We start from the raw sequence: 288358 nt of genomic DNA, 5'->3' as shown, positions 1-288358 counted from the left end.
CTGAAAAACAGGTTATAATTTTAATTAAAATATATTTTTAAAAAATGTGCTGGTATCTCACTGTCCACTTTATCAGAATGAGAAAATTCCCAGTCTTAAGACACTTCAGCCTCTTTTCAAGCATGAAGAGGCACTGAGCTCATCACATGAGTTAAACTACTTCTGGCCATCATGCATAGCCTTCCATAGTTGAAAAGAGACAGAAAGGAGGAAACTCTGGCAACGACCTCATCACATTGAAAAATTTCCCCCTGGTAAGACACTTCAACCTCTTCTGTAACATGGAGAGGCACAGAGCTCATCACATGTTCCATGGCTGAGAAAAGGAAGAAAGGTCATGAAAGGAGGGACCTCTGAACATGGGCCAGCAATCGTATTCAGAGTTTCTACCTCTTTACTCCCATGTTTCGAGCTGAAAAACATGTGGGATGGGAACCAACAACGTTTCTTGTCCTGTTTGACTGCTCAACCATCAGCAGTCTCTTGTATCCTGTGGGGTTTGATGCAAAACAATATGATCCCATTGAAAGCAATGATTTTAACCTGGATCACCATCTCTTGTATCCTATGGGGTTTGGGGCAGAACAATTATATCTCATGGAAAGAAGTGTTTGACTGTTTGACTGCTCAACCATCAGCAGTCTCTTGTATTCTGTGGGGTTTGATGCAAAACAATATGTTCCCATGGAAAGCAATGATTTTAACCTGGATCACCATCTCTTGTATCCTATGGGGTTTGGGGCAGAACAATTATATCTCATGGAAAGAAGTGATTTTAAATTGGTGTTAGTCTCCTTTAATGTAAGTGACTTTGCGCAGGGCAAGGGATCTCTTGGTTTTCAGATATTGTTGTTTCTCTTGATTAAAAACAAAAAAGTAATATTGACTTTGTGATGAATATAAGATGAATGTACTGCCAGTTCTTAAGTTTCCATGTGTGAGTGTGACAGGGAGGCAGAACTCAAAACAGGACTGCTGATGATATAAGAGGGGTGATTATCTACTCTTAAAGGGATGGTCACCCATGCTTACCTCTCTCAATGTGATGAATTACAAATACCAGGATTCCATAGCATCGAGGCATGGTAGTTAGTGGTGTTAAACTACATAAATTCTATACACATACGACTCATAGTTTAAATTCCTGGTCACCCATTGAAACTCACTGGGATATCCTAAGAATGTATTGTCAAAGGCTTTCATGGCTGGAATCATTGCATTGTTGTAAGTTTTCCGGGCTTATGGCTATGTTCCAGAAGCATTCACTCCTGACGTGTCATGTTCATCTATGCCAGGCATCCTCAGAGGTTGTGAGGTCTGTTGGAAACTAGAAAAATGGGGTTTATATCTCTGTGGAATGTCCAAGGTAGGAGAAAGAACTTTTGTCTGTTGGAGGTAGGTGTGAGTGTTTCAATTGGCCACCTTGATTAGCATTTAATGGCCTAGCAGTTTTAAGGTGTGGCTTCTTACTGCCTGGGGGAAATCCTTTGTTGAGAGGTGATTAGCTGACCCTGATGGTTTTTTGTCTGGAATTTCCCTGTTTTCTTAAGAATGTTGGGCACCGCTTTAGTTGCCTTAGCGCAATGCTATGGAATCATGGGAGCTGCATTTTTACAAGGTTCATGAGAGAGTTGCCATAAGTTGGAATGGACTTGAAGATACATAACAAACAATGTTGCCCTCAGTGACAATAGAAGCTTTAGTGGAAAATATTAGAAATGCAATTTAGGCATTTCAAATATTTAACATAAGTAAGATTTGTCTGCTTGGGTATTCCATTTGTTGCTGCTGCCATTGTTTGATATTTACATCTTTCATTTCTAACAATACAAACCCAGAGAGGCTAAAAAAGCACTTCAGCATATTAAAAAATAGTTTTTATAATGTTAATATAAAGAGAAAACGTATAGGGAGGGGGGCAATGTTACATTTTATTCCATCTGAATAGTTATTGTTATTGCACAGAATTAATTTTTTCTATACTTCAGAAATCTAAAGCCTCAAAAATGTGAAGGGGAAGAACTGAGGAAGAAAGCAATAAATCCCACAATCAACTTTATTCGAAAAGATTTTTTAAACTATTCACAGAGCTAACTCCTTCACAGCAGCAGTAACTGGCATGCACAATAAATGTGTTATCATTAAGCTGAATCTTTAAAACGCCAGTCTTTTTTTATTGATCTTACAAGTCTGTGTTATCTCAAGCAGGCTACAAGAAAGGGAATACATTGTGTGCGGATTAATCCTTGTAATTCTATACAGCATTCTCACTGCGATAAGTCGCACTCCCTTTGTCTCCTCATTATCTAAACAGACATGCCTTTCCTTAAGTCATCAGCAGAGGTCATCACACAAATGCCCTTGTGGAATATTCATTAATCTAATAACTAATTTGAAATGGATCTTCAAAGCATTATTCTTCCTCCATCATTCTCCATAGATCAATTTAAATGCCTTGTGTGTATAATGATTAGGTTGATGGTTAATTAATTGTGAAAATCTGAATTAAAGCTAGCTTAGAAGATAAATTACTATCTGGTATAGATAACAATCTTCTTTCACTTATTTGGGGCATTTTTCTAACACTTTTATGCCAAGGTGCAGTATGGGTGTACAAGGTAGGAGCCTGCTAGGTCTTCTAGGGGCCAGGCAGGAAAAGAAACACATTTTAATTAATGCTAATTTGCTTTACAATTAATATTCTACTCTTCTATATGGAATAAAGCAATCATTTTTTAAAAAAATCTGGCATATACCACAAATAGCAAAATTGTACAAATATAACATAGCACTAGGAGCCCAACATTGTCATGGAAAGCCAATTAGCAGGCATGCTTAAAAGGCTAGGTCAGAGGTGGAGACCATTTCTCCTGCCTAAGAGTTTTTTTTAACAAATCCGCCACAGCCAAAAGGAAGAGACCCCACTCCTCCTCTCTGTTTTACCATCCTTTCTTTTTTAACTCTTTCTTTGCTACTTGGTCAGCTACTTAGAAATGGTAAAGACACTCTCACAGAGACCTAACCAGATCACATGGAAAAGACATTTGAAATAGACAGAGTTGCATGGAATCATGCTGAAAATGTATGTAGTCCTGGGGCCAGATTATACCTCACTGCTGGAAGTGCATTTCATGTAAGGGTCACTTAAATTGGAAAAGCTTGCTGACAGCATTGGTTTCTAAGCTTACAAGGCAATGTTCAGAAAAGTTGTGGGGAGATTTGTAGTCTCAGGGTGCTTCCAGACATAGCTACAATTCATGTGGAAACGGGTTAAAATAACCTGCTTCTGCATGGGTTCTAGTCCCACACTCTACCCAAACCTTGGGCTTTCTTGGGGTGGGGTGGGGGGAATGTTGGAAATAGCAACCTTTCAAGCCTCCACTAACTGTATTGTCGAAGGTTTTCATGGCTGGAATCACTGGGTTGTTGTAGGTTTTTCGGACTATATGGTCATATTCTAGAAGCATTCTCTCCTGACGTTTCACCTGCATCTATGACAAGCATAGACCTCACAACCTCCGAAGATGCTTGTCATATAGTTTGTACTATATCTATATGCTTAAAGACATTGGACTATGGACTAGCATGCTGTATATATACAATAACTTTGTTAGTAAACCTGAGATGTTATTTTTAAAGATTACTTTGTTTTGTATCTTGAGTGCACATTTTAACTAAGAAGTTTTAAGGGAATGCATATTTTTTGGCAATTGGAACTGCAAATCCTACTTCAAAGAAACAACCATCCTCTGCTAACCAAATATATTTTTGTAGTGGCATGTCTTTATCCTTGGCTGTTTAAAGGCATGGTTCTTCAGATTAACAGCTGAGTTACCTGTGTGCCATTACATGAATACTTTTGAATATCACTTGTTCAAAGAGTTGACTTCTAACAAGGTCATGCTTTTCTTGACTAGTGGTTTTCAAAAGGTGGTCTCCACATGTTCATGGAGATTCACGTTTGCCAAATTGATGTGACATCATTACCTTTTTGATAATGGTGCACTTATTTCCAATAGGTTATGGAATTTCCAATAGCTACGTGCCATCCTGTCAAATTAGGATAGCATGAAGCCACCCTGAAGGTCCCCATTTGGGCCCCAAAACCTACCAGACAGGTTTGCCGTCAGCACAGGCCTCTCCCTACAGTCCTCCTGGCATGAGAAAATTATGCATCAGGAGGTGGCGAGGGGACTACCATCTGATTCATTGGAGAAAATGCAAAAGAAAGTAAGGGCAAACAACTCTTGTCCTTTGGTCCTCACCTCATACCTACTTTTCTTTCTCCTTGCATCATTCACCTTCTCACACTCCCTTTCCCCACAGTGTTCATCGCTACTCCTTCACTGTAATAACTCCAGTGCTTTCAGTGGAGTTTTTGCAAAAAACTTTGTAAAAAAAGACCTCAAGTAGACCTTCCTCCATAAAATAAACTTTACTTCAGAATTGTAATATTTACCAAGAAGATTGGAAACTGTCAACAAGATTTCATGCATTGACTAAGCACATTAAAAGATATGTGAGGGCCAGGGCAGGCTGGCTTGCTATGACAATTTTCATATATCTATCCAGTTGATCCTCCATATGTACAGATTCCGCCATTCATGGCTTGAAAATATTCAAAGAGAAAAAAGTCTCAGAAGCAAATCTTGTTTTTGCCATTTTATATAAGGGACATAATTTTTCTCCAACATTGTATATAATGGAACTTGAATATACACAGATTTTAGTATTCAAGGAGGTAGAGATGTTCTTGTAACCGAACTTGGATGTTCTTGAATACCAATGGCCCATGGTATATCAACTTAACATTTCTCCATATGAATCTGACTGACTTTATGATGTGAAGGAGAGAGAGGCCCAACATATCCAACCTCATGGGTATATTTGGCTGAGCCTTTTCGGTGGCCACTGAAAATGGCTATGTCTTTCATACAGAGTTTATGTTAGCTTCTTCCTCTTTTATTAAGACAAGCCTTTCAGATTTAACTGGATCTAAATGACATTATTTGTATCACACTGCCTAAAGAATAGGCAAAGGATATAATTTCTTATTTATACTTCACTTGCTTTTGTTAAGTATTTTAATGTGCTATAAAGCAACTTTCATCCCAGCTTCAGGGGAAAGATACAGTACAAATAAAATAAGGTAGATGAATGAATGATAATTTGGATAGTTATGTGACTCTTTCAGTTGCTTATGTTGTACAATAAGGGATTATAAACTGAGACCTTTTTCTATCTGAAATGTTAAAGTCAGATCCCAATAAAGGATAGCATAATTAACAAAGAATTAACTGGGTGGGAAACAAATTACAGGAAAAACTTGAGTGGGAATAACAGAAAAACATAACTTTATTAATGAAATGAATGTAATTCTAATTATTCTAATGTACCAACAAAACAAAAGTGTTGCATATCACTAAATTTACTGCTTCAGATTTGTTCCAGGACAGGAAAGAGTACCACATAAAGAAGAATGTATCTGAAATCAAAGCAAAACAGAGAGGGTGAAATCCTATGACTAATCTCTACTAAACAACCTTTTCCCAAGTAGACATGCATGAGCTTTCACTGTTCTACTACATATTTTTTTTGTTTGGTCTGGATATTGTATTTATGGATCAATACTCCAAACAGATTATATTTTCTAAAAACCTTCCTATCCTTGTTATCTCTCCTGCTTCATTAATTTAGTTTGTCTTCCAGCACATCTAAACCCAGATGGAATATCCCTACTGCTTTCTCAGTCCACTTACATCTATTGGAATATATTTTTGCTTCAAAAATCTTGCTGTAATGTATTAGTTAAGGTGAAATCCAGTGCATATTTATGAGAAATAACTCTCATTTAATGCAGTAGGACTTTTAGGCATGCATGCACTTACACTGATGATTGCAAGCAAATCTTGCTTCAGTGATCCATGTTCTTTTTGTCTCTCATTTGGAACATTGCATGTGTTATTTATGGGTCTGCCTTTGAAAACAACCTGGAAATCACAGATGCAGAGAATATGGCTGCAATTTTGTGAATTGAGAGTGAATCTACACCGTATAATTAATTCAGTTTGACACCACTAACTGACTCTCTTGTTTTCTCTGTCTACTTATCTGGTTTCAGATAAAATTCACAGTGACAGTTTAAACCAGGACTTAAAAAAACTTTTTTAAAGACTATAGTTCTCAAAATTCCTAAGCTTGAGGAAAACTATCTAAAGATCTAAGCATAAAGATTGGGACTTTGGTGCTTTGAAGGATAGCCTTTTCCCAACATCATGAGATCCCTTATGTTCCTGCCAAATATATTAGGTGCTTCTTTATGCATCCCTGTCAAATGAGGTACAGAAAATAACTAAATTTAAAAAAATGTTTGTTAATATTTAGAAGTGACTTACATGCAGTGTGACTTACTATTAGACATACAGATATAGGATCTCATTGTGAATTTTTACAGCTACCAAAAATGTTCCATCTTTTTTAAATGCTAGAGACCTAGGCTGCTCTTCTTAAACTGGTTTGTGTTAGGGTTAAATACACTTTACACATGCCTGGCATTTGAGCAATTCATTTATGGATACTTAAATGCTACCATTTCTCCCATCTGTGTCATGGGATATAACCTTTATGAATTAGTGTTCAAGTTCCTTTGCACTTTTAAGAAATTATTCTGCTAAATGTTAATTAAATTACAAATCATACGCTCACTGCAGTTTACAATCTTGGGCATGAAGTTCCCTTTTCATTGCAGAAATGAGCTAATGGCCAGTTGCAACATGCTTAAAACTATTAAGTCATTCCATTTGATTGATTGATTGATTGATTGATTGAGAACCATTCCCACCTGGTAACCCTCAAGCTTTGTAATATCTGGCTATTCACGCAGCAAGCCCATAATATTTTGGCAAAGGCCAACATGGTATCCTCTCCAATTTCACAACAAAGTGCTGTGACACCACACAGGACCAGAGGGTAAGACGGAAATCCTATCTGGTTACAGCTGCTCTTTTCTATCTAAATATTATGGTTGCATGTTCTCTTTTGTACAATTACCTAGCTCTAAACTCATTTAATGTATGGATCCATCGAGCTCTGTGTTCAGCTATAAATTGCTTATAGATAAAAAATATTTACTGATTTGGAAATTTTGGGACATTCGAGCTAGTCTGGGGCAAGATAAAGCTTGAAATATTTCTTCCACACCTAATTTCTTATTTGCATACAAATTGTTTTGGAAAATTGTCCTCTGTTGCTCAGTTAGCATGTCACTGTTGCATACCAATTACAAGGACTTCTTCAGCTGTGTCCAGAAGAAATTGGGGCTATTTTCTCCCCATTGAAGAAGACTGGTTGTCCTCTGATGGACTTTTCAATGGACCCTCTTAATAGGCATTCTTTTATCAGGCAGCATATTCTCCTCACCTTTAGTTGCTGGCATTTGTACTTTTGTCTTTTACCTTTGTTCTATTGTCATTTCCCCTATTATCCACTCCACTAGGAAATCAATGCAGTGCGGTTTCTGATGGATCGGCCGTGCTGTATCAGATCCATTGTCCTGACAGTCAGTGCCCATTTCTTTGTTCTGACTTCTGAATTTGCTCTTGGTTTTATTGTAGCATGCTAAGGCACTCTTCAAATGAATTTTTAGATAATGGAAAGATATGGCGAAAGCGTGGCTTGTCAAGCACATTGTTGCTGTAGAAATAGCATACCATTTCATTAACCATCACATGACTCAAGTACAATATTCATTACCAAAATGGCAAGATTGCCAAGTTAATTGAATAAATCTTAGATGGCAAATTCTATACATGTTCTCTATGTATAGATGCTGAAGCAAGCATTAAGTCTACAATTCTAACTGAGCATGTCTCACTCACCAAATTTGGACTACAACAACCATCACCTCTAGCCATCATGGCCAATTCTGGCAATGAATGATAGTAGTTGTAGCTCAACAGTAGTTGTAGATCCTGCAAATCTCTTGGGCAGACAAGTGGACAAATGTCAGCGTGCTGGAAGAAGCAAAGACCACCAGCATTGAAGAGGTGGTCCTCCGCCATCATCTCCGCTGGACTGGCCACATTGTCCGAATGCTTGACCACGGTCTCCCAAAGCAATTGCTCTTCTCCAAACTCAAGAACAGAAAATGGAATGTTGGAGGACAGGAAAAGAAATTTAAAGATGGGCTCAAAGCCAACCTTTAAAACTCTGGCATAAACAATGAGAACTGGGAAACCCTGGCCCTTGAGCACTCCAGCTGGAGGTCAGCTGTGACCAGCAGTGCTGTAAAATTTGAAGAGGCATGAATGTCAACCACGGACTCACTGCCAGGACACTGACCCTGAAAGATTATCCCACTCAGACAATAAGGGATCACCTAAGTAAGTAAGTAAGCTCAACAGGCTAGGGGATAAATATATTAGCTGCCTTTTGTTGTCTCAGGCCATTGGTTCTTTTGTCCCAATATTATTAGTTCTGAGTGGAAGTAGCTATGGTGGTTCTTGTTTTAACTTTATCTATACCCCATGTTTCTCTAAAATCTGAGATGCCTGCTTGGCATAAGAATACAATCAGAATTGTATTCTTATACAATTGTATTCTTATACAATTGTATTCTTATGCTTGACATAAGAATACAATTGTATAAGAATACAATTTTGGGGAATACAATTCTGGGGAGGCCCTGCTCTCGATCCCGCCTGCGTCACAGGCGCGCTTGGCGGGGACGAGAGACAGGGCCTTCTCAGTGGTGGCCCCTCGGCTATGGAATGCTTTGCCGGCAGACATCAGACAGGCACCTTCGTTGCTGGCGTTTCGGAAAAAGGTTAAGACCTGGCTTTATGAACAGGCGTTTGGTTGAACAGTGCAATCAATCAAGGTAGACGGTAAATGGAACATAGGAATGGCACAAGGATTATGAGAACGGATCTGATTTCACTGAGGCGCTATGTTGTGTGTGTTAACTGTCCTGTTCTGTTTTGTTAACTGTTGTGGATTGATGTTGTTGATCCTGTCTGTCGCACTTGTTGCGTTTTAATTGCACTGACACTGTTAATAATTTGTATCATGTAAACCGCATAGAGTCGCCTGTCTGGGCTGAAATATGCGGTATAGAAATAAAGCAAATAAAATAAATAAATAAAATCACAAATGTTCTAAAGAGTGAATTGTAATTAGTGGCTTATATGTGTGGTCTGGTGCAATCTGGTGGTGTGATAAAGCAATGACATAAGCTTGATAAGACAGAGGCTCAGTAGCTTGGTGGCTCTCAGGACTGGGAAATGGGTAAAAAGTATTTTTGGACTGTCCAGGAAGGACCAGGTATGCAGTTTGGGCGTTGTCCTAGATCTAACCATGGCACTGGAGGTCCAGTGCCATGGTGTATTTGGTGCCAACTTTGACTGGTCTACCAGCTATAGCATTTCCTGGATAACCTAACTACTACAGTCCATTCATTGGGAACCTGCTAATGAAGTTACTGGTAATGCATTTTATATAGGGTTGCCCTTGAAGAAGACTTGGAAGCTACAGTTAGTAAACAATGCAGCAGCTCAGTTGATGACAGGAATAGCAAATAGACAGTAATGCCAGTCTTAAAAGAACAGCACAGACTGCAGATATGTTCCTGGCCTGAATTCAAGGTATTGAGTCATTACACTTAAAACCCTAATAGGATCCAGATTTCAATATGGAAATATATGCCTGCCCTAAGATGATGATCTCTAGGGATGGGGGCCTCCTCTGTGTCTAACCAGTGAAGTAAACACACTGTATCAGGAATGGGAAAGGTTTTTCCCCATCTGTGGCACCCAACTATAGAATGTGTGACTTGCCCAAGGTTGCATAATGAGCTTCTACAGTTGAGCTGAGATCTGAATTTCCAGAATCCCAGTGCAACATGTGCAACATTGGCAGCATGTACCAATTTTAGCTCAGGTCACCCATGGAGCTGTCCAACTCTCATCAGATGCCACTTGTGCAGCTCTGTGGGTGAAGGAAGGTGGAGCTGGCACATGCTGCCACCATGGCAAAATGGGAGGCTTCCTGTGTTGCCATTGAAACAATGGGGGAAAGCCGCACACTCTATGCATGCTCAATACTTCCCCCCATGTGATCACCCTGACCTGGATCGAGGTGATGTGGGCCATGGGGTGTCAAATTCCCCATACCCCCTCATGAAGTGGACCGATGCCCGTGGCCATGTGACAAGGTGGCTCTCCCCTGTGGCTACATTTCTGATAATACCTCTGCATTTGCAGGAGACCAACAGTTTCAAATTCTACTTCGTAAGTTGGATTGTCACAAAAGCATATGCCAGTATGATTCTGAAAGACCTTCCAATATCTGTGACTATATATTTAAATGTGTCATTTTGATTCAGTATGCAAATTGAATGCAGTCTTAGATATAGCAGGTGCTGAATGAGTCCTATCATTCCCCCATCCCCCAATGATTTGGCAAACGGTTGCCTAGATTTACATTTTCAATGTGTGGTTTAGTGATTTACATGAGCTCAATTAATATTTTTAGTTTCAGACAAGCACTGACTCAGTGATTACACACACTTCAGTGAAAACAACATATTAAGATGAAGGAAATTATTATAAAAGAAATTGCTCTAAACAGAGGGTATCACTTATCTTTCTTCTGATTGCTCTCAGTTTTGAATAAAAATGGAAAAGAATAATATTTTATTAACATAATTTTAGCCTTCTGAGATTCCCCCGGTGGCGCAGTGGATTAAAGCACTGAGCTGCTGAACTTGCTGACCAAAAGGTTGCAGGTTCGAATCTGGGGAGCGGCGTGAGCTTCTGCTGTCATCCCCAGCTTCTGCCAACCTAGCAGTTCAAAAATATGCAAATGTGAGTGGATCAATAGGTACCGCTCTGGCGGGAAGGTAACAGTGCTCCATGCAGTCATGCCAGCCACATGACCTTAAAGGTGTCTACGGACAATGCCAGTTCTTCGGCTTTAGAAATTGAGATGAGCACCACACCCCAGAGTCAGACACGACTGGACTTCATGTCAGGGGAAAACCTTTACCTTTACCTAACCTTCTGAATCAAACTTCATCAACAAAAGCCTTTCAAAATCTTCATCTAAAGGAGGATACAGGGAAATTACAAACCAATAGGCTTTGCATATAAAGGTCCCAGTTTCTGGTATCTTAGAGTAATATTGGAAAAATTCCATGAAACTCTGGCCAATCAAGGTGAACAATGCCAATGGCCCATAGTTTGGAAAATGTACATTTTTTTATACTTTAGCTTCCAAAATCAACAAAACTTGCTGGAGATCTTATGTCCTATGCAAATAAACTTTTCCATGATCACTCATGGCTGGGCAATAGTATGATTGTCTTCAAGAGGTAAAGTCTTGATAGTGATTGATTTTAATGGTGATTGCAATGTTTTATATGTTTCAATCTTTAACTCAATGTATTTTAACTGTTTGTTGTTTAAAGGCTTTGAATAGTTCCCATATGTAAAGCTGCCTAGAGTCCCCTTTGGCATTGAGAAAGAAAGGCAGGATACAAATAGAGTGAATAATAATAATAATATCTGTAAATGACTGTGGATTCAGATCAGAATACCTATTCTGGATCCACATGGTCTTTCACATAGAGGACATAGATTTCCAAATAGAAGGTGGTCGTGACAAGTGTTTGCTTGAAGCGTCTTCCTCTTGGCATGTTCCTTTATTTTTCCTGTATTTGTACCTCTTCAAAATTCATAACCCCATTCGGTAACCAGTAACCTCCAGTCCTATTCTAATGAATTTTGTAGGCCACCAATCAAAGAACGTACTGTGGCATTGTCATTGCACAAAGGTAAGCTGTAGTACTGCCACTGCCAAAGTATCTCAAAACATGCTGCTTGCTGCTTGCTTGGGTAGCTCTTTCAAGGGCCTTCAGAGTTTGGGGCGAGGGAGAGCAATGGGAGAAAATAACATTAGCACTGGCAGGTAAAGGAGTGGGGAGGTGACTTTCTCCTGATGTTCTTGGATTATAAACCCCATTTGGACCAGCATGATAAATGGTTAGGGATTGGTGTGGTAGTCCAACAATATCTGAAATACCCATTTCCCATCCTTAGAATAGTAGGCTTGGGCGGTTTTGTTCGTTAATTTCATAATTCGTTATTAATTCGTATTTAAATTAGCTTACGATCCAATATTGAGCCATGCAGGACTACTGTGAGGAGTAATTAAAAATCAAAACAATTTTTCCAATTTATTTCGTATTGTTTCGTAATTGTTTCGTAATTGATTCAAAATTATTTCGAAATTGTTTCGTAATTATTTCCGTATGTCTGGTGCAAGTTTTATAGTTGTTGTTTGTTTTATCAGTGATAAAAAATAAATTATCACACCAGCAGTCAACAACAGAGAGAGAGGGAAGCTTCAGAAGTTCCCCCTGTCCCATTTGGTTTTTTAGCATATTGCGCAATCGCGTCCGCCATTAACGAATCGATTCGTAATTTTACGAAATTTTGTATATTTCCAACTTTTTTAAAGGAAAATTTGGAATTCTTTAAAAAAACGAAACGCAAGGGCCCCCCTAAAAACAAAACGAGTTTAGAACCAAATTTTTCCGTAGTTACCCAAGCCTATAGAATAGATATTAGGAATTTGAATTTCCATAGCCATTTTAAGCAGTCGTGATGTGTGGTTGCTTACATTGCAAATATTGAAACTATAGGTGCAACTGCTTCAAGATATGATGATGTGTTGTTTCTTTCAGGGTCTCTGTAAAGTTTGGAAAAGCCCATTCAACCAGTAGCTCAGATGATTAGCCTTCATTCAACCAATGTGTGGGTAAAGCTGAGAAATGGCAAATTTCCCAATATTTAATCAGTAACTGCCTAAGAAGTATGCTTCAATGCTTGATGAGAAGGATTTGAAAGAATGCTTTAAAAATGAATTATTTTACTTTGATCACCCAACTACTACTGTTACTGAAGCTCAGAAGGTTAGCTTGTGGAGTTACTTGTAACTAATGAGTTTCTGTTACTATTGCATCACTGCCAAATAGTGAGTGGAAAATGCTCTTTAACCAAACAGTTAATTTGGATATTGCATCACAGAAGTTCTGAATCAAATGCAAAAAAAAAATCACGAAGTTATGTGTATTTTTCCTTTCAGCTCTCTCACACAGTTCAAACAAACCCAGCCAGATCAAGTACACATCCATAGTATGGCCACTTTGGCAACACAGACCTTTATATTTACATGGATTCCTTTCCTCTTAGTGGCAGCAGCAGTTGCTCTCATTTGTTCAGAATGGAGGAAAGTGTAAAGTTTTTTTATACTACATCTAGCCTGAATCACCAGTACAGTTCATGTTTGAAATGTGTCTCCTCCTCAATCCCCCTCTTTTCATCCCTCCCTTCTCTATCTCTGCTCCTCATTAGCTGCACAACATCCCACAAAGAGGCAAGAAAAGGCAGCCACCGATCTGACCCTTATCTTCTCCTTCCTCCATTGCACAGGCTCAGAAGAAGAACACAACCAGTCATGTGTAACAGACAAAACCCCCATTTTCTTCATTTAGTTATTAATGACAACTCTCGCTAAGGGAACATTGTTCCATCTTGTTTGTACTAAAGGGAATACAGTTGGCACTCTGCATTCATGGATCTTCAACCATAGATCCAATCATCCATGACTTTAAAATATTTTTTAAATTTTTAAAAAAGGAAACCTCAATTTGCCACTTTATATAAGGGACACCATGAATATTGGTATTAATGGAGCATCCTGGAAGCAAGGCCCCACCGTAAATTACAAGAATGATTTGTTAGAAAAACCAGTTACTCCCAAGATCTACTAATGATTATGCAAATCTGAGCAGGACTGTGTAATGTTACATTTAAAGACTACAACTCCTAGAATTTCCTAGCCACTATAGTAACTCTAGATATTGGGAATTGTAGTTCAACAAAATAACCATCCTAAACTCTGAAAATGAGTGCCCAAGACCACCAGTCCAAGAAATGTGGCACACTGACCCTCTTTTTTTGCTTTTCCACACCCCTCCCACCATCTTTCCCAAATAGGAAGGTAACTTAGATATGTTATCATATCAAACAGCTTCAAATTTTTATTATAAAGTGATATGGAAGTCTGTGAATAAATATGTTCCTTTACTTTGAAGTATACTCCAAATAATAGTGCATATTAGGATGAGCAGGCAAATATACTGATAGCTGCAACAAACCCATTTTGATTCTTATGTTTTCACATATAAACACATTAAACTATAGTTGGCGTGATGATAATATTAATCTAAAGGCCTTTTGTTTTATTCATTTCCCTTAGTTCATGCATAGTAATGCAAAAGAGAGGAATGTCATTAATGAATTATTTGGCAAGTGCATTATTGTACACTAATTCATGCCCTCAAAACAATCAGATTGTACTCCCAACCCAAGAAATATGCACACAAGCCTTGCCTTGTGTGATATGATATAGTTTCCAGAACAGTAATTTAATGAAATATCTCATCTTGTTCCATGGCTGCAAACATTTCATGTAATCTTCAAGAATGATGATTATGGCTTTCTGATTCTTAATGTATAATTTATTTACATTATTCCCACGAGAGAGCCATTTCATTTAACTCCATAGTGATAATATAAAATAATGGAAATGTGATGTCTGATGAACATGATTGACTTTCACACTCTCTGGAGGATAATATTTACTGATAGCTCTAGCACTGATAATCCTAGATGGGCAAGATTTTTTTAAAAATCTAGTCTTGTAGAAAAAAGGGCATAGGATTGCTTAATGTCACATGGAAAAATAGTAAACTTTACTTAAAACAAAGCCTGCCCAGGGTTGGCATTTGGGTACTGGTTGCCGAGCAAAGCTGCTTGTAGAAATAAAGAGTAAATGGCATATCAAGTGAAATAAAGGATGGCTTTTTTAAAAGCATCTCACACTGCAATTGGCAGTTTGCTGGGTGTTGCCTGGTGCTGGAGTCTTCCCATTAAAATGAGCAAATGCCACATTTGCATTTCCGAACAGTGTTAGCATTCCTAACATTTCTCAAACAATCTTTTTTAAAAGGAGAACGGCTGCAAAACATTACCTAAATTAATTTGCCATGCAAGCTTAATCACAACAGCAGACTTGTAAAAACATTTTTAGAAGAATCTGTGTTCCACAAAAAGGACTTTTCTAAGAGTATTTGGGAACCGACATAACTGAGATATCAAAAAAGCTAGGGGACTATCATCTCTTCTTTAAAATAACACCCAACAACACAAGACTACAATTTGTGCCAAAAAGTCCTATACTTGGGAATGCATTCGGCAGGGTAAACATTATTACTGAACAAGACCCAGACGCAGTGGAAGAGGAAAGCCACAGTCTGCTTTGCTTAGCAAACAAAACATTTACAATCTTTCTGTCTCTTTCAGTATTACTTTGTAATTCTCAAAGGAGAACACACATGGTTATTGAAGAATTAGGTAAAATGAATAATAAAGTCCATTGCTATGGTTAAACCTGCTTGTTTTCAAAGGAGAATGTCAAGAGATAAGGGAATAATGGTCTACAGAAGCTTTCAATAGTATGAATGCCTCAAGGTTTCAAAACAAACAACTTTAATTAGAAAAAAATTACTAAGGTGGGGAGGTTAAAAAAATAAGTATTTTGGACTTTCTAAAATAAATGGCCAGAAATTGTTTTTTCGCTTTATGTTTGCAGTTGAAAGAGGTGGATTTTCCCCCATCCAGTTTAACACTGTTAGGCCAAGACAGTCTGCAACAATAAAGGAGTACATGCATTACTATTCATGGCATCAACAGAGGAAACCCCATCCAGACTTTGGACAAGTTATAGTGGTTAGTGGAAGATGTTTCACAGCATAGAATCATAGAGTTGAAGACCTTATGTGCCATCTAGTCCAAACAGGAAAAGCACAAAGTATCCCTGACAGATGGCCATCCATCCTCTGTTTAAAAGCATCAATGCTTATTTTCTTGTTTGGAACCTGAGAAATTAGGCATAATGTTTTTGAGAGACTGTTATACTGGAACTACACGAGGTGATCAAATTCCCAGTTGGAACCAAATGAGCCTGCATAGTGCAATGGTTTGAGTACAGGACTACATCTCCAAGAAGCTGGCATCTTGTTGGTTAGTCCCCACTAGAGAACTACTATTCAATCCATTGTTGAACAATGAACCAACAGGTAGCTACATTTCATTGATCTAATGAGTCTGTGATAGTCAGGAAAGACAGCAGGATTTAGTCCCTATCATCCTTGGAAACCCATTAGGTGACCTAGGGTTAGTCAGGCTCTCTCAGGACCTCATCACATTAAGTAATGAACTCACTATGAATTGGGGAGAATCTGGCAGGACCCAGCGAGGGACAGGTGCCTGTCACCCCACACCCCACATTGCATGGCTTCCCCCTTACTCTATCCCATGTGGGGAAGAATCTACCACCCACCTTCCCTCCGTTGTTCTTTATGCAACACAGGAAGCATTTGGTGTTGACAGAGTGGTGGCTTACGACATTCCCTCTTCATTTACACCATGGAGCAAGACCATAATTAGATGTACATCACAGGATGGGAGCTGGTGGGCTCCATGGATGAAGAGGAGTGAAAGCAGCATAGGATGGGCAATTTTGCCCATATGATGAGGTCCTCAGACAAAAAGGAATGTAATAGCAAAACTCTGCAGGATACAGAATACCTGAGAGAGTATTACCAAGGAAGCCCTCTGAGAGGGTTGATGTGCTGTCGCACGCTGGGCTGTACATGACACTGTAGACAGGACATAAATTCTGTGTGCCCAACGGGACGCCGGGGCTGCCTCAGATTAAAGGCCTTTGGATTTCCTTAAAACAGAGTCTTTAGATTGCTTAAAGGTTCAACAAAGTTCTTTATTATTGAAAACAAACAGGTACTTTAAGGCTTTCTTAACAGTCTATTGGCTCTCTCTCAATCTTGTCCACGGGGAACAGGCATTATCTTCATAACTGTACACTAACTAATGGGGAAATCCTTAACTTCTAATCTGGGCAGTCTGTCTTTGCCTCTGTTGGCATGGAGCCCCTACACTCGGTACCAACTGCTTCTGGCTTCCGCGAGTGACCCTTACCAAGCAGAGCTTTGTAGACTTCCAGAGGAAAGAGGAGTTCAAGTTTCGGTGATGGCTGGCTGAAGTCCCTCAGCAAAGGAGCTGTAAGGCTGTATAATCCTCGGCCAAGCTATGGGGCCTTTCTCCCTGGCCAAGTTGTAGAAGACGAAGCTTTCTACAGGAGCTCTTGGTTTTATGTCCTGCATGAAAGGCTTCTCTGTATGGACTGGCCCAAAATGGCTCCTATTCCCTCCAAAACCCAAAAGGGAGGCAGGACCAGGGAACCTAACGATAATTGACAGGTGGCTTGCCCTATGATTGCAGCCAAAAGAAGCCACCTATCTGTGGAGTCCCTGAAACTTAGGACTACAACAAACATTCAGTGCAAAGCAAACAAAATTGGAGTTCCTGATACAGCTGTACTTGCACAGTTGACATAAGTCAAAGATGTCTGGAAATCACATTTACAATAACAACTAGAATTCTTCTACCTTTGCCTACATGTGGTGTGGGAGTCTTAGCACTGCTCACCTCATGTGCTTAAAAATTAATAATCTTATTTTAATGTTTACTTGATTAGATCAAGAATTTCTTATTTAAATTTTTCAATTCATAGAAATCATTTGGGCCATTTCTCTGTAAGCAAACTAGAAAAGTTGTACATGCCTCTTGTCTCTGTCGTGTAACAAGCAACATGACCTTTTAAAGCAATCCCAAAATTCCAAACGTGGCATGCTTTCAAAAGTTCAGACATTTTATCCAATTAATCCTGGATGAAGATGGGGACATTTGGGATACAAGATGGGATTACAATTTTTTATTAATATTCAACTGGGGTAATATTTATAGTGGTATCAAAGCAATTGGTGAAAATTACACTAAGAAGTAAGAGCTTATAAAAATTCTAATGTACATGCAGTCATATATTTTAGATATCATTACAGAGGTCTTGGTGGCATTGGCATCATCTAGGCCTATGATTTATGTATTTATTAATCCCCTTGAAGCATTACGACAGTTTAGCACTGTTGGCAAATCTGTTTGAACACAAATAGCTGGAGGCATAATTCTGAGAGCCCTTCCACACAGGCAATTACTCTGGATAGGAATGTGGATTAGAGATCTGGTTGGCTCCAGAGCACCTATGAAGGCACCACAAGAACCAACTGCAAGCTGCAAAGGAGTCCACACAGACTGGGTTGCTAAAATCTACCTTCTTGTCCTGGTCCATCAAAATCAACCCTCTCCCCTTTGTTTTTTTTTACTTTTTGGCAGAGACACACAGCTCTCCCAGAGCTTGCTTCACAGGCTGAAAGGGCTGTTAAATCTAGTGTTCCTCCTGCTTTCATTGCTGGGCGCGTGTGGAGGCGGTGGAACGCTTTCCTTTACCTTCCAACTGCTCCAGCTTTGGTCCCGTTTACATTTATGCTCTGTATGTGACATTTAGAACCTTTCTTGCCTAGGTAAATTTTCATTGGAAATTGAATTTGAGTGGTGGCGGGGGCGTTTTGTCTTTATACCCTGACCTTGAGCCAGCTTTCAACTGGATATCAAAGCAAGTGGTGAAAATTACAGCACTAAGAAGCCCGTGCCTGTGTAAATGGAGGTAAGACTAAGGGCAGATCTACATGAACAAGAAAAGGTGGCTTCACTTCAATTGCAACACTGGCTATATCCATGATATACGGTGTCTTCTGGTGAGTTTCTTGGGTTTTCTACCCTTAAACCAACTGCACTCTAGGCAAAATTGTCAGCTACTCTGATGTTTGCAAGAAACCCAGGAATATCTGTGGGTTTTACAGTAGTCTGGATAGCTGGATTGGCTCTGATTCTGACCACTCCCCTATCCAGATGCGCATCAAGTAATTGCCCATACCCCACCAGCCCCAAAACTTTTTGAAAGTATCTGATTGTCACAATTGCACCTGCTGATGCCAGTATGGAATCCCATGTGACCAGTAAGGAGTAACTTTATTCTTTATTCTTATATCCCACCACCATATCCCTGAAGGGAGATGTAGGGGATTGATTTACCACCCTTTTTTTTTGCATGTGCAGGAGACCACTTCTGACATTGGCAGACTTAACAGGTAACAGCAAAGTGCTCACATAGAGCTCTGAGGCTGGTAGGAAGCAATGGTCTAGTGGCAACAGAGAAGATGAGGTCAAGATTTAGTAGAGTTGATGCAATCTTAGACCATATGGATGCCAATGCAGTGCTGCAGCATGTTCAATCATTGTCTTTGGCTGCTATCATGGTCATTCCAGGGTCAATCCTGAGCATAATACTCCAGATTTGTCCCAGATTAAGTGGCCAGTGCAGATTCACCCTGAGAAGATCTTGGATAAGAATTCATATGTTTCTTTAAAATCCTCCCTCTTGCACTCTCTCTTTCTCTGTGTCAGATCTATGCAGGTGCAAGATGCCTGAAAACAATAAGTATCTGTGGATGACTGAGTATTCAGACAAAACTATTATTTAGGGTTGTGTGGGCTTTGGCTGTTTTGGCTCTTTTGGACAGCTGTAATGGCATGGGCTCTGCCACCATTTTTTTCCAGTCACAACAGACCACAGGGCTTTCTCTATCAAATGGAAGCTTGGTGAAGGTCTCATTACAGTTTGTAGAGACTTCTTACCAGTACAAATCAGAGAATGGTGTTATAACATGTATAATAAAAGGTTCCTGGCAGTGTGTTGGCTGAATTATAGGTTGTGTCACTGAAAGCATTGCTGTGCTGAATACACTTGGGTTGCTGATATCAAAACATTGCACCCTGTAAATCCACTAAAATTATAGCTCCAGAAATTTGGCACTGTCAATAAACAGTTTGTTTAAAAATTAAAAAAAGCAGGTTGGCTTATAATAATGGTGTCCCACCAAGAGAGATAAAACCAAAATCTCCAGTAGTAATATGTAAACATTGTGCCAATCTCTTTAGTAGCTGTAAGTGTATACTGCCTTAGGCTATAAAAAACTCTTATAAGTAATATTTTAGATACATAATGTGCAATTCAGAACTTATAAAACTTACACTTGGGACAAGTTTTCTTATCAGTATGGTCTCTGACTACATGGATAGGAAGATTTGCCCAAAGTGCGTGACAGTGGGGGGATTCACCAGACAGTGAGGTGAATCCGGTGGGCAATGGGGGGATATGCACCCCACATCCTGCATTGCCTGCAGCACCACCTTCCCCATCCCATGATGGAAAGTGTCTCTGCCTGGATTCCTACCACGCTCACCTCATGGCTAGCAAGAGAACATAGGAAGCCTCCCTTGTTCTCACTGCTCTGCCCTATGACACTTTCACCACAGTTCGAGGATGGAGCCCCACTGGAAGTAGCTCTGCATTGTTTGATGGGATCTGGCAGGCTCCATCCCCAAACTGTGATGAAAGTGTTATTGGATGGGTAAATTTGCCCATTTTTTGAGTACAGCCATCAGGTTTTTGTTTTTTTGTTTTTTACAAAAGTCCTACAGTAGTCAAGTAGCCATGATGTCATGGCTGCACTCCATTTCATGACTGGACCAGCTAGCTGTGCTAAGAGACAGTGTTCTGTGGTATTGAGTGGGGTGTTGAAAGATGACATGCCTAGTCCTCTCCTGGCATTGACCAGTGGCGCATCAGCCAGAAGCAGGAACCTCTGTAGAGTTCTGTCTCAACCCATCAATTCACTATCAGTTTGGATGGAATGAATTCATCACTCAACAGCATCTCATTCACCAATAATGCAGAACTCTGTCCCTCTGCATAGCTGCTGTATTTTAAGGTAAATTGAGAGGAGTTTACCATTGTGGGCAATAGTGCCACAAAAGTAAATATGAATAGGAAAAAACTCAAAAATATGATATTGTAAGTGACTAACAGGATGCTATATAATGTTTACAAATTCTGAAGCAACTGTTTAGGTAACATAAATTTGATAATTTTTTTGGAGGGGATATAATTGTATAACAATTTTTATGGTTTGATGTTAATGGTCTGATGGTCTGACTTCTGCTGTTCTGCTTTATTGCTGATGATCCTAATTAGAACTGCTGAACTATAGAAAAGATCAGAATAGAATCATATCTGGATCTTGTATGTCATGTTGGGAGGCCTAATTGTCAAGAGGTGATAAATAAATGACTTGAATAAATACAGTAAGACCCCTGTATCCATAGGTGATACGTATCATGTCTAGAAACTTGCTAGGTCATCCAATACAACTCTATAGTAACTTCTGGAACACCTGGAACACATAGCAAATTCCTAGAGAGACCCTTCCCCACCCCAGTTGCAGGTAAGTGGATATGGGTTCCATGATGACATGGTCTTGTTCTATATGGGTAACTCAATCAACTAATCTTCAGTTTTATTCCCTCATCTTAATTCCCTGAAGCAGTGTGAAATGTCTATCACTTGAAGATTCTCTTTAGAGCCATAATAATAATAATAATAATAATAATAATAATAATAATAATAATGTGTTTGGCTTGTCATTTTTTGATATGAAATCCAGCATATAGATTTCGTTTGCTGTGACATACTGTAGTTTTGTGTCAATAATAATAATAATAATAATAGTAGTAGTAGTAGTAGTAGTAGTAGTAATACTTTATTTATATCCTGCCACCATCTCCCCAAGGGGACTCGGGGCAACTTACATGAGGCCAAGCCCAGCAATGCAATAAAACAATATACAACAAGAATACAGCAAAAAAACAAAGAAACAATAAGCTTATCATACACAGACCATGAAATTACATGGAAGTCACATATTACATGTACATAGGCTATGGAATACATGAAATCAGGCCTAAGCAAGTAGTTAGAGAATGAGAGGTATTTCTTTAAAACAATTCTTAATAAAAAATGAAAACGGACCCATGTTTCTTAGATCAAAAATGTTAAATTCCTGACCATAGCATGCCAAGGAAATCTAGGACAAACTAATAAGTCAATATTGGCTGTGGAATGCACTGAAAACCTAGAGCAATGTTTAATTGCTTCTTCTGAAAAGTTCTGCTCCCTCCTCCTGCTTTTTTTCATTTCAGAGAACCTTATTAATGTGTGCTAATGAATAGAAGCAAAGGAAGGGGGGAAATGAGCAGAGAGAAGAGATGTCAGGCTAGAGAATAAGGAAGCATGAAGAAAAGAGGGTTTTTAAATAGGGTCTGTAAGACCTAAAGAAAATCCTGGTAAACAGATACCAGCAAGCTTTTCTGTCTGAAAACTGAATTGAGAAGCTGAAAATAAATATTCAGAAAGAGACTAGGAGAAAGCCAGTCCAAAAGAAAAGGTTTTCTAAATGTAAGAACTTGGTAATTATAAGTGGAGAACAGGGGGAACTTTTAAATGGTTTCTCTTTTGCCAAAGTTCCAATAGTGACATGCGTATTTCAAAATATGTGTTTTTCTTTGTTGAATATAACTTATTTTAAGAACTTCAAAGTAACAGGATCAAGTGTGACTTTAAAGCCCAATCTTCATTTATAGAAAATTGAATATGAGAATTTGAGCTGCGAATCTGGGGAAAACAAGACAGTTGGCCACTATAATTTGGGTAATATGTGGCTTGTCTGTGTTGGGCATGGGTACTGCTTGTCACTTATTCTCAGTCTCATGGCTGCAGGAATCTTGCGCTCCATGCCACGCAATGCCCATGTCCAGCTGAGAGCAATCAGATGGGGGGGGGGGGAACGTAAATGTGCATGGGGTGTGTGGCCTTCCCCCCATGGATTCCAGTGGCACCATGGGAGCCCTCCTGTGTTGCCTTGGTGGCGGCATACACTGGCTCTGCCCACCTTCACCCATGGAGCCACACCAGCCTCAACTGACGGGAACCGTTCAACTCGGTGGGTGGACGGGCTAAATTGGTGCATACTACCGAATTTAGGCCTGTGTGAAGAAGTCCCTAGAGGCATTATCCATCATACTCCTGTTCAGATTGCCTAAGTCTTTGTTGATCGAGGTTCTGTTCTGTGTAATAAATATCAATTCAACACATGATTTTTCCAACCATGGAGAAACAATGACTCAGAAACATGAAGTTCATTTGCTTGCTGATTCATTTGCTGCCCTGCATTTGCTAAAGGGTACAACAGCCAGGTGCATTTACAGAAAACAGATGCCCCGCAGTGCTGCAGAGAAATGACTAGTGCATGGATATTAAAAACAACAGCAGTAGCATTTTGTAGCATCGTAATTATTTTCTGTTTCTCCCACAGCTCCAAATAATGGTTATTTATTTGAAATTGATTGGGTAACTGAGTTAACCACTCTAAAAATGTTCCCAGATTCACATGTGTCAGATAGATACAGGTTGGTTTCTTAGTTGTTATCATTTGATGACAACTGAAGTTTTCCCTGTATGCATGCCAGCAAATAGATTCTTATATCTCTGTCTGTTGTGTTAAGGTATACTGAGAGTTGGTCAACTGAAAAGTGGAAATGCTAAATATCAAGTGCTCCACATATCTGATGACCCTGATTTGAATATGAATGCTCATTAAATAATTTGGTTTTTTTCCCTCAAAGATGAATGAACATAACAATAATAATGAAATTATTATGCCTCTGTACACAGTCATGCTATTAACAGCTACTAATTATGGACATTATATGGAACTCCAATCATAGGCGCCATACCTCTGAATGATATCAGTTGCTTGGTGGCAACAATATTAGAAGGCTACTACTGTCTTCATGGCTTAGTTTCCCAATGGTACTTCACTGGGGAAAATGACATGTTGGACTCAATTTTGCCTTTATATATAATGGTCATATACTTTTCCCCTTCCAGCAAAGTGATCTATTAATGGCTAAAGCTGTTGAGAAAGCTATGGAACCTGACTAAAATACCGTCAAATTATGTTGATTCTTATTAAAAGCAACCATTTTTTTAAAAAAAAGGCCAGCTTAGGTCTTGAATATGTTCAGCCACCTTTCAAGGGCAAATATACCTTATGGCCTACAGAAACAGCAATGTGAACAGCATTATTGTATCTGCCCACTTCATATCCTTGAATTCTCCAAGGGTTCACGAGGTTATTTATGGTAACAATTTGTTTTGTTATGCCTGAAAGTCTAGGGTTGGAATTCTATTGGTTAGTAGGAAACAGAATTACCAGACAACTAGCTCCCCAAGAATTGATTTCTTATACAACAGACATGGTAAGAAGGGTCATATCTTTATCTTGTTTTATGATCTACAAAGGTTCTGTGCTCATGTGCATTTTATGACATTTCTGCCTGTGTTCTAACCTGTAATGTTCATTTGTCCACACACTTTGTCTTTTAGTATAACATTTAATGTTGCAATTTTCCCCCTGAGGTTAAGTACCATTCGACACTACAGGACTTACTTTTGAGTAAACAAGAATAGACATATTCTGCCCATCTAGAAAACAAGCAAATTATCTTGAACTAGTCAGTGACACTGCTCATAATGAGAAAGTATAAACAAAATCCACAAAGCTAATTTCAAACTTGGACATGACTGCTTGTTTGATCCACAGGAGATGAGAGGCTGAGACTGATATATAATTTCTGTTTCTGTAAGATAGAAATGCATGCTTGAGAATTAATTTTTGGTGTTATTAACTATTTGTTTTTTTAAAAAATAATATCAAGAGCTGCTTATTCAGAACTTTCCTCTAACACCACAGCTCAAAAGCATCGATCTTCCTTCGCTCAGCCTTCCCTAAGGTCCAGCTCTCACATCCGTAGGTTACTACAGGGAATACCATGGCTTTGACTAGGCGGATCTTTGTTGCCAGTCTGATGTCTCTACTCTTTACTATTTTATCGAGATTGGACATTGCTCTCCTCCCAAGAAGTAAGCGTCTTCTGATTTCCTGGCCACAGTCTGCATCTGTAGTAATCTTTGCGCCTAGAAATACAAAGTCTGTCACGGACTCCACATTTTCTCCCTCTATTTTCCAGTTGTCAGTCATTCTTGTTGCCATAATCTTGGTTTTTTTTTTTATGTTTAGCTGCAACCCGGCTTTTGCGCTTTCTTCTTTCACCTTGATTAGAAGGCTCCTCAGCTCCTCCTCGCTTTTGGCTATCAAAGTGGTGTCATCTGCATATCTGAGGTTGTTAATGTTTCTTCCAGCAATTTTTACCCCAGCTTTGCATTCATCCAGCCCCGCACATCGCATGATGTGTTCTGCATACAAGTTAAAAAGGTTGGGTGAGAGTATGCAGCCTTGCCGGACGCCTTTCCCAATCTTGAACCAGTCTGTTGTTCCGTGGTCAGTTCTGACTGTTGCTACTTGGTCCTTGTACAGATTCCTCAGGAGAGAGACAAGGTGGCTTGGTATGCCCATCCCACCAAGAACTTGCCACAATTTATTATGATCCACACAGTCAAAGGCTTTAGAATAGTCAATGAAGCAGAAATAGATGTTTTTCTGAAACTCCCTGCCTTTCTCCATTATCCAGCGGATATTGGCAATCTGGTCTCTTGTTCCTCTGCCTTTTCTAAACCCAGCTTGAACATCTGGCAACTCTCGCTCCATGTATTGCTGGAGTCTTCCTTGCAGGATCTTGAGCATTACCTTACTGGCATGAGAAATAAGGGCCACTGTACGGAAGTTGGAGCAGTCTTTCGCATTTCCCTTTTTTGGTATGGGGATATAAGTTGATTTTTTCCAGTCTGATGGCCATTCTTGTGTTTTCCATATTTGCTGGCATATGGCATGCATCCCTCTCCTAAAGGTTTTCTTTTCGCCTACTCCATATTGTATCATTGGAGGAATGAGTTTATTTGGGTGGCACTACTAATTAAGTTTCAAGTGGCAGGATCTGGGGGGGGGGGGGCATTGTTGGTGTGCAACTTGGCACTCTCTATATGGCAGTGAAGGGGGATACCCAGGATGGCCCTGACAAATTGTGGGGCTTGGGGGCACCTTCGGATTGTTCCCCTTGGGACTAGACCGGAGTTTCCCAATGTCTCTTACAGAGTTCTGGGGCTCAGGAGAGAGTGCCCCTGGAATGGCCTTCCAGTAATGGCAGCAAGCCATTAAGTGGACTGCCCCTGGGGTCAGGTGTTTGCCCAGAAGTGGACAAGGAGGTAGTCATTGTGTGATACCTGGCCTCCATCATGACCTGTTTCTTTGTTGCTTCCTTAAATAAGTCAATAAATGGCCCTTTGTTCCATATTTTCTTGTCTTGTCTTTTATTTCACAATGTTACTTCAATTGTCTTATATGATGAACCATGTCACTATAGCACACTCTTACGACCTTTTCACATGGGCTGCCGGAATCACCACACATTGTGGCAAAGCTGGTGACCCCATCAATCCATGCCCTTAACAGGAAATTGATCCCATGGGAGGAAGTATCGACCTCACAGCTTCCCTCCCATGTTGCTGCCATGGCAGCATACACCGGCTCCACACTAGTTGACCCATGGAGCCCTCCCAGAAGTTCCTCTGCGGCATGAGATGGGAGCTGGCATGTTCAGTGGATCAACTAGAGCTGAACCAGCCTATGCTGCTGAAGTAAGCCCAGTCTGATGAGGTTGATCATGATGAATTTTCTGAATACATTCATTTTGTGGGGCAAGAAAGAGGCTAAGGGAATTCCCATTCTCTGTTGCACCTTTAAAGCAACAAGGTCTACCAGCAGATCTCTGTTGTATTTTCTGGTATGCCTTCTGTCTTGACTGCAGGCTACTTCTCTACCCTTGTTTTCTCCATTTCAGCCAGGATCATAGTTGTTCTTTATTCCTACACTTGTCAGGTCTCAGGACATCAGCTGTCAGAGAACTGACAGTCTCCATCTGAGGATCAAAAGTTAAAGAAAGAGAAATGGATTTTTGTGTATACAGTGGCTATAAATTATTATTTAAATTATCAATTATTACATTTATTATTATTATTATTATTATTATTATTATTATTAAATCTTGGAAATGCATAATCACCATTTCCAACTGATGCAAGGTTTACTGGTAGAGCCCAAAGATGTTTGAGTGTGTTGTGTAGATACCAACTAGTAAAAGGTGGAGGGAAGAGACTGGGAGATAATTGGTGAGTGAGTGAAATCGGATATCTTATGCCATTTGATCAAGACAGGGAAAGGAGGCCTGGGCTCACAGTATGTGGTACTCCTTCTTGCCCAAGTCCTGACAGTATCAGCACAGGATCTTGGGAATGTTTCATTTGTGTTACATGTGCTATAGATAAAGCCATTGGGGGGTGGCAACTGTCCAGCCAGCAAAAAATTCTCTTCCCTTCTGAATTGCCCTATTGCCTGTTTATCCAGATTCTCTTCATGCCTATTTCTTCAATCAGCTAGGTAACATATGGTTTCAGTCCCCCCTCCCAAAAATAGTTTAATTGATCCTTCACACTGCAATGGCTTACTCCTGTGACATCTCAAGGGTCATCTCCCTGCTCTCATTTGGCCCTGAAATTTTAGGGTATAGTGTGGTATTAAGCTGGCAATCATAGTTTCTGAATTCTAAGTCCCAACTCTTTGAGACACTCTGGACTGTTCTCCATAGCCCCAAAGCACTCATTAAATCTGGGCCTGGAAAATTACATTTTAGAAAAATGACTAAACTAATGTGCTGAAGTCACCCATACCTCCATCCTAAAGCATCACTACACAGTTATGGATGGGTTGCTTCAATCTGTCATTATATTCATCCATCTTAAAACTAACATTCCAAGTTCTGAACAGAAAAGCAATGCTCAAAACTCTTAAAAGACCTTTACAGTGGATTTACAATGCAGCAAAAACAATATTTTAAATATCTATTGACAAATTCATGTAGGCTGCCTGGAGGTCTACAATGTGAAACTTCTCATATTCTTTTTTAATGAAAGAAATGAGCTAAGTTCCTATTCTGAAATGTCCAAACAGTTCCCTTTTCAAAAGTTAGTTCTTCACAACTGATTTGATAAGTCCTTGTTTTGACTGGGGCAAGAGAAAATTTCAGTGGCCAAAAGAGATATAAAAAGAAAAGGATTGAAAGTACACCTGTTTTTGGATTGGACTGTCATGTTTTTATGCATATTTTGCACATTACACACTTATTATTAAGGAAAATTGCTGGCTCTAGACCAGACAGGACCTGATGGTAACAAGCTTTGCATACAAAGTACATCCCCTTTCGGTTGTTCTTTTCACTACTAAATAATATTTTACAAAGCAAACAGAGACACAAGATTAAATACAGATAAAACTTACAGAAATGGCATACCCTCCAACTTTGCAAAAATGAAAACTGAGATGGGTGTGGGCAAGCAACATTAGAGTATAATTAAGCAAAAGTTATTAATTTGGAAAAACTGACAAGCTAAGGGAGACTGTAGCAGTTTGCTTTTGCTTCAGTCAATTGGGAAGGAGAAAATGTTGCCTTCTCTTTTCCTCCTCCCCCTGCTTTGTACTTTGGCCTTAATAGGCATGAATAGGGAATTATGGATGTTTCATACTAGCTATGAGATTATGGGGGCTCTGGTTCAATCAAGTGACTTTCCCAAAATCAGGGTAGAAGGTAACTCTATAAATAACCATGGCTCCATGGTCAGGTCTCCTGCACAATGGGACTGGCAAGAAATAATGTGCTTTCACACAGTATATAATATCTGTAATGCACTGGACTAACCTTTGTTTTCTTTCCTTTCTATGAAAATTCTCCCCTCTCTGTAAATATATATACTATATCAGGTGTAGGAATCATGAGCCCTCCATATGTTGGATTGCAATTTCTAGCATTCCAAAATGGTGGCTGCACTAGGTAGACTTGCAATACAACAATATCTGGAGAGTCAAAAAATTATAACTCCTGTACAATATAGTATATTGTGTGCTACACTTATAGTACACCAGTTTTAAAAAAGCTTTTGCCTGCTGATGGGAGGACAGGGAGGGAAGCTTTATAGCCTTCCAAGGGAGGGAAATCCAATGTCTAGGGGCAGCTACTAAGAAATCCCCATCTTGTGTCCCCAGCAACCATACATGTGGAGGTGATAGGATTAAAAGAAGACTTTCTTCTTTGGATTGCAGGGTCTGGAAGGACTAATAGAGAAGATAAGGTCTGTTACATAGTTTGCATTTAAGCAGTACTGGCCATAACCCACTTCAAACAGTGTCCCAAAATAAAGTGGAAGCAGGTGAAGCTATAGGATCAAGAGAATTGTATGATCTCTGTTAACCCCAAGATAACACCAGTTGCAGTTCGTTGTATCATTTTAAGAAGTTGTCAGAGACCTATCCCATTCTAAACAGAACCAAGAACAGATTCCATAAGTCATAGCCTGCTGTTCTACAATAAAACTGATTGATACTAACACCGACTGATCAATGGAAATTCTTAATTTAGAAATACCAGCTAGGAGCACTTCTAAAATCACCATTTGAACATCTTATATCTCCCCTATATCTCATATTTCCCAGCTCTATCATGGCTGCATTTACAATCCTCTTTAATACTCTTTTGTCATTACCTCTCTGGTGAGTTTCTGTTTAGGGTTTAATATGTTCAGTCAAATAAAGAAATATTGCCCAACCACTGATATACATTCCCTTGTTTACAAGGTGACATAAATAAATCTATGGGGAAAAGTGGCCCTGTCTCTCTGCTTTTTTCTTATTGAAATATTAACAGGTTATCAGTGTGTCTTAGCGCTGCAGCAATTCGATTTTGAAATTGGTTTCACTGTTGCCCTCCTCACCTCATTTCTATGAGGGTTTAGTGTCATATTTTGCCATTGATTTGTCTCTTCTGACCCTAGAGAGATTGAATGGATACTTAGAGATTCTGCTATGATTTTCACTAAAGCTCAAATTTATATCCCAACTTTCTCTGCTGGTTCCTTTTTGGATCGGTAGAAAAACAAACAGACATCGTTAGCTGGAAAAGTAATCATATTGGAAGGTTAGTAGTAGAATAGTTTGCACATTATGTGAAAAATAGTTATGTAAATTTTAAAATGAAGGAGACATTGGGCACAACAGCAACAAAATGACAGCTTGTCATTCGCTGGCATTCTGCAGTTATGGATTTGTAAACTATAGTCTGTTACTGCTCTGTATTCAGTTTGTAGTTTTACCCTAAAACTATGGAAATGCCCCCTTCAATCCCCTTTAACAGCCCACAGCTGGGTAGGTAATGGCCTGTTCAACTGCAGATTGAGGTGGAAGGATAATGTTTCCAGCTCCTTCTCATGGCCTCTCACACAATTCATTGTCAAAGACTTGATGACTAGTAGATTGAAACATCCTCTTCTTTCCATCACAATCAGCAGCTGAGTAGATCTGCTCTGCCCAATTCAACTGCTGATTAAGATAGGTTTTATTTGGGCTTGTGTGTGGGTGGGGGGGGGGGGGGGGTAGGGGCGGGGAGTTAAGTCAGGAAATGTAACTTATGGTGCATCTAGACTGTAGAATTAGTGGAATTTGATACCACTTTAACTGCCATGGCCCAATGCTATGGAATCATGGCAGCTGTAGTTTCACAAGGTCTTTTGCTTTCTCTGCTGTTGACTTGTTGAACTATAATTCTTGGGATTCCATAGCATTGGGCCTAGACAGTTAAAATTATGTCAAACTGCATTAATTTCACAGTGTAGATGCATTTGTAGTTGTAAAGTGGTCAGGGTAGAATATGTATTTTATTTATTTATTTCCAGTATTTCTATCCCCTCCTTCTCTACCCCCGAAGGGGGACTCAGGACGGCTTACACTTGGCAACAATAAATAGAACATTAATTAATACTGGTGATTAATTTTATTTATACCCCACATTTTCAAATTGGGACTCCATTTTCTTTGGAGGCATCCTAAAGACTATCATATTTATTTGGGTAGAACAAAAAGTGGACACTCTGCGTCATGAAGTTTTAACTCTGAGATAGCAGCAGTAGCTAATGTAGCATATCGTGACATATATCATCCAAAAGTCTTCCACAAAAGCTGCAGTATTTGAGGCACAAATGAGTTAATGGCAGTTCCATTATCGGATTGGCGACCATTGTTGTTGTTTCACCTTTTCTCCAAATCTTGGTATCCTGGCAGCTTACAAATATTAACACAAACAGACATACAAATACATGCAGAAGCATAGGTGAAAACACACAAAAACTTCTTGTTGAAATGCAGTTACATTATCCATGGAATTAAAACAGATCCATTAAGAATAACAGGAAGTCAGAAAAATGCCAGTGTTTAAAACCCTTTCAATCATTCCTCAAACCTGTTGGTTGGAAGGAATGAGCCATCCTAGCCTTCTTGAATATAAATGTTTATGCTTAGGTGTAAAACGAAGATCAGAAATCTTGCAACACTTTTAAAACAGCCTATGTTGGATGGGGTTACACTCCCCCGAAGACTCAGGTTCGCAGCTTGGGCGTGATCCTGGATTCATCACTGAGCCTGGAATCCCAGGTCTTGGCAGTGACCAGGGGAGCACTCACACAGTTAAAACTTGTGTGCCAGCTGCACCCGTACCTTGGGAAGTCTGACGGCCACTGTAGTCCACACTCTAATTACATCTCATATAGACTACTGCAACACTCTCTGCATGGGGTTGTCTTTGAAGACTGTTCGGAAGCTCCAAATGGTCCAACGGGTGGCAGCCAGGTTGTTAACAGGAGCAGCGCTCAGGGAGCACACAACTCCTCCGTTGCGCCAATTCCACTGGCTGCCAGTCTGCTACCGGACACAATTCAAAGTGCTGGCTTTAGCCTATAAAGCCCTAAACAGTTCTGGCCCAGCTTACCTGTCTGAACATATCTCTCCTTATGAACCATCTAGGACTCTAAGATTGTCGGGGAGTCCCTGCTCTTAGTCCCATCTTCTTCACAGATTCAGTTGGTGGGAATAAGGAACAGGACCTTCTCAATGGTGTCCCATTAGCTGTGGAACGCCCTCCCTGGGGATATCAGATTGGCCCCCACCCTCTTAAAATTTCACAAAAAAGTTAAAACCTGGCTTTTTAAGCAAGCATTTACAAATGCAGTGTAACAAACTCTGATCTATGGAACAACTGGACAATGCAATTGGATAATGATTTTAGTAATGAGACTCTGAGGATTTGTGTTTTTATTGGTTTTTACTGCTTCATGTGATGTTATTTATGCTAAATAGTTTTAATTGTTCTTATGTTATTGGGGGCATTGAATTGTGCCGTTTGTAAACTGCCCTGAGTTGCCCTTGGGCTGAGAAAGGCGGTATATAAATATGGTAAATAAATAAATAAACTAATCAATTTATTTTAATATGACCTTTCATGGATTATAACCCACTTCATCAGATGCATAGTGTTGGAGCCTCATTTGTATATACAGTTACAGGATTTTGGGGTAAGATCATGATAAGTTTGGGTTATTTTTCCTCCTGTTAGGAGCGAATTGAAGAAACTACATGTCGCTTCTGGGGTGAAAGAATTGGCTATCTGCAAGGACGTTGCCCAGGGGACTCCCAGATATTTCACTATCCTGTGGAAGGCTTCTCTCATGTCCCTGCATAGAAAGCTGGAGCTGATAGAAGGGAGCTTACCCTGCTCTCAAATCTCCAACCTTTTGGTCAGCAGTCCTGCCAGCTTATGCCACCTTTATGGGTTTAACCCAGTGGATCTCAACCTGTGGGTCCCCAGATGTTTCGGTTTATAACTCCCAGAAATCCCAACCAGTTTATCAGCTGTTAGTATTTCTGAGAATTGAAGGCCAAAACATCTGAGGACCCACAGGTTGAGAACCACTAGTTTAACCCATTGCACCACCTGGGGCTCCTAGTGAGCTAGTGTACAAAAGTGATTGTACTTTAATACTGCATTTTAACATTCATAACAAATTTGCTAATCTTCAAAATGCTGTAAGTCTTTTTCTTTTTTTGCTGAAAAAAAAACAGTGCACAGCTACCTCTTTGAAAATTACATTTTAAGAAATCCTCAGTCAGCTGAAATATTATCTGTAGCTTTAAGTTAGAAATGCAAATAAATCTTGCAAAGAAGTGTTAGGTATTTAATTGCTAAGGTAAAGTATGAGCTCTGTCAAAGAAGAAAAGAAAAGAAAAGAAGTCAGCATAACTCTCATTGACAGATTCAGTATCCAAAAAATATCCCCATCACCACCCCAGAAGAGTTTCTGGATCATCTAGGTCTTCCAGTGCAATTCTAGCTGTAGTCAAAACATAGAGTTCACTATTATTCATGGTCTTGGAACATATCCTGCATAGGGGTCATATCATATCTAGCTTCTGCTTACTGATTTTGCTAATTCTCTGGTTGCTTCTAGCCCAAGGGATCTCAAACTTTTTTAGCCGTGGAGCCCTTTTTGAAGCAAAAGTTTCTTGTGGAGCTCCAAGAAATGTTTATATGGTATATTGTATATTATATAATATATATAATGTGCATATATTATTAAATGTTTATATATGAGAAATGTTTTTATATTCTTTTATATTTTAGATTATATTATATATAAAGGAAACAATATTAAAAAAGACTCATGGTGGTGGCTGGAGGAGCATGGGAATTGCAGCCTTCTGGATCACATGGGCGTGCTTGCTTACTCCACCACCAAAGGGGAGGGAGGAAAGGAAGGAAGGAAGGGAAGGGAAGGGAAGGGAGGGAGGGGTGAGTGTGACTTTGGGGCCATTCCTTTCACAGTAGACAGGAAAGAGGGTGTATGGTATAGAGTAGTGTGATACTTCTCATATAGGTATTCAATTTATCCACATTTCACATAAGTATACTCTTAACATGGTAAGTGGTGTATCTCACACAATTTTACTCCGAACTTGATAAGATTCTCAAGTGTAACCAAGGTTTATTTGCAAGCAACCAAATAAAGAACTCTACATGTAAAGATCCTGCAAGAGCATAAAAAGATAAAAAGGCAGAGCCAAGTAAACAGGGAGATTACCTGAAGAAGTATTGAAACTGGCCTGTACCCGGGAAACCAGTTGTACTCACCCCGCACTACAGACTACTTGGCCATCCCTGACACCCAGAAACAACAACAATAATAAAGGACTGAAACTACAACCCTGTGGAAAAGGACTTATCCAAGAGTAAATCCACATCAACTTCACTCATATGAAGAATTTGAACATTTATGTGTACATTAATCTGTTTGTTGACTCTATGAAGACTTAAGAACAAATTTAAGACGGCAATAAAACCATTTTTGGACTTCATTTGTTCTGCAGAACCAAAACTACTTCTACTGGACTGTAAAATTAGAGTAAGTGTTACCTATCTGTATAGCTTTATGTTAAGTATGCATTATTAACCTCATTTGAAACCTTGGTTACACTTGAGAATCTTATCAAGTTCGGAGTAAAATTGTGTGAGATACACCACTTACCATGTTAAGAGTATACTTATGTGAAATGTGGATAAATTGAATACCTATATGAGAAGTATCACACTACTCTATACCATACACCCTCTTTCCTGTCTACTGCATATTATAGACATCTGTGTGTTTAGTTAGCCATTCCTTTCACACAAGGACTGACAGCACCTCTCAGGCGAAGGCCTACATAACAACTGAAAGATGGGATGAGGTGAAAAGAGAGAAGGAAAGGGGCCACTGACTGAACACATTGTCTCCGGCCCTCCTTCCTTCACTGACCTTTTGGCCTGCCCCCCACAAAACTCCTCAGTCTTCTCCTGTGTGTAGAGAAGGTGGGGTGGGAGGTCATATGGTGCCTGTGTGCACTTGCATTTCAGCCTGCCCATGCCAATGTTCATTGGAGCGCTATAGAGCCCGTGAACTCATGCATGTGCCGAGCAAGGGAAATAGGCATGAGAGCAGGGAAAGGCAACAAGAACTGTTTGCTCAGGCAGTGCTAGAATCCAACCCTGTGCTTGGCATGCATGCATATCCCCCCTTTCCTCATGGGAACAAACTTGCCATGGGAACAACCTGCCATCACCACGCATGTGGGGAAGGGAAGAAGCGGGCAGTAGGGGAGTGACCAGCTGACTGGTGACTTCCTCGCTGCCTCTGTGCACTCTTGAAGAAGGAGAGGGGAAGGAGGAAGGGCAAGAAGGGGAGAAGCACAGACCCCCTCAGTTTGCTTTGCAGAGATCTAAGGGCTCTGTGGAGTACACTTCGAGAACCTCTGTTCTAGCCTAATTTGGCATACACAATAAATAAAGTGAGGAAAGCTACGGTAATTATCTTTATTGCAGGAACAATGAAGATCTAATAACTGTAACCTGGGGCCTATTCACATTACAGAATTATAAAGTTGTTATTGTACTTTAATTGTCATGGTCTATCCTATGGAATCCCAGAATTTACAGTATAGGAATGGGTCTTTAAAATTCTCAGGCAGAGAGCCTAGTGCTACCAGTCTCAGAATGATATTGAATGGAAGCAAGACTGTTAAAGAAGAATAACAGCACTATATTTTTATAGCGTGGATTACTTCCTAGTATTCACATTGATCCTGTTCTGAATTAGTTCCTGAAGCTTTGCTTTCCCCTCCATGATGTGGCTGTGATAATGATTAAATAAATCTGACTGAGGATTTACATATGGTGTTTTGAACTATCACAAAGTCACAAAAATCCTGTTTTGTAGTAGCAACCATTTATGTCAGTTTCACTGTTGTTTGAATCTAGCCTTATAATATGCCACACAGTTCATATGCTCAACGTACAAATTAAAATGACTAGAAAATAAATGAGATATGTTGAGGACTCAAAGAACAGGGAAATTAATTTAAATCAAAATATTTATTTTAAAAATAGACATTTGTGCATAATTATGTGAATATTCTTCACAAAATGGAATTGGAAGATACATGTACAACTGGAGATGTATAAAACCAGAATAAATGGGGTACGTTCAGTTAAAAAGGAATGGAATATGAATAAAAGAAGGTCCAACTTGGCAATTCCAGTGAGTCACCCACTCCTTTTGCTGTTTCACCTACAGTTTTCCTACGGTTATCTTTCATTTGATGTTTGAGGTTTTATCCTTTGTTTAATCATAATTACTATGACCTTTTGCAGTATATCCTTGTGGATTACCATATATTTGACCAAAACTAATTTTGGCCGTACAAATGTGTAGGTGGTTATTGAAGATTTGATTTAGGAATTTATCTTCTGTTGGTACCTTTGCTTTGAGGTTTCAGGTTCTCACTGTAAGCAAGCAGACTACTAGAATTCCCACAAAATGATATTTCTCTTTAAACTAATTATATTTCAAAAGTTTAAGAAGTTGTGAGTTTCCATCAAACCAAAATCTTCAATGTCACTCATATCTGCTCTCCCCCCCCCCTTTTTTTTTTTACACTTAAGGCATATTTTACAGATGGTTTGAAAGGCGGTCGGACTTACTCCTGAGCAACGGAGAGAAGAATATTCTGTTATTCCTGTCATGCTTATATTTTGTCTGGGCTCTTATGATCTTGACTGAAGCTTGATTATCAGATGTGTATGGTTCCATTATGTACTCATAAAGAAATAGTGGGTCTGAAACTGTTGAGTTTTGGGCAGTGCTTGCAGTAACTTAATGGAGGTTAGCTAGAAGGAGAAAGTGATAAAGCTAGTTTTTCATAAAAGGATGCTCAGAGTGACTCACTCTGTTCCCAAACTTGAAATCACACATGAATTTATTCATCTGGATGAAGACATTATCGTTTTAAGTTTTTGAAACAACTCCTAGAATCTCTCAGGTAAAACTATCTAGGAGTTGTATGCCCAAATGTAATCTTTCCAAGTTCTGATTCTGTTGTGCAACTGCTGTCTCATGCTGAACAATCAATGGGTATGATTGTGAGGAAACCACCATAGCATATGGGATTGTCACAGTGGGAGTTCATCTGTTCTGGGTCTTCACTTGATGGATCAATGAGTAGCTTATGCAATGACCTCCGAAACGTTGCTTCTCCCCACCTCCCCCAAAACTATATCATCCTTCATTGTCAGGAACATGCTGAAGATTTTATATACTGCAAAAGTCTAGTATACTCAATGTTCAGAACTCTTTCTAGATATACATTTTGATGTCTAGAAAAGAAGGCTTGTCTGTTTCTAAACTGACATCCCTCAAATTGTTTTAATATCAAGGCATCTTCAAATTTGCATATTACAACCCCAATGACAATGACAGTTCAGTCATGAAATAGTGATACCTAGTCAAAGTTTTACTGCATTGTGTTGGGCTGTGATCATTGAATTTGAGAATATTGACAAGCTGAAGCATGTACCAAAGAGAGTGACCAAGATAGTAAAAGGCCCTGAAAGATCTATGAGGAAAGATTGGGAAAACTGGATAGGTTAGAAATTTTCAGGGACTGCAGAGGGTGGGACCTGAACCATTTTGGAGTATGCACATGTACAGTGGATAGAAATTCTGATTAAGCAGTAAAGACACAAAACTACAACTTTATTGTAAGAACTCCATTACAATAAAGCTAATACAAACTTCTCTTATAGTAGAGGCTAAAGAAGGACCCAGAGTGGTGTAATGGTTTGAGTGTTTGTTTACAACTCGGGAGTCCAGAGTTTGAACCCTTCTTGGCCATGAAACCCAATGCGTGACCTTGGACAAGAAACACTATTTCAGCACCAGGGGGGGGGGGGGGAGAATTCTCTTCTGAATAAATGTTATCAAGAAAACCATGTGATAGGTTCATCTTGGGGTTGTCATAGGCTGGAAACAATACAAAGGCACAACAACAACAACAACAACAACAACAACAACGAAGTGAGAGAACAAGGAGGCTGAAAGAAAAGAGATAGAAAGATCCCTCAGAATATCTATTTACAATTCAAACATATTAGGATACATGTTGTATAAAGGATAAGAGCACTCTGGTTACTGGAAAATAGGCCTACTTTCACATAGGCCCCTTCTACACTGCCATATAAAATCCAGATTATCTGCTTTGAACTGAATTATATGGCAGTGTACACTCATATAATCCAGTTCAAAGCAGATAATGTGGATTATCTGCTTTGATTATCTGGATTATATAGCAGTGTAGAAGGGGCCTAAGACATCTCTAACTCAATAGGACACTGTTGCATTTCCAATGAAGCAATGATCTCAAATTTTAAGAATGGAAATTTTGAATGAAATTACAAACAACCACCAGATGTATCAAAAAAATCAGCAAGGGAAAGGTTGTTAGAATTTCCTTTCTTGAAGCTTTTATGGGTTAGCTATAGATTTCTTCTTTGATAGGCGATGGAACTAAATAATTGTTGGGTTTCCTTGTACCTCCCTAGGTCTACGATTCTGTGTCCTTGTAAGTGGCGTAAAACACTGACATAGGCAACCTAAGTACCTTTGATCAACACTGTGCTGTGCTCTCCTAAATAACTAGATGGATATACCATTAACCAAGAGACAAAAAATAAAATAAAACCCACCCACCTCCAAATCAAACCAAAAACCTGAAAAGAAGACTCAAGAATACATTTACGAACTGTTGTCCACCATTTCTTTTAAAATGTGATATCAGTTTCAAATAGAAATCAGGCTGTTTTTAGTCCATTTTATTTTCACATATGTTTGCTCATAATAATTCTGATTTGTTTAATTACCATATGCACCCACTGTTTAAAATGTGTATTTTTAAAAGCATTTTCCTAAAATGTGTTTCAATATAATTCTTTTGAACCAGGACATGTGATGTCACATTTTTTAAAATGTCCAAATCATTGGGACAACTGTTGTTGTGCGTTTTTTGGGCTGTATGTCCATGTTCCAACAGCATACTCTCCTGATGTTTAGTCTGCACCTGTGACCGGCATCTTCAGAGGTTCTGTTGCCCTCTGGATAACTATGTTTCAATGTACTCTTTAGTCCAAAAAATAAGATCAATTCCTAAAAGAATTCACAAAAATATGATATTGGATATTCCTGTCAAATATTTAATATGTCAGTATTGTTCTTTTTCTTATCATACTTTACTGGAAGATTGGGTAAACATTACCTGGTACAGTCCAGTAGGCAAAACTCTTAAAGTTCTCAGCAGCAGTAGCATGGAAGTCGGTACATTTTCTCCAGTATGCAAATACTATTAGAAACTAGCAAGGCTAAACACTGTTTCCCCTGTGACTATCATGAAATCATAGTTTACATCATTTAATAACTAGCCAAAGAAATAGTGATCCACTTTTGATAGAAACCTCTGTAAATCAGAATTAGTTCTCATTAAGTCATCATTGTAGAAGAGAGTAGAACAAGGTCTTGCAACTCAGCCTGCAAGTTTGAGATATGCAAGCATATGCTTCTGGAGATTTGTAATTCTCTGGAACACACACAGCAAACTAATTCAGTTCTTTGAAGATCAGTCATTTTACTGATCCAATCTAATTAGAGCAATTTGTGTTTAAGACAATATTGATTTTAGATTATAGTTTTCTCTTGCATCACATTAGGCAGTGTTTCCCTTCTTTAGCCTTGGTGACAAATATGCTAACTACAACATGTATTTGCTGAAGAGCTCAATTAAAACAACTTCAGCAATGCATGTGATGATTTAAACTGCTCTTAATTGTTTACATACAGGATTTCATCTGTTAACAGCAGGCAGGTACATATTCCTCATTCAGATTTATTTTCTATTGCACCTGATGAACTTTGGTGTTTCTTACCCTCCCCCTCCTCATCACCACCATAATCAACAGTTTATAATTTATGTTTGAAATGTTTATATATTATTCTAAATGGACTGGAATTCACTATTGCAGTAGCAAATACATAATGCAGAATTATGCATTCACAAGTAAATTCACAATACCTAAGTATAGGAAAACATAGGGATCATAAAAGTCCACCAGTCCTGACTTACTGGTTATCAGCTGCTGCAAGTGATGCATAGGATATATGTTTTCCTGTTGTTGAGGACACAGCAGACTGATGTTTCTACTCTCCTCTCATGAGTGATTTTGAGTATGATGAATCATTGTAACGGAGATATTGCTCCTGATTGATGAAGCAGAGATTGCTCATGGAAAAGGGTTCGAAGCATCCACAGAGCCCTTTGCAACAGCTGATACCCTTTGACTGTCCACATAGCCAACTGGTCTGAGGGTGCACTGAAATGGCATCACCAGAAATGCAGGTGAGAGAGAGATGCTTGCTGTGATGTAGCAGAAGGTTTTCTGGTAGTATGAACAGAAGATCAGGCCGAACTAGCCCAATCCAGCTGTCCACATCTCTGAGACTGCAAGATCGCTCTGGAGCTTCCCATGTTTCCTTAATGTGGAGTAACAGCTGGATACAGCAGTTGTGCTGAGAATCCAGCCATGCATCATGTGGACCCCCTGAAGCAACTGAGTGGTTAGTTCCCTTTATTTTGGTCATTTAGACAATGCCCTAGTCTCCAGAGCAGCAGAAAACAATCTGGCCCCATCTTAAAATATTTAAACATGGCTATCATGTCACTTCTTATAAGACTTCCTCTTATCCTGATTAAAGATAACCAGCCTCCAAAGTCATTCTTCATAGAGCATGATTTTTGACCATTTACAATGTTTTTTTCTGAACACATTGCAACCTGTCAATATCTTTTTAAAATTGCACTTCAGGTGAGGTTTGAGCAAGGCAGAACAAAGTGGTACTATTATTTCCTTTGATCTATTATCTCATCAGATGAGGTACTTTTAAGCAGTATACATTCGTTCACCTTCCCTTTTGAGATGGAGCCCACTGGCTCTCATCCCACGATGTAGAGCCACTTCCAGAGGAGCTCCATTGCAAAAGGGAAGGCGAAACGGTGTATTCCACTGTAGTGGCAACACAGGAAGTTTCCTGTGTTACATTGAGATCAACAGGGGGAGCCGAGCAGCAGATGCTTCACCCTGCGGGATGAGGTAGGGGGGAAGCCAGACAATGTGGGATCACTAGATTTGCCATGATGCATGGTGATTTTGGTGGCCAGTATGATGAGATCTCTAGACACTAACTCTTATTGATGCAGTTTAGAATTCCATTGGTTTTTCATGGTTGACTCATGCCTTCCCTTTCTCCCTCCCTTCCTCCCCCCCCCCCCCCTCCGCGCTCTCTGGAAAGTGGCTAATTTCACATTCAGTGTCACTTTGATTGAAAATTGTTAAGCAATTTTGCAAGCTTACAAAGTCTGGAATCAGTTTTGTCACAATTAGCAGATAAATTAAAACATACTATCTCACAGGCTTTAGGAACTAGCATTGGCTTGCACGGATGGAGATGCTGGGCAGACATTCTATGCATTGGTGTAAATCATGATCTTATCAAAATCAATTCATATTCAAGCAAGGGGTGTTTCAGTAAGTTTAGATGAGGTATCTTTATGCTTGGATTATAGCACTCCAATTGGTAAATCTGTTTTCCCTTCATCTATGCTGGTAACAGGCAAAAGTTAGATTAGTCTCTATTACAGGCTGAGTATCCCTTATATGAAATGCTTGGAACCAGAAGTGTTTTGGATTTTGGATTGGGTGGGATTTCACAATATCTGCATTTATATATTTGTAAATAATGGGATATCTTGGAGATGGGACCCAAATGTAAATGCACATTTAATTTATGTTTCATAGACACCTTGTATATATGCACATATACATTCAGATACAATGGAATCGCAAGAGTTTTTGACTTTAAGTTTTTTTAAAATCATAATGTACATGGGAGGACTACCATGTGGAATCCAGTAGTGATATTGAAGCAGTGTTCAGGAAAAATACCTTTTCAGATTAGAAGTCATCCAAATTTCTCTGTCAGCATGGCCAATCTTCATATTATCTGGGGAATGTTGGGAGCTATAAACCATAGTAATTTTTCCAGAAATTACTGAAAACAAATTCCAGAGTGGAATACACATTCAGAGGCTCCTCTTTCCAGAAATCCATTTTTATCTTTTTAAGCAAATGAGTGGCAGGCTATGGTCAAAAACAAAGTAGACTCCATAAAAATAAAGTCTATCTATTCCTGATCTATGGACTTGCAAATGAAAAAGAATGCTTCCAAATCACAGTGATGTTAAAGAGGGCCTTACTATGTTAATGTTTACCATTGCCTTAAGTTTCAGAAGGAAAAAGCTATGTCTTTAGACAACAGTTAAAATCTATAGAGCAAAAGCCATAATGGAGGCTGTGAGATGCACATTGGAGAGAATTTCTTTAAAAGCCACAGCTGTAAAGGGCAAAACAAGGAGTGGTAGTTGTGCACAAAGTGGGTGTTTTAGGTTTTCTTTAGCTAAGAAAGCTTTCTTTAAAAATCTGTGAATGAACACTGATTGCTCTGCAGAGGGACCCTACAGTACTATGGGAGAGAAAGATGAAGGCACCAACCTAGAACAGTCAGAATAAGTCTTCCATCACTAATCAGAGGAAGCTGGAAGTCCAAAAAGCTGTTCAATATCCAGCTGTGAACTGGGTCTGATTTGAGTTCAGTTCATTGAATTGACTTACTCTAAAGTGACTAACACAGATTACTGCTAACAGGTTTTGTGGAGAAAACTACAGCATAAAAATATTTCAATTAAAATACTTATATAGAGAGCTGTGTGCATGCGTGTCCATTTCCCAGACACAACAGAGAGATATAGCTAAATGGTCAGGTACCAATTTTTAAAAATAATTAATGTACTCAACCTGGAAAAAAGGGAATATTTTATTCTGTAACACACTGTGGCTTTGTTTCTAGCATCTGAGGGAAATGCTTTCTTTCCACAAAGTGACATTATTTTAAGTACATTACAAACATTCAATCTGTGCACCCTCTAGTTGGCGGCTTTCACTCATTCTTAGATTGACGTGGCGGTGATGGTTTCCATCTGGACTCTGCTTCATACTTGACCACTCTGAACTGCCACCAAAATACCATAACTGCTTTTTTCCCCACAAGCTAATGGCTTCAGGGAGTATCTCCCCCTCCCCTTTCTTTCAACCTATCCACTGGGCCAGTGTTGTCAGTTCAAACATGTCTGCCTCGGAAAGATTAAATAAACCCATGAAGCCCATCTCATTAATGTGCAGATTTGTACTTGTAACACAGGTATTTATTTATTTGCGTGGTTGTATTTCAAAGCCCTTTTTGAAGAGAAGCATACACTGACGTGGAGGAATAAAACCAACTATTTCTGCTGAGAACATGCACCCATTCCAAAGTCCACAAAGCAATCATTAAAATGAAGAGTCTCCTACAGCCCCCAGTATCTTTTTCATACTGATAGCATCAGGCTGTTGCTTCTGTTATTTTGGTAACCTCTTCATTATTCTGTTTTAATATATAATGAAGACAAATGTCAACAGTTCTAACAACAGATTTAGGGAATGGCAAACTATACAGTAATACTGAGTAATCTGCAGCAGGGCTCCAAAATCCTAATTGAATTTTCCCCCCTTTATCCTTCTTTGTCATTAATCTTCTTTTCATTCTGTCTACCTCTTCCAGCCATTTCAGCTCCTTCAGTTTGCCTATAGAAAACATTTTAAAGAAAAAGAATCTGCTTCCACTGTGCGAGAAGGTTTTTCTCTCTCCTCCTCCTCCTTATCATTAGATTCTGTTTATCTGAAGATAAACTATTGAGTTTCTGTGGGAAGAAATGGCAGAGAACCCAGAGACAAGGCTTAATTGGTATGCTAGCCCACGCAGAGCTATCTGATTGCATTTGGTAACTAGCGAGAGACAGCCAGCATTTCCAAGGGAAATAATATCTAGCTGTGAGTGTGTGAATATGTGTATAGGAACTGAATGGTAAACATCAGCCTTAATTTTAATATCTTGCATTATACAAAACTTTAAAAAGATGAGTGCTCTGATATTCACGCAGCACCCACTGGGCTAGTAATGTTATCATAAGAATACTGTGGAAGCCAATGTCAAATCTCCAGCTGACAGGAAAAGCTTAGAGTTTTAAGAGCATCAAGAAGTCTTCAATCACCATTTTCATCTTCCAACCGAAGTTGTTTTACCTATTAGGAACAAGAAAAACCTGTTATTTCACTGGGTTATATGATTGCAGGCAACATTGCCTTTCAGGTTAAGTTTTTATAGGCGAGCATGTAATACTCTAAATAGCCTTTAAAATTGAGAGGTGAAAATGTAAAACTGTAATCCAGCTCTAAATGGTCACTTTAGCAGAGATCATATGGAAGCCCAGGAGTGCTCTGTTCCATCTAGAAGGAGTTTTTGTTAAAAAAATAGTTGTGCTACAAATGTATCCATGAATGCCTATCTACTATTATATGAAAAATATTGAAATATACAGCGGCTGGGGAAATTTAGGCTCTCCACAGGATCCTCCATATTTGTGGAGGATATGTTCCAACACTCTCTGTGTATACCTGAAAAACATAATACCAAACCCCATGTTTTACTCTATTTGGCTCAGAAGCATATCACAGAATTGCAATGCAGGACTTGGAGAGGCCCACAAATACACAGGGAAGGACATAGTACTACGTTTTTTGTTTCAACAACAAGTAGCCCCTGTCAGCATGGGAGCTCAGGTTCCCCAACTCTGCTATATATTAATAACAATCTCTTTGTGTTGTTGAAGGCTTTCATGGCCAGAATCAGTGGGTTGCTGTGAGTTTTCTGGGCTATACAGGACCTCACAACCTCTGAGGATGCTTGCCATAGATGTGGCCCGGAAAACTCACAGCAATCCAGAAATTTCTTTGTTTTTCCCCAGTGGACCCAATGGTAGCCAAAATGGCATATCCAAGTAGAAGAAGGACATCTCAGTATTCACAGAACTAAATAAATAAATGCTTTAATGAAAAACCCATGGGTTGAATGACCTGGCACTATGCTCAGTGTGCATGAAAACCTTACCGATTATTGTCAGTAAAATGAAATGCATAAATAATGCAAATAATATATCTCAACAGGACCACTACAAATCCCTAATATCCCATATGGTCCAAATACCTTTGTTTTCTACTATCAAAATGACTTTCTACAATCTCCTGCAATCATTCTGAGAGAAGCTACTGAGGAAAAGGGAGTATCTGGGCTTGCCTGGAGGGCTAGGTATAGTCCGGAATGAGGTCTAAGGGGAAATTGTGGACTTTCCCACAATTTCCCCCTCTTGGTAACATGATGCTATGCATCTGATCAAACTGCTATTCAACTCCCTTAAGAAGAGGGGAAAATGGGCTTACTTTCTGATTTTAAGAGTTATAGTTTATACTGTGCCTGTAGCTGGGAAAACAGGAGAGTTGTAACTATTCTAGAGCTTATAATTTGATATATTTTATAGATCAGCCTTTCTCAACCTAGTACATGGGTAGATGCTACACTGGGGGTAAGGATTTAGGTTTTGCTCTGGGCTCATGATTTCTTAAAATAATTTTGAACTTGAAACAAAGTCTGTTAAATTCCTTTCTATTGCCAGGTACTACTACATTTTTGCTTTTATAGAGACTATCTGAATTGTATATCTAGGTGAACATCTCATCCTAAAGAGGGATAATGAATTCTGACAAAACTGAAATTTGATGGCCCTGCAGTTAAGGAACATTAGCTCACCAGAATCATTTAGATACACCCATTATCTCGTCAATAAGCAATATGATAAAGAATTCTGTTAAATCCAGGAATTTACCATAGCAGGATTGTTTAGGCATGCTCAGTTTCATATTACATGCAGAAAGAGAGTGATGAATTTTGAAAGATATAAAGATTCCCTTCAGAGAATATTGCCCATCAGGATTATTTAATTATTCCTAGACAAATGAATTTTGACCAAGAACCTGAAAGTATGCATGTGTGAAACAGAGAGTAAAAGAGACTAAAATCTATAACAGGATGATTGCCTGGGAATGGCAAATCAAGCTAGAGTAAGCTGTCCCAAAGTTTTCAGTCCCATAGTTCAATATAGTTTCCCATTCCTCTGAATCTCTTTTCCCCAATGGTTCCATAAACACATATGTTTCACTCACTCTTTAAAGACCTTGTTTGTCAAAGGTTAATAAGGTGTGATTTATTTCAGTTAGAGTGCATTAATGTGCTGCAAGTATGGTAATGATTTTTGTTGTTGTGTGCCTTCAAGGCATTTCTGACTTAACAGCAACCCTAAGACTAATCTATCATAGGGTTTTCTTGGAAGGATTTGTTCATAGCCTTTGTTTTCCCCTGAGAATATTTGAGTAGGTTTTCTACGACTGGGCAGTCATAGTCCAATACTCAAACCAATGCATCAATAAGTAGATGGCTTCAAAAGTCTGTCAATGAATAGAGAGTAGAGAATTGTTAACCTGAAATTTTTGCAAATCTCGGAGAATATGAAAAATATTTTTCTACATGGCTGAATCATTGCATACTTTCTGTGTTTCCAATCCCAGCAAAAGTAGTCTTCAAAGATCAGTTGCAGAGCACAGGTTTTAGCTTGCAGGATGAAATCAAACATACCAAGGAAATATGTGGCATTGCAGATTTTAGTGATCGAGCAGCTATCATGCCTAGTGCCTACCATTCTGTGTCCAATGTATCATAGAATCATAGAATCATAAAGTTGGAAGAGACCTCATGGGCCATCCAGTCCAATCCCATGCCAAGAAGAGTGAAAGTGAAAGGGATGCATAAGACAGAAGAGAAGGAGGTAAAAACCAGAATGTGAAGAATGAAGAGAGAGAGAGAGAAGGAGAATAGGGATAGAGGAGGAGCCCTTAGAAAAAGAAATGGAAGAAGGGTTTGAGAAAAACTGTTTACAGTCAGTCCCCGAGTTATGAACAAGATAGGTTTGTTCTTAAAATTAATTTGTATGCAAATCAGAACAGGTACATTTTTTGGTGTGTGTGTGTATACACACACACACACACACACACACACACACACACAAACTTTGTATGGCATAGAGGAGGGTAACACCCCTGTGGTGTTTGTTTTGCTATATTTGTCCCTGTTCAGAAGATTTTGCCTCACTTTCTGTGATTATTGGATTTTGGAAAAAAATGGCTTGTGGAAACAAGAATTGGTGATAAAGCTTTCCCTCATGATAACTCTTTCAGGAGTGAACTTCACTTCCTAGAAGTAGACTTCTCTTACTTCCTGTTGTATCACCCCCATTCTTAACTATGACTCATTTGTAAGTTAGTTGTTTGTAACTTGAGAACTGCCTGTACTTAATTATCGAAGAACTTACTACTACGAATAGTAAATGAGTTCATTGTAGGTCACCCCAAATAATATTTCAACGTATATTATGTCTTTTAAAAACTTTTTTCTCATATCTGAGTGTTGTTCTGATCCACAAGCCCAACCACCTGGCCTAGGCTCTAGGAGTACTCTAGGAGTACTGTCTTCCAAAAGAAATCACATGGATTAATCTGCCTAAGAACAGAACCATGTAACCATTTTGTCCAATTCTATTTTTTTTTTCTCCTGGGGCAGCAGCCTTTCATGTTTCACTGAATGGCACAGTGGGAGTGCTGTGGCCAGTTAACAAACTCTAATGACAAAATTCACTAAAGCGTAGTTTTCATTACAGCATCAATTTCAACATCTAGAAAACTAGGTGAAATCACTAGAAATATTGAATTAATATTTTAACAAGTTAATCGATCAACACATTAATTCCCGGTTCTGGCTTTGCATTAAAAAGTTCAGAAGATGTTAAACACTGCCTGAAAGAAACAGCTGCCTTGAATGGAAGGACAGTGCATACAGAGACAGGGATAGAATGTGAGTTATTAATCACACTGGTGTTGAAAAAAGAATTAAAAATGTGTAAAAACGTTAACTGCAAAAAATATCCTAAATATCTCCCAGGTTCATTTCTATTTTGGTGGAGGCACAACAATTTGCTGATTACAATAGGAAATTAGTGGGAGGGTGGTTATTGAATACCATAGAGAAAAGCTCATTAGAAGAAAATAAAAAAAAATATTTTAGATTATTATAGTTAATAACCCAATTTTCTTCAAGCACTGTGCAGAAAGAAATGATGGGAAGCAGAAAATACAGCTGATTTGTTGTTTTTGAGGAGTGTGTGCATAATAACAAGATATCTGGTGCATTGTTTGATAAGTGAAAATGTACTTCAAAATTTTCAAGTCAGAAGAGATAACAGGTTACCTTCCCATATTGCTGTGTGTAATGTAAAAAGTAAAATCAATTTGGTCTAATAGTAATTCTATGACATTTAATAGGTGGCTCTAAGCCTTTGTATAAAGAATGTTGCTCTAATTCAAGGATTGTAAGCTTGGCAGAAATGTTTAGCCTACTTGCAGAACATTTTGTGAAGAAAAGGGAAGAAAAAGTTGATTATTCTGAGTAACAAGGACTGTAAAGGATATACACCACATATGGATGAGATCACTGTTTCCAAATATATCTTACTGTTGATTATCCTGGGAACATCTGCCAGTTTCACCTTTGCCCATATTTGGATTTTTAAAGATCATCTAAATTCTCTCTTAACTGAATTCTCTCAATTCTGATTCTGAAAAAATGACATGATTTTTAAAGTGAATCAATTCAAATTAACTGCAACAAAGTCTTTCCCTATTTGAAATAGACAGCTTTGCAAAGGTAGAAGGGTTAAAAGACAAGGAACCTTCTATGTGGGTGGGGATGTAAAAACCCTAATCCAAAACACAGCTGAGTGCAGGTTGAGTGAAATTCAGATTTTCAAAGATTGTTCAAGGGAATTCCTTGGTTATCCAAACCTTTCTTTACTTAGGCCCAACAACCATTCTGTGAAAGACAATTTTATTCTGTCCTTTATAAATATGGACAATATTTCATAATATTATCTCTATACAAGCCATTAATCTTTTAGGAAGAAATTAACTTCAAGCATACTACTTCATGCTACTCTTTAGATGCCATAACAACTTGATTGATTTAAAAATATGACTTCTGAGGCAAGAGATGAGTGAGCAGACCACCCAGTCACCCTACTACCATAACCGAACATTGCTTATAATCTATTTTTTTCTGCTTGATACATTATTGTCTGCTTGATACATTATTGGATGAGCAAAGGTTGAATAAGCAAGACTCTACTGTATATAGATTTGGAAGCCAATGTAAGTGGGATTAGAGCTTTAAAAAGAGCTAGCAATTGAATGATACTAAAGCAGAGTTCTTGTCACCATCATCATTATCATCGGCGGATTACAAGTAAAACAACAACAACAAGTACGCCCTACCAAAGGTGTACAATTTAAAATACACACACAGACACACAAAAAGGAGAAAAGAATAATACAAATATAAAATATAAAACTATAAAATACAATTGTAAAACAAATTATCTAGGGGAAAAACTCCAAAATGCAACATAATACAGGGTTAGTCAAAATGCATAGGCCAATAAGCCATTCAATTGAATGGCTTATTGGCCTATGCATTTTGACTAACCCTGTATAACAAGTCAGAATAGTAAAAAAAAAACAATTTTGGGAATGGGAACTCCAGAAACTAAGAAGTAGATATTTTGATAAAGCACCATATGTAGTGTTAGTTATAACTCGAATAAATTTATTCAGTTGAATTGGACTCATAAGCCACAATGATTTCTGTGGGTCTATTTGAGTCAGGACTAATATTGGATTTAGTCAAGAGATTGTGGATATCAGTTTGTTATAGCTCAGACAGAATGCAGCTGCTATAAAAAAAAACCCGAAATGTTAAATATTAGAACCATGAATAAACATTTTGGATTAAATTACTGCATTTATATTCTACATGAGATGAAGAAAAGAAGATGTGTTTTAATGAGGAAAATCTTGAACTGAAGACAGTGAATGAATATACACTCTAAAATGTGTCTAAGTTGTACTTCGTGGGTTCAATGCAGCATTTTCCATGTGTTCAAAGGCGTTCACATCTTGTAATAAACATGATATGATTTCAAAAATAGAACATAGTCTCCTCATATCTATTAGCAAGTCTGCTTTCAACCTTTCTTGTTATGTTCTGCTCTGAATCCCATCCCTTTTTAAAAAGAATTAGTTCCACTAACTGGAAAAAGTAACCATTTATGATCACTCTACATCTCTCATCCACATAGAGGCTTTAGTGTACTTAAACTCATTGGTTTCTATAAACTTACATACACATTTATGTTGAAATGTGACTGTGTGTTTCCCAATTATATACAATATCCTGGATTAAAACAAATGACCCTTAAGGGAAAACAATTACGGTAAGCATCTGATAAGAAAAAATAATAATTTGAACTGGAACAATCTAGTCCATTTTTTCATTATTCTGAAACACATATTCATCTTTATCTACAAAACATCTCTTAATAATGAAGTTTTTTAAAAAGATTAATTATAAGGAGCCATACTCATATATCTTTGCCAAAGGATGATACTTTAATCTTCTAAATCACACCAATAATGAAATTATTATCATAACTGCATGTGATTTTGAAGGCAAGCCACTATAAGTTCTAAGTAAAGCTCCCAAAGTCATTACACCTTATTAAACATCTTCAACACATGAAGACCACTGGGTCTTACACTGCAGTATTTCAACAGAGAACACTATTAACTTAAAAAAAATTAACAAATACATTGGACAGTAGAGTCACCTAGAATAACTTCATGGAGTTTTCAAAGTATAAACTAAGAGATACTGGAAGATAGAAAGTCCAATCATTTCCACTATTTTCTCATCTGATTGTTTTCTATTGGTGTAAAAAATGAATCATATAATCAATGTTTCATTGTGCATTTACACATACATGTGCATGCAGTGCACCCCTACATTCACACCAATTTAGAGGAGCATGGGGGTTTCATATATCTTTGCTTCTCATTTTTTTTACAACTAACACTCAAGACAAAACAATTACCTAAATTCAGTGAGGCGTGTTTATTAACATACTAAATAAATATCCTAAAGGTAGATGAGCAGTGGCATTAATTTCTTAGGTCAGTTGAGTCATTTCTGCCACTGTGTCTTTTTCAAACTAAGATGGAAACAAAACTGACTGTAATTCTTGGGATTATCATGCTTTCAGACAATGACAAGAAACCCTTGGCCCTCCAGCTGTTGCTGAATTCCAATTTCCAGCAGCCCAGGTTGAATGGTCAATGGCCAGGAATGGGCAGAACTGAATTTCAAGAAAACATAGAGGGCTATTTTCATAACTGTGATTATTGCCTGGTTCCTTCTGTCCCTCTCAGTCCCATTTTACTGAACAGTTTGCAGTATGTGGTATTTATTTACTTTTTGATACTGTCCCACTGTGATTCAGAAGCCAAGAGGACATTTATTCTTTGAGTTAAAGGTGTACCAGAAACACACAATTGTGCTAGATAATATTAGCAAGTGTTCAAATTATACCTCAGTAGCACAATGTGTGAAACTATGAATTTGACAAACACACACACTCACACATGTTTGTCAGATGCAGGGGTCATTGTTAACCATAGTTTAGCTTCTAGACATGTTGTAGAGGAAGCCAACCTTGAAAAAAGACAATTTACAACTGAAGCCCCATCAACACTGCCATATAATCCAAGTTTCTGATCCTGGATTATTTTATCTGAACTGGATTATGTGTCAGGGTAGACTCATATAATACAGCTCAAAGCAGATAATATAGGATCAGATAATGGATTCTATGGTAGTATAGATTCAGCCTTAAAATGCAAATTTTCTGGGAACAAGGACATCAAACAGGGATTCTTGCTATTAGCTGGAATCATTAGACCATATTTAGACTCAGGGTTAGCCTCGATGTTGGGAGAGTTGAGCATGTGCTCTGGGAACAAAGGGAGTAAAATTCAACAAAATTGCTTCATCTAATTAAAATAGTTTATCATATTAACACTAGACATCCTTGAATTCCTTGTGCATAGAAAGATATCATGAGACAGTAGGGCCAAGTGATACTACTTCTAGTAAGATTTGGTGGACTAGAGTAAGTCTAATTCATTTGTAGTCTCAGTACAGCTTTGGACTATATTTAGTTCCATCCTAAAATATATGACAGAATAGCCCATGATCTGGAAGAAACTACACAGTGTCTACATAATAGGTATTCTGAAGATCTTTCTGATATAATTTTCATTGTGAAATGTTAGACATTAAGCAGAATGAAGTGCGTTAAGTTTCGGGTGTCCTAATAAGGGAGTATTTAGTAATTACATTTATTATTATTATGGCCTTTATCATTGTGTTTCTGCTTTGATTTGCCAAGGAGAGTTATGTTACTCATAAATTCAATTATTTTCTCCAATTTGCTTATATGTTTGTGTGTACACATACACATCCATGCTTATGTCCATTTACTTCAATTCTCTGTTTCAGTTTTGAGATACAAGGTTTTCCTTACAGAGAATTCAATTTCAGGGGAAAAATCTTCAAGTCTTAATTTAAGTTTTTAAAGACCTCAAACGAGTATTTATCTAGCTCACATTTTCTGTGGTAGGACTTTTCATCCAAACCTTTGTTCAAGAACACACTTTGTTTAAACAGAAACAGCCTAGCACAGATCATAAGTGAAAATCTAATCCTTTCTATATGCTTAATGAATATGAATCAATCTAATTCTATGACTTGTAGCTTTTCAATCAGAAAGAACAGTTGTTGTTGTTCATTCGTTCAGTTGTCTCCGAGTCTTCGTGACCTCATGGACCAGTCCACGCCAGAGCTCCCTGTCGGCCGTCACCACCCCCAGCTCCTTCAAAGTCAGAAAGAACAGTACCTGCTCTCAATATTATTTAAAAAATTCAGACCTTTCTAAAATATCTAATATAATATAAATTTGTAATATAATATAATTTTTATTTAAAAAATCCAGACCTTTCTAAAATATCTAATATAATATAAATTTGTATAAGCTTTCAGTAGAAATGGTGGAATACATGTTTAAAGTGATGCAATTTAATGGTTTCAAAACATAAGCTAAGAGCTGTCAGAGGGACATTTCTGTAGCTAATCAGAATCCCATGAATTTTAAGGATTATCCCAAAAGTGGTAGAAAACTGGATATGAATTGTCAAGTGTTTATGTCTCTAGATACAAGAATTCAGTCTTGGTGGGTGGGCCACCAGGGTAAAATAGGCAAGCTTCTCCAATACTATTATAGAAATACTTCACAACACAATATAGGACTAATCTCAGATAAGAACAAAGATACAGTCTCTTTCAAGGCATGAGATTCCAAATAATAGAAGAAAAGACTTCCGTGCATCAATGCACACCTTTTAACTATTTGAGTATTGGGGAAACAACTGGACAAGCTCAGTATGTATCCAGTCTACACAATTATGGAGATTTGATATGACTATGATGGTCATGGCTCCGTCCTAATGATATAGAAATTTGGATACTGTTCCATTATCTGGGAGGAGGCCACAAGGGGGTGCTAGACAGAGAAGGATAGTCCATTTGGGGGGGGGGAGGAGTTGAAGGACGAAAACCGTTTTCACCCATTTTTACTAGTTATTCCACTTTCCCACTTCCCATTTCATAAACGAGGGCTGTTTCCATGATGGTGACATGGGTTGGAGAAAATAAAATAACAGGGGGAAATGGTTTTACTCCATCAACTTCCCTCTGACCTTTGTAGGATGCAGCCATGACAATTAAAGTGACAACAAACTCCAGTAATTGTACAGAGATAATATCACTCCCTTTGCAGTGCAGCTGTAGCTATGGTTATTGCTATAGGGCTCCATCAACACTGCCATATAATCCAGATAATCTGTTTTGAACTGGCTGATATGAGTCTACATTGCCAGTAGACTACAGCAGTATAGATGGGGGCCATTGTTACAGGAATATATGACTTCACAACTGGCTGTTTTGTATTGCAAGCCAGTGGTTTTTAATATTCTAATTTTTAACATTAAATGTAAAATAAAGGTGCTTTTAAAAGAAAGATGATAGCATTTTAAGGTTGCTTTAAAATTGTGAACACAGTTGTAGCTAACAAGTTTTGTAGGTAACGACTTCATTTTAATTAGCTGCCTTCACAACAAAGCTACGTTCCTCCTCTTCATAGAAAGTCTGTAAATAATTCCCCTTTGCTAAATTGAAACTGAAGCAATAAATTGCTCACACAAAACCTTTTTTCACTGTAATCTTTTTAAGCCCACCAGTTTGCCTGTTCAGGTGAATGGGTTGTGTCAGGTTTATTTGGCAAACCTCATCAGTAATACAAAGTCTTGACAAAAGAAACCATGGCTCATTGTCCATCCCCACATGGAAGAAATGAACATGCAGCACAATAAAGTCATCTTCTATCCTCTGATCCTCTGAGCTTGCAAGAAGGAGTCTTGCACACTTGACATTACTTGTAACAGGATACTAGTGGGCCATTCTCATAGTCTTGCCCACTTTCCTTTCACCTACCCAAAGCTCTGGTTCTTGCCTGGAGCAGCTCTAGTAGCTACAATTGTCTTATTATGAGAAAAATGACCAACAAAGGCCAGGCAATAGTGCAAACTATGACTGCAGGCCTTTCTTCATGATTAGTTTTCTCAAAGCATAAATGCACTGCTGTTGCTCATTTATTGTGTGAAATCCAGATATTTTCTCCCCAGGCAGCATTTTTTTAATGATGGCAATATTTTATTTCCCTGCACTCAAACTGCAATATTTTGTCACTGGGGAAAAATAGTCTCATGTATCATATGCTGCTGACCTTCTCCTTGTAACATTTTCCTTCAGCTGGCTTTAGTTTACCATTCAGTGGGTAAACTTGGAATTGGGATTTTGTTCTTATACTTCATGTTCTTGTATTGTTTGTGTAAAAATGTTGTTAGTCACTCTGAGTTCTGTATTTAAGGTAAGATACATAAATAAAGAAGTTCCCTTGGAATTGCATTCAACAATGATAATGGCACAATCAAATTAAATGTTATGAAGGAAGAGATTTCAAAGCTCTGGGTGGGGGCTGCTAAGGAAGGAAAGAAGACATTGGCTGGAGCCTCGTAGGAATACACATCCAGTGCCGCTCTTGTATCCAAGTGGTAAGAAAGCTTTGCTCTTGCTGCAGGAGTGCTCTTCAATCCAGGAGAGGAACAGTAAAGATTATATATTTTATTTTAAAACTTTATGACAAGTAGATATTTTTCTGAAGTCCAGGATCTTTATTCACATATTTTGACAGAATACACCCACAAGCAGAATTTCTCAAAATTCTTTTTAACCGAAAAGTATGCTTCACATTCCTTAGGCAATTTACAGTCTGTCTATCCTTTATCTGGAATTCAAAATGAAATAATTTCATTTTATAAAAGTCCTTTGAGTCTTGGATTCTATGAGACAGTAATGGGAGACTGTGATATTCTGAAACTGATTTCTGTTGTTTGTTTGTTTGTTGTTTTTAAGTATAGGTGTTTTGTGAGCCTTTCCTGGAGCTAACTGTTGGCATGGTTGGAACATGGAACTCGGGCAATGGGTGAGATATATACTATCTATTATGTCATATTATGAGTCAGTTATTGTGGTGCTGCTAACTAATCTCAAAATTTGAATCCTTGCACAATGAATTGTCTTTGCAATATTCATTGAAAATAATAATACAGTAGAGTCTTGCTTATCCAACATAAACGGGCTGGCAGAACATTGGATAAGCGAAAATGTTGGATAATAAGGAAGGATTAAGGAAAAGCCTATTAAACGTCAAGTTACACTATTATTTTACAAATTAAGCACCAAAACATCATGTTTTACAACAAATCGACAGAAAATCGGCAGTTCAATACACGATAACGTTTTGTAGTAATTACTGTATTTATGAATTTAGCACCAAAACATCACAATGTATTGAAACAGCTGTGGATCCGGGTGGGAGGCAGACTGCACTGGATAATACAGAACGTTGGATGAGCAAAGGTTGGATAAGCAAGACTCTACTGTATCTGAGGACCCAAAAAAGAGTACTATTGGAGTCTGTAAGAGAACGCCTGTAAGAGAACACACTTTCTGGAAAACTCCCAAAAATGGTGTATGTGTGTGTATGTATGTATGTGATATACACACACACACACAAGCTAATGTGGCACTGTACACTAACTCTTATTTAAAACAACTAAACCATTCCCTTCTCTGAGAAAGCTGGCAAAAGGCAAGAGCTTACTCCATCCTAAGAGAACCTACAAGAAGCACCAACCATCACCCTCCCCTCCACCATGGTGCCATTTATGGTCTTTTCGAATATCTGGATGGGGAAATGGCTGCAGTGGCCAGAGGTAGCATAGGTACATTTCCTTTAATAGCGGAATGATCCATGGCTTATCCATGGATCATGTTAAAATCCATAATTTTAGCCCCAAAATCTGTCCTTGACTTATACATGAGGTTGTCCTATATATAAGTATATACGATATTTCCCCTACTATTTTGTATTAGTAGGTCTTCAAATTGTTCAAAGGCAAAATAGGGAAAGGGTGAAATTTTACTCCACTACTTCAAAAATAAACCCTTTAAAATTGATGAAGAACTTTGTTAGTTACCATTTCCGACCAGAAGCTTTAATTAATAAATATGTCGGTTAGTGGACACTCACTAACAGAGCTTGTAAATAGCAAATTAAATTTAACAAGTTATGTGCTGACTCATTTTGTTATCTCTGCTCCCCCCCCCCCCCCCCCCCCACAAAACAAACCAAGACTTAGCAGATAAGTGCACTGGTTGACAGCACTCATTAATATTCCTGTGGCAAATTAAGAAGATTTTGTCAAGTTGTTCATTGTTGGGGGAGGTCTCAAGATGAGGAAGATGGTTGCAGAATCATGGAGTTGACTGAAACTGAATATAGGACACTGACTCTTGTATACAAAGCATATGCAGTAATACTGATTTTCACAGACCATGCCTCTAGATTTTAAAAGGAGTGGAGAGAGGGAGGAGAGAATCCACCTACTTAATGATACTGAAAAGTTGTCTGTATATGCTCAGAGGCACTGAAAAACTATCCAATTAATAATTTTCTACCCTTGATTCACAAACTGATCTTTGTAACTGTTTATTGGCTCCCTTCCGTATTGCTGTGAAAACAGTTTTTGGCATTTGAGAGGGGTTTTTGGTGTGTGTCAGGAATAATTTGAGAAACTACAAGTTGCTTCTGGTGTGAGAGAATTGCTGTCTGCAAGGACGTTGCCCAAGGGCACCTAGATGTTTGATGATTTACCATCCTTATGGGGGGTGGGGGGCTTCTCTCATGTCCCCGCATGGGGAGCTGGAGCTGACAGAGGGAGTTCAACCTGCTCTCCCTGGATTCAAACCACTGACCTTCCGGTCAGCAGTCCTGCTGGCACAAGGGCTTAACCCATTGTACCACTGGGTGCTCTATTTGAGAGGTGACTGAACAGTTTGATTTTTGAAGGAATTCCCTAAAGTGTGCCTAAAGAGTGACTGCCATCATGCCCTAATCTGTGTTCCATGGTTTGGTTTGAAAAGTAACTAATGAAAATCAACACAACTTAATTAATTAAACAATGTCAGTTGTCCTTGTTAATAGGGATATTTTTCTCTGTATTTCAGACCAATAACAAATTAATGTTCAAACTGAATATTCCAAGCTTTGTGCCAAGTTTTCCTTCTTCTTATCTGGCACATTCTGGCAAGGTCTCAGAAGTGACCAATTGTCCATCATGGAATTTCTCCTCCAGCTGGGCCACTCAGATATTTATAATTGAATCCCTCCTCTACTAAAAGCATTTAGAGCTGAATTCCTCTGTTTCTGAAAAAAAAGAACATCTTCATACAGACTCATAAAATTACTTCAAGAATGGGTTCATTTATCATAGTCAGCCTGTAAAATCCTGTAAAGGGAGGATGTAGCTGATTAAGTTAAGACAAATGTTCATAAATGATGTTTCATCTCTGGGCTAGCAAATCAGGAGATGCTTACTAATCAAGCGGAAAAGTTTGTACATTAATAACTTTGTGAAATGCCTAAACCGATCTCAGACAGTGATGCTGGAGAGGATTGAGGAAGAAAATTAGAGCCTCTGAAGAGAGACATGACTGAGTTCTAATTTCTGAAATACACATCCTGAATTTAATAGATATGAATGCCGGTTCTGCACAAGGAGTATGGATCAAAATAGTGATGTTGAAATGCTTTGATCACCCTTCTACAACTTTTCCAGTTTTACCATTTCAGCCTGGGGAACGAAATTTTAAAATGAAATCAAGGAGAAATAGGAGCAGAAAGAATAGTTAATCTTGTATGAATTATATAGAACCTGGGCTAGATTCAATTTCACAACTTTCTTCAGTTTTACAGTTGTCATTTAGAAAGACAAATATCTAACATTTCTTGCAGTGATGACACTTGTTGCACTCTTCTTTGGTTTTGGGACCCATGGAGTACATGGCCCCCCTCATACTCATAGACTAATTCAATGTACAACAACTTGCATTTTCTAAAATATTTCAGCTATAGGGGTGGAATTGCAGGAGAATGATTGCAGGAGAAAGAATGATGTTCAGTTTACCTTTCACTATGAACTTAAATTTTCATTTCATTGAAGAACTAAAATCGCAAATCTAATGAATACTCAAGGTAAATTGTGTACATGGCTAAGTGAGGATGTGAATCCAGGTCCTCTAAGACCTGATTCCAACACTCAAGCCACTACAACAGGTTGATATGTAGTAAAGGTAAAAGTAAAGGGTTCCCCTTGACATTAAGTCTAGTCAAGTCCAACTCTGGGGGCTGGTGCTCATCTCCATTTCTAAGATGAAAAGCTGGCGTTGTCCATAGACACTTCCAAGGTCATGTGGCCAGCATGACTGCATGGAGGGCTGTTACCTTCCTGCTGAAGCAGTACCTATTGATCTACTCACATTTGCATGTTTTTGAACTGCTAGGTTGGCAGAGGCTGGGAAGTTCACCCCATCCCATGGATTTGAACCGCTGACCTTCTGGTCAGCAAGTTCTGCAGCTTAGCGGTTTCATCCACTGTGCCACCACAGCCCCTACTACAAATTCAGATTTTATCTAAAGACTATTTTCTGCCCTTTTCTTGTAATATTACCCCTTTATGCAATTCACTGCCTTTCTGTTTCCTATGTAATGTGCATTGAGTAAGATCTTTAGTATCATGTTTGTGGGTGGATAATTATTTTGGTATAGAGTTGGACAAGACGACCTTTCATCCCTTCCTGCAATGTTATTATTCTTTTTATGCCACAGTTTCTGTGCTCTGAATGAGTTGTACGACAAGTGGTGCAGCATACCCAATGCCATGATTGATTTGGGTAATGGTAGAAACTTCTCATTGCCACAGGCAACACATGCCATCAAAATTTGAGAAATTATACACTGGCAAGGACGTCAAGGTCAAAACCACTTAATTTGAAAGAGAGCATGCTTAAATATAGATATTGTTTGTTGGCTTGGCATTTAAATTTCTCTCTGCAGGTGCTTTTCTGGAATAGCACTATTTCTGTAGAATTAATGACACATCATCATTATAACAACTTCTTTGCAAGTCTCTTGAGTGTCTATAATTAACAAGTTAGGCTGTACTTTAAATGATATAGAGTATCATTATATGCATGATAAATCATTGAGAATTGCTGAATTATTTGTTACTAAAATTACTCAGGTAATTTCTTAGTTCTTGTTAGTAAGAAATTTCATATTCTTCTCTTAAGACTAGAGATGCTTAACCACAAGGGCTTTGCCATTTTTAACCACATTGCTTTGCAAACCCAAATCTGCAATGCAAATGCTGTTAGAAACACATTTCAGGTACATTAATGGATAAAGAGCCTAACAACACATAAACACTTCCCTGTGTACTTCATTCAAGCTTGCCTCCTTCCCAAACATGTTCATTTTATAATGTCCACTCTCACCACGTACGTGCAGATCATTGCTTTGCCTTTGTTGTTCCTTCTCTGATCATTAGTTCATTTCTCTTCAAATAGTTTCCCTTCCCAACTCCACTATTCAATTCTTTCTTCTTTTAGTCATTTCTCTTAGGCTTGTCGTCTCACTCTCTGCCATCAATCTGTCAAAATCCACCCTTGTCTCTTTTTGGTTCCTTCTTGATTCATTTCATATTGTCTTGAAACACCTTTCTCCTTACTAGTGAAGATACATTTAGATTTTTTCATTCTCAAGGGATGTCAAGGACAATAATTCACGTTTTCTCCCTGTAGCTGTCGAGGAACATGGAAACCTTTTTCATCTCCCCCAAAATTACACAGTTTTCAGGTGAGCCTCACCACTTTTCCAAACTTTTCCATGTTGCTAAAACAGTTTTTAAAAGAGAGAGAGACAGAGAGAGAGAGAAAGGTAATATCACTTTCTAGAAGGGGGACTTTCTGAAAAGCCCTGCAGCTATAATCGGCTGAGAAGGACACTACTGGAATGGAAATGGATGTCCAACAGAACAAAGCACAACAGGATGTGGAGTTTGAGGAGAAAAGTCAAAGTGTGTGAAGCCACATTATTTTTCTCTGTTTATGCATTTATGCTGTGACAATTTGATAGAGATGAAATGTTAAGGAGAATCAGCTGTGAGAAATGGGATTTAATGGCAGAAGCTGGAAAAGTGCAGAGAAATGGAGCAGGGTGTCAGGAATTGGAGAAGAAAGAGTGCCTAGAGCACACAGCTCCCCTGGACTGAGAAAAAAGGTGTTTCTTTTCAACAAGGGGCCATACATGCCTTGACAACAATGCTAAATAAACAACAAAAGTATCATTCATTTAAGTCTTATGAAACCATAAAATGCTATTCTTTATAGAATTATTTTGTCTAATTTTAGAAATAGAAATGTGACATTGCTCTCTATGTCATTGAAAGGGGTGGGTAGGTAAGTGGGATAAACTTTTAAGAAGAATGGGTGACTTACACTTGTCCGGTGAAGCATTAATTTCATAAACAGAGTCCCTGAACTAATCTCAGCATTATGTACAGTTTCCTCCAGTGTGCGCCTTGTTTGCTTGCTCAGTCCATAACCTTTCTAGGATTTAAGTGATATGTTCTCAGGTGCTGCACTGGAAAGAAGTAAATTCCTCCCCCTCCTCCCAATGTGCAAGTGAAAAGTGATGCACATTGTGTCATGGCATGTTTTACAGTGGTAAAGTGTTCAAAATTGCTGGAAATGTCAAGATGTGTTGATTCTTCCCACCAACATTTCTGAAGGGTCAAAAATTCCAGTTGAGGTTGGGAAATTAACAGTTTTCACTCCCATCTCTAATTCCTAGCTGATGTCCACCTATTAATTTTAGATTTACAACTTTTCCTTTAACATACCTAATTTGATTGTCTGAATATAAAGTAGTAATTTTGAAACCTGCTTACCCTCTCTCCTATGGTGATATGGTTTGTATTTTTTGGGGAATGGCCATAGGTATAAATTAGCATATGCAAATTTTATGAGCATTCATGTCATTTTTACCTTTTCTGGAAGTCTTTTATGTATTTTGCCTTTCTCCCTTTATTTTTTGGTCCACCTTAGTAGGGCCAAGATCATTTACTTCCAAAGTAGTTCTATTGTTAACCAGAGCTGAACATTATTGGTGACATTTCATAAGTTTCCAATTTCAGAGGCTTCACTTTACATCTGACATCCAGCCTTGATGAACACGAAGTGCCACTTCAGTTCTAAGAACTTTATAATTTTTGCTATTTTAAAAAACTTTAACAATCAATTCTTCTGTTGCGCCCGTACCTTGGGAAGTTAGATCTGGCCACAGTGGTTCACGCTCTTGTTACATCCCGAATAGGTTACTGCAACGCACTCTACGTAGGGTTGCCTTTGAAGACTGTTCGGAAACTTCAATTAGTCCAACGGGCAGCGGCCAGATTACTCACCGGAGCGTCATACAGGGAACATACCACCCCTCTGTTATGTCAGCTCCACTGGCTGCTGATCCAGTTCCAAGCACAATTCAAAGTGCTAGTTTTGACCTACAAAACCCTATACGGCTCCGGCCCAGCGTACCTGTCCGAATGCATCTCCTTCTACGTCCCGCCTCGGAGTTTAAGATCTTCTGAGGAGGCCCTGCTCTCGGCCCCACCTCTATCACAAGTGAGGTTGATGGGGACGAGGAGCAGGGCCTTCTCGGTGGTGGCCCCTTGCCTGTGGAATTCGCTTCCCGGGGAAATTAGGTCATCGACATCCCTCCTCTCTTTTAGAAGGAAACTAAAAACATGGATATGGGATCAGGCCTTTGGGTAATCTGGCAGACAGACAAAGGACAATGATGACTAGAATTGGATAGGATTTGACAATGCGGAATGAACTTACGGATTCTGAGCTTGGCAAATGTTGACAATTAGATTGGTTTTTATTAATTGTGATGTATAACTGGTGTTGGAGGAAAGTTCTGAGAGTGCCTTGGACTGCGAGAAGATCCAACCAGTCCATCCTCCAGGAAATAAAGCCCGGCTGCTCACTGGAGGGAAGGATACTAGAGACAAAGTTGAAGTACTTTGGCCACATCATGAGGAGACACCAAGCCTAGAGAAGACAATTATGCTGGGGAAAGTGGAAGGCAAAAGGAAGAGGGGTCGACCAAGGGTAAGATGGATGGATGGCATCCTTGAAGTGACTGGACTGACCTTGAAGGAGCTGGGGGTGGTGACGGCCGACAGGGAGCTCTGACGTGGGCTGGTCCATGAGGTCACGAAGAGTTGGAGACAACTGAACGAATGAACAACAACATAACTGGATTGTTTTAATTGTTTTATAATTATTGTTGATATATGTTTTATCTTATTAGCTGTTTTGCTGGCATCGATTTGTGCCTTTTGTAAGCCGCCCTGAGTCCCCCCTCGGGGGTTGAGAAGGGCGGGGTAGAAATGCACGAAATAAATAAATAAATAAATAAATAAATTCTGTTGTCAGGAGGTCTACCTTCTTCCAATATTGTGCATATAATGTCCATGCTGCTATTGTCATCTAGTGCAATACTTGGTAATTTAGTGTTTTTGTGTGCTTATTTGACTTTCACAATAAAAATATTTCAGGCTCCAATTGTATCTTTGAAAAAATATCTTGCAGTGTTTTTTGTTTCTTGTCCCAGGATTCTCTTGCTTTTTTACAGGAGCACCACATGTGGAAGAAAGTTCCTTCTTGTTCTTTACATTTCCAACACTTGTTGTTTCTTCTCTTATACATTTTAGCAAGTTTTGCTGGAGTCAGGTACCAACTGTTCATCATTTTATTTTTATTTTTCTCTAAGGTCATAGCACAGAATTTTCTTTAAGCCAAGAGTGTACATTTTCCCACATTTATCTAATCCTATGTTGTGTCTGGCATTTTGTGCCCATTTAATCATGCATTTCTTTATCAGTTCTGGTTCCATTTCCAACTTCAGTAATACTTTCTATATTTTTACAACAAATTAGCAATGATGAAAAAAGAAAAAATGTAAAAAAAACTTTATCAAAGAAAGAAAGAAAGAAAGAAAGAAAGAAAGAGGGGAAAGTCTTTATAGAAGGCATAATAATTTAATCTGTTAGAATCTTTCTAAATAATAGATAATAACTATTAGGCCAGAAGGAAGAATAGAAAACAATGTAATAGGAAGGAAGAACGGAATGGAACTCTATATGGATGTCTCCAAATCAAAGAACGGGAAGTTGACACAATGAGAGGATTGGGAGGAGGGAAGTACATAGTCAAACACAATTATTTTATAGATGTTAGGTAGTATTGTGCTGGGGTGTGTGTGTGTTTGTGTATGCTTTATTGTTTGTGTGTGAATATGTAAATTTAATAATATATATAAACACACACACACACAGTACCATGAAAAAAGAACATTATATTTTAACATGTTCTGTAAAACAGTAAAAAACAAGAGTAAAGTTGCCCTAAAACTACTTCCTTTCCTTAATGCAGTAAGTTTGTGTCCCAGAAAGACTACCCAACAGAACAGGTTGCACATTAAAAGAGCAACCACTATCCTGCATAGTTTTAATAGACCATAACACTGCAGTCATATTCAGAAAATGAACTCTCCATGCCCATATGCCTCTCATTGTCTGATGTTGAATATATTCTGATGGTGCATTAGTGTCAAGATGCTGAAAGCCAATGACCTCCAAACCCAGCTGGCAGCATCTTGGCTGTGCCCATTAAGTTGTCTACCAAAAACTTAGAATTAACTCATCCACATCTCCCACTGACAATGGTGGACAACAGAAAATTGAAGCTAAAGATTGTCAATTAGCCCCTTGGATATTGCAGACACACACAGGCATCCATTTGTTTAGAAAATGCCAGCAGTCAAGTGTTAAGAATGTTTTAGTGACAAGTTTTCATACAGCTCAATTCTTCCGCCAGCGCTAAGTGATGTAGATATGAAAAGCTTGCTTTTTGAGGTAATCTCCTTCATACCTTATGTAGCAACATCAGAAAATTGCATTCAATCCATTGTGATAAAATGAATTCCCCTCCCTCTATTTTTTTCTTTTACAGACAGCATAACATTGAAAATAAGTACAGGAATAAAATCTAATTTTTCTCATAGAATCCCAATATGTTTGCAGTTCTATCAGTTCTAAAGAAATCGACTCAAGACAGGAGGGAGGTGGAACCCTAATGAAAAATGTGTTTGTTATTTCAAAGCTCTGCCAAACTGTCAAGGCATCAATTTAATCAATCAGAAAATTAAAGAACGTGGTAGATCTCTAAGTAGCTTGCGGTGGAAATTGTGCCAAGAATTTAACTGTAACAGGAAGCTTGTGTCACAATAGCAATTATTTAATGATTCATTTTCTGCATAAGTGCAGATGTAAAAATGCAATTTAGTTTTCAAATCATTTGCAGCTGTACTTTCATCTGGAAGCAGATTATTTCACCTAAGGAAACAGTTACACGGTTGCTTTTGCTGCTGTTCTCAGCCATATATTTTGTTATCAGACTAACATTAGCTCTTGCTAGCTAAATAATACTCATTACTTCCAGACATCGAGAGTTTCCCTTAAGACAATGCATCAAATGATTCCCTTGTAAAAACTACTTAAGTATTCATAGGATTCGCATTGCAGTAGTGACCTAACATTTCTGCAAGTATAAGGCTTTCATTTCATATTGTGCATCTGTGATGTTGTTTTGTGTCCATATTTTCCCTCCAGAGGGTTATGTGAAAATTGCCCTGCAAAGTGGCTGGTGGTTCAAAGAAGAAATGTAACAGATCTCAACATCTGATAGATACTGCAGCTCTTTACAAGAATAATTGATTGCCCAGTTCTTCTACCTGGTTCAATGAACAAAAAGCCTGCAATGGAAAAGATCAAAGAAGAACTGTGTGAAAGAGTATAGCAGTTTTCATGTTATTTGGCAGGGCTTTGGAAAGTTCTTTTTATTATTTATTTATTTATTTATTTATTTAAAGCTTTTATATTCCGCCCTTCTCACCCCAAAGAGGACTCAGGGCGGAGCACAACATAAAACAAGCAAACATTCATACACATACATAAGCATTAAAATCATCCATCTTGACATCAAAATCCACTGTATAAAACCACCTCGAACACCTGCATCAATTCCAGTTGGCATGGTAAGGTTTCCTATTGCTGCCTTATTACACTGTCCCAAAAGCTTGGTCCCAAAGCCAAGTTTTTACCATCCTTCTGAAGGTTAGGAGGGAGGGGGCTGATCTAATCTCACCAGGAAGGGAGTTCCATAGCCAGGGGGCAAACACTGAGAAGGCCCTCTTTCTAGTCCCTGCCAATCGCGACTGTGATAGTGGCAGGACAGAGAGCAGGGCCTCCCTGAAGGATCTTAATCTCCGCAATGGTTCATAGAGAGAGATGCAGTGCCTGAATGGACATTGTGTAATTTGTTCTAGGCTTGGCTAACTACGTTCCTGCCCATCCCTTGCCCTTCCACACTGCAAGCAGCATTCAGACAGAAACAAATGTTGGCACAGAGCTCTTTCTCTCCCATTACTTCTTGTGCTACATTTCCTATTTTTTCTTGCCACCAAGGCACACATATAATCTCAGAACCATGTTTTCCTTTTTTTTTTCCTCTGGCTAGATCTGGCAGCTCATCTCATGTAGACACACTCATCTCTCTCCTCTCTTTCAATATCCTGCCACCTTCCTGCTCCCCTTTTCTGTTAGTTAATTTTTGCTTTTCTTAGTCTCACTCTGCTACCCAAGTTGCCATCCTCCTTTCTTAATGCTCTGGGCTGTAGGCACAATCCATTAGTTAGCTGTAAAATACTAGAGGTGAGGCATATGTTGCGTATCATGAGAGTTTCATCTGGAGAGACTCTATGCCTGCAAGCATAGCCTGCTGTGGTGGAATTTATCAGGGAACCGTAATTAGTCTTTAGAGAATAATTATTCAGGCAGCAGTTGGTGCTGCTGACCCATTCCATTATATTCTTTTTCTGCATCAGGACTCACATGTTTGTTTATGCCACAATCTAAGCAAATAGAGCCAGACACATCCAGAGGCTTGCAGAGGTTTGGAAGCCCAAACTTGCCTGGCTCATTGAGACAATGTACAAAAGATTGTATAACACTTTTCTGAGAAATCCAAGGACACTCCAAGAACATCCAATGCTCTATACTTGGAATTTATTGTGTATATTTTATACATTTCTTACATATGCTAGCATGGTATTCCGGAAAGATACTGAGACATTAATTAAGAAATTCCTTAGCTGAATGAGCCACAGAACTCACTATAACAGCCAATATTTGCTAGACTTTATCAATCTCATCAATCTTTACAAAAGCAAACTGTACTTAAACAGAACCTTTGAAATTACTCTATCACTATATACAGCTGCCCAGCCAGGGTAACCATGTTTTTTTTTGTTTTTTAGTGAATGAACCTCTGCTTGATGGCATTTTTTATTTGAAAAGCTGTCCAGAATAAGAAAAAGGAATAATAAGAATGGAGGGAATCTGAAGGGGAGATGAAGTTGTTCATTAAGAATTAGTATCTGAAAGTCAGCAGGTACATAGGTGAATATGACAATATTTTACAAAAACTGGAAATGGCTTGCCAGGAGCAAAGGCTTTGTGTTATAATAATGGATTGGATTCAAAACTCCATAGTTCTGATAACCAATAATTGGCTGGTTCTCTAACCATTGCAAGAGCCAGTGGTGCATATTTCTATTATTCAGCTGATGTTATACCAGGAGAAAGATGGTACTTTACTTTTGCTCTGCAATGGAAACAGGTTCCCAGATGAGTCTGGGGATCACTTCTTGTATTTAAATTATATCAGTGCATCTACAGAAATAATAAACTAGTTAATGCACATCTATGTCTCCTTTGGTTTCTTTTTTATGTTGTGTAACATCTACCCTTTTGTAGAATTTTGAATATCACATTTTACAATGTCTTTAGCCTTCTCTGCCAGAGAGTGTTGGTGCCTCAGCAAACTACACCTTTCAGGATTCCATAGCATTGAGCCATGGCAGTTAAAGTGGCATCAAACTGCATTAATTCTACAGTCTTGATGCATGCCAAGTCTGGATCCATCTCTAGTAATGGATTGTGTCCAGGCATAGTATGTCAGGATCTACTGTGGGTTTAGCGATGTTCGGCTTTGCATTAATTCATCGATTATTTTTAGTTGAAGCAGATATTTAAATAAAGATGTTCCTCTAAAGGAAAGAACCCCTATCAGTACTCTTTCTTTAAACATGTCAACATTTAAGGAAATGAAAGACACACAGTATAATTTAATATGTAGTATTATATAACAACAACAACGATTTGTCCTAAAGAAGACACCTGATGTCTCATTTAGAATTTTAAGCAATCTTTTGTTGAGATATCAAATAGGCTTAATTCTATTCTTAGCTTTAATAATGTATACAATTTCGTTCCATCTCCTGGGTCAAGATAGTCAAAAGTAACAGCCACAGAAATAGTGCAGACATGGGAGGTGCAACTAGGTGAATTTCGATTCAACATATGTCTGCAGAAATGATAGTAACCACCTTTTCTCTGGCCGGTTATATCTGAGAATGCCAAACAAAGAATTCAAGAAGGCATATTATAGGGCATCCGTTTCATAGAACCATACTGCTTAAATAGCTACATAAGAAAAAACTTTCACTGAGCTTCTAATTGTGCTGTTCTACAAGCTGGGTGTTTTTTTCAGAGCACTTTTATTAGCAGATGAAAATTTCCCAGAAACTGAAGAAAATGTGGTTGCACACATTCAGAATCTATATAATTAGGTCACTTCTTGGCTTTGGTGGCATTTGGATGCAGACAATTTGCTCAACCAATTTTCTTCTGTGGTGCAGCACCTTCAGGAAAAAGAGCAGCAGAAATGAGAGGCAATGTTTTACCTGTGGAGGCAATCACAGTGTAGTTGCTGCAAACTATATCTTTTTACCATCTGCTGAGCTTTGATCCCTTCAATGATTCTTACAGTACCCAGATACAGAAAAAAATCATGATATGGGAAGTAGAAATAGGACAATTTTTAGCACATATTCAGGTCATTTCTTACATGACTTCTGTGTTGATTTTTTGATGTGAATAATTAATTGCACCCCACCCAATGACCCCTAAGCCAGGAGAAGCAATATGCAGCAATTGTGTCATTGCTTTGCTAGAACCCAGATAAAAATAACTTACAAGGACTTCTGAGATAACCCCATGCATGTTTTGCCTAGGCTTGTGCAATAACCACAAAGTTTTATTCAGATCTTGGCTTTGTGCTTCAGAAAATTGGGTTGCTTCTGCTCAGACTGATATATGACCTCATCACATGGATGACCCCCCCCCCACCCTGTTTCGCCAACCTCCATAGTGAAATGGCAGGGATGCCATTTAACAGTGATGCACAACACAGGAGCCTTCCCGTGTTAGGCGTGAAGCATCCTACGACATTTCCTCTCCAGTTGGAGGCAGGACTTCAATAGAAAGTGCAGGGATGTTGTGCAATGGGCAGCACTGTTCATTTAGTGTCCTAGAACACTAAAAAAAATAAGTTTGGAGCCAGTCACAATATATCCCTTAAATCACAAAATTGATTTAGTAAAATGTGCCCTATAATTTAAGAGTAGATGTTTCTGTCACTGAACCACACTCCTTAAGTGTTCCCATCCCCTTCTGGACATATTTATGATGATTATGTGTTGTTATAATGTTGTAACCTGTCTTAAGCCCTGAAAAGATATGGCAAGAATTTGTTATTATTATTAACAGACACAAAACTAAAAAGATATCATTCTGCCTGCTCATTTCTGAATCCCAGGTCACACATGAAATGTAGTCCAATGACCAACTTCCTCACCTTCTCACCCCACTTCTTTATGTTGTGGGGCATTATTTCTAGACAATATTTGCCAAATATCAGGAGTGTTGGGGAATTTCTTTCTTTAACAATCTGAAATAAGAACCGCTCTCCATGACTCATGTAGCTTGGATCAGCTAGATCAGTTTACTGTTCTCAATGAGACTCAGGGAATGAGAAAGAGAGCAATGAGCGTATTCTGTATAGTCAGGAATTGGTAAGTGTCAACAGTTAGAGGCCCATAATTCTCCCCTACAGAATCCTAAAGGGCTATGCATACACATGCCCATTGTCATTTTTGTGCCCCTCCCACAGACAAAATTTATTTGGGGAGGGAGTGCACTATGCATTGATCCCATGGCTAATATTATTAAACCCAAGTATAAAGGAATCTTTGGGTATTATAACTCAGAAATATATCACACCGCTGGTCATCAGTTTAAAGGATCTTAATTGCTAATCCCACAACTGGACACCAATATGATAGAATATGATTCTGGCACGGAGCGTTTATATGTGTATGAGGTAACGTGTATGTACTTGAGTAGATTTGCTGCCACCACCAAATTTACTTTAGGAAATTACAGATGATTCCCCTGAGGTAAACTTCTTCCTGCCCACCAGCTCTCCCTTAGCTCCTTAAGATGACTGTGATGTAAAGATGTTAAAACAGATGGAATTATTCCCATAGGAATGAATCACTACTGAGGCTTCTTTAAAGGTTGAACTAGAGAAAATGTTTATTTATAATATTGAACAAACAACTATCTTCTTTAATGAGGCGCACAAGCTTGAATGGTTACTGAGGTACAATAATCTTGATGGTTACTTTACACAAGTTCCTTGACTTAGATATGAGTAAAACTCCTCACTCTACATTAACACAGTAGCAGTGAGTTCCCCAGACTAACCTAACCAGGTTGTCTACAGAGCAATTAGCTACACTCTGAGCAGAGTCCTCTATAAGCTAATCTACTCTAACCCAGAGAGCAAACCACTTGTGTAAAAACCCACACAAGCACCCAGGCAACTACTTTGACCTCCCTGGCCAAATAATGCAGCCTTGCCTGTCACAAATGTTCTCTGACAGAAAAAAATCTAAGCTCTCAAAAATACCTCTCTTCTCCTCTGTTCCCAAAATCAATCCTTCTTCTTCAAACCCAAAAATCAATCTCCCTGCTCTCTCTCAAGCTGACACTTTCCCCTTTCAGGGCTAAACTCCTCCCATCTGTCCTAACCAATCAAAAGAGAGCTTCAGCTCCTCCCCTCTTCTCCTTTTACACTCCCAAGATGTCTGCTTCCCTTTGCTGACACTCCCAAAATTGAGGCCGGCTTACTGATATTCCAGGTTTCTCCTTCGGCCTACGAGGTAAGAATCATTACACCAAGCAACAGGGGTACTGTTCATTTCACTATAGTTTCTTACTTTTTAAAAAACCTGTCTTATTCTTTCCCCTGTTTGAGAAAACACTTGGGATGGTATTACCCATTTTAAACCAAGAAAGGTTTGTAACAGGGAATATATTGCAAAATATGGCACTGGGGCCAGAGAGACCAAACTTTTGGGTCTTTACTTCTTTCTCTTGACTAGCTACCTGTCAAACGCATTGTAATGCAACAATGAATGTGAGCACCCCTCAGTCTCCCTTGCATCACCAAAGTGGCTAGAACTCTTCACACCATTTTCAAAATGAGCCTTTATGTTTAACAGTTCAAGAGCATCAAACAACCTCTGAAAAAGTGAATGGTAAGGAACCTTTCCCATTTTTTGGACAGAAACAGGATGGTACCAGGAGTATGGAGGAGTGAAACCTTGAAAAAGCGGCTGTATCTTTAGTCTGTGAAATCTGTTTGCAGTGTGAAGGATTTTTATAATTGGTCTTCTAGATATTGATAGTATCTCACAAAAATGTATCATGCAACTTGTCAATAAAAAACAAAAAATGAACTGAATACCAGGCAGGATGCTAAATTTGTATTTATTATCATGTTTACAGAATTCAAAAACATTTACAAAAAGTTTACTTTGTTTACAGTTCTTTTTACAGGATTAATACCATTTCTTTAATTTTCCGAGATGTAAGGTAGCCTGGTGCTAAGGCTATTATGAAACAAGCCCCCCGCCCCGCTTTACTTGAGAAACGATGCTACTTGTAGATCTGATATGTAATTATACATAAGCCCACTGATTACAGTTTATCTTGATAATTTACTCTGTTCATATGCATCTGTGCCTCGTTTATTAATGTCTTCAAAATATCATTTCTAAAAATGCATATGAATGTCTTTGACTCAAGGGGGGGAGGCCACTGTAATGGGAGGAATGGGAGGAGGGAATAGAATAATGGGGAACAATTGTTGTAGGCATTGTTGTAGTCAGCGAATATCTCCATGATGTGTAACATGTACACAACACTAGAAAGAGGTTTTGGGGTTGTTTTTGTTTTGTTTTGTTTTTGCACAATGGTTTTCAGCATTCTCCAGCTATCATTTCTACTGGTCATAATAGCTGAGGGATCCCATTACCTATAGTTAAAAAACTTCTCCAAGTTTTGGAATTACATTCAATTCCATTCACTGTGGTTAATAGATGGGCTGTGAAGAAAATATACACAACAAGAGCATCACACACACATATGTTTCTGCACTTCCATCTGTACACTGTCAATTGAGTATATAGGTAGCTAGCACAATTAACAGATTAGTCTGAATTATAAAAAGAGCTGTGAACTATCTTATTTACCTGATAATGCTACACAGGTGATTTCAATAATAATTTAGATGGTGAACTAGTTACAAGGAAGCATTATGTTCTGGTTATAATGGACATAAACAACCTCATGGCTGAAAGGCAAAATAGTTGAGTAGTTAGGATTTTTTTACTACATTCTTGATCACATATGTTGTGACTCTCTTCTTGGGCACAATGGGAGATCATTCGTCTGTAAATGCATACACAATTCATTTAAACGTAGCAGCTCTCATCATGTTTTGTTGTTGGTCAATAAGCCTATTTTTAAAAAGAAAGAAAAAGAACAAATTGAGGATTTCTGCATGAGAGAGAGAGAAAAGACTTCTTGTATAATTCTTATGCACAATCCTTCATCCCTATATGCACAATGATCAAAAACTTTCTGCAGCCCTGGGTCACCGTGTGAGTTTTTAGAGAATGGCAATAATTATATTTCAGGGTTATTTTTTTCTAACGAAGGTATTTTATACTGTTTCCTAGTTTACCTGCATCCTAGATAGAATGAACTTGAGATTTTAACAAACCAAATATTGGGGATTGGGGAAGGGCACATTTGACATACATGTCCAAAAAGACAACAATGATGGGCACGTAACTATTTAAAATCTTAGTTTGAATGCCTTTGTATTAATTAATTAGATTATTCATTAGCAAAGTATGTTGAATCAACATGGAACAAAGGGGGCTTATCAGCCTCAATCCACCAACTTCAGTTCCATCACACTCCTTACAAGGAGAGCGTCTCCTATGTGCAAGTACTTTTTATATGATTAGTGACTCTCTGTCGCTCTGTCTCTCTGTCAATCTGTCTTTCATTTCCTGATCTGTGAACAGTAACATAAGAACAAGATGTGGGACTCTCTCTCTGCCCTATCTTGATTCATATTCAAATGACAAGGAAGAGAACTGGAGGATAAAGTTATTTGTTTTTGGACAAATATCAGAATTACAAAATGTGTTGTCATGTGCTTTTAAGCTATTTATGTCTCTGGTGATGATATCAATGTTTTACCTTGATATTTTCCCATAGATTTGATATTGCCTTTCCCTTAGGTCAGAATTCCTCAAACTGTGCTCTTCCAAATGCTTTGGGCTTCAGCTCCCACAATTCCTAACAGCTGGCAAACTGGCTGGGAATTTTGGGAGCTAAAGTCCAAAACATCTGGAGGTGCACAGTTTGAGAAACACTGCCTTAGGCTAAGACAGCATAACATGCCCAAGGTTATCCAATGGGTTTCTATGGCTGAACAGATATTCAAACCCTGGAATCCCAGAGTCATGGTCTAATGCTCAAACCACTGTACCCTGCCAGCTTTGTTTATGAAATGCATGCTAAGACAGAAAGAAGTTTGTATTTTAAAATATGAAAGCAGATAAGGGAAAAGTACAGAATTTGCCATCCCTAGTGGATGAAGTAATGTACAAGGTAAAAGATAACTATTACTTTCCTTCCATCACTGTTTGAAATAAATATTAACAACTGATTACAGAACATCAAGCAGTTTTCTGATACTGATGTCACTTGAATATTTAGTCTTAAACCCAAATGTTACTCCTCGTGAGAGTAGATCAATTGAATCAACTGAACACACATAAAGGTTGACTTACCAAGTTCTAAACTGACCCAGTAGATCTACTTAAATTTAGATTACATTGGATCTAGACCTTAATATTCTAGATGTTAACAACAGATTGTATCCCTACTGCCCCCTGATAATCGTAGTTCATAACTGTTTCTCCTTCAATTGTACCAATTGACAATAACATTTCATTCAGTATCAACTAACCTAACATTTCTTAAAAAATAATTTTAATTTTCAAACCACAAACTACGGATGATTTCCACCTTAATCCACAGAATATTTATCATAATAACCCAGTTCACTACCCAGAGGTAGGAAGGGTAATTTTGCAAGGCCATGTTGATTTAGTCCTTCTATTCTTTAAATGTAAAGACACAATTATGCATATAATGCCTCATTTAACTTGGATCTAAATTCTGTTGAGCTATGCAATAACGAACACTTACTTATCTCAATGGTGCTACATCATCAGAACCGTCTATTGTGAAAGGGAAGTGGAGATAAAAGAGAAGAGCAAATTGTAACTTTTGAAAATATGAGAAAACAGAAATAAAATCTAATTTTATTAAATGTTACTTGAAGAATGAGAGATTATGAGAGGAAAAAAGAAAGATCAAAAGTAGATGCAAAAATATTTTAGACTAGGGATGGAAAAGATCTTTGTCAGATTGGTAAACTTGACAAAATCGCCGTTTTTGTTCCCTCTGAGACTTACTACATCTATAAATGTACTTTTCTTTGCAAATTTGCAGATTTGAGAAGATTAAAGTGAATTTTGAAGGAATTAAGTGTTTGCAAAATAATGTACACTTTATAAAAATAAATGGCTAGAATATGAACTATAGAAAAATGTACATAAAATTAGTAAAAATGATAAACATTTGTGTAGTAAGTAAAACAGTCAAGTAAATTCATGGAAATGTATTAAAATGTGCATGAACTGCCATGCAAATCATGTCATCCAATCTGAAAAAAAGGTAAGGAAATTAAGGCAGGATTCTGAGTAAGGCAACAAAACCAAAACAAAGGAATTTTCACATCTCTAGTCTAGACTTCTAAAAGGACAGGTTAATATTTCCAGAAATATACCATCATCAGAATAGCTTCAAAAAATGAGAACTCCAATCAAACAGACAATATTGAAGAAATGGTATGCGTTAAGGCATTATATTATGAACACAGTCAGATATAGGTTTAAGTCAAACATTATTCTGGCAGTGTTAAACCACGGCTAGATGCCATGCCATGTCAATAGTGATATTAAAGAAAGACCAGTGGTGTGACTGTTCATTTCCTTCCCATGTCCCTGTTCCCTTGCCCAGGACTATAAACCCCCAGAATTCAGGTCATTTCTGGGACAAGAGAACATGCACTTTCAGTAAAAATATTCAAGTGCAGAACTGCTGGAACTGTTGCTTCGTTTCTACTGCAGTAACTGGATCACTTCCTAAGTATGGGAGTAAAGAAACCTGGACCATTCATAAATGCCATTGATTTTGTTGCTGTTTGTTAACACAATTCAATGTTTCATGCACAGTGTTATCTTTAATAACAAAGAAATAAAAATGTATTAAAATATATGACTTAGATGCTGGCTTAAAAGATGAAGTAGTTGGTTAGAAGCTACTTCCCTTATCCTTCAAAATCTGAGGTGAGGCAACGAATAACCAGTGCAAGCATGGAAGTCAACAAAACAAGACACTACATCATTTTCCAATAATCGTTAGCAGCTCAACCACTATAATGATTCTATTCTGATGGCTCATCTTAGTTGATGATTTTTCACAATGTATTTCATGGCTTCCATCCCTACATGAGACTTTATTACTATCACATAGGAATAAAAAGCCATAAAACACTAGAGTGAATTTATCTTGATCAGATGCAATACTGATTTTCTTCACATGATTTCACAACCATTTCAAAACTAACTGAGAATTTCATGCTACATTACTCAACATTTTAAAGCTACATTTCGATGATTAAAAACACACCACAATAGTTACATCACAAATTAGCAGCAATTTAGGTTTCAGAGAGGTTGCTAGCTAGACAGATTGGGGACAGGCACGACACACAACCATGGAATTCACCAAATAGACAGGACGCCACAGAAAATAGCACTGAAACAGACATCTTTGGACACATAAGAAAGACAAGAGAACTAAGACAATTGCCTTGGAAACTTCTAAAACTCTGTTCACTCTTTCCCACTGAAGCAGGGGTTACTAGAAACATGGATTTGCTGGGGAGGGGAATCAGACAAGTTAAGACAACAGCACTGTAGACAGACTACAGCATCTCAGATTATTACAGAGATGCTCCTATGAGAATGAAAGCACAATGGTGCGAAAATCAAAGGTCAGAAACATTCTACAGGGCAAACCTCACTCTGCATCTTAAAGGATCTCAGTCTATGATGACTCCACTATCTCCTCTACAATCCTATTAGACAATAAAGAAAGTATACAGTAATTTTCACAATCCATAGGTCCTGAAACTAATACCCTAATTTAGATCTGAAATTAGGATTCTTGATGCTGCTAATTGGTCAGGCTGGAATACATGTCTCTTGGGTCATGGAGACAGTCAATAAAATAACTTAAATTCAAAGCTTTCGGAAGCAATAGCCAAATACGACAAGGCTAAAAATCAACACTTTAACTAAGATAACTAATGTGAACCTTAGCAAAATAACCCTGATGTTAGTATTGATTTTAATTTTCAGTTAACGTTTGTTGCTGAATGTCTATTCCATTGTATTTTTCTGTTACTATTCTCTGACTGCCTATCAGATCCTGATTCTTATCTTGCACAATATGGTTAGGATAAGTGAGAGCAGGAAACTGATAAATGAAAAGAAGAACATAAATAAATTAAATGATCATGCATAAAACATGCAAATGATATACAGACTGCATATGAAACTCTTATTTATATATTTATTAATCTCAAATTGCACTTTTGTGGGGCAAATAAATACTCAACTGGGTCCAGATTAATGCACTCCCAAACCTTCCAGTGTGTATTTAGGTAAAGGTATGTTTTAAGTGATAAGTAGAAAATGTATACAGCTGTTTAATTCTCCCTTTATAAGCTCTCATTTATCAGGAGCAATGATGATAAATATAGAGCTTAATTAGGATACACACTTTGTCTGATCTCAGTTACTTGATCTAAATGCACCCGCAATGCTAACTAGAGTAGACAAATAATGAGTTACTTGAATCAGCAATTGATTCAATGGGTCTAAAACCCAGTTACAGTAGTTGGGCTACTAACTGGATTTAGGTAGGTCTCTACTTTACATAGACAACAAAACACATTCAATTCTGTACCTTTTTGGAATGAATACTAAGCAAATAACCTTAGAAATAGCTATCTCAAAATGACCAATGCATATTGAATATATGCAGCCTTAAGTGATCTTTTTTTTCCATGTAGCTGTCCTGATCCTGCAAAGAAGACCAGGATGCAGAAATATGTTCATTCCAGGAGGACCAGTCTACACAAGTAAATTGTGGATTACAACATCCATTTGTAAGGCACAGAACTGAATGAACATGCCATGTTATATCTAAAGATGCTGTTTTATCCAATTAGTCCATGTATCTCCAAGAAGTTCACTAGTTGTGACACATGGCTGGTTTTGTGAGACTACAGCTAGTTAAGCTGCAGTTTTTAAATTGTTGTCTTCCATCTTATCAACACAAACATTGTGAAATTAGCAGAAAGTGGACTTGATCCGCTAAAATTTATTAATGTCTACATCCACTTATTTCAACAGGGGAGACTTAAGTGTACCTAAGTAAAATCTTTCTATGGGGATCAGCAGGGTGTAAAGTACCCTTTTGGCCCACTTATATCCAATGTTCCTAATTCAGCTTGGATTTCAGAGAGTTGTGGGTCAGTCTTCTTTCCCCTGAAATAATCAAATACAGCATTGGCATAGTGACATCCCACTGCTGAGATATGTGGGAACCTTAACATAATGAAATTTGGTTTTATTTCAGGAAGAGAGGAAGGAGGGGAGTATATTCCTTTCCTATTGTGCTTTTGCTCAGCCAAGTAAAATCCATGCCTTAAAAACTGGCCTTTGGCCAGCTTGATCTTTTCATTCTTGGGGTCTTCTTGAGAATTATAGCCTTGGTTTCTGGGTTTCCTTCAGTGTCTTTGCTCTGCATGGTTGTCTTTATTTGTGGAAAAAAGAAATTGTTTGTCTCAGCTGCACTCCCTTGTTGGCTGACAGCCTGAATTCAAAAGGAGAAAGCAAAGAGCTAGGACATTCAGCAGGGAGAAAACACTGAATCCATTTTTTGTATTATTCTTTTTCCTTTTTTAGCAATAAGGCTGCAGAACTGACAAAAAGAAAAAAGAATAGCATTGAAAGGAGGATGTGTTACAATTTCAGAAGACCTGTTTTGATTGTGTGTTTGCTTATGTGGCAGAACAAAGGGAAATGGTGGTCCCTCTCCTCCTGAAATTCTCAGGCTTAATTCACAACTGAAACTACATTTTTTTCTGAATGGGCCAAACAGTGGTGCTTAATGCATTGCCATGTATGTTATTTTCATTTCCTCAGCATACATGTATTGGAAATTAAAATTTAGTCACAGAAACCAAGTTAAATAAGCTCATATATTTAACTTGTTTTAGGAAGCATTGAAATCCCAATGTGTCTCAAAAAACCTCCCTTAGAAACATGTAAGCTATGAAAGATAAAAATTACCACAGAGAAGCAAGGACGCATACAAAGACACACATATATTTACATAGATGCTTTCAGACACACACATCTATTAAGTCTTCCACCCTGAGAGCCTTTCAGTGACTGTTTGGGCAGATTTGCATATATGAAATTCATTACCATAAAATAACAGCAGTAAAGAAGACATCTGATCTATCAACACACTGACAAATGTTCTGATTGCCATTTCGCCTGGAAATGTGCTTGTTCCCAGGTACATGTAAATTTATGGTTCCAAATACGATCAAACAATCACACATTTATAAAATCCTAAGATAGTCACCTGGAGAAGCCATTTCTTAATTCCCTTAGCAATTGCTGGAATTAAGCACAGTCAGCATGCTATTTTATTTAAATTTTCTGGTGACTCCATGTGGACTATTTCTTTCTCATGATTAAACGTGAACCTGACCATTCCTTCAAAGCCTCTTCTTTGGTGTCGCTGGCCATAGACCAGATCTTTTGTCTCAGGGATGTATTGCTGAAAGCTCATTGTCGCACAGAAAGGGGAAAACCTGAAAGTGATAAAGTGAACTTTATAGATATCTATATAAACATATTTTAGACCAATACGTAACAGCTGACAGATGAAATGGACTGTTTACCTCGGGAAGAATGGTCTTTTCTTCTCCAAATCATCACTCAGACCTGAATGTCATCCAAAAGCGATTCTGCCGCCTTCAACTTATCCAGCATCTGGAGCTCGGAGATAACCCTGGTGGCACTGGCCTCCTTTACGGACTCCTTCATTATTAGCCTCCTGGTGGGTGAGATAGAATACAGTGGATGTAATAACCATACTTCACACAACAGGCCCTCTCACGCTTTTAAATTGAAAATCCCCTTATTACAAAACAAGGGGTGTTCTTTTTCTTTCACCTTTAAGTAGGACTGCCACATTCATTGGTTTTTACAAAAAACGCAGCTGCTTTTTAAGCTACAGATAAATAGAATCTGCTAGGCAGTAATTCTCCTCAGACTGAATTGCATTATTTTCTGAGATGGTGAAGCAATCTCATTCTCTCTCTCTCTCTCTCTCCACACACACACACACACACAGAAAAAGACAGAAAGGAAGAAATTTCTCTTCCGATTACTGTTTGGTTCTGTTTTGCGCTATGAATTTACAATGCCACATATATCACCTAGGAGCATTTTCGGCTTTGTTTTTGTTTTCTGGATCAAAAGTTTGAAAAGCAACATTTTTCCAATTCTATGAAAATATAACTGATTGTGAAGATTGCTTTGGCTAAAAATTAATAATGACATTAGAAAATTGTGCTGTAGCTACAAAACTAAATAATGAATATCCTAAGTAGTTTCTGGTAACATTCTCTGGCTAATATAATTAGATCTAAATCCTATTGTGAGTTCCAACTAGAGCAGAACCATTGAAAGAACTGGATATCCCTATGTGTTGACTGATGATTCAATTTTTGATTCAATGGGACCAATCATAGTTGGTTATAACAGTACCATCCTAAAATATTGCTCTAATTGTTATGATTATGCTCAGGGTTTTTTAAAAATTTGATGATTGTCTCTTATCTCTACATCTGTCACTATATCTGTGTAAATACTATTTTATTTTTAAATGATGCACACTATGGAAATGCAGGTACTCAAGTGGTCAACGGGTGTTACCCTGAAGGACAAGATTCCAAACTATACAGTGCACTCCATTTTGAGAGTTACACATTTTCTGATATGGCTTGGACATGTGCAATGAAGTGATGAGGGTTCCATGTCAAAAACAGTGATGAATATGGAAGTTGCAGGTGCCAGGCAACATGACATACCTAAAACGCATTGGGTCAACCATTTGAAATGTGACATTGCTGAAGCAAGACTCACAATCAAAGACATGACCAATAGGAACAAGTAGAGAACAAGAAGCAAGCAAGCGGATGCTGCGAATTCATGGAACAAATGCTAGCAAGAAGAAGAACCCTGTAGCCAAGGGGGTGGTTTCAGGGTTCAACCCTCCCCCCCCCCCAAATTTTTAGGTTAAAAAAACCCTGGTTTACTCATGAATTTTAACTGGTAAACCAAATTCCTATGCTACATCTATGAAAAAATAGAATCCCTCCAGAATTGCAAGCAATATTTCAACCAAATGTTGATAATGTATTCGCATTATCATTACCTACCTTTATGCCAGCTTACATTGCAATAGCCACAATAGCCAACATAGTGGAAGCAACCAAGTTGGCCCACCTGCAGCAGGCAGGCAAAGCCTAAGAAACTGGGGGGGGGGGGGGGATTTGACCTGGATTGCAGATGGACACTGCGGAAATTGAGGTGTCTACTACTGGTTCATGTAATCCCAAGCCCTGCCAAAAAAAACCATGAAACAGGAGCAAAGACAAGAAACCGTGTCATTGTTATACCTCTGACTTTATATGAACAAGACTGTTTCTGATGACCAAGTGAAAGCTCAGTTACTGTAAAATCCATGGACTCCATTGCCAAGATATGTATTTCCTGTGGATAAGAGGAGGCATTTAAGTTTGTAAGCCAAATGCTCCAACAGATTTGCCTGGTTAGCCTACTCATTTTATGTACAAGATGCACTCTGTAAGTACTGTGTGGTGTTTGGAGGTGGAGTTGGGGGTAAAGGTTGTCATCAGAAGCTTGGTGAATTGGTTCCTAAATTATTTGTGTGATGGAAAGATGCAAAACAAGTCTCCAAAAAAACAGACTATAATCAGAAAAACTTATGCTTGGCTGAAAACCTTTTGCTAATTCATAGTGAAAAATGTCTTGATGTAACCTGTCATCATGATAAAAGAAAGAAGAAGAAGAAAACAGAAAGAAACTTCTGTCAAATGTGGAAACTATTGTCCTTTGTGGCTGAAAAGAACTGGCTTTAAGAAGGAACTATTATTCAGGGCATATTACCTGCGAAGAACCTTTGCACAATGATGGAAATTTCAGGGTCTTGTTGAGATATTGTGCCAGATCAAGAGACACTGACCTGAAAAGTAATCTTGAAACTGAAGCTATGAATTCCCAGTATACTAGTTCTCAAATTCAGAATGAACTAATAGACATTTGTGATGACAATATAGTTCAGAACTTGTTGAAAGATGCAATGCATCACAGCATTTCTCTGTTTTGGCAGATGAAACTTTGGATGTGAGTATATCAGAATAGTCATAGCTCTCTTGATGTTGAAGCTGCAGGAATAAGAGAAGACTTTATAGGCTTTCTGAAGATAAGTGATATGACAGGTGGAGGACTTGCAGGCATTGTTTTGAAGCTACTGGAAGACAATGGGCTGAACATGCAATACTTGTGTGGACACAGGTTATGATGGAGCTGCTAATATGAGTGGTCATATTAGTGATGCACAGGCAATTATATTGTAGAAGTATCCAGTAGCTGTCTACATCCACTGCAGTGCTCACACACTAAGTCTAGCCTTAGCAAAGACTTGCAGTCAGAACCTGCCAAGGAACAATATCATCTGTGTGCAATTTCTTCAGAGCATCATTCATCAGACTGGAGCTGTTGAGGAAAACATAAAAAACCTGCTTCCCTGAACCAAGAGCAGACAACCTGTTGCCACTTTGTGAAACCCACTGGGTTGAGCAACATGATGCAGTTTTATGGTTTGTTGAACTATATATAGCGTTGATAGTGGGAACACTTGAAAAACTGAAATGAGAGTATACGACAGTGAGACTTCTTTCCAAGCTGGACAGTACATCTTCTTTCCGCTGTTCTGAATGCTGAATTTATAGTAACCATACACATCCTAAGAAAGCTTCTGTCATCAATCCTTCAGTTTAGCGAAACATTACAAATAATAGATATGGGCATTTTCTGTAGTCTGCAACATGTTGAGAGTCTCTTAGAAAAAGCCATGGATGTACATAGAATCTGTGAAAGAATTTTAGGAGCTCTTTGACACAGCAAGATCAGTCATGTAGTATATGGGTGGAGAAGTTAGAATTCCTAGCATCTATTCAGGACAAACTTGTAAAAGCACCATCCAAGCAACTTCACCAACACCTATATGTACATCCCATTTCTGGACTTTTTCTGCAGTCAGATTCAAGAAAGATTTACAAGGCACAGAATAGTAGTTCAGGACCTGCAAGTGTTCCTCCCTATTAATGGTAGCCATTTAAAATCTAACTTGATCAAGAGCACAGAACTTTACAACCAATGCCTTCAATGACACACCGATGGAGGAGTTTGACCTTGTGGTGTAGAAAACAGGAAAAGATTGCACCTACAGAAAAACCATCAAATGCACTGGAAGCATATCTTGCCTGTGATAGCCTTTTTTCTGAATGTGAAGAAACCTCTTCAGATTTCTGCAACATTGCCAGTGTCAACTGCTACAAATTAAAGGTTGTTTTCAACTCTTAAACGTTTGAAAACATACATAGGGCACACAATGGGGCAAGAAGGACTGACTGGACTTTCTCTCCTAAGTGTCCACTGAAGTTTGGGGCCTGATTTGGAGCCTGATTTCTGTCAAAGTGTATTGACACACTGTATTGTCAAAGGCTTTTGTGGTTGGAATCACTGGGTTGTTGTAGGTTTTTCAGGCTATATAGCCATGTTCTTGAGGCATTATCTTCTGACGTTTTGCCTGCATCTATGGCAAGCATCCTCAGAGGTTGTGAGGTCTGTTAGAGCTAGGAAATTTGGGTTTATATATCTGTGGAATGTCCAGGGTGGGACAAAGGACTCTTGTCTGTTGGAACTAGGTGTGAATGTTTCAACTGGCCACCTTGATTAGCATTTGATGCCCTGGCAGTTTTTTTGGTGTGACTTGTTGGGGGAATCTTTTGTTGTATTTTCAATAGATTCAATATTCTTTTGTAACCACTAAATTACCAATTAAGAGTCATTTTCAGATTTATTTTTTTTTAGTCTTGAAACTTTAGGGATTCTCAGAATAGTTGTGCAAAAAGTTTTCTAAGTTCTGTTACTGTGTTTTATATTATAATTTCCATTTTTAAAATATAGCATGATGTAAATCTGCTGGAATCACATTTATGAAGGGTTGTAGAAGTGTAATAGCTAAATTCTTCAAGGTTTCATGTAAGTATATTCCTTAGCCCTGGGCTTTTTAATCCAAGATACTGAGGACTGACCCTGGAAATTATACATGCAAATTATATGCTCTATCATCCAGCAATAGGTACGGGGAAAATTCATTCCGTTCATACAGTAATGTGCACCTATCTAATTTTCACTTCTGAAACCAATATGCAGTTGGAAATGCATTGATCCATCATTATTCACACTTCTCTAAAATTTGCAATGCAGTTCTTCCCTCAAATATATATATACATTGGGGGGAAATATACATTTTAACCCTCCCATAAAGTTCTTACAGTTGTTAATACATGCTCCTAGTTTGTACCTTTATTTGTACATTGAACTAATATACACATTAACTAGTATTTGTGTGTATTTTTTGTCTTGTCACCATTCCATTTTAAAACAGGAATATTATTTTATCCTATTTATTTCTGTATAATATTTTGTAAGCTCTGCAAATGGTCCTATTCTCAAAGTGGGGTGCATTTCTTCTCATAACTCTGAGAAAGCTCTTTGCATCAACACTAGAGAAATGAAAAATTTTCAATGCCAATTTGCCTGTTGCTATTATATACTGGAGATTCTTTTCCTGTGCTAAAATTTCCTCAACTTAAATTAATTTATCCTAATTTAAACACATTTGCTCTAGTTTGCACTACTTTTCCCTATTGACTACAGTGAGCTTTGCATATTCTTTTCAATTATATTCATAGCAACTGTTTGCATTTTAAAATATGCACATTGCCCAGTATATGCTTTTTTGGGGGGGAAAGCCATGCAAGCCTTGCACAGGTATAAACATTCAAAGTCATGTGCAGATTTTCTTTAAATTTCACCCAAAATATCCCAAAATGTTTCTTTCATTATGTGTGACAGGTTAAACAAAATGTATTTCCCTTTATAGTGGGGCTTATTGAATATTACAATATTCTTTTTGATCCCTATTTTATAACTACTCCTAGATTTATGTTTTGAGACGAACAAGGAGTAAATAAAGCTGCTAAGTAACTTTATGCTTTTTGATGTTGGCTGTGGGTATAATTGTACCAATGTCAATCCTACTGAATCATAAAGTAAGAACACCAGAACACTAATATCATGTCCAATCTAAAGATCAAAACTGACTTAGCCATTCTGCATGCTGTATTTTCCATTCTTCATGTTTGTTTGAATAACTTTTTGCTTTGTGTTGTTTAACTTCTTAAAGGAGGAATATTGGGCCTGAAGCCAGTGTTGAAGTAATATCAAAAAGCTCTTGGTCCTAATCTCAGATGGCGAGTGGTAGCTGCTAAAAGGGAAGCAAAAGACACTCTACACATGGCCATTTTTATATCTCACACACACACAGAGAATGGGGGAAATGCTAACTAGATCCTGAGTAGTTTGCTTCTTGTTCTGGGTATGATGTACAATCCAATGAGAGGCACAAGATATTACCATGAATCTTATTTATATGATCAGTATCGTTTAATGAATGTTTACTACAATTGCAGAAGAGAAAAAAAAACCTATTTTTCAAAGAAAGGGGGACAAAATCATAAATTTACAATCATGGTTCACTAAGGAATATAATTGGACTCTTGATTTCCTCTGCATCAAGGCTCATTTTCTCTAACAGTATAACACAGTTTGGATGATAAAGAGATTATCATGAAGGAAGGCAGCATGCAAAAACATGGACCATTTACCTTGTGAATATTGTTTGATGATACTATTTCTGTTTTATGAGAGATCAGGCTCCTCAGAGAAGGCAATCATCTTGGAAATGAGCTTATATTGTACTGGAAATCTTATAGCTTGATCTCTTGTTTCAGGCCAGGATGTGTTCCACAGTGCATTCAGTGTATCCGCCTCTCTCCAGGGCTAATGTAAATTTATAGTCAATGTGCTGGTGCAACAATAGTAAAGACTAATTTTGTATTGGTGGCCTAATTTTAAAAAAAGAACAGAAATGTGCTATCTTGGTACTTTTGTACAAGCCTAACTAAACAGTGCTATCCTTTCAGAGTTATAAAAACATTTAAAATTATAATATGATCCATTATAATAAGAATGGCTGCAGGTACATGCAAAAATGAATTAAGATGCATGAAAAATCTATGTGCATGAAAAATTCAATGAAGCATGCATGAGCTTTGCAATGAAGACACAAATTTGCATCATTGTCTAGTTGTACTAGAGGTGTAAATGTTCGCTTCATTTCTTGCTTTGATGTGAAAATGAAAAAATGCAAATGTTTTTGCACATTTTCTACATTTCTGAAGTTTTGTCTGAAAATTGTGTTAAGGCCTCCCCTAAATTTCTCACAAAATACACATCTTTTTGAACAAAAAAAATCCAGTGAAAAACAGTGCAATCTTTTTAGTTTATTCTCGAGGGTTACACTAGCAGTTGCACTTTCCTTGTGCTCACATAAAGTGGGTCCCTGAACTCAATCTGAAGGGTTGAGTTGGCCAACTGCCTTTCTCATGGAACAGAACAACTGTACTTCCCTGCTTTGCACCCCCCCCCCCCAAAGCTAGGCATTTGAAGGAAAATGGTTTGGAACCAGCAGCTTCCTTCTTCCATCATACTCTATGTATTTTTGCCCCTGCTGTCATTTTCCTTTTGACACTGCCACCTTAATGGCCACTGTTGGCATAACTATCCAGTAGAGCCTGTCAGATACCTGTCCCCCACTCCCCTTTCACAAAATGGAAGGGAGTAATCAGCCAAGAATAGTCAGCTTCCTTCCTTACAGAAGTCGTAGAGGCCTTTAAAAAACCATATATCAAAGGAAAGAATAAAAGCCACAATTGGCTAAAAATAAGAAAATAATATTATTATATCTACATTTTGATTCAGTCAATTAACAGGGTAAAAATCTTTAAATATGAAGATAGACCCTTGCATGTTCTGCAGTCACCTGTCCCTGTCAATAAGCTGTGTAATTGTAGTATAAGGTGTGCCTCAATAAACTGTTGCATCTGCGGCACAAGACAACACATAAAACAAAATTAGAGTGGGAATGCTAAATCATTTGCAGAATGGTAAGTTAATACTTCTACAATCCAATTGATTCAGTGGGTCTACTCTGAGTAAAGATTCTAGGTAGAATGGGTAAAAAGAAAGGTAACTTTTCAAGTATTTTGTTTGCAGATAAGTCACAGAAAGATTCTTTCCTGAAGTACAAGATTACAATAATTTTGTAATATCTGTATTAAAAAAATAAATGTCATTCTACTCAGTTCATCTTTTCCCCTCAATGCTTATTGGCCATTAATTCTGATAAGTAATTCCCCGTATGTTCTTAAATTATCCTTAGAGATGGGTCTCGCCATGTCATTCTATACTGTTTTAGCACATTTAACATTTTCACACAAAACAGTAGCTTTTTGAAGAACAATGCACATTTTGTATAAAAACATGAAATGTTCACACGCAAAAGTTTTCACGTGCAAAAGAAAAAAAAATGGTGGTTGATTTTTCTTGAATAGGTCATTGATTTGAAGTGTAAGAAAATTTGAGAATATTCTTTACATCCTCACTGAATAGGATTTATTTTCTGCTTGAGATCCTTCAAGTTTTGTATCCACCAGGCGATTCAATACTGAGCTAGGACAGCCAATAGACTCTATATGTCATCTTCACAAGTTTATAAATGTTTGGTGCACAGGTCTTAGTTGACAGATTGGCATGCATGAAACTGATAAAGTTCATGATTTTGCTAATATACATGTTGAAATATCACAATGACTCAATGCAATGCACTTCCAAATTGTTCCAGTAGTAGGACATGTAGTGATACACTAGCATGGATGGCTCTTTATACCAATAGGCTAAATACTGCATCCTCCATATTACCCCGGAATTTCTTATAACAACTGAAAACCACTGGTCTTGCTAGTTACATATTTATTTGCCTTGCTGTCCTTATTGACTGAACTTCCCTCACAGTGCCACATTCTAAAACCAGCACAATTCCCTTAACATTTTATTATTTGTTCCTTCATAATAGTGACCAAGTCACATCACCACAAAATCATGGATGTTACCATCTGTTTACTATTGGACATTTTCACAGTTGTTTTCAAATTGTTCAGTTTCAGAGTCGTTAGACTAAAATCATATCTATCCAATAAAAACAAAGAATACATAGGTGTTATATGTTTCTCAATAATGTGTAGTTCTGTTGCACCACCAAATCAAATTAAATATTTATTTCTTTATTTATTATCAAGGACCACCCCATATTAGTGAATGGTATTCAGACCACAAGTTTAGCTTCAATGGCATAATTGACAGAAATTGTATCACACTGAAAATATTCTGAGAAATGATGAAATGAATTTATAGTTGAAACCTCAGTTGTTAGAAAGAGTCCTACTGATCTGTATTTTTCTCAATGATATCAGTTAGATTTTGAACTGCTTCACTTTGGCAGAATTGTGACCATATTCAGAGCGAATGTGGTGTTATTAACCTAGGGACAACATCCAGGTCAAACACTTGAACTAACAGCTGTGTCCTAAATGAAAAGCAAACAAGATCCACAAGGCTTGCTTTTCTCCCTAACACAAATGAGACTACATTGCAAGCATATAACAAAACACTTACATTGATGGAGAACAGCTAATTTCAAAGCAAGGAGGTAAATCTTTGACAATTTCATTCATGCTTGTGAGGATGAATAATTTTTTACAGTCTTCTCGCTAATGAAGTGCAAAATATGTATGTGTGTGTGTGTGGGGGGGATGCACAAAAGAAGTATGGAGGGGTTACATTTAAAAAACATGATGCATGTTTCTGAATACTCAATTTGATGGTGAGAGTGTGTCTATACAATTTTTGCATAAAATAATATTGATTCTTTTGAGCTCCTATAAATGTATAACTACAGTAGCTATGCATTGACCCCAGACCAACTAACCAACCTTCCCTAAATCCCCACTTATTGGGCAGTGGTCAGTGCAATTGATGGAGATCTGTTCACCTATTAAATAGGAAGCTGCTGACTGATGGTCTCACCCTGCCTATGAGCAATCTCCAGTACAGCAGGCAGAAGCCTGTGGTCATCTCCTCTCATACCAAAGTTATATTGTATGAGAGAGGTAAGAACATCAGTCAGCTGCTTCCTGATCAACATGGGAACAGAACCACGTCAGCTGCACAATTCAAAACAATACTAGAGATAGTTTGCAATTCACTTCCTTTGAAATATAGCACCTGGTATTAATTGATGATTTCTATCAAAGTCCTAAGCAGGATGGACTCTTTGTAGCATCTAAGATCTCACAGGATCTGGTGCCTGATCATAGCTAAGCAGAACATTTACAGGTGACTCAATGTAATAGCTATTCCACATTCACAATAGCTATTTTTTAAGGATTGTGGACATTATTGCTATTATTGTAATCCCACCCCAACTACTTTACCAGGTATCTCTTGCATTGGGAGAAGGAGATCAATTCTGTCAGTGATAGGAACACAAACAAATGGTGTTTTCATCAGGCTTGGGGTGGATGGGTGTTAGATCAGGGGAGTTACTAGTCGTTATTTTAAAATTAAAATGAATAAATAACTATTTTAAATGATTAATGGTAACTATTTTGGGTTCTTGGAACATTAATATAACACATTATTTTCATACTCTGGGATTTAATTGCACAGTTCAATAGGATTTGAGTGTTAAACAAGTTGAACATATGCATCCAATATAACACCAACATTACATATAGAATATGTTTGCTTGGATCTATTCTGCATGGCTTCCTCTTGCTGGAATGCAAGAGTATTTGCTAGGCAGAATATAAAGCAATCTTCTTTCTTTTATAACTGTACTATCATGTGATAAATGTGCCTTTAACTTCGGTTTTCCTTTCTGCTTCTTGAAGCTGAAAAATAATAGGCTATGGAATAGATCTTTGTTTGTGAATCTTTCTCAGGTGATTCACTTACTGGACCATTGCATCTACCACATTTGAAATCTCACAATAATACCGAAAGGAAATCTATTTATCATGAATAACTGCTCCCACCTTCCCATTCCTTAATATTCTGCAGAGTGCAATGGCAAAGCTACACTTAAGTTTTATAAAATGAAAGCTGGTGAAGCATAAATCATACAGAATGGTAAACATTGCAATACAAGATAGATATGAAATCCAAAAACTAATTAAATTCAACAAGCATCTCTCAATAGAAAACATACCAGTTTAGCTTCCCATGTTAGTTATCACTTTTATTTCTTTTATGGAGAATGCAACAAATGGGCCTTTCATGGCTGCAGATTTCATAATGTGATTCACCAGCAAAACCTGAGGGAGAAGGAGGAGAAAAATACATGCAAAAGATTAGATGGATGGATTACAGCATTCCAAGTGTGCCAAGGCCAAGATAAAAGGAATAGATAACTTACAACTTCTGATGAGCTGAATTTAAAGCCAGCTACCAAAAAGGATTGAACCTTATTACTGTTCTTCACTACGAAATTCCCCAGACAGTTGAATGTAATTTTAAAAGGTCAGGGGAAGACGCCTTCCCATCATTATGATTGTGTGGTTTAAGGGTATACATTTTGTGAGGGTGCAGCTCTAATCATTTTTATTGACTTGCTGTTGAAAAACAGACAGGCAGGCAAAAGGCAGGGCAGGTAAATGAGTTGTCATATATGCTATTTTCTCAAGTTTCCAATAGTATCCTGCCATTTTTTTGAGAATATTAAAAGCTTGCACACTTGCTTTATGATATTGCAGATCACAGGAATACATGAGTGTAACACATAATGTGATAATAGAATGGATAAGCATACACATTTGTATACATCTGAAGACAGTAATCATTGTACAGTATTAGAAAATTAAACAAACAATGTTGATATTAACCTAAAATGCTATAAAATTATTATTAATTGACATAAGCTCATTACTGTTCCTGTAAAATCAAAGTATTAGTTCTGAAAACGACGACGTTCATTTGATGCAGTTACTTCAGTTTTCAAAAATAATAATTTATGTTCTGATTCAACATAATAAAATTGCTGGTAATCAACATGTTAGCACCTACTTCATGATGTTCATGCAATTTACATCAAGAAAAAAGTAGAATACAGACACTGGCAATGTAGGTGAAGATTAATTAATATAAGATTTTTCACTTGCCTTGCAGCCATAACACAAAATCAGTATTCTCTCTTAGTTGCTCTGAGACATTTTTAATGGATTTAAAACTACGGTTCTGTGATTTCATATGCTGCATTATGTTTATGGAACCTCCTTGAAAGCTCACTAAATAGTTTCCACTTGAATAACATAAGAGATTTCCATACCTTTTCACAATTTTTCCCCTAGAGCCAACACATTCAAACACCAAACAAGAATTTGGAATGAAGACACTGTACACACTGAAGCCCGCAGCTCCAAAACCTGGATAGAATTCACTGTCTCAGTGACATGAAAGCCACAAACTACTACTGGAAATGCCTCGCTATTGCTGACTACAGGCTGGAAAAAAGAAATACCTCTAAGAGTAGCCAGTTTTTCCCGGAGACCCTTTAGTACCAAAAGGATTGACAAAATATGTGCAAGAGTGCCTACTCCCATAACAAAAATAAGGTGAACTTTAAGATTGTTTGTGATTATGCTTTTTAGTGCCCAACTCTTCTTTAAAGAAAAGGCTGTGTCCATTTTAATATCCCGTTTGATGACTAGCCATGGATTTTGTGTGTGTGTGTGTGTATGTGTCAGGAGCAACTTGAGAAACTGAAAGTTGCTTCTGGTGTGAGAGAATTGGCTGTCTGCAAGGACATAGTCCAGGAGATGCCCAGATGTTTTGACATCTTGCCATCCTTGTGGGAAGCTTATCTCGTGCCCTGCATGGAGAGCTGGAGCTGACATAGGGAGATCATCTGCGCTCTCCCTGGATTTGAACCTGTGACCTGTCAGTCCTGCCGGCACAAGGGTTTAACCCACTGCACCACCGGAGGTTTCACAGCCATGGAATAAGGAGACTAGATACAGAAAGGTGAGCCTAATAAGACCTACTTTATTTGATTTTTTTAAAAGTTGTTGAACCTAAAAGGAGGAAGAAGTAGAAACAACCTGAAGTGGCTCCAACAGAGGCCAGGGGTCTACCCTAGACTAGCTACTCAGCCTTTCCTTGGGCAAAACACCTAGGCTGTGAAGATAATCTAATAGTAGGGTTGCTCCTACCATTCCTCGGATTCAAATCTGCTACCTTTTGGTCAGCAAGTTCAGCAACTCAGCACTTTAAGCCACTGTGCCACTGGGGGCTCCTTCCTTTTACAGTTAATTTTATGCAGGCATAATTCCTGGTATCTTCAATGATTTGTTATTTGAGTATCTCCCTGGGTAACACCTTTGCTGTGGGCATGGAAAAGAAAACAGATTTCATCCTCTTGACTGGCCATAGAGGTGATTAGCCATAGAGGTGTATAGGGATAGTTCCATTCCAACTATCCTTATACACTTGAGGACAAAGAAGCAGCATCTGCTCTTATCCACAGGAAAACATCTGCTTCTTCCACTCTTCACAGGTACACAAAGACATGCCCAGATGGTTCTGGAAACACTGCTATGTTAAGCCAATTGCCAGGAGATGCACATGTGCCCAGGAGCTTCCGGGTACTCTTGCAGACTTGGAGATGAAAAGAAATCCTCCCTCTCTAGATCATTGGCATAGCTATGCTAGCAGAGATGAATGGTTTCAGGGTGTTTAGGAAAGGAAGGCTACCTCCCCCATCCCAGGCACTAGTTCATACAATTCAAATGTCTATTTACTGGAGCAAGTCACTGTTTTCTAGTACATCTCTCCCTTTTGTACCTATTTGAGCTGTTGGGAACACACTAGAATTCAGCTCTTTGGATTTCAGCTCTTCAGAATCTTTGAGAGCATCTGCTGATGGGGGTGGGGGGTGGGGGTGGATAACAAGAACTGTGTATATGTTTGTATATGTGTGTATATATGTGGTTTTGTGCAGACAGTGTAATGTATTTTTTTTTTTTTTTTTGCTTTTAAAGTCTCCTCCACTGTGTTTTGTTTTAGTATTTTTATTTTTGGCCTGATAGATGCATTGTGTCCAAATTTGGCTGTCAATTTGCCCAGTGGTTTTTGAGTTATGTTAATCCAACAAATAAACATTATATTTTTATTTATAAAGATCAGTGTGGAACATATTACTACAGAGTAAGAAGGGGGAAGAATATGTAATTATAGGTGGATGAGGATAGGTCAGGCAGGAAAATCAGTGCAATGTTAAATATATCCTGCACCATTAGGTTCTAAATGTTAGTGCATATACTAGCTTTTAATAGCCTTAGGATTTACATGAAGCTTTCATTACAGCCAATTACATTATAGCCAGTTGTTGCCTATAGCTTTTCCAAAAATCTCCAGACTACTTTGTAGTACAGATCAGGTTATTTGTTTGTTTGAAAGGCACTGGTTTGAACCATAACTACTTTGCAGGGCTTAACTATATTGACTGATTTCTTATTTGATTCAACAACTTCTGTCAGGGGTTATGAATAACCTCTACATAGAATAAGGAATAGCTGAATGTTCCACTAAAATCAAACCAAATGTAATATGAAAAAGAGGCTTTCAATAATAAGCATTATATTGCTAGGAATATGTCCAATCTCAATCTCTATATATAAAAATGCTCTGTGCATAATGAGTACCTTAAAAACAAAAAGGAAGGAAAAGGGGGGAAGGGGGGTACACTTTGTGCACACACCCTGACTCTCTGCCCCCCCCCCCCCCACACACACACACACTCCCACAGCACAAGGGAAGGAGGAAGGTGCCATGATGGGGGTAATAGGGACACACGAAACTGACATTGCTTGGAAAGGAGCCCCAAAGACCATCCAGCCCAACCTCATTTGGCAGTAAAGGAAGACACAATCAAAGCCCTCACAACAGATGGCCAACCAGTTGGAAGGGTTAGGGTACCTTCCTTTTTCTCCTCCCCTTACCAGCTTCATCCTCCTTTATGAAATCTACAGTGTAGATGCACCCAAAGTCACCCCTTCCACACTTCCATATAAAATCCAGATTATCTACTTAGGACTGGATTACATGGCAGTGTACACACACACACACACACACACGGATGCATGTTGGATCACTGGTTGGTATGTGTGTGTGTGTATAATTACAATACTTTATATATTACTATTATATATATTGCTATATAATACATATATATTATATATATTATTGTTATATATACTACTATATAATATAATGTTAGAATAAAGTTAGAAGGGACTCTACCATGGTATTGGGGGAGAACAGACAGGAAGGAAGGAGAGAAGAAAGGAGGGAGAGAAAGAAGGAAGGAGGGAAGGAAAGAGGGGAGGAAGGAGAGAAGGAAGGGGAAAAAAGGTACCGAAGGAAGGAAGAAGAGAAAGTAGAAAGGAAAGAAAAGGGGAGGGAAATTCAGGAAAGAGCTAAAGAAAGAAGGAAGGAGAAAAGGAAATAAAAAGTGAAAGAAGGAAGGAAACAGGGAGGGAAGAAAGGAGACAAAGGAAGAAGTAGAGAAAGGGGAAGGAAGGAAGGAAGGAAGGAAAGAGAGAAGGAAGGATGAAACTAAAGAGTGAAAGAAGGAATGAAAGAAAGAGGCAGAGAAGGAAGAAAGGAAAGAAAGGGGAAGAAAAAGGGGGGGGAAGGAATAGGCAGGTACCTCTCATAATAGTCCAGATATCTACCTCTACTTCAAAAATTCTTACTATAGGCCACAGCAACGCGTGGCAGGGCACAGCTAGTTATCTATAAAAATACTAATTAAAATATTCACAGGCATATTTTGTAGCATTGCTTTTGAATTAAATCCTTTAAAAGAAAACCAAAGGATTTCTGGGGGAAATGTATGATTCACTAACATACTGTAATATTTATGTATTAGCATCAATTAACTCACTAAAAATGAGAAACATTTGAATTGTGATAATAAAAATAGAAAAGCTGTATGAATTTATTGTATATATACAAATATTTTATCCAATCGCTCATGTGAACATTGATTCACCTACAGGTATAATATCATTAGAATAAGCTTTCAAAAGCTAAGTTTGGAAGCAATAGAATTAAATCATATATACTGCAGCATAATCTCATTAATATTTATTTTAAAAGAGAAAAAGAGTGTAAAGAATTATTTGCCTGTCACCAGTTATAATAGATATGTTACTATTTTATTTGAAAGCTCAGCACTCACAATTCTATGTGAGAATTTACACTTTAGGTAAAACAATTATTTTTTTATAAGAGGGGAGGCAACATTTCAACATTTTTCTCTATAACCCTGTTCAACTAAATGCAGTCAGTATACTAAATACAAGGACCAAGTAGCAACAGTCAGAACTGACCACGGAACAACAGGTTCAAGATAGGGAAAGGCGTACGGCAAGGCTGCATACTCTCACCCAACCTTTTTAACTTGTATGCAGAATACATTATGCGACGTGCGGGGCTTGATGAATGCAAGGCTGGGGTGAAAATTGCTGGAAGAAACATTAACAACCTCAGATAGGCAGATGACACCACTCTGATAGCCGAAAGCGAGGAGGAGCTGAGGAGCCTTCTAATCAAGGTGAAAGAAGAAAGCGCAAAAGCCGGGTTGCAGCTAAACATCAAAAAAACCAAGATTATGGCAACAAGTATGATTGACAAGTGGGAAATAGAGGGAGAAAATGTGGAGGCCGTGACAGACTTTGTATTTCTAGGCGCAAAGATTACTGCAGATGCAGACTGTAGCCAGGAAATCAGAAGACGCTTACTTCTTGGGAGGAGAGCAATGTCCAGTCTCGATAAAATAGTAAAGAGTAGAGACATCAGACTGGCAACAAAGATCCGCCTAGTCAAAGCCATGGTATTCCCTGTAGTAACCTACGGATGTGAGAGCTGGACCTTAGGGAAGGCTGAGTGAAGGAAGATAGATGCTTTTGAGCTGTGGTGCTGGAGGAAAGTGCTGAGAGTGCCTTGGACTGCGAGAAGATCCAACCAGTCCATCCTCCAGGAAATAAAGCCCGACTGCTCACTGGAGGGAAGGATACTAGAGACAAAGTTGAAGTACTTTGGGCACATCATGAGGAGAGAGGAAAGCCTAGAGAAGACAATTATGCTGGGGAAAGTGGAAGGCAAAAGGAAGAGGGGCCGACCAAGGGCAAGATGGATGGATGGCATCCTTGAAGTGACTGGACTGACCTTGAAGGAGCTGGGGGTGGTGACGGCCGACAGGGAGCTCTGGCGTGGGCTGGTCCATGAGGTCACGAAGAGTCGGAGACGACTGAACGAATGAACAACAACAACATACTAAATACTGGAAGACTCAATCCACCATTATAAAAACAGCTTAATGATAATTATAGGGTTTTTTTTTTTAAAGAGATGTAGCAACCTCAGAAGTATGCATGAAAACAAGCCAAAGTTAAAAGGAATTCTTTGGAGATGGGATTAGAAATGTTGTGGATCCTGTGCTAGAACTGGGCAGGGTTTTTATATTTATATATAAGAACCCCGATATCTGATTCTAAAGATCCGCACTTAAGAATGTTAAGCTTGAAAAATCATCTATGTATCAGACAAAATTGAATGGAGATCATAGTTTTTCCACACAGATGTCTATCCCTGGTTATCTCAAACTTTTTTATTTCAAAAATGCAAGTAAAAATGTTTAAATATCATTTTGCTATTGTGAAATCCCTGCCAACTCCTGAAAGGAGATCTCCATACCTCTTATTTTTTTTATCATTGTAGATCTTTTATGGAAAGGTATAGTATAAATGTCAATAAATATTAGTCTAGAAGTTATTTTCTTAGTCGTCCAATGCAAATGATACCAAATTTTCAGCAGATACCATCTTGAACTGTATAAAACCCAAGCTACTATTTCTTTTTAAAATTACAAAAATTCCTCAAAGGTGCCAGTTTATTTCAAAACCTGTACTGCTTCTGTGAGCAAGTACCTGTTGAATTATGTTCTGGGTGCTCCATTTTCTTAGTTCCCTTCATGATCACTGCTAGTCCAAATAGAATATCAGTATGAGCCACCATCATGCAAAACTTGTGTCCATAAGTATTCAAAACTAGTGTCCTAATCTGACCCGTTCAGCACATAGGAAGAGTGTTGGTGACAGTGTGCATTAAGACAAAGGATTGGAATAGAACCTTCCTGATCCACCTGTCCAGGTGTCTGCAAAGGCCAAAGATACTCTTAAGCATCCTATATACTCCAGAGTATCTCCCAACTTTATTTAATGTAGAACAAACTTGGGTGAAAGGCAAACAAACCCTGGATACCTACTAAAAGATTCCATGCATCATGAAGACTGCCGGGGCTGAATTCAGATGTGTATGTGTGTGTATCTCTATCTCTATCTTTCTTTATCTAGGATAGACGAGAGCAAGGAAAAAAGAGGTCCCTACACTTAAAGAAACTAAACTATTTGTTTCTACATTACAAAAAGGATAGGGGAGGCTAAAACAATGCAGAGCATTTGATATCAAACAGCCAGGTAATTGGGAAGAATATAGCATTGGAGGATGGGGCTGGGGGAAGAGGACTGAAAAAGAGAATATTGAGAAAGGGAGAAGGACATGGACAGACAAAAAGATTTAGAGCCGTGTATATTGCCCTTGGACCTATCTGATAAGAAGATGCTCTTTTTGTGAGTATTTTTGTAAGCTTGCTGGGTGATGTTGCTGTGTGATGTGGACTCTTTATCAGACTTTTATTTGGAGAAGGATATACCATGGAAGTAGACCAATATCATGGAAGTAGGCCAATATCACAGAAGTAGACCAATCTGTGACACCAGCCTCTAGAGACCACCAACAGTGTGGTCTTGGGGAAGGGGTTTAATTGTTGGCAAGGAAATCTGAAAATGACAACCTATATGGTGGCAGATATCTGTGGCCATGATCAGTGAGGCCCAGTGCCAGCTCCTGATCCAGGGCCAATTGTACATAGCACTTCTTGCAGCTGAAGAGGAATCACCACCCAGGCAGCTTATTTCATGTGTTCCCCTTCAAAGCATATAATGCTTTTCTAAACAAAAAAGTTTCCAAGATCAAGTCTGAGATGAAATAAGAATGTTTAGAGTAACAGAGACCAATTGTGTCCATGTTACACAGGCTGTGAATCTGCTGAATTTTAATGCAAACCTTAAGGTAGCCCTCATAGGTACTCAACCCTGTCAGAACAATAAACTCAATGCCTTAGTTAGCTCCTTGAATTTCTGAAGGACTATACTGCTCTACTGACATGGAAGAAGCCACCCATTACCAATAGTTACAAGATAATTCAGCCACAATACATGAAATGCAGAACATTTCCAAAATCACAAGTGTGAAAATAAAATGGAGGAAGTAGAGAATTGTAGAGTCATCAGGCTTTTTTCCCAGATATATTTTTATATCAAAAACTAAAAATATATAAGTTATTTGACAAGATTCAAAAATCCAAGAGAATTCATGAACAAATTCCACATATTATTTCCATTTAAGTTCAAGCCACTGGCATGCAGCTTCTTCCATACCTCAGCACCTCTTCTCTTCTACAAAGCTGCCCAAATATCTTTGAGGATATCTTCAAAAGTGAGATGCTGGACTTGACAATTATTTAATTTGACTGGGATTCAACCAGCTACTAGCTGAATGTTTTAAAGTTTACTGATATGGGAAGACACAATTTTCTAGTTTTCATTGTTATAATAGCCACTTTGCATGTTACATACAAAAACATATTCAGTTTGATATTAAATGTAAGAGTTTGGTTACAATTAATTGGGGGAGGGGAGAGAGAAAACTTCCAAAAATGTCTTTGGGTATTACTACATCATACTTCGGATATCCTGGGCTTGCCGTCTGAAATTCAGTTACAAACAAGGTTGCAATTGAAGAAATGTGCCAACATTTATCAATTCAGCAGAAAGACTCGCTATATGAAACAAATACAGAAAAAATAAGTACCTGGTGATGCTTCCACTGCAAAGCAGTCAGCTTTGTACACATAAAGATCAGTTAGGTTTTACTACTGATGTTTATTGGATACCTTGTAGCTCTTGTAACTTGGGACTCAAACTGGGATGGAGAACATGTAGACCCCTCCTGATGCAATCGGATTGCAACACTCTTGGCAGCACAGCCCATGGTGAGACATAATACCCACCCCTGCCCAGAACCAACTTAAGTGACCACTGTGCTAATCACACAAATCTGAAGATCAGAATGCCAATATCTCGTGCACATTAGGGAATTTGCTTCCAGTAGTTTTATTTTGCAATCTTTACAGAAATGTACAGCATTTGTACTTTCTCTGCCAACCTCAATATTTAATCATCCCTCTTCAATTTAAGCTGCTGAGAATTGCTTCCCTCTATCGTTGCAGTTTCTTTATTGGTATTGAATTATTTAATACTTATATTACAGTAGCACCAAGAGACTATGAGCAGGCTCACTGGAGCTGTTGTGCTTTGCATTGTACAGACAGTCATCATTCTTGCCCTAAGGGGATTACATACCAGTTTAAAAATATGCTGCAAGATCATTACTATTTGACCTTGATATTTTCATGCTATTCCTTCCATTTTCTCATTTGTTTTCAAAAATTCTCACTCTTATAATATGGGTGACATGTGGCACTTAGATTGCAGACTTAAGCACATTTCTTACATGCCCTCAGTGAACTCCATGGGGTTTACTTCTGAGTACACATGCTTAGGGCATTGGTGTCATTTTCTCCCTTCTAATGCTTCAGGTGCATGAGATTTTCCCATTATAATATGCTAGAGATGTCGCTAAGAGGCAGGCTTGGATTGCAACAGTAAGGGTGTTGCATTCAAAAATGCAACCCATGTACCATCTATAGTGTTATCTTCCAGGAATATTTGCACCAATTCATAAGCTATTTGTGTAGGCTGAACAAAAACAGCAAGATAAATAGCATAATATGCCAGACACTTGTTGCCAACAACTTACACTCTACAGACATGCCTTGCCAGCAGCCAAAGGATTTGACAGGGGGAAAGCAATTCAAACCCCCATAAGACACTGGTATTAATGTATTGACTGAATAAAGAACTGAAGCAGGAGAGAGGTGCCTGGGCAGACAGTTAAGCAGCTAGCCCCTCCTTCCTGCTTCAGTTCTTTATCCAGTGACCCACCCGCTCAGCACTTTATGAGTGAATGCTGGTCACCTTAGGGGACCGGTAGGATTTTTCCCCGTCTCCTAAAGGTAGGATTTTTTTTTTCGCCTACCCCATATTGTGTCATTGGAGGAAGGAGTTTGCTCGGGTGGTGCTACTAATTAAGTGGTGGTGCTACATCATTGGTGTTCACTTTGGGACCCTCTATGTGGGGGTGAAGGGGGATACTTGGGATGACCCTGATAAGTTTTGGGGTTTGGGGGTATTTTGGAATTTTCCCCTTGGGACTGGACAAGGAGTGGGTCGCTTTCTCTTATAGAGTTCTGGAGCTCGGGAGGGAATGCCCCTGGAATAGCCTTCTAGTAATGACTGTCTTGCCAGCAAGCCATTAAGTGGACTGTCCCTGGGGTCAGCTGTTTGGCCAGAGGTACATTTTGTTGCTCCCTTCAGGTTAGTTTTTACTGCTTTCGATTGCAATTTAAATAGTTCAATAATTGGCCCTTTGTTCCATAACTTGTTGTCTGGTCTCTTATTTCACAGTGTTTCTTCAAGTGAGGTAAATTAGATTGAAAGTAGATCACTCAGAAATGAATATTATCACTTCTCTACTTGAATAGCTCTCACAGATAGTACCATTTTTGTAGTGTTGTAATCTGAAGAGGTGTTTAGGTAATTTTTGCGCAAATAAATAAGATCTTAAAATGCAAAAAAGTATCTTGTGACAATTGACCACTTTCTCCACATTTTGCTTGAAATTTTGAGCCACCTTTTTTGTCAAGAACAAGAAAAGGTGAAAGTGTTATTTGCACCTCATTACTTTTATTGTTTCGATCATCTTCATTTTTATTATGTGATACTTTTTATTTTACATGTGTACCTCTGTACAAAAGGTGGACAACCAAAATAAACTGAAGTCAGCTTTATGGTTACGTCATTTGGCTGACATTTGTGAGTCTGTTGCCCAGGAATGTATTTACTCCTTACAGAAAGATGTAAGGCAGCAGCAGTATGTGCTTATCTTCTCCTTAGGATAATTTATAAGAAGCTCTAATTTTTCTCTGTTCTCTTTATTCCACTTGGAAAGTAACTCAAAATCTCTTTCTGATTTCAAATTTTAGTTGTTGTTGGCTTTCTTTACTGATTTTCAGATGGTTTCATGCCCAGACAACAGCCTTCACCTCCTGAAAAGTGTGTGAGGTTTATGAGGAACTTTCTAGTTGACTAAGCAGGTAGAAAGTAAAGAGGCTAAGATATATACTTGGTGGAAGAATGGTATTGGGGAGAGGCAGGAGCCAGACTACATCCAAGGTAGCCTGGGTTAAAAAGTGAAGGTGATGAATGGCAAAATGAGGGATGTGTAGGAAGCATTACAGGAAATATTTCCCCTTACAAATGTCACCTGGACAGTTCAAATCAGTCTAAAAATGGGAGAAGGAAATTGGGTTGAAGAATAAGGAATGAATCTTTCAGCCATTCAGGCATAAATATGGAACATGACAATTTAAACATCGCCCACACTGGAAGAAATTATTTCCCTAACTAGAGATATAAGACCTCCCTCCTGTTATTTTACAATGCTTACCATTTATTGTTGCTGTTGTTAATGTGTGTTTTCAGATCATTTCTGACTTATAGCAACCTGAGGCAGTAGCAAATCTATCACAGATTTCTTCAGATGCAATTTGCCATTACCATGAACTTCCATGGCTCAGTGGGAATTGAAACTCTAGTTTCTCAGAATACTGGTTTGGCACTCAAACCACTAGTTCATACTGCCTTTCTTAATAGTTTCCACACTTTAACTGAAATGACTAAGCCCTATAACCAAAAAAGCAGTCACTTACAACCTCATCATACAGGGCTTAAACCGGCATTAAGCTGGTTAAGCCCTATGTCATCCACTGAGCCTGTTGGATCCCATCAAATGATGCTGGCAGGGCTCCATGGGTGATGTAGGGTTGAGCTGGTGCATTCTGCCACTGTGGCAACTCGGGAGACTTCCCGTGTTGCCACAAAAATCCATGGGGGGGGGGAGCCATGTGATTGATGCTTCCACCCAGGAGATCAGTTGATTCAGGAGCCAGGTAATGCAGGGCATGGGGCAATGGCCCCGTGCCCCCCAAAAGGGTCACCAGATTCACCATGACACGTGGCAATTCCACTGGTAGTGTGACAAGGTCATTAATTAGACGGGCTGCTCAGATCTTCATACTGTTGACCAATCTAAGAGAATTTTTCATTCTCCAATGACCATCTTCCAAAGACAGTCATACAATCAGCTCTATATGCTTCAAGCCTTCATGAAGGCCTGCACACTGTATGCATACAACTGAATATTTCAAACTTCAGACAACACATTTTTGTTCCATAGTACTTGCAGTAGTATTTTTTTTTTCAAAAGCTGAGATTTCAGATATTCCATTTCATCATTCACATAACTGAAATGGCTTTTTTCAGCTTCAAGGTTAAGAGCAATAACAATTAATTTTTACCAATTTCTTTGCTTACTTGGTTTCCATGAATTCATTACTGTCTTTATTAAATTGGCAGTACACTTTTCATACATTTAAAGCATTGTTATAGTAGAAAAGGAAAAGAATTTGTAAATGTATTGAAAAAAGCCTAATTGTTTCAGCTTGGATGTAGCAACGTGGCATGGTATCAAGTTTTTAATGGGCCTCTCTCTGTTCTCATGAGTGCACATGAGCAGGCACATGCTAAAACAATGGCTGTGTTATCAATAAAGCACAATATCCACATTAACGCTAGAAGCAAGTCATGAGAAGCCCAGCCGACATCCCATCTGCTCTCGAGAATTAACTTTAGGAAATCATATGTAATATAGACATTTCTGCCTGCATATCATAAAGCCCTGACATATCCAAGCTTTCATTAAAAAGGCCCTGAGATGTGACTTGAATAACAATCTGTCTCAGCTAATTAGTATTTTCAGTTCAGCATATTCACTTTCAGACGTATTGCTGTTTGCACATGGTAATTTAGGTAAACAGATCCCATCCACAGCTGCATCAATTAACACTGCTAATCAAAACTGAATTCAGGTAATTAGGCACATTTATGCAAAAAGTGTGTAATTTGGGGGGAAAGCTAGATCCTGCAGTAATAGTTCAATAAGCAGGAGTCTCTCTTTGCAAATAAGATGAAGAAACAAGGATAATTTGGCCAAAATGTACATGAATTGCAGACTCAGTAGAAAATATCTAAATTACATCTCAGCAATGAACTGGCCTGCATTGTCAAAAGCTGGATGAATTTTAATATAATTATCATCTTCAATATTAGAGCTGTAGGCTGATTCACATCCGAACAAAGGTTTTATTTTTATCAAGAAGAACATTCAAGGTTAATGCATTTACAAATACATATCAACATCGACTTTGCTGGCAAAATACTATCTACAAAAGAGGATTTTTAAAGATACAGCCTTTATTTACATGAAAAACAATTCCATTTATTCATCCAAAACCTTTGTATTCTGTTCACCCAGGCATAAAATTGTAAAATGGCAAATATGCTAAAATTCTCTTCATGACAAGGAAATATGAAAAGATGTTGGGGGGCAGGAGGAAAACCAGTTGGGGCATTTCTAAAAGGAATCTTGTATTAGTTCCAATTAAGGGGACAACTGTAACTCCAGAAGAAACAAGCAAGAGAAGACTTCTGTTTTCTAAAAGATCAGGGAGCATTGAAGAAATTGGGGTTTTTTGTGGGAATACTGGGATTGGTTCCCTTTCAGTGCTATTTGAATGTGTGCACCTATGTACTTGGAGCTAGCCCTAAAAGGGAAACCCAACCATAGTAAGAGGGGCAGATCCAACCATTCCTTCCTCCTTCAATAGTACTATATACTTAACTTTAAAAAAAGAGGAAGCAAATCCATTTTCAGAACTATACTCACTGCATTTCTGATTTCACCGATTACAGTAGCATTTGGTGATCTGTGACTCTAATTTATCTGCATCCTATCACCACAGTGCATACATATTGAGCTTGCTTTGTAGTATTGTTGTATAGCAGGTCCCTATCTGTTTCTGTCCACTGGGATATGAGCAGTATATCTACAGCTCATGCACATCTCCCCCTATTCTCACACAATTCCACAATGTAATTATGTCCTTCAGATTCATGTTAGTATTCTTAGTTTATTACAATGTCAGTCTTGTTGATTGTGAAATGACGTGTTGATTTTTTAAATATCTCAAACATAGTTAAAAATAAGTTGTTTGTTTAAAAAAGATTAAAATAGGCAAAGGAATGGGAGCCATGTAACTGTCACTGATAAATGCCTTTGCCATGTTGCAGCTCGAATTCTATGGAAACACTTTACAAATTGCTGTATTGATTTTTAACAGATGTCAAAAATGAATCTATCAACGTACCTACCCCCAGCAAATTCATGTTCTCATAATTTGCCAATATTAGCTCAAATTTATTTTTCTTCTAAAATATCATGTAATCTTTTCACAAGTCACAGCAAATTTTTATTTATTATTTATTTATTGTTCACATTTAGACTTTCTGGAAGTGTATGGAATGTGTATGCCTTATATGGCTTCACAAAGATGTCTATTCAAGCTTGGTATCTAGATTAATAACCAGCATTTGCACACCAGAGAACCATGGAGTCCTGATCTTTGGGGGGGGGGGGTAGTCAACTTGGAACCCCAGAAAAAGATGTTAGATACAAAAGATGTTCAGCCTTTCTGTATGAAGCCACATAACCTTACAGCTTGCTAAAAATACCCTACTATTGAGAGCTTCTTCACTGGTAAGGCCTTGTGGCTTATAAAGGGGTCCTGGGAATACCTGTGACCATGTCCTATTGCTGTGTTCACCATCTGCCCTGCATATTTGCTGCACATATAATTATATTGTCTACTGTTCTAGATATAGCACACCCTCTTTTGATAAGGCAAGGAGAAAATATATCCATTAATATATTTGCACTCAAGGTCTTAGGAATGTTGTTTTTCTCTCAAGATAACATAGATGGTGATATCATTACATGCATTATAATGTCATCATGTGCCATACATATACTCTATTGACCAGTTACTGCAAGTGGTCAATAGAATCAATGCACTATGTGCATGTACCAGAGTTGTTATATCCCAGGCTTTAAGACTGATTCCCTCAACCTGGCCTTTTCCAGAGGTGTTACTCTTCAAATTCTGCCATTCTAGTCAAAAGTGCATTGGTATGATTTGCATTTCAACATCTGGAAAAGTCCACTTTGGGGAAAGCAACTTAGAAATAGGAATGAAAAAATATTCCAAACTATTTGAAAATGGTTGAGAAACTGCAAATAGGCTTTGCAGTTTGAAAACAACACAGTTTTTGAACACTTTCTCACAATGGAAGCAAACTGCTGAAATCACTTATTGTTTTCTTCAAAAATTAAATGAGGAAGTATTGCATCCTTTTTGAAGAAATCATTAATAAATTAAACCACTAGTAGCAAGTGTGATAACCAAATATGCCATTCTACATAAATACCACAGTTTTTTTAAAAAATGAATGATTTCACTAATGAACCAATTAAATATGACATAATAAATTTATTTCTATCATCTCACAACATTAAGTTAATTGCTACATTTTAAACAACCAGAATCAATGAATTAACCTTTCTCCCTAATATTTCAAATTCTGGTATTCACAGCAACCATAATTGAGAAGTATGTCTCATATATGTGCAACAGGATGAGTGGCCCTGCTTCAGGAGACACCACAAGCAGAGAAACCGCATAGATATTAAGTAGGAAACATAAATCAAATAGTTTGGACTTTGATTTAAAGGGTTTAGTCTGGTGAAGCTCAATTTCAGGCTCTAAAACATTGTGAATAGTTTAGCAAAAAAGGAGCAGGTCAATATCCCCAAAGCATCAGAGTTCTTTTTACTATTTTGAGCACACTTGATAACCTGATGTCAACATAGGTACTAAACTAATCATGCCATTACTATTTCTTTTGTTTTGTATAATTTGCTCCACTGTGTAAATTAAAGAACAATTCTAAAGATCATTTCAAATCAAAGTACCATATGAAACAGTTACTAGCTCTTTAGTACAATTTATGACTAATTTGTGATTAAATGAAATGTCATGTAAGGTATTCTTCTAAAAATCATACTGAAGTTTATTGTGTGAAATGCTTTTCTGATAGGGATACCTACAACTTCATCTCATGTGCCTTCACAAGCATCCAAGGACACTTGCAGCACAGTTGATCCACTGATCCCCACACCGCCCATCACATGATGCACACTAATTTCCGGTGGGGCTCTGTTGATCAACTGTTGTGAAGAGTCCTACGACGCTTCACCCAGAACACAGGAGGTTTCCCATGTTCTGTAGGGGGCAAGGGGGCCAATGCAGGGGGAAGCTGCTTGATGACATTTCCCTACATGTGATAGAAAAGTATTGCTGTGGGTAAGGTGGGGTGACAGGAGTGCTCCGCTGCCCTGCGCATTCACCATGGAGGCTGGCGAATCACCCCCACTGCCTCTCATCAATGTGACAAGGTCCAAATGGCTCTACCTAAAGGCTGCTCCTTGTTTCCATATTTTTAATGCATGCTTTTTTCTGTAAGGCATTATATGAAGTTCACATATAGATTGTTACAAATATATCTATAAATGTGTTGAGAAGCTGGGCTTGAAAAATAATTGTTTTTTCTACCTAAAATTCTCAGAATACTAATTAAAAAAATTAACGAGGAAAAGAATAAATACTGGCATATTTCAGTCAAAAGCTGAAAAAGTTATTAACCCTGCCCCCCTATAATCCTGTGCATGAAAATGAATTGAAATCAACCTCTTTTTAGTCAAAATAATTGATACAACCTTATGTGGTCAGGTTTCACTTTGAAACTTGTTTGATTTTTAGATCCAAATTGTCAACTGTCAGTGAGCATATTCCTTAAACTGATAATTGTTTCACAAACTCACTTCATTTTAAAGACCTAATCTAGGGTTACTGCTAACCCTTAAAGGAATTCCAGTGTATTGAACATAAGGAATATTCATGAATGCAGACTCAAGGTATTCATTCCATAAGCTTCAAAATGCCCAGGTCCAAAAAATAAGTGTTAATGAGACAGAATTGTTGTCTTGACTTACTCTCAGCCTTCCATATTTGCAAAATAATAAAGCAAATGGAAGTAGGCTACATTTGAGAGGACATTTTTGTTTCACTTGAGTTTTGTCTGGAAAAATCACTCCCCATATTGGGCAGAACAAAGCATGGCATTGTTTAGAACTATTTACATAGCAATATTTTAATGTGTCTTCTTTGAACATCTAGAAAATGTCTCAATAACTATCTGCCAAGAAAGGCATCGAAATAGAAGCACTACACAGATAGGTGAGGTTACTTTTTGGGGGGCGCACCTCCCACTAGCCATGCTGGTTAAAGTACTGCCCCAAATATGACATGCCCAGCATTTGTATAGGAGTCCTATGATGCAGAGACCTAGGACAGTATTTTCCATTTCATTTCTTTTCCATTATTTCCATGGTTTAAATTAAACAATCTTCAAGGTACACAAGCAGCAGATATATTTCATTAGAAAAATCAAACAGGTAGGATTAGCTCCAAATGCTATATGTGGTTTGAATAACTGAAAATATATTCAGACAGGCATATGTATGTATATGTACGTCTGAACAAACCTGTAATCTAGGTGTGATTGCTCAAGGCATTTAATAGAAACAGTGTCATATAATTTTAGCTATACAATTATTTCAAATGATACATTAAGAGTGTTTATATGACAATGTCAATGTTTGAAAAAGCCTGACAGTAAAAGCTGACAGGTAGCAATTATCTATATGAAAATCTTTAAAAGAAATAGAATCATTATACATGTAGAGTGGGATATAACTAAGAGGCAATTATGTGTCTTTTTAAAGTAAAGGATTGCTTCAAATACAGAGATAATCCAAGACTTAAGAGTATATGTGTTCGGTACACTGCAGAGTTTCTCTTTTTCTTTCCCTCCCTGCCCAAAATCATCTAACTGGCCCAATCACAAGTTCAGTTCTCATCCTATTTCACTTTTTTCATAGAGTCCCATAAAAAGGCTTTTTTTCCCCCTGAAGGGTGTTTTAAGTGCAAATGAAAGGACTAGGTAGAAGGCAGCTGCTGCCTGAGGCTGCTTAATTTCTGTGCTACAATGCCTTAAGATTTCTCTATCTTGACAGAGTCAGTGGAAACTCATCTTTGATGAAAAGGAGAAATAAATTGAATAGGACAGGAGATTGCATATTTATTATCATTTTAATAACATACATCACATTTAAAAGATAGAAACTCTTAACTATGCAGGGGATGTAATACCAAGATTTAGCTGGGCTCAACATTGCTATTTCTAACCTTTGTTAGCTAGAAATATGCAAAGAGGAAGCAGGATCTCCACTTCCCTTATACAGAGAGAGCATAAGCTTCCTTCCCTGTCTCATCTAGCAAAGAGCTCATTAACTGTACAGGCATACTGGAGAATATAGACTAGTGGTTCTCAAACTCGCAGCTTTCGGTGTCTCATACGAGATTGTATCTTGACTGCCTACTTTGCACATTATAATTTGTGTCACATTTCCAGATCCACTTTTACCTCTTTGTTCAAAGAAATAAAAATAAAAGGTCACCATCTATGAATGAAAAACCAAAATTGGAATCCAGTTTATAGGCATGAAAGATTTTTCTTTAAATTGAAGAGGAATGGAGCTCAGTTCACTAATTCATTTGGACATGATAGGGCCAAACAAAAGCTTTTCCTTCTTATAGAAATGATTATATAAAAGCAATACATTTCAGGCAGCCGTGCTCTTACCTAGCACTCTCCACGAATGGTAACACAATTCGACCTCCTTTCTGGAAGTATCAGCCCTCCACATTCACTGGAACTAGGGAGATAAATTCCTGCAAGAGTGGAAAACACTTTTTTAATCCAAGTGAACATCTCTCTAGAAATCTCTTAGTCCTCCAGTGTTACCCTATAGTCAACATCTCCAAGAAGTTGATCATAAAGTTATCCTAGAAGTTGTGTCTTCTCTCTAGGAATCTAGATCATCCAGGAAACACCTATAGTCAACTTCCACCACGTTTTGACCATAGTGTTGTACTAGAGCAGGGGTCCTCAAACTTTTAAAACAGAGGGCCAGGTCACAGTCCCTCAAACTGTTGGAGGACCAGATTATATTTTGAAAAAAAGAATGAATTCTTACGCACACTGCACATATCTTATTTGTAGTGCAAAACAAACCCACTTAAAAACAATACAATAATTAACATGAAGAACAATTTTAACAAATATAAACTTAATAGTATTTCAATGGAAAGTGTGGGCCTACTTTTGGCTGATTAGATAGGATTCTTGTCATTGTGTGCTTTCAAGTCGTTTCAGACCTAGGTTGACCCTGAGCGGGGGCCGGGTAAATGACCTTGGAGTTTGAGGACCCCTGTACTAGAGAATCCAGAGTCTCCTAGAGAGACCATATTAATAATTTTTTCAAGTTATTATGTCTTCACAGCTTAAATCAACAAATGTGGAGGGCTAACTGTTTGACAAATAGGGTAGTATATTATATAGTATATAGTAGAATAGGCCAGAGTGAAGGGGGGGGGGGGGGGCAGGGGACAGTTCCACCTTGTCTCCTGTGCTATTCTAATAATATAATATAATATATTGTATATACATATAATATTTATAATATTATAATGTGATGCAATATAATAATAATAATATGATATTATAATTATATATTTATATTAAATGTAATATTGCTAATAATATTATGATATAGTGATATGGTGCAATATAGCAATGTTTAATGCTGATATTGTACTATGCTAATAATATAATATATTGTATGTAATATATACCTTGTAAGCCGCTCTGAGTCCCCTTCGGGGTGAGAAGGGCGGCATACAAATGTCGTAAATAAATAAATAATAGTACGTTGTAACATTTAAAATAACAAGCTAGCAGGCTGGGAATCACATCGTCCTCCAGATGTTGTTGGCCCGCAAATCATAGCAGTCATAGCTTGCATTGCCAATAATGATGAATTCTGGGAATTGTAGAACAGCAACATTCAGGGGGCTGTGTGATTCTCACCATTAAACTACACAATTTTGAAAGATCAGCCCCCTCGCTGATGGTGTTCCGAAGAAGATTAAAAACCTGGATGTTCGAACAGGCATTTGGTTAATCGGTGCAATGAATGTGATGATTACAGGAATGGTAATATGGACGACGAAACTGGATCACAATTTTAGTCATGAGATGCATTGGGTTATTGTTGTGTCAAGATTGTGTATTATGCTTTTATGGTTTTAAATTGTATATTGTTGACTGTTGTACCTTTGTTGTAAACCGCATTGAGTCACCTGTTAGGCTGAGAAACTGCGGTATAAAAGTAAAGTAAATAAATAAATAAATAAATAAAATTTTCATTTTATCCATGTTCCTTCTGTAATGTCTTCTCAAGCACAAATCTCATTCAGGAAGCATACTCTTCAATTTTAATTCAAGGCTAGACCTTTGTGGCTTTAGTGATGAATTGGCCAATAATTTGTCAGCAAGTCACTGAGACCAGTTAAAGGTGGGCCTTGAGTTATTAGCCTACTCTGATCATTCTTCTTCTCTGTTTAAATTTTTAAAATAGACAAAATGTAAGAAGATCAAGGGCAACAGAAGTAAACATGATAGGAAACCAATAATTAGAATGAATTAAAACTGATTAATTAAGGTGGAATTCATTATTAATGCTGTGCCATACTGAGTATGATGTCACCACAGGGTCAGACACAAAAACACAACACTGTGCTGAACAGGAAGGTGGTAGGAAAAGTTACGGTGGTTCTTCATTTAGTCAGCTGATCAGGTGCAGATGAGACAACCACATGATCCTATTAGAATGGTTGAGAAAAATGCTCATTGAAACATAAAGTCACAGAGTCACATCATCTATTCCTTTCTGTGCTTCAGGAAAGTATTCACAAAAGACAATTTGAGAATAGTTAACATAATTCTTTTTCTTTATTCTGTATAACAGATAAATTGAAAGAACAATAGCAAAGGAAAAAGGTAAGTTAAAGGTAAAGGTTTTCCCTGACATTAAGTCTAGTCATGTGTGGGGAGTGGTGCTCATCTCAATTTCTAAGCCAAAGTGCTAGCATTGTCTATAGACATCTCCAAGGTCATGTGGCCAGCATGACTGCATGTGGAACCATTACCTTCCTGCCAAGCCTGTACCTATTGATCTACTCACATTTGCATGTTTTCGAACTGCTAGGTTGGCAGAAACTGGGCCTAATAGGGGAAGTTCACCCAACTCCCCGGATTCGAACTGACAACCTTTCGGTCAGCAAGTTCAGCAGCTCAGTGGTTTAACCCGCTGCACCATCAGGGGGCCTCAGGATTGTTATAGTAGAACAAACTCTACTATAAAAATCTGCTACAGATATTCAAACCAATAATCAACTCTGCAATCTCTCTGATAAAATTAAAATATGGTAAAACTTTATTATACCCCAGATATCTGTTTATGTCCTGCTCTGAAATCTTAGGCTTCTATTTTTGCCAATAAAATTACTCAATATTTGGCTGGGTTTGCAAAATTCAAGGCTAATAGTGAATCTTGGCACAAGATTTCACAAACTTTTTGAACATTTGCAAAATTTTGATCAACTATTTTACTATGCTAAGGTATTTTGATAAATGCTCTTTATTCCATTGGAAATCTAAATCAAAATACTAAAGGCACTCATGAAAGTTTTTATGTGACAAAAACTAATAAATAATTTTTTATCTTGATCCGATTAATCAACAGGTGCCTAATTAATAATTAATGCACCTAAGTTATTGACTCTGAATTAATAGGTAAATAGATATAGGATAAATATTACAGTTTAGTTAAACCCTGAAAATGTCAAAATACAAACACATGAAATGCAATTTTGTTAACACCTTCTCCAAAGTGTACAGTATATACAGAATTAACTATTATTGGAATCTATCCTGAAAGGGATTTTTGTAAACATAATCAAATATTATTTTCTTTAAACTAATAAATATGTATATTTTAATAGTTTAATCAAATACCCAGCAATTCAGAAAAAAAGATCAATTACATTAAATGGAATTTACTCCCTGGTAGGACTTCTCGTCCTCTTTAAATGATATTCTGTAATGGTTTGCCTGCTTTAAAAACATTTTTAAGACTCTTACAAATTGTATCCTGTATTCTGTATCTGGCTGCACCATGAAGAAATTCTCATCCAGTGTTCATTGCTTCACAATACCCCAGTCTAATGCTGCTATTTTATATACGCTTGCATAGGAATAAACCCTTTTGGGCTTCTAAGCTGACACGCACCGAGTGGCACCATAATTCTGCTTGCCATTAGGGATATTTAATTGATCATGATTCTCTCTTACCTGTTTTGTCATAGCATCAGTATAAGATTTTCATAACTTCAGTATATGATTGTCATAGCATCAATATATTCATCCGGATATTCCTTTGCTCTGGATTCTGGAAGACCATTTTTTCTATTCAAGCTGTTTTGCCCAAGATAAATCATGGTCCTCTTGGTTACGTTATCTTTTCAACAACATGGAGATAAAGAGAGAAAAAGTGGGGAAAAGGAAGAGGAGGAGGGGAGAGAGGAAGAGGATTATCCTTGTTTCAGTGTTTGCATTTCAATTGCACTGAAAACTTTCGCACTGGGTTTTAATTTCTAAAGGTTTAATCGCCCAATCAAAGGACCATCAAGCTTTAATCTGCAATAAAAATCACTGCAGCCTGAGTCACCTGAGATACATTTATTATACTCTAGTTTCAGTGCAAAAGAATGCATTGCTAATCTTCTAATTCTTTACATTGGCACATTTGCCATTAACATATTTCTAAAAGTTATTAGTTCCTCTGAAACTATTAGGATGAGTCCATTGCTATATATCCAAGAAAATAATCCTGTTAAAAGCCAGACACATCTGCTATGACTCTGCTTTAGCGTTTCCTCCTGTAATCCATACAGACATTTAGTTCTCCAGCTGAGTTTTAACAATGCACTAAGTCTCAATTACATGAAATATTATGTGAGTGCTGATTAAAATAACAATATACTTGTTCTAGTAGCCTAATCTTTCCTTCTGTTTGAAATTTGCATTGCTAATCTGGTCTCCCCCCCCCCCCCTTCTATATTTATACCAATCTTTGTTCCAGGCAAAGCAAAGTATTGGGTTTTTTATTGCAAAACAATTGTGAACAATAAAAATGCCAGGAAAGGTTAGAATTATTATCTATCAGTGACAATATGGAAAAAAGGTGTGTCTAACCACACATTCTTTTGCAGAGCATCAGTTCAGAACAATATCATGAAAAATGGATGCCATTTCTATTTTCCACCTTATAAATGTGACAAGATATTATAAAATATTTTAAAATACTCATGGAATTGATATCCATAGAATCATTATGCACAGATTTTTTTAAAAATAAAAACCTATGTTATTAATTTTGTGATATACTTTATAATCTGTAGCAGAAATAAATGTGTAAAGCCAAGCAATTTCCAAAGAGATGTTAGCAGTCAGACCCATGATCCATTACATTAGCTACTGTATATTCCATTCAAAAGAAAAAGCATGAGAAGCATGAGAAAGCATGAGAAAACTGATCTTCCAAAATTGGTTAAATGTGCAGTTCCACTTCCAATTATCAACAAATGAAAGCAACATCTTCTTTTTCAATGTGTTAATAAATCCAAATAATGGAAATGCGAGCAGGGTTCCATAATGTTTTCCTGCTATGCATTTTTGTGTGGCACTGCATGCACCAGCTATTGTTTCCTTTGCCTTTATTTCCATAATTTCGTATTCTCTCAATTTTTATTTGTCTCTCTCACACACAGAGAGACATCACTGTCAATATTCATAGTGATATGTTAGACTAGTAATAGCAACATATACTCTAGGGACCCTATGTGAGCAAACAGAGCTCAAAAAGAGAAGGGAAAATACAACTGCAAAGAACAAAAATCCTGAACAATCATTTTTAATCCATACATTTTAAATCCATACTATTTCAAATCAACAACTCAGCTATTTAGATATTTTCTCAATATTATGTGATAAATAAAGACTGCTAATCAGACATTGTTACAAACATATACTTCCATCAAAATATACATAAACTGCATTGAAGCCACATTTCCTGATGCAATGTCAGTAATGATGGCTATGCCATCATTGTCGTTAAGATACATTCCACCTTTAGGACACATAAGGATAAAATGCGGAAACCGTCAAATATCTGTCTGAAGTCTTCGTGATGTAGCAACAATTACCATATTCAATCCCTTTTAAAATAGTTTTAACAAATACTGACAGACAAGCTATTTAGTGTTTGTTATTAAACAATAAACATCCAATAATATACTAGATGGGACCCTGACATGAAAAATTTAGCCCTCCCAGATTTTAAGAGAGAAATTGAGAATGAGAGAAAATGCAAGAAAAATAGAAATGTGAAAATAAACCTACCATTAGCGATTCAGGTGCATTATTTCTTATTCTGCCCACATAGTTCTGCAGATCCATTAGTCCAAAAGTCAACTTTGCCATACTTCTCACCTCATCGGCAACAACAGCATCGGACTGCTAGCAATTTTTTTCGATTAAACTTCTCAGACACGGTAGCAACTTTGTTAATTATGATATTAGGCAGCTGGCGGGCACGATCAATCATCCACTATAAGAAAGCCAGACAACGAGACATCTAATCATTGCAACCAGAGCAGATAAATTTTGTTCCTTTCTTATACGTGTCAGAGATTCTATCCCTTCTGACCCCTCAACACTGCCATCGACTGTCAAATTTAGATTCAGCAAGCTCCCGGCTTTTCTTTATCCCTGCCTTAGATCTGAAAGTCCTGGTTATCAGGAAGACAAGCGTCACCAGCTGTCTCTGAGCAGGAAGGCAATCAGGTGAATAGTACTTATTATCTTTCATTGCTTTCTGAGGAATGACAAGATTGATTTGGGACCAAGAGCACATCCATATCTCAAGAACAGTTACTAGGGCTTCAAGTTCAGGTTGTGGTGCATATGTAAATCAAGACTGAGGAACTTCAATACTGACCTTATTATCAGATGCTTAGATTTAAGGGATTAGACAGAACCATTAAACAATTATATCATTCCTTTTACCCATGAAAAAAGATATTCCTTTTGTCATTCCCCTTCTCCCAAAACGGTTATTCCAAGTTCCACCTAGGGGGTTACATTTCACAGTTGGGTGGTCTTAATTGGACCCATAGAAGCAGTTGGTTTCCATTAAAGACTTGTCTCTTGGCAGTTTACATCTTAACTAGTCTCACACTCTATAAACTTCTACAAGTGGAACAGCCACCTGCATTCTAATCTTGTTACAGAAAGGCATCTTTCTAAATAAATGGCTATTCACGTTCCTTGAATTGACAAACATGCATGCTTTTATTTTTTAAAAAACAAAGGGGGAAAAAAGCAGGGTATATACCAGGTATAAGCAAACTTTGGCCCTCTAGGTGTTTTGGACTTCAACTCCCACAATTCCTAACAGCCTACATGCTGTTAAGACTTATGGGAATTGAAGTCCAAAACACCTGGAGGGCCAACGTTTGCCCATGGCTGGTATAGACAGATATTGGAGTTTTTTGAATCTTTACTACAATATGTCATATAATAAAGACACACTCAGTAGACTAAATTCAAAAAATATTTAAAAAGCAAATATGCACAAAGGACTCTACAGGTATGTTAAATGAACTGTTAGTATACCTAACAATATAGCAAAGGCACTAAGAAATCTCTTTTTAATTATGAAAGTAGTCAATGGGACATTGACAGGAATGCTTTATGTACATCAATGTGTAATATGCATAAATGTGCATTTCAAAACAGTATTAATTGTACACCAATGTGCATCAACGTGCTCAGATGTGCACTGAGAACTTTGCCAGCACATAGTAATGTAACAGGAGACCTCTATGGGAAGTGGATATTATGCGACTGCGCAGTTCTAATTCCCACAGATGTGAGTTCACTCACAAAGACATAAGTTCCCAACATGATTTCTGCCCTATCTTCCCCAACATCACCAATACGTGGAAAAGAATTGTTTTTAAAGAAGGGGTAGATACTTTCTGCAAAATTTATCTCTATTTTCAAATACTGCTAACATGCATATGGTAACTACAGTAAACACAAACAGTTGGACCTCCATATCAACAAATTCTGCATCCTCAGTCATCCACAGCTTGAAAATATTTATATGGAAAATCCAAAATAGTGAAACTTGATTTTGCCACTGTATAGAAGGGACACTATTTTGCAACACCATTGCATATAATGGGACTTAAGCATTCACAGACTTTAGTATCCATGAAAGTCTTGGAACCACACCCTGGTAAATACCAAGGGCCACTGAGTTTTATAGTACCCAATTTAAAGCAATAATGCACAGTTTGATCAAAATAGCTTTTCTGTAAGACTTTCTGACCTAATACTGCTGGCTATTTTGATCCACCTTAAGCGTTATGAAACAAGCAACTTACTTAGATCTTTTAAAAGCCGCCTCTAAAAGTGTGAAACACATGCCTATTTTTAAGACCAACACTGAAATATTAGTATATCCTCTGCATAACTATCCAATTGAAAATTCCACAACAAAATCAGTCTATCCATGCAAGTACAAAATTCCACTCTGTGACTATTTTGGAACACTTTTATTTATTTTAAACATTTCTGAATCTAGTTATCTAGAAATCAAGGAAGCTTACATTTGTATTAATTTAGATACATTACAAACACACGTAGAATCCCAAGGTGATTCTCATGACCAGATTCCATTCTACTCTTTTCATTGTTCAGACCAGGAACAGCAGTTAATAACAGCTGTACAATGTAAAACAGTAATAGGGGAACCTTCTTCCTGCCCTCTGACGTTTTTGGTATTAATCTACAAAACCCTACACGGTTCCGACCTGGTTTACCTGTCCGAACGTATTCTCCCCTATGAACCATCAAGACAATTAAGATCTTCAGGTGGGGCCCTGCTCTCAGTCCCGCCACTTTCGCAATCGCGTCTGGTGGGGACGAGAGACAGGGCCTTTTCTGTAGTGGCCCCTCGGCTATGGAACTCTCTCCTGATTGTGATCAGATCTGCCCCCTCCCTCCTGTCCTTCAGGAGGCTGGTGAAATCCTGGCTATGGAAGGAAGCATTCCCAGAGTAATGGTTGAGACAGGCTACAGAACAAAGTAATCGATCACACACGGACTGAATTGGACATGATTTTTTCCTGGTGATTTGGCTTATTGGTAAATCTAATCTATATGAATTTTAACTTGTTGTTATTGTATGCTGTTTTATATTGTATTTTTATTATTGAATTCTGTTGTGAGCCGGTCTGAGTCCCTCTATGGAGGTTAGAAAAGGTCGACATATAAAACTTTTAAATAAAAATAAAATTTTGTCATCTCTTACAGTCCACAAAACACATTTGAGTATTTTGGTTATTACAGAATGTAGAATGTTTGGTTATTGTGGGCTTTAAATATATATATATTAGAGCCCTCATTGTTACATACCTTAAATTTTGATATCAGTGAAACATTTACACACATTTTGGGTGTGAGATGCTGATCAAGTAAATAAATAAAATGAAAATTCTAAATCAGTACACTGAGAACTCACAGTTACAAAAGGCATTTAAATGTGAAGTACATAGCATGGAAAGCAAAATAAATTAAAGAGAGACAGGAAGATTGAAGGAAGAAGACAGTCTTTACTGCTCAGGAGACAATCATGATATTTGTAGAATCACATTAGCAGCTTGCTTAGAATAAAATCTAACATTGCATGAGTGTGCACACATATGTGCACACTTGCCAACCAAAGAAATATAGTGATGACGAATGGAAGAGCAGAATGAAAAAGGAATCTCATCTGCAGCACAGACATCAAATGTCTGTTTATTTCATTAGCACTACATGCCACATGAAAGTGTGATATATTGTTCCATGGCTCATTGCAAAATCACTGGATAAAGCGAGATTTGTGGGAGTATATAAGTAAACCAAATGGAACAAAACCTTGTTTTAATGGTCGCCTGGAGAATATCCAATAAATCCAGATAACTGGTGGGCTAGATAGATTATTATTCACATAGATTTACCGTGGGGTGATAAAAAAAAAGCTTACTTGCAGTGCGATGTTAGCGTCTATCCCCAGGATTAAATCCCATCGGTTGGAATTCTGCTGGTTAGTTCCAACTAAAGTAGCCCTAATGAATCAGTTGTTGAATGATTGGCTAACACATAGGTAAATCACGTTAGTTCACTGGGTCTATTCTAGTTGGAAAGGTTTACAGTTACTGTGTTAAGTCCCTAGTAAATGTTTCTTAGCTCTTTCCTCTGGGGCTAGGAAAGTATGGTTTACCAACGTTTATATAGTGTGTTTCCAGTGTGAAAGTGAATGTATTTTTTAAAGTGCCCAAAACACTCAACAAAGTCTAGATTTCAATATGCAATCAGTTCTTCAAACTATCTCACTGTCTTTCTACAGGAATGTTGAAAGTGAAATCAATTAATACTATAATCATTATTGCAAAAGTTTAATGTCAATAGAAAACAAAATGTATTCTCATCATATATATGCTACCATAAAAAGATAATTTACTATACAGTAAATTTATGCAGATGTAGGATTAGAAATATTTTATTCTCCAAATGAATAATTATAGATATTAAATTCTTTAAGAACACACATATAAGATGGAATTCTAGATAGTGATATACACCCTGAAAAATTACCGTAAATCATTCCAAATAACCTTTGAATGAATCTAGAACCTGAATGGTCAGCTTCAGCAAAAACATCTCTATCTAGATATGGGCTTCTCTCCTGCCCCTGTTGTCTAGAACTGCAAGATTAATTTGCTATTAATTCTTTCTTACTAGAAGAACCAGTTGATATCTCAGCAATTCCTTTGAAAAAAAACAGACAGAACTGTATAGCTGCATGATTTTATCACTCACAACGGGATAATGTAACACACCATACCAAAAGGCAGTAGGTTAGATTCGAAGATGTCATGCAGTTTGTAGCACATTGTCACCACTTCTCATCACCTCTGACCTAAGGAGACCACTTTATTTTGACTCACAATCCAACTGGCCTAGCAGCAACAACTCTTCTCTACTTTTAATTGGCATGTGAAACAGATGTCTGAATATATAGCAGTCTCTCAAGGTGAAGAATTATGAGTGGGTCAGAATAAACCTCCACATAGGGAAGATCTATACATAGGTTATATTGCTCTTCTCATGCCTGCTGTGAACATTAGCAGTGGGCAGGGAGCTCATCATTCTGACACTACAACTTCCTTTATACATTCTGGGAATGCATGGAGGAGTTATCTTTTAGACCCAATTCTGGGACAGCGTACCGCAAAATCTTACAGTTCAATCCTAAACATCCTGAGAAATACATTCCACTGACATCAGTGAGTCTTGTGTCCTGGTTATATATACTCAGAATTGTAGTCATGAATATAATCCTATTCATATTTTCTGATAAGCCTTGATGATTATGCCAATGTAAATATTCATAAGTTTGCACCCCATGGAGTGGATATTCAATGACATCCAAGGACAAGTACTCACAAGGTTTAGTGTTGAACACACCTTTTAACTTATTCCTTGAAATCGCTCATTCTGCTATAGTCCATACTTCATTTTTTTTACAGAAAACTGGAAGAATTATCAACTTAATTGGATATTGAAAAACACCCAGTGCAGAATTAGGTGGTCTTAAGACCATTGAAATCAATCTCATAAATCTGAGAAAACTATTGCTTAATGAAATCAATGGGCTTAAGTATTGGATTTAAGCCATAATTAGAATAAGTTTGTTCAATCAATACCTGGAAAAGAAAAGAGAAGTTCTAGGTTAATGTGCCAAAAAGAAAGCTTGCAAGTTTACTGGACAGTTTGTAAAAGCCTTCCCAGCATTGGACAAATAACAAGACCTTTTTGTCTAGAATCACAAAATCACAGTATTATGTGAAATTTCAAAAAAAAAAGCCAGTAAATTAAGTTATCAAAAGCTGTTCCAGTTTCCATTTGTTTGATGCAGAATAGATACAAATCTCTGAATTAAGGAAGCAGCTTCAATGCAATTTATGCTTAGGTAATTGTATATAGGTGTACAGCATCAGTACCAAAATACTTGGTCCAAGATGGGGGAATTCAATTGTAGTATTTTCTGAAAGTAACTGTCAACTTTTAGGTAAATTTTGATCTGGATCAATTTCACTATGTTGGATAATAAGGTTTTAACTGAACAGAAGTTTATTTTGATATATGATATTTTAATGAGTGTATATGTTTTTTATGGCTAGAAACCGGGCTGAGTCCCTCAATGAGGTTGAGAAGCTCGGTATAGAAAACTGTGAAATAAATAAATAAATATTTTAAGAGGGTGTTGTCAATGAAATAACACAACCTTACCTTTAAGTAATTTATGATTCATGGCAAATCAAAGAGTTTTCTGGGCAAGACTTTTTCAGATGGGGTTTGCCTTTGTCTTCCTTGGAGAGAGTGTGACTTGCCTAAGGCCACCCAATGGCTTTCCATATTTAAGCAGGGATCCAGACATTGGTCTCCAAAGTTGTAGTCTAACACTTCAACTACTTACGTGATGCTAGCTCTCACTGAGCTATTATTCTGAATTATTCTAAACTTGAAAAGCCTTCTTAAATAAGAGTCTAATTTACTTACATAGTTTAATAAGGATTACCATAGACCTATGTGACATTTTATTTCTGTAATATTTTTTCCAGGCAAATGAAATAATATTTTCCATTCCAGTGTATATCTTGATAATGATTCTATGCAATGTGTGCAATTATTTGTACATTTGAGTAGATGATTCCATGCCTCATTTAAAGTTCCTTCTCAATAAACATAAATTTCTTGGCCACTTTGTGTATTTTTGAATTATACACATGCCAAACAGTTATGGTTATATTCAAATTATGCCATCAAGTTCAATTCACATTTTCGAAAAAGGGAATGCCAAAGAATAAAGGAGAACAAAGTAAAAACGATGAATTCATGTGGAAAAATAAAGCTGGTGTTGGGGAGAGAATGCATTAAGATGAAAGATGAAACAGATGCAATACACAGCAAAGATCAAAGAGCTCCATCAATTCATTCTGAGAGTCAAAATCCAGCTGAGCATTGGAGCCCTGCACACATAATAAGGAAGGTTGACTAAAACATAAGGATTAAACAGATGAGCTGTCTCCTGTGGATGTACGGCAGGGAGACCCTGCTGAGCCACTTGTAAAGACACTTTGGAATGGTACACCTGCTATTCCACAGTCAAACCCCCAGGAAGTCAGCCAGGAAGAGAAAATAGCCACTTAGGGAGTAAAGAGCTGCTTTCAGGGAAATTGGAAATGTCCTGAATGCACACATTTCTCTTTGAAATGAAATGGTAAATCTAATAAAACTATTGCTTAATGACATCATATTTCTTTTCTTAGATCTGGTATAACACACTCTTCTGCAAAGAAAAGATATAGCAAACACATTAGCAAAAGCTTCTTCCTTTGAAATTAACTTCACGTACAAGAAATTACCATCATATACACCAATAACAATATCTTCTGGTGAGTATCTGATGAGTAAGCTGAAGAATCAGGCATTCAGGGTACATGCAACCTATGGCAGGTTTTTTTAAAAAATGCCAAGGAATAAAATTTTGAAAATTCTACTCCACACAATTATAGAACAGAGATATTAGCCTTCCTTGATTTCATTTTCCCAAGAAAGATTGGGGAATTTCAACTGATTTTCCTACTCGGTGGAGTGCATGGCAAGGATATCTGGCAAGGGGTTGGACTAGATGGCTCATGTGGTCTCTTCTGACTCTATTGTATGACAAGATGCTTATGCATTTTTCATTTTTTTAAAAATTTCAGACACTTTTTGTGGGGAACAACATTTGTGTAATTTTTGCACAAACAGTCTTTTGAATGCAGCCACTGTTTTTTGCCCAAAGATATCACATCCCTTATTCACCTTCTAACAATGTTTTTTCCAACAAACACATTTTTCCACATAGAAAAATTTCCACAACATTTCCACATTTTTCCTACTTGTACATGGTATTACCTTGTGTCTCAATGTATTTTAAAGGGTTTGTCCCAATAAGACACCTTTCATTTTGATGATGAGCAAATGTATAAGTATTCTTTGCATTCCTAATGTGGAATTAAGTTTTAAATACTATGCATGTGAGTGAATATATGTGCATGGATTGTCACCATGCTAACAGCTTTAACTACCATTTTCTCTTTACTTCCCATTGCATCTGAGTCAATAACTGTGCAACTAGTATGAAATCCTGAAGAAAATGGATCTACCCTAATCTCAATTTCTGACTGTTGTACTAACAGATTTCAGAGATTATAGAAAAATGAGGTCTATAGATTTGTGTATTATTATTATTATTATTATTATTATTAACTTTATTTGTACCCCGCTAGCATCTCCCGAGGGACTCGATGCGGCTTACACAGGCCGAAGCCTCAGAACACAATACAACAAAACATAACACGACAATAAAACAAAAGCAAATAAAAATAGTTAAGCAGAATAACAACACTAGTGACAATACATCAGGATAATTAAAAACTGGGCCGGCCAGAGCAGTGGGTACAGGGTTAAAAGTGCTGAAATGGCAGGAGGAACATAGGATTAAAATAGTGCGGTGTGCAGCAATCTTAATTATACTAAAGTGCTTCTAGGACTTGGGATGGGGAATTCCTAATCTGAGAAGGCACAACGGAACATTGATTTGCATTATTTGCATTATCATGAAGCCAAAAAATGGGAAGGCATCAACTGGACATGGAGAGTGTAAGTAATCTTCATTAACAATAAGTTGTTCAATAAGTTCAATATTTATCCTATCTCAGGAACAATACAGTTTCTTTAGCTCCAACTCTTTGATCTCAGACTTGTTCTGATTTCACACACCTTCCCTTCTGTTTGGAAAAAAGCTGGGCTCAAGAAAATGTACTTATGTGCATAGGAAGGCTTCCTCTTCTTCCCTCCCCTCTTTTAAGATGGAATTCTAGCCAGTATGCTTTTTGTATTTGGTTGATCATTTGGCAGTGGCCAAATCCAAAACTGCATAGCTTCAACTAAGTTATTTGTATCATGAACCTTTAGATCATGTTCCAGATAGAATATTAATATTGTGAGTCATTTCCATTTACAAGCAGAACATGGAGTGTTAGGTTCGAAAATTAATTTGATAATGTTAACTTTATGTAATTTCAAAATTAACTCACCAGCATAAATGTTAATTGAATTAGTTTGATTAGATACACATCCACTAATTAACTTTGTTAAAGCCATTACTGATGGCCAAGGTTTGAAGGGTGTCACTGTTGACCTTAGGGGAGCACGTTTTGTTATTGGCTCCTTCAAAAGCTACTTCAAGTCTTCTTTAGAACTGCTTTGAGGAAAAGAGGAAAGTGGGATATGACTAAATATAATAATAGGGCTCTTTTTGTCCTTTTAAAGTTGCCTTCTGGAATTTCCCCTCACATGGATTACAATGCATATAATAGGATTATTGTCTGGGAGTGAGGTGAGTCCAGCATGTTTGGAAACTGCCAAGTTAAAATAAGCTGTCCCAATGCATGAAGCCAGAATTGCTAGCATTTATCCACCAACAGCTTTACATACTTGCACTTCAGTACAAAAAGGACTATCTTGTAGTTTATGCACAAGACTACATGGGGGCAATATTGTAAATTAGCCACTAGACCATGCTAGGGACACTATCTAAACTAACTCGAGGCCTCAGTTCATATATCCAGTATCCAACTAAGGCTTAAAAGGAACCCCCAATGGTGCAATGCATTAAATCCTTGTGCCAGCAGGACTGAAGACTCACAGGCTGGAGGCTCGAATCTGGGGAGAGCATGGATGAACTCCCTTTGTCAGCTCCAGCTTCCCATGTGGGGACATGAGAGAAGCCTCTCACAAGAATGGTAAAACACCAAAACATCAGGAAATCCCCTGGACAATGTCCTAGCAGACAGCCAATTCTCTCACACCAGAAGTGATTTGCAGTTTCTCAAATCGCTCCTGACACACACACACAAAACAAAAAAACTAAGGCTGAATTTATAGAAGAACATAGGTATGAGAGAGGATTGCCTAAATGCTTCTCATTTAGGCAGCTGTTGACAACTCAACATCGGCTCCATCACGAAATACAAGGATCTAAAACCATAACTTCCTCCATATGCAATCACACCCTAGAGATGGTGACTGAGAGGAGGAATTGTCATTATGTTCAACACCAAAGTACCTAGCTATATAAATACACACAGAATTTCTCCTTCTCAGCAGGAAAAGGCTGCCTTGACATATCTAAGCACATTGCAAGGATTTGGTGCATTTTATGATAGCTTTATTTTATTATGAGAGTTTCTGCAAAAAAAAAAATCAGTTGCACATGAGATTTTGTTTAAAAATACAGTTATAACAAAAAAATTTATCCTGTTTTTAAAGAAAACTGCTTAGATTTATTGATACATGGCAACCTATGTTTCTTATATAGATTTCTACAGTCAGCTTATTATGCTTTAGACAACTCTTGAAGATGCAATAACCAAGTAGACTTATAAAAATAAAAGGATGTATTGAAGTTCACTATGAGTTTTCAAGTTTTATTAGGATTACTCAAAGTGTGGTCAAGGTTTGCATCCAAAAATAATTAAAATGTCTATACATAAATATTGTATAAATCAAAGATTTGTAACATGTCTTCAAAACCTGCAAGAACAGGGACAAATAAAATTTCATTTATTGTTCTTTTCCCCAGGCAAATTTTGGATCAATGTCTTCTGGTAGGCACATAATCCTTTCAGATGAGTAATTAAACAGAAACCACAAATTTTAAAAATTATCAGAAAGGCACAATTATTGCAGTTTATAACATAATATATTTTTACATTTTGATTAAGAAACAGATTTTCAGCATGCAAATTTTAAATGGCCTTCTGTTAAGAAGGAAAAAATGAAAGCATCGCAACACCACATTTATTCACATTACATGGCAATAGACATGCAAAAAATAAAGAGAAACCCATTCTCACTTTGTAGTCCAACAAAAAATCATGTCTTCTTATTCTTATATCTAAAACTCAGCTCCAGTAGGTTTTTTTTTTTACTCTGTGGAAACCAATGAGTTACCCTTGTACCAGATCCACTGGTGTAAACTATTATGTGCTATCAATGAAGTTACCCCAACAATACTGAAATATAGGACTATACAACTCTCGAATGACAGAGAGGTTTTTTAAATAGCTGTTACTGATTGTTTTTATTTTTTATAGAACATTTTAGTGCACTTGTTCTCACAACAAAATGATTATCCCCATTTTGCAGAAACCAAAACAATGGCAGCAACAAATAGCTTGTCTGAGTAACAGAATAGGTCTTGGACAAATGGTATAAAAACAAAGTAAGACTCCATCAACCATTTAGTACGTGGTGGCATTGTTCATTTGATTTGGGTTGTGACAGCATTTTGATGTTCTTAGCTATACTCCTTCTGTTTATATTTAATGTAAATGACCACATTGGTAAGATGGGCAAATTAGCATCCTAATATTTGTTTAACTAACCAGGTTTGATTTATCTTTCCCCTTCCAACTATCATGTCAATGGACTGACTTGCATGTATCTAAATAGACACCTACACTTTTTTCTGCTGATACATGATGCATGGTGTAGGACCTGAACCCGAAAATGACATTATTACAGGTACAGGTGGTCTGGATGTTTTGAGTTTGGCCTACATCCACTAGATAAACTTTCAGTCTACTTCATCAGATACATGAAGTTAAGTAATTAAGGCTGTAGCCATATACCTACATACAAGTAAGGGCTATTTAATAACATGTGTTTTGCACCTGAGTAAATATATACAGAATTACATAGGAATGAGTCCTACGAAGCTAAAAATATGCGAACAAAATGAAATTCAATCCAAACAAGATAGATATACTCCTGGTCAGTCACAAGGCCAAACAGGGTATAGGGTTACAGCCTGTGTTGGATGGGGTTACACTCCCCCTGAAGACAGGTTCATCTCCATTTCTAAGCCCAAAAGCTCGTTCTGTCCATAGAAGCCTCCAAGGTCATGTGGCCGGCATGACTGCATGGAGCACCGTTACCTTCCTGCCGGAGTGGTTCCTATTGAATTACCCACATTTGCATGTTTTCGAACTGCTAGGTTGGCAGAAGCTAGGGCTAACAGTGGGAGCTCACCCCACTCCCTGCATTCAAACTGCTGACCTTTTGATCAAGTTCTGCAGCTCAGTGGTTTAACTCACTATGCCATAAGGGGTTCCTTTAAATCTTTAACTTAATGTATTTTAACTGCTTGTTGTTCAAAGGCATTGAATTGTTGGCATATGTAAAGCCACGATTGTTGGCATTTGCAAAGTCCCCTTCATGTTAGCGATACAAATAGAGTAAATAAATAAATAAGAATATTGTCTACTTTATCTTATATTTCCTCTGGAAAGTACTGCTTGCCTGTCGGAGAATGGGAATATTAAGCGAAAGCACATTTAAAAAAAATTGTTTAGCTGACAGGACAATCTCTTTATGGATCTGTATATTTAGTTTCCAGGTTATCTACTGCCTACAGATACAATCATTTTGATTGTTTACCATGAGGGAGTAATTGGTATCAGCTAAATAACTTCAATAAGACTGATTGGAGAGCCCTCCAACTACTACGGGAGTCAGGTGCTTGATCATTCAGTTACTAGACAGCCAGAATTCCAATGCAGTGTACAAAGCATAAATAAATGAATGCAACAATTTTTAGCATGCAATCACAAACATTAATTAGCTGTAATTGGAGTAATAGAAACTTGATTTATATTTACAAAACAGAATTGAATGTAAATAATTGGCAGTTTCCCCAACAATCAAGCTATCACAACATATTTGTGGATTGTTTATGCCAAACGTATTAGGCAGATTCTTATGGAAAACGATCTCCACAGTTTCACTACACAGCCATCAAATGCCTTCAGTATACATAACAGTAAATAAAACTAGCTTTCAAACAGTGTGGCTTCTTACTGTTAAGATGTGTGTGCAAGGAATGAGATTATCTAAAATGTAGAAGAATATTTTAGTTTCCTTTTTTTTAAAAAAAATTGAAGGATACTTTTCAATCATTTCATTATAAAATGCTTTACAGCTCCTCTAAAACTCAATACCTCAATCTTTACATTTGGGTTCGGTGTTATTACATCTAGCTCTCGCCCTGTCAGAAAAAAAAACCCCATGAATGTGGTTGAACTGTACACTTTATGCAAGAACTCTGTCACCAGTTCCCATTACAGCAGGAAGTTCTAAGACTGGTCCAGGCATTCAAGCATCATTGTAAGAGGGCACTTCCTTCTCTTATTCAGACTAGTGCTCCAACTATTTACTTGGAAAACACACATTTTGTTACAGCTTTCTGAATGCCAAACCAAACTATTATATAGTTTTGAAGCCCTGTTGAAAGAAGTAGTTATCAATAACACAACTCTTCATGATGCAGGTAATTTGAAGGCAAGGCTCCTAAACCAAATTGTAATAAGTAGGTTTATGAATAAGGAAGACAAGTCTGCAGCCTGCCTCATTTAAAATCTCACACTATTTGGGGTGCTACCTCATATTTCTGACATTTACCTCTATAATTGGAATACAAAAATATGTACAAGAAATTACTCATCTCCTCTTAACTGGAATCCTTCCAGACAATCTATGTGACCAGTCAAGATTTCTGTTCTGAAAATGAAAGCTTAATTATTTTAAATTCTTTCTTTACTTGGGAAAAAACTGCTGCTTCAACAATTTTACTGAGCACATATGAACTATAAATTGTATAAAGACCATTTTAGAGAAACTAGGTTGGATTTGGACTTAGTCATACTTATAATGAAAACATTTAAATCTGAAGAAACTATTCTAAATATGACAACTTTTGGATCCAATTTACTGTGTTAATATCGTATATTGATTTTTTCTTCTTCCAAATATAACAGTTAGGCTTCTTAGGTAACGTTCAGCCTAACTAGCACAGAGCAAACTTTAATGTACGGCTTCAAAAACTGCGTATTAAATTTTGGATCCACTAAGGCTAGCATGAGTTTTGATTAAATTATAAAATGGACGAATTACTGATATCACCATGATCTCATATTTGATTACACCACAAAACTCAGAAATTAAATAACAGAATATATCCAATGCAACATTTGCTATATCATTTTGTTTTATTTGTTCACAACCCTCCTCTATTTTTAAATCATTATAGAAAGATGCCAACATGTCCCACCATTTTATTGTTTATTTGATTCCTCTGTGTAACCATGATAAATAACGTTACTTTCTTATCCTCACTAATGATATCACTGCCTTTTAAATTTATTTTTGCAGCTAAGTCCAAATCGGAATAAAAAAGCAATAGCTAATTTCTTATTTTGTTATTCAAAGAAAATGGTGCATTGACATGTCATTTTACGACTTGTAAAAATTGCAGCACAAATATTGTCAAATGCTCCAAGGTTTTTTTATTTTTATTTTGTTCTTCGGTAAGAAGAAAAAGATCAATGCATCCTGCTTTTTGATGGAAATTTGCTTTTGCAGAAGTATTTTTTTTTTGAAATCATAGGAAAATGTATAAAAACTCACCCAAAAGGGACAAAAATAGTGACATTATTAGGTATCATATGAAAGCATAAAATAAGCAAAAATGTACATGCATGCATCCAATACTAGCCATATTTAGGGTCTGTCTATAATCCAAGCAGGGTAGGCACCTTATTCCCAAATGGTGAGAATATAGTTTAAGCATGTGATGCCATTGTCTCATGCTTAAACCATGAGCCATTGGTGGTCCTATCAAAATCCATTGAAATAAACTTCTCATTTTAACACCTATATTAGAGCCAGATTTAACAGATGATATCACCTTCACTTTTATTGACAAATGAGTTGTTCCATTCATATCATACAAAAGGTTTCAGTTCTCTTAAGCCATAAATGATGACCAATGTTGTTTTAACCAAAATTTCAGTTTCCTATTAATTTGAGGAATGTTGCCTAGTGTTTTGTAATGCTTCCAGTTTAAAAGTAATTTGTGACAGATTTTTCACAAGCTTTACAAACTGGAAACAATATCATCTACTTCCCTGTGAAATTCTATCAGCAAAGGAGGGCAACTGTGCAATAAAAATCTGGAACATCCTAAGGATGTTAAATTACCCAGGAGATTAAGGACAATTGATATTTTCCCATCATCAATAAAAAGACTAGCTTTATAGCAGGTTTAATGTTGCAACTAAAGAAGAATTTAATAAAATTTCCACAGAAATTTGATCAATCAAAGTTATCATTTTATCTGCATTGTATTAGAGAAGTATAATAATAAAATCAATGTGAAGAAAGTTCAGTATACTTAAGTTTAATTAATTTTTGCAGGGCTTTATCATTTAACCTGAAAGAGTTCCTAGAATAATAGAGTTGGGACCACAAGGACCATCTAGCGACTAGACTCTCTAGTTCAACCCCCTGCGATGCAGGAGAACTCATTGCTGCCCCAATAAATGGTACTAAACATACATATGCAACTACACACACATGCGGAAGAAAGCTATCATCAGTCCTGGCTTTTAGAGTAAAAACACTTATATAACTACATTTTAACTTCCAAATAACTGTTTGAGAAATATGGACTGGAAAAAAACGGGGTCCTTCTCCCACTGGGAAACCTTCCTGGATCCTAGCTCTTTCCAAAAAGTGAAGGACATCTTTTGTTTGCAGAGCAGCAAGTCCTCATCTATCTCAGTATGTCCATTATAACTAAAATGATTATAATTGCTTGGTCATTGAAGCAGGCAATTGAAGTGGGCTGAAAAATCAGCAGACTCTATTTGAAAAATAACCAGAAACCACTTTGCAAGAAAGTTGAAAGCAGTTTAAAATCATGTCTTCAAAGTGTCTCCAGACTTCTGTTGTCAAGTACAAGCACTTTACAATTTAAAGACAGCATGAGCCTTCAGACCTGATGGATGGGTGGATTGAGGCAGCGAGTTAAAAACAAGTAGACATTATTTAGAGATGAGTTAAAAAAATACTTTGGGATACAAAGGTTTTGGTTCCCTGCAGACCATAATGCAAGTTTGAGCCACTTTGTTGTACTGTGTTAAAGTAAAAGGGAATTCTTAAAAGCGCCTACAGATATTTGCTGTTGCATAAATATTACACATCTAGAAATTTTAGACAAAAAGTCAACCCCAAAAACTGAGTTGACTAATCCACAAGTCAATGTGAGTATTGTACTTTAATTTTTATCAAAAAATGAAACCATTCCCTTTGCTGAGAAAAGTGAAGAAAGGCAAAATCTTTTTTCAACTTGAGAGAACACCTCTCTAGGCATCTCTAGATCCTCCAGGGTTATTCTATGGTCAAGCTGAGTATAGATTTGTTCTGGAGGATCTAGATTCCAAGAGAGGTATTTTCTCTATGAATCTCTCTGAACATTTAGTCTCTTTTAGCATTCAGTCAAGATACAGATCTCTAAGAAATCTCTATGAATATTTAGGTTATCCACTGTGCTATGTTGGAAGTTGACAATACACCTAAAGGCTTCTATAGAGCACCCTGAGGCTTCTATAGAAAACATATAAATTAAAACCATTAATAATCAAATTCACAAAATTAAATCTGAATATATGGAGGGCCAACTATATTTGTGTTAGTTTTAATAAATTCCACATTGACCATTCCAGTCTGTCATAAATAAATTATTGTCAGCACACTGAGGCATTTACTTTAAAAATACATCACTTTTAAAATGAAGAGTAAACAATACTATATTGAAGTTCAAACTATATTGAAGTTTCACAACTTTTACATTGCTAGCCATTTTAAGCATGTTTAAATGTACTTCACTGTTTAGTAACAACCATGCACGTACTGTAGTTTTCATTATCTTTAGAATATTTCACTTTTGCCAACAGCCCATGAATCCATTAATTTCTTTATTAATCTAGATGATTTTCTTCAATTTTATATGCCCTGAGGCTGTCTCTGAGATCAACTCCCTCTGTTCCATAAAATTGTAATCAATCTCTATTATAGTCATGAAAATGGTATTTGTCACTTTGCTGAGAAAAAAATAATCAATATGTCTTCTAGGGCAGAACAGGCATTTAATACATTGAATTGATGCCTGTTAGAGAAATTTAGCTTGCCAGCAGCTTGAGACAAGCTAATAGAAATCCAGAAAATTTGTTGATTGTTGGCAGATGAATATACAGACAGGCTTTAAAAATTAATATTGGGGCATTGAGAATGGACTGTCATTTCACATGCTGACAAGAAAATGGATTGAGACCACCAAATCCCAGTGGAAATCCTTTCCTTTCCTCAAAACAATGCACACAAAAATGTGTGTGTGCCATTATCCACTAGGTTGGCCTATGTTTTAGAAATAGAATGATTCATTTATATATCAGCCTAATGCTTTTTGCTTTATCTCTAGTATTGATAAAAATGAAGCACTGTAATGGGTCAAAAAGAAAATCCTGGGAGAGAAAGAATGTGTGCTGTAAATGCTAATGCAATAGCAAAACGTGGTTTTGCTCACTTGTTATTTAGTTTACCAAATATTTGGTGCTATTTTATACATAATGGGAATTACTAGCATACTGTTGATGCAGTACATTAATTTGAATTTCAACAAGATTTTTTATGATGTTCCCCACAATATTCTTGGAGGCCTTCTGTAAAAAAAAAAAAAAAAAGCTGGCCAGTTTATGAAGAAAAGAAGAAGACAGGTACAATGCTTTTTTTCAGCCTTCAGCTGAAGTACTGTATACAGTTTTACACCTGCAGTTAAGGAGGTATATTGATAAACCAGAACATCCAAGGCAAAGGGCTGGAGACTTGGTGTCACCTTCAAATATTGGTATAAGAATAATTATTACATAGATGTAGGATTAGAGGAGATAGAACATGAATCAAAAGTTAACATGTGTTACAGTGTAAATTAACATGTGTAAATTAGAATAGTTGGATGTAAATGTCTTTTTAGCTGCTTCATCCTCCTCTTGCATTTTTAAAAAATCTATTTCACCCAATGTGAGTGGAAAATTTCAGAAATTGATATTAATATCTGTAAGGATCTTCAGGTGTAGTCAAATGAACAAATGACACGGTTCTGAAAAGAAATTGTTATTACAAAAGATATGGAAATAAATGTGACAGCTTTGTTTCCAACAGCTATGCATGGAAGACGTTCCCAATATATTGTGTCCATTTGCAGTCCTGTATGTAATATAAGCATACAGAAGGCACCAGAAACCAAATTGTTTTGCTATAGCATTCTAATGGTTCCATCTGTGAATTATCTTTATATAACAAACATACTAAAAATGAAATTAAGCAGAAATGTTGCATGATCTGCTACATCCCTGATGAAAAATGTAAGTTCTGGTGTACACATAAGTTGTATCAAACTGCCTGTAAAATTATCATTGTATTAGATTGCCATTTATCTGCATGAGTGGAAACATTTGTTATTCAAACATGAACAACAAATAATTATTATAAATAAGTGCTGCTGCAGGTACTTAAAAATATCAGTATTTTTCATCAATGTTACCAGATCTCACATAGTGTAAATGATGAGAAAGGCGTTTTCTATATGTGTAGTGGGAAGAAATGCTGCTGACAAAGCTGACCTGTTGAAAACGTGCCTATATCATTGCTTCTCTTTCAAAGCATAAGACACATTTCCCATCCCCTAACTATCCTGTCGAGTTGTGTAGATAAGAAGTGTAATAGAGGAATTAAGTATTAATATTTCTACTATCAGTACGCTGAACCCTAAGGGAAATATTCCCATTGATTTTCCTTTAGCTTTCATAAGATAATTTGCAAACTTCCCATAAGGGTATGGGGAGTTATACCTGTTTGAAAGCACGAATTCCACAGAGAGAAGGGAGAAAGAAATCTATTCTTTTAACTGAACTCCCTCATAAGAGTTTTCTGACATAACTTTGGAATGAAAGAGCGCATTCTGTGAAGATTCCATTCATTTTGTCAAGAAAATAAGACATGATTGAGCTGGCTGTCTCAGGTGTCCAGAGAGCACATCTTGCATTCATACAACCTTTCTAGTGAAATGCAGGGATGTGAAAGTATTGCTTAGCTTTCAAGACTTGGAAAATATGAATTTAAATCCTGGTATTTCATTTTGGAAGCCACTGCCATTTAACTTTCCTACAATGCCACATTTCAGGGTGCATCCAGAGCATTGGGGGAGATGATACAGTTGCTATAGTGGGCATCATTCAGGAACAGTGAGCAACATAATGGGAAATGCAAATAGTGGTGTCATCCTGACTCAGTTGCCCAGAGGCCACAGAGTGACTACTGTTAATAATAATAATATAAATAAAACTATCTCCTCAAGAGGGTTCAGCGTGGATTCTAGCATAGCAATGGCAAACATTCAATGCCTACATAAAATACACAATACTAACACAAAATCCCAGAAAACTCCCACATATAAAAGTAATATTAAAACCTAACATCAAATTAAGACCTAACATCAGTAAATTAAGCCTGACCTCAATAATTAAACTACATGTAATCAGACAAAATTATATAATAACAGAAATCTGACCATGGGAGTAGATCTCTCCCTGTACGGAGCTCCTGTTACCAATCTGACCGCCAATCTCTGAACCAGCTGAAGCTTCTGAATACTGTTGCAGTCAAATGCTGTCCACACAAATGCTCATGCAGATGGCACACTGCAAGAACACATTAAAAGACTTTTGGGAAAGTCTTTCACATCTGGAGACAGACCATACACCCTATTAATGCCTAAAATTTCACTTTGAAAAAAAGTTTTTCATCTAGCTCATTTCAAACTCCTTCCAAAAGTAATTTCTTGAGAACCACTCTGCCTTTCAATTCATGAGAACACTGATACAAGAGGAGTTGGTCAAAATGAGCTTGATAGACACTTATTTGATTTTGAAACAACTGAGGTCTGTTGAAAACCACTTTGAATCTTGTAAGAGGAGAAATGTAGAATGCAAACCAAATATCCTTCTCAGCTTAAAGTGTTTCCATCATTACTGTAATTAAAACTCTCTACAACAGGAATTTCTAATTGGCAGTCAATGGGTCAGCTGCAGCTCTAAAGCACTACTATCTGGCTCCAAGGAACCCTGCCAAATTTTAATCAATGTGTAATTAAGAAAGTTTGTACATAGTTTCAATAATGAAGAAAATTGTGTTTACATTGTTAGAAGCAAACAAAGTCCATACATTACCACAACATCTCTATTTCATTTCATATGTATCCACAAATTATGTGAAAATTTAAAAAATCTATAAATAATGGTCATTCAAAGATAATTATATTCACAATCTATCACTCTTTACTAATTTTACAATGGTACATGTCATATATCAAAGATAATTCTTTCTTTGATACAGGTTGCCACAAGACTGAAGTCTTTTGTTTCTGAGGCGGTTGGGGGGTGGATTCACTTTCTTGAGCAGTTTCTCCACATTTCTAAAAAATGCACAGTTTTTTAAGATGTGATTACTGTCACCCTGTATCATGGTTTAGTCAAGGTTGTCGGATTTGTTGAATTATTTGTTTATTTCTCATTAAGCAGTCTGTCCGATTATGCTTACTTTATGTCTGGGAAAAGACAAGGACACTAGATTGGTTTTGTTTTGCTTCATTGGAATAGGAATTCTAGCCAACTGTACAAATTGCAAAAGCCATAATGGAAAAAAATGTAACTAACTTTATCTAGGACACAGGATCTCTCAAGGGGGTTGCCAGTGCTTACAATATAGAGGCACTGTGCCGAGATGACTTGGCTTGTGTAAAATCTCAAAACCTGCAAGATTTTCCACATTTCTATTCTTCAGATTGTTGGCCCAACTGAACTTAATAGGATTTACATCTGATTAGACATACTGTTCATCTTTACACCATCCCTACCCTGAAAAATCGAAATCAGCATAGACTATCTTCCAGATATTTGTATCTGTCTTCCAATAAAAGAAGTTCATTTCATTGATTAGCCCATTGGCTGTATCAAAACATTTGACAAACACACTTGACACATTCTCATACAATATACAACCTACATTACAACATAAGTTAAAATAAACAAGCTCTTAACAAGGGGTCAAGATCCAGATCCATTGTCCCTACAATTTACCCAGTCGACTCCAAATGTGCAGTTCTCAGTTGAGTTGCTTTATATATAAAAGGGCAATTTTGTATGTTATTTTAGCATTCTGGCCGGCCAATAAAAATTTAGTTTTAATATAAGGATCCCAGTGTGTCTTTTGTATAAGGTATGACCCTAGGTATTGGATTCTTCTCTTTCTTATAGAAGTTACAACAAACAGTACATGTGTGATGTCTTCTGCCTCTGACGCTCCACAGATACAAAGACATTCATTATATGGAACTTGATTAAACCTTCCATGTTTGACCTTTGTGTACAGCTGTTCAAATCTAGTTCTGTTAAATACCCTCCTGAGGTGTTTAGATATTTCTGTCTTTAGATATTGGGCTGTTTGAAAAGTATGGTGAAAATGACTTAATCATTTCAACGAGCTGTATTTATTGAGGGCAGCAATGTCTTTCTGAGCTTCTATATCCAGTATTTGTTGTGCAACAATTTTTGGGTCTAGTTCTTCTAGGAGATTTGGATATACTATCAGAAGTCCACAACTCCTAATGGGTTGTGTCAATTAAACAATCCAAGAGGTCTGATATGGATTTTTTGTCTGCTCTAACAGGCACATTTTGGTAGTCTGTCATTTGCCATGGTATTCAATTTAAACCAGTAGTTGTATGCCCTAATTTTGGATAAACCATCAACTGTATATACTCCCAGTTCTGCTCTTACTGTGGCAGATGGGGTCCTTTTGTCCACTCCAAGAAAGCTACACATGTGCTGTGGCTAAGATTGCTCTAATAATGGTACCTGGTTTAGACCCCAAACTTCAGCTCTATATAAGAGCATGGGTAATCTTAGCTTTATATGCTTTAAGAAGTGGGTCTAAAGATCCCAGTTAGCTAAGATTTGTTAATCCAAGAAGTTGATTTGCATGTACTCTTGCTCTAGCTGAGCTCTTTTGATGATGAGGGAGCTAAGAAACAGTCTCAGAAAAAACTTGCTCTATTGGTTCACTGTCCAGAAGCCATCTATGTATGACGTCATTTGCCAAAAAACATTATTTTTTATTCTGCCTTCCAATAAAGATTTGCAAGATGTTTATATTTATTTCACCCAAACAACAAAGCAATAAAGGAATCTGAATAAAACATGTTGAATATAAATAATATATTTTAAGTTAAGGAATTTTCTTCATTCTAGTATTAATATATAGACATATTTGTATACCTAACATGCACTACACCTAACATGAACTATATATTTATTCATTAATATAGTTCTCAATCACTTTTTACATACTAGTTGGGATATTCTGCTATTAGGAGTCCAAGAAGAAAATCTTCATAATTTTGGTTTCTTTGTATTGAACCTGACATTTTCAATGGTAAAAAGCAGTAATCCAGAGGGTTTACTTTATTGGACAGCTCTCAGTTGTAATCTGACTTACAAACAACTTAGAATGGGAGTAAGACAACAGGATGTGAGAGAAATCTGCCTGTCGGAAGAGAAATTCACATCTGAAAGAGTTATCGTAGGGAAAAGTTGTCTCCACTGAAGCTTTATCACTTAAAAATGTACCTGTTCTGGCTTACATACAAATTCAACTTAAAAATAAACCTACAGAACCTATCTTGTTCATAACTTGCCTGTAGTTCTGATCTCATACCTATTACTTGGTATTACCAAGTAATACCACGGAGAACAGTTCTACCTCATTTTCTAGGGAAACAAAATTGATCTTGATTCAGACAAAGATGATTTATTGACTAATTAGTTAATGAAAATAACACCTTGTTTTAACTTAAAGCGTTAAGTATCGATATAAACCATTTCTTCAGCCCTTCCACATATCTGTAGAGCATGTGATGTAACATAACACTGAGCATGTTTTGCTGTGATGTGTGGTGCTTCTCATAGCTGAATTCAGAATAGGCCTAAATTAAATTAATTAATTTGGATCTGTTTATAATCAGACTAGAATTAATTCACTTAAATCTGTCCTGAGCTCAAATTGTGTCTGCCATATTTAATATTCTTCACATTACCATTTTGAACTAAGCCCAAAACCCTGGCATAACCTAGACCCAGTTTGAAAAAAACTTTGAGCATTCTAATTTATTTAATTTGTTTTTTAATCAAATTCTACCCACCTATTTGGAATACACCTATTTGGAATGCTCAGCTGTTATACCCTAATTATTTACTTGCATATATGGTATTTAACACTGACTCTTTCCCATACTCTGTTTTTGATAAATAGGAGAGCAATATTCAAACATGTCTGTGAAATACTACTAGTAAAATATATAAAAATCATGAGCAGTAGTGATAATTCATATAGCCTGTTCCATATGACCTTTCTAAGTATTGTGAAATGATAGATATTCATATCTCCACAAGACACTCTTCTGAATATAAAATACAGGTTTTCCTGATTCACAGTCTAGTCATAGTTTCATTTTCTATACAAATTTCACCAACAGGTAGTTTGAAATTATGTATTTTAATTGGAGTTGAATATGAACTTGATTGAACAGAGCAGAACTTTATATTTGGCATACGGCTAGTTGTTTACATTATTTCTGCCGCTATTTTCAAATCTTTATAATAGAAGTGATAACTTATACTACATCTCCCAAAACCAGCAGTACCAAGTCATATAACTATGAAGCTCTTTTAGTCCCAGCAAGTGCATTTATACCTGCTCCAAAAAAGGTGACATTAGTGACTGAATACTAATTGTCATACTATCACCCAAAAATAATGGCAATGTCAATATTGGCCTTAATAAAAATTGATGTCAAAATTAGGATATCATGTCAAAATTAGGATGATGTTGTAAAGTCTGTCAAACAAATCTAATAGTTTTCATACAAAACCTAGCAGTTCGAAAAACATGCAATTGTGAGTAGATCAATAGGCACCACTCCGGTGGGAAGGTAACGGTGCTCCATACAGTCATGCCGGCCATATGACCTTGGAGGTGTCTACGGACAATGCCAACTCTTTGGCTTAGAAATAGAGATGAGCACCACACCCCAGAGTCGGACATGACGGGACTTAATATTAGGGGGAAACCTTTACCTTTTTACTTATGTTTATAATATTATTTATTATGATTTTTAATTTACATTATAACCCTATCTGAAACTTTGATCCATTTAATCTACGTGGCCTTAATCACCATAGTATTCTCAAGATGTTCACAGTATTCCCAGTCCTCTAAAAGAATGTTCCACCAATGTGAGATTTTTCACATTTTGTAAGCATTTCAGGAAAGGGGGGAAGTGTGAAAAAACCTCTGTGCACTGGACATTTACACAAAATACAAGGTTTTGCTTAATACATTGGGTTCCCTCCCTTAAAAGGTTGAGCAAATTTCACAGCAGGAGAAGAGTGACCAAAAGTAAACTAGAGAGAAGTGGAAGAAATGCAAAGTCCTCTGTGCACATTGCTGGTAGTTCTACTTACTAATAAAAAGGGAGAGAAGTTCAATCAAGCCAAGAGAGTTGTGCTGTACATCACAATAAATGCACATCAGTCTGGAATGGCTGGAATGAGAGTCACATCTTGTTTGTAAGGCTGGGGGTTAGCCTTGGCTTTGTTCTCTCTGCAGAGTTATTGACATTTACAGTGCAATCAATATTCCAATCAGTGTGGCAAAGTAGCTATATCATGGTGGAAACTGGCCCACCAGCTAAGCGTGTAGAGGCTGCCATACAGCAAATAGAGCCTGTGTCTGATAATCACACCTAAAACCAATTGAAATTGAAGTCAAACTAGATTTTAAGGTAGCAGATCCATATAATTAAAGACAAAGCTTCAATAAAGAGAGAATTTGGTCCTTTCTTAAGCACCCAAAGGAACTGAGTTGCTCAGCATCTGTCAGTCAAAGCATTTTTCTGCTTAAACTCAAACATGAGAATGATGATCAGCACCAGAGTAATGCTCAGAAAGAAGATTGTTAAGCCATGGGGAGAGAGTGAGAGTTCAGAATCAATATAGCCCATGTACACTTTGAGACAGTGTGTTAATAATGCCAATTCCCATGGTAATTTATATGATTGAGAATCGAGGGGAAGGGAGAAACTAGATTATATTCTTATTTAAATAATTAAGGGATCCATCCACTACACCAGCATTTCTCAACCCTTGGGGGGGGGGTCGAGAGGGGGTGTCAGAGGTTTCGCCAAAGATAATCAGAAAACACAGTATTTTCTATCGGTCATGGGGGTTCTGTGTGGGAAGTTTGGTTCAATATTGAGTATCCATGTCAAGTTTGGTCCAGATCCGTCATTGTTTGAATCCACAGTGCTCTCTGAATGTAGGTGAACTACAGCTCCAAAATTCAAGGTCAACCCTTCCAGTATTTTCTGTTGGTTCATGGGACTTCTGAGTGCCAAATTTGGTTCAATTCCATCCTTGGTGGAGTTCAGAATGCTCTTTGATTGTAGGTGAATTATAAATGACAGTAACTACAACTCCCAAATGACAAGATGAATCCCCCACAACCCCACCATTATTCAAATTTGGGTGTATCAGGTATTTGTGCCAAATTTTGTCCAGTGAATGTAAATATATCCTTCATTTCAGATATTTACATTACAATTCATAACAGTAGCAAAATTACAGTTATGAAGTAGCATCGAAAACAATTTAATGGTTGGGGGTCAGCATAACACGAGGAACTGTATTAAGGGGTCACGGCATTAGGAAGGTTGAGAACCACTGCACTATACAAAGTGCTTTTCCACAAACAGAGCTTTGAAGTACTAGTTAGTTGTGATTAGTTTCTTTTTGCAATAACTAAGGCAGAACTAAATTTTGTTGTTGCATGCCTTCAAGACACTTCCACTTCCAAGACACTTCCAACTTCAGAGGGGCTTCATTTTGACTTCTTCTGAAGCAGAGTGCATGATTTGCCAAAGGTCACTCAGTAGGTTGCCTTTGCAGAGTGAGGATGCAGAATTTGGTCTCCAGGGTGGTAGCCCAATACTCAAATCACTACACCACATTGACCTCAATCCATTCAATTGTTCTATTGTAGCTAGGATTAATATTAGATGGATGCCAACATGAGTATAACTTTTAAGTGATGACTTTGTTGGTGTGTTATAACTTTTTAGTGTTATTTATAGATGCTGGTACTGTGTGGCTTCAGTGTTTTACTGTGTTTGTACCACAGGCCAGCACCTTGTGGCATGTTGATGACTTTAAAGTAGCTGAAAGTAGATAATTTATTTCATTTGAACAACAAGCAAACAAACAGTGTAGGCCCCAGAATGTCTGTGACCAACATTCTGGAGCTTAGGAACTATACCAAGTTACTTTAAAAATAGCTTTTCAATTTCCAGCCAATCTTGGGCAAAAACACAGCAGAAAGTATTTTAGTTCCTTTTAGTGTTCAATCAAGATCTATAGGGAGAGAGAATAGGAAATCATCATCATCACCATCATCATGATCATGGCAGAAGCCTGAGACTGCTTTTTAGCAAAAAGTGAAATATCAGAATTACTCTGTCAGAATAATGTGTTTCATACATATATTTCTACAAGACATTCCATTAGGAAATTTGTTCAGTGCTGCTGCATGAATTCTGACAATAGCATTGCTGAAAAAGTAGCACTGTGACTTGGCATTTCCAGCACAGAGTTATAGGAGGAAGGGAAACTAAGAATTTCAGGCAATAACAAAGCAAAACAAAACTGAGGTCAGCAAAGATTATGCATCTGCATTGCAACACAGTTTAACAAGGCTCTCGTTTTAAAATTAAACTTCAAACATTTAGGCACATTTCCCAAGTCATTGTGAACAGCCAAAGCTGCAGGGTAGGTAAAAGTAGATTAAGCAATTATAGTGAAAGAATGGCTCATATCTCAAAGGCATACTTTTAAGAAAAAAACTTAAAGATGGCTTCTTCAAGCAACTCATTAATTTAAATAAAGTTTGCAGGATCTAATTCTTGTCTTAATGTTTGTCAAGTGGGTTGTTGTAGGTTTTTCGGGCTATATGGCCATGTTCTAGATGCATTCTCACCTGACATTTCACCTGCATCTATGGCAAGCATCCTCAGAGGTTGTGAGGATGCTTGCCATAGATGCAGGTGAAATGTCATGTGAGAATGCTTCTAGAACATGGCCATATAGCCCGAAAATCCTACAACAACCCAGTGGTTCCATCCATGAAAGTGTTTGTCAAGTGTTTTCTCATTATATATCAGCCTGTAGATGTAAGCAAGTACTCGAATACATTGGATTAAGTGGAAACATTTACCAGATTGTGACAAAATATATTCTGTTGCATACGGGCCAGCTTTTTCCAATATTATATACTAGGGAATGAAGTTATATAATTATTTTCAAAGCCACTTGAAGTGCCTTTTCAGTGTATCCTAAAGCAGGAATGGGTCATTGTATTAGAGATGGGGGGACGGGGGGCATGAGGATGCACTACAACAACAAATTCATTTAATGGGAATAGAATAAAAACCAGATTAGAAACTGCAATGATCCATGGTGATTTATGACATAATGGAGGCAGATAATTCTGATCCTGTTGGATCTTGTCACGGGAAATAAAATGAGCTCGGGGCTCCCAGCATTAGTGTGAAAATGCATTTCATTAGAGGCGATTGCCAAGAGCTGATCCAAGAGTGTGGAAAAGTTATTTTTCATAACAATTCTCAGAATCCCACAGTTCAAAGGGTAACTTTTCTGTTCTTTAGCTGACTCGCAGCTTGCCACTGGTTCAGCACCAATAAGTTTGAATACTCTTCCCACTGATCCTTTCATTGTACCCTAAAACACTGCAATGTGGAACATATTGGCAAAGCAGAACAGAGACAATCTAATCTAGGATTGCAAATCCACAGTCTTTCACTCTTAGACACAACAATAAAAAAAACACAGGCTTTTTTCCCTTGGCAATGCAACAAGAAAGCCATTTCTTGCCCCTTTCACCTAGGATTTTATGTTTTCTAGAATAATTTGTGTGCAAAACAACAATAACTGAGGTCATTCATTGCACAAACCTATGATTTTTTTTCACCCCTCTTTTTATCAAGCCTTTTTTCATCAGTCAGTCATTTCTTCCGCACCTGCTCTCTCTCTTTGCTTCTCAAAAGGAAAATTATTTTGTCCAAGACTTCTTTTCTCTCCCCACCCCCCTTTTCAAATTATAAAAACCTGGCTAAAAAGCAAAGTTTTTATCTCATTCTTGTAGTGAAGTCGAGCACTCTCGAGGAGGCTGGACAATATTTGTCAGAGAGTCCTGATGTATTGAGACAGTCCGTTTCCCAAATACTCTTCACATCTCTAGTCCATTCTTTTGCATATTTCCTATGGTTCTTAAGGTACATCTTATTAAGAAGACATAAATCTAGAGCCAGAAGGGGCAATTCTGCTTTTTTCACTGGCATGCTTTGTTTGTATATACCATGTGGAGAAAGAAGAATTTCTGTTCATGGTCTCTCAATGTTGGGAATTGGCTCCCCTATTGAATGTAATTGGTGGGAAAGGGAAAGAATTCCATTCAAATTACTTTTTGAAGAAACAATATTCTCATATTTTGTTCTATCCTAAATATAAAGAATTATAGTTCTATTTTTTAAAAGAATCAAATGTGAAACACAATGTTTAAAACTGAATATGGATAAAATAAACAGACACATTACTTCATTCATAATACTTGATAGTAATACATGTCTATCATGTATATAGTTATCATATCAGAAGTGAATCGAGAGTACAGTTGTAATGTATTTAAAACCACAAAATTAAAAAAAACTTGGCATTATACTAAATGTCTTTTGACCAGAAGCTGGCCACTGGGAGGGCCTCTAGTCTTGCTTTAAGAAGGCCCTCCATTGTGCATGTGGAAGGTCTGAGACTGCATTGTAATAGGTGGTCTGTAGTTTGCTCTTCTCCACACTCGCATATCATTAAAACAAGCTTAATTCCTGTTAACTTTGGCTCAGTGGTACTTTCCAACTCATAACAGTGAAACTAGAAAACAGTGGGAGAACCAGCTTTTATTGATACATTTGCATTAAAATAAACAGCATGTCTCTCCCTGTAAAGTAATCTATCCTTAAATTGTCCACATTTTGTGATTCTTAATCATTTTTTCAGGAGAGACTTACACTGTTGGATCTATTTACTCTTCAAAATTATAACCTTAAAGAGAACATTCTATCTTTTAATCTTTGTTGCAGCTAAAACAAAATAAATTCCTTACCTTCTAATAAAATTGAATGATATTGGACACATTCATGATGGGGGATAAATATAAATATGCTCTGAGGACTCCCGCCACTTATATTTGCATACCAAAGATCTCTCCATGTAGCAAACATTCTGGAAAGCTAAACAGAATTGTTTTGAAAAAATCAGTAAGATGTGCATTAAAGTCTGCAAATGTGTATGCAACAAGAAATGTGTCAGAAATATGTGACTTTCTTGTTTGGCCTTCAATATGATTGGATTTAAAATTAATATACAAAGGACAGAAGAAATCTGCATTGAACATTTTTGAGAAGAACTTCTAGTTACTATGGACCATAGTCTTCCAGTCTTCAAGCTCCCTTGAAACCCTTCTCCACCTGTCTTAACTATAAACAAAATAAATGGACAAATGGGATGAATTACAGAATCTTGTAATAGGTAGAATTTGCATCTGGGCAGAAAGAAGACAAGCACATGATTTTTCCTGCTACATTTATTACCTCTTTAATGCTGTATTCTTTTTTTTTTTAAAGAACGGAATGATATTTAGCAGTAGGATTCATAAACCATCTGTATGTCACCCTGAGGTACTGATAGGATTGTAACTACAGGAGATTTTTTTTGTAAGGGAGCATTGAAAAATAATGTATTTGACCTCTGCAAATAATAATATGATTATTAGATCATGGACATGTAAAGTGATGAATTGTCATTTTACCGTTTTTACCAGATATGCGCATATGTAAGAGAAGGTTGCATTTAAAATGAAAGGACAAACTCCCTCTATCTTTCTTTGTGTATGTCTGTGAGTATAGTACTCATATTTCACAAATGCTCACTTTTTAATTCACAGACTCTTTAAACAGTTTGTGGCTTCCTCTGAAGCTCTAGTAGAGATGTAATGGGGAAAATATAAAACAAGCTACTAATTCAACATCACTGGGTAGACTGCCTAGCTATCTACATTAAATGTTGTAGTTTGGAGAAAGTTTAATAAGATGTCATTTTTTATTCTGAAAAATATAAAGACCTTATTTAAGTGAAGGACTACATCTCTCTACATACTCTGCTCACTTTTCACACTATTGTCAAATGATAAATGTATTATCAGAATGGCTAGCTCACAATTAATTAGGAGAATGGGTGCAATAGGGAATAACTGAAATACACCAGACAATATTGAGTGTTGATCATTCAGAATTGTATAAATTCCAGTACAATTATCATCTATTGTATAATGCAGTACAGATAGCTCAAATTACCTTGCTGGGGAATCAGAGCTCTTGTTTACATGTGTCTCTGTGTATTTCTCTGTGTATGTGTATTTCTCTGTGTGTGTTTGTTTGTCTGTTTTTTAAATGCAATACAACTGTTTTGGTTCACTCCTGACACGATAAATAAAATGTGTATGTGAGAGAGGAAACAGATAAAAAAAGGGGAGAGGAAGAGAAATGGAAACTGGCCAAACTAGCAGGTTCCCTAAGTTTCTTGCTCTGTAAATAAAAAGGCTTCTTTCTTGCTTTTGAATCAGATTTTAAAAAACAAATGAATAAAAATCACAATTTACACTTTCCAGAATTACAATACTAGGAATAGCTTAATGGGCTTTGGCTTCAGATGTTATCAGATCCTAGTCCCCATTTTGTGTTGTTGTTTTTTTTTTAAACTCTCCATATAAGTAATAGCTCAATATAGGGCTTCTTAAACTCTTCTTCTTGGGACCCCTTTTGGCCTAAGAAATGTTAATGTGACCTTGGACATGTAGGTATATAAAATAGGTATAAAAATCAAACCTTTATTGATAACAAATCAACATTTTCAAGGCTTGCTAAACAGGCTGATTTTCCTTTCTATGAAGTTCAGCTGAAGCATCTTCTGCAGAGTCCACTATGAATGCAGCACACACATTTGTGCAAATGTCTAAAACAAGTCACTAGATGATGTCCAGAAACTTTTAGTGCTGCCAAATTTTTAGGACCCCAACATTGAGCTAAAGGGACCCCATTTTGGAGCAAGATCCATAGTTTAAGAAGCAGTGGTTTAGTAAACAGTAGTTTTTATCAGCCCTGTTACCAGAGACTGAACCTTAGACCTTCTCAGGACAAGATACATGGTTGGCTATAGAATTTCCCCAGCCTTATAGAGATGGAAAAATATGTGCAGCTTCAAAAAACTAATGGGATGTTTGTACAGTTAATTAAAGAAAGATTTAAACTAAAACTTCATGCTTGTTTTCCTGAGAGTGAGACCAAATGAACTCAATAACAAACTAAATCCGCAAGATTTCACAGTTAGAATTGAATTAATTTATGACATCTACTTTTGACTGTTTTTTCTAGAAGCCAGCGTTCAAAACTATTGCTTCTGCTGTGAACTTATTAAAGGCTAGTGTTAAAATCCTGTACATGCTTCTTTATATATATGTAAGCCCCAGTCTACCCGATGGGACTTACTTTGTAATAAACTTGTATAAGACTGGGCTATGGATTGGTAAAGAGATTTTCGCAGTGACATTTATTTTGTATAATCTTTTGTATCAAGGGGAAACAGTCATTGTATTTCTGCCTCTAACTCTACTTGTCAAACATTAATGAAAAATCAATGATGATTTATGTTCACAACATTTTTCAACACACCTGTTTTAAATCCTGAAGGAAGCAGTCTCATTCCGAATTGCCTTCAGCCAGAATATACGAGCTGATTTCCTATAGCCATTCGGCTCTAAGCGGATTCACCTCAGAAGAATCAATGAGTCGTTCAATAGATGGGTAGTTTCTGCAGAGTGAAAAGATAAAGTGTGCATGAGAGAGATTATTTCTGATAACTTTCTTTCTTTCTTAGTAAAACCTTGGGGGTGGAGGGAGAGAATTCAGGGGAAAAGATTGTTTTCTATTACAAATTTGGCATTCCATTCTGGAAAACAACTCAAAAAACTACTTCCTTCTGACACACCCAAATCATTTAGGCTTCTCATACTGAATATTGAGAAAAGTTTAAGAAAGGGAGACAGAACATCCAATGTTAAGGAATTCTGGGAGCTGTAGATGAGAATTTGGTAGGAGTCATATTTCTATAAGAACTTTCTCACAGTCACACATTTCTTCATAAATTCTTTGGGGGGGGGGGCTTGAGGTTAAAAAAATAAAAGCAAATGTGAGAGAAAACAAGATAGACATATTCAGCGATCTGGCAAGAGATCTTTGAGTAATTAGTAAGTAAAATTCTGACTTTGAATCCTTATATATTAAACCACCTTGGTGGTGCTAAATTAGGGTTGCCACTTTTTTTCTCCTGATAACTCTAATTCTCATCTTTGACAACTCTGCAACAAACATTGCCAGCATTGTCCTTTCAATGCTCTAAAAAGTCATAAAATACTGAAATCAGCCAACATTGATAGATTAAATGCACATACTCTACATACACATATGTGCATACAACATAAGAAGGACAAGCTAGAATGTGTTCAGAGAAGGGCAACCAAAATGACCAAAGGTTTGGAAACCAAACCCTAAGAGGAAAGACTGAGGGAGCAGGATGCGTTTAGCTTGGAGGAAAGAAAGCTGAGAGGGGACATTAGAGTCATCTTGAAATATATGAAAGGATGTCATATTGAGGAGGAACAAGTTTGTTTTCTGCTGCTCTAGAGACTAGGACATGGAGCAATTGATTCAACTGAAGGAAAAAGATGCCATATAAAGATTAGGATGAACTAATGATGACAAGAGCTGTTTAGTAGTGGAATATGCTGGCTTGGAGCTTTTTAAACAGAGACTAGATAACCATCTGCTGAGTGTGCTTTGATTCTGTGTTCATTCATTGCAGAAGAACGTTGGATTGGATGTCCTTTGTGATCTCTTCAAACTCTATGATATATTAACATATGAAAATGAACAGATTTCTGTATAAATCCAATGAAAATGACATTTTTTTAAAAAAATGGGTGAATTAAAACAAAACAGATGTATTTATGAATGCCCACATATATAAGTCTTGTTTTGTTAGCTGAAAATATGTTTCATTTGAAAACTACAAGACACGGATGGGGGTGAAGAAGGAAGATAGGGATGGCTGAATCAGCACAAAATATGACTCCTGATTGAAGAAGGCTGGACTTCATTCCAAATAGGGTCAGACTATATAAGTGCTAGGATTTCATATTTGAACAAGGCAAGCTTGAACGGTACCACCTATGAACAGCTTGCAGGGCAAGGGTTAAGTTATAACAGCTAAAGCCAAAAGAACACCCAATTCCGCCAAACTCAATTAACTTCATATTGAAATTCTGACTTGGTAGTCAGTAGATTAATTTTCATCACAGTATGTATTTGTTTCCTTTCAAGCTTATTCTAAATTAAGCCATTCTCTATGTCATTGCCACCTCAAGTCCTGAATGCACCTGCTAATAAAAACCTTTTCACTTAATCAAACTTGTCATATTATAGGATGGCAAAGAAGGATTTCCTGTCTGCAGCTACCAAGCTAGTGTTACACCACATTGTATTTATTTATGCCCTGCCTTTCCCCCCACAAAAAGGACTCAGGGCAGCTTGCAAGAAAATAAGAAATAGAAGTAAACACACATACAGATAAAGACATACAAAAATTATATTCTAATGACACTGAATTGCCATCAGTGCAATCCTAATGATTTTTTTTTAAAAAATGTGTGCCTTCTAGTTGTTTTCAACCTAAGGTGATTCTAAGGCAAACCTACATAGAGTTATCTCAATATGATTTGTTCAGAATGGTGTGTGACATTGCCTTCCTCTGAGTTTGAGAGATGCCCAGTGAATTTCCATGCCTAAGCTGGGATTCAAATTTTGGTCTCTTGGAGTCCTGAGTACAAGAATCAAACCACTGCACCATGCTGTTTCACACTTGGTTTTAACCCACAGTGTAATCCCTCTGAGTTCAACAAGAATTACTCTGAACTATGCACTTTTAGGGAGCTGTCGGTGGTGCAGTGGGTTAAAGCACTGAGCTGCTGAGTTTGTTGACCAAAAGGTCACAGGTTCGAATCCGGGGAGTGGCGTGGAACAGTGCTCCATGCAGTCATGCTGTCCACATGACCTTGGAGGTGTCTACGGACAATGCTGGCTCTTCGGCTTAGAAATGGAGATGAGCACCACACCTCAGAGTCGGACATGGCTAGACTTAATGTCAGGGGAAAACCTTTACCTTTACCTTTACCTATGCACTTTTAGATTATTGTCTTTGTTGCCATTTTCTGTAGTTGTCACTTTGCTGAGAATGGTTTTCTTGAATACATGAAAAACTTGTTATGGAAGAGCTTATAAAGAGACCTTATTTGCGACCTTGTCAGATGGCCATCGGCATCGCTCCACTGAGTAGAGGGGTGCAGGGAACCCAGTACCCCATGCCCCACATCATCTGGCTCCAGATGAGGGTGATCAGATGCACATGTGGTGTGAGCGGCTTCCTGCCATGGATTGCAATGGCAACATAGGAGCCCTCCCATGTTGCCCTGGCAGTGGCATGTGCCACTTCCACCCTTCTACACCCATGGAGCTGTGCCTGCATCATGTGATGGGAGCCAGCCGGCTTGGTGACCGGGGCTATATCAGAGCATGCTGCTGGATTTAGCCCCATGTGAAGAGGTGTAACTGATGACAAGCTGCCATTTCGAAATGGATCACCATTTCCTGCTGAAAACTGTATAGAACCCCATCTAGTGGGATAACCCCTTCAACTGGAGTGCAAAACCTTTTCATGCTGTAACTCTCATTCCTATATCTACATTGTAGATATAGACTTGCCTAAAGGTTTTCAAAAAGGGCTGGCCAGGAAATGGTCTTTCCTACTGTAAACCTGTATGTGAAAATTAGCTCCCCAGATTCACAAAGGAACTAATAAGTACTGATGCCTCTAGACTCAAAAAACAAAAAACAAAAAAGTACAGTGATTTTTCTAAACGAATTCTTTTGTTGTTTTTTATGATAGAATATGCTAAAGTTGCAATAAATAAAACAGACAAATTGAAGATTCCTCCGACATCTCTTGATCATCCTTCACGTTTCAAGAGGCGATGCAGAAATAGGTACCAGTCAGCGGAACACAGTACAAGGACATGCTAACCTCCTTGGTAAGAACACTGTGATATCCTCAGGATTTAAAATCTGCTCTGGACTCCTCCTGAGGTATGCTAATACAGGCTATTTGAAGCTTTTGTTTGTTAACAATACCACAAGGGAGGCGTAATTCATTCTGTAAGCAGAACTGAGAAACAATGGCAATATTTTTAGGTATTATATAACTGCATTATAAACAGTCCAAGAATGAGTCTCATAGGACCAATTTTCATGAGAGGGAAATTAGGGGGCAGGAAAAAATATATAGTTGGGAGACATTAATACATAAATTATTGGGGTTTTTTTTTTTTTGAAGATTTGTGAAAACTGTTGATAAAAGAACTACAGGAGTACAGGCCAATAGTTGTACTACAGAATAAGCAGAGCAAGTCTTTTATTTTAATATCAGTCTGGTTGATGATCTCACACACAAAAAATACCTAGTTCCTTAACAAAACGTTATTCACTTGAAGAATCCGAAAATTAAAATAGGTTCATATTCACACTATAGATGTAGATTTTTAAACAGATGCTTTTAAACAGAGACTGGATGGTCATATGTCAGGGGTGCTTTGAATGCGATTTTCCTGCTTCTTGGCAGGGAGTTGGACTGGATGGCTCACAAGGTCTCTTACAACTCTATGATTCTATGATTCTAGTTTAATTTTCTAATCAAGGTGAAAGAAGAAAGTGCAAAAGCTGGGTTGCAGCTAAACATCAAAAAACCAAGATTATGGCAACAAGAATGATTGACAATTGGGAAATAGAGGGAGAAAACGTGGAGGCCGTGACAGACTTTGTATTTCTAGGCGCAAAGATTACTGCAGATGCAGACTGTAGCCAGGAAATCAGAAGACGCTTACTTCTTGGGAGGAGAGCAATGTCCAGTCTTGATAAAATAGTAAAGAGTAGAGACATCAGACTGGCAACAAAGATCCGCCTAGTCAAAGCCATGGTATTCCCTGTAGTAACCTACGGATGTGAGAGCTGGACCTTAGGGAAGGCTGAGCGAAGGAAGATAGATGCTTTTGAGCTGTGGTGTTGGAGGAAAGTTCTGAGAGTGCCTTGGACTGCGAGAAGATCCAACCAGTCCATCCTCCAGGAAATAAAGCCCAGCTGCTCACTGGAGGGAAGGATACTAGAGACAAAGTTGAAGTACTTTGGCACATCATGAGGAGACAGCAAATCCTAGAGAAGACAATTACGCTGGGGAAAGTGGAAGGCAAAAGGAAGAGGGGCCGACCAAGGGCAAGATGGATGGATGGCATCCTTGAAGTGACTGGACTGACCTTGAAGGAGCTGGGGGTGGTGACGGCTGACAGGGAGCTCTGGCGTGGACTGGTCCATGAGGTCACGAAGAGTCGGAGACGACTGAACGAATGAACAACAACAGTTTAATTTTGCAGCAAGGTTGGGCACTGGAAAAAATAGCAGGCATTTCCAAACCTTTTCCAACAGGACCTTAACATTGATCAGGTTCTCCTCTGAAAGACTCTCAAACATTTAGAAATCCAGGTAGACCTAAGGACAGATGAATATACTTCCAGTCCACATCATGTCAATTTCACTCCTAATTCTACTCATACAGTGGTTTATGAGCTTGGGGTCTTCAGATGTTTTGACATCAAATACCAGATCCCTACTGGTTTGCCATAATGGCTAGGAGTTCAAATAACACCGCCTAGAAAACTAAAGACTAAGAACCACATTTTTCATGGATATGCTTCAATGGCATTCATTCGTTAATCCATTCTATTACATGTATTGTCGAAGGCTTTCATGGCTGGAATCACTAGGTTCTTGTGGGTTTTTTCGGGCTATAGAGCCATGTTCTAGAGGCATTTCTCCTGACGTTTCGCCTGCATCTATGGCAAGCATCCTCAGAGGTGTGAGGACCTCATACCTCGGAGGATGCTTGCCATAGATGCAGGCGAAACGTCAGGAGAAATGCCTCTAGAACATGGCTCTATAGCCCGAAAAAACCCACAAGAACCTAGACATTCTATTACATTTTGTCATCCACGCAAAAATAAAAATATATACATTTAAACACATTTGCACAAAAATACACATCTGTGTGAAACATATCTTCATGAAAATGAAAGAGCACACTTTTAACATCCCAAAAACACAAAGGCAAAGTTTAAGTTTCTGCCAATGTATTTATACCAGTTGTCTATGGATAGAGGCTGCTTCATTTTCTCTACTTGTTCCTCAACACATGAGAATATGGAAAATTCCAAGGTGGAACTCCATCCCCAAAAGATCAGCTGTGATAAACACCCAGGTACATTCCAGTAACCCAGATAAGAAGAATCAATTTACTTCTTCAGTGTAAGGCTGTTCCTGACTACAATTCCACTGCCAAACAATGTACTGGAGGCCACTATGGGAACCCCCACCCCCAGCTGTGCTGTTGTGCACCTGAAACAAGAGGTGTTGTAGAGGAAGGTACTGGAGATCATCTTTGTCAACATCATGTAAAATACATAATGTTAACACAGAAAGAATTCTAACCAAATTTATAATCACAAGCATATTTTCTCAGAAAAATAATAATTTCTGATGATATGTTCTAAAGTATGGATTGAGTAGGAATTGTCCATATGCAATTTTTCTTGATTTGTGTTTTCGCTTATGACATGGTCTCTTGAACCAAGGAAGACACTTGTGTCTTTATGAGCAAGCTGGCAAGAACTGCAGCTCACGTTCATGGTTTGTTGGTTTTTTTGGGGTTTTTTTTTTTTTGCATCCCAGCAATGTCCTGGGAGGCAAATTCAACTGTTTGTATTCTATTTGTCATTTCAACTATCAAAGGTGGACAAGGCCATGTTTTGACAATCCTGCTTCCTGCCAAACAACCAACTGATTAAGTCCTCAGTTTCAAGCATTCAGAAGGAGTAATGGTTCAGCAGATATTTTCATACAATGTGGGTAGCTGCAGATGGGGATGGAGGATTCCAGCCTATTTATATCAGTGTGTTTGGCAGTGAGATGATCACACGCCCACCTGCAGCCACTCTTCCAACGATTATCCACTTGACACTCTGTGACTTCAAGAAGAGACAAGGACCACCTCACTATAATAATGGAATAAGCTACCTCCCATTGGTTAGCAACCTGCAAACATACCAGGTGGGCCTTCTGATCCTGTTGGCACTGCAGTCAGGTGCTCAATCAAGTGTTTGGCTGAAGTAGATTTTAATCACAGAGATAGGATGTGATCATTCTCAGACTCCCTGTGGCAGTAAGTGAGGACCATCTGTTTTGTAGGAAGCTGATTGTTCCAGCCTCCCCTTCCATGGATAAATAAAAGTACAGGTAAAAGTGGTTAAGAGATAGATTAAATTGGAAGGTTCTGGGGTACAGAATACAACTTCATAAGAGTCTGACTTATTCGGAAAGCAAGGGGGTTGTTTTGAGGTTGGGCTCAGGAGTAGGGTGGGAGAGATGGAGGATGAGCATGCCAGTAAAAACAAAATTTCAATTAAAGGATTAATCATAACAGGGCTTTCCCTGTACCTCTGCTTTGACTATAGAACTCCTTACCCAAGGAAATTAGAGTGATTTTTAAACCTCTGGTGGGAAGCCAAGACAATCCCACTGAATGTCTAAAATTTGAAATGCATCAAAACAGGATTCTGGGATTGTCTTTAGACTTCTTTTAGAAGTTTTTAAAGAGCATTTAATGTGTTTTATCTTTATATTATTTTAATTGGTTTTTATTAGTTCATTATTTTGGAAGTACAAACAAAGAATTAATAAGCATCCTTTATTTTACCTATTCAAAACATCTGAAATCTCCTGGAACAGAAAGGGCTAGTGTGTCCAATTTGCAACGTCCACTCAACTATTCATTTTTCTGTATCCTATCTTCTTCCCTTGTATTGAGACTCTTGGTAGCTTAGAATTTAACCAAATACAATACACAATGCACATAAAAACATATAAACATATGTACAAAGTAATTGGCTATCAGAGTCAGCATAGGGTAGTAGTTTGAACAACTGGACTCTGACTCTGGAGACTGAGATTTGAATCCTTGCTCAGCCATGGAAATTCTCTGGCTAACCTTTGGCAAGTCACACTCTTCAGAGGAAGGCAAAGGCAAGGACAAACCCTCTCTGAACACATATCACCAAGAAAATCCAATGATTGGGTTGCCTTAGAGTTGCCATAAACCAGAAAAGACTTGAAGGCACATTACAAGTTTAGCAATCATTAGGATTAAAACTTGCATTTAAAAGTAACAGGAAAAAAGGGCTTAAAATCAATCCAATATGGAATTAAAAGCTCTTTCTTCAAAAATACCATAAGAAAAAGATATCCCTAATAATGGAAAGAGAATGAAGACTGAGAGCAGCCTCCCTAAGAATAAGCTTCCAGAGGCTAAGAGTAGCCACTGCAATTATTTATTATTTCAACATTTGCGATAAATGCCAACTAAGCTACTCCCCTGAATGAACAACTTAGAAGGAAACACTATTCTATAAAACACCACATTCAGAACTAATTACTTTTTAGAATACCTTAGATAATATGCTAAAAACAGAGCAGATGGATGGAATATTTCATTCATTTTAAATGTTCAACAGTACTACATCTTCATAGCAAATTAATTCTCCAAAGGTTGCTCTAATGCAATATTATATTAAAACGCAACCGCATTTTGGAAACAATTCATCTGGGTTTCAAGGTTGCAAAGCTACAAGATTTACATTAAGTTGTGTTCATTGCTACTTTTACTATTATTACAACTATTTAATATTTATACAGCATCAACAGTAGTACTCTGGCTATGGTTCAACCGCGGAAGCAGTATTTTTCTTACTCGGGAGACTTTCATATTCAACAGGAACTCTAAAAAAAGGCCAACAACTCTTATTAACTATGAGCATTGGAAAGGAAGACCCAGAAGGAGGGTTCGAGGCAAGAGTGAGATTCCCTTGAAATTGAAAAGCTGTTTTTTTTAATATTCATAAAATGCATGTTTAATTAGAAATTGAAGAAAGTGAGGTTAAGCACTGCTTTGTGAGACACCGGAGGGCTAGAACATGGGATATAATATAAAAATAGAGAGAAACATGGCGAAATGTATGGATCCAGGAGGCAGAGAAAACTTGAGTATCACTAATAAAGGACTGAAGGCCTTTTCACTCTATTAGATGAAAATGCTGTGTGAAGATGCATCTACATGGAAGACAGAACTAATGCAGTTTGACACCATTTGAACTGCCATGGAGCAATGCTACGAAATCATGGGAGTTGAAGTTTTACAAGGTCTTTTGCTTTTTCTGCCAAACAGGCCTGGTGCCTCAACAAACTACAAATCTATGATTCCATAGCATTGAGCCATGGCAGATAAAGTGGTGTCAAACTGTATTACTTCTTCAGTGTAGATGCACAGGCATGTAGCGGGGGGGGGGGGGGGGCTTGGGGGGCTTCAGCCCCCCCCCCCCAAATTCTCATGGTGGTCCACGAGAAGGCCTTTCTGGTACATTATTTAAACTGTTATGTTTATTCATATCATGATCTAATCACCATTCTCAATATATCCCATATGCATGGGGGTATTGGGGTAATGATACAAAAGGTTTGCTAGGGTAGACCCTCTTTCACTCAGACTCAGCCCCTCCCCCCAAATCAAACTCAGCCCCCCCCCCCCGAACCAAAATCCTGGCTACGGGCCTGTAGATGCACTAAAGTTTTCATCAGCTTCCTAAGAAAAGATGTCTAGGGCTGGATCTACACTACCATATAATTCAGTTCCAGAATGCAGATTAATGGCAAAAAATCAAAGAAAAAATACTTATAAAAGTTAAAATGAAATTACACTTTCAGCAGAAATATAAGTTTAAGTTAAATCTGTATTTATTTATCTTTATTTGCTTTTGATTACTGTATTTCAGTGTTTATATCAAGTCAATACAGAGTTTCTAGTATTGAGACAATATGGAATATATAGTATTAGGCCTATTTTTAATCATAACTTTCAAGCTGCCAAAAACTACATTTTTCCGGCTTCTCCCATAGGTGCCAGTTAACTGTGAGTCTACTGTAGTTGAAAAGCAGTTGAAAAAATGTGTAACTTGAGAAGAATCCGAGACTGATTAGCATATTTACAGTTCAGGATTCATGCAGCACTGTTTACTGTATCCAAAGAAGCAGGGTTATATCCATGAGGGCCTATGTGAAAATAAAACCTAATTCGTTTTAGGATTTTGCCAAATGGACCTCAGATAATGTGATCCCAATCCCTCACACTTGAAGGTGGAGCTGTCTGCCACGGGGAACAAGCTTCATTCAGTCTTAGCTTTTGTGTTCAAATTGTTTTATTAAGTTTATCATTTGTGACTTATTCTTTCCATTAATCCATTGGTTATATTTATATACAAGCTTTCCTCCAACAAGCTCAAGGGGGAATTAATAGAACACACATTCTATTTTTATTATTATATTATTTTGAAGAATATTTTGGGGTTTTTAAAAGACTTCTCTATTCTAGCAAATGTTTTGAATGTGTTTATCCATACAGCAGCCTTGTAGGCTGGGAGAGAAAGAACCAATGTAGTTTGCAATGACATTATTTCCTCTTTCCTCCCATTTGTATAGATTGTATGTGCTCTGAAATCATGTTATACTGTGTCCTCAAATACTCCAGGTTGTCTTTTTTTTTTTTTTTGTAGGATTGGTGTCTACTAAGCACTGCAGAGGTAAGAGAAATCCAAATTCAACTGCCAAAAATCAGTTCTATTAAAAATATTGGAATTCATGATAGTTTCCCCAATGTATTGCTATAAGGGGGTTAAATGTATATCAAGCTATTACGATTAAATAGATAAAAGCATTAGTACAGAAAACAAATCACACAGTCCATGCAGCTCATGGGTTGAATTTGGTACTTTTGCACATTCTCATCTTAATGTATCTGTGAGGATGTGATATTAAAATAAGAAAGCATAGTGTATTGTATACATCATTTTAAGCTCCTTGAATAAAGGGTAGTATAGTGTCCTCCAGAATCTTGCCAATCATCCCAACTAGAATCAATTGTTGAGTCAACTTTTACCAGTTGAATACCAATGGACAGCCCTGTCTCAAAAGCCCAAATCATATGTATCACATTTCCCTATATACTGCAAATAATATTTGGGACTGTAAATTTATGAACACTTTTTCCATACATGGTTCAAATTTCCATATATTTACATTTCCATATATTTACATTTAGGTTTTATCAACATGTTGTTTCTTGAACAGTATGGCTGAAACAGACACTGTAGAATTAAAAGCAGCTTTCTTTGCAGAAAATACTATATGTCTGAATGCACTTCTGTTTTATAAGTCCAGAGATTCCCTGATTCCTCAAGGGACTATCACTGAGCCAAAGATTTTGCATTTTGATCTCCGATTCTGCTAGCAGATGTTTAAAAATGCATGTAACTAGACAGCTCCCTTTTGGCTACACATCTGAGAAGGCTTGAAAAACCTAATTTATTCTTTCAAAGGTCAGCTGTAACAGACACCCAAAATTGGTTTCAAATCCTCCTGGGAAAAACTGTAGAATAAAAAGTCCTTCTGTGTTTGAGTAATTTACCCATTTTGAACAAGTATTCATTTATCCCACAGGCAGATAATACATCTTGACAAGCTTTTGTCATATATGTGCTTCTGGGCTCATATATGTTAAAATAATATCATAAAGAAAAACATACAGGGTAGATAGTGAAATCAAATGTATTTTCCACTCTTCCAGCAGCCTCAACCAGATATTTCAAGGTCAGGAATCTTAGGCAAAAAAAAAAAAAATGGAAGCAAGGTATTACTAATTTAATTTTTTAATTATGAAAAAAACATATACATATTGGGCTGCAAAAAAAAAGGAAAAATATGCATTTCCACATATTTGTATTGAAATTCAAAATCCAGGCTTTGCAATTAATCTTGTACTTAATCCCTTTTCCCACTAATCCAAATTTATAACTGTGTCATATTATGACTGTAACTTAACATGTGTTAACATCATTCTCTTTGCAATGTGTAACATATTAGTTTGCTATTATCATTACAAGGATACAGTCTCAATAGATGCTGGAGGAGGAGCAGCTCATGATTCAAACATTGCTTTTGTTGTAAAGTTTCAGCAAAACCTTTTTTTTTAAAATGGAAAGTACCTAATTTAGTTACTTTGGAGAAATTAGAAATAAATGTGCCAGTTTTGTAGATTTGTAACTATAATTACAATTTCCTTGGGAAGCTTGAAACTACATACAGGTAGTCCCCAAGTTACAAACATCTGACTTACCAATGAATCATAGTTAAGAACAAGGATGAGACAACAGGAATTGAGAAAAATCTACCACTTAGAAGAGAAATTCACTCCTGAAAGACTTATCATGAGGAAAAGGCATCTCCACTGAAGTGGTATCATCAATCCTTGCTTCCACAACAAGGCACATTTTTCAAAATCCAATTATCACAGGGATAGAAAATGTGGTGAAATCTTCTGAACAGGGGCACAGACAGCAAAACAAACACCACAGGGGTGTTGACCCTTCCCTATGCTATCCAAAGCTAAAATACGTGCATTTCTGGCTGTAGTTGCACATAAAAAGGTACTTGTTCCAATTTACATACAAATTCAACTAAGAACAAACCTACAGAACCTATCTTGTTTATAACTTGGGGACAGCCTGTATATATATATATATATATATATATATATATATATATATATATATATATATAAAACAAGGCTCTGCCAAGCATTCCCTGTCTGCATCCAGGAAATATCTGAATCATACACTGTAGGTATGTTAGGGATATATACAGGAAACCTTGGAAAAGACAATGATGCTGGGGGAAATTTAAGGAAAAAGGAAGAGGGGTAGACCAAGGGTAAGACAGATGGATGGTATCCTTGAAGTGACTGGCTTGACTTTGAAGGAGCTGGGGATGGCCACGAACAACAGGGACCTCTGGCGTGGGCTGGTCCATGATGTCACAAAGAGTTGGAAGCGACTTAACAAATAAACAACAGCATGAGAGGGATATAAAAGATCATTCTCTCCAAGAATGCTCCCTTGTACTTTGTTACTGGTTTTAAACATAATTCAATTTGCAATCAGGACAAAAGATTCAGGAATGAACTTGGTAACATTTTGAACGAAGAGCAAAGTGCAGGGTGCTTTGGCAAGGTTTAAAAAATCCTAAAATGTAAAGCTTTTGTTTTTCTCATATTCCATTATAAATAATCCCTGGCATACTGTTCAGTATTTACAATGTTGTAATCTAGACCTATGATCTTTTAATATTGATATTCACATTTACAATCATGGCACCGTTGCCACAATCACAATGCTCCCGAAAACCCACCTTAAACAACAGGCAGTTGCATCAACTAAAGAAGTTATGTGGGAGGCAGTGATAGAGGAGTGGTTAAGAATGATGCATCCATCATATCTAACCAAGAAGGCAAAGTTCAACAAATAGTTATGACAGGATGCTACAGTAGTCCCTGCTGCTGCTACTCATTGATACCACACAACAACAAAAAATTAGTCTGGATGGCCCTTGCAGCATTGGCAATGACTGGAAACAGCTGGATGCATTCCTTCTGATCCACACTCTTCAACAACATTGTTGGATATAGCTATGTGATATTCCCAGGGACCTCTTCATATGGGGCAAAAATGCCCCATTTTGCTGCTTTATTTCATGGCTTGGATAGGGCCTGCCATGTGCCATTACACGGTGCACAGCAGGCCCCACATACTTTCCTCCCAAAGTAGATGCAAAGTGCCAAAATTAATCCTCTACCACAAGGAGGAAAGTATTGTTCAGGTAGCTCCGATGGAGCTACCTGAACTTTCCTCCTTAATTCCCCATGTGATGGCAGAAAAGTTGGCAGGGCAACACATGTTACTCTCCCTTCTGCCATCTGAGGAGGGGAGGGAAAGGGTGCCGATGCAGGAGGAGGAAGAACACATTGGGTGCTCCAAGCCACCCTCCATGACTTCTCTTTTGCCGGTTTGCTACTGGGCACAATTCAAAGTCCTGGCTTTAGCCTATAAAGCCCTAAACGGTTCCAGCCCAGCTTAACTGTCCGAACGTATCTCTCTTTATGAACCAGCTAAGATCTTCTGGGGAGGCCCTGCTCTCAATCTTGCCTTGTAATGCTTTTAACTGTTAGTTAATTGTGTGGTAAATGTTTCTGATATATCATAATTGGTTTACTTAACCCATTAACTTTGATAATTTTTCATTCCTTTGGGATTAGTTATTATAAGTTTTATATTGTCATTATTTTATTTATTGTTTTTGAGTTTATTTATTTATTTACTTACTTACTTTATTTGTATACCGCTCTTCTCAGCCAATTAGGCGACTCAGAGCGGTTAACAACAAGTAGCGGCAAAAAATTCAATACAAACATTGTACAGCCATTTAAAAGACAGTTAACACAATAATACAATAAGCAATTAACATCAATAACCATCAATAACATCAATAAACAACACACTGGCGTCTCATAACTAAAGTCATATTCCAAGCTCGTCATCCGTTGTACCAATTTCCTATAATTCATTGTAATTCATTGCACTGCCTATTCAAACGCCTGTTACTTTCTTCCGAACTGCCATTAATGAGGGAGCTAATCTGATGTCTGTGGGTAGGCCGTTCCACAGCCGAGGGGCCACTACCGAGAAGTCCCTGTCCCTCGTCCCAGCCAACCATGCCTGAGTTGCAGGCGGGATTGAGAGCAGGGCCTCCCCAGAAGATCTTAGAGCCCTCGTGGGTTCATAGGCGGAGATGCGTTCGGATAGATACCTTTGGTCAGAACCTTTTAAGGCTTTATAGGCCAACGCCAGCACTTTGAATTGTGCCTGGTAGCAAATTGGCAGCCAGTGGAGCTGGCGCAACAGAGGAGTTGTGTGCTCCCTGAGTGCCGCTCCTGTTAGTATCATGGCTGCCGAGCGTTGGACTAGTTGAAGTTTATCTGTTGTTTGTGTTATAGGCATTGAATATTTGCCTCTTTTATTAGAAACCAGGGAAGATAGGCTGGGGTAAAAATAAAGTATTATTATTATTATTATTATTATTATTATTATTATTTATCCAGTATGTTCCCAAAGTAGCCTAAATATCCCGAAGACACCTGTCCTGTCTGATCTGGGAAATTAAGCAGGGTTACTTGCATGGTCAAGGAATAACAGCTGCTGTAAGGTATATTCAGAGGAAAGAAATTGTAAATCTCTTCTGAATACAGTAATTTTTACCAAGAAACGTGTATGATAGTGTCACCATGGCTTGGAGTTAACTTTATATCATTGATTGTATTTTCCTGAATGGCAGGGGGTTGGACTCGATGGCCCTTGTGGTCTCTTCCAACTTTATGATACCACACAACAAAAGATAATTGGACTGGATAGTCCTTGTTGTCACTTCTAACAATGATTCTGTGAAATCCAATTATAGCCACTATCCCCATGCGGGGAATTCAAACACATAAGTCAGCAAGGTCCTATGCAATTTATGCATTGGTAGAAGAGAGAAGGAACCACTACTACAGACCACTGAAACAGATAGAAAAAGAATCTGCTCCAGCACATGATAAAGAGAATACGGGATACAAACAAAACGGCTTGCATTAAATGTACCATAATCTATTGCTGTTGTTTTTATTTCACAAATTTCTTAGTCACTTCTCAAGATCTCAATCTTTTCAAAGTGTCTTACGTTATAAAGTGGGTCCTTGTTATATGCCACAGTTTAGTTCCAGGATCCTGATGGATACCAAAATTTGTGGATGCTCAAGTCCCATTATATACAATGATGTAGTAAAATGGATTCCCTTATATAAAATGTTTATTTATTTATTTATTTATTTACTTATATACCGCTGTTCTCAGCCCGAAGGTGACTCACAGCGGTTCACAACAAATAAGAACAGCAAATAAGAACAAATGTTAAATCAAGATTTGCTTTTGGGAATATATCCAAGCTGTGGATGGTTGGATCAATAAACACAGAAGTTGTGACCATAATCAAAGGCCTTTGACCTTTGATATTGCTGTTTTTAAATTGTTTTAAATTGTTTTTATATTGTGTTAGATTTTAGCCTGTTCTTGTAAACTGCTCCAAGCCCCAGGGGAGTGGCGGCATATAAGTTTGAATAATAAATAAATAAATAAATAAATACAAAACAGTAGAATTCAGGATCAAATTTTAAATGAATCTTCAATGTAAACAATTTAAAAAGAAGCAAGTTAAAATTTAAAATATGTAATAATATCAAATGCCATTAACATCTCTTCAATTAAAAGCCATCAGGAAAATACAGAAGAGAAAAACTACAATAACCTGTGCAGTGTGTAAAAACGCAAGGAAAGATAATTCAGCAAGGAGGAAGAATGAACTATCAATTGGACAATTGTTAAGGAGAGACAAAACTGAGTACTCAACTGATGATAGCGATGTAGACAATTGCTAGTTTTGGAAGGTACACCATTGACATCTCTTTTGCCTCAGTTTTCCCAGAAAATAATGCTTCATTATAACTTATTCAATTAACATTTGTCTGCATGTCACAGTTTTTGTGGTCACCACAATTCATCAAGCCATAAAACTAAATTTGATAAAAGTTTCACACTGCATTTCATAATTTTCAGACAGTTATAGAATGATCAAATTGACTGTCTTTATGCTAATTAAATCCATTTAGAGGTATTATATTAAAGTCATAGGGCACATTATATTTAGTATCAAGAAATAAGTCGTAATGCTAAAGATAACAGTTTGACTCTTCACTAATCAGTTATAGGTAATGGCATACACTGATATGTAAAATAATAGGCTTATTATTACACTGCAACTTAGGCAGAGTGAGACAGAAATTCAGAAAGCTGATGCTAGGTGTCAGGGAAGAACAGCAAATTAATAGTTAAGTAACAAATATTTAATTTATTATTGCAGGTTAAGCAAAAATCAGAAACTTTCTGTTGCCAGCTGCCCACTTCTGCCTTCAATGCAGCACTCATATTCATTCATTTGGTAAAAGGTGGCTGGTGGGATCCAAGCTTGTTTTCTGCTTCCTTGGAGACTAGGACGCGGAACAATGGCTTCAAACTACAAGAGAGGAGATTCCATCTGAACATTAGGAAGAACTTCCTGACTGTGAGAGCCGTTCAGCAGTGGAACTCTCTGCCCCGGAGTGTGGTGGGGGCTCCTTCTTTGGAGGCTTTTAAGCAGAGGCTGGATGGCCATTTGTCAGGGGTGATTTGAATGCAATATTCCTGCTTCTTGGCAGGGGGTTGGACTGGATGGCCCATGAGGTCTCTTCCAACTCTTTGATTCTATGATTCTATGATTTTATGATTCTATGATTCTATGATCCCCAGAGAGTGAAGAGGAACTGGAGGAGAACTGAGAATCTGTGACATGGCAGGAGGCTTGAATTCCCACAACTTCATAGGCCATAAGACTCTTTCCACCCTCACATCCCATACATAACAAAAGTAATGAATAAACAGGACACAAGACTGAAGAGAGACAAGATGATATAAAGATATCTTATTATGCATAAATATACAGATATTCCAAAATAAAAATCCAAAATCCATCTGATGTCAAGCAATTTATTAAAATTCTTATGACAGATAAGAAAAAGGTTAGATTTGTTAGATTTTTCAGTTTTAGTTTACACTTTGCACCTTTTCCAGGTGGGTTGGACTTATATATATGGAAACTATCTCTTTACTCTAGTAATCCAGGTATGGCTGACTTGGTTTGTGCTTCTTTAATATTTAGGTTTTAAGATGTTTAAGCCTCAAGACTGTGTTGCCGCTCCCCTTCCCATGCAGCAATTCCTTTATTCCAGTCCTTGTTTGTGATCATGGTGCCAGAAGGAGGAAGCAAGGAGAAGTACCTCCAAGCAAGGGATTAATCCCTATTCACACTCCTAGCATTGCTAGATTTCTCCAGTTAACTGAAGGAGATGATTAATATATCAACATCTGGATACATCCTGGAAAGTTCAGCTCCACCTCTTGAGCCAACAAAGACTATACATTTCCTCATTGTTTCTTATTTGTGATTTCACATTTAGAAGAATCAGAAGTGTCATGGGGATAAATAATTGTAGAAAAATCAGAATCTCATGGCTAACAGTGGAATCATCAAAGAAGTACAGCGAAATAAAAATGAAATAAATAGACCTGTAACTGTAGAAAAAATCCATAAAAGAATGGCTATGCAATAGAGCAGGGGTCCTCAAACTAAGGCCCGGGGGCCAGATGTGGTCCTCCAAGGTCTTTTACCCGGCCCTCGGTCAGGGTCAACTTAAGTCTGAAATGACTTGAAAGCAAACAACAACAACAACAATCCTACTCATCAGCCAAAGTAGGCCCAGACTTCCTATTGAAATATTAATAAGTTTATATTTGTTAAATTTGTTCTTCATTTTAATTATTGTATTGTTTTTAAGTGGATTTGCACCACAAATAAGATATGTGCAGTGTGTATAGGAATTCATTCATTTTTTTCAAATTATAATCTGGCCCTCCAACAGTTTGAGGGACTCTGACCTGGCCCTCTGTTCAAAAAGTTTGAAGACCCCTGCAATAGAGGATAGCCCTGGATTAAAGCATACAGTCTGCGTAGAATAACTCCTTTCATTTTTAAATCCATGTTTCTCAATTTCTACCGACTTTACAGTGTCATTCTCCTATCCTTATTTATTGCTCAGAGTTAAGAAAATATGCATAGAATAGCAATCTTAATGTTATGCTGAATATTACCTCGAGTGAAACATAGCCTAATCTTATATAAAAACAAGGAATATTAAAGATGATCTTTGATTATGTTTGTGAACATAACTATGGAATGGAAGCCTAAATAATTACTCTTATGCTTTTAAAAATGTCACTGCGGCATCATGAAGGTCTCAGACTGAGTAAAAGAATACTGCCAAAGGAGCTTCAAAAGAAAAGAAACAGAAGAACCTAAGTCTGGAAAAAATGGTGCGAGTTGTTGGGCTCCTGAGAAGTGTGGATGGAGAGAGTATCAAGGAGGAGTGCAACTCAGGAAGAAGCTCAAGCCTGAAAACAAGAGGTTCTTAAGGATGGCAGAGGGGCTATAAGTTGCCCTTGCAAAGAGGATTATGAAGTTCGAATTCCAGTTTCACCTTTGTTGGCCCTCTGAAGATATATATGTGTGTGTGTGGTGAGGATATTAGCTAGGTAGAGGGATCTTGAATGCAATATCAACAGCAGAAGTACTCCCTCCTTCTCTTACATTTCATGCTCTCATGTACAATGTTATGAATTGGGTTAGCATTTTCAGTCCAAGTAGTTTTACTTTCATGAGCCTGAAGAAATTAGCCCATTTGAAATATATTATAGCACTGAAATGGAAATATCTAAAAACAAAACTTAGCCTTTCCCCAAAACTACTAAAGAGATAATAATGGAAAAGGCAAATAAATAAGAATGGGTGGATCAGATGGTTGTTTTTCTTGAAGAACAGAAACTCTCTTTCAGTGCATGCCATAGACTATTGTCACAACATATTTGCACTATCAGCAGAGTTTGGATGAAATATCAACCTGCAAAGATATAGCAAAGAGTCGCCTAAGGGCTGAGAAGAGCGGTATACAAATAAAGTAAATAAATAAATAAATAAATAAATAAACTGCATGGTTCAATCCTGTAGAATCCTGGTATTTATAACTATAATTCTCAATCACAGATCTGTAGTGTATCATTAAACTACAGATCCTATAATTCCATGGGATGCAGACATGGCAGTTAAAGTGCCACCAAGGTGCTGTAATTGTGTAGTATAAATGGGACCAATGACCATGAGAATCTCTATTCCTGAAGTAAAAGGATAGGGCAAGCAAGCTCTAGGCTGCTCTGTATTTGGGTAATGCAAACTTATGCATGTATCTCAACAACCTCCAAGGATTTAACAGTTCAACAAATGGTGTCATAAAACCAAAGGATAATATCACCCCCCTCCCCGCCCTACAGAATAAAGAGCTTCAGGCCTGCTCTTATGTTGAAGAAATAGTCTTTGAACCACATCAAACTCTGGCAAAGGGGAAGGATAAACCAATATTTTGGCTCATGTAGCAACTTTGATCTGAATAATTCTAATCTTGCATTATAGGGGAACAGCCCCCATGCAGTGGATAAACAGTGACATCAGTGAAACAGCTGCTGACACTCAGTGAAAACATTGGGAGTCTGCCCAGGAATCTAGGATGACTGCAGAAGCCACCTAGTGTGATAGCATGAAGTACACATGATACAAAGATTGGACCTGCTTTGGTGTGTTGTAGCACACCAGCAAAGAAACTCACTAATCTACCTGTGATGGGCTAATTTCTCTCCATGCAGATCACAAATAAATTGAACTGATTAGATCTGGACCAAGTAGCTATATTTTGGCCTACCTTGAAATGAACACCAATGTTATACATTCAGTGTTCAAGACTAATATTTATAGGTCTGCTTCCCACTCTTCTAGATCCTTTGTTTAATTGGTCTGAAAGCAGATTATATACTTGGAGATAACTTGAGGGAAGAATTGTTACTGTCCTTAATGTGCCAAACCAAAGAAGATGGAAGCTACACACCTATGAAGGGATTGGCACTGATGCCAAAGTGATACTTTGAAATAAACACAAGATTTCCATAATACAAACCTGGGTTGCATTTCTAAATTTGTTTTATCTGACTCACTCAGTTTCTTTGCTATAAAAATAATATAGATTGTCTATGATATTGCAAAGCACCATTTTCAATTTCTCCTTCTCAGTGAGATTACAAATGCTGTTTATTCATTCAATGATAATGCTACCCTGTTTAACCAAAAAGATATTTACTGAATACAGAAAATTACAGGAATATATGTGCCACTAATAATTTGGGTATAATATACAAAAAAAATAAGAAACCAAATCAAAGTCTCATTCTTCCTGACATTCAGATTCTCCTTCAAAAATTGACAGTTACGTGCCTTGTATACTATTTTATTTTACAAAGAAATTAAACAGCTGGTCATTTGAAAAAGAACTACAATAAATAACCACTTTAAAAACACCTAATTAAGTCTCCCCTCCTAAGCCTCCTCCTATTTTTTAGATTAAAAGGAAATAAAACACTTTGCATATTGCTCAGCAGGTAAGGATATTTAAATAAATATGTATATATTTCCTAATAATAAGATAAATCTTCCGTTGATTTGTTTTGTCATTATCTTTGGTTTCCTTTTCCTGCACAGTACTAGCAACTGCTGGGCAGATTTTATTATCTTTACCTCTAGCTAAAGCTTGACTTTAATTATATGAGCCAAAATCCATGTCATGTAGATCTCAAATACAAATGTATTGGAAAAGAACTCTCAAACGCATAGATGTTCCAGATACAATTTCAAATGAAAGATCAACTTTTGTGATTCTAATAAGATTGGGATTCTCTCCACAGCCTAAATTGTTTCCAAGTGATGTACTTCTGATTTATTATTCTCTACATGACATCAGTATCATTTCTCTCTTAGTCTTCAATTGTATTTTCATGACTGAAGATGTAATAGTTTGTTACCACTACCATATTACTTATTATTCCGAAAATAAAAATATCAATGTGGCCATCCAAGCCCATGGGTGCCACAGGGAGAGGTGGGCTACTCTTTCCCCTGATGTTGTTGGACTATGTCCCAGTAGTCCTAGTCAGAATGGTCAACTAGTGACATGTGCTGGGATTTGCAGTCTAACTGGAGGGGTACTGTTACCCAGCCCTAACCTAAATCACTAAGAACATAGGGAGCTACCTTATATTAGTGAGATTATTCTTCTATATCAGTGGTTCTCAACCTGTGGATCCCCAGGAGTTTTGGCCTACAACTCCCAGAAATCCCAGCCAGTTTACCAGCTGTTAGGATTTCTGGGAGTTGAAGGCCAAAACATCTGGGGACCCACAGGTTAAGAAATATTGCTCTATATGGCAAAGTGTTGTCTTCAGCGGCAATGACTTTTCACAGTTTCTAGACAAGTAATCCTTTCCAGGGATTTGTCATGAGAACATCAGCATGCAACTGTGCATATGAGCTTGATAGTAATAAACAAAGTAATGCATATCACAATAGGTACTAAAATTACTTGTCAATAGGAAAGTAGAACGCATTAATGTGTAGTAGCATTAAGATTTCCTAACATAACTTTCATGCAATGATATCTGTAATTTCCCCCTACCAATGTATTATTTTATACATTATTCTATCAATAAGAATTCCTTGCCAAAATTAGATCAGTTTGGTAAAAATATTTCATGAGGGAAAAAAAACATTCATCTATAACAGGAATGTGCGAAGTGCAGCCCACGGGTCATATGTGCCCTGTCCAACTCCCAGAACTCAAAATATATTTCTTGTAAAGTGATAGTTTCATTATGCTACAAAAGTTAAATGACTCTGTTGCAACCCAGTAGAGGCTACATCTAGGCATCACCAGGCCCTCAACAAACATGTATACTTTCTCTCTTCTTTCTTAAACTAAAAGAAAAACCCCTAGGGCATGGGCAACCTCTCTTCGAGGCTAATAATGATCCATAAAGTCTCCAAGAAGACTAATAGTTTGTAAATAAGTAACACAAGTCACCCAAAGCACATATAGTCACTACTATCAACAGGTAAACACTTGTTTTAAAATATAATGTAGAATTGTAATACACATGTAAAAACATAAGAGAAACAATAAATCAAACTGAAGACCTACCTGGCCAGCATCCTGTTTCCTATAGTGGCCAACAAATGAAATATTATATTTTCCCACATACATCTTGATTGTGGCTATGAATTTCTGCAACCAGTTTGAGTTCAATAGTAATACAACCAAGGTGTAACTATTGCAATGGTAATGCCACCCTCCAAATGAGAATACGTTCTCCAAATGAATATTTTGCTTAACCTCAAAATGTCTACCATGAGACACTGAAACTCATCCAGATCTAGAAATCATTATATCTGTGTTCATATTTTCTTAGTAAATTTTGCCTGCTCTATTTCTTGAGATGCTTACATTTAATGCAGAACTCTGGCTGGATCTACACTGCCTTACCTTGTTTATTAGTGTGTCTTACCTTATTTATTAGTATCCAGCCCATATGCACAGTTGCATTCTGAGGTTCCCATGATAAAGTTTGGAACTGCGTTATATGGCCAGTGTAGACCCATATAGTGTGGTTCAATGAAGTTAAATTGTATTATATGGGTCTACACTGACAATGAAATGCAGTTCCAAACTGCATTATATGGCTGTGACAATCCAGCCTGAAGTTTTAAGTAAATACTATGCTAAATATTTGGAGAGTGAAAAAAATCACTGGAGGCATAATTCCTCACTGTTTGGTGGGGAATTATGAGGGTAATACTCTCATCTGCTCCCCCCCCCCCCCCCCCAATAGCTGCACTCCTGGAGCCTCCAAGTATAGGAGGTTAATAACTACCACAACCCAGGGATGCCCCAGCCACATACCGTCCATTTCTTATTTATTTCCAGAATACACCCAGTTTCTACACAAAGAAGTAGATTTCAGAAATAGCATTCTGCCAACTGCAATTCAGAGTTTTTTATCTGCATTAAACCTGATGAGAAACATTAGCATGTTCATCCTGTTTTGTGATGACATATACACTGTTTCCAATGACAGTAGAAAAAGAAAGCTAAGATAAATGATGTGAAAACAGCATGCTTCCAAGTAATATGCAAAAGAAAAAATATGCACATATTCTCTACAGAGAAAGTCACATGGGCTGCAGCGCAAAGATATCAGAAATGCATGCAAGTCTCCACTAGAGAAATGAACAAGATCTCTTTCATGGGATAAGGGTAATATGTGAGTCATATGCCCATCTTCTGTTGTCACATTCATGGAATGTGTGCTTAAAGCCTACAATGCTGTGCCTCTTTGCTTTGTAAAAAACAATCCTAGCCTCCACAGAAATATAATAATGATAATATTATAATAATGATGATGATAATAATAATAATAATAATAATAATAATAATAATAATAATGAAAACTTTATTTTTATCCTGACACCTTCTCCCAAAAGGCATTTGGGGTGGCTTATAGTACGTAGTAGTGCAAAAATATACAGAATACAGTAAAATGCATATAACATACAGCACTGTTAATTTACATAACATACAGCACTGTTAATTTACATAAAACCAACAATGTATATAAAACCCCTTCTACTTAGATCAAAATTAAACACAGCAATAACTGTGAGTTACAATACAGTTATGTATTTAATTGTAATTAAAGAGGCATGGAAATATTTTTTTTGTAATTTTTAATCTTCGGATTGAAAAACAAGTTTCCCAACAGAAAGAAAAGCCAATCATATTATAGACCTGCAAGAAATCACACAATTTTCTCCTGGTATTTAATGCAGAGCAATTAGTTTGAACAGAAAAGCACCCTTGTTTGGGTTTTTTGTTTTTTTTTTGCATAAAAAGATGGTACTTTTGCATAAGATAGGTTTCCTGCACCCTTCACCCAGCATCTTTTTCCTTTCAATAATTCCTCTGCAATATTTCAGGATGTTCAAGCATGATGGGAATACCCCCATCAGAGGAACTTCAGAACTTGCCATTAAATGTTCATGTTGTTCCTGAAACTGCTAATCTCTGGATGAAATTTATCATATGTGTAGTTCCATCTCCATTCAACTGCCTACATTGCCTACATACTAGTCCTCCAGCTACTTTTGCTTCCACATCTGCATCTACTTCCTGCCATTGGAAGAAACACACTTCAATTCAGAACTACCACAAACATGAAAGATGTTCTGCCTGAAGGACATTATGCTTCTATGGCAGGACTCTTCTACTAAACCACTAAGACCCAAACACCATAGAGATGTAGAAGCCTGCAAAGAGACATGATGGCCATGTATAAATATGTGAGGAGAAGCCACAGGGAGGAGTGAGCAGGCTTGTTTTCTGCTGCCCTGGAGACTGAACATGGAAAAATGACTTCAAACCACAGGAAAGGAGAATCCACCTGAACATGAGGAAGAACTTCCTGACTGTGGGAGCTGTTCAGGAACTCTCTGCCCCAGAGTGTGGTGGAGTCTCCTTCTTTGGAGGCTTTTAAGTAGAAGCCAGATGGCTATTTGTCGGGGGTGCTTTGAATGCAGTTTTCCTGCTTCTTGGCAGGGGGCTGGATGACCCACAAGGTCTCTTCCAACTTTATGATTGTATGATTCTATGATTGCCAATATAACTGCAGATTTTAGGCATTTGTAGTGGCAAACACCAAACTATGGCTTCTGGGAAGTTGCCTGAACTTGCTATGAGTAAAATAAAATCAAAATGCTAAGACAGTAAGATCCCAAATTGAAATTCAACCAAGGCAGTCTTGCCATGGCTAAGCCATAACTAATCTCACAAATTTCCTGAACAAATGCTACATCAAATGGCACTTTGCCCTTGCAGATGTGGTAGTATGGCTATTATTTGATAACATGAGCAGGCTTACATTAATAATATGACTTTAAGAAAACCAGAACATTTCTGGCCTTTACCTGACAAGCCTTTCAATGTTTCAACATTAGCAGAATGTTTCTAGCCATGGCTGGTGGCAACTGCAGCCCACTGCTTTGTGAGTCCTTTCTGTGGAAAGGAGATGGAGTGGGGATAAATAAGGCAAGGTTATTTTTACACATGTGTATGTATGTGTGTGTGTGTGTGTGTGTGTGTGTGTGTGTGTGTGTGTATATATATATATATATATATATATATATGGCTTTTTAAAAAAAAAAACCATCCAGCAGTTGAGTGCAATCTTTTGTTAGCGATCCCTCCTGACTGTCATCCTCACTTTCTGTTGCCATAGAAACTACAGCATCCAGCATTCAGGACAATCTCGGGGTCTGCAAATTCACTCTGATTCCCAAACCTGCTCTGACCAAGGACATTGGGGAAATGGTGCTGTGATCTTTGGAGTCTCTCTGGTGGGCTTTCCAAAGGTGACATTGTCTTATCAGTGTCAATTTGTGACTTTTATCAAGTTTTTACCCTCTAATTGTACCCTCACCTCAGTGCCACAGCTGCTTTGTCCCTTTCAGCCCATCAAACTGAGCTAACAAAGTCTGATTATAGTAACAACAGAAATAGAGTAGAAATGGCCAACCACTGTCATCTTAATGCTGCCAAGAGCTCAATTGCCAACAATGCCATGACATCTTCCCCATAGGGATAAGCTAAGTAAGGATACCACTGAAGCCAAATATAGTCTAGTCAATGCAAGAGTCAAATTTAAAGCAGTGTTCCCAACTCAAGTAAGTGCTGCAACCATTACCTTAAAAACAATGGCAAATAACAAAAAATTCCTTGGATATCAAAATACTGAAGAAATCTTTCTCCTTCTCACACTCTCACAAACATTTTTCATCCAGACAAAGCTATTTTTAAATCTTTTCATTGGCCTAAATTGAACAATAAATCTGTAGGTACAAATAACTTAAGATGGTTGATTTTAATGGATCTACTCTAGGTAACACTGGCATTAGATTTAACCCATGGGATACAAGGTCCTGAATTTTAGAAAGGTATGGTGAATAAAGTGTTTGTAAATCCTGCCCCCCCCCCCCAAAACAAAACAACAACGTTGTGTATCCCTATCATTATATTTTGTCTTCCACTGGATTTTAGGAATTTTATAATTTTTGAATTTTTATAATTTTATTAATGAGATATTATGTGCTGTTGATATACTTATATGTCATTGTATTTATACTTATGTATTGTTGTCTGCTTCTGGGAGCCGCCCCGAGTCCCTTTGGGGAGATGGTGGCAGGGTACAAATAAAGATGATGATGATGATTATTATTATTATTATTTTCAAAGGTTTTCATGGCCAGAATCACTGGGTTGTTGTAGGTTTTTTGGGCTATATGGCCATGTTCTAGAAGCATTCTCTCCTGACTTTTTGCCTGTATCCTCACAACTGATGAGCCTGCCTGACATTGATGCAGGCAAAACGTCAGGAGAGAATGCTTCTAGAACATGGTCGTATAGCCCAAAAAACGTACAACCCTATTGTTATTATTATTATTCCTGCAAAAAAATCTATTTGAAATAGCAAACAATACGCCTGTCTATGAGCATTCTGTGTAACTGAATTCTGAGGATATATTTTTCCTAACAGCTATTGTAGGAAAGTTATAACAGCAGATGACCTAGCTATCTAAAAAAAAGATTCCTATGGTTACATTATGGTGGCTACTGAAATGCAAGTCAGTGTTGTGTTGTGCTTATCCTGCCAAAAACACTATGTTCCTCAGGGAATAATAGCTCAAGCAATACTCACAATAAAGTGCAATTAGTAATGAAATCACCAAAAGTGACTAAATAGATGTACAACTTTAAGACTAGAACAACTAAGCACTCATAACTAATGAAATATTTAAAAATCAGCCATGGGTGCACACACTTGCATTGTTGTAAACTGTCACCAAGTCAACTTCAATATGTGGCAACTATGAATGAGAGACTACCAAGTTAGCCTATTAGCAACAGCCTTACTCAGGTCTTACAGACTTTTCACCTTGTCACATGGGGCTAAATTTGGTGGCATGTACCGATTTAGCCCCAGTCACTCACTGAGCCGGCCAGCTCTCATCACATGATGTCACACTGGCTCTGTGGGTGGAGGATGACAGAGCTAGGTCATGCTGCTGGAAGGGCAACACGGGAGGGCTCCTGTTTACCATTGCAATACATGGGGGGGGGGGAAGCGACACATGCCACATGCACTCCCGCTTCCCCCATCTGATTGCCCTCGGCTAGAACCGGGTGCTGCAGGGAGTGGGGTGCCGGATTCCCCACACCCCTATATGAAGCAGAGCAACCTCGGTGGCCATATGACAAGGTTGTTTGAGCCATAGCTTCCTTGACTGAGTACATCAACTGTAATGTGGTCTCCCTTGTTTCCTATTGTTCCCCATTGCCTTCTATCTTACCAAGTGAGATATCTTTTTCATAATATGTTCAGTGTATGATAGTCTCAATTTAGTCATCTTGGCTTCTAGGGAGACTTCAGGCTTGATTTACTCTAGGACCCATTTGTCTTTTTAGTAGTTCACAGTAGCCATAGAACATTTCTCTAACACCACATTTTAAATAATTAGATTTTCTTCCTATCAGCTTTCTTCACTCTTCACCTTTCAGAACCATATATAGAAATTGATCTCATGGACAGCCCTAACTTTAGTATTCCATAATATATCTTGTTTGGCAGAATATGCTGCCTCGAAGTGTGATAGAGTCTCCTTCTCTGGAGATTTTTAAGCAGAGGCTGTCAATGGTTCTTTGATTGGGTTGCTGTGCATTTTCTGGGCTATATGACTATGTTCCAGAAACATTCTCTCCTGATGTTTTGCCCACATCTATGGCAGGCATCCTCAGATCTTGTGAGGGTCTTTGATTGCATGGCAAGGGGTTGGACAGGATGGAGCTTGTGGTCTCTTCCAACTCTATGATTCTATCTTTTGTTGTTTGCCTTCAAATGGTTTCCAACTTATGGTAACCCTAAGGTGAACCTGTTATGGAATTTCTTGAGAGGGTACCTTTACCTTCCTCCAAGACTGAGAGTGTTACGTACCCAAGGTCAACTAGTACATTTCCATGGCTGAGTGGGAATTTCAACCTTGATATCATAGCTCAACACTCAAGACACTACACCACCCTGGCTCTATATCTTTATACTGGTATTAAAGAGCTTCTACCACTAGTGAACCTTCCAATTGATATCTATTGCTGGAGCTTCCAAAAACAGAAATGGCAATGCAATTCATTATATGAGATCATCCTTGTCCAATACTTCAATGGAAGATAAAAACATAGCCCATATCACTCCTGGCCAGTACTATGTTTGTCTATAGGGGGATATAACTTTTTTTAATTTGCTAGAAGAGTTGTGTCCTCTTTGTGCAACTTGTCTTTCTTACAAAATAAGGGACAAGTTCCTCTTTACTTTCAAAATATCATATTCATTAGGAAGGAGATTCAAGCAGTTAAATGCAAAAAATAAATAAAAATATAATGGTGCTTCCTTCACAATATCATCTATTTAATCATTAGTAAACCTGGAGTAGCCATTTTCTTATGCTTCGCATGCAATGGCATTTCTATCAAAGATTGTTGTGTTGAAGTGCTTGAGGAATTACTATGAATTCCTCAAGCTTCTCTAGGATGAAACTAGGTGGCCTTGATCAACACAAACAATGCATAGAAAGGGAGAAAGTAATAGTATTCCTATTTGATGCTCTACAGAATTATGAGATATAAAAGCGATTCACCTAAAATTGAAAGTCATATACGTAGTTTAAAAAGATGTTGAAAGTTTAAAATGTTAATGGAATAGGATATTGAGAAAATAAAAGAGAGGTTCACACAAGCTTATTTCTCTACTCAAAGATTAGTAAAGGTAAGAGTTTCCCCTGACATTAAGTCCAGTCATATCCGACTCTGGGGGGTTGGTGCTCATCTCCATTTCTAAGCCAAAGAGCTGGCATTGTTCATAGATACCTCCAAGGTCATACGGCCGGCATGACTGCATGGAATGCCATTACCTTCCCACCAAAGAGGTACCTATTGATCTACTGACATTTGCATGTTTTCAAACTGCTAGGTTGGCAGAAGCTGGGGCTGACAGAGGAAGCTCATGCCGCCTGGATTCGAACCTGTGACCTTTTGGTCAACAAACTCAGCAGCTCAGCAGTTTAACCACTGCGCCGCCAGGGGATCCTAATTTCATATGTGTGATGAGGAAATCCTTTATGCCTTTGCTAAATTTCACTGGGTAATCTGAAATACCTGTGTTTGAAAAGCTGGAATAGCAATGAATCTGCTTTTCCTCAGCTGCATCTCCAAGTTGATGCTAAATGTGTATTTCTGACAAGTTTCATCATTCCATAAACAGTCATTTAGATAAAACAAACTCACTAGCTGCCAACTCCTGGTACTTGGAGGTAAGCATAAAAATTAAGAACTTTATGACACAAGTCTGATCAAGTGTAATCATGAGAGGATAAAAGCTCCTATGAATGAAATTTTCTGCATAGTGTTGTGTCTCTTCCATAGTAATCCTGCCTTTGAATCATGATTCCATCGTCTCTTTTCATTGAAAGGAAAAACCCATCAATGATTCCAATATCACTGTTCTTCCATCGCTATGCATTGTGTGACAACGTTCTTCTGCCGCAATCCCAGAATTTTGATTTATTATTCTTTCCAGTTTATGGTCCCCCATTCATATGCTTTAAAATATCAATTTACATTTATGACAAAGTCTGTGGATCTTGGTAAACTGATATCCAAATGAACTAAACAAAACTGGCAGCTGTCTACACTAGTCAAATTTAATAGGCAGAGCTATTCCTGCCATGGAAAGAGTAGTGTTTTTTCTGTCTGCCATTGAGGAGGAACCTGTCAAAGAAAAAGAGGTGGCAGCCATAATTCAGCACCACAACCATGGTGGAATATATTTGGATATGTTTAAGAGCTCATCATTCAAAGCTTTCAGCTTTGATAGGTGAATGTCAGTTTTGCTTTTGTCAGATTCCCCTTTTAAAAATGTCATGTTCTTTCCATCAAATTTATGAAGAATATTGAAAATGTCTAACAGTCTTGCTAAAAGAATGAACCAAACAAAATTTGCTGTTTTCCCTTTCCCTGAGGAGAATTGTTCTGGGGAGAAATATGTTTTTTGCTAAAACACCCAAAATAGCAATGCCAAAGTCTGAGTGTTGTAATCTAGAAAAAATAATCTCTGTTGATAAATCTTTAACATATGCTGTAGTTCAAATTCATGGATTTTCAGGTAGATCAGTCTCTCTCTCTTTTTCCCTCCTCCCCCCCCCCCCCCCGCCTCATACACACACTCAAAGCAGCAATACATGAGGGTTTCACTGGGAAAAGAAGGATTCCATCCAAATAACTTGAAAATAAGATGTGGCACAACATAGCGGTCCCGTTAGAATGATCTAAACCTGCAACTTTGTTGGAATTTGATGCTTACCAAGCTCTATCTTAAGAAGACTGGTTAAGTTAAACAGTGTCTCAGATACTAAAATATTGCTCTCACCAATATATGCAAATGTAATAATCTTTTACGAGCATGAAGAAGATAGGCTATATAGATCAAAAACCATAGTAATAAATATCCCATATGAATCTTCATTCTCTCTAGCAACATCTCACTTTACCTGCATTTATTTTACATGAACAACTGCATTGCTACACCACACAAACTACAGCCTAGCTCATAGTAGATTTATTTATTTTGTATCAAAAGCATTGCATAAATAAGTGTAAAAATGATAAAAATAGAGGGAACACAAGCAGTTAAATATTTTTTTACCAAAAATATTCAACAGAGACCGCATTGTCTGTAGCTTTAAACAATTCTTCCTCTGTGCATGAAGCAGGGCATTGTGAACAAGCATACATATGCAGAGTTGTTTGTTCTGCTTCACGGTCGCACAAGGTGGAGGATTCTTCTAGGTAGTGCCATTTTACCAGGTTGTCTTTTGATCTGCCCACTCAGCTTCTGAGTCTGTTCTGGGACTTCCAAGTTGCCCATTCTTGGTTCACCCCTGCAGGAAAACCCTCACGGGGGCCCATCCATTTGGGATTCCCTGGTTCAGCTGCCCAGAGGGATACTCTTTCTGTTGCTGGGGGAACATTAAGAGGAGTGGTGGCTCTCATGTATTTTGGTTCTCATGATTTTTTTCCCTTTATTTCAGTCTACTGGGAGAAGGCTGATAGCCATGTAGAGGATGGCTTTCATAGTTCAACCTTATTTCTCTCATAGTTAGCAGTCACTTCCCGTCACACATCGGGGGGGGGGGGGGGGGCAATGCCAGCTAGCTTGTACAGTTTATCAACAAATGTAGGTTTAAGACATTCTGTGATTATTCTGCATGTTTCATTCAGTGCTATGTTCACCTGCTTCACGAGGACTTGTGCCCACAGTAGATGAAGAAAAGGTAGATGATGCTGAATTGGTACCTTAAATTAAATTGGCTTTCATATTGCAGTGCAGTTAACGTGTTTCATGTATGACAATTAGCAAGCATGAACTAGGTGTCAATGATACATCTGTCATATAAGTGTAATGAAATACATGCTGACTTTATTCTTGTGTAAGATGCACATTTTTTAAAAAAAAGAATATTTGATTATATAACACCAAGATAATAGTGTTCTGATATTGAAAGAGCTGCTCCTGTTACCACTTTGTTTTTGATAATAAAAGCCCCAAATGGCTTGGGAACTATACGAACCATCTATATCAATATGAAATATAAGCAGATTTTCAATCTGGTCTTTACATTTCTTTTTTTAAAAGATATAGTTACATTTTAAGCAGCTATTTTATTAGGATTTACTCTTAAATAGATTTTAAACCACCATGGACCCTGTATCAAGAGAAAAGTTTGATGTACACACATTAAATAAATAAGTAAACTTAGTTTTCTAAAAATTATATTATTTTAAGCACCGTAATGTAGTAGAAAGGCATGATAAAAATGTAGCAATGCATAAAGATGATAGAGAAGATCCTGGGAATCAGAATATCTTATAACAGACAATAAAAAGGGAAAATACATACAGTGTCACCAATATATTTGATACAGGTATCCAGAATTTTGAAATCACAAATATTAAAAATCCAAAATTGTCCACAATGATGGCTGATATAGTGACATCTTTGCTTTCAGATAGTTCAGTGTACACATACTTTGTTTGATATACAAACTTGCTGAAATATTATGACATTAAAATGTGTATAAGATGTATTTGAATAAATAAATGCATTTTATGTTTTGACTTGGATCTCATCTCCAAGACATTTCAGTATGCATATACAAGATTTCAAATATTTTAAAATCCAAAATACGGAGTATTTCTGGTTCCAATCACTTTGGATAAGGAATACTCAACCTTTACTGAAGTGCAAATGATTCACTGTTGAGGGTAGGTGAAAATGCAAATTCACGAGGACTTCAAAAGGCATCTACTAACTTAAGTTCAAACTACTCTTCCAGATCGGAAGCACCATCTAAAGTCCTGCAAGAATATTCTGTGTTTCGGTCTAATGTGCTTCAAAGGCTTTCTGCAAATCTTCAGCACTTTGATCCTTACAGAAGGTTGATGGTGATTTCCCCAGGGTCACCCTTCCAGTTCCTGTTCTCTTAATGAAACATCTTAGGTGCTTGGTAGTAAGAGGGTATCCTCTCACTTGGAACATTGTAATCAATGTGCCAAAGGAAGATCAACAAATTCTGCAGATTCGCCAACCATGGCAGAGATTTACAGGCAGTGCAATACAAAATCTATATTACACCAAAGGCAAGCCATAAAAACATGCACTTTGTGGGTTTGTTTGTTTATTTTACTTCAGGGCCATTTGGTTAATGAGGGCATGATATCTGCAAAGGGAAAAGGACTAGGTACGGAAAATAAGTTCCCCACTAATTGCACATCCAAGTTCAAGACTGTAGCATGCATCACTTAGCAAAACATAGGAGCTAGCATCCAGCGTAGCACTAGAAGAATACTAGCTAAAGAGGGATTATTTGCCCTTTATCTGCACTGTAGCTCTATCCTTTCCCATTCCTAAGAAGTGGGGTTGGGAAGCTGCAATGGAAGGCAGAAGTGGAGAAAAATCGAGCTGTAAGTGGCAATTTCTCCTTGCCTAGCTGTACTTGTGCCGAGACTAATCCATTACAGTGTATCTTTCTGTCATTAATATGTGATATGTCAAAACCACAGAAAAATATTGGCTTGGCATGCTCCAACATCAAACATGAATGGAGGAGTGAACCAACTGTGGCTTATACCATTGGCTTTCAGCTCTACTCCTTTCAACTAGCCCTCTTCCCTGCTTCCCATGTAACAATATTGGGAGTCCTGCTTATTACATGTCAAACAATGGTAACTGAAAGAACTTATGAGGATGGGAGATAAAAGCTGCAGCTGTCTTGCTACTCAGTAAATTAAGGAATGTAAAACTATGTCCCTATTCTCTGGTTTCCAAAATGACAACAACTGACTTCAGTTAGTATACCCCTAGAACAGTAAACATGTAGGACGACAAAAGATATTTAAAACAGATAATACTTAGTATGATGGCATTCACAATTAGAATTAAAAGGGTTTTTTTAAAACATTTGCATAGGCATCAGATATGTTGCTAAAATGGACTTGCTGAGGGGGGAAAAGGGAAGAAAGAGATGCTGGGAAGAACTCTGAAACTGGTGCAAAGACAAAGAATCTTTTAAAACAATCCTCTGTCTGATAGATAACCAAGCCCTTTGTGTATGAGTAGGAGTCTCAGAATGGGAAGTGTCAATTTAAAAGTAAAATGGGATGGACAGACAGAAAAGACCAAGAGGGAGGGGAAAAAAGGATATATTGAAGCCATAGAGTTGGAAGGCGACCCAAGGATCAATTAGCTTAATTCCTTGTCTATGGAGGAATCATTTGCTAAGCATCCTGAAAGGTGAGAATTCAGCATCTGTTTACAACCTCCAGTGATGGTATGTCCACCACCTTCAAAGAGACTCTGATCTCTTACACGTTACACAATTATGGCACTTTTATAGCATTTTAACCATTATGGTCTGCATCCTAAGAAATCATGGTATTTTTAGCTTCATGTGACATTGAGAACTATCTGTCAGAGTGCTTGAGTCCCTCATGAAACTGCAAGTCCCAGTTTCCCATGGAATCCATATATTCCACTGTCAGCTCTTACCATACGGCTACAGAAAGAAAAACATATATTTTATAGAGAAAAACATATGCAAATTTTGCCCTGTGTGGGTGCACATGTGAGATTTTGTATACTTCTTACTCTGAAAAAACATTCTGCTACAACAATGTCTACATTTAGTGTTATTAATGTGATGTGAAATGTAAGTAGTGCAGTACTCAAAAATTCCATAATAAATAAAAGTGTCCATATATTGTAAACAAATTCACATGAAGTAATGATTAAGATAAGATAGCCCTGATTTTCTGTAGGGGGGCTTTAAACACATTCATATTCCTTTTGATTGTCCTCATGCTTAAACTACACCTGCGTTTTAACTACTTTATATCTCTGAAGCAGAAACGATACCACAAATATGCAAATCAAAGCAAACAAATAACACTGATTTCCTAAGTGTAAAGAAACCAGCACAAATAAATCAACCCTTTGCCTCTTGCTATGGATTTGTGGAAAATGAGTCAGTCAGTAGCAAAACGGATGTACTCCAATGGGAGGGTGACAAGTGAAACACTTAAACAGCATCTCCTGCTGGTTAATCAATATTGTTGTATTTGGCAGCAGTTAAAGAAGACAACATAATTCCATTACTGTATCTTTTTAAGTAAGTATATTAAGCCTTAGAAATTATGCTCATGCCATTGTAGTTTACTCACACACCATTGAAAGGGGGAACAATTAAAATATGAAGACACAGTTTGGTTGAATGTGCTGTCCATCATCCCTATGGCATGCAATTATGGCGTGTTTCTCTTTCGTTTATTAGCACACAGAAATGTTGTGGGCTTGTGATATACATAAAAATCAATTTGTATCATATATTTTATAGGAAATTATTATGCATCTTAAAAATTAACAAGACGCTTGGATTTCCACATGTAGTCAATTCTTAAATTAGAAGGTAAATATAAACGTGCCAATAAATGTTTGTTGCTTCGGTAATGTGAATGTGTTTAAAAAATAGGACACTGAAAGCTTCTGTGATCCTATTACCATTACTTTTGGTTAGTTTTCGGGAGTTTGAACTGTATTCAAATCCAAACCATTACAAAAATCTGTCAAGAAAGACTGTGGTATACCTTGAAACTTATTCACTCCAGGGATGTTCCTTGGATTCATTTGAACAGCCCTCAATTGCATGGGATTTGGGTTGCATTCATATAGTGTTAGTCTAAATCCACTTAGGAACATCAGAGAGAGAAGAAAGAGAAATACTTTTCAATTGTCTTCCCTTTGGACAGTATTCAGCATAGCACTTGCCTTAACCAACCTGCCAGTTTTGGCTTTCCATCCCTCCAGTACTAAAAATTATCCAAAAGATCCAGTTTCCAAAATTCATGCTATTAAAAATTGATTTTGGTGACAGCATCTACTTAATCTAATTTTCCTTTCTTTAAAGTGGCAACACCTTCTGAATCTCTCAAAAACCAAGTACTACATTCTTCTGAAGCTCCTTAAACCATTAAAAAAATTGCATGCTGAAAACAGGCCAAACAATTAATTCGCAGAATAAGTCCTTAAATAAAACTTAATTGAGCACTGTTTAACTTTACCACTCAAATTATGGCATTCAAAGGATAATTTACTTTGGACTCCTCAGTGGTGTTCTGTCTAGAGATAATTGTACCAACAGAAATTTAACTGAGTTATCCCATTTGATTTAATGCACTTACTCTAAACTTAACTACATCTGGATCTAATACAGTGAAGGTTCGCTTCCATTTTTATGTATAAAGTGGATATTTTTAAAATAAATCAATTTCTTTTAATATATTTTAATATAAGAGCTAGGTTGATCAAGTTATCGAGATAATGAAAACCAATTCATCAGGTATAATTCCACATCTGTAAATTCTTAGAGGAACAATTCTGGCTAGCCAATAGAGGACTAAAATTCAGTACTTAAAGGGAAACTGTGAGGTCTTACTGTGCTTTTCAGCAATGCTAAAGAACTCATCATTTTCTCTGCTGGTCTGAGATCATTGTTACTTTAGGCTGGCATATCAAATTCAAGCAACAAGTCAAACCAGTAATTTTCATGTAGCGGAGAAATATTGCTGTTCCCTTCCTTAATAAACATTCTATGCAAAAAGCAAAAAGCTCATCTTAATCGCAGTAGCCTCTGAAGGAAATATTATCTAATACATGAAAATACAAAGTGCCATTAAGTATCATGCTGGCTAAACAGTGGCAACAAAATCTGATAGCATTTAAGTTTGGGAAACTTGCATGAGAGTAAAACAGTAAACTTCTTTCAGAAGAGCAAAATGACTTATCTTTGTACAGTCAGTAATAATGGAGTAGCAGGGGAAAAGAATCAGATAAAGCACTACGGAGCATTTTTCAGCCTTGTGAAATAATAAGAATTGATCCATTATACATTCAGATAGTGTGGATGGAATGCTAGTAATATATTGTCAACCTGCATGCCATTTTATCTCAGATAGGAGAAACGAAAGACTAATGGTAGAGAAAATGAATGCCAATTTCCTTCTCTTTGATCCAAGTTTCAGTGGTTCTCTAAAATGATAGATAGCTGTTTGCCATGAGTGGCTTGTTCCATACCATTAACTCAGAACAAAACACAGTTTGAGAGGGACAGCACTGTTTACCTCTAAGAAATGATTAATTGCATACTACCATTTATCACATGGATACAAAGACATTTGGTCACAATTTTGGACATAAATCAAGGTGCATACTCTTAAATGTGAAGAAGAATTGCCTTCATTCCTAAAATGGCATAGACAGAGGTCAGGCTGTCCATAGCAACCAAGAAGCCTTAATAATCACTAAAGGAACTGAGATTTCTCTTTAGTCATGTCTTGTCTAGTGTGAAAGCCAAAATTAAAAAGATTAGATCACTCACTAACCATCACAATAGGTTTCGAGAAGAAAAAGTCATTTCTTGCCTTTGAACCACATCAAATAAATAACATTCACCCCAGATAAAATGAGCAACTTTCCAAGCAAATTGAATCTTCTGAGCAGTGCTTTCCCCTGCTGAACCAGATTTACATAACAATATATCACAGGAAGCCCAGAATGAGTCTTATAAATGGGTAACTGAATAAATGCAGCTCTCGCACCGATTACTGTACACTCAAGCTTAACACTGGCTTCCTCTCTTCTCAGTTTAAACGCTCTAACAAACAGAAAGAACTACAATGCTCACACTGCAAAGTTAGTCTTTGTTCTCATATGGGGTCCACACTGTAAATTCATATTTTGAGACCAAGATACGATGGCAAGGAATACATTAATCCTGCTTACCATCATCTGCACTATTGTTTATTTGTTTAATTCCTATCTCAGTTTGTTTCCCTAGTCTTCTCACCCACCCTTCAGCTCTGGGATTTAATTTTTTTGTTTCAACAACAAGTTTGACTCATTGCCCTTCTTTTTGACAATCTGTGGCTGTTCCGAACTACATCCTATAAGTATATCCTGTACTTACAATCCTAATAAATCAACAGAAAATATATCTTAAATTCACATATTTGGGAGGTTTTTAAAAATGGACCATAAGCTTTGTTGCGCTGTATGACAACTGTGCCAATATTCAACTTTATCATTGTTATCTTTAAATAATTTGCCTTTTTCTAGAACAAACCTCATAAGACTCTGATTAACAGAACATATTATGAAAACAGTATATTAACATTTCAAGGTTACACCTATATTAAAAATATTCCTAGAATAATAGCATCTTCTGTTCCACTGATTCATGTAGATTAGACTTTTTGAACACCACAGGGAAGCTCATTAATTTTTAAAACCCGCTGACCTCAGTACAGTTAAGAGTGTAAAAATAATTAAAAACCAGGATTTTCATATTGTTTTATATTGTTCACATATGCCCAATGCAAAGTTAGCATTTTATTCCTGGAACCATAATGAATAAACCCTGCTCAATGTAACATAACTCCCCTTCCCAAAGAAAACTGCACAAATTGTTTTTGAACAGTGACTCTTAACATTTCTAAGGAGAAAAGCCCAAAGTCCCAAAAAACATAAAAATCAGGTTTTTGTAGGTTTTTGCCCACACTAGAAAGTTAATCTAGGAAAGATCAAAAAGGCTCTTATCCCTAAAACAGTATTATTATTTATTTGTCGTATTTGTATACCGCCCTTCTAAACCCCGAAGGGGACTCAGGGCGGTTCACAGTACCATTGAAAGTAAACTACTGTAAAATGAATAAAACACTAGAGCCTCTAAAACACAGTTTTTATTTATTATATGTTTAGTGCTAAGTGGCACTTTCTCCCTTTGATCCACATCAAATAAATAACATTCACCCTAGATAAAATGAACTACTTTCCAATTGAATCTTCTGAGCAGTTCAATATTAATAATAATGCTCCTAATAACACTCTGTAATACATTTCTGATGGATCAGTTTATACTTTTCTAAAGAGAAGAGTAAACCATCCCTGAAAAAAAAAGATGAATTTGTTTTGTTTTGCTCAGGCAATGAACATGTTCAAAAGCTAACCTAGAAAGGATGTACAATATGAAATCAGCAAAGACTTTCAGATTTCAGACAGTACCATTCAAAGCTGACAAATCTGAAGATGTTTGAAAACTTGAGAAAATTAACAGTCCCTCTTACCTAAACTTGTCACCAGAGCGAGTCTTCTCCATTGTTGCCATCAGCTTCTCTTGCCCACCATGAAGGCTGGTTGCTGCTATGCTCATTGGACTGTGCCTCAGCTGTAGCTCTGACACCAAGCTGCCTGCACAGACCGGCAAAGAGAGATGTGTGTGTATGAGTGCGCACATGCATATGAGAGAGAGAGAGAGCATGTGCTGTGTGCGTGTGTGCCTCTGCTGAAGTAACTGAAAAGGCAGCCTGCTGACTTCTAGACTGAGAACCCCAGTCTCAGACCCAAGTCAGGGCTGAATAGCAATGATCAAAGCTCTGCCCCCTCACGGGAAGCAGGGGTTGGGATTTCCACCCACCCAGCCCCCACGTAAAGTGGGACTGTCATTAGGGATTCTCAGGGAGAAACCTCTCACAGAGGCAGACCCTTTCCAGATTGTGAATGCCTGCCCAACAGTCCGGGCAGAATACAGGTACCTATTGTTCCTGAGACAGATATGTAGCCAGCCACTCAGGCTCTGACAGATCTCAACAAACCACTGAGCCTGCCTTTCTTTCTGTCTTTTCTTAACTCTTTATTTACTGGCACATTTCTTTTCATATTACTACCACCCACAGTTTTCTGTATAGCCCACAGAAAGCAGGCTAGGGGGAGGAGGAATAGTTGATGGTAAATTGCTATGTTGTAGCAACAACTCTATGGAGAATGAAAAATATGTCTATTTGCCTTTTGGTTTTTTAAACACAGTTGTAGTACACTGAAATTAATAAGCAATCTTACTCTTTAGGGGATATATCAAATTGCATGCAAACTAGAACTCTTTTATTCTTCCATCCTTCTTCCCCCAAAATCTTTACCAAAAAAAAAAAACTTACACAAATGGTGCCATTGTTGCAATACTAAATAGTTTCTTTGAACTTTGATCTGGTCGATCATTTCTTTAGCGTGCACTCACAAAATATTTTTTATAAATTCACAACCTAGTTATATCTCAAATGCTACAGATAACAAGAGAGAAAGTTCCTATATAACTAATTACTTATATTTCTACTAATGGTGAGAACTGTATATTAGAGCTACTATACAGTCTTATATCGTGTTTTGCCCTTGAACATTCCGGACAATAGATATCTTTTTTGTCTCATTTGAAGGACAGGTAGGTACACTGTACTCTTGAAACTTTCAAGGTACCCTCTAAAGCAATTATTATAGCTTGAAATAAAAGACAATATTTGAGTTGAAATACAAAATAAACATAACTGAAACCATTCATTTTATGGAACATGAACCCAGGCATATAGCACTGCAGGGGTAGATTCTACACAGAAAATGTCAGGTTGGCATCCTGGACTTCGCATTCAATTTTCCTTTCAAATAAGTTCTACTGATATTTGAACATAGCTCTAGGGATTAAGGTTATCCACAGACAGGTATGTGCAACAGCCAAAGCTGGTATAATCCTAGTGTTCTCTTGACTTTTGTTGTGTTTAAAGCTAAGGCATTGGATCTTGGATTTATATTTCTGAAGCATCATACATCCCCCTTTTTGACATAACATATTATACATTCCAAAAACTAGTACATGCAAACATATCACCTGATTTGAAGTTGAAATCAAACAGAGCTTGTTGCCAAAATAAAAAGAAATGTTTTATTGATAAATAATGTAAATGTCCATGTCATCTAAAGATGACTGTCTCTTTAATGTAATTTAATATGTGATTTATAGAGAGGAACATGCCATAAAATGACCTTCAAAGTTAAAAGAATATTCCCAGAAAACCATGAGTTACAGGTGGGTATTTAAGACTAAACACTTCATTTTTCCTGTGAAGTCCCAATATAATGATCAATTCTCTAAAATGTATAATACAAACCATATATGGTAGAAAATATTAATCACACTTCTTCCACCTTTCTGAAAGCAGTGAAGTTTAGTGTCTGCAGAAATGTGCAACATTGCAGCTTCCCATATGTAAAAGGCAGTGATTTCTTAAATCTGCTCAGTCCATTTCATCAGTGAAAGAAGACTGTTTGCCACATCTAAGCCTCTGTTTAGCTTAGTAACTCTAGGCACGATAATTGGCACTTCCCCAACATTATTTTGCACACTATTAACAGTAGTGTGCAGTTAACCAAAGAAAGAAAAAGAAGTGTCGGAAGAGAAACATCAATACAATCTTAATTTTTAGGACTTCAGTTTTAGTTTACACTTTGCATTTTCACCAGGAGGTTGGACTTATAGAATCATAGAATCATATAATCTTTGAGTTGGAAGAGACCTCATGGGTCATCCAGTTCAACCCCCTGCCAAGAAGCAGGACAATCGCATTCAAATCACCCCCGACAAATTGTCATCCAGCCTCTGTTTAAAAGCCTCCAAAGAAGGAGCCTCCACCACATATACAGACAGATCCCAAGTTATGAACAAGGTAGGCTATATAGGTGTGTTCTCAAGCTGAGTTTGTATGTAAGTCAGAAGAGGTACATTTTTTTAAGTGTACCTCGAGCCAAAAATATATTTAATTTAGCTTTGGATAGCAGAGGGGTAAACACACCTATGGTGTTTGTTTTGCTGTCTGTGCCCCTGCTGAGAAGATTTCACCTAATTTTCTGTCCCTGTGATAATTGGATTTAAAAAAAATGTGGCTTCTTGTGGAAACAAAAATTGGTGAGAAAGCTTCCAGGAGTAAATTTCCCTTCTGAGGGGTAGATTTCTCTCACTTCCTGTTGCCTCACCCCTGTTCTTAACTATGAGTTGTTTGTCAGTCAGATGTTTGTAATTTGGGGACTGCCTGTACTTTGCCCACTTTTTGCAATAGTGGTAGAATTTACTTTATATTTATGTTTATTCACTTACTAATAACTGTTAATGTTGCTCCATAATTAAATGTTTTTGAATAGCTCACAATAAATACACCAACAAGAAAACCACATGGATGTATGTATACAGATTTTGGACTATAGATATTGTTCTATCTTCATCTATCTACCTACCTATAGCAAGGCAAGCACTAATACATGAAGCATCAATAATGCTGTTTTAAGATTTGACAAGACTATCCCATCATTTATATTATGAAACTTACACTCTGTGGAAAGAATAGGCTGTTTTCTTTTATTTCTGTGAACACTTTGCACAGAAGATAGATATTTCATAGAAACATAAAACTATGCATTTCACAGACTATTTTGAACAATCACATAGAGACATGGGAATTGAATACCTATAGTGGGATTCCATCCATTCAGGGCAGTGATAAATATCGGGGACTTTCACTTTTCAGAGTGCTGGTCAAAGATTACCCAACCTCTCCTCCACATTTCAATGCTATTCCAAAATGTGCATGAGAGATGGAATGCAGAGAACCTAGATGCATTTTCAACGGATTAGTCAATGGAACAGTCTGAAGGTTGGGCAATTGTATAAAGTATAGCAAACCATCACAACTTGATTTTCAAACAATTTAAAGTAAATATACTTTTAAAGTAAAGATAAAATAAAAAATGCCAAGCAGAATGAAAACTCACATGTTACCTCATCACACTAGAGAATGAATCCACTTTGAATCTGGTTGCTGCCTCCCACAGAATTCTGGGGTTTGTAGTTTAGACAGGAGCCTTTAACAGCCTCACTAAACTACAAACCCCAGAATTCTGCAGGAGGCAGAAACCAGATTTAAAGTGGATTCATTCTCTAGTGTGATGAAGTAGCATGGTGCTGTGATTTGCATGCTGGACTATGATTCTGGAGATTAGGGTTCAAGTCCCTGCTCAGTTACAGAAAAAGTCCATCTGGACACTCACTTCATACAAAAATGAGGGGCTGGAATCCTATTAAGAAATTATGCTACCATAACTTTACTGATGTAGATTAGTATAAAGAGGGGAAAAAGCTGTTGGTTCATGGCCATAGAGGACATAAGGAATTGGAAAAATGGGTTCTCTAGGACTGGCATTTTGTCCGCCTTCCTTTGCCACCCTAGAAAAAAATACAACCACTAGCATGGTGAGTCCGAAAATTCTGGTAAGAATATTTTGTTCCTAGGGTACCTGTGATATTGCAGTTTCTTTTAAGTAAAATCAATCTTGTAAGTAAAATAAACACATCTGTAATTCCTCCTTGCATCAGGTGGTTACCCATTCTTCAATTGAATGTTCTACCAGAAAAGATAGGCATTTAATAAGTGGGAAATTCTTTGTGTCTCATTTTCCCCATGCTTATTTCATATGACTTTGAAAAATATTATGTGCTTTTGCCTTCCTTTTCCTAATGTGTGCATTATTTTTGCATTTTACTAACACACACCACAGTGACTAAAGTGTTCTAATGCATATTTTTATATTTGTGCATATTCTGTCTATTCACATGATAATCTGTGGACATTGTTTTGTATACATTATCTTTTCACTGTCATATATGTACAAAATCTTAAGGTGAGTCTTGAAAGTTGTGAAAAATTTACTTTTGTTGAAACTGTCAAATCCAACAACATATTTTCATAGCATGGTGAGTCCATGTTATGAGTCCATGCTATATACCCAGACATATAAATCTCACGCCTAGTTTGCAACAGACCTCACAACCTCCGAGGATGCCTGTCATAGATGTGGGGAAAACGTCAGGAGAGACTGCTTCGTGAACATAGAGGACATAAGGAATACAGCCCAGAAAAATCACAGCAGCCCAGTTATTCCAGCCATGAAAGCCTTTAATCAACACATATTTTCATATCCCTTGGAACGGTCACTTGTGTACCACTAAAATAGCATAAAGGTTGACATTATTCAGATATGGTAAGAACCCGTTAAAATACTATAATGTGATATGCAGACACAAATATGTAGGATCACTAATTTGCTGAGCTTTTGTTGCAGTTTGTTGAATGGATAAGTTACTCATACAATCTTATGCACAGTTATTGGGAATAATCCTCATCAGATTCATTAAGCATACATAAGACTAGCTTTAGGGATCTTAATTCTGACAAAAGACACTTAGAATCAATTAATCCATTATAAGTAATAACAGCTCAACCAAAAGTATGGGATGTACATTTTTATATCATCATGCACCTGAATGCATTACATCTCCATATTCGATGTTTTCAAATTTCCAGTTCAAGTTAGAGAAGAGACTAACTGCTATGACTAAAAAGAAAGTGGTAGAATATTTTTAGATATTGCCAAGGTTTTGTTCTGTTTTAGATATTGCCAAGGTTCTGTTACCCACCAGCATGACTTCCTTCAAATGATTTGGATAATATTTCCCAGAAGAAATATGAAAACAAGAGGAAATAAATGTATCTATTTTTAGTGCATAATAACTAGAGAATATTACCAGAGGATACAATAACAGTATTTCCTTCCTATCATAATATGACGGGCTTTCTCATAAAGACACTTACTGATATCCTCAAGGACAATTTTAATAAATTAGCAAAAGATATCTTCAATCTAGCAGAATATATACACCAAACACATACAGGAACTACCTAGAATTACACGAGCTTCATTCACATTTTGCTGTACAAGGTCTCAGAGCATGTTTTTCAATGATAGCCTTAATTAACCTTCATCCTGGTGTGTAAATCTGTAGAATATAAACTGTGCCCTTTTTCATGAGTAAAGATGCAAATGTGTCTTCTCCTGCAACAAATAGCTTCCAGAATTAATGAGGTGTTTAAAAAAGTGAGAGTGGTGGTGGGAAGAACAAATGTTATAGTAAAAGAATTAGTACTTAGATTTCAAGATATATGTTCTATCTCTACTGTGATCTTTGCTGCAGAGAAAATCATCAACAGAGCCAACTTAAAGGCTTCATAATAAAAAAAAAACCTCTTGTTTAAAAACCACTTAAAATCAAATTTAAGTAACGACAATATTAGTCTGAGATGAAAAATTTGAAAAGTTGAGATGTGTTTTCTGTGTCGGAATTTTATTGGCAACAGACCTAGTATTACAAGTTCTGGCACAAGTCACTTCCCTGAAACTCTTTTCTGCTCTGATTCTGCAAGTATATTTTCATTTAAAATATTCTTCCAAATGCCTTTGAAATGTTGTTATGATGCAGAAATGTAGTTATGGCCCCTCCTTATTTTTCAGGCCCTAGAAAACAAGTTCAGTTTGATAGGTAGGGAATAGAACAAACACAGCCACCTTTTATATTGCAACTGAGAGAAGAAAATTACAATATTGGTAAATGATCTGATCATATGTCTCACTGAAGCTGGCTCCTCATAGTGTTAGCTCCACTAAGAGCAAAGCATAGCAAATTACAACTTCAGCAATCACACATGTGAACTATTTCCTAAACAAAATTCAAAATAACCACCTTCTTCCACATCCTGCCAAAATCAATCAGTCCACTGAGCTTGCTTTATTATGGTCACATGACTCACTCAGGCTAAAACAGAGAATTCAAATAATAGAAAAAATGTATAACTAAAGTCTTACACATCTACATAGAATACTGTGAACCTAAGTGTTGTGATGGCATTTTTTTTGTGGATAAATGCAATCAGTTTCCTAGTTTTCACTTTTGCATTCCACACCAACCAGGACCAAAAGTGTTTCCAACATTCCAACTGATGGAAATTAGCCTCTTGCTTACAATACACTCAACCAGTCAAGATTATTCACTCACAAGAAAAAAAGTGTTGCTTACCATTCAGATTTTCCCAAAGCTATCAAGTTGTCTCATTGTCAGTTCTGACCTGCCTTGTGAGCTTTGTTCTGTTGAAGTTACTGGACTGGAAATGCCAGGCGTAGAGTATCTTGACAGACAAAAAATACACACAGTCAAGAGTTGCTGTTATATCATCATCCTGCCCTGAATAGTCAGCCTCTTCATCTACCTCTGGTAAAAGTCTAAATACAACATGATATATCAACGTAGTAAGGTCATTTCAAGCCACATCTTAAAATATTACTGGCATTCTTCCAAGTTAATACTGTGTAAGGAAGTCAGTAAAAAGCAATTTAATTTCACTCCAGAAAGACAAATTTCTCCATGGATAATTGCTTTTCATGGTATTCAATAAAGGCAACAATGAAATAAATTTGTCCAACATATCATTTTATAAAGGTATATTTATGCCTCAAAGGCTTACTTCTGCATTTCTGAAAGTTTTCACTGTCAATTTCAATAACATACTGTCTGATTATAGGGTTCCAGTTACAACTCATAAACACGCTTCAATTATAATTTCAAAGACTTATCCTTTTAGAAAGAATTCAACAGTGAGACTTCAACATGCTTATTTTAGTTACACATCTTTCACCACGTGCTTACAATTACATAGCAGGAATACTATTCTTTTAAAAGTGAAATAGTTTTAGTATCAAATAGTTTAATTTGGAGTTGACAAAACCCGCCTACAGTCAAGACCTTAAACCCATTGAAAGGTTCTCTAAATTCACCCACTGACCTCATTCTCCAGTTTTCAAATGCACTATTTATTTTTTAAAATGTATTGACAAAATGTATGGTGATCTAAAAAAAAATGACATACACACCTGTATTGTAAAAAATTTAAAACTGTAATTCATGTTTTGTGTATCACACAAAAGAAAATGAATTCAATTTATAAAAAGCAATTCATGGTACAATAATGATTTGCTTACCATCATGTTCTTTCTGCCTGAGCTTTCAGATGTGTTCAGAGTAACTGGATGTTCATAAGATACATGACTGTCAGTCTCGCTACTGCTGTGAGTGCTTTGGTGGCAAGGACTAAAAAAACCTAAATGCCAGCATGACGTGGCCTTTGAAGGGCGAGGGATGCTGCTGCATTGTCTCAGCACACTCCAGTCTTCCGAAAACTCATCCGAGGAAGCTGTCTCTTGTCCAGGCAGGTTCGCAAGAGAGCTGTCACAACATCAGCAAACACCTTCAATTTCTTTCGGTCCTGAGCACCCTGTGAACTGAAGATTTCTTCCCTTTCACATTTATTTGTGTGTGGATTGGAGGCAGAGGGTCACACATTTTCAATATAAAATCAAAGACAGAATTGTAATGGGTGAAACATTGCTCATTCAGTGAGTATTCAGCTTGCTGAGTGAATGCATTTCTGGAAAGCTTACAGTGTTTCTGACTGCATAGCCCTGAGGTTTGTGTGATTACACACAGAGACAAAAGTATGATGAAAAATTTAAACAAATGAGATATCCCTTGCAGCACTGCCATCTATCTCTCTTTCTCTCTCTCAGAATAGTAAGTAGCTTTGCAAAAGAAAGTGCCTAATAAAGCCCTGGTCAGACTGCTTACACTTGGCATTTGCTGTGATAACAAATCAGAAATGATAGCATCATCCAGTTTTATGAATTTCTTGCCCCCGCAGTCACAAACATCAGACGTTTACTTTATAAAGAAACCTTTTAGATTCTCCCTGCCGTTTCCATAGTGATCTCATTTTCCCCCTTTTATCACAGATTGGCTGAAGTACTGCTACCCTTTGTGCATTAAAAGCTTTGCATTCCCAAATGTCAATGGGACAGTACTGTAGCTACCATCACACAGGAAACAATATCTATCAGGAAAAAGAGGTTTCCAACAATATTTCACATGTCTTCAATAGAATGGTAAGGCAGAATGCTGTTTTGTGAAAATCTGTGCCATTATAAGGAATTACCATTGTGTTCCACCAAATCCATGATACAGTTTTGAAAGTGCTAATGTGTGTGTGTGTGTGTGTGTGTGTAACTTACACTAATCTCTTATTTGAAAGCTTTATCATAGCATGCATTTGTCAAAAAGTCTGAGCATTTTAGCCACCAAGGAAAACAAACTCCTATAATTTATTCCAGTTTTAACTTCAGTGATTACATTTTGCTACTTTCTTTGCTTTTTTAAAAGATAATTATTAGGAGAGAGGAGGGAAGGTGTGAAATTATCTTTCATCCAAATACTTTGTCCTAGAATTAAAAACTTTTTAATAAGTAAATCTGAACAAGGCAGTCCGCATATACCTCCCTATTTCCATTCCCAAATGTAATCCAAAAAATATCTCTTTTAAAAATTGTATTGAGCAAATAAATAAAAATATATTTTACTCCTTTCACAACTCTTGCATCTATTTGAGCATATAGTAGACCCTCCAATTTTGTGGGGACTAGGGGATTAGGACACGAACTACCTTTGCCTCGATTTAGCACACCAACAGTGTAGTTTCCATTGCCTACTTGGCTGTAATCCCATTCAGCACCACTAGGCTGGAACCCTCCATAGAGAATTCCAGAAAGCTCCCCATGCTATTCTAGTATATCAGGAAATACTTTTGTGTCACCTTGAGCTTCCAAAAGATTTGATGTGAAATAACTTACACATCAAAAGTAGAGTCCTTCTGTGTGCATATGCCTTGATATTGCCTGTTATTTATAGTGAACTCCATGATTTTGATAGGGTTTTCTCAGGCAATATTCAAGGGTAGTTTTGGCCAGTTTCTTCTTCTGAAATGCTGGAACCTACAGCCCTTTATATTCATTTATGGTCTCTTATTCCAGTAATAGCCAGAGATTACTCTGCTTAACTTTCAAGATCAGAAACGATCTGGTGCCTTTAGGGCAGCAATTCTACAGGCTCTCATAGTATCCATACACTCACAGTTTTCCTTAGTCCTTTAGGGCCTTTCCATACAGGTCATTATCCTAGAAGCATCAGCATTTAAAAAACATGGATGTTCCTGGGGGCCCATCTAGACTCACCCCAGAAAATGCATGCTTTCTGGAGTGGGTGTCCAGATGATGTACTGGGACTTCCCAGTACAATACTGGGACACTTAACCTTCTCCCCAGAAGCCACCCCCCCCCCAAAACACAATAAAAAGGGGATAGAACACATCCAGCCTCCATGGGACAAGCTAATGGAGTTTTCCTCCTCTCCCCCGCCCCCTTTCTCCTGATGCATCATTTGTATGTGCCAGAGAACTTCTTTTCCTTCTTCTAGGGAGGGGGTTGGGATTCCCACAGCTTTCCAGGTTAATTTAGCCTGGAAAACTGTAGGAATAGTCTGCACTGCACTATTCTGCAGTCCAGACATTGGAAGTAGTGGGTTCATCCTGCGCCTTCCAGGAAGGCGCGGAATAAACCCAGTATCAAATTAATTTGCTACAAACCAGGGTTTTCCTGTTTTGTGGTGAATTAATTCTGGATTGCCCAGAACATTGTCTGGACAGCCCCCTTTTTATTGTAGAAGGGGCTGTCTAGATACTCCCTTAGTCTCAGGCACTTCTGCTTTAGGTTGGGCCTGTAATATATGAGACACCGTAATATATTTCATGCCTACATAGTTGAACTGGTAGCTGTAACTTACTTTTTCTGTTGTTATATGAATGAATTTTGTAACAGCTTTGACTCATCACTGAAATTAAAGAACTTAGAATTATTACTACTTCTGATGTTATTCACAAATGACATCAGTGAATTTGTGAGGTAAACACATGGATAATTAATTATGGGTTATAAATAAAGTTGATGTCAATGTATTGAAATGCCTGGGCTACCTTAACAAATACACCATGGTTAAACAAACAATTTTTGATTGAAAATAATCCTAAAAGGTAAAGCATTTATAATGAATTTATCCTGAAATTGTTTTCTTCAATATCAAAGTCAACACTAATTCTAAGTTTTAAAGCTTTGAGAAGTCAGGTTTAATTAGAATTTAAATCAGTTTCACACATATTCCTGCTTTTAGCTGGGAACAAAAATTAATGTTCTGAAACACTTCATGTAATGTAGTAGTAGTATTTTTGCAAAAACATCATAATTACTTTTAGCCCAAGGTTGTATAATTTTTTGTTGTGAATTGCCATCAAATAGACTTTAACCTATGATGCCACCATGGATGAGGCTTAGGGCTGTGGCTTCTTTGGGGGTGTCTATCCATCTGTGATGGACTCTTCCTCATTTCATATAGCGTTTTATCTTACCAATCATTATCTTTTCTATCAAAGTCATGTCCTTTCATAATATTTCCAAAATAACAACAGCCCCAGTTTAGTCACCTTGGACTCTATGGAGAGCTTAGCCTAGATTTGCTGTAGGACCTATTCATTTGTCTTTTAACACTTAATGTTATCTGTAACATATTATTTCCAGCACATTTCAAATATGTTATATTTTGGCACGATTAGTATTCGGCTTCTTTAACTTTACTCTCATTTTTTATGTTAGCAGTCCATGGTCTGTGCCACAGCCTGCTCCTGATCTTCTTTTCTGCAAAAAGAATCGGACTTCTCCATCCTTTGCTGTTGATTATGTAGTCTATTTGCTTTCTGTACTGGCAATAATAATAATAATAATAATAATAATAATAATAATAATAATGTATTACTCGCCTCTCCTTTTGGCTCAAGGCAGGCACAACATAGTTTAATACATCTGTAAAATCGCACACTAAAACATAGCTAAAACACAACCATAAAAGCATATATTAAAACAAATGTATTAAAATACTTAAGACAAAAGTTAAAACACAATAGAATTTGATTTAAAAGTCGTAAACTGGGTAGGCCTGCTGGAAGAGACAGGTCTTCAATTGTGTTAAATCTCTTCTGACAAGTCATTCCAGTTTTGGAGCAGCCAATGAAAAGGTCCTCTGGGTGACAATTTCCAGTCGGGTTCTAGCTGGCTGGAGTAGCCCGCCATCTCCAAGGACCTAAATGGCAAATTGCATGAGAGAAGGTGATCCTGTAGGTAACCTGGACACAAATCATATAGCGCTTTAAAGGTCAAAACCATCACTTTGTACTTTGCCCAGAAACTAATTGGCAACCAGTGGATTGACTTTAGTATAGGGGCGATATGCTCACTCTTAGATATTACTAGTCTGGCTGCCATGTTTTGAACTGTCATTTCTGAACTTGGTATAGAGGTAGCCCAATGTAAAGTGTATTGCAGAAGCCCAACCCTGAGCTTACCTTCATGTGCACTACCATCTTTAGTTCCTCCAATTCTAGGAAGAGGTGTAGCTGACGTATCAGCCAAAGCTGGTAGTAAGCACTTCTGACCATCACATCTATCTGGGCTAACATTTCAAGAGATAGATCCAGGAGCATTCCCAAGCTGTGAACATCCATAACTGGTTGTACCCCATCCATAGCTGGTTGATACACCTCCATTCCTAGGTTATGACCCTGATAGCTCCCCGCCCTGTGTCTCTTGATGATCTCTCCCAGTAGTTTCATGTAAATGTTAAAAAGCATTGGTGATGATCACATATACATTCACTCCTTTATTTGCATGAAGCTGTGTTTGCTATGAATGAACTGCTTGCCTTGCAAAATGTGGTAGATGTAGTATCTTAGGATGATAAAGGGTCTGCAAGCCAACCTCTTTGAGGAGTGGCCAATGGAACTGGGTACTTTTAGCTTGCAGAAGCTGAAGAGCTGTCATGTGAAAAATTGAGAGTTTGTCACTATTTCAGAGGATAGGTCTCATTACAATGGGTTCAAATAAGAAATGGAGGGCTGACTTTATTAAAGTGGAGCCCATTGACAGCCTACTAGCATAGGCATTTATCCTATATTTTAGTCTAACAATCATACTGCTGAAATTACCTAGAAATCTGGTCATCTTATTTATCTAAGTGCATACCAAATGTCATCACTTTGCCCATGAGAAATTAATGGCAACAAGTAGACTATGTGTTTGCAGCATCTATGACACAGTGGCTAATCGGAAGGTCATACAAAGTAAAAATATGAAAGGCTGTACAACTGTCATTCTCATTTTGTTCATTTATAAGGTTTCATAAACCAGCTTTCAATTGAGCAACTGAAAAGAAACAATCAAACCACAATATAAAGATCTTGGGTCTTCCATAATTTGAGCAAAGATACCCAAAATTGGCAATACATTTTCCCATGCATATCTTCTTTGAATAAAAGTAAACTTCTATATAGCATAAATGAACTCATATTACTCAAGGATAATCATTATTGCAGATTGTCTCTTTCCTTTTGCCCCAGATTGTGTTGTCATTCAATGCTAACAAAATACCAAACTGTAAAAAAATACAAAGCTTTAGTTGACAGACATATTCATTAATGATTGATATACAATGCTAAACATTACTAGAGTTCACTGCTTCCCATGCCATCTGTATATTTGGCTCCTAAACACTACACATATTTGTTTCGATAAAATTAGGGAATTATAAAAAAATACAAGCCAGAACATCATTGCCAAAAGTCTGTCAAATCAGCAGTTGTAGCACACTTTATTCTTGACTCTTCAAAAATCACACAAATGAAATTAATAAGAAACTCAGCCAATGTTCAAATTAAGTATCGAAGGGCAAGGAAAAGAACAAATCATCCCTTGAGTAGGAAGGCAGCCAATTTGCATTATTAGACATAAGCTAGTAAGAGATGCATACCTAACATGGAAGTGTGAAAATAAAATACATATACTTAAATTACCCAAGAAATATTGTTGAACTTCTGATGATCAAGATCTAAATCATTTCTTCAGGCAAACCTAAAACATCACCTGCCCTTCCAAAAGAGTTCCCCACCCACAATGTTAATTGTTTTTTAAATTCCCCTGATTTTCAGAGGTGTTTTGCCATTCAGCTTGGTGGCTGCTGTTTGACAAAATATATTAATTTCCAAACTGATAGCAGTCCATGGATTGTGTTTATTTACTCATGTAAGAATATTTGCATCCAATTAAAAATGTCTATGATTTGCAGATTGCACCTCCTCTTGCTTTGAGTATTTCATATCATGGTACAGGACTAGGGATGGGAACAACTGTTTTGCTATATTGATATTCCTAAAGTTAGAATGATTCCTACCCCACCATGTTGTACCTGCCGCATAGTTGTTAAAAGAGAAGAAGTCTCTAGAAGCAAATATAATTCAGTACCACAAATCACATTCTAGCATATATTTTTCTTCTCTTGATTTTAGCTTTCTCTTCAAAATGCCAAAGTGTAATATTAACAGCAACGCTGAAAGCAGAGACGGTGATTTCACACCTCTGATACAATTAGAAGTCTGCATACAGTTATTGTTGGAGGGTTAACATTTCTCTTTAACCGGTTTAGTAAAATGGAACTAAAATTCAAATAATTGACATAGTGATTTAAAAGATACAAAAATCATAATCTAATAGTGTTTTTTCAAGAATAGCAAGAATTTGCACAAGATTACAAGGCATTAGTATGCCCATCAATGCTGTCACCACCACTATGTCTTTTGAATGGATTCTGTCATTGGATGTCTGGTGATTTCTTTATTCAGTGAGACCATTGCATTTTCTGTCATGTTTACCATTCTAAATTGGTACATTCACATCACATTCTCAATTAAATCCATAACAGACCACTCTAAATGCCTGTATGTGAATGATCTAGAATTAAGCTGACATTTCTCAGTAGATACTTTCCTGAGCTTTCCCCGTTGCAATTTAGCCCCCTATGTGAAGAACATTTCTTTTTATTCCAGCAGTGGAATTTAAATTTGGAAAGCAAGGTAAGAGCTAAATTTCAGTAATGAGTATGGTGAAAGAAACAGGGTGGGGTAAACTCAAAGTGAATGTAACAAGATGTAATGCTTGCCAATTAAATATTTGCCACAAAGCCTACACAAAATACTTGAGTTCTCTGATTTATGCTATGGATGGTATTTCCTGCTTATAAAAAATGTGTGTGGTGAGACAATGACTTCCTGTGCTATAAAACATAAGTCAGTTCCATCCTGAAGCTTCCTTGCCTGCAATCACTACCAAACAAAGAAAGACAGGCAAGATGGTGAACCCCCAAGTGGAAAGCTCTAAAAAAGGAGAAAGGCTTTCCTTTGGTATTCTCACTATTTTTAAAATATACATGCTCTCTTACATATATACACACAATGGCCAGAATTCTTATATCACAGGTATATGTTTCCCTTTTTTCAGGTGCTGTGTGGGTAGTTGTTTCTGTCCTTCCTCAGCAGCACCTGAAGTCTCTTACCTTGACTTGCTGATACTTCCTGAAGCCACCCAGCATAACAAGTCTGTGCTTCACAGCAAGCAGGCAGGTTTGGAGAAGCTTATGGTCCCATAACCAGATGCAAAATGATGGCATCAGCGCTGAAATCTATTGGAGTCCTCCAAAGAGGTCAGCACAGCTGTAATCATTTAACTTCTGGCTATTAGGATACAGCCAGATACTTTTAAAATCCTCACCGTGAAGCATGTAAAACGGCTTCAATAGCTTATGCTTGGATGAGAAGACATGGTAGAGCATAGCATAAGTCCACATACAGATATTTACAACACATTGGGGAAATTGAGGATTGATGATCACACCCTGCAATAATGCCATGCCTGGAACATTGTGCTCATGTTTGCCAGATTTCGCCCTCCACTTTTTGAAAGATGACTGTAGTTAGTTGAGAACAAGAATCTATTGTATTTATTGCCCCAAGCAAAAAAGGATTCTGGGCACTACTGAAATGTAAAACCATAACAATTGTCAGTTTTTAAGGAATATGATAATTGTGTCAGGAGAATCTGGAACCTTTCTCATTCTGCTATGGATACCATTTGTTACCTATTTGATGAAAAGTTAGAAGAAGTTTATACCTGAAGATTTCAGCTTTAGTTTCTGCAGGTTTGAGATCTTCCCCATTAAAGCAACTGCCAGTAGAAGGTTAAATTAACCAGACAATTTCTTGCAAGAAATCAACTCATTCTTGAACAACAAAAGAAATATTCCTTTTACAAAATAAAGGGCCAAAAAGTAATAACAACATATTTGATACAGAAAGCAACCTTTTGCCTTCAACACAACAATGTACTTAAAACCTTTTATCATGATTTCCTTGTGGTAGGAGCGAAAGTCTGTTCATATCTTCAGGGTGCAAAAGTTATTATTTCATTTTGAAAATTGCAAGATTCATATAGCAATGAAGGTTGTCATGAAACCATGAAGAACTTAAGAGTTTTAAAAGTTTCTCAATGATTTCTGCATTAGGGCAACTGTTTTGCTGTTGTTTGTTTGGGTGGGCAATCCTTGTATTTCACAGCTAGGCTAAGGTAAGAACAAATGAATATATCACAGTCAATTCTTGGTAAATTGTATTTAGTCTGAGAGTAAATTAAAACAAATAATCACAGGAAAATACTTTACCATGATGAGCTACATGATTCAATTTTGGCACAGTAAAGATAACCTGAGATTTGAATGGTCTCAGATGGTAATCCTCTTGGAACTTGTTGCCATATTTTTAGATTTCATTTCATAATTCCCTATTTGAATAAACAAAGACTCCTTTCTAATGTGATTCAGTCATCAAAATAAATAGTGCAATTTTTAGATGATGACTGTTGTGCTACAAGGAAGAATGGGAGGATATTTCACCAGGAAGGAGGGGCATGATCATATATGAATATCTTCAACCCAAGGGACAGGAGCTCACTGTAATGTGATGGATGGGAGGAAGGAGTAGCATAATGGGGAACAATTACTGTATGGATAATAGGTTTAAAAGGGTATGTTTTTATGTGTATATATCCAGAGATCATCCACTAATCTCTGGCAGATAAATACTGCCTCAGAAGTGAGAGTAATTATGAATTTTAAAAGTTATTTGAGGGGAGTTTTTTGAGGGCAAGCCTATTTCATACCTGAAATAGCCATTCGCATGAACAAGAAGTGATCTATGATTTTAGTTTGACATCCTGTTAGGGACATACACATGTGTATGTTTTCTTTACATCTCTTATACTCCTTTTGTTGAGTGCAGCAGGGGTTGGAATTCCTTTCCTCCTTTTGCAGCACCCAAAACCTCTCATCTGACTTAGGACCCATCCAGACAGGCCCAAAACCTGGGACCTATCTTGATTTTTACCGGGGGCATCCAAACAACACCTCTGGTAAAAAATAAATTAATCCAGAACAAACCAAAGATTTCCTTGGTTTGTTCCAAATTAATTAGATACCCTATTAGATCTGGGCCTTCCTGAAAGGCCTGGGTCTAATCAGGTTTCAAGCCTGTGGAGACTCACACCCAAGTAGTCCAGGGGAGTGACGCTGGAGGAGAGGGGGTGGGAGGAGGAATTTTCCCTCTCTGCTCCTCTCCTCAAGCATCATTTTGAAGTGACTCCACGGATCTCCAGAGAGGTCCTTCATGCTCATAGGGTGAGTTTTGGGGGAGGGAATGGAGGGCTGAAGGGTGGCATGTAGCCACTCCAGGAGTGAAATCCCAGGGTTGTGGGAGGAGGTGGAGACAAAAATACAGGGAGAAAAAGGTTAGTCTATCTAACCCATCTTCGCCCACATTTTAGTCACATCTGGAAGCACCCTTACTGAAGTTCTGAATTCCCTTACACTCTGCTTTATAGAGAACAGGCAGGATTGCAGAAATGTGTTCCCAATGTCAGATGCAAAATGATGGCATCCATGCTGATATCTCCTATGGTCCTCTGAAAGTTTCAGTGTTGCTGTAGTCATTCATTTTGTGTCTATGTGTACATGATCAGCTGCTGTAGCCCTGATTGGTCCCCACAAAGTAGACAATACAGTATGAAATGTATTCTTGCACAATAGAACTCCAGCTCATTTTAACTCTTCTTGGTCCTATTTAGACCACAGAAAATATCAAGATTTCAAAAATATTTAAATCAATTTTATATTTGTTGTTGTTTATTCGTTCAGTCGTTTCTGACTCTTTGTGACCTCATGGACCAGCCCACGCCAGAGCTCCCTGTTGGCCGTCACCACCCCAGCTCATTCAAGGCCAGTCCAGTCCAGCCATTCATCCGTCTTGCCCGTGGTCGGCCCCTCTTCCTTTTTCCTTCCATTTTCCCCAGCATCATTGTCTTCTCTAAGCTTTCCTTTCTTCTCATGATGTGGCCAAAGTACTTCAACTTTGCCTCTACTATCCTTCCCTCCAATGAGCAGTCAGGCTTTATTTCCTGAAGTATGGACTGGTTGGATCTTCTGGCGGTCCAAGGTACTGTCAGAACTTTCCTTCAGAACTTTCCTTCCTTCCTTTTATAGAAGTTAGTAATTAGCAGGAATTTGACTTCTGCTCTAACTGTCCACAACAGAAGAGTTTGGCATACTTGGTCCATTTCACCACTTGTATTATAAAGTGTCAGAGAATGAAACACTGATAAAAGTAAGATTTGTTTTTAGGCGCAGGAAGTCAGATAGTGCAACCTTAATGATTGATATAATACAGTGCAGTCTTATGATCTATCAATAGCTATTCTGATTTCTCTTCAGCCTAATTGGGGTAAGCTTTTTGTGCTAACTCAATAGTTTTCAGTTATCCAATATCTACTTCTGGAGCATGTTTTTTGTATAAAAAAAAACCCACTCAAAATGAGTGTTCTGCCATCCCTCAAAAGCAACTATAACTTGGAGAAAGAAAAGAAATAGTGTGCTCAATATGTAACTGAGGTACACCGTCACAATTAAATAACCCTATATATGCATGAAGTTTTAGTCAAAAATCTGGGTTGACTTTTCTATGAGTTAATGTGACTATTGTAGCTTAGCTTTTACAAAAAAAAAAAAAGTGTACAACGGTAAGAGGCAAAAGCTTAGCCCTAAGGAAAACACCAACCTTCACCATGATGGTTCTGACATTTTTTAATGCCTGGAAGGGGTAGAATGGTGGTGGTGGCTAGAGGTGGCATTGGTGCTTTCCTCTCTCCACAATGTCCTCCAGTTTAACCATGGGTCATATCAAAATCCATAATTTTAACCTCAAAGCCTGCCCTCAAGTTATACATGAGGTCGACTTATGCACAAGTATATATGTACATTCATTATTTTGAATTATTTGCTTATATCGTTTGAAGTATATATACAAATGCTTGTAGAAATTCTATTTTTATTCTAAGTAAGATTACCACTTAGTAAATTATGTTTGCATTCTGTAGACTTCTTCCATCCAAAATTATTCAAACAGGCTAAATAGCATGTAATTTGGGTGAAGATCAAGAAAAACCCATATTACAAACACTGGTATCTTCACATTAACTGTGTTGTAAGACTTTGAAAATATTAACCATACAAGCAAAATATACTCATTAGCCTTAATATGATCACAAACAGACAAATACCCTAGCTTTAAATTGCCTCTCAGAGCTGATTTTTCTATTTTTATAATCAATTTTTAAGTAAAGTGCATCCATCATTATAAAAAGGCATAATGAAAATCATGCACATTTTTCTGTCTGCTTATGACAGTGATTGAGAAAGGAACAACTACTCTCTGCAGATAGTAAGCAGCTGCTATCCTTAGATAAGAAACTCATCGCACATAGACAAGTTTCCAGTATTATGTAAAAATAAAGCAGGCAGAGAAGATGTCCCAGTAGCTGGTCCTTTTGTTTGAGCAGCATAATTTATAGTCAATATCCATAGCATAACTTAATTATCAACTTGCATTTACAGTCACTAGCATTACTATATTCCAAACTGTTAATATATATCTCAACCAGAAAGGGGCACTTAAACTTTAAAAAAGAACTTGAGGTAAAAAAGGTTGATTGCAAACACGGGAAACAATTGAGTCTACATCCATGACCAGTCTGATTCAGTAACACATTTCAGGTTTATTCCATGGAAAGCTTGTATGTGCCATATTGGACACTGACTTATCCCAAAAAAGGCTTAAAACTCTCCTTAGGCAAAAAAACCCAACAACAACAACATTGGAATGTGATTCTCTGGCTGTCTCTTTTATGTCTCTTCACTGGGTTTAGCCATTCACAGTGAGAGCAAGAAACACTTGCCAAGACTGCACCAAATGCAAAACACAAAGCAAAAAATATATTTCGAGTCATGAGCTGGGCTAATTACCTCAATGTGGTGATTTGGGAGATATTGTATCTGAGGCCCCTTCTACACTGCCATATATCCCAGGATCTGATCCCAGATTATCTGCTTTAAACTGGATTATATGAGTCTGTACTGCCATATAATCTGGAATAAGAAGATATTCAGGCTTTAGCACAACAGGTTAACCACCAGCTGCAATACATTTTGCCAATTGAAAGGTTGGCAGTTCAAAGCCTGGGTTGGGAGTGAGCACCTGACCTTCAGCCTATCACTGCCCACCTAGCAGATCAGAAACAGCTGTGAGTAGATAAATAGGTACTGCTTAAGTGGGGAGGTATTTTAACGGCATCATAAGGAAACACCAGAAAATGCTGGCGATTCGATAAAAAGGCAGAAGTTTGTGAGCAGAGATCTTTAGCATGAAGGATGGAGCGACAGCAACCCACTGTGGCCGAAATCAAACACAACCTCCAAGACACTGAAGATGGGAAAAGCCTATATGCCTCTATCTGTACTGTTGTCTGTCCTGTCAATGTATATCAGCTTTGAATGTTTGGCATATATGTGTTCTGTGATCTGCTCTGAGTCCCCTTGGAGGTGAAAAGGGTGAAATATAAATACTGTAAATAAATAAATAAATATTTTGGGATCAGATTCCAGGATATAGAGGCAGTGTGGAAGGGGTCTCAGAGAGAGGACTCTGGGACATCAGTGTAGGAGAAGGAATCAAAGAGGCAGCAGATAGAGAAGAAAAGAAGAAAAGAGACAAGACCCTGGACACTAGAATTACTAAGGACCTCATCACAAAAGGGGGGGGGGGGGAGCAGAGGGTAGAGTTTTCTTCCTGTTCTGTTCAGTGTCATTCCGTCTTGAAAGAAGATGGAGAATTTACTCACTCCCATCACATAGGATGCACCTCTGCCCATTTCTAGTTAAGCTATGTACTTCATTTGTCACCCCACAGGCAGCTGTTGCCTTCTCCCATTCTGTTGTCCATGAGCACCCATGCATATTTTTCCTTTTTTTAATCTAACACTGGAAGGACCAGTGTTAGACTTGATTTCCAAGTCTAACACTGGCCCTTCCAGCAAGCCCTTATCCTCGCTGCTAAAGCTGACCAGAACAGAGGGCACCTTCTGTGTGATGAGGTCTTAAGAGTGCTATTAATTGTAAAGAACTGTGAATTCGCCCACCATTTATTTGATGGATTAGGGACCAGAACACTGTTATAAGGGAGATATGATTGAGAAGCAGAACCCTGTCCTTTTATTTGTATCTCCTCCTATAGTTGCACCCCTGTCCGATTTTGTTCAAGGAAGGAAGTTGTTATATCACTACAAATTAATAGGACTCTGAATATTATCTGAGTTTCATTTTTATTCATTTATCAGAATTGCCCTATCACTTTTGGGATGGTGTTTGATCCAGACTGGATAATGCCTTCAGTTATTGGGATTTTTTTAAAAGCTCTTTTGGACTTCTTAGGCATCTTCCACACTGCTCCTATATCCCAGGATCTGATCCCAGATTATCTGATTATCCCAGGTTATCTGGCAGTAAGGACTTATCTAATCCAATTTAAATCAGATAATCTGGGATCAAATCCTGGGATACAGGGCAGTATGGAAGGTGCTTACTAGAAGTATTTTGTCTTTGTCTCAGTGTTTTAATGATGCATGTTTTTTCTTTCTAATTTTTTACTATTTCTAAAAATGGCAGCAATTTCTACTGGCTTAGAAAATTACAAAACAAGAATTTGTGTGTTTATGTATTGTAATTAAAGACCATGTTAACACTGCTCAGGAGGATGCTGGAGGTGCATGGACTGTGGGTGGTGAGGCGGTGGTTGAGAATGAGATCAGAAAGCAAAACTGATTAGAGGCGCATATAGTGTTGTGACTTAAGTACTTATTTACTTGCTTTTCATGGTGTGCGTTGGAGGAACAGGCAGCCTAGCTCACTGAACTCATTTACATTTATATTTCAAAATCTCACACTAATTTAACTTTAGCTTTACTACTGTGTTCTGAACATTCACAAAGCAGATAATATACACTGCTGCACATTATCCATCATATAATCCGATACCTTCCTAATTGCCATTTCTTTATAGAACATGACATTTCACAAAACACGGCATCCATCTTTTGGCAATTATAACCCCAAACATTTCTGCTGGTGCAGTAACTTTGAAAGACTTTTCAGAATAGTTTTCCAGGTTCATGGTCTTCTCAAAAACAAGAAAAGCCATTGCATTTTCATTACATGAATTCCACCACATATAGCTTTGGATTAGAGAGCTGTGCCCCTTCAAACATCAGACATATGAAAAAGGTTGTTTTTATGGAAGGGTTCATGCTATTACTTTCCTCCATCACCCTGTGTCTTCCTGGTCCCAACATCCAATGTCACACAAAGGGTGAACTGTCTCTCAAATTTCCTTCTGCAGATTTTTTTTTCCTTTTTCCACTTTCCACTTTCCCGTTTTCTACTTCCAAATTTGCTCCATGCACATAAGGTTTCTCAAAAAAATAAATGAAGTTTGTATGTCTGTTATAACATTTTTTCAAATGAATGCATAAGTAGAAACAGAAGAACACAAGAAAATAAATGGATTGAGAAAGTCATGGAGACCCAAATAACAAAGGACAAATATGAAAAATAGAATTTGGGAAATCTGTCTGTTTCTAGAGGTGAAGATACCTGAACATTTCACATATTTCCATGATAAAGTCCATGGGCACCAATTCCCAAGAAAACCCAGTAATGAAAAACAGGTAACTGTGTATAATAGTGAATCCTATTGACACCAACAAATTATGTGCATTCTAGAAATTTGCTATGGTAACTTCTAAAATCCCCTAAAGGACCTAGAAAATATCTAGAAAGATTATATTTTGTTGAATATGTATAGATTGCAATGTAAGTGCAGGGGTCACACTGTAGTATAAAAGTAACAAGAAAGAGGAAAGCAAATCTCTACAATACAATAAAGTGTTCCAAACAGCAATGGGAATACTGACAGACAGTATTCCCATTGCTGTTTGGAACACTTTATTGTATTGTAGAGGTTTGCTTTCCTCTTTGTTGTTAAGATAGCCAGTTATCTGGGGTGTTGCTCTTAGAGTCCTAGAGTTTCAAAGAGTTTAGCAATATTTTGCTTTTGGTCTAAGAGAAAAGAACTATCTTCTTCCCTTTCGATCTGTATACCTAACTAGAATGTAACATACCCTCATTCTTTTGCTTCATCTTCTTTATTCAGTTGATGTAGAATTTCTGTATAGTCTAGGTGTTTCATTTGACTTCATCACACACAACAAAATTAGCATTTCTACACATTTAAGAAATGGCAACCCACTGTGCCTTTCACATGACAAAAACAAAAGCTTCAACTGCACTTTCCCCTCACTTTCCTTCATTTTCTCCAGTTCAATGTGATGAAGTCCTGAGTGTATGTAATCAACATATTTACATAAATTAGAAAATGTATGTTGTTTCTGAAGTACAGTGTAGCCCTGTACCTACCATTTTACCTATCAATACCTCTTAAAATATGCCCCATCTAAAAAGTCTTCTAGGTCCTCCAAGGAATTCTCTGATATATTTCCATCAGAAATTATCATAGTCTTTAGAAATGTTCAAGGTCATCTAGAGTGACACTATGATAACTTCAGGAAAAAGTAATTCATTTTGCTGTTATCCACAATTTTCTGTTCAGGAATGTACCCTCTGCAAATATGTGTTCCATACTGTGTAAGCAAGCTTAAAGCCTATAGTCTTATCAGACGTGCCCCACGCCCTAACATTATGGCAGAGAGAGAGGAAGACCACAGGGCAACTCGAGTGGCCCTGCAAGCCGCATATTATGTGCCCACACTCCTCCTTCCCGTATGATGGGAAGAGAAGGATAGAGCAATAGCTATGTGGCACAGGGCATCAGATGGGGCAAGCATCAAAACTGCACTAAAAAGAAAGAAACTAGCACAGGGTTTACCTATATCACGGGCACTGTCCATGATGACCACATTTCCATAGAACCGCACTTCCTTTCTCACAATGCTGGGGCTCTATGAAAGGGCTGTGGCCATGGTCTGTATCATCTGATGGGCAGCATGCAAGGCCATAGAATAAAGTAAATAAATCAGAGCCCAATGTTATTTTCCCCTTTTAAAAATCTGGTGAGGTCCCTAGTTGCTTGAGCCTTTTGACTAGCAATTCATTTCAAGCCCTAGAAGCTTGTGTAAGTAAAAACAATCCATTCAATTTGGAAATAAGAATGGCCATCCTGTTGATTAGTTCCCACATGAGTAGACCAACTCAAACTCAATCTATTGTTGAGTGGTGAGTCAAAAAAATCCCACTAATTTAATGGATTTATTTTAGTTCAGTCTAACAGGAGGGTTCAGGCAAAAATGTGGTTGCATCTGATTTACAAAGCCTGTGGACTGTTGCACATATAGTACTTCTTATATTTCTCCATTGTAAATTTCAGTTTTCATATAAATGTGTACAACATCCATCTATTTGGAAACATCCACATTATGAAGGTGCGTTGTTTGCCAACCGATACAAATGTTTTCTCAAAGTCTGTTCCAAAGCTTACCTTGAGTCTTGTCTTGTACTATTCTGCTTTCCCTTCTGCCTCCTGTTTCACTTTAAACATCAATTTGTATCCTATGGCATTGTTTTCTGGTGGGTGATCTGTAAGTGCCCATCTTCCATTCTTATGCAAAGCATCTGTTTCTTCTTTTGAAGCTTTTATCCACTGGATAGCCCCAGCTGCAGACATCTGTTCAACTCTTAATTTGATGGTTGACTGGGTAACACCAACCTTATGAGGATTCAAAACTAGCATGATTCAGTGAGTTTGTTCTGTTTAGAAGTAACAACTGGATTTAGGCTCAACCAAGGTTAGAGTATAAAACTGGTAAATACACCTGTGCAAAGAAGGCAAAAATGTAGACAGGATTTCAAAAATATGTGTAAAACAAAAATATTTACAGTGCAAACAAATGGCTCCTGCTCAGAAGTAAACCATAGAATCAATAAGATTTATTCACTACTAAGTATGTTAAAGATTGGAACTTATTTTATTTATTTATTTACAACATTTATATGCCGCCCTTTTCACCCCGAAGGGGACTCAGAACTTAGATAACATTTTTTAAAAACTTGTACTTTACCTCCAGAAATAAAAGAATTACACTAGGGACCTCATCATACAGATGACCCCTTGTCCATTTTGATGCATTTCACAATCGCCAGTGAAACAGAAGGTGCATGGGGTGTCTTGCAGTGACCTACATATCTTCCCTCATTCCCGTATCACATGGGGGCATCAGGACAAGGCCCATTAGAACCCTATACCTCCCCTATCAGACAGGGGAAAGGGCAGCAAGGCATGTTGCCATATTGCCCTTTCCCCATCAGACTGTGGGAAAGGGCCAAAAATGTGCATAGCTCTGTGGAGCTACCCAAAAGATGCCTTAACTCCCATTGTCCTTCCTCGCCACTTCAGCGATCAATTGGGGGGGGGGGGGCAGGCCACGGCCAGCATCATGTGATGCCACTCAGTATGCCCCATCCCTAAAGAGAAGCAAATACCCAAAAAAACCAAATGTGATGAGATGACAAGTATTTGAAAAAAATGTATTTCTGGTTTGAAAGTGTAATTTCCTGTTCTGTTTTGTGGTACTTGCTTTGAAACTAGTTGTTAAACTTCAGAAACTTTGTTTTTGTGGATGCCATTTTAAGCTTTTACTGTGCCATTTTTAACCTTTCATATGCCATTTTTAACATTTTGTGCAGATTTTAATAAACCTTTCCATATTTTTATTAAAAAAAATAGGAAATGACATTTATAACCCAGAAACAAAAAACATGTTACATAGTGTTATTTAACTATATAAATGAGAAGGATATTCCTAAGTTATAGAAAAATGAGATTTGAAGAAATTCCTGTAATGTCTGGCAATATTATCTACTTTCAAACACAACTAACCTGGAAACCTTCAGCATTTCTTCCCTAAAAGTAAACTGACGAACAAGGAAACAGAGATAAGCCATCCTCTAGAATATTTTGAAAGAAGATAGTCTTTACAGAAGAAGCATAGTGTGTGTGCCAAGATAGCAAGGAAACATCCAGTACAGCTTACATATTCTAAAAACACTTCAATTATTTTAGAATGAATATTGTTTTTATATACTGTACAATTCTAGAGAATTGTTCAACCTTTACAGAAAGGTGAAACATCAGAATCTCCATTAGCTTCAGAAAATTTACTTTATTGGCTTATGCCCTAGCAGTATATGCTGAAATACATTTTGATATCTATACTGGCAAACAAATGGATAGATAATTATATTTATCACATGAGATCTTACTACCTTTCAAATATGCTTTATTTTGGATTGATTTTCAGTTCTCGTAGCACACAATGGGAGGGCATTGGTTTTCTACTTATGGTACAGCATAATAGTAATAGAATTTGCAAGGAATTGGAAGGAAAGAAACAGAATCTAAAATGTAAGCAGCGTAAAATTAATATTGTGCCTTCTTTTCAAAAATAATTGTGCATCAAGCTGTGTGCCGCAACTAAAAAGACGTAACAAGCATTATATTTTGGCATCCACACATGGCAATTTGTTAGTAAATGCCAATTTGTTTTTATAATGTACACTTGATTAGCAGGGACTAAAGATTATTTAGCAGAATTTTAACTTGCTTATAGGCTTTTTCTAGTGAAGAACTTTCAGAGCTAGAGAGACAGAGTGAAAAAAAAAAGATTCAAAATAGGCCAGGGCTGCATACATTGTAGCACTTTAGTAGACTCACCAATATGGCCCTTCAAAAGGTTGAACTTAAGCTCCATAATTAATTAACCTAGTGGCTTCATATTAAAAGACATGGCAGATAAGATAGAACCCTGTGCACACATACACACACACACTCACACATCTTAATAGCATCTAAGTCTCTCATCTGAAAGGCCAGGCAAAGTTTCCCACTTCACCTGACTTCCACGAAAAAAGAGAGGGGCAGCAGGGCAGATCCATCGCCCCATGCATAGCTCCATCTTAGCGATGCTTTCCTCATCTCATAGGGAACATGTCACCTCCTGGAGAGGCCCAGGAGAAGCATCCCGTGTTCGCGAGAAAGCATCTGGCTATGATTTCACCCCAGTTGGGGGCAGGATCTCCACCAGAAGTCACATGATGTCATGTGATGTCCAGCATGGGGCTGTGTCCTAGAAGTGTTCTAGGATGCTTTTTAAAGTAAATATGATGAGGTCCTTATTCATCCTGTCAGTCTGTGGAATTGGTCTTGTATATAAGAGTTGAACCATCATAGTACAGTGGCTGGAATAATCTATGACATAGTATAGTATAGTAGTTCTACATACGGCTGACCATCCAACACTTGTGGACTTTTTAAGCAACTGCATCCCATGTCCAGCCATTCCAGGGCTGGTAGAGAGTGGAAAGGAGATTGAAGAAAGGTCTGGCTATCTCCTTGCAGCCAGAAAGGCAGCAATCACAGCTCCTACTGAGATCTGTTGGGATCCTCCTGGAATCACAGCATGTGTTGCACATGGCTACAAAAACATAGCCAGATGTGTCTCAAATCCCTTTGAACTCTCCATTTGAAACAGAATGACTGTGGACCAATGGCAGGTGTCAGGCATGTAGCCAGGGGAGGGGCTCGGGGGGCTTCAGCCCCCCCCCCCCCCGAAATTTTCATGGTGGTTCGCGAAAAGGCCTTATTGGTGCATTATTTAAACTGTTATGTTTATTCATATCATGATCTGATCACCACACTCAATATATCCCATATGCATGGGGGTATTGGGGTAATGATATAAAAAGTTTGCTAGGCTAGACCCTCTTTCACTCAGACTCAGCCCCCCCGAAACTCAGCCCCCCCCCCCGAAACCCCCCTGAAAAAAAATTCAGCCCCCCCCCGAAACGAAATCCTGGCTACGGGCCTGGCAGGTGTACAACAAGGAGTGGGATACATTTTTCAAGAGAGAAGAAAGGAATACCAACTTCTACGAGAAATATTACACATGTATAAATTGGACATACACTTGTGTATGCCATTATGGACCTCATCACATTTAGTTCCGTAATATGAGGAACATTGGGGGGATTCGGTGGGCATCATGGCAAATTCATGGAGCAACAAGGGAATCCATCAGCCCATGCCTTGCAGCGTCCATAGTGCCACCTTCAACATCACATGGAGAAAGCATTGCTCCCAGCTCTCCACCCCAGGCTGTCTCCATTGCTAGCAATGAGAACACAGGAAACCTGCTATGTTGTCCTTGCTCTGTCACAGGCTCCATCCAAGAACTGTGCTCTCAGCATCCTACAATGAGTCTAAAAGCCCATGTGATGAAGTCCTAAAAGGATGCCAGTCATTGACTCCTATTTCCATTCAATAGGCCTTCTCCAGCAGGATACTATGAACAATGGTATCAAAAGCTGCCAATTTATAGAGATCAATGGCACTAAAAGTAGATTATTTCTAAAGAATAGCATGCTTGCTTGTGCTAATGACATAGATGTTAAAAGTGTGCAATATGATATCGCTTATGGTTATATTTTTATTAGTCAAATCAAAATTTGAAGTATTTTTGTGCGCCAAGCTTTGGGCCGTGAAATGTTAAAGAAAAATCAAGAGAGGGAATGAAAAAGAGAGGGATAGGGGGATGAGGGGAGAGAAAAGAAGGTTTAATTAATGTAACAATTTCAGGAACCTTTCTTCTACAAGAGTGACCTACTTTCCTGAGAGGTTGGCGGGACTCACAATTTTGGGGCTATTCTGTCTTGGTTTAATTTAACATGGCCTGTTCAGTTTCATTATTACTCCATGAAAAATCTGCAGCCAGCATTTAACTAGAATTATGGGAAAATATTACATAAGAAATAATAATTTTATGAATGCAACAGCCCTATATTAGAATCTTGACAAGGATAATTAAAATGGTATAACATCAAATATAGTAAACGCCTGAAGAGAGTTTTCCTAAAACAGCAAGAAAATTAAGATATGTCATTTAATTTTTCCCCCTAGGAGAATTCAAAGCCTTTGAAGGGTGTGGGATTCTTCTATGCATCTTAGCTATAAATATCCTGATGGGTTCCTATTAAAATATTCTTTCCTTCATTCAGAAGGTGTGATTTTCTGTACATGACCTTTAATCACACATGGATGCACATTTCAAGCAATAGGTGAAGAACAAATCAAAATTGAAATAAAACACAATGTTTTAGAAAAACACCATGCTAGAAACTTTATATATTCTACATTTTCTAAGTCTCTTCTCTCCCCCCCCCCCCCCGCTTTTTAGTATAAATTAAGAGAAATTGCTAATATCTTGGTTTTCATCATCATGAGAAAGGTTGACAGTCTAAAAAAAGAATAAGCAAAGTATAGCCCATGGACCACATGTCACCCTTGGGTCTCTAAATGTGGGCCCAGAAACCCCTCAAAACCCCAAACCAAAAGTGCTCAATTTTCAGGTGATTGTCTTTTTGCTCCCAAATATGTCCCTAATCCTCCAAACCCCCTCCTCCCAAACCTATCCAAAATACAAAAGAAATTGAAATAAGTGTCTGAAAACTGGCCAAGGAACTGACATTGCATCACTTTAGACATGACAAAATGTGTTGGTATGACCCACCAAATGAGCACAGGGTGAAAAAAATGGGCCACAACTTTCAAAACTCCTGGTCTCAAACCATATCAGAAACAAAAAATGCATAAAAGGAAAATATCTATAGAGATACACATAAACAGATAAAAGGATTGGTTTCTGCATAGAAAAGTGTGCAACATAATTCACACAGATAAACAGAAAGGCTTCATAAAAGCCTAATCAACTTTCTAGAGTACTGAGAGAGATCTGAATCACAGAAATATCTATCAAAATTGATTTCATTCAGGTTTCATTTTCCTGCTATCAAGACTGTTCTGTATTTACAGTATTTCATATTGTATTTACTTTGCATGGAAATTCATATGTATTTCCACACAGGTTCATCAAAACATAGGGATGTTTGTATGCTTTCCCTCAAAATGTATGCATTTCTGAGTGAACTTTGTCAAAGGTACATATATTTTCAAATTAGTTTCCACTGAATAAAGTATGGCTTACTTGCTACATTTTTTGCCAAATATACACATTTCAAAGTTTTTAAAACTTGTCTCAAACTTTGAGGAAAGCACAGTTGTTTCTCATCCAAATATGTTCTGTTTTGGGTCACAGTTCAGAAAATGTGAATTTGGTATGATATCATTTCAATGTGAACCATAGTTGTTATACTTTCCCTGTGCTTGTAGCACTATTCTTAGAACTGGAGATGTTTAGGAAAGAGACTTCAATTCTTCAAGAGGCCAAACATTTATAAGAAAGGAAAGAAGCAAGTTTTTTTTAAAAAAAAAAATCTTACACTGCAAGATTTAAAAAGGAGGTGTTCTCTTTTGTCAGTATCATGGTGTCCCCCCCCCCCCCCCCCCGTTCTTTGATTTCTGTGAAAAGAGCTATACACATGAGTCCATTGCTCAGCTACAAATGTATTTGTATTGAGTTTTAGATCTGTCAGCTGAAATGTCTGGAAAGATGGTACAACTTTGTTCTTCCCTGACCTAAAGATTTCTGGAGGCTTATGAAGACTGCTGCAAACACAGAAGTAGCCAATTCCAATTAATTATGTCCAAGCACTTGCCATACTTCTTTTAAACAGAGTTTTTAATACTTTAAATGCACATGATATTGTAAAAGCAACTTTTATTATAATAATAACAGAAATCTCAGGTATACAACAAAGGGAATTAAAGAGACACTTTCAACAAGGTCTTAACATTCAAAGAACAGCAAACAAGCATGCAACTTGTCGAAGAATACATGCTTTGCATGTAGAGCAAGAGTGGGAATCATGAAGCCCATTATATCTTATTAAACTGCAACTTCCAATAGCATATTTAGGACAACCAGTTCTGAAGAATACTGGAAGTTGCAGTCTAACAATATATATAGCTACGAGTCATGTGCATTCAGGGTAAGCCTTGATCCGTTTTGTGTCCTGGCTTTCGGTCAGGGCCAGGGTCTGTTTCGACTGAGCCTCCTGAAATTGGGAGGTCAGGTATTTGTTTTCTGTTTTTGGTGCCAAAAGATCCATTTTCTTTTGGCCCATTATTTGGGGAGAAGGGACTTAACCCATAGGCCCAAAGCGCACAGGCCTATGGGTGCAGGCTTAGGAAGGCCTGCAGCCAAGTGCCGAATAAGGAGCACTCCTTTCTTGGTGCTTGGCTGCAGGCCCTGCCAGGCTTGGCATTTGGGCCTACATGTGTGGCAATTGATCCAAAACAGGCTTGGAGCTGGTACCTGCTTTCACCTGACTTTCGTATTGAGTTCATTTTTGTTCAGGGAGGGGCCTTCCCATTTCGTGCCATCTGAATGGACGGAACAAAACGGAAACACGAATCAAATGAATGAGAGAAATTTCAGGCCCATGACTACTGGCTAAACATTTTCCACTCCTGAGGTTGTGAAGAGACTAAGATTTTATAAGTGTGTTTTTCATAACAAGGAAGTTTTGGAGAATGGGTTAAAAAGAGGGTATGAGGGAGTGAAAAGAGTAAAAGAGGTGGAAAAGATAGCCAGGCATGGGGAAAAGATGTTAATAAAAAGTGAAGAAAGATCAGAATAACCTGGAAGAGATGGTAGGGGAAAACACAAAAGGTGGGGGAAGAGCAGGAGAATTGTTTTGGAAAACAGGAAAAAAATTGCAAAAGAGAGGCGCCCAATTAAAAGACAGAGCTGGTAGGGTGAAGCGAAAGAAAGGTGGAAAGGTTTGGTTTGTGTATGTATATGTTTCCTTTACTCTGGTCAACTATAAAACCCATAATGCAGAACAGTCAAACGTGGCACTTGCACCCAGTAGTGTACTCTGCAGATTAAACTATTGTATTTTAAATCTCCCCATCTCTAGTGTCTTATTGGAAAATAGATACAGTACTACAGATTTTGGGTGCACTCAGCCTCAACAATTGAAGCTCATTCTATGTCATAAATCAGGTGATTAAAAGAGACCTTTGTTTGAATATGGAGGATCTCTGCAGTTCTGAAGAACACTTATCATCATCATCATCATCATCATTATCTTTACAACATTTAAAACCACTATTCCTTTTTACACTCATACAATTACCATATAATCCAAAATAATTAAATGTATAGGATTTTAATGTTATCTTTGAATCACCAAATTCTATTGAAATTGAGTGCTCTATTCATTAAACAATGCAGGTTTTCTTACACTGAACAGTGCAATATGACTGTTTTGACAAACATAACCTGAGGATTTTAATTAGACTCTTTCCTAAAAGGTACATAAGCTCATTAATAACTAGATACAATGTACATCTTTACAAGTAGGACAACTATCAAAGCTAATGACATATTTTAATTCCTGTCAGTTTCTGAAGATGTTATTCATATTCACAGTATGGGAGCTTCCATCCATGCTTGTCTAAATGCAAATGAAGCAAAAGGGCAATCAAATGGAAACAGAGAAAAATATAATTTTAAATACTAAATTCAATGATGGATGAAATTCTTACTCGATCAAAGACAAGACCCTAAGGCCATCATCTCAAAAAGTAGCAACACTTCAATAGGACCTCTCTGAAGTAAACAGTATGGATTGCAAACAAAGAGAATTAAGTACTTTAATATGGAATTTCTAAAACTTTATGACAGGGAGTGTTCATTTGCTCAGTTGCTTGTTGGTTGCATTTACAAAGACTCAAACTGATAAACACTGAAATGACTACGAATTTTCTCTGCAGAGTTTTGCAGTGCCCTAATCTGCTGTTAAAAAATTCAAATGACCAACTGGTCATGGTCAGGACCTTCATTAGCTTCATTTTAAAAGCATAAGCAAATGGAACATTAAAAAGCAAGTACAAACAAAAGAGCTGGAAGGAGAGGTTTTGAATATAAACACTTCTACCTGGAATCTAAAGAAATCAGATAGAGTTAGGACGGATTCAGACAGGCCTTTATCCCAGGAGAATCCACATTTTAAAAATGCAGATTTTCCTGGGGCCTGTTTACACCCACCTTAAAAAGCGTGCAGTTTCTGGGTTGGGTGTCCAGACATTCTCCTGGAACTAGCCCAGGAGAACATCTGAAAGCCCACCCCCCCCCTTCCCCAAAGCCCCCAGACCGCTTAGAAAAGTAATGAAAACTTACCCAGCCTCCATTACAGGCTCTGAGCACTTCTCCCGGTGCATAGAAATGACGCGCCAGGGGAACGGGGGGGGGGGGGTCAATTTCTACATGCTGGGAGAGCTACTTGAAGCCTGTAATGGAGGTCAGGTAATTTCTTTTCTAAGGGGTCTGGGGGCTTCAGAGGAGGGGTAGGTATTCCCACAGTTTACCGGTAAACTGTGGGAATTGTGTCTGGACTGTAGTCCAGATACCGGAAGTAGTGAATTTATCCCTCACCTTCCAAGAAGGCGCAAAATAAATCCACCATCTAATTAATTCACCACAAGCCAGGATTTTCCTGGTTTGTGGCTAATTAATTTGGGACTGTCCAGAATGTTGTCTGGACAGCCCCTCCTTTATTGCAGTAGATACCACAATAAAGGTACTGTCTGGACGGACCTCTAGGCTCAAGTATTCAAGTGCCTATTACCTGGAAGAGAGCTAGTGTGGCAAACTTTGAATCCTCATCTAGCCATAGAAACTATCTAGATCAGTAGTTCTCAACCTGTGAGTCCCTAGGTGTCTTAACTTACAACTCCCAGCCAGTTTACCAGCTGTTAGGATTTCTAGGAGCTGAAGGCCAAAACATCTGGGGACCCACAGGTTGAGAACCACTAATCTAGATATTGTTTTTCTGTGTGTCTATGTTATATTTTTAATTTTAATTATCTTAACCACTGCCTTATTCAATTATATGAATACATTTTCCAAGTAGCCATGTGAATGAAGTGCAACTTTAAAATGTTATGATAAATAAATAAGTAAAGAACAGCAAAATAAGTGGAAAGGTTTTATGTAGTTGGGGAATTCTTGTGAAGAAATAGAGATATTTAGGGGAAAATGAATGAAAACTCCCCAAACTAATCACAGAATACTAATACTAAGAGCAATATACATTAGTGAAAGGGAAAGTTGTAAAGAAACTAAACGTTGGGCATAGTTCAGGGTTGCATGAATTCACTCAATAGTGGGGAGGACAAGCTGTTAAATGTCCACTGAAGAAACACACAAAACACAGAGCATAACCCTTCTCCATTTTTGTGTTCAAATCTGCCCATGATTTGAAACCTCCAACAGCTAAATCATCTGTCACAATTTAAGACACAAGTGAAGACCTATTTCTTCTGACAGACCTACCCAGACAGTTTTAATGACAAATTTTAAACTTGAGTCTTATATTTAATCTCTGTTTTTATATTTCAATATGTATTTTGTGGAAATAGGTTTTAATATGTGTATGTTTTTAGGTGAATGTTTTTAGGTGGATGTGTGTTTTAGCAATGTTGTAACCTCCCTCAAGCTGCGAGAAAAGGCAGGATAGAAATATTATTATTATTGTTATTATTATTATTATTATTATTATTATTATTATTATTATTATGAAAGGTAGCAACAAGCAACTGACAAGGCACAGAGGACTTTTTTCTGGACAGTGAGAACTCTGCTCCTGCTTCTAACTCAGTTTGGGAGCACCAACTTCGGACCAGCCCTGGATTTTGTTTCCCATATATATGTGCCCATACTTAACAGCCTGCTGACAGAAAGACAGATGGAGAAAAGGAATTAGCTTGTTATGGCTCCTAACTTCTTTATACTAAATATTCTCAGAGGAGATTTTTTTGTGGAAGACGTACATCATGATATTAAAAATCTCCTCCCCTGCACTATACAGAGATGATTTATAGCACAATTCTAACTTCAAAATATGTGGCTAGCATTATGTGAGTTTATTTTTGGACCATTACTCCTAGAATCTTCTAACCAGTATGGTGACTGAATATGCTGTCTAAAGGACCCTAGGAATTGCCATTTGAAAAATAACTTTTCTAACGTCTAAGTTGGGTACCATATTAGTTCTTCTCTGTTAGACACCAGTAGTAGAGATCTAAGGTGTGTAGGTCCCAATGGTAGCACATAACCCTTTTTGTGCCTGATGTCTGTAAGCTAGTGCTCCAACAGTAAGACATATGTAATGGCCAAAGGGAGAAAAATGAGTTAAAGGCAGTTTTGAAGGTTTCTCGTTCATAGTATCACCATAAATCTGAGTTAATTTGATGACAAGCTATCAACAATTATTTGCCCAGAAAGCCAGCATAATGTAGTGGTTTGAGTGTTAGACTTGGACTTTGAAGACCAGGGTTTGAATTCTTGCTCATCCATAGAAGTTCTATGGGTGGCTTTGGGCAAGTTCAAGGCATACTCTCTCAACTTCAGAAGAAGGGAAAAGCAAATCCCTTCTGTATAAATCTTACCAAGAAAACCCCATGGTTGATTCACCTAGATTTGACCCATATATGAACTGGTAACTACCAGAATATGTCTATATACTATGACTCTCACACTATGGTTTCACCTATGGCAAGTTGAAGAACATATCCCCATGAATGTGGAGGTCATACTATATTCTACTCTTTATAATGCAATGTATTTCTTACAACACAAACATAAAGAACCATTCCTTATTTATTCAAAAAGATCACTAATATTAACTATTCTGCTCCCAAGTATCAGCTATACATTAGCTATACACTATTGCAAGTAGAAGTAATGAATATTTTTGAGCAGTATGAATAAGGAAAAGAAGCCTATCCTTTGCCCACCAATGATTTCCTTTTCCCTTATTCCCTGGTAACTGTTGTAACTTGCTATGGATTTACAGCAGTGTTATACCATGATCTCTTTTTCTCTTTTGATCACATTATTTTTGACTAAAATAAAATAGCAAAAGCAGTGGACTTAAAGAAACTAAAAAAAAAAACTGAAACAGAGCTTGAATTAACAAGCAGCAATCTATTAAAGTAACCTATTTGCCCATTTATCATAACAAATTTGGCTGTACTGTTCCAATATGGATGAACATTTCCAACCTGTGCGGTCAATGAAGCATGAAATAGGTTGTCAAAAATGCAGTCTGAAATATGAATCATACAGAAAAAAAATAACCACACCATGCTTGAAAACACTGAAGATAGATTTATTTATAAGGCCAAAAATTGACTGGATCATACCTCCTATAAAATTTCTATCCCTTTTTCAGAAGCTTCTGTCATAATGAGAAAGGTCTTCCCTTCAGAATAGAAAAAGTAGCATATATATATATATATATATATATATATATATATAGTGATTCCCAGAAAGAACAGGTTCATATGCTAACCCAATATTCACTGCAAAAATTATAGTGGCTCTGATGTAATAAGCTCAGGAAGAAAAAACTAATGGAAATCGAGAGGAGGTCTTTTTCTTAATACCATCTATGGAAAAATGCATGAGATACAAAAGCAAAAACCTTGTCTGTGGTTTAAAACTGGTCCTCGACTTTCGCCTGCTTTTCCATGGAAAATAAGAGCAAGCCACCTTGCATTTTTAACATCAAATAAAAACAATCGCCATTGATTCATTGATTCATTAATTGGCTTTTTTCCTCACCTTTTTTTTTGTAATTTCTTTTCTAAATGATATGCATGCTGCCCAGTACATATAGTTGCACACCTAGACATTTAAAAATTAACAAATTAATACATAGTCACAGGAAATTCTGCAAACACAGCGAAGTCCTAGGTTCATTAAATGTACTCCAGATGAACAGCGGTTGTCAGGCAATTCCACAACCACAGCATGAATATGTTAAACATAAACTTGTGGCAATATGATAAATTCAGGTTCACATCAGTTCACAAAGCCTGAAAGATGGTTGGTTGGCAGTGTCCCTTGTCATCTTCAGTTCAAATTGTATGTCACATATGTTACACTCAACGTCTGCAGGTCGAATCCAATTTGCCATATCATTTTATACGGCCCTCCAGATGCTGGACTATGGCTCCCATTTTCCTGATCATTAGACATAATGACTAGAACTGATGGGAGTTGTGAAACAGTAACATGTGGAAGACTGCAGTTTATTCTGTGTGGAAGACTGCAGTTTATTCAGTTTAGTCAGGGTTTAAATTTAAATTTAGATACAAGGCTTGTGGATATAATGTCTGACTTTAAAATGTCCTCCCATCTTTCCCCAGCATCAGAACCACAAGAGCTATTGGGTTACAATTCCCATTATTCCTTGTCTGGATGGCAGATAATCAAAAGTGATGTGAGTAGTTGTTCAATAACATCTGGGGAACTAAACTCAATAACAGGACTGACCACTACATAAACAAATTATAGCTTGCCCTCTGTTTCCATGGATTCTTCATTCATTAATTCAATGGTCCTTTGAAGGCAACCATAAGGCTGATGTGGTTCTCGATGAAAATAAGTATATCCCTGTTGTATGGAGTACAGAGTGATATGACCCCCATTGCCTTTTTTCTGAGGTCCCTTGTTGTTGTTCATTCGTTCAGTCGTTTCCGATTCTTCATGACCTCATGGACCAGTTCATGCCAGAGTTCCCTTTTGGCCATCACCACCCCCAGCTCCTTCAAGGTCAATCCATCCATCTTGCCCATGGTCGGCCCCTCTTCCTTTTTCCTTCCTTTTTCCCCAGCATCATTGTCTTCTCTAAGCTTTCCTTTCTTCTCATGATGTGGCCAAAGTACTTCATCCTGGCCTCTATCCTTCCCTCCAATGAGCAGTCGGGCTTTATTTCCTGAAGTATAAGCTGGTTGGATTTTCTTGTGGTCCAAGGCACTCTCAGAACTTTCCTCCAACACCACAGTTCAAAAGCACGTATCTTCACTCAGCCTTCCCTATGGTCCAGCTCTCACAACCGTAGGTGACTATGGGGAATACCATTGCTTTAACTATGTGGATCTTCGTTGCCAGTGTGATGTCTCTACTCTTTACTATTTTATCAAGATTGGTCATTGCTCTCCTCCCAAGAAGTAAGCGTCTCATGATTTCTTGGCTGCAGTCTGCATCTTCAGTAATCTTTGCACCTAAAAATGCAAAGTCTGTCACTGCCTCCACATTTTCTCCCTCTGTTTCCCAGTTATCAGTCATTCTTGTTGCCACAATCTTGGGGTTTTTTTATGTTTAGCTGCAGCCCAGCTTTTGCGCTTTCTTCTTTCACCTTGATTAGAAGGCTCCTCAGCTCCTCCTCGCTTTCAGTCATCAAAGTGGTATCATCTGCATATCTAAGGTTGTCAATGTTTCTTCCAGCCATTTTTACCCCAGGCTTGCATTCATCAAGCCCCGCACATCGCATGATGTATTCTGCATACAAGTTGAATAGGTTGGGTGAGGATATACAACCCTGCCGTATGCCTTTCCCAATCTTGAACCAGTCTGTTGTTCCATGGTCAGTTCTTACAGTTGCTACTTGGTCCTTATACAGATTCCTCAGGAGAGAGACAAGGTGATTTGCTACCACTTAACCAAAATTAGGAGCAATAAGCAGAGGACCTGAGGCTCTCATTAAAATCCATCCCCAATGGAATAAATATTTCAATAATTTTATTGTTATATGCCTTCAAGTCCTTTCCAACTGAGGGCCACCATAAGGTGAATCTATCAGAGTGATTTTGGCAAGATTTATTCTAAGGAGGCCTTCTTCTGGGGTTGCAAGAGTGTGACTTGCACAGAGTCATCCAAAGGGTTTCCATGGCCGAATGCAGATTCAACACAGATCTCCCAGAGCCTTGGCCAAATACTGCAATCAATATACTATGCTGTCTCTCTCTGACTAATTAGAGCACTGTTTTCCATGTCAGGTATGAAGACTGCCAAAGGGAGGCACTAATAAGATTGGCAGAACAAATGGGTTTTGAGTTCCCACTTGTTCCAGTGGAGCACGCCAAGGAAGAGTTCTCATTGGATTATGCTCCTACTACAGTCAGGGAAAGCTTTCCAGTACTGAAACTCATTAGCAGAATAAAAGCCTGACAGCACATTCTTCACATATAGCAAAGAAAATAACATGCACATGACAGCTACAACAGCAGCAATTTCCAACTTGCACTGCACATAGACCTCACAGTCATTGCTCGTGCATAAATCTGCATGTCTTTTTTATTTTCGAACTTTGCAATCCAATACATCATTTTGTATTCCTTACATCTGTAAATGAGCCATATAATACAGAATGCACAAAGTGATTTGAGCTATCAGTGACATCAGGAGTTTTGCTGTTGCAATTATTAACAGATATTTTCTCACCAGCTGCATAGACTAAAATCAATCACTCTGATAACTAGGCATGGCATGAGCTGTCCGCACTGTCACTCCAATCTGATTAATCACGCATACACAGACCTTTACCTTAAGGACCAATTGTTCACATTTAATCACAAGAAACATTCAAGCATACCACTCTACATTACTGAATTTAACTGCAGTTTATGTCTTCTGTTTTAGCAAATATATTTATGATAATGTGACTCCAGCACTGAGATACATCATTTCACTCATTTTAAAAACATTAAAATGAAACCTAAGTAAACTAACACATTATATTATTTGCCATCATTTATCATGTTAGATTTGCATCTTTTGAAGTTTCCATTATCCACATGGGATTTTTTTTTTTACTAACAATTTGTCCTAATAGTCATAGCAATGATGAGTTATTCAGGATGATGTCTTCTTCACTGGAATATCAAATATGCTGGGTAGGAGAAACTTCCTTGATCAAAGAAGTTTTTAAACTATATTTCATCCCTGCTTCTCCTAGAAGTGTTCAGCTAATTGGCCCTGTTCTTTTGAGGAGAAAACACCACTGTTTGAAGTCCCAGCATTCAAAATTGTGGGTGGGTACTGTAGTTCCTTTGTCAACACCATGTGAAAATGGTTCTGCTGTCTGATTTGCCTTCAGGGTGATGCTTACCCATTCCTTGTTGCAAACATCCTGTTTGTTTGTGGTGTTTTTGCTAGTCGTCGCAGACAAGCTGGCTTCAGCATTACATGGATAACACTGAATACCCAGTATTCAAAATTTGTCCTGAACAGAGGCCATACTAGTTGCACTGTGGAATTCAGCTGGAGGATAGAGTACACTTTTTATAGGAATGGTCCTATCATGAAATATCAGAGTAAAATATGCTTCTTTTAATATTTGGTTGAATTTCAACTTTGATGATTAATACAGAATCCTTTAGAATACACTATGAGGCACTTTTTATGGACTTGATATCTGTGATTTCACTTACACATACATCCTTGCCTGAAGGTGTTTATGGGGCTCTCTAAAGACCTCGTCTTAGGTGACACCGGAATTGCCACAAATCATGGCAAATCCAGTGCTGCCTGGCATGGGAAACATGTTACCTCACATCACCCGACTTACCCCAAGTCCCATCATATGGGGGGGGGGGGGAAGCTTCCCCCTGTTGATCTTAATCCAATCCAATAAGACTTTATTTGCATATAAAATAAGACAGTACAAAATACAGTATATACTATAGGATAGAAAGCTTCACATCTTTAATGTGTTGATCCCAATGCAACAAGGGAAGCCTTGGCAATGGCATACACCAATTCCTCTTCCCTTTTGCAATGGAGCCCCGCTGGAAGTAGATGTACATCATGGGATGGGAGCTGGCAGGCTTCGTCGTAAAACCAAAGAGGAACCAGCATATGCTGCTGATTTTTATCATGTCTGGTGAGGTTGTGAGCCTTGCAGTGCGATCCTACAATACGCTACAATATGGAATTAAGGCTGTACTGTATATATTGGTCATCTGGAATTTTAAAATTACCTGTACAATTACAGCACTGTAATTGAAAAGGACATAGTTGTCACTTGGGAAAGCTCAGAGTTTAGCAAATATATTTTATTGATTAAGTTGACTAATTGACTGAAGCCTTTCTATTTATTTTGATGAATATCTGTTTATGACTTCACTTAATCAGATAATGGATTAGCTTGCTTACAATGTATAAGGTTCACTGTGTAATTGGCATGGCCTTTTTTAACAAGAAGAAAAAACAGATACTAGAATGCCAGTTTATTTTGTTTATGCAAAGGCATAGCAATTAAATTGCAGATCTGTTTCAAGGGTTTTATATAATGGGAAAGATGTCATACCTGTATTAAAATTACAAGACTTAAATGACTTATTTTTGTTTATGAAGCTTACAGATCAAAGTGACACACTTATAGAAATGTAAAAATAGCAGATAAAAAATCTGAATGAATAAACGGTGACTTTGAAAAATAAAATCATTACATTTTAATATTATTAATTAATTATATTTATATCCTTCGTTCTTCCAATGAACTCAAAATCCTATTATGCCTCTTCTTCTCATTTTATCTTCATAATAACCCTAGGATGATGGTCAGGTTAAAACCGAGTGAATTACAAAAGCTATCTAGAGAGTTTCATGCCTCAATCAAGATTAGAATTTGGATTTCTTAGACCCCAGTTCATCACTTTAACCAGTATACCACACTAGCTCTCATGACAGAACAAGTGGAAATTGCATCAATCATACTTCTAAATACTGCACTGCAGCTCCCAGATCTACCACCAGGAATGCCCTCTTCCAAAAAAAAAAATCTCACTGAATATCAGCACCTAGTTGTAAGCACCCATTTCTTTCTCACAAATTTTATTACTATTCCTCTATGTCAATTCGGTCCTTCTTACCAGCTTCTATTTATATGTAGCCTGTACCATTTTACTTTCTTGGCTACCATACAACTACTCGCACCAGCTTCCTGATCATTCCTGATCAGTCACAATCCCAATCTTATCATACTCTCCAAGGATGCATCTTCACTGAATTAATGCAGCTTGACAGCACTTTTACTGACATAACTCAATACCATTGTAGTCTTGGATGTGTAGTTTGATAATGCAACACTCTTTGGCAGAGAAAGCTAAGCCCTTCCCAGTAGGATGCGTTGAAGGTAAATAGCTCCAGCACCCCACCCCACCCACAGCAACATATGTTGCATGGCCACATATGTACCAGTTTCCATCAGTGCAATCCTTGGACTGAAAGGGGATTCTTCTCCCTTATCATTGAAGTTTGGAAAAAGGATTACACTGCCACTCTCCCAAACTTTTAAAAAACACTTTGAAACGTTTTTTTTTCCCAGAGGAGAAACAGAGAAACAGAACTCATCCAGTCTGAGTCCCTCTACGGAGGTAGAGAAGATTGAGATACAAACATTTTGAAAAATAAATAATAAATCTTTTAACCTGGCTAAAGACCATGCTCCCTTCAACTGTATTAAAAAATTCTGTTCTTACTCCAGAGTGGAGGGGTAGGAGAGATGTGGCCCTTCTGCCCCCAAAGTGCAATATCTGCCTTTCTTTACCACTTGTTGTCCACCACTGCCAAAGCTAGAGCCATCAGGATTTGTAAGGTCATCAGCATTTCTGTAAGAAATAACAGGATCAGTGTCTCAGGTCTAACCACAGGTGTCATAGTAATTGGGGTGTAGTGGCCAGTGCTGGGACTAGGTTGTAGTAACCCTGTGTTAGATGAGGGTTAGAGTTTGGATGTAATTACTGTGCTGGTATTTGTACTTTTGCTGCAGCCGAAGAAAGAAAAGCCTTCCATTTGGACAGAACAACTTTGTGTCCGTGTTGTTCTTGTTTTGGAAGAGACCACTTCACAGCAAGCAGTTATTTGGCTCGCTAACAGGAGTGAAGAGCCCCTTCTGCTGTGCATCAGGGAATTTCAAGCTTTTCGAACACTTGACAAGAGCTAGTAGCATGGATTAACTTTCATAGATATTTCGTAACCTGTTGCTCTAGCTCTGTACTTGTTACACATTATAGACCTCTTCACATGGGGGTTTATATGGCCCCCTTTCCCTCTTCAGGATGGGACCTGCCATGCATCATCAAGCAACGCTGGCTTGGTCCCACCTTCTATTCCTTCTGAAATGGAGGGGAAGTGTCTCAAGATGCTTCCTCCTCCGCAACGGAGAGGAAAGTGTGTTTTGGAGAGCTCCAATGAAACTACCCATTATTTTTGCCCTTTCCTCCATACAATGGGGAAAAGGACAATGCAGCAATGTGCTCTGTCCCCCTTATGATGGGGACAGAGCACCAATACATTTTGTCCCATCGCTACCATATGACAGGGGAAAGAGGGAGGGCATGTGGGGTGCTACAAGGTGCCCCATACACCTGCCTTTTCACCAGCAACTATCAGCGAAAGGGCACAGCCTCAGGGGCCTTGTGAAGAGGTCATTAGTCAGTTATTTCACTGCAATACTACTACTACTACTATTACTAATAATAATAATAATAATTTTATTTCTTACCCATCTTTCTACATGGCTCAATGCGGGTCACAACACAATTAAAAACACACCAATACTAAATAAAAATTCTACAAACACACATTAAAATTCAGTTCATAAAAGATATCGATCTAGTGTTATATTCCTTTTTATCAATTTCCCATCCTTCAAATACTATTTTTATGAGGAGTCAGTATTTCTTGTGAGCTGCCACAGTCAACTGTGGCAAAATAAAATTAAGGTAAAGTGAAATTTAAACACAGATGGCATTGGGAAACTCTGAATTTTACTTTTTATCATATGCAATTAGTATTGTGACAAGAAGAATATCTCTCCTGAAAGGTATTTCATTTCTTCTACAAGTCTGACCACAATTTGAGAAGAAAGTACTTTTGCAGTACCAATACTCTAGTGCCGTGTTTCTTGAACTGTGATCCTCCGGGTGTTTTGGACTTCAGCTCCCAGAAATCCCAGCTAGTTTACCAGCTGTTAAGAATTGTGTGAGCTGAAGTCCAAAACATCTAGAGGAGTATAATTTGAGAAACTTTACTCCAGTGAAAACGGGGCTGTGAACATAATGGTATGGTAAAAGAAGCAATTCTTTTCCCTGTCAAGATTGAATACCCAGTGCTGGAAAAGTAACTTCTTTGAACTACATCTCCCAGAATCCTCTAGATATCATAGCTCTGTCAAGTACAATTTCAAAAATCTTTATTAATAACTTAGATGAAGGGTTAGAAGGCATGATCATCAAGTTTGCAGATGACACCAAATTGGGAGGGATAGCCAGAGGACAGGAGCAGGATTCAAAACTATCTTGACAGATTAGAGAGATGGGCTAAAACTAACAAAATGAAGTTCAACAGTGACAAATGCAAGATACTCCACTTTGGCAGGAAAAACGAAATGCAAAGATACAGAATGGGGGACAATGCCTGGCTTGAGAGCAGTACGTGTGAAAAAGATCTTGGGGTCCTCGTGGACAGCAAGTTAAACATGAGCCAACAATGTCATGTGGCAGCAAAAAAGGCCAATGCAATTTTGGCCTGCATCAATAGGAGCATAGTGTCTAGATCTAGGGAAGTAATGCTACCCCTCTATTCTGCCTTGGTTAGACCACACCTGGAATATTGTGTCCAGTTCTGGTCACCACAATTGAAGAGATATAGACAAACCGGAATGTGTCCAGAGGAGGGCGACTAAAATGATCCAAGGGTCTGGAGAACAAGCCCTATGAAGAGTGGCTTAAAGAGCTGGGCATGTTTAGCCTGAAGAAAAGAAGGCTGAGATGAGACATGATAGCCATGTATAAATATGTGAGATGAAGTCACAGGGATGAGGGAGCAAGCTTGTTTTCTGCTTCCCTGGAGACTAGGACACGGAACAATGGCTTCAAGCTACAAGAAAGGAGATTTCATCTGAACATTAGGAAGAACTTCCTAACTGTGAGAGCTGTTCAGCAGTGGAACTCTCTGCCCCAGAGTGTGGTAGAGGCTTCTTCTTTGGAGGGTTTTAAACAGAGGCTGGATGGCCATCTGTCAGGGGTGCTTTGAATGCAATATTCCTGCTTCTTGGCAGGGGGTTGGACTGGATGGCCTATGAGGTCTCTTCCAACTCTATCATTCTATGATTCTATGATTCTATGAAAGCTCTTATTGGCAATCAATATCTTGAACTGCTTCATAAGTAATGCTGAATGCCTTACATTAACAGTAACATATATTGATGTAATTTTGAGATAAGTCACCTGAAGAGCTATATGTGTCTAGTAAGATATGGAAATATGCATAAATGTTGTTGTATGTAAAGTGTTGAAGTAATAAGTTCAGTGAGCCCCCTGTATTCACTAGGGTTCAATTGCAGGATCCTTCATTGATACCAAAATCTGTGGATTCTCAAGTCCCATTATACAAAGTGTTGTAATAAAATGGTGACCCTATAAAATAGCAAAATCAAGGATTGCTTTGAGGGATTTGAAACAAATATTTTCAACCAGTGCGTGGTTGAATCTGTGGATTCAAAATTTGTGGATACAGAAGGCTAATTTCATGTAAAACATGAGATAATCATATGGAATACACTTGCCCTCCATGATGCCCTGGGATATGCAGAGGAAAGATCTGGGGTAGTTCCCAGAAGAAGATGTTTTTATGATGCTATCATACTGCCTCATTCAGAGACTTTCACAAGGCTCCATATGACTTTGTCTTCCATTTGTTCTATTTTAAATCTGATTTGTTTTTTTTCTTCCCTCCTTTTCTCTTAACAGATAAAATCCATTAAGGAGGAAAAGACAGACTCACTGTGCAATTCCTTATGACTGGTAGCTGGAGAAGCCATCCATGTGGAAGTACCCTTGCTTTCTTTAGAAGCATTTGTACCCTTGCTCCAGCTTAAACCAGAGGCACACCCAACTGAGGGGGACCAGTCAAAACCACAATATGTAATAGTGGTATGGAAGCCGTAGCGTATCACAAAGGAGCCCAGCCAAAATACAATTGCCTGTCTAAACAGCTTTTAAAAGAACAGGAACTGTGTCCTGCCTTTCTTTGCATTGCCCAACACACAAAAGGCAACAAGCAAAGTATTTTCTTTACCCTTTTCTCCTCTGGATTACAAAAAGCCGCCTATCTCAGTTCAAATTTCTGCCTTCAGCCTGACACTCACACAGTTCTATTGAACAAGACGATCACAAGTTCACATAAGTTTATTTTTCTGCCCCCTAGTGGGAATTTCTTTATTGCAACATAACAGAAGATAAAGAGTATCATGCAAGACCATTACACATTGATGCTGCTATTTACCTGCAAAATATCACTGTATTACTAAAATGTAATTGCACAAGGAATAAACAGAAGCAGAAAAATGTGAACCTCCAGTGTGGTATCCTTCCAAATATCCAATGCTATACCTTCCCAAGTCCCACAAAAAATTAACTTTACTGTTCCTGGGAATCAGAACTAACAATGAAGAATGTGTCAGTTTTGCATTATACTAGCTCAATACTGTTTCCTCTAAGCACTGAGGATGGAAATGTCTGATAAAACTATTAAAAGCACCAAAATACTATTTAAAACTATATACTCATGTATACATTGACCTCATGTCTAAGTCAAGGGCAGATTTGAGGGTCAAAGAGATGACTGGTGGATAAGTCAAGGGTCATTCTGCAGAGAGGGGGAAACTCCAATGTCACCCTGGCTGCCCGCACCATTTCCCTTCCCAGACATTAAAAAAAGGCCAGAAAGAAAGAGTAGGTGCTTTTAGGTTCTCTTGAGATGAACTAAGCTCTTTTCTTTTATTCCTCCACTCAGAGAAGGGGATGGTTCTTTTTCTTTTCTTTTTTTGTAAGAATTAAAACTCACATTCTCATGGATAAGTCCACCCAGATTGACTGAAACTGATATTGTAACAAAAACTTTGGGGCTTATATATGAGTATATAAGGCACTTGTGTCAAACCCAAGGCCCATGGGCCAAATATGGCCCATCATGTAATTATATATGGTCCTCCAGATGCTGGATGACAATTCCTGTATTCTGATGGGAGTTTTGATCATTAACATCTGGAAGGCTGCATTTTTTTCAGTTTAGTCGCGATAGCAGAATTTGAATTTGGATCCAATTTTCTTTAATTTTTCCCCAACGACAGAGCCACAAGTGTTGTTGGGTTGTAATTCCCATTATCCCAGACCCCCCCCCCCCCCATGTATGTGGTGGATAATCAAAAATAATGGAAGATCATTCAATAACATCTAGGAACTCAAACAGGATAAAAACTAAAGAGCATAAAAACTAAAATTATAGTTGGCCCTCTATATCCGTGAATTCTCTGCCCATGGATTCAGTGGTCCTTTGAAGGCAACCATAAGGCTGATCTGACAATTGATAAAATGAGTTTGACAGCCCTATTATCATTTAATATTTAATATTCATCTATACTATGTCCTGTGACATAGAGGCACAAAAGCTTATGTATTTCAATATGTATTTGTATTAAACATCAGATTGTCAACATCTTCGCATTACCACTCACCTAATGTTTCTTAATGCTTACTGATAAAATTATCGTGATCCCTGTCGGTACTTCTTGTATTTCAGTTCTATTTTATCCTACTGATTGCTGTACCCTACCGATATACCAAGCAAACACACTATACACTTGATGAAACAGGAAAATATATTAGTGTTGTAGTTCAGCCTGTGATTGTGTCTGATGTCAATGGGAATGAGTGTTTTCCTGGGCCTGAGTCAAGCCCAGGCCTTGCTGAGATGCCCAAGGTTTCTCATGAACTGAGTGCTTTTCCTGCAGATTCCCAAGGTCAAATTCATGAAAGGGGCCCAAGCAGCCTTTCTCTGAGCAACTGTCTTCTGAGGATAATTTGTGACATGCAGAATTTAATGAGTTTGAGAATAGAAGACAATTATTATTATTTATTTATTTCATACATTTGTACCCCACCTTTCTTACCCCCAAGGTGCCATCACAATCATAAAAATGTTAAACAAATTAATTAAAAACAAAACATTAAATAAACAGTTGTTAAAATACGCCAGTTAAAATCAAAGTAAAAGGCTTTTGTAAACTAAGACAAAGTTCTCAAGATCGCCAAATGTCCCCCTGTCTTCTAGAAAAGAAATCCTTATTTGATTGTAAAGGAAAACTGAATGCTTTCCTTTCATTTCATTGGACAGGGAAAGCTTTATATGATATGGGAAAAGGATTTTAGCCCAGTCTCATCAACATTGAACTTTCATGACAGTCTTGTTTCCAAGTGGATTTCTAGTTTAATGTTCCAAGTTTTACCAGGTTCCTGTTCTGGTTACTAAATCTTCATGCTATCTTGTTCATTTGGATTTTCATCCCTGGATCTTGTTTTTACCTTTGTACCTGCTTTGCTTACATATATCCTTCAAAAACCCACTTGCTGATTTTACTATACTGGTGTGGTGTTTAAGAACAGAGGTGTTCCTGCTCTGAGATAAAACAATTAGTTTATAAGGTGCAAAAAAAAACTTCTCTTTTTTTTCTGCAGGACATGTGGCTAGGCTACTAATTGGGATTTTTTTTATGGTAAACCAAAAATATAGTCATCTGGATTTCATGATTCCAGCAGAACTTAGATAACTTTCTTTTTGGTGGACTTTTACCCTCAGAATCCCCAAGCCAATATGGACAGTGACTAAAATGACTGAAGAATCTGAGAGTAGTTGTGTAAAAATAACTTTTGGAAATTGATCACTGTGACAACGTAATCATTTGTAAATACCCCTTCCCCCAATTTATTTTTTTCCTACTGGCAATTTACATTTTTTTCTGGACTATTCAAACAGCATTAAACAAGTCAACCCTGGAAATGAAATATTCACTTCAATCTCACCTAATTCACAATCTTTTTGATTATGACAAAAAATAGTTGTATGCTTGTTTGAATTAAGTCTGTAAACATTTATTACCTGTAGTTCACACCTCAATAACACCCATAGTCTGTTTCTTTTTCTTATAAACACATTGCTGAACTCCTACTGACAGCAAAAACAATGCACAATATCAAGACCATTGTGGGGAGAAAAATATCCAGAAAACATAAACAACTTCTGATTTCCATTATAAACCTGCAGCCAAAGCCATTAATTCAAGCAAAGTGTGTGTTTATAAGAATGTGAGGAGCACCATTAAAAACAAAATTATATAAACCAGGATTTCTATTTTCCCTCCAAAGCATTTTCTCATCTTAATTGCAAAGTACTAAATATGAATTTTAGACGATATTATATGATCGCATTTTATCTTTTATTAATGTTGCAGCTACTCCTTTTCCCTTTCCTCCGAGGAGCTTTCTCCCTGCTCCAACATCTCTCCCTCCTGCTGTTTGCATCTGCTGTATGTCTCTCTCACTTGCTCTCCCCCTGCTGTGTACATTCACCATTTCTCCTCCCCCACTCCCATAAGCACACTTGCCATCTATCTCTTTCCCCTTCCCTGCTGTGTCTATCCATGGGCTCTCTCTCCTCTCTGATATGTGCAGCCACTGTGTCTCATCTCATGGCTCCCGCTGTGCATATGCGCCATTTCTTTGCAGCTCCCATAGATGCTTGCTAGTGCTCTCCTCTGCCTCTGTCCTTGTGCTTTTAGTCCTGCTCACCTCATCCTTAGGAGCTTTACAGTGATTTTCTTTTTCAATCACACTGGATAGTCTTTCTTCTTTTATTGCCTTTTCACCCTGTGCTTCCTTTGCTGATTCACTCTCTGGAGATATTCTGTAGCATTTCAAAAGTATGGCACATGTGTGTGCATGTTGGTTTTCCTTCATATTCAAGAGTCATCTTACTTCTTTTGAGAGGCTGTTTTTTTAAAAGAAATCTTTCAAAGGAATATCCTTTTGTCTTAGGCTTCTGTCTCGCAAGCTCTCTCTCTCTCTTTCTCTAGGATGATTCACGTGACATATGTTCTTCATATTAACAGTGGCTATTCCCAGATATGCATTCCTGTCAACAAATATGCCAAATGAATGGTGCAATTTTTTTTTCAAATGCTCGAATAATTTAAATAGTTGCTAAGAAGTACTACCAATGCTTAAACTCACCAATGGTGGCAGACAACAAAGGATGCAGATGCAATGGCTGTGGCAAGTCCTTGGAGAAATAGGTTGCTGAAAGTCAACAGTATTTTTTATCCTTGCTGGGAAAAGTGAAATTGCAATAGTATTCTGATATATTTCTGAAAATATCATTCAAGGGTCCATTCACACTACAGAGTTACAGCACTATGATTCCACTTTAACTGATATAGTTGCATTCATTTGATCCGGGGATCAGTAGTTTAGGAAAGAGTATTTAGCCTTCTCAGCCAGAGCAATTTAGCACCTCTTCAAACTAGAAACCCCAGGGTTCTATAGGATTGAAGCATGGCAGTTAAAAATGAATATTGGCACTATAATTCTGGAGTGTGAAGGAGGCTGTGTAACTTACCAATGGGGCAAGGGAAGGCATTAAAGACATGACAAGACAGTTGTGCAGATTTGCCAGATGTGGGGGATAGTGAGTTGGTTGCAGTTCATAAGGTAACACTAGTATGGCAGTGAAATAATACAAAAGACATAAACCCTCGGGGGGGGGTGCCTTTTGTGCCAGTTGGCACTGGTCCTGGATCCAGGATTGTAAGTACCAATGTCTGGCTGGCATTAGGATTGGATGGGGACCCTCAATGGGGGGACTCAGGGGTGTGTGGGTTGAAGTAGTGTTTGACCCAAGCTGGGGTGGGATTGGGCCCTCCTGTATCTTCTGGTAGCAGGAGAGACTGCACCAAGAACCAGCGGGGAATGGTTCCTTCTTGTTATCCCATAGGCTAGAATGGCTATTTCCTCATTGATCAACAGGTGGGTTAGTTGATGCCTTGATCCAGGGCTCATGACATATAGCCAACTCTTATCAGCTGTAACCAATGCAGTTGTGGCCAATGTGGGTTTTTTTTTCCCAACTAATTGCAGTATTTAAACAGAATCTTGTTGCCCTTGGACATGCAGTGGGCACCTGGTTTGTCAAAGCAGTAGAAGTGAAATTTATCCTACTGATAGTTTTGTTTAAAATCATCTTGTGAGGTGTAAATTTCTTGTAATTGAGGAGAACAAGCATTTGGCTCAGATTCCATAAATAGCATTTTACTCTCAAAGATTTCACAGAAACCAGAGTGAAACACTAGTGGGGATCCAATGCCCAACTACAATTTCTTATATATCTAGACTTACTTCTGAATGTACATGAAATAGACTCTGGTACTAATCTAAAGAATTTAAATATCCTTTCTCATAGTTTCCAGGATTTTTTTTTAATCCTCAAATGGTTGTGGTGGAATACAAATTTAGCCATGTCAGGGAAAGGTATGTGCACACACATCTGCATGCATGAATATATGCATACATGCAGGTTTATGTTCACAGGGACCAGAGAAGATGTATTGATTTCATTTTGCCTGCAAGCAATTGCCTTGTAAATTAATGGTCACACACTTGAGCATGACTTATAGCTTTGTATTTATTGCTTTTGATATTGTGCAATCAGGAGATGTGATGTGTTTATGAGTAACCTAACTGTGTCATTACTCCAACTTGGGGATATCATCTATTAAGTTGGCTATCATTCTGCTTATGCTGTAGTCCTCCTGCTAGTCCAGACTGTGGGCCACCTGCTGAAAAAAACTGGATCATAGAATTGGAAGAGCCCACAAGAGCCATCCAGTCCAATCTCTTGCTATGCCAGGAAACACAATATAGCAATCCAACATCTGTTTAAATCTTCGGAGAAGGAGACTCCACCACACTGAGGCAACATATTTCACAAATGTTTCTTGTTAGATCACATATTAGAATACCCACAACCATCAGACTACTGTGATTCCCTGGCATTATTTGTCCAGGTTCGTGCTCCTGATAAACTCACAGTTAAATTTTAGCAGATTATTCAATAGACTTGTAAGATGTGAGAGTTGGGATAAAAATATCCTGCAAACCTACCATCCCTATCAAGTAAAGTACTTGTAATAGTGGATTATGGGGCTCGCAATTTCACAATTGCCCTCACTTTTTGCAGATCAGGGAGAATATTTTCTTCATAATTTATATATCCCAGGAAATACACATGTCAGACAGAAAACACACTTTTCTTCTTGTTGACCATTGCTTTATCCTCATAAAGCTAATTTAGTAATTGTTTACAGTTATGCTATCTCATTACAGACCTCTGTAACTATAACAATATCCATGTGACAAAAACATAGGGAAAATGTTTTGAAAAAAATCAAATGTTAGGAACCTATTCCAAAAAATATTCCTGGACTGCTGAAAAACTTTTCAATTCAGGATATATTTTGCACAAAATTCCCAAGCAGTTCATTGTGCAGAACTCAGCATTTTCTGCACAGGAAACATATATATTTTTTGCATTTAAAATAACATTTCAATGCAAATGGCAGAAAATTCTTGTTCTGTTTTCTGTGCAAATCTCCCACATGCAAATATTATGCAGAATAAATCCCCAATTGAAGAACTTCCTGTACAGAAAACAGAATTTTCTGCACGAGAATTAACATTTCTACATTGAAATATTATTTTCCATGAAGACAGGGCTATCTCCTTCATATAAAAAGCTGATTTCTGCACAAAACAACCACATGGGATTTTTCACATAATATAACTACTGACTTGCATATGGCCTTGGGAAAAAAGTTTTCAAAGCCTTTCTCACAGTGGGAAGGAAATTGCTGAAATTATTCATTGCTACCTTAGAGAAAAAAACTTAATGAATAATTGTATGTTTAGAATCCCCATCCATAAACTGAAGCACCAGGAAGTATCACTGTAGGGAAAAGTAAGTCGTATACATAAAGTAAGCACTACATCTGTAGAATCACAAACGACAAAGTAGAAGACTCTGAAAACTTGACAGCTCTCTTTAGCTTCATGGTATGTCATTCTATATTGCAGCTTTTCCCACCCCCAATTCTCATCAGATATGACTGTTCTCTCTGGGACTGAGGAAAGCGATTGTCCATGAATCTGGAGGGACCACATTGGAGAAGCAATCAGGATATACGCAGCACATTCATTATCTTAGATAAACAGAATTGTGTCGAATTCGAAATTCAATACAATTCAACCATGAGCATTGAATATCCCAAGACAATGAATGGATATTGCTAAACTATGCAGAAACTCTTTGCATGTGCAAATAAAGATTACTGACCCAGGATAACAACCCCTAGATAATTAAGCCACAGGAATTGTCAACTAATAAATATGTTCTTTGTGTGATTTCTTTCATCCCAGTTTCCAAACCAACAAAATATTTTTATTTCAAGCCACAGAATCAAACTTCTACCTTAACAAATAAACTAGCAGATAGGACATGTATACCAGAAAAGACCATTATTGTGGTCATCTAGAATTAGGTCACGGACAGTTTTGAATTTCCTTCCACCTTTGCTAAATAAGACAGTCTTCATACAAGAATAAATTTATATGCCCCAGCTGAATTAGCAGCTCACAGGAGAGCATTCTGACAAAAATGACTGAAGCCCGGGATATGAATGTAAAACTGATTGCTTGACCTGCTCTGTAACACAGCTCGTATCATGAATATGCACCTGAGAAGCTATTATGATTTTCACATCTTCCATCTCAACAACTGCTATCCTATCAGTAATAACTTCTACCAGTCAAATCCCCATCTGTGTCTCAGGCTTCCTAATATTTCTGGCTTGCTTCTTAGCCAAGAAAGAAAGAGAGAAAGAGAGAAAGAGAGAAAGAAAGAAAGAAAGAAAGAAAGGGTGTTTTGCTTTTTCTTTCTTTGATTTTTTTGTGGGCAGGGAATGTATCTCTCTGTTTAAAAAGAGACTCATATCCAATTATTCATCTGGAAAAATTGGGCCAAGTATTGTGATACTTCAGATCAAAATGAAATATCCTGCACAAACATAAGGCGCAGCCCCAACAAGACAGGCACTGATTTTTTTAGCCATTCTAGCCATGGCTGAAAAATAACGATTTTCTAAAATTAATGCCAATTGATTGATAACACCAGTTAAAGCAACCAATAACTGGGTCTAAACAGGAAAGGGGTGGTTTTCACCTACACAAGAGAATTGGCAGAACAAATGAGGAGCTTCCAGGGCTAAAAGAAAAATTGGAAGTTGCAAGGTAGAACTGGTGAACACCTTCTCTAACACCAGAAGCAAGCAAAGATCCTCAAACCCTTGATCTGAAAATAGCTCTTCTGGAAGCTGATTCTGGTTCTCAGAGATTTTCTAAATGTCCATCCCCTATGACACAATAATTTGATGCTTTCCTAACTTTTGAAATATGTCCCTCAGTTCTAAAAGGCTGAAATATTTCTGCTAATAAGGAATTTCGAACTAATAATTGTGTATCCAAAAAGATACTGCCCCATTCTAGCCTTTCAAAAGCAATGGCATATAAAATTGACACATGCAACATTATAAGTGAAACAAGAAAACAGACATAGTTTGAAAGGTATCTAGATTAATGACAAGACAGGAACATAATTGTTTTATTTTTATCACATTGAATATTTTCCTTTTATGTTGTGAGCTGTCCTTGTCCCCTTGGAGAGATAGGGTTGGAATAGAAATAAAGTTTTACTTACTTACTATCTGTAAATGTACTTGCAATTTCAAATTACTTTCACTTCAGTTAAAATGTCAAGATTGTTTATAATAGAGAAGTATCCACTCACAAACTATCTGAATGGGAAAACAGACATCACTAACATTTTCTTTAAAAAAAAATGCTTCGTCTCCTAATGCCTAGTTGCTGGTAGTAAGAATATTTATCTTCAATATACTGGAATTTTGACTCTCCTTTACATCTTTCACCATTGCTACTGCCCACAATGGAATTTTGCCCTGTTGCTGAAATACCGTATATTCTGGTGTATAAGACTACTTTTTAACCCAAGAAAATCTTCTCAAAAGTCAGGGGTCATCTTATACGTGGGGTCGTCTTATACACGGGAGTAGTCTTATATATGGGGGTAGTCTTGTACGTGGGAGTAGTCTTATACACGGGAGTAGTTTTATATGCAGGAGTAGTCTTATACACGGGGGTAGTCTTATATGCAGGAGTAGTCTTATAGAGTGAGTGCTGAAACTTCCAATCGGATTGGAGAATCTGTGGTTGCCGCATATGGTGGGGGGAGCTCAAAAAATGGCAATGGCTGTGTCCCTGCCGTATGCAGCGACTGTATGAAAGCATTAAGGGCGATGCTGTACAAGTACGGTAGAAGAAAATCCATTCATCAGGATTTGTGGACTTAATGCGGTGAGGTGAAGGGGCACCTCACCAGGAAGGTGTAAGTGAAGGGCATTGCAAGCTGCGGGCATCTGGGGTGCCCGGGGTATGGAAAAAAGAGATAGAGTTGCTCTGGGCCCAGAAAACACGACACTTTTACCTGTCTGGCCTGCCCTTGTATCCTATTACCATACCTCCTCCTCTGCCTCTCAGATCTTGCTCCTGAAGACTGCAGTGAAGCGGTGCAGGTGCACATATGTGAGATTTGAGAGGCAGAGAAGGAGGTACAGTAATAGGAAAATTACCTTATTGAAACCAAATCTGATACTTTAAAAAAAATTATTTGGTGTGCACTGGAAGAGGGGTAGTCTTATACAGAGAATATACCCCAAACTCTATATTTTAACTGGAAAAGTTGGGGTCGTCTTATACGCCCAGTCATCTTACATGCCGGAATATATGGTAAATTTTTCACCTTTGTGTACTGCACACATTTAGTATATTCCGTGTGTTCATTTGAACTGCCGTATTCCTCAATTTTAATAAGTCACTCTTGCATCTCAATAACAACCTCATATTGAATGGATTTCCCAATCTTCAAATAACCCATATACAGCTGGATGCTGCTGTTCTTCTTGCTGCTGTTAATTTTCTATATTAAAACATTCTGTGCATTCTGAAATGCCACTTGATTTACCACAAAAGTATCAAGTCAACTCACTCCTTGTCACCCTTTCACTGACAGTCAAGAAACCTTTCATCCAGACAGACAATTAACAATTAAGCTGAGCTTCTGTATTTACTCTTATGAAAAAAAGGTAACAATTCCCTTTTCTGAGTAGAGAAGCAAAAGATGAGTGGTTCTCAACCTTTTTAATGCCTCAACCCCCAACCATAAAATTATATTCATTGCTGCTTCATAACTGTAAATTTGCTACTGTTATGGATCATAATATAAATATCTGATATGCAATATGTATTTTCACTGTTACAAAATTATTAAAACAACCTTCTTTTTTAGGAACCAGTGCCAGACAAGTGAGGACTGCCTCAAAAAGTGCTTCCCACCTGCTCCACACCAAGCCCAGCAAGGCCGAGGGCTACAAGGCTTCCTTCCTGCTGGTGCCCAGGCAAGGGAAGGTGAGGCCTGGCAAGCAGTGCACGCACAGAGCAGATGCCCACCTACCTCGCCAGAGAGAAAAGAAGAAGGGGTCCCTGTTTGGTGGGGCCAACAAAGGGTCCCAATGGGGGGAGGGTGCCCTCCCCACCCCACCCGGTCCTTGCCTCCCCACATCCATCCCCACCCAGTCCCCTCCTCACCCCACCCATTCCCCGCATTCACTTCACACAAGGGGCGACAGGCAAGCCACTTCCCCCTTGTGCTCATCCACACTCAGGGGCCACTGGGCTGAGGGAGGAGGAGGATGGACTAAAGTACATCTTTCTCCTTCAAGCGCTGGTGCTGGCTGGCCATTTGGCTGCCAGAGGTTGCCCGGCAGCCATTCCAGAAATGCAAAGGAGGCGGGGCCAAATGATGCAGTGGCAAGACCCCTCTCAAACTGCTAATCAATCCCTCTAGGGGTCACGACCCCCAAGCTGAGAACCGGCTTAATCCACCTTGGGATAACCTAAAAGAAGCACCAACTCCCTCTACTAACGCTGCCATGATGCCATTTCTAGCATTTTGAATGTCTAGATGCAGAAATGGCAGTGGCCAGTGCATCATTGTTGATGTCCCCTCTCCATGATATGAACCATGACTTATCCACACATCAAATCAAAACCATAATTTAGCCTCAAACCTGCCCCATCTTATACACAAGGGCAATTCATAGATAGGTATGTACAGTAGTTCTTTCCTCTACTTACTTATTAAAACTGCATTGGTAATCTATTTTTAATTATTTATAGTTTTTAAGTGGTGTAATAAAAGCAGCCCAATATTCAAAAAGTTATAATGAAGACAACAGCAAAACAAGAATTTATCAGCCAAAAAGGATTTCAACAAGCACCAAAACTACTTAAGAGGAAACTACCTACTTTCAGACAGAAGTTTTATCCTGGGGTGTATTTGTCTTATTTTATTGATCATCATTGACCACTATGAGTGTCACTCTTTGAATGGTGGGGGCTGAATCCCATAAATAACTGGGATTTACACCCAGTAGCTTCTCTTCCACTAAGTAGACTTCTAGGTTTAATCAGGAGTGAGTCTTCTCAGTGTGCCTCTTGACCTACCAGAAAGTAGCCAGAGCCAGATGTAGTCACCTATCTTCTGGAGAGACACAAATGTTCCAGTTGCACAACCTGCATGGCACGGCATGTTTCAACAGAGACTGCTTGGAATGAGGTTGTGCCAGAGCACAGACTCATACAGTGTCACAGAAAAGGCACCAAAATGACCCCTGCCCTTTCTCTCCAGCACCCTCCTTTGTGGCTGGTAGGAATATTTTGCTCAGCATGGGTGCATTTAAATGATACCATTTCATTTATTTCCTGTGATGTAGAACAGCTGGGAAATTCCTGGGCTAAACAAAAGTTTTTTACACTCATCATGAGTTCCTTGTTGTACAATGTTCTCTGTTTTGGGGAGACTTTTTCATCCTTGTCCCTTGTGGATTTCAAGTGTTGGAAGCGGATTTTTAAAAGAGTCTGCAGCACCATTCTCTTTAAAAATATATTGGTGAAAGTAGAAGAAGTGCTGATGATGCAGTAAGAAGAAAGTTTAATCTTCCCCTCCAAATTAAATGTCCCTGAAGGTGACTGTGTTGGCACAAGATGCCTGTTACCTCTAAGCTTTCTATAAAAATGGAGATATTAAAGAAGTATCCCCCACCCACCGTTCTGACATAAAACAATATTATATCTAATCCAGATAGATTTATATGGGTTATGTCTTTTTAAAAAGCTCCCTGAAATACATACACATACCCCTAAATATAATGTTCCAAGCAAACTGTTTGCTATTCATCTCTCATCTGACACCTGGAGGGCCACATTCAGCAGCAAGACTTATGCAGTAGGATAGTTGCTCTTTTTTTCTTAAGCATTAACTTGAGAAATATACTGAACAAGGAGTCTGCATCAAACCCAATGAAGATGCAACTGTTTAAGATGCAATGCTGTCTGTGTTTACTTGGTAGCAAATTAAGTAGAAATCAATAGGTCTTACTTCAAGTAAATAGTTCTTGGATCAGGATGCCAGCTCTGCTAATTTTAGTGAAAGCTGATTGGATCAAAGTATTTAATCTTAGTTATGGACAAGATCAGAATGTTATTTGGCAAAACCAAAGTACTAGTTATTGGGTAAGAGTTTAAATTTACTATGGAACTGGGATGAAAACACAAGGGCAGACAAAAGGAGTATGTTACATCTGAAATAAGAATTCTGCCCCCTATGAAAATGCCCTTCAATTGCAAAATCTTTCCTTTTTAGTGAGTGTTTCATCAGGAAGTAATAGAGTCCAGAACTAGGTTGGTAAAGGGGGGGAGGGTGTCAATTTTTGCACAAAGTTCACAATTTTGTGAAAATAAAAATGCCTCAAAATATGAAAAAAATTAAAAACTTGTAATCTTATCCAGATAGAAGAAAGCATATGATTCGTTGCTGTTGTTATTGTTGATGTTAACATCACATAACAGAATGAAGCTTTAAATCCTAGAAGCCTCCAAACCCAATATTGCAATGCTGTAAAATTAATGCAGTCTGACATCACTTAACTGCCATGGCTCAATTCTATGTAATTATAGGAACTATAATTTTACACACAAGCAAGACTACATGTTAGCAAGTCAACAGATTCAAAGGTCTCATCTGTGGAGGAGTGTTCCACCAGGAGGGAGAATAGCACAGAGATATATTGTGATATGCAAGGATGCACCATGCCCAAATTCCTTCATTTCCCAATCATGTCTATCGAACAGCTTGATTCTAAACTAAAGGTTCACATAATTCATTTCCTCTGGCTGCAGTCAATGGAAAGGAAGAATTGAAAAGTTTCCTTCACTTATGCCTTGTTCACAAAGAAACAGTCTGTGATCATAGATCTCTGGAGATATCTCTTCACACACAAACACCAGAAAAGTGGCTGAAATTTCTTTCCCCATCTGTTATGTTTTTATGTTTATAGAAACTATATATGGATCTTGTTTCCAAAAAGTACCAAATCCATCTGAACAAACTACAGACATAAAAAATGTACTGAGGATATGCATTCTGTTGCTATTAAATGTCGTTTTCCAAGCCCTGTTACTGAAGTGATTGAATATATTTGGATTGTTTTGATCTGTGAACAACATTATATTCCTAGCCAACAATGTGCTGCCACCAATAACACATTTTCCATTTTTTTTAAAAAAAATGGTAGCTTTTGGAAACAAACATCACATATAAGTTACTGTAAATGCAAAGGCTCAGCTAAAAATTTGGAAACTTTGATTGTCACAAGGTTCTTATTAATGTGTGCAGTGCTTATGTATAGAATCATAGAGCTGGAAGAGACCATAGAGACCATCCATTCCAACTCCTGTCATGGAGAAAATCCAATCAAAGCACTCCTTATACATGGTCATCCAGCCTCTGCTTGAAAACCTGCAAAAAGAAGAGTCCACCTTGCTGCAAGGCAGCATACTCTACTGCCAAACAGCTCTTACTGTCAGGAAGTTCTTCCTAATGTTTATGTGGAATCTCTTTTCCTACAATTTGAATTCTCTGGCATAGGGCTCCCCACTTTCCCAAACTGCATTTCCCAGAATTCTGTGCTTTCGCAATCTCTTTGCTTTCTCCTTGCTGCTTCCCCCTCCTAATGGTGAGAGGCCATTCATTCAAAGAGGAAAGGTAGGCTTTTTGGCTTTGCTTCCTTGTGCTGAAAATGAAATTGACTTTGGGAGGCATCCAAGATTTACAAAAAGCAAACAAAAAGTATTGGGTAAGATCCGATTCTTAAGTTTTTGGCACAGGCCTTGCCTGTGTGTCAAATATCATGTCATAAGTACAAATTTAATGAATTTGATATGACTTACAATAACTAACAAAAATTGCATGCCCCTAATGGCTACACTGGGCCCCCTGGTGGCGAGGTGGGCTAAAGCGCTGACTTGCTGAGCTTGTTGACCGAAAGGTCGCAGGTTCAAATCCGGGGAGCGCTGTGAGCTTCCGTTGTCAGTCCCAGCTTCTGCCAACCTAGCAGTTTGAAAACATGCAAATGTGAGTAGATCAATAGGTACCGTTCCGGCGGGAAGGGAACAGCACTCCATGCAGTCATGCCGGCCACATGACCTTGGAGGTATCTACAGACAATGCTGGCTCTTCGGCTTAGAAATGGAGATGAGCACCACACCTCAGAGTTGGACATGACTGGACTTTATGTCAGGAGAAAACCTTTACCTTTACCTTTTTTAATGGCTACAATGATCCACTGGGAGATGAAGCATAGAGTGCCATCCAAGCAGACCTATGCTCCATTTTACCTCTCAGTCTCCCAAAACCCCACTTATTTCTTGCTGTGCCTACCACTACACATAGCCATGTAAAGTCACATAGAAACAATGGAGCATGTGCTTCTGCAGTGCCTGTTTTATAGAGACATTCAATCTTGTCTCATCTCACCATAGACAATTAAAAACCCAGGATGCTCTGGACAAGTCTATGTAGCCCTGCTGCTCTCAAACACATACTCAGCTGTGACATACAATGTTGCTAAGTTCTGCACAGCTGCGATTAAAATCTGGCGGACAATGATTGAAAGTAAAAGACCTAAGCATCACCTCTGGAATAAAGATGGGAAATCAGATATAGACTGAGCCCCCGGTGGCTCAGTGGGTTAAACCTCTGTGCCGGCAGGACTGAAGATCGACAGGTTGCAGGTTTGAATCCAGGGAGAGGCGGATGAGCTCCCTCTATCAGCTCTAGCTCCTCATGCGGGGACATGAGAGAAGCCTCCCACAAGGATGATAAAAACATCAATTCATCCGGGCAACGTCTTTGCAGACAGCCAATTCTCTCACACCAGAAGCAAATTGCAGTTTGTCAAGTCGCTCCTGACACAACAAAAAAAAGAGATATAGACTGATATTTGTAGCGTTGGATATTCTCCCCCCCCCCCCCTCCCTGGTGCCATCCCCACTACCTCCCTTTAGACTGCCTTTGGGTGATCCCATGGGTTGAGTTGGGTTTTAATATCTACTTGTATGTGGTTTTAGCCTAGAATTTAAATTTTGTTGAAGTTTGAAGTATATAACCCCTTGGGTATGACATCGATGTGTGGGACTGGGTTCCCCTGTTATCATCTGTTCATCGACAGTAATAAAGTTTACTTACATAGCCATGTAGACTATATTCTTAGAAATACAAGCTGCTGAAGAGTATGGAGCAGCAAGAGGAATCTGGCCAATTCCTACAGCCAAAAACACATCATTCTGAAGAAGCTCTGGAAAGAAGTGAGTATCTATTCTCACAACAACCATATCACTATCAGCAGCATGCCAGCCTATGTCTGTTTGAAGGGCTGCTGTTTTTGTTACTTGCCATCAAGTTTATTTTAAATCTCTTAGCTATTTCATTGTGTTTGTTGTCCATTTTAAAGTTATACAAGTCATCTGCAGTCATTATTTTTGTCTTGATAATCAACTCTAACTCTCCTTTTGCACTTTTTCCTTAACTTTCAGCAGCAGCTGATCCCAAACATTGCTACTTTCTGAAAATAATTTGGTGTCATTTGCATATCTTAAATTGAGGACATTCCCCCAATTTTAATGCCTAATCACTCTGATCCTAATCCTACTATCTATACAACATGCTCTCTATATAATTTATATAGATGAGGTGATAAAATGCAGTATTATTTGTCACTCCACCAATGTGGACTGTCCACCATTCTTATTTATCTGTGTTGGGTTCTGACAGTTGCCCTTGTCCAGAGTACAGTACAGTATACCTTGCTGGCATCAGGACAATCAGATGCTACAGCATTCTCATTACTTTTAGAGTGAACCATATCTTCTAGATAAGCAAAACAATCTAGTAAGTACCATAAGATTAGATAGGCCTTTGTCTGATCCAGCAGGCATCCTTTGATGTTTTTCTTGTGTTTTTCTAATCTAAGTACCAGCAGACCGATTTTTATGAAAGCCAATGGAATATGAGAAAACAAAGGTTTAATGGAATATAAATGGTACAGGGTTATGCAGTTTAGCAAACATTTTGGAGATTCAAATCCATCCCTGCTTGCCCAGTCAAATAAATCAGTGCATAAAGACTCTGTTGAATAGGGGTCATATGATAAATCAGTGCTCCATAAGTTTCATAAAGTAGGGAGTTTTAACACCCAACTGTAAATCCAGCTGTCCGAATAAATTACTAATTTCATACCCCCTACCAATCTCGATTCTCCACCATATTAATGAATCGTTATACAAAGCTTTCTGGGATTCATGCTTGCACAGTTCCCTGTGACATTAACTGCCTGTATAAAACTAAGAAAAACAACAAGATTGTTTAGTCTAAAACTATACATAGCTAACAAACTGTCAGCAGCTATTTGTATAACAGCTTATATGGAGAAGGCTTTAGTTTACAAGGAAATATTTTCACGTGAGAATGTACATTGTATCATACTTATTTTGTGATAGAAGAAATGCAAAAGTAGTTATGCATCTCTATTAGTAATTTAAATGCCTAGAGAGATCCTCTTCTGATGGTATTCTGGATCAAATTTTCAAGCGGTCCCTGCTCTGCCTAATTGCTGTGTACTGCTGGCAGCTTGCCTCAAAGCACAGAGCATATGGCATTCTCAGAGGAGAAGAGATCAGTTTTTCCCCCTTAAAACATGCAAGTCAGTTGGTCATTGTTACCCCTCTGTAGAATTAGTCCAACAGCTGGTCCCTCCAACTTATATGGAAGATAACCTTTTGTCTTCTTTTGCATAAAAAGATCTATCACATAATGAACACTTCCTTTAATGACACGAAGCCTGGTTGCAGTAATAGTTTGATGATTGATGCATGTGAACAAAGAAGTCAAATATGGCACGTCTGCACCTATGATTCTTGATATGTTTTAGGATGGCTTCAATGCTACAGTACAAACAAAAGTGTATGCCATGGCTGCTACTGTGGAGGTCCACATTATGAGCCCCGGATAATGGACTAAGAAGTTAGTGATAGCAGGTAAATGGCCCTTAGCATAATTAAACAACAGTCAGCCAGAGATTGCCACTCAACATCCTTCCTTAGGCAAAAGGTATGGTTCTGCACAATAATAAGAAAAGGAAGAAATTAGTGACAGAAGATGGTGAAAGAGCAGTAGACATTCATTCCCTTTAAAAATTACCTTCAGGCTACCCGTATAAAGTATACATGAAACATAAATGAATTCCATGTTTAAACTTGGATCCCATCTCCAAGATGTCTCATTATGTATATAAAAACAATCCAAAATCTGAAAAAGTCTCAAATCCCAAACATTTCTGGTCCCAAGCATTTTGGGTAAGAGATGCGCAACCTGTACAATACAGAAAAAACATGCATAAGATTGCCATTAAATTGTAGTTAAAAGATAATTAAATGTAAATTCTCAGTAACATTAAAAACAATTTACCACATGCATTAAGATGACAAAATTAACAGCAAGACAACATATTAAAAGCCTTTTTTTAAAAAAAAAAAACTGTCCCTGACAGCCTGTAGGAAGAGAAAATCTTTGTCTGCCAACGGAAGGACACAAACAAGAACAGTAGAAGGGATTCTATAGGCCAGGGAGTATCAGAGCTTAGGTGCCCCCTTTCTCCAGCCTTCAGAAGATGTGGCTGTGAGAACAGCAGCACTAAGAGAAGGACCACTCGCAAAGATCTCAAAGCCTAGGCAGGTTCAAATAAGAAAATATTTTCCATTTCAAACTGCATTACGCCCTATAGATCAAAACCAGCAGTCTGGATTTTGCCAGGAAACAGTCTGGTAGCCGGTACCATTTCTATCTCTTTCCTTTCACCAGAGGTTGTTTAATGGAACAAATAACAGGCTAGTCACCTGTTCCCCAAAGCAAAACAAATATTTCAAAATATCTCAAACTATTGAGACTTTTCCAGATTTTGTGTACTTGGAAATCCTGCTGGGTTACCTGAACATCATGGATTCCACTTACCTATAGTTTCATTTCACACATGTAAAAGCATGGGAAAAAGTCTAGCTGATAATTACCCCTAGAGAATAACTATTGAATCCATAGCTGAATGGTAAAGCTGATTTGCTCTATTTGAAACTAGCAATTGGATTTAGCTCATGGAAAATGCCTATGGAACAAGATCAACTAATCATACAAGAATCCTTTATATCAGTGGTTTTCAACCTGTGGGTCCCCAGGTGTTTTGGCCTACAACTCTTAGAAATCTCTGCCAGTTTACCAACTTTTAGGATTTATTGGAGTTGAAGGCCAAAACATCTGGCGACCCACAGGTTGAGAACCACTGCTTTATACTTTTCTTGTGGACAACCTTTTCAGCAATATATTTGCACAGATGTGCTAATGACAAGGATACTATCAGGATTCTACCTGCATGGAAATGTCCAGAGCTAACATAATAAAATACATCACATGATAAGTAATGTCTCAACAGAGCAGGAAGGCAAATCTATCAGTTAATTTTCATGCAGTTCCTCCATTTCCTATGTCTCAGTCTACTTATTCCTATTTTCAAAAATTTCTTTTAACAGTGCACGTTTTCAAATAAATGCAATAATGACCCCACATTGACCATGTAGTTAAACAGAAATCTCTCCAATATGTTTTCAGTGCATTTTTAAATATGTGCACTTTGGCCAATAGACCTTGACTGTTGCAATAAATGTTGAACCAGAAAGTGCATACACTTTATTGTTCAATTCAGCAAGTACTAATTGGGTAAATCCACTAAAAAAAGAACTGGCAGGGTAAAATTTTCTCACTTATCTACCAAAGCTGTCAGCCTTCCCCCACTGGGAGTAACACAAAAATCTCAGTCACAGATGGAGACTTTGGAACACTGATAACTGAAGAAGTCCCACCCACAAAAGAGCCTAAACTGAGGAATACAGCTATACTTCCATTGTTCTCTGTCTGGGTATGACCCTCAAACTTTCATGCATTTGTTTCAAATATTTATAGCTTATCTCTCAACTTTAGTTTCTAAGGCAACTTGAAATAAACATGTAAATCCATGGCAAAAATAAAATAAAATAAAAAGCAATAAAATAAAAGTTGCAGGAAATACAATAATCAACAACAGCAAATGTGCTACAAGGATCAAAACAGAGGGACATGCACAGCTATCAGAACACACTTTAAGGTCTCAAAAAATGAAGTTGTCTTTAAACCACAGTAAGAAGATAAAGGCATCATCTTATAACATAGCCTTTCCTCATATTAATCCTGCTTCTTCCTGAAAACGGAATACAAGGAGTGAGCTCAGCTAAACCCTGGAAGAGTAAACACAGAAATTCTACTTAACAGGCAAGACTATTTTCTCTGCTTTCCTTAGGCACCAAGCTGGACAGCTCCATGGGTGGTTCAGTCAGCACTTAGCATTTTGGGTTTCTTACCATGCTGGACAGCTCCTCTTCCACAATCAGTGAAACTGCATATCAAGAAATGGAACAGCTGTATCCCTGCTACTTTGTTCAATGGAACTTAGTTCTTCGTAAGCTTGGAATGCAGCCATAATTCACCATTTAGATTTAAATATGGAGTTTTTAAGTTACCACCCACTATTACTTTGTCATTCAGATTGTCCAGCATCACCTCATGTGTAGCATTGTGCTAGGAGCCTTTCCAGAACATTGGAGCAAAAGTGTGGATGACTGTTGTAGGTTCTGAGCACCAGGATAAGGGAAGAAATCATCTGCTGCTATCAGAGATTAGAGACAAGCACTGGATTTCATGTTACTGTATTCCCATTCAACAAAGTACAATATCTGTAACACATCAAGCTTTGCATGACCTCTAACACATTACTTTCATGTATAACAAGGCTATGATGGTGCTATTTTTTCAAAATACAATGATCAGTGTTTAGCATAATGATTAATATTTGCTTAAATTTTGATATTTTTAAAGTGTAATTTTGAGGCATCTGGGGCCCTTTTTCTATTGTAATGATATATGACAAAAAAATAACTTGTTTTTAACATACTGTACTACCACCTCCTTATCTACAGATTCAAAATTCATGGGCACTTACCCACACTACAAAAAATATCCATCACTCCCTGAAAGTGTCTGTGGACATCTCTAGGTCCTACAGTGTCATTCTATGGAATGCTTCTGAATATTTATTTATTTATTTTATCATAATTTAATACATTTGTTATACATTCTTTGTTTTACAGCAGACACATAATAGTCAATACAATCTGCCATACATTAACTTTTGACATCTACTCTTATTTTTATGCTTGTACATATTTTTTTATCGTTCACCACTGTGCTCCCCTCCTCCTGAGCCACAACTTGGAATGCTTCTGGCTCAGATATAGTCAAACTATAGGTTTGCTATTACTCATGATTCCAAGTATCCATGAGGGATCTTGAGACATATCCCCCCCCCCTCCCTTTAAAAAAAGATTTTGGTTTCTAAGTGTTCTGAGACACATATTTAAACATTGCAAACATAGCAATGCTTCTTTTAAAAAATTCAAAAAAAGTATTGTTTTGTTCAGAACACTACACAGTCAAACCAAAATTAGTGTATTCTACATAAAGCATACTGTGTTTTCATTCAGCTTCCACGCTTCTATAATGATTTTCCTGGATTCATAAATCTCATCATGACTAGGAGGAGATAAGACCAAAGTGAAATTGAGTCACCCTTCCAACAAATCTAACTCATTCTGCTATTTAAAAAACAAATCCATATAATTATGTAATGGATTAATGAAAATAATGACAAACTGAAGAAAGAACACAAGGCCCACATGATGATAAATGGGTAAATAAGCAGAAGTCACTAGATAAAATAAAAAACACATGGAAATATGGAACCAAAAAATCAAAACATAATTATACAGTCATAAGCTCCATATGTGAGCATCAGATGGTTCTAACAGAAACGGATGGAGATGGTGCTTCTGAATATGATACAAATAATTCTGGTTGTAATTCTGGTTCTGCAACAAATTTTATTCTTTTTCACATTGAGTTACTTTACACACACATTATTAATATTTTAAAGCAGAGGGCTTAACCAAAATAAGATTAGCTTGCCACATTGTTCTTAAACATTCACCAGCTGGAGCGGAGTAAGAATTCGCTTCGATTCTGGGTTTTAAAAAAAAAATAACCAACAAATCTGTTCTTTGTAATGTGGTGAGGCACTAGAGATCACCCAACCATTCCTAGTGCTTTGATTGAGTAGCATGAAAAGATCAAATGATCACAGGAGTGTAACAGAATGAGAAGACTGGTTTATAACTTGCTTCCAACACAATGGCTGTTCAGCCAGATTGGGAAGCTTTCCTTTTGCTCGAATGTTGTCACCAGAGCCTTGAGTTGTTTTTGGACCTAATAAGAATGAACAGCAGAACAAGCAAAGTGAGAAATAGAATATATGTTTTAGAGAGCCACAAAAATAGCCATAAACACTATAATCAGACCAAAAATATTTTAAGAGTTAGGACTTGGTTATTTCTTTCCAACTTTTCTTTTTACAGTTTTTGAGGTCATAACATTCGACCAAAGAGATCCTTATGCCACACTGCAAACTTTCAGAATTACTCATTCTGTGTTGTATAGGGTTTATATTGGAACACTGATAATATTTTGTATTTAATTGTGCAGCCACCTATGTGGCTGCATAACAGCAAAGTAAGTACATAGACATTGAAGAGTTAATTTTTGTTTTTGTTTTGCTTTACGAATCTATTTTTCCACCAGTGAAAACAATTATTGGGCCAACATCAAAACCTATTAATGCTGTCACTGAGTTTTGGGGAGAATGGGGAAGCACCAATGACAGTTTTTGAAAAGACTGATATTGTTTTCAGACTAGAAAGAATGGCAGATCCAATAATACATTGTACAAGGCAGACAGGACTTTGATGGTGAAAATTTCAAGCCATATGATTTCAAAGGATCAAAAAGGAGATTATTTGAGAGTCTTGTTATAAATCTGACCTTTACTCTATCCTTCAAGAAATAGAACACCATGGAGGAAAAATCTAGCTTATAACAAAGAAACTAAGAATACTGGGGAAATATCAAGTACTATGACAGGATCATACCTAATCCTAAGAGAATGTGAATTGTAGAAATGAGCAGAAGTATACTAATGCAATCAAACGTATCTCACATAGTGATCAACTTAGTTTTCTTTTTAAAGAAAAGTATTAAAGCTGCATCATAGGAAGCTTTTATCTAGGAATCTGTGGCTATGCTTTTAAAAAATAAGCCCCCCCCCCCCCCCAATAACTATAGAACCCATATCTGTGGCTTCACTTATCCATGCCCAGGGGAAAATGTTATCTCTAGAAATTTGGTTGGTTCTCCGGGCAATTCTGTGGTATTTTTTTCCTGAAAGGACATAGAAAAATCCTAGAGAGGACACCACTCAAGAAACTCCAAGTCCTTTAATACAACTCTGTAGTATGTTGGGACTGTAAGTGAAGTAATTCAATGGCACTCATCTGTACCCCCAAATTCACATATCCATGGTTCCACCAGAAACATGTATCTCACAGATATTGGGGTCTGACTTTGTTTATAATTCTAAAAGTGAGGAGATTGGATAAACAACACAGTTCAAAGGTAGCCATCATTTAACTTAGCTTTGAGGTGCCTTTTATGGAATAGTAGTAGTAATATTGCTACTGCCAAAATATTTATTTATTTCGGGCACTTCTACCTCGCCCTTCTCAACCCCCGTGGAGGGACTCAGAGCGGCCTACAACCGGCACAATTCGATGCCAACAATTCAACAGATAAAATACATAACAGTAATAAACATAATAGTTAAAACATTCAATTAATACAATAACAACTAAAAAGCCAATCTAGTAGCCAACGTTCACCAAGTTCTAAAATCCGTAAGTCCATTCAGCATTACCATAGTCCTTTCCAGATTCTGGTCATCATTACCTTGTCAGTCTGCCAGATTACCCAAAGGCCTGGTCCCATATCCATGTTTTCAGCTTCCTTCTCAAGGAGAGGAGGGATGTTGATGACCTAATTTCCCCGGGGAGTGAATTCCACAGGCAAGGGGCCACCACTGAGAAGGCCCTGTCCCTTGTCCCTACCAGCCTCACTTGTGATAGAGGCAGGGCTGAGAGCAGGGCCTCCCCAGAAGATCTTAAACTCTGAGGTGGGACATAGAAGGAGATATGTTCGGACAGGTACGCTGGGCCAGAGCCATATAGCCGAAAATATATGACCATTTCACATTGGATTAGAATTAGATTGCATCTATTTAGCAACTCAGTAGGTCCATGTTCAAAAACCAGAAAATGACCTGGGTAGCATTTAGACGTGAAGTTTTTCCTCTCACCCCTGAAGAGCAGAGTTGAGCATTCCAGTAGCACTCATCCTTGACTCTACTTGTTCCTCTCCACCTCATAACCCTATAAATCTGAAAATGTAAACACCTCATATTTCATCCTATTGCATACTGAAAGAGATGAAGGTGACTTTCCCATCAGAAGAATTCAAAAACAGGTTGAGCATCCTTTATCCAGACTTCCAAAATCTGAAATGCTCCAAAATCTGAAATTGTCCACATGAACAGTTGGGATAGTAACACTTTTGCTTTTTGATGATTCAGTTTCTACAAACTTTCTTTCAAAGACTAAAATATTAAAATGTTTGTGTAAAATTATCTTCAGGCTATGTATATAAGGTGTAGATAAATATACATGAATTTTATGTTTCAATTTAGATCCAATTTCTAAGATATATCATTATGTACGAATATACTGATACAGGTATTTGAAAATTCAAAGAAATCCAATTTCCAAAATGCTTCCAATCCTAAGCATGATACTCAGCCTCTTACACATTCTGTCATTGAGGAGTATTAGGACCTCTACTTCACATAGCCCACACAATAGTCACAGGTGAAAGGGAAGGCGTGTGGGGTGGGGATGGGATAGGGTACATTGGTACCCTGTCCCTGTCCCCATCAGATGGGAGAAAGGATGGCAACATGCATTGCCCCGTTGCCCTTTCTCCCATCTGATGAGGAAAAGGGGAGGAAAATGCAGGTAGCTCCATTAGAGGTACCCAAAACACACTTTCCTCCCTGTGGTGGAGGAGGAAATGCCTTCTGGCATTTTCCCTCCACTTCAGGAGGAATGTAGGCTGGACATGCCATGCATCGCCTGATGGCTCTTGGCAGGCGCCATCCAAAACTTGGATAAAAGTGGCAAAACAGGGCTATTTTGCCCCATGGTATAATACATTCTCCCGTGAATAGGACACGGGAGAGGTCCTACTTGACTTGCCTCCCCTTTCAGCTATGGAATGCTCCCATCTGTCTTCAATGCCAATTTCTTTTTATCATGTCTTTTTGACCAAAGTTATGCCAATTCAAGAAATAGCTTTTTAATAAAAACCTTTGAGGCCTAAAATAATTTCAGCCTTTAAAATTTCCATTTATCCATGTTTCTATTTCATCGTTTGCTTTGCTGGTTACAACCAGTGATGTTGTAAACCCAAAGCATCTGGAGTAATCTGGCTTATCCAATTCTAAGCAGACTATGATAAAAGGGGTCTTACAAACTATATCAGCTGTTCTCACAGGTGCTGCAGAAGGGTAGCAATGAATGTTAGATACCACTCATTCAAAGAAAAGAAAATATTGTGGTTCAAATGGAGATGGACAGCACAAAAATTAAGAATCAAAATCTGTTTTAACTTTCTTCAGTCTAAAATCATGAATCTGGACTGCAACGAAATAATCGGTTGACCTCTAACCATGCATTTTGTGAGAAAATGCTGCTTAGCACAAAATAATTAGGAAGTAATTCACACTGCCATCAACATTATTACACGTTGTAAAGCATTATGGTTACTTTATTTCTTCACTGCAGTATGAAGAGACCAATGGTGCCAATTGGGATTCTGTGTACTATGGATGCCATATGTCTCCATCAACTAAATGCATTCTTAATGAAGAGCTCCTGTTGAGCAAAATCTGTACAGCAGAACTGTGTAGTTGTCCAGATATAAAAACTATTTAGAACAGAATTTAGTCATCATTTCTTCTTACTTTATACATTTATTTGTTTGTGTCTGCTTTTTTTCCTAGGACATCCAAGGATGTCTCATCTACTAATCTTAACATGCCCTGGACATTCAGAACTACTGAAGAAGAGAGTAAGTTGTATACATTTGAAAGAGCAGAAAGGCTGTAGTTTAAACAAACTACTATTCAAGGCAAGCTGTGATGCTATTTGAAACAAGCTATGGATAGCATTGATCAAAATGAAGATATTACCTAAATTAAACTTTTTATTCAGAATGCTACCTATAAAATTCTCGGATCAAGAATTTACAAGCTAGCAAAATATGTTAAACTTATATTGCAATGGTAACAAAAAAGCCAGAATAAATAAAATCAAATGGTTTAAACCACAAAAAGAATTAACTGTTTACTATGTCAGGCCTTTGGTTGTTTGTTTGATGGCTGTTTTATACTATTTTGTGATGTTGTTTTATGAATTTTCTAGTGTTATATTTTAAACTATGTTGATCAGGCTTGTCCCCATGCAAGTCATCCCGATTCCCTTCAGGGAGATGGTGCCAGGATACAAAAATAAAGTTGTTGTTGTTGTTGTTGTTGACACAAAAGCACAGTATGTCACAGCAAACGAGATCTATATGCTGGATTTCGTATCACAAAATCACAAGTCGAACACTTCCCAAACATTTAGGACTGTGTGATGTATTTTCAAATTGCTGTTGTTGTTGTTGTTGTTGTTGTTGTTGTTGTTATTATTATTATTATTATTATTATTATTATTATTAGGTGGACTAGGCCTTCCAAATATTAAACTATACTACCATGCCAATCAAATAAGGTATACAGTAGAAAGCTTAGCAAAACAAGGTAAGTTGGCGTGACTAGAAGAAAATGATAAAAAGAATAGAACTGAAATTAGAAAATATTGTCTTTTTGGATAATAAAGGAAGATATAAAAAGAACTGGTATAATAAGTCAAGCCTTTTAGCAATTTGGAGAAAATATAAAATAAAATTGATGCTAAGGATTTCACCTTTAACACCAGTACTGATGACAGAAAACTTCCCAACAAATCTTTAAAAAGGAATTAGAGGAAGAGTTTGAAAGAAGAGGTATAATGAAAATATGAGATTGGGAACTAAAGATGATAAACATAGAAAGAATTAAAGAACAGTCGGCGACTCATTGCGGTTTACAACATCTAAAACAACAATATTCAATTTAAAAACATAAAAACACATATAAAATACAGAATTATTGGGCCACCAATAACAATCCAAATGCATCTCGTAACTGGAATCACAATCCAAATTCGTCGTCTGTAATTACCAATCCTTAATCGTCAAATTCGTTTCGTCGGATTATCCGAATGCTTGTTCAAACATCCATGTCTTTAGTTTTTTCCGAAACGCCATCAGCGAGGGGGCTGACCTTATCTCTATAGGGAGGGTGTTCCAAAGCCGAGGGGCCACCACAGAAAAGGCTCTGTCTCTCGTTCCCGCCAGCCGCACCTGTGAAGCCGGCGGGATAGAGAGCAGGGCCTCCCCAGAAGATCTTAGGGTCCTGGCAGGCTGATAGGCTGAGATACGTTCGGATAGATAAGGAGGCAGAGGCCGAGAGAGACTTCTCAAGGCCAATGGAATGCTTTCATGCATTGCTGTCCTTAATTAGGGAAAGATTAGATCTCAGGTTTCAGATCAAGCAATGTAACAAATAGAGCAAGAAGCTCCTGCCTTGTTCCTGGTCCTATCTTAGCTTCAAGCCAAATTTCTTAGTCAAGTTTTGCTTCCAGTTTTGGGGATTTTGCCATAGATTCAGGCTCATGTTTTGTTCTTTGTTCCTTGGACTACTCAAGCTCATGTTTTATTCCTTGTCTCTTGGATTAATCAGGCTCATGTTTGTTCCATGCACCTTGGATTAATGTTCATGCTTTAACCTTTGCATTGGAGATTTATCTCTGGCTCTTGGGACTCTCCCTCTCTTTATATATTTGGTTGGGGTTTTTTTTACTTTTTTACTGTGTGTTTTATCAATAAACTGTTTATTACTACACTTGGCTTCCTGGTGAGTACTTGAGCAAGGTGAACTCTAGCTGAGGTGCAACAGAAGAGAATATATGAAATTAGAGTTGATGATATCCCAAAGAGAAATTAAGGAAGACAATGCAACAATAAGAAGATGAACAGAAACAAGACCATCTTAGAGAATTATGGGAACTAGATTTGGGGAAAATCTTGGATATAAAATGTGGACATTTTTAAAATATGTCTATAAGAATTAAAGAAAATTATTATAAAATAATATAGAGTTGGTATTTAATTCTAGTTATATTGAATCAGATAGACATTCAAAGCAGTGTTGGAGAGGCTGCCAGTAAGTAAGCTCATATTTTCATATGTGAGGGTCCTGTAAATTTATACAAACATTTTGGGAAACAGTATTTAAATAAATAAGAGCAATAATAAAAATAAAGTTGAAGAGTACACCAGAAATAGCATTGTTATCAATATATGATAAGACGATACTCTCACAAGAAGAGAAAGAATTTGCCTCTAGCTTACTAACAGCTGCGAGACTGATAGTTGCAAAGATTTGAAAAGCTAAAATGGAAATCCAATTGGAAGAATGGTATAGAGAAATTTGGAATATAACGATTAATGATAAATTGACTTGTGATATTAAAGTTAGAAAGGAAATATGGAAGCAAACAGATTTTTGGAACATATGGGGTATATTTATTGAGTTTGTATTCATTGAAAGAAAGGGGAGCAAACCTGCAACAGAAATGATGAAATCTTGTATTTAAAGGATAAAATGAGTTGGTCCAGGTGGAGGTGGCACAAGGAAAGGGTTAGGGATAAAGAGGATCGGGTAGGGGATAAAGCAATATACTTAAGTAGATAGAAAATGGTAACAGAATTATAAGCACAATATGTCTTAACCAAGGAAAGTTCTAAACCAGAAGGGAAGCATCTTATTATTATGCTTATTGTTATTTTAGATTACAAACTATGTAAAATGTTATTAATTATTAATGATTTTATTAATGACATTATTAATGATTTTATGTATCAGCTATATTAAGACATCAACTATTTCTCTTTTCTTTTTTAAAAAAATACAATGTACTTTCTTGACTTAGATACTGTTGTCAAAATGGTTAATTGTATATGCTGTTAGAAAAATAAAATAATAAAAATGAAACAATCTATGTACTGGAATACTATACTATTTAAGACAAGCCATTGCTAATGTCTGACAAGTACATTCAAACATGGTAACTAGATCCACACAGGTATAGCAGAGAAATGCCTTTGTCTAAGAAAGTATAAGAGAATAATTTCTTTTATACCTTCAGTCAGTGGGTGGTTGAAATCAGAAGACAAGATGGGACAAGAATTTTAAAAATTCTGGAGAAAATTGTCCAGGTGGCTGTTATTAAACATACAATACTTACGTGATAATACTGAAGTTATTGGCATATATCTCTTTCCAAGAAAGTATATTCTTTGGAATACACATTTCAAGTTGTTTTTCTCAGGGATGGAAACTTTGAAGTTGGAGTCAGGGGCCCATTCTGTAGTGTGACTATACTACAAAATAAGAGTGCTATGGTTCCACTTTAAGTGCCCTATGGAATCCTGGGATTTGTAGTTTTGGAAGAAGCATTAGATTTTTCAGCCAGAATGTTCTGCAGCATTTCCACATTTTGATCCTCCAGTTGTTTTGGCTTTCAATTCAGCCAGCTTGGTCAATAGTCAAGAATTTTGGGACCTGAAGTCCAAACCATCTGGAGGACCAACATTTTGGAAGCACTGTTTTAGTGTCTCGCCAAACTGTAAACCCTAGGTTTACAGTCCATAGGTTGAAAGTCCATAGGTCCATAGGTTGAAAGCATGGTAGGTAAAATAGAATAATAGTACTATAATTGTTTATATCATATTGGAAGATGAGCACATATGAAATTACATTTCTAGGTCTGAACACATATAACAATTACATTTTAAGTCCCATGAGCATAAGAACTGAAACCACCACAAGTTCAGATTCCAGTGTTCCTGTAACTATTGAAATATCTATTGTTGCTGGTGAGCAATCCTGTTACATTGGGTGGCTACCTCTAATTTTACTAGCCTGTTAGAGAAGAAAACTTGAGCTTTGAGCCACTGGTATTATATTACTTTAATTAGCTGCACTGCAGAACAATATTTAAGTATACCTAGTCAAAAGTAAGTTACACTAAGTTCAATAAAATGTATATGTCTTAAGGTGCCATCCTATACCCAGTTACCTGAAGATAACCCCACCTGAACTCAAACCCAATTTTCTTATAAATAAGGATGTATAGCTATGCTGATAGGAAAATTACACTTTTTGTTCCTCTGCCTTTAAATAAAATTAACATTTTAATTTTTTTATATGCTTCCTCCTGTAAACGTTTCCGAAATGTAGCTATATGAAAAACAAACTGGCATTTCCTACTATTATCTAGCTGATGAAGAAAAATTATGATATTTGGCAAGCAACAAAATGGGAGTGGGGGTATTCCATACTCAGGAATACTGCTGACATAGTTTTATAGTCCACCATCTGTGATAAAATTCAGCTTGAAGTCACCTTACATATAAACATTACTTTTCTTCTCCTGGAGTTCTGTGAAAAGCAATCATAGTATTACTGTCAACCATGGTAAAAGTAATCTAACAAATATCCTCTGTGCTTACCTTTTTATTAGTGTTTCAGCAGCAATGCTATATACTCCAGTTATGGTTCAGATGGCTATTCCATTCTAAGCCCTACTTTTCAAGGCTTACAATTTTCTTTTAAAAATTACCTTTTGCACTGGAATTTGTTGCGCCTTGTCAGCCTAACAACACATGTGTGTATGTGTGCACGCACACACTTTTTTGAGGTATCTGAGAAAGATAACATTTACTGTACTGGTAACTTTTGTGGTGGAGGCAATCCTTTTATTTATTTGAACAAAATTGTTCTATTCGGAATCTTATTGACATTCAAATACTCTTTTTTTAGACATTGAATAATTAAAACTTTTGACACTTAAGAACAAATGCTTTTCTTAAATCAGATGTGGGATTCATGTGGCCCTCGAAATGTGTTTCAATTGCAACAACCTGCCACTTTCAATATTGAGTTTTTTGCCTAAATCTGGGATTTCCAGTCTCTCAATCAGAATTTCATCAACTAGAATTGCCAGATTTCTATTCTGGTTTAGATGGAAATTATTAAGAAAAGGTACTACTCCTATGAGTGCATTACTTAAAAAAGAAAATAATAATAATAATAACAATAATAATAATAATAATAATAATAGAACTTTATATTCTGCCCTATCTCCCCGAGGGGACTCGGTGTTCTGGTACCAATACAGGCCACCAGAATGGCTGCCTAGATCAAGATTATCATAGCTTGAATTGTAAGGATAAAATCCCTTATGCTCTTATACTTTATTCCACATAGAAAATTATGATGGGAATACAGGAAAAAATCAGTTTACAAAATTGTTGATAAGGACAAATTCTTAAGACTGGTGCATTAACCCAGGGCTGGCTGAAGGAGATTAAAGGAAAGGGCCAGGAACAGGTGTTTCTTAAGACTGATGTCCTTATCCTTATTATCCTCTTATCTTCTTAAAATGACAGAAAGGGGAGCCTCGTAAGTTCCCCATTGCTGCCAATGGGCCAGATCTTCCCAAACAATGGATTTTTCCCCAGCCAAATTTGGGGACACCAAAAATGGCATGGGGTTTAACTGAATTGCACACCCCTATTGGCTGCCAGTTGATTTCCAGGGAGAGTTCAAAGTGCTTGTTTTGACCTTTAAAACCTTGCATGATTTGTGTCGAGGTTAACTGCATCTCTTATACAGTAGAAGCCAAAGCAAGTTACACAGGAAAGGTCTTTCATGTTCTCTTGGTCCTGCCACCTTCACAAATACATTTGGTGGGGACCAGGAGATAACCTTTTCTAGGACTGTATCTAGGCTTCCTTTTAATCTCACTTTTAACTGTCACATACCTCTTTGTCCATAGGAATGCCCTTCTGAATTTTATTAATATGTTTGTGTGTTTATGCTTTAATTATTGTGTGATTTAAGTTTGATTTAGTGCATGTTTATTATTACTATCTTTTTCTGTTGTAAGCCGCCATGAGTCCTTTCGAGGAGACAGGGTGGGATAGAAATAAAGCCTCCTCCACCGCCTCCTCCTCCTCCTCCTCCTCCTCCTCCTCTTCTTCTTCTTCTTCTTCTTCTTCTTCTTCTTCTTCTTCTTCAGAAGCTCATTTAACAAAATCTTTCTTTGCCTACCTAGCCCTCCTTTCCTTCACATTGTCTATTTATTTATTTATTTACCGGCTTTCTCACCCAAGTTGGGGGGGGGGGGGACTCAAGGCAGTTTACAATGTATAAATGAAATACATGTAGAAAGAAAAATTCATAATAAATTAACATTATCATATAATTATAAATTAAAATCATTAAACATAAGACATAAACAACATTTAGACATTAAGGCAAGCATGCTAGTATAAATATTAAATAAATATCATCTAGTTGGAAGTGTGTTTTTTAACAGCACTTGCATCATTAAAATGGTGGTGAAAATATTCTGTGTCTGTGGTGAGTAATGCAATGAAACCTAAATTAGAAAAAAAAATGGAATTCTATTCTAGCTGGCCCCATTGCAGCTGTGTTGCTTGTCTACAACAGGCAAGGTAACAGCAGCAAGCCCCAAAATCCCTTACATAACAATGTGAATAGCTAAACAGAAAAAAGGAGGAAGAAAATAGATCTGCCTGACCAACTACCTTCAGTGTATTAAAAATAGATATAAAAGCTTGACCACAAAAATGGAAAAAGGAATTTAGTAGATTTTTTAAAAATCATCAACAGATACATTTGAAAGATTTCCAGTGATCTCTAGAAGATTCAAAACATTCTTGTTTATTTATGCAAAGTTTACTTGATCTGGTTGCTTCAAATCACATGTTCATATTGTTAGATTTAAATAAAAATACTGTAATCACATGTTGCCCTACTCTTATCTTTCTTTTTATGAAGGAAAGTAGACATATTCTTTCCGTACTAGTCATGGTACCATCACTTCTGTTTTGGTACAATGTCTAGGAATACATTGTTTCATTAACTGAGATATATCTGTGCAGGAATATATTCTGGGTCTTAATTTTATATTATATTTTTAGCAAGGGCTGTGCACACACTTTTACATTGCTCCTAAACTGAAGCAAATTAGGGGCATCAACTTTGATAAGAAAAAGGCTAAAAGTTGAGCAAATTCACAAAACTATTGTTTTCTGGTTATTACTCAAAAGTGTTGTTTCCATAATCACTAGGAGCTGTTATTTTCTATATGCAACCTCTTCAGATTTTGATGGTTGCCATATTTCTGATTTGCCTGGGTGTTTTTGGATTCTAAGCATTCGCCTGGTGCCACTTTTATTTGGACATAAGCTTTCATTTTTTTAAAAAAAAAATCTAGACCTTGTATAACCTGGAATAAGGGGGGTTGTTATGAGAGAAACACATCACCTCCTGCCTTTTATGCTCAAGGGAAGGGAGCGTAAGGTGTACATGTGGGAGGTGCAACCAGCAAGGAAAACTATGGTGAGAGCTCAAGGCAAGATGTGGGGGGGGGGGGGAGTGAAGGGGAGCAGGATGTAAGGAGCAAAAGAGGCCTCAGAATGGCATGAAATGTGATAAAGAAAGGAATAGGAGGCAAGAAAGTGTGCAGACAGCAGAATATAAGAATCTAAGGGAGAAGGGCTTTGTAGGGCAGGAAAAGGAGTGGGAAGGAAAGGGTAAGTGTAAAGAGCACTGACATATAAAAAACAAGGGAAAGGAGCATTACAAGGATGTGGGATGATTTGAGGAAGTGAGTGGAAGGGAAGGAGAGTAAAGAGCAGAGTAAGGGAGAGAGGAGAACTCCAAGAGTGTCAAGTGAAGTGAGAGAGAGCATGGGAGGGAAAGGGAGAGTGAGTGATCTGAGTAGCAGACAGCAAGAAGGGACAATATGATGCATTGTGAAGGTGTGAAATGAAGCAATGAATGGAGTACAAGGGAAGGGTAAATAGAAGGTAGAAGCAGTAGAATGCAAGAACAAAGGCAAGGGTTTACTCCAAGAGGTTGAGGGGAAGTGAAGGGGGGAGTATATTGGGAGAAAGGTGGGATAAAAAAGGAGGAGGAAGTATAGTGAGGGACATGAGTGGAGCAGAATATACAAGGGAGAAGGTGTAAGGACATGAGAGGAGGAATCAGAAGGGAACAGGGAGCAACCAGCAAAGGCAATGGAGTGCAAGAACCTACTGGACTTTAAGAGAGGTTTGCAGAGATACAGTGGTGGTCCAAGGTCACCTGGTAAATTCCATGAATATCAGAGATTTAAATATATGTTTTCCAGAAGCCAGCATTATAAACACTGGGCTTATTCAATCTGATCAGGCATAACTGTAAAAAAAAAAAAAAAACCCTGTATGATGCTTGAAGCATAGAAGAGAAAAATAGATACAACTATATCTGTGTTTAATTTTCTTAATTAGAACACAAATTAAAATAATTTCCATAAAATGCAGATTAGATGCCCCGATTTCAGGAAGTACAATATAGCAATCATGGACAAGTTACCAATCTGGCTAGCATATAAACCATTGATTTAAATATCACTGCTCTAGGCATAACTAACTTTGAATCCAACTCGCTGCTTGAAAATTACAGAAAGGCATATTTATTGGTGGGGAACATCCTTAGCCTTAAGCATTCAAGTGTTTCACACTTTGCAATTTTCTTGTTCCTTAAGGAAACCAAAAGACAATAAAATAGCATTGTGGTAGCCTGGTTTTGTTAGAACCATCGAGACAGATCAATGTTATTCTATCTACCACAGTCTCAAAGGAGAAATGTTGTAGCATCTAATATTAAAGAGGTTGCAAGAGATTATTTTGTTAAAATAACACTATGGCTGAAGTGTCACAGCAAATTAAGCCCAAGGTGCCATGCCAACATACTGCACAATGTTAGATTTTTCAGGAGATTTAAATGACAGCAAATTTAAGCTTGGAAACTGAAGTTGTTTTCTACATTAGAAGTCCTTCCTCACTTTTCCTGCTTTAAGCAGAAAGAGGAATAAAACAAAATTTGCAAGGGCCCATACACAGTATATTTACCAAGCACGAAATGCTTATTTATTCAGAAATAGTTCCTAATGTATTCAGATTACTAATGTAAAAATATTCACAATGTTCTTGTCCTCAAAGAGAAAGAAGGACTTAACACACTAAAGCAACGTACTATGAAAAGGTAAGATTTTTCGTAACTTGTGACTTTTCATGAAAAATTCATTTCTATGAAAAAATTGGCATTTTTTCTACGCAAAATATATTTTTGCAAAAATGATTTTTAAAAAAAAAAATCCCTAGTTCAAAAATGATCAGAAATAATCTCAGTAGAACAATTATTCATTCTTGCATGCAAAAACATAATAAATACTTATATTCCTACTTCAGCTGAACCTTCTCTTGGGTAAACGTACTTAGCCTTGTAACTATACAGCACAATATTATGCATGTCTGCTCAGAATTGTCTCATTGGATTCAATGGATCATATATCCAGATTTAATCTTTGTGTTGTATTAATGATTAAATTCTAAATAAAATTCTTACCTATAAAAAGAGTAGAGAGCTTTATAAAATATTTCAATATTTTAAAATGGTTATTACTTTTTAAAATTCACCCAGTAAGATAAATTGAAATAAGTCTTGGAGAATCTAAATCTGATACTCAGTATAATTGATTCCCAAACATGGGGGGGGGGGGGGAATAACAACAACAACAACAACAAACTATACAGGATCAACTGATGAGGTATATATTGGGCTTATGTGCTCCAACACCAGCAGAGGGACCCTTAAGGCTGGATTGTCAACTGTACAAACACACAAACATGTAATTCAGATCAATCTCTGATCAATTTCTGCTTGCACTGAATCACTATCAAAAAGGAAAACTATAAATTTGCCACTGAATATTAAATGCACTTAAAAAAAACAAACACAACTGATTTAAATTTCTGTTGTTGCTAACGTTATATCTTTGGCCAACTAAGCACTCTAGAGTCTCTGCTAGCAGCAATCTATAACAACTATTTCTGAAACCCATTTTTGCTGGCATTTGGAATTTGTGAATTAAAGCAGTTATTAACTGCAAGTGGGCATAAAAAAACTCCCAAGAGGGTTTATTTATGGGTGTAATATATTACAAACTATCTCCTTCTTAATATTTACTCATTTTTAACAATTAGCTCTAAATAACAGAGATGAGATCTGCAAGACATTAAAAAACAACAACTTTGAAGTGGTGTTTTCAAAGTTAAAAAGGACTGCAGGCATTAAAGACACAGTTTAACAAATTATTTGCAGCTATAAAACTGATGCCTATGGTTTAGGCATACTAAATAATGGAAAACTACTGAAAACATAAATAAAATACAGTTGCTGGATAACATTTCAGAATTATCCCTGTGGGTATAGCGCTCCTTTACATTTTGTTTAGCTATTCACTTTGTTAGCAGGTGGCTTGAAGAAACCGCAGGCACATAAACACAGCCTTGGGGGGAAATAAAGTACAACATTTCACCCTCTACCTCTCATTGCTTTTTGTTCCACTTAACTGTTCATAAATTGGATGGTAAGGAGAAAAACAAAGCAGAGGTTGATTAACACTGTATGCCCACAAAGTAGGACTCTTCACCTATTGAAGAATCCAAGTGATTAATTATCTGCCTTTTTGCCCATTTACTAATTAAGGTATTGTGTTTGGAAGTATTTACATGTCATAAAAATCTAAAGATAGAATCTATTTTATGACATGCAAGTAACATCAATATCATCAGTGAAGCACTGAATAGAAGTCACTGTTCATTGTTTGGGAGAAAGCTATTCCAATTATTAGTGTTGTTATTATTCCCTTTAACAATCACACACTTGAAACAATTATTAATATATGCAAGTCATTTTCAATTTATGACAACCCAAAGGCAAACTTAACACAGACATATTCAAGGTCATCCGGTTGGTTTCTGTGGCCAAACGGAGAATCAAAACTTGGTCTCTAGAGTTGTAGTCCAACAATCAGTCACAACACCACATTGGCTCTCTAAATGCAGCCCTCAAAAAAAAAAAGGAATTATATGAGTTTAGCAGTCAAGTATGCCCCTTGTAATCCACCCTACTCCCTACAAAACTGCTTGTTGGATGAAAAAAAAGAAAATGTAACATCCCGTGCATGATTAACACTGTAAATTTTCCTAAGGAGTACAAGAAAGGATCTTGGATGATTGCATTGGCTAGATGTAACAACAGTCATCATACTGCATCAACAGATCCAACAGGTATCTGAGCAATCTTATTGAACCATAGCCAAGTTATTATGACCGAATAGCAGATAAAGACCAAAGGGTACTTTGCATCTCCTTTTCTATTGGCAACATAATGTAAATCCATGCATTTCCAAGGACTCCAAGGAAATGTGCCCCAAGGAATATTTCAAAAGTGTAGGTGGCTAAAAATATATAATTTTGAAAAAATACACACGAACACATATCTCCCAGTCAATGAGAAAAGTGCCTACAGAAATTAGTCCCTTAGAAAATGGGTACAGAAATTAGGGGACAAAAGTGTATGGGACAAAAATATGCACAAATTTCCAAGAATAGTCTTGCAAAGACTTAGAGTAGGACACACATGCCATGTGTATTCTGAAAAGTGCAATCAAAGCAAAAGAATGCGCATTGCAGATATGAATCTAGGAACTAGTGGAAGTCATTTCAGAACCTCTGGCAATCATCTTTGAGAGTTCTTGGAGAATGGGAGAAGTCCCAGCAGATTGGAAGAGGACAAATGTGGTACATATCTTCATGAAGGGACAAAAGGAAGACCCAAACAATGACCGTCCAGTCAGCCTCACATTGATACCTGGCAAGATTCTGGAAAAGATCATTAAAGTAGTGGTCTAAAAACACTTAGAAATGAATGTGGTCATTACTAATAGTCAACATTGATTTGTCAAAAACAAGTAATGCCAGACTAATCTGATCTCTTTTTTCAATAGAGTTACAAGCTGGGTAGATGCAGGGAATGCCATGGATATAGCGTACCTGGATTCCAGTAAGGCTTTTGACAAAGTCCCCCATGGCCTTCTGGCAAACAAAGTAGTCAAATGTGGGCTAGGCAAAACTACGGTTAGGTGGATCTGTAATTGGTTAAGCGGACGAGCCCAGAGGGTGCTCACCAATGCTTCCTCTTCATCCTGGAAAGAAGTGACAAGTGGAGTGCCGCAGGGTTCCATCCTGGACCCGGTCCTGTTCAACATCTTTATTAATGACTTGGATGAAGGGTTAGAAGGCATGATCATCAAATTTGCAGATGACACCATATTAGGAGGGATATTAGCCAATACTCCAGAAGGCAGGAGCAGAACTCAAAATGATCTTAACAGATTAGAGAGATGGGCCAAAACTAACAAAATGAAATTCAACAGTGACAAATGCAAGATATTCCACTTAGGCAGAAAAAATGAAATGCAAAGATACAGAGATTCTCCCTGAACATTAGGAAGAATTTTCTATAAATATTTTCCCTTGATATGTGTACTCTGCACTCAAACCAGGGCTTTTTGGTTACACTAAAGCTGTGTTCCACTGACCCACACCCCTCTGCATGAGTTCCTTTGGGACTAGAGTGCATGACCAGAAATATCAGTTTTTGGCAGTTTGGTCCAAGGAGGCCTTGTCGGCTCTCTTTATTAGCAAATACAAGCAGTCTCCAAGTTACGAACAAGATAGGTTCTGTACATTTATTCTTGTTGAAATTGTATGTAAGTTGGAACAGGCACCTTTTGAAGTGTATATATAGAGTGCTTTGAATAGCACAGAGAAATGTTAACACCCCCGTGGTGTTTGTTTTACTACTTGTGCTCCTGTTTAGAAGATTTCACCTCACTTTTTGTCCCTGTGATAATTGGAGTTTGAAAAATTTGGCTTCTTGTGGAGACAACTTTTCCCCATGGAAATTCTTACAGGAGTGAATTTTTCTTCCAAGGAGCAGGTTTCTCTCATTTCTTGGGAGTCTTACCCCTATTCTGAACTATGAGTCATTTTTAAGTTGGATGTGTGTAACTTGGGGACTAGCTATGAAAACACTCTACTCAGCTGCAATGTGTAATTTCCATTCAGATTTCTGAAGGTAAAACCAAAATTCCCACCTCCCTGTACAAGATTATTTTAACAGAGTCTATATGTTTTCTCAAGGAGCAACAAAAAATCTACTTACTTCCAGGAGATTATACAGTTCCTGAAATATTGTTGCGTAGCTCCCTTAGAATAATCCAACAAGTGTAGTTCCCAAGTGATTTCAAGACAACCACTTTTCAACATGCATACAAATAAAAAATAAAAAAGCTTAAGTGGAAACAATTTTTCTCCCACTTACTTTCTGTTTCCATAATCATCTTCTCAGCCTTGCCTTTGACTGTTTGAATACAGGTATATCTCAGCTAACAAAGTGGATTTTTCCTGGACAATGTATTTATAAAAGAAAATCGGTTCCAAAAGCTGTAAAAACATGGAAATAATACAATTCCTACCCCTTAAAAATAAGAAATGGTTAATAAGATTTTATTTAAAACTAACAACGTGGACATGTAAAATGAAACAACCAGGTCAAGTAAGCCTTGGATAAGTAAACATAACAAAACCCTTCTAAAACCACTTGAGGAAATTTTATAAATAAAAATACATTTTTTTATAAATGCTTTGACAATTTAGATAACATACCTTGGAGATACACTGAAAATAACTTTCATTTTAAATAAAAATAATTTCCTCATCCAAACTTTGCAATCTTTCATGTAGTGCCCATCCTTAGAAAGTTGGCTGCATATTTACTTACTTACTTACTTCATTTATGTGCCACTTTTCTCACCCCTGGGGGGGACTCAGTGCGGTTACCAACATATTCACAACAAAATCCAATGCTTTACCAAGCATGAAAACCTAACATAAAACAACAGTAACATAAAACTACCAATGAAATCACAAAACATATGTTTAAACATTAAAACAAATGATTAAAAACATATTAATATAAACATTAAAATCACATGATCCAAAAGCATGATCCAGCCCATTCCAGTATCAAATAATAATTGCACATAATCTGTGTTCATTTCTTGTCCTGCTTACTACCCAAATGCTTAGTTCTACAGCCATGTTTTTGCTTTTTTTCTGAAGACCAAGAAGGAAGATGCTAATCTAATTTTTTGGGGGAGAGCTTTCCATAGCCAAGAGGCCCACTGAGAAGGCCCTGTCTCTGATCCCTACCAGTTGCGCCTCCCCGGATGATCTTAGCCTCCGAGACCCAACTCAAGGCAAGTGACACAAAGTATGGTAACAAACATGTCATTGTTGGTAAATTAAAATCAACAAAAAGACACAGACCTCCATTACCTCTGTTGCCAAGCAGAGATTAAGAGTCTTTTGTTGTCCAACCAGATCCAAATGCAAACTGTAATATTGTAAAGCACTTCATGGTTGTGTACATGCTCTGCACAAGTGAAAGCTTCCAGAGTAAAATTGTAAAAAGTTATTTTCCACTTTTTGCCAGTCTTAATTTTCTATTATTGAGGCATACTTCATGATAATATATCAGCTAGTCCAAACAGTCTTAGACCAGACTTGTCATAATATCTTTATTTTCCCCGGAGGCTTTAAACATATTTAAAATTGTCTTCTTCCTAGATATTACAAATACCGTGAAGACTGAGGGCTCTGTGTTACATGGAATCAGTTGCGTTTCTACAGGTAACCCTATTATTTGTCAGAAATAACTTGCGACACGTCTTCAGGAAACTATCGCCTAAAAGACAAATGCCTCCGCAATGGTGAAGCAGTTAGAGTAATGATTGTTCCTATTTTACTGTTTCTCATTATTTCATTTCAAATGATAATGCCATTTCCCTTGCACCTGTAAAAGAAGGATGCCTGGACACCTGAAAGATTAAAAACAACAGGTGGGACACAAATTCATTAGTTTGAGCTCCATCATTGCCCTGGATTAATAATAGACTTCTCTTACAATAGAACATCTCATTATTTTTCACTTTTCCCCTGTCCTTCCCTGTCTGTTCTATGCGACTATTCTTTTCCTTTTCAACCAAGTTCTTTATTCACATTCTATTTTAGTCAACTTTCTATTTGCCTCTAAGTATTACTCCATTATTTCAGAGCATGGCTTTTTGCCCTCTGATTCCTCCATCTCCTTGACTTGGAAAACAGGCTAACAGCATACTTTTTCACAAATGCCGCTTCACATTATTCCTGAGGCTCTGCATTTTTTCTCTCCTTTCTTTCTGTCAGTAATCTCCTATAGTTGCCTCATCGCTCACATATATGAAAACACAGACACATGCATAGTCCATAGCAAATGAGTTTTCTCTTTACATTTCCAAACAATGTGCACATGGGCTTTATTTAAAGGAAGCACTAATTAAGGGTAGTAATTCAATTAAAATGTAACTGCCAAACAGAGAAATTGTGGGGCTGTGCAATATACAATTACTGAAGTGGTTCTCCTTTGCACTACATTCTTTTCCATCACCTGGAAAACTAATTAGTACGACATAATCACATATTTCCTATTTAACACACATACAGTTCCCATAGGAGCAAATGATTGGTATCCTGAATTGCTGGACACTGCTTATTTGTAATTATCATATAAATGAGGGGCTTCAGATGACCTATGCCTCATCTTTTTCTTTTTTTAGAGAAACAATGGTTACAAGGGACGTTGGGAGAGGGGAGAGCTTGAGGCAATCTGAATTATTTAGACCTTTGGAATATTTTTGATTACCCAGATATAGCTCTATTGCTAATATTAGCAAAGACAGGCTAGTAATGATAAATATGGAGCTACATTATGACCCTCAAAATGAGAAAGGGCAATTTATGCAAATGAAATTTCACAGGTGTCTATTGGGTTGCTCCATAAAATGTTGCAACGTCTTACAGCAGCAAATGGCACGCTTAAGTGGCAATAACTTTTCTGGAAGCAAGCGAACAATGTGCTTGACTTCCTTTTCCAAACATAGCGAAAAAGGTGAGGGAGTTTTGCTTGTCAAAGTAGTTCAGCAAGGTCATGGCGTCCAGTATCCAAAGCAGCAAAAATTAATGAGGTATCTTTGAATTTTAATCACTTGAGCCCCACAGGCCTGCAAAATCATATAGCAGCTGACAGGGAAGCAGCAAAGGAGCAAATCAAAAAAGTGTCAGTAACCGACATCACACCCCACAAGTGACTGCTGCTGGAGAGGGGAACACAGGGGAGATGACACCTCCCCCAGTACAACCATGATTCCTCAGACCAATTATATATGACAACAAAGGGAAAGTTGGGACTAGCAGGCTTCATCTCCTGAATTGTCACCCTACTAATAGGAGATGATGAATGCCACAAAGTGGAACACAGCAGAGGGAGTGTTAAACTGTTTGTGACAACACTCTGCCTCCATAGTACACTCTCTTTCCCATGCATGCATGTGTAACCACATTGTGCTAGATTGTTTTCAAGTAGGCTTGTTGGGTCTGCTATATTATAGTGTCTTTAAGGGTCCCTTAAAGGGGGAATTTCACAATTTTGGTGGGGACGAGAGAGAGGGTCTTCTCAGTGGTGGCCCCTTGGCCGTGGAACTCCCTCCTCAATGAAATCAGATCTGCCCCCTCCCTCCTGGCCTTTCGTTAAAAAAAAACCTTAAAAACCTGGCTGTGGGATCAAGCATTTGAACAATAGATGTAGCAACTAGGAAGAGAGTGGTTTTATGTGACCTGCAATGGACTGACCTTGGACTATGATTCTGAACTGGCAGAACTTTTTTAAATGAATGTTTATAACTGTTCTTACCTGTTGTTTTAATTACAACTCTTTATTTTATTTTAATGTATGTGCTCAGCATCTAATGGTTGCCTGTTGTAAAGTCATCTAGAGTTCCCACTCTGGGAGCGAGAAGGACGGGGTATAAATGCGCAAAATAAATAGATAAATAAATTTCTACCAGTTACAGTTTCCCATACCAGATTGTGATCATTTTAGGTCTTGTGCAGCAAGGCAAGAAGACAGGATTGAGATGTATAAAGTTCTACATACTATGCAGAAAACAGATCTCCACCTTCTCATATTGTGTGTGTATGTGCTTTCAAGTCACCTGTCAATTCATGGAGACCCCATGAATTACATATGGTTTCCTTAAGGTATAGTCATTGGTGGTTTACCAGTTCCTTCCACTGAAATATAACATACATTCATTGGAGAGCTCCCATCCAAGTACTAAACTGGGCTGACTTGGTTTAACTTTCAAAATCAGAAAGGACCTGATGTCTTTAGGTATTTAGACCCTGCTGATTTCATATTACCAGACATTTAACAGAGCCTACCAGACTCTAAGATTCATAGCTACCTATTTCAAAGATTTCACTCCCCTACCTGCCTAAGAAACACCTCCTCTTCAATCCCACTCTCTCCCTTTGGGCAGTTGCTCCCCACACACCATTTCCTCCCCCAGCTTCCAGCAGAGTTGTTCCTTCCAACAAAGCCAGGTATATTCACATAATAAAAGCAAGCAAAAACACTATCCCCATGCAATGTCTAGTGGGATGTCCTCCAAGTGGCATTATATATAATATCTTTTTATAGAATTTTAAAATTTAAATAATGTAACACAATTAATTGGCTCTGATCACTGCTGTAAAGTCACCTCCTCCAGACTGGAATAACCTAACTGGTGAGCAGTACCTGTGAAATCCTATTCTTAGTGCCTGTACTATCTGAAGAAGAGCAAGTGGGCACAGGGGACAGGATCTTTGTGGATTGGCACTGAAACTGTAGAATGCCCTTTCACAGAAGTACTTATGAGCTCCACCTTTGCGTGGTTAGCTATATTTGCTTTTTAGAATGGGTATGTCTATGTGCTGCAGCTTAAGATAATAATTGCCTGCTCCAGTTTTAATATGATTTCTGGTATTTGGATATAATTGAGAGTGAAAGAAAGCAAGAGTCCTGCCAGTTCTGCCATTAATATCTCGTATAGAGCTCCATGGTGATCAAGAACCGAAAAAATAATTAACAAAACAGTGAATCCATCTTATTAATTACCATTGGGGAATGCAGAAGCACAATGGTATCCTAGATACTGCTGTGTATTTTGCATCAATGAGCTTCTGAGTCAAGATACAGGTCTTAAAGATAATCTCCTGAATGCAATCACCGATTTTTAAACTGGACTGATTTTGCTGCCTTTAACAGCAGCTTTATTTGAAAAATCTCACAAGTAGACCCTTCCTGACAGGGAGAAAAGATGGTAGATAAAAGCTTCATTTGATTAATATCTGTGTGTCAAGTTGCTACCTGATATTAAGATTTGGAAAGATTATTTAAAGTGCTGGGAAAGTTATGACTGAACTAGAAGTGGTCTTTCTAAGCCAGCAAAACTGGGTGTCTGACTGTTGTGTAGGTGCCCTTTCCATTTTGTCTCAGAACTTTAATTGAGCCCAATGATGAAACAATGCATTGCAAGTAGTTCCACAATGTCTTTAAAATTAAACACCACAACTGCTGGAGCTGCAGTTTGAAGTGGAAGACCAGCTTTATGGGAGATGACCTTAACTTTACCCACACTGTTTCAAAGCAGCAAATTCTACCCTCAGTACTTTTACTCTAACACCTATACACAAAAGTGAAAATCTGTATGTGGCTGGAGTACCCATTTTCACAGACAGGCTCCTGCCTCCACAAACAGCTAGAACCCACACCTATGAGGAGAACACCAAAGGCCCTCCCTCTCTGACATTACAGGTTATAGCTAGTGCTATAAACATGTCTAAGAGCCCTGCCAATGTTCTTCACAAACACCACACTGCCCACCACCCAAAAGCTTTCATACAGGGACCATTTCATCCTAGATTTTCTGTTTTTCCTCAACAAGACACTTCCCAGGGTTCCTTTCTCTCTCCATTGGTGTGGAATTTGCATGACCCTGCCCACTGCCTCTCCCTTAACCCTTTCCTATGATGCACAGCAAACACAGAGGAATTGATCAGCAATGCTACATACTGGAGGGGTCTGGGGACCTGATTCAACATGACAGAAGTTTTAGTTCACCCTGCATCAAGACACAGTACTATGACTCTCACTAACAATGGACCTGGACCACATTTGGCACACAGAACCTTCCATGAACAACAGAACATATTGAAGGTTGTTGTTCATTCGTTCAGTCATCTCCGACTCTTTGTGACCTCATGGACCAGCCCACGCCAGAGCTCCCTGTCGGCCGTCACCACCCCCAGCTCCTTCAAGGTCAGTCCAGTCACTTCAAGGATGCCATCCATCCGTCTTGCCCTTGGTCGGCCCCTCTTCCTTTTCCCTTCCACTTTCTCCAGCATCATTGTCTTCTCTAGGCTTTGCTGTCTCCTCATGATGTGGCCAAAGTACTTCAACTGTGTCTCTACTATCCTTCCCTCCAATGAGCAGTCGGGCTTTATTTCCTGGAGGATGGACTGGTTGGATCTTCTCACAGACCAAGGCACTCTCAGCACTTTCCTCCAGCACCACAGCTCAAAAGCATCGATCTTCCTTCGCTCAGCCTTCCCTAAGGTCCAGCTCTCACATCCGTAGGTTACTACAGGGAATACCATGGCTTTGACTAGACGGATCTTTGTTGCCAGTCTGATGTCTCTACTCTTTACTATTTTATCGAGACTGGACATTGCTCTCCTCCCAAGAAGTAAGCGTCTTCTGATTTCCTGGCCACAGTCTGCATCTGCAGTAATCTTTGCGCCTAGAAATACAAAGTCTGTCACGGCCTCCACATCTTCTCCCTCTATTTTCCAGTTGTCAATCATTCTTGTTGCCATAATCTTGGTTTTTTTGATGTTTAACTGCAACCCGGCTTTTGCGCTTTCTTCTTTCACCTTGATTAGAAGGCTCTTCAGCTCCTCCTCGCTTTCGGCCATCAGAGTGGTGTCATCTGCATATCTGAGGTTGTTAATGTTTCTTCCAGAAATTTTCACCCCAGCTTTGCATTCATCAAGCCCCGCACATCGCATGATGTGTTCTGCATACAAGTTAAAAAGGTTGGGTGAGAGTATGCAGCCTTGCCGTACGCCTTTCCCAATCTTGAACCAGTCTGTTGTTCCGTGGTCAGTTCTTACTGTTGCTACTTGGTCCTTGTACAGATTCCTCAGGAGAGAGACAAGGTGGCTTGGTATGCCCATCCCACCAAGAACTTGCCACAATTTATTATGATCCACACAGTCAAAGGCTTTAGAATAGTCAATGAAGCAGAAATAGATGTTTTTCTGAAACTCCCTGCCTTTCTCCATTATCCAGCGGATATTGGCAATTTGGTCTCTCGTTCCTCTGCCTTTTCTAAACCCAGCTTGAACATCTGGCAACTCTCGCTCCATGTATTGTTGGAGTCTTCCTTGCAGGATCTTGAGCATTACCTTATTGGCATGAGAAATAAGGGCCACTGTCCGGAAGTTTGAGCAGTCTTTCGCATTTCCCTTTTTTGGTATGGGGATAAAAGTTGATTTTTTCCAGTCTGATGGCCATTCTTGTGTTTTCCATATTTGCTGGCATATGGCATGCATCACCTTGACAGCATCATCTTTTAAGATTTTAAACAGTTCAGCTGGGATCCCGTCGTCTCCTGCTGCCTTGTTGTTAGCAATGCTTCTTAAGGCCCATTCCACCTCACTCCTCAGGATGTCTGGTTCTAATTCATTCCCCACACCGTCAAAACTATCCTCGATGTTATTATCCTTCCTATACAGATCTTCTGTATAGTCTCGCCACCTTCTCTTGATCTCTTCAGCTTCTGTTAGGTCCCTGCCATCTTTATTTCTTATCATACCAATTTTTGCCTGAAATTTACCTCCAATGTTTCTAATTTTCTGGAAGAGGTCTCTTGTCCTTCCTATTCTGTTGTCTTCTTCCACTTCCATGCATTGCTTATTTAAAAATAGTTCCTTATCTCTTCTGGCTAACCTCTGGAATTGCGCATTTAACTGGGCATATCTCCCCTTATCCCTGTTTCCTTTTGCTTTCCTCCTTTCTTGCGCTACTTCCAGTGTCTCAGCAGACAACCATGTTGCCTTCTTGGTTTTCTTTTTCTTTGGGATGTACTTTGTTGCCGCCTCCTGAACAATGTCGCAGACTTCTGTCCATAGTTCTTCTGGGACTCTGTTTACTAAATCTAGTCCTTCAAATCTGTTCTTCACTTCCACTGTATATTCACTAGGAATGTTAGTGAGATCATATCTAACTGGTCTGTGTATTTTCCCTGATCTCTTTAGTTTTATTCTAAACTGAGCAATAAGAAGTTCGTGATCTGAGCTGCAGTCAGCCCCAGGCCTTGTTTTCACTGACTGGATGGATGTTGGCTGCAAAGGATGTAGTCAATCTGATTTCGGTGCTAACCATCTGGTGAGGTCCATGTATAAAGCCGTCTTTTAGGTTGTTGGAAGAGAGTGTTTGTTATACACAGCGAGTTTTCCTGGCAAAATTCTATCAGCCTGTGTCCCGCTTCATTTTGTTCTCCCAGACCATGCTTGCCTGTGATCCCAGTTGTCATTTGACTTCCCACCTTGGCATTCCAGTCTTCTGTAATGAAAATAATGTCTCTTTTTGGTGTATTATCCAGTAGGTCCTGCAGATCCTCATAGAACTGATCTACTTCTGCTTCTTCAGCAGCTGTGGTTGGGGCGTACATTTGGATCACTGTGATGGTGAAAGGCTTTCCTTGCACTCAAATTGAGATCATTCTGTCATTTTTTGGGTTGTATCCAAGCACTGCTTTAGCGAATTTCTTATTAATTATGAAGGCTATTCCATTTTTTCGATGTTCCTCTTGTCCGCAGTAGTATATCTGGTGGTCATCTGATGTGAAGTGGCCCATTCCAGTATTGAAGGTATTTGGTGGGAATTGGCCTTGACATTTGAGAGTTGTAGGTACTGGTATTTATAGTTCACCATCAATCAAAGAGCACTCTGGACCCCACCAATGATGGACCTGGACTAAATTTGGCACACATACCCGATATGCCCAAATTTGAATACTGGAGGGGTTTGGGAAAGATTGACCTTGATTTTGGGGAGATGTAGTTCACCTATAACCAGAGGAACTATGAACCCTACTGACAAAGGACATGGATCAAACTTGGCACACAGAACCCCCATAATCAACTGAACAAACCGGAGGGGTTTGTGGGGAACTGACCTTCATTTTTGGGAGTTGTAGTTCACCTATATCCAGAGAAACTGGGATTACCACTGACAATAGACCGGGACCAAACTTGGCACATAGAACCACCATTGCCAACTGAATCTATAAAAGGGATTTGAGGATCTCACCATAGTGGAAGTTGTAGTTTACCCTACAGTCAGCGAGCACACTGAACGCCACCAATGATACACCGAGAGCAAACTTTCCTAACATGACAAACTTTAACTACTGATGGAGTTTCTCAGGGTTCACCTGGCATGTTGTGAGTTGTAGCTCTCCCACATTCTTTCAGAGTATTTCTCATTACCAATGTAACATAAACACATTGACTATTCATCTTATTGAGATAGAGAACATTAATCTTCAAAATCCACTCTCACAAAAGATAACTCTAAAATGGTATTTGATGAATTCTTGAAGGATAAAGCTATCACTGGCTACTAACCACCACCTATATATTATTTGCAATATTGGTGATACTACACTTCCATTACCAGTTGCTGAAACATAACAAGGAAAATGCTAATGCATTCACATCTGGTTGGCCACCACTTGAACATAATGCAGACAGGTCTTTATTTTGAATCATCATGGGTTTTCTTAACCATCAGTTTTTATTTTCAGAACTGTCTCAACACTTGTCCAATCGTATCCATGTTTATTCAGAAGAGTATCAGCATTGTCAAAGCCTTATACTGTATCAATCAGGTATGTAACATTGCTTGCCATTCAGAAATATGATCACAAGCAAATTTCTTGTTTGTAACCTGATTTGTTCTGCTGTGTGAAATGCATGACTGCTGGATTACATTTTTTTTAGTTCTATAACTCCTAAATCTGTTTAGTTACAGCACGAAAAAACAATTATTGGTTGTTCTAGCCAGCAACAAATATATGAAATTCAAACTAGCAAATTTCATATAAAACAATTACTTCTGCATTTTCTCTAGGTGATTTAAACCACTGTGTCAATCAGCCATTTAAACTGATTTGATTTAAATAATTCCCTTCCAAATGTTGAAGCACAAAAAACATTACGTTTATCAGCAGTATCCTATGTACATATAGGAGAGGTGGCTATCTTCTTCTTTTCTTTCTCCTTCTTCTGGAATAAGTCAACTCTCTGTTTTGAATGGGACTTAGCATATGTGCAGTGGATTCTTGGTATCCACTGGTGTTTCATTCCAGGACACCCCCACCCCCACCCGCTGTGGATTCCAATATCTGTGCATGATCAAGACCCATTAAATGCAATGGTATAGTAAAGTGGTGTTCTTCAAGTCATGAATGATAAAACCCATGGATACAGAATTTGTGGATATGGAAGACGAACCGTACTTGATTATTAATTGAACTCAGTGAACTCTGAGTAGATATGGCTAGAACTGCAAGGTCAATTGGCCATGTCAAGGGGTCCTTCCTATTCACAAGCTCTGGATTCACAGATTCAACCAACAGCAAATTGGGGGTGGGGTGGGGTGGAAAATCAAAATATTAAAAATACTAAAAGCACCATATTAAAAACATTTTTTAAAAAAACCCAAGTGCAACACAGCTCATCTCTTCCCTGCCTTACCAATTACCTCATCAGATGGGATAAATTTCAGTGGCAACACTGGTTCCTCTTTGGTTTTGCAATGGAGCCCACAGGCTTCCATCCCACAACATGAAGTTTCTTGCAGTGGAGCTCCATCACAAAACTAAAGAGGAAGTAGCATACATCACCATGGCAGCAACACAGGAGGCTTCCCATGTTACACCAGCATCAATGGGGGAAGCCGGGCGGTGGACGTTTCCCCTAGTGGGATGAGGTAGGGGGAAAGCTGGGCTATGTGGGGCATGGGGCAATGGATTCCCCACATTACACACTAGACAATGTCAGATTTGCTATGATCTGTGGTGATTCTGACAGCACATCTGATGAGGTCCTTAGTGCCTTCAACAGCAGATTATAACAAACTATTCTGGAGCACTTTTCTAATATGGGTAAAGTAATTGCTGGGATGTCATGGAAGAGATAGTGAGAGGAAGAAAGGTTGGTTGTGTTAATAGGGGGGGGGGGGAGCTGGGACTCAAGTGTCCAGCACTGGCTGCCTTCACAGTATCAAGGATTGGATGGCTCTCTTGTCATCTGTTTATATAAGGGAACTTGATCATCCATGTTATTGGTAGCTGTGGGAAGTCCTGGAACTAATTTTCAATGGATACCAAGACCAACTGTATACAAACTAGAAATAAGTTTTTAAACATGTATGAGTAATTTATAAATGTGGGCATAAGGACTTGCCTCTCTCACTATTCATACCATATAGCCAGGCCCCCTTTTCTCTCCCTACTTTCTTTCCTTTTTCTTTCGTAAGTATCATCATACGTCATCTATCCTTCCATCTTGTTCCCCCACCACCACCACCACCTCCCTAAAAATCCATCTTTTGTGCAGCTGCTTTCTGGAACCCTCTAGATTTGATTTGTAAAATAAAACTTCGTTTCTAGCACTAAAATGCAACAAGTCACCATCCGATCTTAAGAAAACAGATAACTTGCCATAATTAGCACAAACAATAAATGTTTGTATAATTATATATATAAAAAACCTACTGTAAACTTCTAGGAAATTTCTAAATCAAAATAAGACAGCTATTTGGCCACAACATTGTCAAATTATATTGTCAAAATGGGTGCATCAGCTACTGAAGGTAAGTACTTTCCGATCTAATGCTGCTTTTAATTAAGAAAAAAGAAAAAGAAGAGAAGATGTGAGAAATGAGAGAAGGGAAAGAGAGAATGAAGGAAAAGGAGAAAAACTCGAAGAAGATACTCGGGAGTCAAAGCACATATTACTGTTTTTTATTGTCTTTTTGTTGTTTTTTCTGACTTTTTCCACTTTCAACTTGATACGTTATTCTGTCTTATTTTGCTTATTTTTTATTTTCTTTGTTTTGTTTTTACTATCACTCTCACTTTAAGGTTTTTAATTTTTATGGAAAAATTCAATAAAGATTATTTTAAAAGAAAAAGAAAATTTAGTTTCTAGCACTAAAATGCAACAAGTCACCATCTGATCTTAAGAAAACAGATAACTCACCATAATTAGCACAAACAATAAATGTTTGTATAATTATATATACAAAGTCCACTGTAAACTTCTAGGAAATTTCTAAATCAAAATAAAACAGCTATTGGCCACAACATTGTCAAATTATATAGTCAAAATGGGTACATCAGCTACTGAAGGTAAGCACTTTCAGATCTAATGCTGCTTTTAATTAAGAAATTGGACTTTGATGCCAGATAATTTAATCAAATTGGATCAAAATCAGAAGTCAACAGCCAATTAACAATTGGTGTAACGAAGGAAGAAACAGCTCTAGTACACTGCTGCAGAGTAAGAAAGGGTCAGAGAGCAAAAAGAACATGCCTTTTCTTTCATTGTGTTTACTAATCTTTTTTCTTGAGAGAAAGGGATTGCAATGTACAGAGCCAGCCTCACAGTGTAGGAGGAAGATACAGCTGACAGTGTCAAAGACAACTTGCTCAGTCTTTATTGTAGTATGTGGGCCCAGTTAGCACTCACTAACTGGGCCCACACACACCTCAGCATGTGCCAATAAGGTGAACGTGCTGTACATAAGTCAACGTCCCTTTCTGTCTTGTCCCAAAGGACCATACAGGCAACTGGGGGGAGGGGGGGGGGGGGAGGCACCAAAAAAATTGCGCTTTTAATACTTTTGCCATGCCTTTGGGGGTTGGGGGGTATATTTTCAACCACAGATAGAATATATGGATATAGATTATACTTACGTTCTTGTTGAACTCAATGGGATTTCTGAGTAGACATGAGTAAGACTGCATGACTAGGACTATATCAATGTCATGGGATGTTCAGTTAACAAATCCAGCTAGCCAGAGCTTGGAAACTCTTTTGGACTAAAAAAAATGCTTCAGTTGCTTGTGCTTTTGCCTGAGAGATGCTATGAGGGCAATGAGTGAATATGTGAGTTGGCCAGGCAACTTTCTGTACTTCCAATATAGCACTGCAAAGGGAAGAGAGATAAAAGAAGAGCTTCCTCAGGTTACTCCCACAAGTCCAGCTACCAGCTATGGTCTTTGCATCCTGCCAACTATAAGTCTGGCAGTGACTTCTTTTATTACATTCTGTCTTTTTACAATCCACCTTGAGTCTCAACCTTGTGGAAAGGCAGGGACTGAAGTTTCCTGTAAACTTGGCAAGGTCTGTTAATTGTACTGTTCCCAGCTCTTCTTACAACCTAGAGACAGAGTGCAGTGAGGAAGTAAATAACCCCCTCCTATCCCACTGCATCATTTACTTACATATATTGTGAAATATGCAATACGTTCAATACTCTATTTAAAAAACATGATGTTGGATGTTCATTTGGTTCAAAACACACCATAAAAGGTGTGCGCTATTGAAACCTGAGGCCCATATGTGATTGCTTTAAGGTTACTGTTGTGTTCCCTTTAAAATAAAAAAAAATGGAGGAAACCTAAGGGCCTAAAATGGGGGGGGGGGATCAAAAATGCCCCAATGCCTCAAGAACAGTGGTTCTCAACTTGTTGGTCCCCAGGTTTATTGGCCTACAACTCCCAGAAATCCCAGCAGCTGTTAGGATTTCTTGGAGTTGAAGGCCAAAATATCTAGGAACCCACAGGTTGAGAATCACTGCTCTGGGAGGTTTTTGGTAGCATTTGAAGGCAAAGTGTTATTTTATTTTATTTCATTTTTACAGGAGGTATAGTGTGGTGCTTGAAGATTTGTTGGAGCAGCTTCTACAGCTCCCTACTACTGTCCTACACAAAGTGTAAATGTCCCCAAAGACCCTTTCAAATACACCCAACAGCTGCAACAGGTCAAAATATCAGGTAGGGATAATGTACAGCAGCACTTTTAGGGTGACTCATTTGGGGCAGGCTTTGTGATATAAGTGTTTCCTTAATTTACATCCACATTCATTAGTAAGAGGATTCTAATTCTGAGACCCTTGGAAAAAGGTGAGGACTCTAAACAAAGTGACCCTGTGCATTTATCGTAACAGTTTTGAAAGGACCCTACCAAAGGCATAAGAAAGGTAATAATTCATTAGGACTGAAACCAGAAAACATGACCTTCGGGTTTTTCTTCTTTTGCATCCTCTTCTGTGATCTTAGCTTCCAAGGCAAGAAAATGTAAGCAATAACTTGAATTTAACAAGACCTCTCAAGCAAAACGACCTATGGGGTGCATTTACTTCCATCTAACTCTTCAATTAGCAACAAGATTCGTAAAGCACCACCTTTACTCCTGTACTATATGAGTAGCTGTTACAGTGGGGGATTAAAGTCATTTCTGTTCCATTGTATTACATTTACCCTAAATGCTAAAAAGCAACTACGTCATTTCCAGATGACAAATTCCAAAAACATCTAGACAGTACAGCTGCCATAGTGACAAAGGGGTACTGAAAGTTGTAAACCGTAAAAGTAACGTTTTCCAGCTTGGTCATAACCATCATAACCCCTTAGATCAGATAAAAGAACATAGAGAACTTTGATATTTAGACTTCAGCAACAGTGAAAGGTTACTTCCCTGAAACTATTTTTACTCCTTGGAAGACTTGGATCTTTGAGATTTTGTAGTTCATCTAATGCTCATGTACATGATTGATTTGATTCCGCCTCTCTCTTTTATTACCATTGAAAATAAAGCAAATATTTTTCCTCAGAGATACAGGAATACTTATCATTGGTTCCAGAATGTCCTCTCTTTCAGTCATCCTGGGAGAAGTTAAATTTAAATAACAAGTAATACCTGAAATATGAATTGCAGGTGATACCTGGAAAAAATGCCAGGATAAATGAACACCTGACTTCCAACAGCCATTTAATGCCACCAAGCCAATATGAACTCTTCAATGGTTGAAGAAAATCCTGCAGTAATTACCACATCCAGCCAGCATGGCCTGCCAGAGTTAAGGCATTATCCACTGATTTATCCATCCCTTGCTGCTCCTTAACACACACCTGGATCAGTCACAATCTATTTCACACACACTTCAACTTCTTGATTTCAATTCCATTTCTTGTTGTTATTAACTCAATGGTATCACTGAGAGAGGGGTGGGAAGTGCAGATCCCACCACGTGGTATCGTCACAGGCAATGACACAGACTTTAGGGGGACTGAACTCATGCTTGCCTGGTGGCTGAGGTTGCCCTCACCCGCTTCCTTGCCAGAGCCAGGCTCCATAGCTTCATTCTGCTCCTACTGTTGTTGCAGCTGCACACCCAACACAGCCAGCAGAATATCCTGGTTGGCATTGCCACTTCCAGCCATTCCTTACTTTCCTTCCACCCGGCCTTATTGGCATCCAAGAAACGCACAGAAGAATATTTGGGAGAGGAGATCCTTCTTACTGGGTGATTTACATGTTCTGAGGAAGACAAGGAAAGAGTGTACCAGGTGGTGGAGCCTCAGTTCCATGGGTTCAGGACAACCTCACATTTCCCTGGGTTACTATCATTATGCAGTCATTCCCTCACAACCACTTGTGAGGGAGTGAAGGGTGCAGATAATGCAACGGTGCTGGGGCTAGAAATGGATACATCTCTCCACTCCAAAACTGGGTTGATCTTCCTGGGAGACCCAGTCTTTGAGTCCAACACTGATATACAGAGGGAAAGTTTGGCAATATGACTCAATACCCTAAAGGCATCAGATCCTGTCTAATCTTATTAGTAGTTGGATGGGGGACCACCAAGGAATAGCAGCTGCTATAGGCTATATTTAGAGGAAAGAACAGGAGTTTGGATGAGCTGGTACTAGAGGAAGTTACTGGGGCAATACAATGAGTCACTGTATTGTGATACCACAGCATCAACTTGCTCACTGTAGCATCATGATAACTGGCCACTTTGGAAACAAATGATTTCATTGTAATGCATTTCATATTTAAAGTTTGAAACACAATACTGAAATTATTTAACTACTGCTCAACACCCCCCCCCCCCCCACACACACACACACAAATTATTTTGCCACTTCTTTCTTCTTAAGACTCCTACACCAATTATAGAAATATTGTTTATGGCATACATTGTAAAATGAAAGCATGCCTATAGCCAGAAAGTAGACATGTGTTTGGGAATCATAGTTGTCTGAGCATGTGTGCATCTCCCCTTTGATTGAAAGTAGTTTGGAGCTCACTGCAGACCATGTCCACATGTACCTGAACAAGCTGAGGTAGACCACTCCAAAGTTGTCCCAATAAAGCCCAGAAGTGTCTCTTTTGCGCTTTTGCCATCCACGTGGCTGGCTGGGCCAAGAGCACTTTGGGACCACCATTCTATCTCTAGCCACAAGCTCATAATTTCACACTTCCTGGGGCCTCATCATATTAGCCAAGTGAAGCATCCCACTTTGCTGTGGAAATGAGAAACAGCTGGAGCGAATCTATCTCACTGCTTCCTCACAGCAGGGCTACCCCCCTCACACGAGATAAGCGTTGCCCAGGTAGTGCAGTAGTGTGTTCACTCTATTTGAACCAGGACAACATGGGAAGCCTCCCATATTGGGAATGAACCACAAACAACACTTCCACTTCACAACAAGGAAAGACCTCCACAGGAAGATTCACTGCATTGTGTGATGGGCGGCATGCCCATTCTTCTTCCAGCTGGAGCAGAAGTGTCATACAACACTTCCAAAGATAAGTATGATGAGGCCCCTGGTCACTTGACTGGGTACTTTGATGTGGTGGGTCTGTTGGAAGTGTGGACAGTAGATCAGGCCAGATCCACCCAACTCAGCTACCCACTTCTTTGAAAATCCAGGATCACTCTGGAGCTTCCTGGAAGCTACGTAGTAAATCTGTTTCCTCTTGAATCACATTTACAACTGGATTCGGTACTTTTGTTGTGAATCCAAACATATGTCATCTGGACTTCCTGCAGCAGCTGAGAGGTGAGGCCACTTTATTTTGACCATGAAGCCATAGACACATACTTCTTACATTCCAAATACTACTGTTCTTCCTTAGCTCTTACAATTTCTTTCTTATTTTTTTAAATAGAAAAGTAACTTGAAGCATTTATATCTAATTTTAGATTGTATTTGTGTGAACTAGTGACATCTGGTTATTGAAAATATTGTATATTTATTGCCACAATTTCCAATTTCAGCAGAATTTAGACTTCAGAAGAAATAAACAGATTAAGTATGATTGTCTTGTCTATCAATGTGATTCAAGAGTGAAGTCTAATAGCTTATTCTATATGGAATACAGAGCTGCCTTTTTATAAATAAATGCTGCCAGCATCTTTCATGATAAATGCCAAAGAGTAGAGAAGTTAAGAAATAAACAAAAACATGCAACTTTAAACCTTGATTTTCTCCCAAGTTGTAATAAAATTATATGAGAATTGGAGAAACTGCTAACGTTTGCCAGCTTTGAAAATAAGTCACAAAACTAATCTTGTATGTTGACTCAAAATAGTTTTGCTATGTTCAGAGAAACTTGCTACCATAAGGTGTTCATAGAGTAGCAGTTTTTCAGTGCAATCCTAGATATATTTACTCAAATGCTAGCCTCGTTGCTTAATTACTATTTCTCAAAAAGTTTCTCTGATTGCAAACTCGAGTGACAGTTGTTACTTTTTCAGTGGAAACAAAGGAGTGATTGTTACCAAACCTAATAAAATTCTAATATTGGAGGAAATGGGAGAATAAATTTTGCTAATAACAAAGAGCTCTATTGACCTTTCTCTAACAATGTAACAGAAAAGGTCTGTCCTGCTATATCTGTCTCCAACATGGCATTGCACTCACCACCTTCTGGAGATCCTCATATATGAGTGTGTGCCATGCAGGGTGTCTAAGCTTGGCTTTCCTTCAGCCTAGTTAATTACTGGAGGTTAAGCAGGCACTTAGCATTCTGTCCCTCATAATTATCTGCCACCTGAATCCAAGCTTAGTGCTCATTATTGCAAATGTACTTGAGGCACACATTGCTGATAGCATTTAACAGAAGAATACGCTTCTCCAGTAACTTTCAGCTTATCGAAAACATAATTATATTCTCAAGCAAGCCTGAAGAAAAGATCATTCTTCACTCTCAGTCTCAAATTATTCCATAACCACTACTTACGACCACCATCCCACCATTCTGTCAATAGCGTCTCTCATGGAATTTGAGCAGAAGCACCATCAGCCATCATTTGCCAAACTATTCACTAAAGTAATGTCTCCTATAACTTGCCAGCAATGCCCTTCAGGAGTTTTCATTAGCCCAACAGGAAAGTCACCGTGTACAAGAATAAATGGACAGTAATCAGGCTTTTGGAACAGAACTAGACTGACACCAGTCTGGGAACATTTCAATCTCCTCGAACATTACATCTTTGAACTCAGGGTCACTATAGTTAACAAGGCCATTTCAGAGGGCAATTGCAATTCATTCCAGCAGTGGGATATATTTCTCAGGGATTCAGAAAGGATTATGCGTTAGATTTTAAAACTACAAAAACAAGAGTTTAGCGCTTGAAGTATTATCTTTTGTTGTTTAGTTCTCCTGTGATGTTTCCTATTATCTATGGCTTCCACCTTGTTTGCTCTCTAGAATAGTACCTCAGCTTCTGTGTGTGTGTGTGTGGTGTGTGCATTCCATTTTTGCTCATATTAAGAGGAAAGGTACTGTGAAATTTAGGTTGAAAATTTCGTCCATGCTCATTAAATCAGTTATGACAAGAACATCCCAGTTTCTGCTGGTTTTAAATAGAAAGGACTCATTTGAACACCCCCCAGTAAATTTCAGAAGACTATTATGAACTGATAGCATTAAAATAGTCTCTTCCTCTCTGTCCAGTCAGCTACCTAAGTCAAACCAGTTAGATACTTGCCAAACCAAACGAGATATTATGTAAATGGGTTAACAAGAAGTACCTTCTCTTTCTGCTCTCATATTTATTTATTTATTTACCCTATTTATACACAGCCTTTCTCAATCCCAAAGGGGACTCAAGGCAGCTTACATATTGGCAATTTTTTTTGTCATGTCAGGAGCGACTTGAGAAACTGCAAGTTGCTTCTAGTGTGAGAGAATTGACCGTCTGCAAAGATGTTGCCCAGGA

At 37.8% G+C, this 288358-nt stretch overlaps 1 long non-coding RNA gene across 4 annotated transcripts; it reads right to left on the bottom strand.

Annotated features, from left to right (window-relative positions):
• Positions 1 to 71144: 71144 nt before the first annotated feature.
• Positions 71145 to 192771, bottom strand: LOC132776070 (uncharacterized). Of its 4 annotated transcripts, XR_009631583.2 has the most exons (14): positions 192286 to 192771; positions 191327 to 191435; positions 184668 to 184791; positions 145745 to 145883; positions 143122 to 143248; positions 114055 to 114262; positions 111946 to 112111; positions 108334 to 108422; positions 89520 to 89625; positions 85018 to 85257; positions 78871 to 79025; positions 78549 to 78780; positions 73965 to 73996; positions 71145 to 72193 (listed from the first exon to the last, which is right to left on the bottom strand). It is a non-coding gene; the product is annotated as an uncharacterized lncRNA (long non-coding RNA). The 4 variants fall into 4 exon arrangements; XR_009631582.2 differs by lacking the exon at positions 85018 to 85257 and having other exon boundaries at positions 192286 to 192769; XR_009631585.2 differs by lacking the exons at positions 85018 to 85257; positions 143122 to 143248 and having other exon boundaries at positions 192286 to 192769.
• Positions 192772 to 288358: the final 95587 nt, after the last annotated feature.

This window comes from Anolis sagrei, chromosome 5 (genome assembly GCF_037176765.1).
Source record: "Anolis sagrei isolate rAnoSag1 chromosome 5, rAnoSag1.mat, whole genome shotgun sequence".
Classification (NCBI taxonomy): domain Eukaryota; kingdom Metazoa; phylum Chordata; class Lepidosauria; order Squamata; family Dactyloidae; genus Anolis; species Anolis sagrei.
This window is presented reverse-complemented; position numbering and strand designations above follow the sequence as displayed.